Source organism: Periplaneta americana, chromosome 9 (assembly GCF_040183065.1).
Source record: "Periplaneta americana isolate PAMFEO1 chromosome 9, P.americana_PAMFEO1_priV1, whole genome shotgun sequence".
Lineage (NCBI taxonomy): Eukaryota > Metazoa > Arthropoda > Insecta > Blattodea > Blattidae > Periplaneta > Periplaneta americana.
Genome location: NC_091125.1, coordinates 37,278,295 through 37,566,652, shown reverse-complemented (window position 1 = coordinate 37,566,652; position 288,358 = coordinate 37,278,295). Strand labels below are relative to the sequence as shown.

The window sequence follows — 288,358 nt, the reverse complement described above, 5'->3', positions numbered from 1 at the left end:
TTGTTGATAACTGGAAGATCTCCTGCGGCTTCGCTGCTCAATCAGAAATTGTCACGATTTGTGTGAGATAACAGAAGACTCCTGCATCACGCTCTAGTGACAGTATTGTCGCTTCTTCGTTTAAGTTTTTATACTCTCTAACGTATTTCCATATGCTTGAAAATTTGATAGCAAAAACCTGTCTCTCTCAGCTAGACAGGTTTGGTTAGCTGCGTTCATAACTACGCATGTCCCTTATTGTTATCTTCGTGTCTGTCCGTCGATGTGAACTGCACTCCCTGGATACATTTTCATGAAATATGATACGAGGATCTCGTCGAAAGTAATGCTTCCTATTTCTCCTACATTTTAGCTAGAGAATTAAGTTTACAAGTTAGTTATATAGTTACGCCTCTATTAATGTTGTTTTTCTAAGTTAAGTTCAAATTCTGTACAGTAATTTGAAATCTATGAAGAAGTACTGTGTACCTCATTGTCAGCTGATGGTTCCAACAAACGTGCTAATATCATTGCAATCGGGAGGAAGAAGAACATTGACTTTGTTATTGACATAACTTTATGTTTTTAAAAAATGTGAGGCCCAGAGGGAAGAAATAGGTCGTGAAAAAAGGAGGCATTATAAACCTGGAAGAAAAATACAACATACCTGAAAATCTCTGGGAGGTGATAGGGTTATTTTTTGGAGTACGTGGAACTATTTCAGACTTTTGTGTAAATTTTTTCCATAGATTTCATATTGATACATCAAATCTTCAGGATATATCGACATAAATTTTAAATACTCGTAGGTACCTCTTTGCTAATTGTAAATTACCATTGGCACAGTTTTATGAACGATAAATAATTCGATTTTAGGGATGGCTGCTAAAAAAAAACAAAGAAAAATGGAAAACTAGAAATATACGAGGGAGAGTCAAAAAGTAACATTAATAATTGTTTTATTAAATGAATATGTACAATAAGACTACAAACACTTCATCACTTTTAACATAGTATAACAGAAACACTTGCATTGAACGTAGTTGGGACTCTGTTGAAAAGTCATAAAGTGTTTATAGTCTTATTGTACATATTCAATTAATAAAACAATTATTAAGGCTACTTTTTTATTCTCCCTCGTATTCTTTGTGTGTATAATATACAAACAAATAAATTACGTGGCTGTATCCAAACGGTACCCCTTGTTATGGGGCATCTATCCCTTTCCGGATTCTCTCTCAGCGCCCAACAAGTTTCTGTTCCCCTTTCCTGTAAATGTCACTCAGTGAGAAACTTCTTTCCAGTCTTGATATCATCTGAATCGTGGCGGGGCTGACTTGTATTCGTTATGGTTTAGTAAATACAGCGCTCTAGACATTTTTAAAGGAAATCGTACTTGTTTACAATCGAAGGATACGCATATAGTTCGTATCAATTGTTGGAGATAGTCTGATAGTGTTTCAGCACTCGGTCGAACTTCATGTTGCGAGATGTCACATAACGTGCTCTGTCGTATGTCTGCTGCAAACTGCACAAGATGGTCTCTATCGCTATTCTGTTCATGTAGCTTCAAAGATAAAAGTCCATTGGTGTCAAATCAGGAGATCGGGCTGCCCATAATAGAGTTGGGTCGATTCGTGAACGAATCGTTTATTCGAACGACTAATAATAAAGAATCGTAAGAATCGATTCGTGATGTCAATGAATCGTCGTTCATTAATTTTGTAGACTAATGGAGATCATGATGAATGGTTCCAGCCAATGAGAAAGAGACAATCCAATGTCTCGCCTCTTATGCCATCTATGCGAGAGATGTAGAACGTTTTATTCTACTCTTGATTTGTAAAGGAAAGTGTCCTGTGAGTCGTTAGTTGACGATTCAAAAGAATAGTTGGAATCGCAGACTGGGAAGAATCGTGAATTGTTGACGATTCAAAAATTCGAATTGGAATCGCAAATTGCGAAGAATTGTGAACTCGTTGACGATTCAAAAGAATAGTTGGAATCGTAGACTGGGAAGAATCGTGAACGAATCGTTATAATCGATTCGTAATGTATGATTGAATCGTTGGAATCTACTTCTGAAAAAGAATCGTGTTGCCCAACTCTAGCCCACGACATTCTTCGTGCTCGGAAATTCTGGTCTAAACACTAGCATGCCTGGCGTGTAAAATGCGATTGAGCGCTGTCTGATTGGTACCGGATTTGTTGGTCAGTGTGTAGAGACACAGTGGCGTGGGAGTTGAGGTATCTACATCTTTTATGTACCAGGCATGGAGTCATGGCGATGCAGGTATGGACTGAGTACGCGGCTCAGTCGCTGGCGCGCTGGTACTCTTTCCGGTGGCTCGGGTTCGATCACCGGGCTGGATGATAAACTTTGTGATGGACAAAGCAGACATTGCAGAGCATTTTTCTCGAAGTACTCCCATTTCCCTCTATCATTTCACCAACATTCTTCAACTTCCCCTGATTTCATCTATTATATGCAGCAATTGAAAATACGCCGGAGTGAAGTCTGGAAAGTAGTACGAGTTTCCGACGCTGATGAGGAAGGCTTTGGGGCCTATCGTGTACCGATCTGAAGATGGAACCTGGCGATGTAAGGGCTGAAGCAGAATAGCCCACCTGTCAGCATCAGATACACGAATGTCATCCAAGTCATCAGTCGAACTTAAATATTCATCTCATATTTCATATTAGTCTACCCCAAACTAAATTCACCATGTTTTGCTATTACATCTATGCAAGAGATAGTCAATATCAATACCTTAAAAACAATATACTTTGCATACTTCCACTCGTTAATGACTTTTGGAATAATATTCTGGGAAAATTCCAGTATACTAACAGTATATTCCTACTATAAAAAAGAGTAATTAGAATAATAGTAGGTGCGAAATGTAGGGAATCGTGTAGGACTATTAAAAAAACTACAAAAATGCCCAATGCTTGTCAGTATATATTTTTTTTTCAATAATAACCTTCCTCGTGTGTAATCATGAAAATTTTGTAACTAATTCAACAGTTCATACCCGGTTCATAGCATAAATACGCGTCAAAAGTGACTTTCATACTCCATCGGCAAGTCTATAGTACTATCAAAAAAGAGTGCGTTATATGGCAGTAAAAATTTGTAATAACCTTCCTATGGATATAAAAAATCAAGCTCAAAAATTAAGACTATTTAGGGCCAAATTAAAGAAGTATCTAATTTCTCACGCCTAATATTCTGTAGATGAATTCATGACAGTCAACAACGCTTCATGAATATTTCTGGGATGTATTAAGTATTGATATTAAAACTTTGTGTTGTATTAGTAGACTGTATTGTAAAACTCTTCTGTATATATTTCAACTAGACTGTGGCTATAATTAAGACTTTATAGTGTAGTAAAAAGTAAATCCACAGCCCATGAAAGGCCAATACCGATCAGCCGGCAGAGCTGGCCTCACATCCACATGCCGAAGCAGAGGTGGACGATCATCCAACCTGAATGGAGGTATCGTATGGTTAGCACGATAATCCCTTCAGCCGTTATAGCTGGTTTGCGAAATCGGATTTTCGCTACCTATCGTAGCTCCCCAAATGCACACGATGTTGGGTAGGCACCGGTCCCATACACTGACCGAAATTTCATGAGAAAATTTCTTCCCCAATGAGGATTCGAACCAGCGTATACTGTAGTAGGCCTACTATTACGATTTTTTTTTCGTTTGACATGTTTCGTATTCTAGCTGTGAAGCATTGTACGAATACTATGAAATGTAAATAAATCGCATAGCTATATTATAGTAGCAGCAACAGTAGCAACTTTCATTACCATAGATTTGTATAGCTTTTTGTATATTACACAACCCAGGTAAATTAAATGTGACACATATCAACAATTTTTTTATTTTTGCTAATGTCGGGTACTTGACTATTCATCATTCGCCCGTATGAAGCCAGTTACGTAGACCAATTTACCGACAGAGTCGTTGCTCAAGGTGCGCCGTAGGGGTCTGATCAACACTATATCCGCAAAAAGATGAGATGAGATGAAGATTTGTTAGGATGCCACAGGGTAACTGGAGCTCCCGGAGAAAAGCCTTGTGTTACCTGGACCACGACCTTGCCTAACCCAAGTTATAAATCAGGGGTACGTTGGGGATCAAACCCGAGCCCACAGGATTGTAAGTCCAGCACCTATAGCCACTACACCACCGCGACGGCTACAAAAATTATAGAGTACTATAGTTTTGCTTTGTATTACGTTCTTTATAAAATTGACATTGTTTTCGATTTTTCCATTTATATCTCCTGTCCTAAATATATTGCTAAATTCTTCAGTTTTTATATTCCCCTCTTTACACTGTTCTTTGTACAAACTAGTAACCGATCTTAATTTTAAGTCTCAGTATAATATCAGAAGACCAAGTAATCTATAAATACAGTTTAAAATTTATAACTGGCTGTGACAGCTGCAACGGGGTTCGAACACGCGTCCGACAGGGCGCGCGGCAGACGAAACGCTGGTACGGGGAGCATCTGCATGCTGAAGGGCAGAGGGGGTGTATTACGTCAACGCGGCGAGGGGAGGGTGCGCGCGCAGCTGCTACTTGCGGAGTGAAGGGAGGAACAGACCCTCCCGAATCTTCCAGAGAAGTCCGTCCGAAGTGGAGATATCCAGATAATTCGAGAGGACACCCGTAGAAATTTCTCGTAACTATGATTTTGCTATAAAAGAAGAAACGCGAGCGAACTTGAGCAGTTTTCAGTTTATTCAGCCATCCAGTGAGTAAGCCAGAGCAAGCAAGCCAGTCTTGTGTACCGGAGTTCGACTCGAGTGTGCGTCCGCAACTGTGTCAGCATCCGAAGGCCTGAGTTCGAGTGCAGTGGACCGCAGTTGGAGGGACCTGAGTTCGAGTACAGTGGACTGTCTCTGAAGGTCTGTGGTTCGAGATACTGTGAACTCGAGTGATTGAGCTAGGAGAACTGTGAACTGAGAACTGACAGTTCTGATTTGTAAATAGTGCTTTGTAAATATTAGTTAAGATTAACAGTTCATTGTTGTTAACAGTCCAAGTAAATTATCATTGTCGTTTGTGGAGTGCAATAACGAACGCTGTGTTCCTGTGCGGAGAGCAAATCCCATTGCTGACGGGAGTGAAGTTAAATTGTAGAGAGTGAAGAGTTATTGTTGTGACAATAAATTACATTGTTGAGTTGAAATAAATTTACATTACTATTTATGTAGCTACCCACACCCAAGATATTTAGTATGTTAGTTTTAAGTTTTAATATAAATTTGCGATACTATAATGCACAAGGTATAAACGATTTCGGAATGATGTTTTCAATTAAGATGACAATGCATTGTTTCATATTATCTGCCCTAATTGTGTCTCAGTAACAGAATAGAATGAAAATAAGATAGAATCATTTTTCTAATATGTGCTATAATTATGATTATATTAATTACTAGCTGTACCCGTGCGCTCCGCTGCACTTGTTAGAAATAAATATAAAGTAATTACATAATTAAAATAGGACATCTGGTCCAGGGAACATTCGTGTTTGATAGAAGGATAAATCGTTTAATATGTCACTTAATTTAAATTGTATTTAAATAATTAAAATGCAATAATTTTGGTCCAGAGACCACTCACTTAGTGCAATGATGGTTCCTTTAACATATTTCTTAATTGTTATTACATACAAATAATTAAAATATGATCATTTGGTCCAGAGAACATCCGTTTTTAGAGCAATTTGGTCCCATCAAAATTTTGCTTGGAATGAAACGTATCGGAAATCATTTTTAAAGAAACGTTTGTTATGTAACATTTTTCACGAAAATTAATAATAAGGGAGATATTTCTATTTATTTAATTCAAGCCTCCTTATAACTTCCCTTTTAAATAAAGTATTTTGAATGCCATGTTACAACGAACTTAATTTATATTTCAATTTTCATATAAATCGGTTCAGCCATTATCGCGCGAAAAGGTAACAAACATCCAGACATACATACATACATACATACATACATACATACATACATACATACATACATACATACATACATACATACATACATACATACATACATACAAACAAAAATGTCAAAAAAGCGATTTTCGGTTTCAGGATGGTTAATTATACATGTTAACACCAATTATTTTTGGAAAATCGAAAATTACCATGTCATTTTAGGGAAATTCCCTGTACCAAGCAAAATCTGTTTGAATAATAAAATAATAGAAAGAGTAAATACCTTCACTTATCTTCGCTATACACTATCACCTTATGATGAAGTAGATATTGCTGAAAAAATATGTAAATATAATAAAACAATGGGGATCATTAATAAAATCATGAAACCTTCACTAGTACAAAGACACACAAGAATAGGCTTGTATAAAACCTTAGCACAGCCAGTATTAAGCTATGGTAGCGAAGCGTGGACTGTGAAGAATAAAGATGTCAGTAGAATAACAGCAAGTGAGATGAGGTTTATGAGAGCAACAGCAGGATATACTCGCTGGGATCATAAAAAAATGAGGACCTAATGCAAGAACTTCAAATAGAACCCATTATGCAATTCATCAGCGAATATCAACTTCAGTGGAAGGGTCATCTCGAACGAATGAATCGATGCAGAATTCCAAAAGCACTGCTTCATTACCATCCATATGGCAAAAGATCTCTAGGCCGTCCAAAGAAGAGATGAACTGAAAATTCTAGTTTGAGACCGTAACAGGCCACTTGGCCTAATACTTGTTAGGAAGATGATGATGATGATGATGAAAATTACCAGAAAAATTTTGGCTACAGATTTATTATTGGCATAGATTTAGCCTAGGTATCCTGGTTCTTTCAGTCAACTGTTTCATGGTAAGAAACGTGCATTGTGAAATCACGTAGGGACATGTTGCATCTCTCAGCGTGTGGATGCGGTGACGATTGCTTACGTATCGCAGTATTTCACACAGCACAGTGCTGCTTTATAGAGGGCGGCAACACCAGTGCGATACACCTACTGTATATGGCTCGACTATGGGCAACCGTATTATAAATCTGCTTCACCAGGGGTGTAAAGCTGCCCTGTAGCGTATATGGTGTTTGCAGATGGACTACATACAGATCTCACTCCGACTTTCATATATTAATTTCAGGTTGTCAGCTGTTTAGGTGTTGACGATAGTGTTTATCGCAGTCTGTTTGTTTGTTACAGAACTTATAACATCAATTGCATGACCACGTTTTTATGAAATACCGTAACTTATAGGCTGTAAGATTACAGATTTTTTTTTGCAGACCGGCTGAAAGCTGAAGATTCTTGGACGAAGCAGTTAGGACGTCAAATAATAGGTGTATTGATTATATAAAAACACATGTTAAGCTACATAGTTTAATGACATGAATCTAGCACTTGTAAATATGTACCTACTATAGCTATTATAGTCCACACCTGTGGAGTAATGGTTAGCGCGTCTGGCCGCGAAACCAGGTGGTCCGGGTTCGAATCCCGGTCGGGACAAGTTACCTGGTTTAGGTTTTTTTCCGGTGTTTTCCCTCAACCCAATTTGAGCAAATTCTGGGCAACTTTCGGTGCTGGACCCCTGACTATCACCTTCATCTCATTCAGACGCTAAATAACCTAAGATGTTGATACAGCGTCCTGAAACAATCTACTTAAATAAATATAGCTATTATACAGATTGACTGATAAGTCAGATGGCTGCTGATCGAAAGCTGAGGTCGGACGTGGATTCGGTTCCCGCTTGAGCTGATTTTCTGGTTGGATTCCGAGTTTTTATCCAACTGTAATGCGAATATCAGGTAATATCTGACGAATATCGGCTTCATATCACTAAACACCATCTCGCTATCATAAATTCCATTGATGCTAAAATAACCTTGTATTTGATACACCTTCGTTAAATAAACAAACTAAAATGAATATTGCTCTTCTAAAGTTTAATATCTTTGGATGTGACAAATGACAAATAATAGCCTAGCTGGAGACATTTTGTTTCCGTTGTTGATATATTCTAAAACTATGCAGCAGTGGAAAAATTGTGTCATTTCTTAGCATCGGAGAAACAATTAAACCCGCTACTCATACGGGTTGCTGGGTTCTGTAATCCATGTTCAAAGTTGGGTGATAGACCAACTATCCCTACATAAGGATGGTCGGATTGTAAACTAATGTCAATGATAACCGGCAATGTCTACGATAAAGTAAGAAAATAGGCTAACTGCTGTGCCTAAACGTTTTGCACACAGTGAAAAATACAGGAGTTAATGTTGAAATTAAACTGCAAGAGAAAGGAGCCTCATATTTCACTGTATTTTTTTGTCTACAAATAAAATATGGCATAGTTATCCGTGGTGCGACAGCCCATGAAGGGATGCTTCAGCAGACGTAATAATAAATTAATGTTATTTGAAATTATGCATTGACTTATCTGCCAGCCTGTGCCTTTCTCTAATGCAGATATATTAAACATAAAATTAAACTAGTGGCTTGTGCAGCAAATGCTGCTGTAAACTAAGTTCGTTAGACGTTCAAATCACAATTTTTCAGATTTATTTTCAATGAAGAATACTTGTCTTTTTGATAGTTATTTGCTTCCATAATAATGAAACATACTCCCTCTGAATGGATTTTTTTAGGCCAAATACTTTTTCTTGACCCTATCCATCTTCAGTTTTTGAGTTTCAACACGAAAACGCAAGTATCAATGTCAGGACGACAGCAGTAGCTTTTTCAGGTCATTGTGGATTGTAGGCAAAAGTTTAAAAAATGTCAGGTTTGCTAAGCTTTCGAACAATAGCATTTTCGTATAGCTGCTGCATGTAGAACTTGAAATGTAGAGCGTAAAATCATTTTATCCTACTAAGAGATCTTGCTGAAATGATCTGGAGACTACAAAATTTTCTAGGCCTCTTATTTTATCAATAAGTAATACCTTTTTACCTTTCCTTAGGAACTGTAATTTTTGCGCTCTCTCGAGCCAATACTGAAGACAATGACACATATCAATATCTACACTACACCGCCATTAAGTATATGCAAAAGACCCAACCCTACTGGGTTAATAAGTATAAAAATATTTGATTTTTAATAACAATATTATTATCTTACTTAAGTTTTGTAGTTATATATAGCAGCCACTCAGTAAATGATAGAAATGAAGATCTAAATTAAGTTCCATATTCTCTACATTTACATACATAACCTCAAAACGTTTCACTTTCATGTCATCAATATAGCATCAATATTATGTACAATTAATGAAAAAATAGATGCATCATGATATTAACTCTAATAATATTTAATTTCTAATGGTAATAATGTCATAAAACCACCTCAAGTTCCGTATATTTGAATATCCAATACACAGCTGTACTCAGAAAATTATACACTGCAGAATCAGTTTTTAATAACAAATTGAATTGAGCTCTAGATATGTCAGCAATCCTGCAGGTCATGGCCTTCGTGTAATAGCCTATTGTTTATTGTAGTGTGCGTTTTGTTCTGAAATTCAATCAAGTCGGCCGTGATTCAATAAAATTAGTTCTCAAAACCGACAACAGATGGATTTTGGAAAATGGGAAAATTATGTAGGAAAATTGACATTTCACTGAAAACTACTATTTTTCCGAAAAACTTTGGATGCCAGGCATGAAAATGAGGGGTCACTGATTAAAATCCGTTCAGCCGTTTTCCCGTAATTTCCATTACCAGTTCAAATTATATATATAGATTTTGAAAGCTTTTATCGAACGATACGAATAGACTATATGTAGAAATTACTAATAAGTGACATTTCTTTTATAAAAATTTCGTTGTACTTCTTGTCAGTTCCTGACGCAAAGTGCTTTGATCTGTGAGAAAAAAAATACTTAATAAAAAATTCAGAAATATTTACCTCATTTTACCGTTTTGTAATGAAATTTCCTGGCTACTGATTATGAGTAATATTCCTTTTCCTTGTAATGCACCATTTTAATTGTTTCATTGTTTAATTTTTAGTTTTATATGTTATTAGTATTACTAATTTTTTCTTCTTTACTAGGACACAAGAATGTTATTTGAATAAATGAACCCTATTCCACGTCATTGTATTGTTCCCTACCCGAAAAGTTGAAACTGAATGTGGGCATTCACAAGTTTATGTTCGAAAGGTAACGAACTCCCAAGGAAGTATGGTAAAAAAGTCACGAAGATGACACATACTTTCTCGTTACGTATTTTATGTAACAATTGATTTCCTTTACCGTATTGCGAATTATATTACTAGCCATGATTTATTTTCTTTGACTGTTACCCAAAGACTTACATAAATGGAATAATTTAATATGCATCCGAATAGGAATATGAATTTTCGGTTTCTATATTGAACAAGAAATGATTCTTTACAAACCAAATTACAGGAAATTTGCGTTTCCCTTAGCATTGGACGTTTGTACGATTTAAGTAGATATATGCAATTAATATTAAATGAGTAACCAGGTAACATAGCTATAATGATGATGATGATGATGATGACAATAATAATAATATAATAATAATAATAATAATAATAATAATAATAATAATAATAATTTTAATACTTCCACTCAACCAGACTTGTTGTTTAGTGAACTGTCCGAAGACAGGTCTGGACCCTACACGTGATACTAACAAGACATCACTTATGAGGCAACTAGGCCAAGAAGTAATGGGATAAGGTGACCAGTTTCTTTCCCTTTCCATTGCATACATCGCTGACTAGATACATATTACACTAGTCAGACTTCAGATGTATACAAACAATTGTTCTTCCTCTGACAAGTGAGATGATGTTGTTTAGTCAACTGTCTGAAGACAGGTCTGAACCTCAAAAGTGATACTAACAATTCATAATTTGTGAGGCAACTAGGCCAGGAGATAATGGGGTAGGTTAGCCAGTTCCTTTCCCTCTAAAGTGAGATGTAATGCCTGATGATAAATAGCTCCCAGGTTTTAGTAGTTTATTCACTGTTCGACAGTCAACCATAATCAGAAGTAGTTAACGACCACCCCACCAGTACTGGGAAATCGTATCGTTAGCATCATGATTCCTCCCCAACCGTTATAGCTAACTGGTTTATAGAACCGGGTGTCGCTAACTACCGTAGCTCCTCAAATTCATCACGATACTTGGTGGGAACCGGTCCCATATGCGGCCGAAATTTAATGAGATGACTCAAAACAGCGCTTATTCCGTAATGCGAGTCCAGCCACGATGTCTTAGACCACGAGGCTAGGGAACGGGGCACAGAAGAAACGACTGCGTTCGAACCCGGGATTCTTTGAACAAAGAAATAACCTGAAGGCTATCACCTTGAACGAGCTTCAGTGCATTACTACTCCTTTATATAGGAATTATTGTTGAGTACGAACGGCAGCTTTCCTTATGGATACCATGGCCCATATATGTAATGTCATCTGTCGACTCAGCTATGTAGGCTTAAGGGTCCGATGAAGTCCCACTAGAGTGACCTTCCACTTCACCCCCCGAAAGCGTACTGCGCCTCTCAGACTGATATCATCTGTATGCTAGTCACTTTCACGCCACACAGTTTTGTGTGAATAGCCTACTATTTACGGTAGAATGGTAAAAACAAGCGGAAGGACCCCGAGAAAAAACCCTTAGGAACTCTGGCATTGTTCACCATAAATACGACTTATCATTATCGGGATTCGAGCCCGGGTCCGCAGTCAGCCAAATTACCAATCAATCTCGGATCTACTGACAGCATTTGAATTGAAGATTGTAACTTAAAATGAATTAAATATCTATTAGGTGATTAAATAATTGACTGATCAAAACATTTTGAATGCAACACAAATGCTATTTTTACTTCGAACTGTTTTCGAATAATTTAAAAACCATGTTGAAGCCGATAAGCAGTTATATTAAGTTGAGTTAAGCTCCGTCTATGCTTATCTTTGAAACAAAATAACTAAAAGTTATTTATACATATTATTTAATAAGTTTAAACGTTTTCGACTTTACAGAGTCATCATCAGAAGTCATGCCGTAGAATACATAGGAGTTTGAATGTGCATTTATGTGATCTACTGTAGTATATAACACTATTAAGCTAAACAAGTTACAAACATTAGTTATAAAATACCATTATAAAATCTTATATGATTAAAATTTAAAAATCAATAAAATGCTTGTGTAAGCTGTTACATCAGTATAAATGTTAAAACGAGGATGGAATACAGCTTGTTGAACAGTCTGTGATAAGGGGAGCACATAATTCCAGTGCAGTGTCTTGTGCATAGAATAAACACAACTGCAAACAATGAACACTGTATGAGAATTGTATCATATAGATATGCAAATCATATGGTATACGAACAATAACGGGTTAAACACACAAATTACGAAATACAATGTTACAGTATGAAGAAAAAGGGGTTATCAATAAATGCTTATAAACTATTAAGTAGCGTATAAGCCTGATATGAACATAAACTAAAGTACAATCTTGTTTCAGACTTCGTTAAGCGAAGTGTGGACGTAAGCGCACGAACGTTTTCGAATACTTTTTCTTTTATTTTTCCATTTCATAGCGAAATATTTTATAAACACCTTTATACCTCGTAAATGAAGACTTGACAGTTCCCTCGAGTTACGTGTAATAAAGAAACAAAAGTACAACCCCAGCACTTTATGCTCAGAATGTTTAGCGTCATATTGCAGATTGCTCTTTGCCCAGTGATGAACGGAGAGGCAGTGAGATATCAACTGGGAATTCGATCGATTCTCATTATGTAAACTTTCACTCCACATATTTTAAATTTCGATCAATGCAAATTTTGTACCAACGCTGGTACGTTACTTATTCTTGCATGCATATGCGAGTTTAATTATTTTCCCTTTCATAAACGTGCATGTAAATTTTACAAAAATATCTGCTGCAAGCAATCAGAGCTTTTGTTTATTTAGAAACGAAATATATTACATGTTCTGTCAAATAGACGAATGATTCAAAACATCATCATTAAAATAACGTGCAGCTGTCTGAAAATACAGCAATGTTTTCCTTTTTACATTTTGTTTTTAAACTTGATATTTGACTTGCACAACTACATGCATATGCAAAAATAGAAAGTTTTTAACTAGATACGATGTACGAAAAACAGTCGATTATTGTAATTTTAATGTGCGAGTATACGGTAGCCTATATTAAGTTCTTTCACTTCGGTCGCCGTATATCGATTCTCTTGCAATCGGTGAAGCTTTTTTCCTGTATCACACTGTTAATGGAAATTCTCGAACATGCTCTTGCTTTTCCCTTTTTTAGGCTGCTATTACACTATCAAAGTTCTTTGAGAAAGAACATGATAAAATATTTTATCAGAGATAGGATTTGAGGTGTATTACACTACATAAAATCTTTTATAAATTATTTTATCAAAGAGAACCTAAAATTAGGAACAAAAGCTCACCTAGCAATTGTTCCACAACAGTTAACACGTGTTCCGAGGATTTGTTGAGACCGGTACTATTATTTACGCGTTAAGTTTATGATTTGTTGATACTAATAGTTACGCGTTAAGTTTATGATTTGTTGTTAAGTGAAGAATACAGCTTATAGGCTAGTGTGTTGTATACAAACGGACTGAATTCTTGTTGGTTTTTCTGAGGTTTTCCCAACTGTACGACGATGTCAGATAATTACATGGCGAATCCTCTACTTCATCTCACCTAATGTCATCTCGCCATCACAAATTCCATGGGTACTAAAAAACCTAGTAATTGATACAGCATAGTTAAATAATCGACTAGAAGTAATATACAGAGCGTTCATTTCAAAACTTCCCAATCTAAATAACTTTATAATTTAAATTCAATTTAATTAAACAAAAAACACGTCAATTTAGATATTGAGGGGAAAGTTTAAAACCAGTATTAATTGCATATTAGTTTTCAACCCCTTACCCCCAGCCACCCCCACTTTGAAATTTCAAATGGCACTCCTATCTTGTGATACTTAAATTTGAAAGAGTATTCAATTGTTCATACACCTCATTCAGTTGTTTTCTCATCTTTTGTTTTCTATCGTCGCCTGGCAACCTGGATTGTTGTTATTGTTGATTAGAGCTGAAGAGAATAAAGCTACAAAGGTTATTGAGCATTTCATGTAATAGTTGTGTTTGTGTATTAAAATATTTTAAAATAGTGTATACCCTTCAAGAGTGAGCAGATGTCATCCTTATTGATTAAATTTAGGAAATTACAGAAAATGAACTGTGTTTTTATCCTACAATCAACTAACAATAACAACAATACAGGTTGCCAGGCGACGATAGAAAATAAAAAATGCGAAAACAAATGAATAAGATGTATAAACAATTGACTACCCTTTCAAATTTAAGTATTACAAGATAGGGGTGCCATTTGAAATTTCAAAGTGGAATGGCTGGGGTTGAGGGGGGTGAAACCTAATATGCAGCTGAGACTGGTTTTAAACTTCCCCCTCAATATCTAAATTGACGTGTTCTTTGTTTAGTTAAATTCAATTTAAATTTTATAGTTATTTCGACTGAGAAGTTTTGAAATGAATGCTCTGTATAGATACTCGAATTTTTAAGACGTTATATTATCAGGACCTGTCGAAAGCTAATATCCGTACGTAATTACATGTACGATAATTTCAGATGTAACAAGGGCCGCTGGAGTAGAAAGGTGACTCTCGATTCAGTTCCTTGTTCTATTCACACCCCATCATTTACGCTTCTCCGTCATAGTTGGACAGCTATTTTAATTAAGTAGGTCTGTGTTTAGAAAGACATCAAAGTGATGTGAATCACCCAGATATCCTATTAATGATGGATGGAATCGCACCCCTCTGTGCGTATGAGAGCTTATAATGGAATACATGGCTCCAGCATCACGCCCCGAGCGGCTTCATGCAAGGGAGATTAGCTGTGGTCGTAACACGGTTATGCTTGATTTCAGTCATGTCCGAATAATGGGAGCCTTGCGGCTACGGAACTGATTTTGTCTCCATCTGTTTCTTCTCTCCTTCCATGTAGCCAACTGTATTTGTATAACTGAACTGAATTCCTTTCATATTTCAGTTGGATATGAAAAATCTTTGCCTGGTATTTTACTTTCTTTCCCTAGTAAGAATTTCTGAAGTTTATAATTTTGTCCGTACTCCGTATACGCTAATATTAAAATAAAATGTCTGCCTATTCTGTATATCTATGTCGTTTAGTTCTTCTCATTGAAGTTCGATTTGATAATATACCAATGATTATATCCTAATGCTCGGGAAAAGTGCCACAAGTCAAAAAAGTTACTTTTACAAGAGAAGGAAAAGAATTGTCTTCACACTAGTTCGTGACGATTTGATTTTATTCTGTATGAATTATTCTAATGGGAGGAATACTTATGTCTCTCTTCCCAAGCGAGCAGATGTTCCGTAAGTTGTCAATAAATTAATAAAAAAATGTTTGTGGAAACTGACTTATGCTACTTTTCCCAAGCATTGCAGGTATTTTCTTTAAGAAAAAGGAGCATCTTCTGCGGACCTCTGGAGAAATAACTAAGGAAGAAACTAATGAAGTGTTTTGTGTGGAGTGTGGCATTGTATGGGGCAGAAACATGGACATTACAACGAAGTGAAGAGAAAAGAATAGAAGCATTTGAAATGTGGATATGGAGAAGGATGGAGCTTGTGAAATGGACAAACAGAATAAGAAACGAAGCTGTGTTGGAAAGAGTGGGTGACGAAAGAATGATACTGAAACTGATCAGGAAGAGGAAAAGTAATTGGTTGGGTCATTGGTTGAAAAGAAACTGTCTTCTGAAGGATGCACTGGAAGGAATGGTGAACGGGAGAAGAGTTCGGGGCAGAAGAAGATATCAGATAGACGACATTAAGATATATGGATCATTTGCGGAGACTAAGAGGAAGATATAAAATAGGAAAGACTGGAGAATGCTGGGTTTGCAGTGAAAGACCTGCCCTTGGACAGAACACTATGAATGAATGTTTTCTTTCATGCTTGCACCTCTGAAAATTTTTTCTATTTTATGAATTGTAGCCTAGTAGTGTCTAGGTATGTTTTTACATTACAAGTTTTTAGTCCTTGGAGATCACCTTCATACTTATTCTTAGATCAAGCTAGGTTATCAGCAGCAGTAGCTCGATCACATTACAGTCATCACAGAACTTGGCATGGCGTGACAAGGGAAGGTAAATTTTCACTGGTTTGACTTTTGGTCATTGAAAGCTGATAATCATGCTTAAGATTTTGATTTAATCAATTAATTATTTATTTCCCATTTAATCTGTTTCGATTTCCTGTTATCGCTTGTGGCACTTATGAAACGTTGTTACATGCGAATATATGGTATGTAATAGTGTCCTGCAATGTTCGAACATGAGATAGACAACCAAGACATTAAAAACTTAATCTTATTTTCTATGAAAAACTGATCGCAAGATCTGTATTAAAATTCTTCAGCGGTTAAAGCATGAGTGGAGAACAGCGAATATTTTTATAACAAGGTGAAACAAACACGACAGACCTACTTCTGTAGAGCGAACATCGGCGAATATCAAACTTCGCCATATTCAACAAACTTGAACCGAACATAGCGCCTGTATTGCACGACGCTAGTATGTATTACGTAATTTCAAGCCGAGCCGTAGCTTAGTCGATTAGACGACGACGGACTTCCACCTAGACAATCGGGGTTCGATAGTCGCAGTGTCAGTGAAATTTGTATCTAACACTCCGAGTCAGGTTTCTTCCGAGTAATTCGGTTTCTCTTTTCAGTTAGTTCCAACATTGCGCCAACACTATTCAGAAGTGAGGTACAGTCTTACCAGTCCATACAGATTATCCCTATTGGTCCACAGAAGGGGATTCCTACCTGATCGGCTTCAAGTGCCGAAAACAAAATTGAGACTATAATTTCAATTTATCTACTGCAGATGTATTACGAATTAGCTACAGCAGCAATTTTATTTCTTATGACATTGCATTATTCCGAGGATTACACTTCTAAACAATTAATCAATACTTTTTTGATATACAAATGGAATTGTAATTCTGTGGTATCGTAAATTGTTCGATTAATTGTTTCTGGTTATCTGATATATTCATTTAATATTTGGTCGTGGTGGTCACGGTACTAGAGTTGGGCGTGCAAAATTCTGCTGGTCTCTGTACTTTTGTAGTTCTTAATGGTTAACGGGAGAAGAGTTCGGGGCGGAAGAAGATATGAGACGATAGACGACATTAAGATATATGGATCATATGCGGAAACAAAGAGGAGAGCGAAAAATAGGGAAGATTGAAGATAGCTGGGTTTATAGTGAAAGACCTGCCTTTGGGTAGACCATTATGAATGAAATAATTTCATTAATTTTAATTGGAAGCAAATTTGTGGAATGTTTCTGTTAGCTAGCCTATATGGAACGATTAGTATTTTCGTGTAACTTGCGTGACAAGCTGATAATTTCTGTCATTGTCACTGGCAATGCCGTGTGCAAGATTGGTTTTGATACCCCTGGGTGTGTTTCTTGTCTTAGGATTGCCTCTATTTCCTACATGAAATAAGGTGTTAGATACAGGACTCCGAGTGTCAATGCGTTACAAGTGAGGTAGTCTTTGAATGGTGGAGGTTGAGGTGTAGAACAAACAGCTCAACCTGTGCGAAGCGAGGACACTGCAGCCTCGGTAGCGTATTATTTTACAACGCCTCCGCTTTTCGCTCTACTGCCTGCTTGATGAATTGCCTGCATGCTAGATTTCTTGGCAATAAATGTAGTGATGAACATATTTGTTTTATTATATATTGTATAATCGGAACTGAGGATATGTGATGAACAAGGCAGTTGCATGTCTAGTCCTATGAATGAAAACAGTGTCTGGTGTCTGGGAATAAAAACACAAAAGGCGGTTACTTTTATTGTTCATTTAGCTTGCCAGGCGGCGCTGCCCGTTGAATTAGCAGAATTCTAAACCTTATAAGGCAAGCCACTATGGAGTTTCATGTTTTTCAAATCAATTTATTCTGTCGTAAATAAAATATGGGAAATAGCTTTCAGAACATACATAATTATAAGCCAACAAGGTATAGGAATTTATGATGTTCGTAACGAAACGGTTGGTTTACTTTCTTCACTCGACCCTGAACGGAGCATTTGCAGCGACTTTGAATTCCCTGTGACCTTGTCTGCGATATTTTAATGCTCATGTTCCCATTCTGTGACATGGAAGTTCATAATTATTAGGATCGTCTTCAGATCCGATATGTTCTTTTATGATAAAAGTTTGCACTATCAATGAAAGCAAAAAAAAAAAGTTCAGAAATTGGACACCATCGAGGATGTACTACAAATCAGCTGAATTTAACAGTTTACAATTATTTAAAAAATTCTATTAATTCAAGTTAACATGGTATGATCACCTAAGAAAATGAAATCCGAAATGCGTAGGCTAGCAAAACATTCGGAATTCCGTCTTTGAATAAGAAAGTTTGAGAATTAATTACCACCAGTCGTTTCATCCATGTCAAAAATTCGGCTCTATTGGCCATCATCCTTGTCTATCATATAATCTTGTATAATTAATTCATATACAAAATATAGTTCTTCAGAAGTAACAAAGAGAAGTAATGTTTTACTTTTACTTTCTAGTGCCATGGTCAAGAAAGCACAAGTTTCGACCTCCATTTCTCCCAAGTGCCTTTCCTAACATCTGAAAACACTGAAAGGTAGCAAAATTCAATACTTTGGTCTTAAAGTAGGGTACTTTTTTATGTAAAGCCAATATATTTTAATTAAAGAATATCTACATAACGGGTTACTGGTACGTGTGTTTTACATACCATAATATTGGTATTTCTTGCTTTTTTATCATTAAAACTTTTTTCAGAGAAATACTGTAATTCTTCTTCATCTTTCCCTTTTGCCTCACGGCATCGGATTTGCCACGATCCATCTCTTCCATTCCTCTCTATTCTTCGTCATTCTTCTCAGTTGCCCAATTATTTTTTCCCTCTTTTCCTTGCCATCATCTCAATATTATCCATATACATCGTCCTTGGTCTCCCCCTCCCTCTTCTCCCTTCCGTCACTGCCTCCATTACTTGCCTTGGTTTTCTTTCTTCTCCCATTCGCACCATGTGTCCATACCACTTTAGTTGTTTTCTTCTTAACTTCTCTTCTACTAAAGAAATGCTGTAATTGTAATAAAGGTTAATCCGCCGCTATGGAGTAAAGCTTAGTATGCCTAACTGTGAAACGAGCGGTTCAAATCCTGGTTGGGACAAGTTACCTGGTTAGGGTTTTTCCGAGGTTTTTCCCCCTCAATCACTTATAGCAGAATTGCTGTGTAACTTTCGGCTTTGGACCTGGAACTCATTTCGTCTTCATTAATTTCAACTTCATATATCATCTATAATAGTTTCAGGTTGATCGGAAATCCAGCAGACGTGATTCCGTGATTCATCTACAGGTATCATCTATCTGGGGGAGCTGCATAGATCCCAGGGAGCCGAAAGGGCTTCCACAGCGTACTATGACAGACCAGGAATCTAGTAGCACTGTGTAGCTCCCTCAGGAAGATGGCGCCATGATGGACCGCTGTATCTACGGTGCTTCGATCTTCAGGTCATTATTGTAGGATGCAGCGGGACGTAGTACGTGATTTGCGAACATATGTTGCGCTTATCGAAAAGTGAAATCATAGTATATCTTAAAAACCTTACGTGATACGAAGAAAAGAGATGCATTTTCGGATTCAGCGCACACTAAACCATAAGGGACACATCGTCTTAAGTCGGAGCAAAATTCTTGTTGTTCAATGATCAGAGAGAAAATTCCCAACCATTGGAAAAGGCTGTACGGTTCAGATTTCTATTTCTGAGGTAGATAAAGGCAGAAGAGAACTCTTAGGGCCGTATTCATAGACATTCTTAGCGCGGGCTTCCGATGGATGATCAGCGAACTAACGTTTTTCGTATTCATAAACCAGTGTTAGCGATATGATATGAATCCCATACAAGTAACCAGTCGATAGCCAAGGTTAGTTTAGCACGCTCGTAACGCGGGCTAGCGAAATGTCTATGAATAGCACCATTAGTATTTTTATGAGAGTGAGATTGAGAAATGACAGTTCTTTTAATTGCATTCAATATAAGGCGTCTTAGAGCAGCTTTATTCAAGACTGCTTGTATCATAATTCGAAAAAAAAAAAAAACTTATTTCCTCTGGAAGACTGCTGATTGATTGATAAAGGAAGACTGTTCGGTTGAAATTAATTTCACTCCCCTGCAGATCAGAAGTCTACAGGCAAATATCAAAGATTTCTTTAAGTGCATGCATTAAAGAAAATGTCAATCAATCAGGTATCGATGTGTGAGAAAAAATATGCTTTGTAATTCCAAATTGCATTTTATCTCTACTACTTCTTGTAATAAATGGGGCGCGTGGTATCGTCGCGGTTAAGGAATTGCACTACAAGACGGAAGTCGCGAGTTCGATTTCCTATGGGGTCATGGGTTTTCTTCGTTCATCTAATCCTCCTGGCCGCGCTATAGGTCTGGAATTTACTCAGCCTATAAAAGAAAAAAGGCGGACTCAACTTGTAAAAAAAAAAGGAAGACGGTAAGGACGTAGGATGATATTTCTACTGCTACTAATGCCGATTATCTGAGAATGTGGGTGCCTTAACGTTCTGCTACCTGTAGGCCTCCATAATATGTAAAATCGATAACTTTACCATACATTTTTGTATATACTGTCCTTCGTGTCTTTCTTATTGTTTTACTCGTATTTGGTTACAACCTTCACAAATCGATGTTTTTGCGTGCCGTTACAAAGTGTTTTTAACATGTTTATTATAATAGTTAGGGCTAGGATTTTGATGACCTATAAATCATGAAAAAATGTCCTAAAACAATGCATTTATGACCTAAAATCTTTCAAAAATGCCCTTAAAATGCCCTAAAATTGATCTTACATAATTGCCTTAGTAGTAAAAGAGGTTTTGTACTAAATATTTAGACTAGTAATTAAATTAAATTTTACATAATTTTTTCTAAGTAGTACACTTTAATTAATTATTTTATCTGATGTAGTTTCCATGTATGATCGTTCACCTCTGCGTCGGTATGTGGACGTGAGGTCAGCAGTCGGCTGGTCGATCTTGGCCCTTCATGGGCTGTAGCGCCATTGATTTACTTTACTTTTAGTTTCCGTGTAGTCTACCACAAGGCCACTCTTATCCGGAACTAGCAGGTATAGAGGAGTCTATATTGAAGGGGTGGTTGGACTGATCCATTACGTGGGGTGTACTATGTTAAAATGGCAATATTTGTGTAGAAAAACGATTAAAATATTATAAAAAATAATGGGTATTAATAGACAAAATATGTAGAGAAAATATCAAAGGAAATAGACATTATTTTACATTAATAATGGGGATTTATGTCCAAAATTAAATGAAAATGCCTAAAAAATGACCGAATAAAACAAAAGATGCTCTTATGAGTTGAAACAGGCAAAAAATGTAAAAAAAATGCCCTAATAAATATGTCTTAAAACACTCAGTTTATCACATAACATATAAATACTGAAGCGACTATGTTTCTAGCTTACTAGAAAAAAGATGCAATTTCATCAAAATCCTAGCCCTAATAATAGTCTTTATTAAACACGAATGCGTACAACTTTCAGCCACTGTTTATTTGTTTTGGAGGCCTGGTATGGGACCTCAAAGAGTGAGGCTGATTGTGGAGTATGGTGAAATAAAGATGATAATTGTGAGGGGAAATTGTAGAACCTCGATAAAAAACCCCTCGCGCCCACTTTGTATACCAAAAATTCATTCATGACCTAGAGCTAGACAGAGGTCGAACCTGGGTCGCCACGGTAGAAGGCAGAGCGACTAATTACTCGGTCACAAGTGATAATAACATATTTATTATAAAAGCGCATTTCTTCTTTTCGTTTAAAGGAAAATAATTTTTGCTAAAACTTTTTATACAAAACTTTCATTTCGAAACTTCCAAGTCTAAATACCTAATTATTTAAATTGAATTAAATTTAAACAAAAAAATACGTCAATTTAGATATTAAGGGAGAAGTCTGAAACCAGGCTTAATTGCATTTTAGATTTTACCTCCCACCCCCAGCTACTCCCACTTTGAAATTTCAAATGACACCCCTATATTTTTATACTTACATATGAAAGAGCATTCAATTGTTTATACACTTCATTCATTTATTTCACATCTTTTGTTTTATATCGTTGCCTGGCAACCTCGGTTATTACTGTTTATTAGAGAAGAAGCTACAAATACCATTGGACATTTCTTGTAATAGTTGTGCTCGTGTACTAAATTATTGTAAAATGGGTTTCTTCAATGAAAATCAATCCAACAATATCATCCCCAAAAATTCCAGCCCACACATTGATCTTCTGAAGAAACTGGATATTATTTTCACGAAACACATGAGGATTTTCAATGTCCCAGTACCTACAATTGTGTTTGTTGACAAACCCATTTAAGAAAAAAGTCGTTTTATCACTAAAGCAAATATTTTGTGTCAAATTTGGATCATCTTCAATTCTCTGAGACATCTGTTCACAAAATTCTACTCTTCTATCAAAATCGTCTGCGCTGAGCTGTTGGTGACGTTGTATTTTGTAGCCGAAAAATTTGTTCATTTTTAGCCCTTTATATATGGAACCACCGAAATGTTTGTTACAGCAGCTACTTTTGGAATGGAGGTGGTGGGTTCATTAATGGAATGACCTAATATTTCAATCTGCGAAGTTTAATCGAGTTTTCTAGGTTAGTCATTTGCTTTATTGCACACAGAACTAGTTTCTTCAAATTTCCGTATAGATCTATGACATATCGCTGACACGTTTTTCTCAGAATGCCTCTCATTGAAAGCTCTAGCAGTTCTACGAACACAACGGTTTTCAGCTCCATAAATAAATATGATTTCTGTTCTCTCTTGAAGAGTATACACCATTTTACAATAATTTAATACATGAACACAACGTGCACGTGGCACACTCCCTAAATTCATATGTAATATTTTAAAAGCACTCGGACTCCGATTTTTTGAAATTCAAAAAAATTTGTTGAATTTTCTTAAGGATTCAATCCAAATATTACATTACCATTTATATTTTGGCCATTGATGATTGTGTTGGGTTTGCATTTCTCTGACTTTTTTACTAAACAATTCCTGTCTTTCTAAATTATTCTGTAGTGCTTCTATTCTGGATCTTTATGGTCACCCTCATTGAGGGCAGATTATTTTCTTTAAATATTTTTCTATAAGAAATGTTCAATGATATTTGTAGCTTCAGCTCTAATCAACAGTAACAACAATCTAGGTTGCCAGGCAATGATATAAAACAAAATATGTGAAATAATTGAATGAGGTGTATACACAATTAATGCTCTTTCATATTTAAGTATTAAATCTAGGGGTGTCATTTGAAATTTCGGCGACTGAAGGGTGAGGGGTGAAATCTAAAATACAATAAATTAAGCCTGGTTTCAGACTTTCTTCTCGATATCTAAATTGATGTGTTTTTTGTTTAAATTGAATTTTTTTAATAAATGCAACTTTGTTGTTAGCTGACCAACTTTGGACATTATAACAATTCAAAGAGCTTCTGTATAATGCCTGGACGACACACATTGACTGTAACATGTAGTACATGAAAAAATCTGTTTCACATTAAATGTCTGTATATTCAAAATACTTATCAGTTTAATTTTGAGTCCGTCCCCACTCGCTTGGGAATTGTAAATTGGTCTAGATACCGGTATCTACAAATTGCGGTTTTTTTTTTGTTCCTGTAATCAAAATGGCACAAAAACGCAGCTTAAATAACACAAAATAAAACAAAGGACACACATTACACACATACTATTTAGTTCTTCCGTCTCCACTCATGTCAGGATTATGAACAAACACTAGATATTAGATAATTCTGTTCTTGTGGGCTACATAACACTAGATCGCTTTTAAGCGGCACAAGGCAATAATAAAATGCGTACTTTTCGCACTCTGTCTTGCTTCATGGGTAGCTAGCAACATCTCTAATAAAATGCATAAGCTGCAATATGTTACGCATTTGTAATTCAAACAAAATTGTTTCGCACAAATTCATAATTTTGAAATCTTGTTTTACAGTCGAAGTTTATTATCACTTTCTAACAACTCTAAAATCCCGACGGGTGTAAGCTTGAAACATTGTGAAAACTGTAGTTTAAATGACGTTAGATTAATTGTCGTAAATTTATTCTTATCGTCGTTGCATAAACACAACCATTGCTATTATTTTAACAACAGAATTAGGTGATGTTAAATATGTATATATAAGAAATGAAAGTGATCAATCTTGAGTCTATTATATTCCTTAATTTGTTCCCTGCAGCTGTTGCGATTTACACCGGCTTGCCAGAATGCGATTACTGAGAAATTATTTTCAAATCTGGTTTATTACGCATGAATATGTAAAACCCAGTTCTTTTCAACGAATTTTGGTATTAAGTCTGACGTGTTATAAGTGCTTTTCCTCTCTTTGCTTTATTTTCTAAGTATACCTATGCATAAATCGCTAGGTACATATTTTAATGAACGATGGGGTTACGTAGTAACGCGTAAGAAGGTTACGAACATTGAAGATTACTTCTTTACTGAAAAATATCGCGCATTTATTCCAAAGCAATAGTTAGTCATTAACAAAGATCAAGATAGAATTATATTGAACGAAATACATCTTGTAATACATAGGAAAAAACGACTTGGATTTAGCAGTGGGTTCATACGTAATAGAAGGGGATTTATTAAAATTACGCACAACTCACTGTCACAACTACGTAGATAGAATTATATTGAACGAAATGCATCTTGTAATACATAGGAAAGAACGACTTGGATTTAACAGTAAAATCTGGTTCATACGTAATAGAAGGGGATTTATTAAAATTACGCACAACTCACTGTCACAACTACGTAGATAGAATTATATTGAACGAAATGCATCTTGTAATACATAGGAAAGAACGACTTGGATTTAACAGTAAAATCTGGTTCATACGTAATAGAAGGGGATTTATTAAAATTACGCACAACTCAGTCAGAACTACGTATAAATAAAGTTTGAATATAAGATAATTTTCTTATGATTAGAAATCAGGTTAAGAAAACATAGAGATCTGGGAGCACTTATGGATACTTTTAACTTGTCAAAATGTGTTTCAGTCAATAGAAAATGACCAGAATTATGTTTAACTAGCTGTACCCGTGCGCTCCGCTGCACATATTAGAAATAAATATAAAGTAATTACATAATTAAAATAGAACATTGGGTCCAGGGAACATTCGTGTTTGATAGAAGAATAAACTTAAATAGTGATGCAGCAAATAATACAATCTACTATATTTACTTAATTATATTTCTTTGAATAATTTCAAGGGAAAAATTGTTCCTGGGCCGGGTATCGATCCCGGGACCTCTGGTTGAACGTACCAGCGCTCTCCCAACTGAGCTACCCGGGAACTCCACCTGGGAGAGCGCTGGTGCGTTCAACCAGAGGTCCCGGGATCGATACCCGGCCCCGGAACAATTTTTCCCTTGAAATTATGCAAATCTGCTTTACAGGGAGCTTCACCTGAAAGACTAGAGTTGTATATTTCTTTCTTTCGAAAATGTAAGAATTCACGATCTCCTATGCACTACTGCCATAGAATGAATAAATTTGTTTTTCTTCCTACTAAAAATTTAATATTTTGGACATAGAAGTTACGGAACAACGACGCTATAATCTGAGGCGGCGGTGGAAATGTATTGTATTGTTATTTTAAAACTCTTGTATATCCTTAAATATCAGTCCAAGCAAAATTTTGCCTGGGATAAAACTTATCGGAAATCATTTTTAAAGAAACGTTTGTTATGTAACATTTTTCACAAAAATCAATAATAAGCGAGATATTTCGGTTTATTTAATTCAGGCCCCCTTATAATCCCCCTTTTAAATAAAGTATTTTGAATGCTATATAGCCTAAAATCTAAGTTACAACGGACTTAATTTATGTTCCAATTTTCATCGAAATCCGTTCAGCCATTATCGCGTGGAAAGGTAACAAACATCCAGACAGACAGACAGACAGACATACAAACAAAAATTTCAGAAAAGCTATTTTCGGTTTCAGGATGATTAATTATACATGTTAACACCAATTATTTTCGGAAAAGCGAAAATTACCAGAAAAATTTCGCTTACAGATTTATTATTAGTATAGATATAAACTCACTTCATACACTGTAGGTCTATATTTACTATGAAATTTTCTCTTAAATCATGAACTTAGACTTTTGAGATATCTTAATTATTAATTTTTTTATATTATCATGTTTACCGGCGTACAACTGTTTTAAAATATTTGGAACATGTCCCACGAGAAAGAATATAAGCTAGGAGGTCAAGACGGAGCATGCTAGCTCTATATTCGCCTGGGCTGTGTGTCTTTGTGGTTTTATCGGTACGAGTCCTATAACCTTGAGATCAAGGATGTAAAGAGGCATCAGTTTAAGTTCTTATATACTTCCCGTAACCTGCAGCTGTCCTTGATTGTGAGAAATGATTAAAATGTATTCACATGACAAATCACGTGAAGTTAAAATGAAACTTTACTACGTATCAAAGCGAATAAAAATATGTGCAATTCAAACTAGATAAAAATTACTACTTGCTGAAGATAATTATGTGCAAATCAAGTACGTAAATTCAGAATTAATTTATATGTTGTTAAATGTAATTTTGTCGGGACATGTGCATAATTATGTACAAAGCAGTACGAACTGAGTTACGTATGCCACAGGTTCTGTTTTATTTCCTTTTCAATCAAGTAGACATTCGCTTAATATTAATAAACATCAATAATGGCTCGATTATGAAAGAATATGTTACTTAGATGCTTTCATGAAGAAGTAGTTGTCATAGATATCATATGAACTGCATAGCTTATTAAAAAATCGGGACACTTTTGAAATCAGAAAAACTGTTTTAAATTAAGGTTCACGAAAACGCCATACTGTTCACAAAAGAATATGAATGATTTATGTAAAACGTGAATACTAAAATATTAAGATATTACCGCCATTTAAGAGCTTAGGAAGCTCAGTTGACAGAGCGCTGGCTTACGACGACCGCGAATTCGAGTTTAATCTTGGATACGGCGGAGTTGTATTTCTGATGGACAAAGCTAAGGAAATGGAGATTTTTTCTCGGCATTCTCCCTTTTTCCCTTATCATTTCATCAACACTCTTCACAATTCTCCTTTCATTATAATTTCTGTCTCGAAAAATAGACATATGCTGTGTTTCCGTGACGCCGATTCGACCGTTTGCCATGGTGGGTATTTCCCGCGATCGTCCAAAAATAGGTAGATGGCAATGATGGCATATTCTAGACAGCTCATAGATCAGAGACACCTTAAACCACCAAGATCATATCTTCCTTCTGATGGATAGGCTATATGACGATTCATGTATGTCTGTGAGGTACAGCGTTTCTGGCGCGTGTCCTTGAGCAAAAATTCAGTCAGCACTTGTTGCCACTGCAGCTAAGAACGGTACGTCACATCAGCAAGCTGCCAATCACAGTTCTCAGCTTCCTCGCCCACAGGCGCGGCAAAGATAAGATATTCGTTTTCAACTTTCCCAGTATTTATTTAACACGCCAGAAACGGTGGCTTTGGTTATAGGGCAGAGTATGGTATACAGGTTGGAGAGGAACGCGTAGTGTGGCGAATGGTGAGGCCGGTTTAGTGTGGTAGTACAATCGGCACTGAACTCATTCTATCATGGGTGCATAAAAATCGTATTCAGACATCTTTACACCTCTAAGAAAAAAAATGCTATGTACTGTACCCCTTGAGGGGAGAGACACGAGATGGGAACTACCTTCGCACGAAGGCCACTAGAGGCGACTCATTGTACCACTCGGAATGGAATGGTATGCATGTCTTAAGACCCCTTCCCTGCCTGGAACTCCCCTATAGCATCCCTTTACCATTCCGCGTAGACATCACCGCGGTTCCTCATCCCAAGCCCCACGAGCTGCCATGAGTCCTAGGAGAGAGTCCAAGGTACATAGCACTACCACCAGCAACTAATGACTACATTCCACGAGGTACAAGTTCAGTGGCGGCCCGCGGCCGACTCTAAATCGGAACAAACCCGAAATAAGAGAAAGAAACGGAGAAGTGTAATTATGATGGCGAAATGAGTGCAAGGTACAATGCCGAAAGTTACCCAACAATTCTGCTTCAATTGGTTGAGGGAAAGCCTCGGAAGAAACCCGGGTCCTTTCGTTTCACGATCAGACATATTAAGCGTTATTCCACAGTGGTGGACAAAGAAAATCATACCTAATGTTCTCCATCTTACAACACCTTTTAATTTCGCGTGAGATTTATGCTATAGATAACATGTACAGTAAAGTGGAGTTTGAAACAAGTCCATGCGCACTTAGTTAACTAATATTGTTCATTATGCTACTTCCAAATTTGATCGTGGGCAAGAAATGACTTTATTCATCCAGAGACAGGATTGATCATACTTACTATACATAACTTTATTTCCCTACCAAATAAAGCTGTACTATTGATTTATATCGTCGTTAAATTCCATCGTTCTTTATGTGATTTTAACCTCGAACCTCAAATTTAATGGCAAACATTATTGTAATTAGCAATCCGAGGGCGATTGTAAATTGAATTATGACTGAATTGAATATGAAGTCGATGTAAAATTGTACTAGAATGAAGACTAGGATGGCATTATTCTAAATTTTCGTATCAATTCAAACTGCATCCCTAATCAGTTCTTATCAACAGAAAAATAATAAATGCACATTAACTTCAATTTTTAGATTTTGTTTGTTACAATTTGCGTTTATTTTTTAATCCTTTAGTTAACATTACAGTCTTGTTTGAATTATGCTCGGAATGTGGTGCAATTATCATAAATTTGCGCGAATACTACGAAATCAATTCTAATCGTTTTCCTTCTGTGTGCTATTGAGAAATAGAATGTCTGACACCCCCGCACAGATCTACGCCGTAGATGACAATATGTCAGTTCAACAATATGACACGTAATATGTATATAGCTTATAAAGGAAAGACAGGGCGTCAGACATTCATCCAGAAAAATGGAGTTAGAAACCTTGAAAGAAAACATACTGGTTTGTTTAGATCAGATTTAGTGTCAACTTCCGGGAACGCCCAGGAACTGCTTGTAACCACGGATTTTCTTACACTTGGCATTATGTTTCTTACATAAGACATTCAGTAGTAGGCCTAATAGTTTATTTGTGTAGTTAGTATACTCGTAACGTGTAAATATCTTAATTCACTTATATTCTTCCATTAATGTTGTTGTTCTTTCAACTGTCCGAAGGCAGGTCTGAACCTCACAAGTAATACTAAAAAGGCACCACTTAAGAGGCATCTAGGCCAGGAGATAATGGCGTAGGATGGCCAGTTTATTTTCCCCTTCAATCCATAAATCGCCGACTAGCTAAATATTACACTAGTTAGACTTAATGTATTAAGTTTAAATTTCACATTACTGCTTACGTCAAGAAATAAGAAATGTACAAATCTATACTAATAATAAATCTGTAGCCGAAATTTTTCTGGTAATTTTCGATTTTCCAAAAATAATTGGTCCTAACATATATAATTAACCACCCTGAAACCGAAAATCGCATTTTTGAATACCTTTTCACGCGATAATGGCCTAACCGATTTATATGAAAATTGGAATATAAATTAAGTTCGTTGTAACTTAGATTTTAGGCTATATGGCATTCAAAATACTTTATTTAAAACGGGGGTTATAAGGGGGCCTGAATTAAATAAATCGAAATATATCGCTTATTATTGATTTTTGTGAAAAATGTTACATAACAAAAGTTTGTTTAAAAATGATTTCCGATAAGTTTTATTCTTTACAAAATTTTGATAGGACTGATATTTAATGAGATAAATGAGTTTTAAAATTAAAATAACTCCATCTAAGACGGTGCAATGAATTAAGAACAAATGACTACGGGGCCTTGGACAACAACAATCGAAACAGGGGCCTTGGACATCAACAATCGAAAGCTATTAAACATAGCCTACAGAGAATGTTTCTGTGTTTGTATGAAGTAATATCAGAAACTAAATTAACCTATTTGTATAATTAATTATTATTTCACCATTGGAAAGTGTAGTTTCTCTAGATGGACATAATGCTATAATGTTATTACAGTAACGTCTGAGTAAATCGAGGACAGATAAGATTAAAATAGCTTCTTATGCACAGAAAATTAGATAGGCTATTTTGTACATTCGTTTTCTGTATTTCTTAAAATAATATTTATGTACATTCATTTTAATCTCAGAGAATTAACGAACAACGAGAGTGTATTGATTTAGTATGCAGTAATAGTACGTTAGCTTAGCAATCCATTATTTTATAATTCAATGCTGAATTGAATCGTGTTAAAATACGTAAAATATATATGCAATAAATGCAATGCAAAAAATTGGGTAATGAGCGAAGCAGATTATCTTGCGCTGTTGTAAAAGTTGTTCCCTGGATCAAATGTCCTATTTTAATTATGTAATTACTTTATATTTATTTCTAACAGGTGCAGCGGAGCGCACGGGTACGGCTAGTAAAAGTATAAGACAATTACTATTCTTCCTCGTAAAATATCTTAATGACATAATCCGCTGTATCTGACAATAGTGTTTCTAGCTACAAGTCCAGGGAACGCACGTTAGATTTCCGGTAGGGAAATGCGTATTTATCTCTCCCCTAGACTCGCAGTGTGTCCTTTGTCATGTGTTTGTCCTCGCATCATGCTGATCGCCTGATTCTGCCGTCCCATTAATTATTTATGAATGCCCATAATGGTTCATAATCCTCGTAGTACTTCCTGGTATGTAGGCCTATATGTCTTTCCCCAGTAAATTCAGTATTGACAGAAGTAAAACTTAACACTGTGATGTCAGTTGCTTTCACACTTCTTACCGTTCTTGTTCTTATTCTGTTTTTTTTTTCCTTCATCCCTCGTTATACTTCCACGTTGTTTCTTGTTTTTCATTTCTCTTTTTCCTTATAGGCCTACCGTGCTTGATTCCACGCGCCTATTATTTAGTATTTTTCTGAACGGAACAAAAAACCTTTATTTGAAAACGCGAAATATCTGTAACTTTTAACTTTATCTTATCCACTGCCAGTAACCCACGCTAATGTATTCGTTCGGAGTATTAGTATATTCATGTACACTTGCCACAATTTCATATAATTACATTTACAGGTTGCTGAGTAAAATGTGTAATGAAGTAACAAAAACTATGTGCTATTTCAGAGAGAGAGAGAGAGAGAGTGTGTGTGTGTGTGTGTGTGTGTGTGTGTGTGTGTGTGTGTGTGTGTTAATAACGATAGATGAGTGACACTATTACTAACTAAATATTATCAACAGGAAATAAATACAGGAAGTATGTAATCCTGTAAGTAAGTAATAGGCTACTCTATTGTTTGTAATACATTATCGTATCTATACTTCTTCTTGACGAACGTTCATACTTATATGTGATTAGGAGACGTTAAAAAAGATAGTCGAAAATTTTTCTCAATGGCGCGACGATTCGATTATTATCCTTTTCAAAAATAAGAATATAACTCTGATTATTTTTGTGCGCGTTACTCTGGGTAGATTTAGTTGCATCCCTAATCACATATAATAGATTGATCAACCTAATGGAATTTCAAGGCAACCACTTTTATCAGTTTCACTATGCTGTCATCTAGCGACTGCAAAAGTAGTTACGTTATAACCCGTATGAAATTGCATGGAGCAATTCTACTTCCATCTAGCAGTCGTTACCAAAAAATTCCTTTTCGACGGTGAAGGCTCTGGTGATTGTTCTCATTTATGTTGTCAGGAGTTGCAGAGAGCAACAGGAGAAATAAACATGTTTATTGTTAGAACTTAAAAAAAAAAAACAATAACTCTCACTGGCTTTGAAGTTTTATAATTTATTTTATCCATGACCATAACGAAAAACATTCCTTTACTAAATACTTTTGCATTTGTAAAGTAGGCTTTTATTCAACATTACTTTATTCCACTAGTGAGATAAAGACTTTACCTCACAGTTTGAACTTTATCTCACAGTTCATTAGTATTTTCCTAGCATCCGGGTACACACGTATACTTTTCTATTCAACTATTACTCAAGAAGTTAATATATTAGTTACTAGATGTCACTACCTCTACTTCTTTATTACCATTTCTTAAATATACATACACTCAATCTCCTTCTCTTTTCTCTATCTACTACGTCGTAATTTGTACATTACATCCATATCTAATTAATGCATCTTTTTAAAATTTTGTAATAATTTACCTTTTGGGATGCGAGGAGACTTGAACCTACGAAGTTGGGTTTATAGGATTTAAAAACAACATACGTTAGCCAACTGAGCTAAACAGACATGATGATTAATTATGTTTTAATATTCCTCTTAAGTTTACAGAAGTAAAATGTGAAATTATTTTAATTACATTAGTTCCGTGAACACTTCTAAATAATCCCTGAAACTTCAAAAAGACGAAAATACACGTTTAAAGTGAAAAGATATACATTATAATTATATAATTAATTATAATTTGTTATTTATCCAACGCCTTAGATACCATTCTTTACTAATCATGGCCTCCTACATCATGACCTACCTAGTAACGTATTGATTCTAAAATCTATGCCATGGTATGTGATTACATGAGGACTTATTTTCAACATATTTTCTTTTATAAAACATAATTTTTCGTTATAGTCATGGATAAAATTACGTATGGTACTTGTGAGCGTGATCTTTATTGCACTCGTGTAATTTAAGCACTCGGCTGACGCCTCGTGCTTAAATCTTTCCACTCGTGCAATAAAGATGCACTTACCTCACAAGTACCATAAATAACTATTATTCCTTGTTTCAGGTACGTCGCAGCTTTTTCGTTGTTTTTTTTTTTTTTCAAGTATCTCAGTATTTGGTAAGTGGAAGAGATATGAAGCATAACACAGGTTATAGTTAAGAAATAATCTATTTGTATGTTTGATTGTTCTGCTGCCTCTTCAGATTGTATTCTGGGGGAAAAAAAAAACTTCTGTTGTAAAATTAGTTAACTCATAGCTTGTGGGTGATAAATCGTGTTGTGGTACGGAAAGTCTCCAATGTTTCTACTGTCTATTACATTCGTTTTGAGGCGTTTCGGAAGGCTGAAGTAAAAAGAAAACTACTTTTTAAAAAATTGTGAAGTGATAGATGGCACTAGACCAGACAAATTAAAGTAAGAAAAACTGGGTCTAAATTCGTAATTATTGTGCCCTGGGCGTTAAGTTCCGCAACATTGATCACTGTAGAGACAGACAACTTCTTTAACGCTATTGAAAGTGTAAGTTATGGTATTCCAAAATGGTTGGTACTACGTTCGCTTTTCTATTGGCGTGCGCTATCTGGGTGCAGTATTTTGCGGAAGATATTGTATCGGGAAAGGAGGACAAGTTTCCTTGTTTTTAAGGTTTCCGGTTCACCTGTGAATTAATTTTTTTGGAAGGAATATCTAAGAGAAGTGATTTAGTCCGAGCCAGTGGAGTCTGAAGATCGTATCGCTCGCATTGTTGAGGCTTCATAAGCCATCAAATACATAGTACCTCAAAAGTTGGAGCTAACACGATAATTTCGCAGTAGTCTATAGCAATACCATGTGATTGATAGATTACCACATCAGCACGAAGAGCGATCGATGTTTTGGAACTGGCAGCAACGGGAAACAGCTTCTCTCAAAGAGCTTAGTTTCTCACACTACCTTAGTTGCTGTAGTATATAGGTACTCAACCTTCTGCTCTGTTTACAAAACGAGTTCACCGTCCCTGGTCTATAGCATAAGTATATTTTGTCCCATCTCTCACGCCATAAATGGATTTATATTTATTTTTTTCGCACTCTGTAATATGTAAAATGTATATTTGCACCGGAAACAAACATTGGTACAAAAGTAACAGGATTTACTTGTCATGTGCTCAGCATGGTCAAAACGAACATAGGACAAAGAGATACATTTAGTGCCTGGGTACGCCTAGTTTTATCTTTGAGCATTATAAGCATGAGCTATGGATGCCTTTAATCGTCTTAAATTGTTTATAGCAGAAAGTATAACAGTCCACACCTGTGGAGTAACGGTTAGCGCGTCTGGCCGCGAAACCAGGTGGCCCGGGTTCGCTTACCTGTCGGGGCAAGTTACCTGGTTGAGGTTTTTTCCGGGATTTTCCCTCAACCCAATATGAGCAAATCCTGGGTAACTTTCGGTGCTGGACCCCGGACTCATTTCACCTGCATTCTCACCTTCATCTCATTCAGACGTTAAATAACCTAAGATGTTGATAAAGCGTCGTAAAATAACCTACTAAAAAAAGTATAACACATTTTAGTCGGCTGCAGTGTACGCAGCAGCGAAGGTTTTAGCGTTGCGTGGAGGCCGAGGTCATGAGTTCAAATCCTGACTCGGGAATGGATATAGGTGCAGCCTATACTTACGTTTTTCATTATTTTTGCGGTGACTTGTCTTAGGTGGAGATCCATCAACGTGCATACTCTCTACACGAGAATCCCCCGATGTGTTCGTCTAGTCTAATGTGAAGCCCATATGTTCAATAGCAGAATTAAAAGGGCAAAACTCCGACAAGAGTACGAAAAGCTCTTAAATAGAAAAATATTTACTGTATTGCAAAATGTAGAATGCTTATTATGAAAAAAACTATTTTTGGATCAGGCTTATTCAACGACTTTCTACATGGGAACAAACAAACAAACAAAAAACATACATGCATACATACATATATACATACATGCATGCATACATACATACATGCATGCATACATACATACATACATACATACATACATACATACATACATACATACATACATACATACATACATACATACATACATACATGCATGCATACATGCATACATGCATACATACATGCATACATACATACGTACATGCATACGTACATGCATACATACATGCATGCATGTATACATACATACATGCATACATACATGCATACATACATGCATACATACATGCATGCATGCATACATACATACATACATACATACATACATACATACATACATACATACATACATACATTCATACATACATACATACATACATACATACATACATACATACATACATACAAATTATTATACTAACTTAATTATATCTACAACGAAACTGTATTTATCGGTAGAAATAATTAACAAAAATGTATTTTGCACAGAAATAATGAACAGAAAATTGAGTCTGGAGGTTACTAATATTTTGTGAACATTCCCTTATTCTTTATTAACATGTTGATTTTGACAGGGATGCTGGAAACCAAAGTTTGACACTTTCTTTGAAATCAGCATCATTTAGCCACATATCAGACAGTGCTTAAATGAGTCCATGTTTTGTTGTAAGCCTCTTTTTGTTCACTTTCTTCTTCAATATAGATCACAGATTTTCAATTTCGTTCGTGTCCGGTCTTCTTGCAGGCCATGGGAGAACAGACTGTTGAATATCTTCTACAGTATATAATTAAAACACCAGTAGTATCAATATAGCCAGAAAAAATATAGTTAACCATTGGAAAAATATACCAGAAGATGTAAGCAATCATATTTACAAAAATAGAGGCTCTCTGAATTATACTGGTAGTTGATATGATAAATTATATTGTGTTTCCAAGAAAAACGTTTTAATCTAATAATTTGTCCACGTCTGTACATACATACCACACAACACAACACAACACAACACAACACAACATACACACATATGATCTATTTATAAAGGAATTTAGGAAATCATATTAACCATTTCATGTAAAGACAGTTTATGTTATGAGCTGTGAAAGACAAAATTATATTAAAATTAATTTTTATACGTAGGATTTAGCTATAACTAATTTTGATTTGTCGAATGCAGAGAGTGCTGTTGTAGCTCTCAAGCGATGAAAATTTCATGAAAGTAGTTATGCGGTACCGTACGTACTGAGGAGGAGGAAGGAATTGATTTCATAACAGCTCATAAACCATTATAACTATATAATAAAATTGGTTATGGACGTTATGCTGGATGACCATATAAATACCTATTCAGCACATTATCCAATTCATTTCTACTTCCCTTCCGATGCGCAACAGTTCTATTACCACCAACATCACGACCACTACCACGACCAATAAGTAATAATAATAATTATTATACTTAGGCCTACTTACTTATGACTTTTAAGGAACCCAAAGGTTCATTGCCGCCCTCACATAAGCCGGCCATCGTTCCCCATCCTGAGCAAGACGAATCCAGTCTCTACAATCAACCTCCCTCAAATCCAGTTTAATATTATCCTCCCATCTAGGTCTCGGCCTCCCAACTAACACTCTATATGCATTCTTGGATTCGTCCATTCGTGCTACATGCCCTGCCCATTTCAAACATCTGGATTTAATGTCCCTAACTATGTCAGGTGAAGAATACAATGCGTGCAGTTCTGCGTTGTGTAACTTGTAACTTATTCGGAGTGTCTCTTTAAAGTAGTACAGGGACATCATTTTATTTTTACTTCAATTTTTATTGTACCTGAGTTTTTGAATGTACTTCATTTCCAACCTCTTCTACTAATTAAGTTCAACCGTCCTCCACACAGACCCAAGACCGCATATACAGTCATAGTAGCCTTAAGGTCATAATAAACAGTACGTTCCAAAAATATGTTCGCGTTTTCCAGTGACGAAAGAGCTTTCAATATTGCATCATTTTCGCACAGGTACTGTTCATTTGCCTACGTCGCATTCCGGTTTTCCCCACCTGCTTCTATTCGCCTTTCTGTAAAGGCTAGTGGCTGGGCTGTCTAGCTTTTTTCTGAGAACATTAATTTCTGTTAGGAATTGAACGTCTACGTAATATTATACACCTGTTTAAAATAACTTAAATAAAAGGACCTCGTTAAGTAATTAACTGTCACGTGATTTCCCCCCTTTCTACGACTCTGCGACATAACCACTTGGACGGACAGCACATAGCATGTCTGAGTAATTTTATCTTTTCGGATCGAGCAGAAGTGAAGACTGAATTTACAGTACGTAAGGTACTCTTTTACAGAGTAGGTACAGAATTATTACAACAAGAGTTACTAGTACGAAGGATGAAGCTGGTAATTGGAATTACACACATTAGAACTGAAGCCTGTATCGAAATGAACGGCCACCATTTTGAAAAATGTGTTTTAAGTATCCATATTATGATTGAATAATTTCGAGGGAAAAATTGTTCCGGAGCCGGGTATCGAACCCGGGACCTTTGGTTTAACGTACCAACGCTCTACCATTGAGCTACTCGGGAACTCTAACCGACACCGACACAATTTTTCCCTCTATATCCACAGACCTCAAAGTGGGCTGACAACCGTCAAGCAACCAACTTCGAGTGCATGTTAGTAAAAATAAAATGATGCCACTGTACTTAGAAATTGCAATTCAATTCCGGGTGTCTCGTTGCAATATTTCTTAGATACAAAACTCAATTCGGGGTTGTTCTTGAAATACGCAAACTTAATATGTGTTTACAAATGTTTGTCTGCAAGGAGAAATAATCCATTTACTTTAATCACTATTTGTAATTAACCAAAATTTAAATTCACTTTTATGTCTATGCTCTAATCTTCTGTATTCAGTTGAAGTAACTGGCCAGACAGAAAAACCTCTTCCTATTTCTGAAGGACAGTTTGATCTACTGATTGGTAATTCATTTCTGTAAATACCACAGTGATAGTAATAAATAATCGGTGTTTAATGAAATGATGTGGATGTGAAACGATAATATTATTTGAAATACCTCTTTTATGTGTCTCGAATGTCATACTGTAGTGGCAGCGATTTAATTACAAGTTGAACTACTCTTACATGAGTCGCCATCGCCGGTTAAATTCTATTTAGCTAGGCATATGTATAATATTTAGTAAGTATATAATTTATTTAGTTTTTTTATGTTTTAAATTTAGATTTTCCTTATCATAAGGCGCAAATTTGATGGAAGATACACGGTTTGTAACAGTCTATGATACGTGTCAAATATATATTCTTGACAAATTATGACTTGGACGATGATATTCCAGTTGTTTGATTATCTGTATACAGGGCTTTCATTTCAAAACTTCCCTGTCTAAATAACTAATTATTTAAACTGAATTCAATTTAAACAAAAAAAAAACACGTCAATTTAGATATTGAGGGAGAAGTCTGAAACCAGGCTTAATTGCATTTTAGATTTCACCCTTTTTTTCCCAGCTCCCCCACTTCGAAATTTCAAATGGTACTCCTATATTTTTATACTTAAACTAGCCGTACCCGTGCGATCCGCTGCACCCGTTAGAAATAAATATAAAGTAATTACATAATTAAAATAGGACATTTGATCTAGGGAACATTCGTGTTTGATATAAGGATAAATCGTTTATTATGTTACTTAATTTAAATTGTATTTTCATAATTAAAATGCGATCATTTTGAGCCAGAGACCATTCATTTGGTCATAAAAATTATTTTAGGAAATACAGGAAACGAATGTACAGAATAGCCTATCAAGTTTTCTGTGCATAAGAAGGTATTTTAATCTTACCTGTCCTCGATTCACTCAGAAGTTACTCTAATAACATTATAGCATTATGTCCATCTAGAGAAATTACGCTTTCCAATGGTGAATTAATAATTAATTATACAAATCGGTTAATTTAGCTTCCGATATTACTTCATACAAACACAGAAACATTATCTGTAGGGTATCTTTCATAGCTTTCGATTGTTGTTGTCCAAGGCCCCTTATAGACGAAGTCATTTGTTTTTTAATTCATTACACGGCTTTAGATGGCAGTTATTTTAATTTTAAAACTCATTTATCTCATTAAATATCAGTCCTATCAAAATCTTTCAAGGAATAAACCTTATCGGAAATTATTTTTAAAGAAACTTTTGTTATGTAACATTTTTCACAAAAATCAATAATAAGCGAGATATTTCGATTTATTTAATTCAGGCCCCCTTAGAACCCCTCTTTTAAATAATGTATTTTGAATGCCATATAGCCTAAAATCTAAGTTACAACGAACTTAATTTATATTCCAATTTTCATCGAAATCCGTTCAGCCATTATCGCGTGAAAAGGTAACAAACATACAGACAGACAGACAGACAAACAAAAATTTCAAAAAAACGATTTTCGGTATCAGGGTGGTTAATTGTATATGTTAGGACCAATTATTTTTGGAAAATCGAAAATTACCAGAAAAATTTCGGCTACAGATTTATTATTAGTATAGATATGAAAGAGCATTCAATTGTTTATACACCTCATTCGTTTTCGCATCTTTTGTTTTCTATCGTCGCCTGGAAACCTGGATTGTTATTGTTATTGTTATTTAGAGTTAAAGAGAGAAGCTACAAAACTTATGGAGCATTTCATGTAATAGTCGTGTTTGTGTATTAAATTATTTTAAAATGGTGTATACCCTTCAAGTGAGGACATAAATAATCCTTATTGATTAAACTTAGGAAATTACACAGAATAAGCTCTGTTTTCATCTTACAATCAATTGGTAACAAAAAAATACTGGTTGCCAGGCGACGATAGAAAACAAAAGATGCGTTAACTAAGGAATGAGGTGTATAAACAATTGAATTCTCTTTCACATTTAAATATAAAGACATAGGGGTATCATTTGAAATTTCAAAGTGGGGGGGGGAGTGAAACCTAAAATACAATTAAGCCTGGTTTCAGACTAGCCCCTCAGTATCTAAATTGATGTGTGTTTTTGTTTAAATTGAATTGAATTTAAATAATTATTTATTTAGACTGGGAAGTTTTGAATTGAAAGTCCTGTATAATACGCGAATGTATGGCTATATAGAGTACAAAATATATTGAATTCACATTTTTCCTTCATAATTTTACAGATATTAGTTCCTTCCTATTTAAGAAATTAATCTTTTTTCCCCTTAATATTCAGTAGTTATATTCTTACCTTTTTTGCATTGTGTACTTACATTAAATGTCTCATAACTTATTAGAATACTCTGACTGTATAAAATAGTCTTCACCGAACATAGAACTTTTACCTAAGAAAATTTCAGAATTCTTGTAATTTATACTCTATGCCGCAACGGCTGAAGAATATAATTTAATTGTCGTATGATAAGTACATTTGTATATCAGTTATATCTGTTTTCATAATGCATAATCTAGTAAATTGTTATATATGCTATATACGGATCTTATCAGTATTCCATTCGCAAAACATGGCCATTACTCTTGGATCTGTACTGCACAATGCGGCCCATCTTAAAAGCATCACGTAGAGACTATTATTTTTGAAAACAATGAACTTGACAGGTCCCATTAAGTACTATTCTAAGACAATTGAATGTCGATATTTTTAATTATAGAACTTCATTTAATACATGTCACGGTCGCAAGAAGAAATTGCTATTGTTACATAGGTTACCTTTGAACAGTTATTTAATATCCAGTGCAAAGAATTGTATAAGTCTTTACATAAGATGTTTAAGTTGAAGTGACATGTTCTTGAACACTTGGACCCTAAAGCGAAATGTGGGATCGTACAAGTAGGCTGCTTCGCATTAGATTATTTCATAAATGTTATCGGTGCAAAGTAATGACATTTTTTATTTAGTACTCTCATTACCAACTCTACAGTACGCCAGTATAGTATTGTCTTGTTCGAATTTTTGTAGTGATGTTGTTCATATCGATATTGTAAAGAGAAAATAATTCAGCCTGTTTTAAATTGTTAAATGCACTGTTCGGTACTCATATATAATAAAATATCTGGCAATATAACTGTTATATGCACAGTTTTACTGCCCTTGTGAATGATAAGTGAGGCGAAGTGGCTTTAAGTTGATGTGGGATGAAGAGAAAAGATTTTCCATTGAGAGTCCAGTATCGCAGTTTCAAATTCGATCGCACGGGACGGGTTTTTCGGACGAAAATTCCGATGTTTGGCTTGCAGAAAATGGGAAGTGAAAAAGGTTTATACAGAATGTCCCAAAAGTTCATGCATTAAATTAAGTGATGGTAGAACAGGCGAAAACAAACATATTTTGCCAGACAACTTAGAGTCGGCATTGCGCCCTTAGCCCGCTAGAAGGTGTTAGGAGTTGGGAGCTCTTCGTTACATAAAGCACATGAACCTGCTGAATAGAGCTGTTGCCTGCCCACCTTGTGAACAGTTACAGAAGGTGCTCAAAGTGAGCACTATTGAATTCTGAACAGAGCTCACACCGACGTACCTACCTTTCGAACTCTGTCACAGATCCCAATGATAGCTACGTCCAAAATCATTTACAGGAGTGGCGTACACTAACATATCCATGTGACCCTATAAGAAAAACTCCAGGCTAGTGACGTCAGGAGATCTTGGTGTCCAAGCATCAGGTCCGCTACGACCAATGCACCTGTCTGGAAAGGCATTGTATAGGAACGGGCGAATATTATGTGTGAAATATTCTGAGTGGCCATCATGCTACAATCTCATGTATTGCCTTACTGCCAAGTTAATCTCTTCCAGTAAATGGTTGAGGGTTTCTTGGAGAAGGTGCAGGTAAGTTTCGAGGTTTCACTGTTGAGGGCTGGAAGTTAAATGAGACCAACCAGCGTACGTATTCAACGAATATTATTCTCGATTCCAACAGCGTTTAGTGGGCGAATAGCGCAATACTGACTGTAAGTTGTCTGACAAAAACGAAGTTTGTTCTGTCATCTTCCAACATCTGTTAAATTTAATGCGCGGACTTCTGGGACAACCAGTATATCATACTAGGTACTAAGTTCGTGGCATTTAAAAGAACTTCACGATACTCTTTATCATCACCTATCATCATTGTCAACACCACCACCATCATACTCATCGTCAGGAATTACACTAATGTCCATTGTTTGTTTCTATTTTGTTCTTGATTGCCTCATACTTCCTCTTTCTTTAGGTTGAAGTTAACGACTTCTCACAATTCTAGTTCAGCACTGAGAATTCCACCACTCTGTAGTGTTTGGATGTTCTGTGAGGTTCTTTAACTTACGATATTCGAGAGGCTAATTTTGTAAGCATAAGTCTCAAAGCGGTCTTTGTATCGTCCACCTCCACTTCCTGCCTTCAGGTGCTAATGAACTTTACTGGCTACTGCTCAAAAGAGTCCTCTGATATGCGAAAATTCCTCTACTGGTCATCACAGTTGCCTATTTTCGTCCCTCTCTAGAGTGCTTCCACCTCATAAATGAAATTAAGCATTGCCATGCAAGCAAAATACGATGAATTGAACAAATCTCAGATCTAGAGAACTAGCAAACAACAACGACAATTACACTGTTCTACAAGGGTCATTTTTCTTACATGAAAATATGTGAGTCCAAAGGATTCGTATATGGAAAATTCAAATCTGAAAACAGAAATTCGCTATTAGGCACAGTTTTTTAGTTATACGACAATATACGTCTCATTTAACTTACATTTTAAGTTTGTGATAAAGATGGTGAACTTTGTTTAACAACAGTTACCTACAGTTAATTTTGTTTTTCATTGGTTTTCATTTTCAAATTGTGGCATTCCTGTTGCTAGTAAAGTTTTATGTTAATAAGCAAGTCGTTGTCACAGGATTTAAAATTGAGTTAAACTGGCTTTATTTGGATGATGGAGACATTCCTTACCATGTGAGTAAATATTCATTTTTAACCACAATATTGCGACATCTGTGGTATATAAAATATGTAAAACTTTACATATTTCTCTTTTACAGAAACCTCCTAAATCATAGAAGTAAAATAGACAGATTCTAACAGAGAGAGAGAAATCTTGAGTTTAACCTGAAATTCTTGTTAGAGGAAGTGAGTATTGTTTGTTTACATGAAATATTGTTTCTGCATATGCACAATTCAACTCATAATGACATTCTGCAATTATGTTTGTGACCTAATGAATACTTTGAACTTCAAATACGAGCCACAGGATTGGAGACTTTTATAGATGCCTCAAAATACAGTCTAATCATGCTAGGCCTTATTAAACAATTTGTTAAGGCCATGGACACATCTGGAAGAGGATTTATGTACATTTCAAAAAAGGTTTCCTCGTTTTTCTGCAGCAAAAATAAAAGAGGGCGTGTTTGTGGGTCCCCAAATTAGAGAACTTCAGAAGGACTCAGATTTTGAACAATGTCTTGCACCAAAAGAAAGAAGAGCGTGGTCTTGTTTCAAGAATGTAACGCAAAATTTTCTGGGAAGAAAAAGAGTTAACGACTTCGAAAAATTGGTTCAACAAGTGATAAATGCATATAGAGATCTAGGATGTCACATGTCTTTAAAAGTGTATTTCCAAGATTCTCATCTATATCATTTTCCTGAGAGCTGCAGTGACGTCTCCGATGTACATGGTGAAAGGTTCCATAAAGGTATAATGTCAACGGAAAAGCGGCATGAAGGGAAATGGATGCCTGCGATGCTTGCTGACTACCGCTGGAACATTATTAGAGACTGCAAAATTGAACACAGGAGAAAAAGATAAGATATTTAAATTCTTAGGGAAAAGTGTATTTTGTTCATATCTTCTAACCTTAAATACGTTTTTCCATATAATATAATTATTATATTAAGGCTTATATTTATTTTTTGTTTCATAGTGCATAAGATGTTTGTAAATAATTTTGTAAGTGACTAAAATATTAATAGTTACATATTTTGCCTACATAAATACATAGCGTGGAAACGAAAATTATTTAAAAAATGAAATTGCATATAACTTGAAAACTCTGCGTGACACAGAGAAACTAATTACAGATTTGAATTCAGGAGGTAAATTTCCATATTAATCAAGAATGTTATACCCAGAAACATGAATTTTATTTTTTATTGTAGAACAGTGTTATTAGATCGATTTTGAGACTGAGTATCGCTGGTTTCACTGATTGAACGGCTTTACTGTGGTGCTGTACACTCTATCGAGAATTCTAGACAACATGTAGGTCTTAGATAGATAATTTAACGACGCTGCATCGGTTGCTTGATTATCTAGCGTCGATGGAAGTGATAATAGCGAGATTACTGCGACAACTCACCATGGGATAACTTGATATTCGCTTTGTATTTGGGAGACGTCGAGCAAAAATGACTTAAGCATATAGTCAGTCCAGACGGGATTCAAATCCACGCTCCAGGCCAGCTTGGAAACATAAGTCCCTTTCGGTACTCTTAGACAACGCCGACGCGACGGCTCTCACCACCTTCATTGCGATTCTTAACATTGCGTATTTCTCGAGAAAAATAAAATCAAAGGGAACAATTGACTATTTGAAAATACTCCATTATCAGTTAACTTATTTCAACTTCTTTACAACCATCATAATGTAAAATGCATAGAGTACACTGTATAACATCACAGTCTACTATATACAGTCGCGAAGCTTGAGGTGTTTTTTTGCAAATCTCGCGATAAAGCGCTCCAAGCGGTTAGCAACTAGAAACAATAGACTGTCCACGGTCGACTTTGGATTTAGAGTGGACTGAGTCGCATTTCCATCGAGTGCTAGGTCGTTGCGTATTTCACATTGATGCTCGTGAAGAAAAATCCTAACATCTATTTCTTATTTTACTTATAGATGCAAAAAGTGGTTAATAAACAGCAGCAGGGAAGATCTAATGACAAAGGATGAAGCATATCTTTATAATAATATAAAGTTTTGCTCTCTTCATTTCGAAAACACACGACATTTCGAAAACAAAAATAAATTAATCTGGAATGCAGTTCCAACTTTATTTGATGTCTTAAATAAACCTGTTCTGTTATTACGTGCAGCTGAGAAACAAAAGCTTTGCACTAATTCTACGTCTGTATCAGCTGATTCCTTGAATAATTGTACATTTTCAGACAACTTAGGCCTACTTTTTTTTTCAAAGGATATGTTTTTAATTATAGCTCTTAATTTTGTTGTTATTTTTATTTGTTACTTTACTAGAGACGTAGAAAAAGTAAGTCTGTTACAATAAAATTTATTGATCACGTTTTATTTCCAATTCTGGTGTGATTATTATTGCTTAACCTTATCCCACTTTGTTAACTACTACAAGTACCGGTACACGTAAGTTACTCCCATTAATTCATATTTCCATTATTATTGTTATTATATTATTGTTGTAAAGGGAAATGCAAATTAATATTTATTGGTTTCATAGTTCATTATCGCTATAATCTGGAATGAGTGAAGCGATTATAGTAAATTTCAGTTCGTTTTGCACAAACAAAAATAATATTAACCTATTTCTTGCAGGTATCTTCGAGTTTATGGTGGAATTTAATATACTTCATTAAAATAATAAAAGAACTTTATCCATTTAAAATTTCAATAATGGAAGGAAGGTGCTAATTTTTCCAAAAGAACACGACAACGAAAGTGTAACATATTTTGTCATCTGCTAGGAGAGATCTGTGATGATGAGGCGATAGTAGCGATCCTAATGGTGGGCAACTACCCATGTTTGCATTTTTACTACATATTGAGCTTCGCGACTGTATATAGTAGACTGTGATAACATTCTGTACTGTGAGATGAAGTGTTATTCTTTCATAATTATGACGCATTATTTTATACGCATAAGATGTGCGAGCTAATTTGGATTTCCCGGTCTCTGATCCATTCTCCTCATCTCCACGCTGGGGCCCCGTGGGATCTTTTAAGATGCGAAAGAGAGAGTGGTGTGCGGAAAGCAACGAGAAGCTGCCACATTCACCTTTCCCAAGAAAAACTGCAAACATATGGCTCATGTGAGGAGACAAAGAGGAAAGCAGGAAATGGGAAAGATTGGAGGAAGGTGGACTTTGCAGTGGAACACCTGCCCTTGGGTAGAACACACGAATGAATTAATGATATGCGAAAACAAAATGGCAGTCATTTATTACTTTATGCTTAGATCCTGCGTACAGAGTATTCGTCAGGAAACAGATTTCGCTCAGATAAATGCCGTCTGCCTTTTACTGTTATAGATCAAACGCAACTACGAAGGAAAACGTGTGTTCATTTTCCTACGATTGACTGTGGTAAGGTTTTGCGTTGCATAGTATAGACAGATAACGCAAGCTGAAGGAAGCATTAGTATACAGCTGTCTTCCGTTCATTGGAGTTCAGTTTAGTTTGTGGCAATGGAGTACACATTAGATCAGCAAATTTTCATGCATCATACGTAGTTATATTAAGAATAAATCGCACAAAATATACGAAATATCCTGGCATTCAACAAGCATTTGATTCAACGATCCAGAATTTAATGAAACCTGATTCCAGGAGTTCACCCGTTATATTAATTGAGAACCTACTCTTTTCCATGCCTATATTTTTTGGGCAATATCTTGTGGCTTAGAAAGTACATTTTAAATATAAAAATTCTTCTGCGACAGACTTAGAAATATTGTCGACAAAATCTCGAAATGAATTGAAATGGACTTCGTAAGCCTCAAAGTAGGCCTAAATGTCAAAGCTATTGACGAAGTATAGACCTACATCGTATTACCTATTATTTGTAACTGAAAAAAATATATCAGAAGGGCGTATCAACAAAACTGCAAGTTTACATTAGAGCCATATAAATATGAAATTATTTTTCCTATTCTTGTCTACATAACAAGGCATTTTCTTTGATTTCTTATCATGTTCATTGTAATTCATTGTAGTTCTCAAATGATTCTTTTCAAACATAAATACGTTCCATTAAAATATTTTACAGTAATAACGCAAAATTTGTTGATACGCCCTCAATATATTTTACTAAATTGTTCTTTGCTATTGTATATAAGTTTGGTTCCCAGTAAAAAAAGTGGAAATTTAACTCTTACCAAGTCGGCCTCGGTAGCGTAGTTGTTATAGCGCTGGCCTCCTATGCTCGAGGTTGCAGGTTCGATCCCGGCCCAGGTCGATGGCATTTAAGTGTGTTTAAATGCGATAGCCTCATGTCAGTAATTTAATGTGTAACACTTTTATTAAGCCGCCAATGCTTATCTACCACATAAGCATAAGCATTGGCGGCTTAATGAAAGTGTTACACATTAAATTATAGCAGCTTGTCGGTAACAAAACAAAAATGAAACTCATGTCAGTAGATTTACTGGCATGTAAAAGAACTCCTGCGGGACAAAATTCCGGCACACCAGCGACGCTGATATAACCTCTGTAGTTGCGAACGTCGTTAAATAAATTGAATGAAATTTGTTTAAACAAAAGCCGTCCTAAATAAGGGTTCGATAGATCGGCCTACTAATCAATTCATAAAGAATAATAAGTAAACAAAACAATTTTGTGACATTTGGAAAGAAAAAGAAAAAACATTAAGATAAGAAAACGTAGGAAATCATTTACAATAAAAATTTTGTTGGGTACAAATGATTACTAATTATAGCTAAGGATGATTTTAACACGTGAGATCCTATGGCATCAATCGTTGCATGAGAAATTTTATATTGTTTAAGTTGATTTAAAGTTTCACGTGGGATCGTGCCACGGGCACCGAACATGAGCCCAGAAACTGTCCAATGTGTAATATGGTATTGTGCTCCAAGATGCTGACAACAAGGCTCATATATGACTTGTTTTTCACGACACACCTCTTGTGGCTGTTGCTCATGCATCTCAAAACGGATTGTGGGATCAAGAATGACACCCTTATCCTTCTGCCGATCAATTATGATGATATCAGCCCGTCTAGTAGAGCCATCAGAAGAGACGCAACCAACCTCCTCATAAACCTCATAGGAAGCATTCTGACGGATTGAAGCTGCGATGAGAGAACGAACCGTATTATATCTGTTGATTCGGAGCAATTCTCCATGATGGCAGAAACGCAAGACGTGAGGAAGCGTTTCTTGCTCGTCGCATCTTCTGCAACGGGTTGAGTCAAGAGTTCTACCAGGGAGAGTACGTACAGGTATTGTATTACAGTTCATCTTAATGGCTTGCGTCCACTGACTGCTCGAAAGTCCCTCTTTGGTTGAGATCCACGAATTACCTTTCTTCCAGTGAGAATAGAAAACAACTCCCAAACCTTTACTTTTCAATTTGCTCCATTGATGAAAAGAATCTTCACGCAATGCTTTTCTTAGTTTTTGAGAAGAAATACGTTCAGAGCAATCGTAGGTAATTGGTAATTGTTTGATAAAATTTTTTACTCTTACTGAAAGAATAGTGTGAGCTGTCTTTTTTTTTTTTTTATAACTATTTGTTCTTGCTCCATGCTCAATCACATGACGAGAAATGTAGCCTTTTACGAATATTTTATTTAGATTCACAGTTCTCCCTGGAGTAGGAAATAATTATTGTCATTATTTCTTCTTCTTCTTCTTCTTCTTCTTCGACGCTTCGTCCTCTATGGTCACGCAGTTACCATGCCTATCGTAGATTTACGACACGTAAAAGAACCCTCATCCCGCCTTGTAGCTGCGTGATCATCTAAGGCGTAATGCCTTAATTCTGGTTCGAGTGCATGTGAGGAAAGAAATTTTGTCATGAAATTTCGGCCGGTGTATGGGACCGATGCCCACTCAGCATCGTGATTAGTTTTTAGGGAAATACAGTCAGTAGCGAAATTCGATTTCATAAGCCAACGTTAACTAGTAGTGGAAATCGAGCTGACTATACTTTGTCCCCGAATTGGATGTTCGTTCATATCTCCTGAGGCATCTAGACGTAAGATCAGCGGTGGGCTGAACGGCTTTGTCCTTCTATGGCCATATGTTTTTTTTTTTTTTTTACAGGATGAGTATTTCAGTGAAAATTCGTTGTCCATTTCTCGCCTACATTGAATTTCAACGCTGAATAACCTCTACAGTCGAAATGGTTGTTATATAAACTAGTACTACTGCTATTACTGCTGCTACTACTACCACTAATATTAAATCCAGGCGTTTGAGATGGGCAGGGCATGTAGCACGTATGGTCGAATCCAGAAATGGATATAGAGTGTTAGTTGGGTGACCGGAGGGAAAAAGACCTTTGGGGATGCCGAGACGAAGATGGGAGGATAATATTAAAATGGATTTGAGGGAGGTGGGATATGATGATAGAGACTGGATTAATCTTGCACAGGATAGGGACCGATGGCGGGATTATGTGAGGGCGGCAATGAACTTGCGGTTCCTTAAAGGCCATTTGTACTACTACCACTACTACTAATACTAGTAGTAGTTATAGTACGACTGCTCTTGTGATGGCTGATACGCCCTACAATTAGACACAGTGAAATACAGAAACAAGTTTAACATATAGGAGATAATATATTATGTAAGGTGGGTGGGTTGAGAATATTTCAAGTTTCTGAAATCTGTGTGATTTCTGCGAACTACGTAGCTTCGAATTTTCCTTCAGTACGAGCGTATTCCGAATCTCAGCGCTGAGCAATTTGATGGCATCACGGTGTTCCGAATTTCAACGATGACGTCACTGATGCTTCACCGGTGTCGCACCGGTGCCATCAGCTTGTAGAGGTGGTGGCAATATCCATCATCTGCCATCAATAAATCTGATTGGTTCTTATATAGGGCGGGAATTAGCAGACGAATGACATCGTGCACTGTTGTGTCATGGCGATGTGTTCTGCTGTATTGTTTGTAATGAGCACAACGTAAAAGAATATGTTAATATCTTATGAACGAACATATGAACGGACCAGTTATTACTACTGGTTCAATAAAGAAACTGTTTATGCTCTCTTTTCTTTGAGCGAGGTGACAGTATGGAAATTTCGCAAAATCTTGCAAGAGTAGCTCGATAATAACTTGTACAGCCGCCATGATAGCCATTGAAACTTCCATCAGGTTTTTTCCTATTTCGCTGCAGCGTGACGTCATTGATGTCCACCGGTCCAGTGAGATTCGGAATACGCTGTATAGTATCGCTCATGATCTGGAAAGGTCGCCTGCAATTCGGAAGCTTTGTCTCAGACTATTGAGAAGTGTCCGGTAGGAGCTCATATCTAAACAATTTATGTTGAATTCTTTTATTACACAGGCTACCTTGAGTTTTTTGCTTTACTTCAATAACATAAAAATACGCTTAGTTTGTTTTGCATTCCACCTTTTGGAAAGGATTGTAACCGCCTCTACCTCTCCCTTATCGTGTCAGACTATTTATAATACCTGTTTATCTAATCATCTATCACTCGCTTCATTAGTGTCGTGGCAAAACAATACAAATTAGTCTTAACGAGATGGCACGCGGATCCAACAGCTAATGACCAGCAGTACAGCCGTCGAGTTTTCTTCGGAAGTGAGTGTACACGGTTGTTGGTGCACGTCTGCGGAGCGAATTGTCCACTACTCTAATTACCATGATGCATCATGTTTATAAACCTTATACTTATATGGCGCTGCATAACTGGAGAGGCGGTAGCGTCTGTGATGAATGTGTGCTTGCAGCCACTGTGATGACGATGAGTGCATTTAATGAGATTAATTCGTTTTAACAAAATCATAGAAACTTGTTTCACATCAGTGTGAGAATATCATTTCGTATTGGTGGCGGTATCCCGTCCCGTAATTTGAAAAGGAAAATGATGCGGAAATGAAGTGTTTTCTTATCCACCGGTGTGGAGTAAAGGCTCATTCACGATGAAAATTAAAAATAACGTAAGCGTTAACTTAAAAATGTAAACGCTACGGTAAAATCAAGAACATTCACGATGGGAACATAAACATAACCGCAAAGATACTTAGGGCCGATTGTATAAACCATTTAATCTTAGATCAGAGGTTAAATTGATCCTCGTTCTAGCTGAACTTGGAATTTTATATTGTATAAAAACTAATCTGAGATTAATTTGTCTTAAACTAAAGTCAACTTTGACTGAAGAAATTTCTCCGATTAAGTTATATGATCCAAGTTCAGTTATTTCCTTTCTGTTTGAAGTATACGTGTGGCAGATTGTGCAAAAAGAATAACCATTATTATTTATATATAATTATGGTAGATATATATATATATTTTTTTTTTAATTTCTTTCTTTAATATACAAACATATTTTTATAAGGTTTTATCGTGTTCAGCAGTATCAAATAACATAGCCTATAATTATATTATGTTTATAACAACCATTAATTATTCATGGATATGATAGGTACACCATAAATTTTCAATTAGCTGTATTACTAAACGAAAATTGTCGTTTTACAAAGCTTTATTATATTTAGCAGTATCAAACACCATAACATGATAACAATTTGGAGAACAGTCAACCTTCTTCTTATTGTCCGCCATTATTTACAACGCACAACACAAACCAGTGTCTCCAACAGAGTGTGCGGAAAGTCACCAAAAAGCAGTTGGAAAGTCGCTAGATTTCTTATTATCAACAAAGAAAGATTAAATTTTCTCACTATGAGGTGCTAAAAAGGTCGCTAAATCCCTATTTAAGCAATATAAAAGTTAGAAGAAATTGTCGTCGAAAAAGAGTTAAAAGTCGCTAAATTGGCAACACTGAACAAACCTGTAAAACATGGCCCGCGCATCACATACTTCACCTGTTTATGCGATGTTGTCAAGTCCTTTTCACGTGAACTTAGATTGCATTTGAACCTAGGTAATTTGATCGCAAAAAAGTTTTATACAATAGAAGAAGTGTCTGAACTCGGTTCACTTTCCGATCTTCGATCAAAATTGATCTTTAGTCAGGGAGTTTTATACAATTGGGCCTTAGTAACCATGGAAACATAACAACGACGCCATTTCCTCATATTCTGTCGTATACTTCAGCGCTCCACGATTGTGTACTGTTTGCAAATCACGTAAGGATAAGCATGAAAAGTTTGGAGTTTGCAAACTTTCATGTTAACGTCTAACGGCAATGTTAATGTCAGTGTTTATGTGAATCATTGTGAATGATCCCATTTGGTAACCTGGGCGCAAACTGTGTTTATGTTACGGTTATGTTTAATTTTCATTGTGAATGAGCCTTAACGATTAACATGCCTGACCTTGAACCGAGCGGGCCCGGCTTCAGATCTTGATTGGAACACTTCACCTGGTTGAGGTTTTTCCAGGGTTTTCCCTAAACCCATTAAGAGCAAATGCTCTCGCCCTTGGTAGCGCAGTTGGTATAGCACTGGCTTTCTATGCTCGAGGTGGCGGGTTCGATCCCGACCGAGGTCGATGGCATTTAAGTGTGTTTAAATGCGACAGGCTCATGTCATTCGATTTACTGGCATGTAAAAGAACTCCTGCGGGACAAAAATTCCGGCACACCGGCCACGCTGATATAACCTCTGCAGTTGCGAGCGTCGTTAAATAAACCATAATTCAATTTTAAGAGCAAATGCTGGGTAATTTTCGGCGCTGGACTCTGAACTCATTTCGTTGGCATTATGACCTTCATCTCACTCACGCTAGATAATCATAGCAGTTGATGAAACGTCGTGAAATAACCGTTTGAAAAAGTGTCTTCTTCTTTTCCTGTTTTTCTGTGCATCAAACCTGTTGAATTGTGAGTTTCTCCTTTCTAGGAGAGAATCTTCCCGGGAATCTATTGCGTGCTGGGATTTTATCTCTTGCGACCTTCGGTAAACTGTCTTCATTAATTTCTGTTCCAGCCCGTGTTCTTTTTTAACCCATTCATTTGTGGGTTGAATAGTGCATATTTCACGAATTGGTTCATTTCGTATTACATAAAACTTTGTCTTTTTTTTTTCACCGCCACCACCACCACCACCACCACCGCCACCACCACCACCACCACCACCACCACCACCAATCATGGTAGATTGTAGCAACTTAAAATTTAGATTTTTTAACTTAGTTATTTAACGACGCTGTATCAACTACAAGGTTATTTAGCGTCCATGGGATTGGTGATAGCGAGGTAGTATTTGGCGAGATGAGACCGAGGATTCGCCATAGATTACCTGACATTTGCCTTACGGTTGGGAAAAACCTCGGAAAGAACCCAACCAAGTAATCAGCCCAAGCTGGAATCGAACCCGCGCCCGAACGCAACTCGGGTCGGCAGGCGAACGCCTTAGCCGACAGAGCTACGCCGGTGGTAAAATTGAGAATTTAGCACTTTATAAATCAGATTTAGCATTTTATAGCAATTTTAATGTTAGAATTTAGTATTTTGTAGCATTTTTGGATGGAACTATTTTATGTAAAGTTTGATGATCAAAATTAATAATAATAATAGTAATAATAATAATAATAATAATAATAATAATAGTAACAATAATAATAGTAATACTAATAATAATGATGATGATGGTTCATTTAACTTGACAGAGTTAAGGCCATACGACCTTCTCTAACACTCAACCAGGAGATTCAATGTCATCATTGTATTAACAGTTACATTTTAAAGATTTTCCCGTTAGAATTATTGAAAATGATAAGTAAGTAAAGAAATATATAGAATTACAATAAAATTTGAACATTAATGAACATGCAAAAAAAAAAATACGGCGTGATTTTATCTCGACCCATCTTATTACCCTATCACATACAACTTCTTTGTGAATGAATACTGGATATAAAGAAATTGCATAGGCAACCAGGATTCTATCACCTGCACCACACACATTAGTTGAAAACTCGAAATGACGGTACAGTTAACAGCAACTTAGGGTATGAGATAGGTCGCATTCATACTGTAAAAGGTAAAATGAAAAAAATATAAGAAACTTTATGTGACGGGACCTTTCTTCTATTTTTTTTACGAAAACGCAGAAATGTCTCATAAAATGTAGGCCTAGTTTTGTTCTTATTTTGCAGAAACACATACATTCGCATTTTATATTCAATTTCGCATTTTATCGCGGATTAAAAACTACACTAACATACTAAACATTCTCTTAAACATTAAATCATTTAATTTGACAGCATTTGGGAACATTTCGCATTTATCGATATTGCGAAAATCTATCATCTCTAATCGTCATCATCATCATCTCGTCGTCCTTTTAGTTGGTACCTATTGCAAAACAATTTTAGGTATTCGGATTTCTGTCATCCTTATAATATGGTAGTACCATTGTTATTTTAATGGTTGAGTTGTTTGGACTTTTTTCATTGCTAATTTTAAAAAATTGTAGCACAACGTTTCGAAGAGTGAATCTCTCTTCGAAACGTTGTGCTACAATTTTTTTAAATTAGCAATGGAAAAAGTCCAAACAACTCAACCATTAAACTATTCACCGTTGCTCTCCCCTCCTTCATTCAGATCAACCATTGTTATCTTCTTTGTGTTATTAACTCATTTAATGAAATTCTTCGCTGTTATGTCCAGCCACATATCTAAGGAACTTAGTTTCTGCTGATTCAGTTTCATTTTTTTTTTCCACATTTGTTTAATGTCCTCGTTTGTACTCCATTAAATCGTGCAGATATTTCCACAATTCTATAAAATTTTGAAAGAATGTCTCTCCTAGTCTTATTTGTAAGTGTAGTCTATGCCTAATAGTATCATTTATGTAAAAATCTGTTTAGCTTGTTTTGTAAATCAAAATCATAACTGTATGAAGATCACATCCCAAATAATTAAAAGAATTAAATTTTGTATTTCTTTGCATTCTCAAAAAATAGCCATTTCTTGGGTTTCCAACATTTATCTCACCTTTCAGAGGCGAATGTAAGATTATGACTGATTTATAAATGTTGACTTACGTATCTGATCTTTGTTCTGTCAAATAACGTCGTTCATAGATCCGGAAAACTCGCGTCATGAACTATAATTCTAAGATGATGTATAATTTTCAAGTGGACTGTTTTTTTTGCCTCTTTGTGTATCAGCGATTTGCACACTATTTAAACTAACATACACTGATCGTAGAATAAATATTATCTGTGGTTATGATCAGGCTTCTCGTTTTTGTCACGCTGAATTTATCGAGGAATATAGCCTTGTATGGAGGAAGTTCAAATATCTGGCATTCACTGCATAAGTGGCGGTACAGTAGACCTACGGTGAATGTAAAATATAATTGAGCATATCATGACAACGCTGCAACTTAATTTTAATAGTATACACAATCGAAACGTTTTGAACAAATATGTTTGCCACCCCATTGATTACAATTGAATTTCAAAATTGAGGCGTTCAGAAGTCAACATGATTAACTCCACTTTTGGTTATTTCAGAGTTTCTAAGTTGGCAATGTATTAAATTGACCATATTTTCAGTCGTCAAAGTGATTAACTCCATAGTTTAGTAAAAAGCCCACAAAATGCAATATTCTTCTTGACTACAACACAGAATCAATTGTGTGTATTCAACTTTAACCTTGAATATCTCAAAATCTTTGGAAAAGGAGTTAATCATATTGACTTCTGAGCGCCTCAATTAATAATCTGATAATAAATATATAATATAAGTTATATATATATATATATATATATATATATGCAAACGATAATTTACACCTATTTATTGAAATAACTACTATTAAAATGACAAAAAAATGTGTTCTAAGAATTTGTTATCATTCCTTACACAAAAATTATAATTTCCATATTCCGAAATAAACAACTGCAGTGTACAGACCGATTATTTAGTCCTGACAGCTCAGCGGTACGAAAGAGGGGAAGTAATCGGAGGAGTGGGGAGAGTTTCGGAGTAGAGATAGTCGGTAAAGGCAAGCGAGTGAATAAACCAAACACCCCTTGGCGTAACTAAATGGACTCGCCTGTTCCACGCGCACATCTCCGGCGACTGTTAGGACTAAATAATCGTACTGTAGATATTGGTGTTGGTATTTGTCTCCTGGTACACCTTTTCTATGGCCGAACGAGATCACAATGAACTCATCGACATACAAACATACATAACAACGTGCGCTTCTACATAACACAAGCCAGAACTCATGGAGGTCTTGTAACCTGCTTGCGCCTTTGACTGACGTCATTAATGTACAAGGAGAAACTGCTCCATCCAATATAGCTCTTGTGACAAATGTCTGGTTATGATACAGGTTATTGAATATTATTGATATTGTAATTTAGTTTTCTAAATCCAAAAGATAGGTAAGTGTAGAATGTCTCTTTTACCATTTAAAATTCGTCATTTTCTGGCTTTTTACTCGCCGTGGCTAGAAAACTCTTTTTCGATCTTCCCATTTGTCGTCTTTCCGTTATTAACTGTTCTTTTTATATGGCTGCAACAGACGAACTCTCTTATTTCTATCCTTTCGAAATATATGGACAGTGGCGGTGCGTCCAATGGTTCAGAGAGCCCCCAGGAAAAACAATTCGATTGTTTAAATAAATTTATTCATAATTTACACTATCATTCTTTCTTTCTTGCTCATCTTCAATAAGTTTACTTGCGGCTCTCATGTATTTTTGTGGTATGAAAACCTATGAACCCTAGACATCGAATACCTACATGTTTATAAGCTTCCGAGGTTCAATTTCTCTCTGAACCTCGCCAAGCCAGCTTCTGAACTTGCGTGCGGAGCGAGAGGCAAGGGGAAATACTGCATGGCAAACGTGTGGCTGTGTCGGTTTTTGGACCAGCGCAGCTGTAGTCAAGTCAGTGATCGTGAGACATCCGACACGCGAAAGACTTCGTGATGCAAACCGGAAGTTAGCTCCAATCTGTAGCTCAGATCACGCTTTTAGAACGTGTGCGTGTGTGTTATTGATTGTTGTATTTATTATTGATTTCTTACAGTCATTTAAATGTCCATTTAGTCTTTCTTGGTGTTTTAGTCTTAATATATTCATCTGTGAGATTGACCAGTGTTAATTTCCAAAGAAAATGAATAGTGTTCAATATCTTTTAGAAAGAAATTTTTCAGTTTCAATCTTGGAAGATAAGTGTAAAATAAAGAAGCTTGGACGTCCTTTACCGCAACTCGATTTAAAGCAAGCACAAACAGGCCGAGGTAAGACCACAGTCTAGTATATACAGTCACGAAACTTGAGTTTATGAGAGTACTAGGAACAATAGACTGTGCAGGTACTATTTCGCATTGTCTGTAATGAGGCGATAGTAGCGATCCTAGTGGTTAGCAACTATCTCTGGATGCATATTTACTACGTATTGAGCTTCGTAACTGTATATACTAGACTGTGGTAAGACTTTTTCAGGGCTTTCAATGTAAAAAATATGAAAGAAACAGCTGGATTTGCGGTTGTGAATCTATAAATAAATTATTTTGTTTCCCATGCCTGTTATTTGCTAAGAATAAAGGTACGAGCTGGACATGCACTGTGTGTCAGATTTAAACCATTTGACACAGAAAATTAAGAAGCATGAGGAATCAATTGCTCATAAGAATGCTTGCCTAGATTTATCAGTGCTTGGAAAGAACAGAAATTAGGCAACAGCTTAGCTCAGCTTTCAGACAGAATATTGAAAAACAGAATGATAACTTAAGGAAAAATCGCTATGTTCTTTCGAAGATAATTGATCATTATCATTGATAATTGATCATCATCATCATCATCATCAGGTTCATTTTAAAGCAATTATCTACTTCAAAGAACTGTAGTATTTTTTTTAATTTTTCAGAAATGAGATATTGTTGGAAAACTATAATATAGTTTATTATGTTATAATATCATAACAGTAGTGAACCCCTTGTCATTTTAGGCACGAACCGCCACTGCATATGGATCATTTGTTATACTCATAATCTCGCTTATTCTCATATTTGGGTTTATCTAATTTAGATACTCCTGCTGATTCGACTAAAATTACTTATATAAAAGCTATAGAATATTTGTGATCCTTACGATATATAGTAATCTAGTCTGAAGCAGGAAGTGTTAATAGCTCACTTCTTTATACCACTATTATATGTCCTGGTTATTTAATTACTCATTTTAAATAGCCGGTTTTAATGAAGAGCATTTACTTAAAAAAACATAAGTTGAAGGTAACGGTGTCTGAACGGAGAAGCTTGTTTGATAACTGGAGGTACGTCATTATAGTTGACTCTTCGGTAATTAACTTTTCTTACCCTTTTTAAGCTTCTGCATTGTGCGTACGTCGGTCCTTTCAAGATTTAAAACGTTAGAAGATCGAGCTCGCTATTACTGCTGCTGCAAAAAAAAAAAAAAGTGAAATTAGAGACTCAATAATCGATTCGAGGCTTGAAACGTTAACGTAACAATTAGTAGATTGCTTTTGTAGATTGTGTGAAAATATCTGATAAGGAAAATTGAGATAAAGTTAAGGAAATATTGAACTTCAGACTTTCTCATTTTGCTTAATAAAAACGGGTAGATATGTAATACGTATAACCTTCTCAGTGATCACATCGTGTCTGTAGAGTAATGTGTTATAATTCTGAAGTTATTTTCAGTTATTTGAGTACGTTTATTTATTTATTTATTTATTTATTTATTTATTTATTTATTTATTTATTTATTTATTTATTTATTTATTCTGGTGTAGTTAAGGCCATCAGGCCTTATCTTCTACACCACCAGAAATACAAATACAGTAGGCTAATCGAAATAAAAAGAAAAATCACACTATAAACAAAGTAAAGACACAGAAAAATATATACAGGTTGCAGTCACACAAACGTTGTGGTGTGAGGGAATATCGAAGTTTCACCTTATTTTGTTTTATTTTTTTATTGGGTTATTTTACGACGCTGTATCAACTACTCAGATTATTTAGCGTCTGAATGAAATGAAGGCGATAATGCCGGTGAAATGAGTCCGGGGTCCAGCACCGAAAGTTATCCAGCATTTGCTCGTATTGAGTTGAGGGAAAACTCCGGAAAAAATCTCAACCAGGTAACTTGCCCCGACCGGGATTCGAACCCGGGCCACCTGGTTTCACGGCCAGACGTACTGATCGTTACTCCACAGGTGTGGACCCTTATTTTGTTATGTAGGTTGGAACATTAATAAATAGTGTCTCATTTTGTAGGTTCTATATACTAGAGAGCATTCCCTTACGTAATGTAGGTCGACTGGGCGACGCGCGACCGGCACGAAAGCCATGCAACACGCGGCAAACCGTCTTGCATACGCTCGGCAGTTTTATTATTACTGAACTTACCTGGAATATATGAGATGTTGGAAATGATGACCTTCTGCTGCAACACATCTCTGATATCTCTTAAGGATTTAAGAATTTTAATAGCTTCATATGCTGTGGTTTTAGAGACACCAATTTTTTGCGCAAGATGACGGAAATATTTTTATGAGGTGTGTTCCAATCTTACTCGTATTTCATCCTGTTTTTCCTCAGTAAGTAGCTATGCAACGTGGCCTTTTGCTGCTTTTATTCAATATTGACCCAGTTTCTCTAAATGTTTAACGAGGTTGCGTATAGTGTTGTCATGTAGAACAGAACATTAGAAAATCTTCTTACAAATCATCTTTTTACCTTTCCGTAATCATTCTTTTCCGATAAGTCTCTACCATGAAAATCCTTTGCTCTGAGATAAATTTTAAATTTCTGTGGTGCTATGTGAACGAGCTAATCTAAACACTTCACTAACACAATCAGAAGGATAACACGCAATCTAATGTCAACACAGCCACTGTAACAAATTTACTGAAATGGACTGTCAAGCGTTCGGGAGATGGTTTGCCGCGTGTTGTTAGACCTTCGTACCGGACGACCTTATATTATACCGGGACATCATTTTATTTTTACTAACATTTTTAATATTAACCTGTCTATACCTTTAGAGAACCGGAAACACCGCTTGCTCCCTCCTCCAAGACTGGAGTTCGATGATACTGGCGTAAAACACAAATCACTCTACTAGGTATAGGAAGGAAGAAAAGTAGTTCATCCATTTACGTAAACTAGGAAATATCGCGATTTTGAGTTTGATAATTTTCATTAGGTTTTTCTTTAATCAAAGTACTGTACTGTATTAAGAATAAGTGTTTTTACTCACGAAGTGAGTTATCCATGCGAACGTATTCATTATGCAGTGTATATTATACTGTCTACAGCACATTAGCATACAATATAGAGAAAGAAGTTAAATTGAAAAATAATCATAATATGAATATTTAAACATAATTTTGAAAATGGTGGCCGTTCATTTCGATACAGGCTTCAGTTCTTTTGTGCATATTATCGCACTATAGACTATTGCATCTAATTCCAATTGCCAGTTTCGTCCTTCGTACTAGTAACTCATGTTGAAATAATTCTGTACCTACTCTACGTACTGTAAATTCAATCTTCACTTCTGCCCGACCCGAAAATATAAAATTACTCAGACATGCTATCTACTGTCCGTCCAAGTGGTTATGCCGCAGGATTGTAGAAAAGGAGGAAATCACGTTAATTACTTAACGAGGCCATTTTATTTAAGTTAAATTAAACAGTTGTATAATATTACGTAAACTTCCTATTCCTAAGAGAAATTAATGTTTTCAGAAAAGAGCTAAGACAGCCCAACTATTACAGAGGGGCGAGCAGAAGCAGGTGGGGGAAATCGGGATGCGGCGTAGGCAAACGGACAGTACCTGTGCGAAAATATGATTCAATATTGAAAGCTCTTTCGCCACTGGAAAACGCGAACATATTTCTGGAACTTACTATACTCAGTAACTCAGTACTGCTTACTATCTGCGGTGTTGGTTCTGTGTGGAGTTGGAACTTCCTTAGTAGAAGGGGTGGGAGTGAAGTACATTCAAAAACTCAGGTACAATAAAAATTGAAGTAAAAATAAAATGATGTCCCTGTATAAACGAACACTCTGTAGATGACACCATGCGATTGTGCCTTGCTCTATCGAGGATCATGGCAGACAGCACTCAGGCAGCATTTAATGCAGAAGAATAAAAAATCCCGAGTTTATAGTTATGGCCGAAGTGACTCAATTTCAAGTCTGAATCCGTTTAATTTGAACTTAAATAAGTTATTTGACAAACCTTAACATTTGTCCAATCAATTCGGACAACAGTCATTAGATACGGCTAGACTATATACACTGTGGATAAATCATACCTGCCTATTGTTTGAAAGACTTTTTTAATGACGAGCAAAGAACAGTTATTAGAAGAGATCATTTTCCTTCAGTGATTAGTCAAATTGTCTGTTGCATTCTCGTCTTTTTAAATATTATTAACTAATATTAAACAATAATACTAGATTCCTGATAATGTGATAAGCATGGAGAAAAATTATTACTTAAGACAACAAAGGATAATTAAAATAAGAGCGATACTTTGTCCCGATGTGATTGTATTTCACAAATCGAACCCGGATCCGCTGAACTATTAGCTTAAAAAGCTAGTGCTTGAGCCAAAGCAGGAATTTCTAATAGCTTTATTCAATAAAATAAAACAGTAGACTGTGGGTAAAAAAATGTTTGAAAGCTTTAAAAACTCCGTGTAATGAAGCTTGTATCTAATTTTTGTCCCTGTCATTTAATTCCTTTTGATTTAATAACAATATAATGAGTTACACCAACTTTTACGATTATAATTACGTAATTTCCTTCACTCTTCGTGTCAGTTCAAATCTTTTAGCTTCATATACTTTCGTTTTTCCACAAATCTTCCCTCTGATGTATCTTACTGTTTGTGTTCCACGGAATGTATTATGACCGGTGGCAGACAAAGAACCGCACCTTTCCTTAATGCTTGGGCAAATACAAACGTCTGCGAAAGCGTCGAGTGTTTATTTTCATGAAGTCGTTAAAATTTTTTAGCTGCTCCTCATCACAAGTCGTGGTGTAATTACTTGCATTCTTTCGTTTGTGTAATGATAAGGTTGATCTTTTTGTGGCATCAAGCTTGGGATCACGATGCTTCAGCGCTGAGTAATTACTGCAAGATCGCTCCCAATGTAAATATTGTTCATTTTGTTGTACGACGTTCTATCAAACGAATAAGATGATTAGTAAATTATCCATGAGGAAATTCTCATCCATCTATAATGGCCATATCGTAGTTCAGTTGGTTAACGACTTCTCACAAAAGACTTCGAGATTGTATTTCTGCCGTGCTTAAGAGATTTTGATGGAGAAACTGGATGTAAGGCGGGTTTCCTCCGAGTAATTCTGTTTCCTTCACGGCTAATTGTATGCAAAGTGTAAGCCCAGATCACATACAGACGTGGACAAATTATTAACAAAATTGACGATTTTTATGATATTTTGTTTACAAAATTTGACTTTTCAATTTAGACTACAGTTGACAATTTTGGATATTTCCATCATTACAGTAGAGAGAAATATGCAAAAATGTCAACTGTAGTTTAAATTGAGGAGTCAAGTTTTGTAAAAATATATAATAAAAATCTTCAATTCTGCTAATAATTTGTAAATTAGCAAAAATGTCAACCGCATTGAAGAGTCAAATTTTGTAAAAATATAAAACAAAAATCTTCAGTTTTGCTAATAATTTGGAAATATCCAAAATGTCAGCTGTAGTTCAAATTGAAGAATCGAATTTTGTAAAAATATACAATAGAAATCTTCAGTTTTGCTAATAATTTGTAAATATGCCAAAATATCAAATGTAGTCCAAATTGAGGAGTTAAATTTTGAAAAATATGCAACACAAATCTTCAATTTTGCTAATAATTTGGAAATACACAAAAATGTCATCTGTAGTCTAAATTGAAGAATCATATTTTGTAAAAATATATAATAAAAATGTTCAATTTTGCTAATAATTTGTCCACGTCTGTATATTCGTATAACAGATTGCTCATCCCTATGTTAAAATCGATAGCACTTTGGAGAGAACAACCGCCAGGATCGCCACCCGTCCGCCGTAAATGAACACGAGATGGCAGTACAATCGGTAATGCAATTCAAATGGGAGTTATGACGTGACTCTTTATGTAACAACTAGATGGCAGCATAGTAAACCTGACAAAAGTTGTTATCGTCAAAGCCTGTAAGGCCGAGCAATCTGGATATATATGATCTAGGGTGTAAGGCACGAGAGTTAAATAATGCATGTTAGTTACAGTTGTGAATCCGAATCCCATGTAAGGCGTGGATATTTGCTTTTGTTAACTTAATCCCTTAATGATTCTTCCAGAAATCTGGGATTTATTATTAGAAATTCAAAAAGTGTAGAAAACATTTCGACTTTAACACTTCTTTTTAAATTGTCATATATGCGCTAAATTGGAATATGCCTCCGTAATTTGGTCCCCCACTTCTAAATCACATAGTAATCGAGCTGAACAAATTCAAAAACAATTTTCAAGACGCCTTTCTTAAAAATGTAATTAGGCCCTATCATTAATTGACCTTCCATAACAAAATTTCGTTCAACAATCTACTTACTGAAATTAATTTAATATCTCATGCTAGCCGCAGATTATTTGATCAGAAACTTTTATTGTATAATATATTAAACTGTCAACTGGATAACAGCGAAATATTGTCACTAATCCAGTTCAACACCCGAACATTAAATTTAATAAATCGCCAGTTATTACGCCTACAATTAAAAAAACCAAATATCTCATCATATAAAAATACACCGCTACTGTTAAAAACTTGTTTTAATTCAGTTCATTATGTAAAATATGCGATCTAGATTTCAGCATTTCTTATAGGCTAATTAAATGTAAACTTTTTCTTATTAAAATATTGAAGATATTCGATTTAAAATCATATTATCTTTTTGTTACTCTTTTAATTTTCATTCTTTGATTTTACATTTTGCATCTTTTATTTAATAAACTGTATTTATGTATTTTTTCCAATATTGTTTTTCCTTTTTATTTATTTAATATTCATTTGTATTTATATCTTTATCTTGTATTTTCGTGGCACAAACAACTCATTTTGTACTGTCTATTGTAATTGGGGCTTTGGCTTCTTGTAGAGAAGTAAATCATCATCACTACCACCAATACAACAACAACAATATTAATAATAATGATGATAATATAATAATAATAATAATAGTAATAGTAATAATCAGTACTTTTCTTCTGGAGAAAGAGGTGATGGAACTGTGCATAGCGGACAGGGAGATGATTACAGTCCACTACACGGGAATTTTGTCGTTTTTAATCTCCATTTCGTCCAGCTTTGAAACTTTGAATGTCTAAGCGGAGTTCAAAGAAAAATTATGTTAAAACATAATAAAATTATTAACACATTTCTCGGATCATGATGAAAAACATAACGACAAGGTTCCGGAACACTTCCGGCGCATTCCAACGAAAAACACTGATGGTAATAATAATAATAATAATAATAATAATAATAATAATAATAATACATAATTATATCATCATCATCTTTAAGTTTTATTCCGGTCACTACGAATATTTTACATGGGCTACTAGCATCTCTTCTACAAATGGAGTTAACTTTGGTTTTTCCTAGCAACTCTGGAACGGTTAATTCTTTTAAAAACATATTTCTTTCAATTCGTTTTCTTTAATTTCTTTCCTGTCATGACGAATGATGAGATTGCTTACTTGTTCTTCTCTTATGTGTTCAATTTGTTATATCCTAATGAAATGGCTTGTAGGAAAATTGGTTTTGTACGTGACGAAAATTCTGGACTGACACTACTGCCTTGGAGAAGAGTGAAGATAGCAACTCGTTTGCATTCTGCATACTTGCAATCTTCTGTGAACATTTGCAAATATTTGGAATATTCATATAGCGTTCAAATTTTGGTCTCTTTGACCGTTTCCCATAATCCTCCAGTCTTGTCATGATTATGAATACGCTTCATCAGCGACACTTCCTGGTCCATGTGGTCAGCACGGTGCAATGCTAGCACTTCTTCAGAAAAAGTAGGAGAAACATAATCAATGAAATGACATACATCCAGTTCCTAGGAGGAAGAGATTGACCTAAATCTGCACTTACCTGCCAAGGCTAAAATCAGAATTCACTGATTTTGTAACCTGATATGCCACCACTTAAACTACGGCAGATAAGAATTAAAGAATGAGATGTGTCCTCGCTTTCTTCACTTTTGCATTTACTTTCCTATTCTTCCCTTCATCGTTTCTTTTCTTTCCTTTCTTTATTAATCTTAACACACTGTCTTCTGAGACTCGGGAAAGATAACCATGAATACGATATATACCTTTTCAACTTCAATTTCGGAAAATGTCTAGTTATATTCGGGAAAAGTGTATACAATTTCGGAGAAAGTAATATAATTTAACTTCCGGAAATAGTAATATAAATAATTTCAAGGGAAAAATTTTTCCGGGGCCGGGTATCGATCCCGGGACCTCTGGTTGAACGTACCAGCACTCTCCCAACTAAGCTACCCGGGAACTCCACCCGATACCGTCTCAACTTTTCCCTTTATATCCACACAACTCGCGTGGGCTGACGAAACGCCAGAGACCCACATCGAGTGCACACACTCTGTGTGACTTGGAATTGTGTTTTTTTCCTGTTAACGTACACAATGACGTATACATTATGCAAATCTAGTCTTGCACGTTCAACCAGAGGTCCCGGGATCGATACCCGGCCCCGGAACAATTTTTCCCTTGAAATTATTCAAATCTGCTTTACAGGAAGCTTCACCTGAAAGACTAGATTTGCATAGTAATATAAAGTTCGGAAGAATTAAAGTTAATTTCAGGGAAAAAAATTATACAGTTTCTTGAAACATTAACCTAATTTCGGAAAGCTGCAATATTATTTAAATTATTTTTATTTTGTTTATATGTGGAATAATATTGTAGTACATTAAATGTAGTTGCGCTAAATTAATGTAAATTATGATTATCGCAAAATTTCTGTTGCCACATAAACGAATATTGTTAATAATCAGTTTTATTTTAACATGTATCCAGGGTATAAGAGGTATAAGTGCCATTATTTTAATTCATATCATAAGGAAGAAAAAAGTCCTTACAATTTTTTTAATTGCAATATTTAACTAATTATTAAAGTTTACAATATTAGACGTTCTTAATGTCGTCTATCATCTGATATCTTCTTCTGCCCCGATCTCTTCTCCCGTTCATCATTCCTTCAGTAGGCAGTTCCTCCTCAGCCAGTGACTTAACCAATTCCTTTTCCTCTTTCTGATCAGCTTCAACATCATTCTTTCTTCACCCACTCTTTCCAACACAGTTTCGTTGCTGTCTGTCTTTCTTCTCCATATCCACATTTCAAATGTTTCTATTCCCTTCACTTCGTCGTAATGCCCATGTTTCTGCTCCATACAATGCCACACTCCACACAAAGCAGTTCACTAGTCTCTTCTTTAGTTATTTTTCCAGAGGTCCGCAGAAGTTAGAAGGTGTAATTACTGACTTACAAAATAGCTACATAAACAAAGTTCCTTCCCACTTCTTCCAGACTTGGGACCGGCAGTGATCTTTAAAACCACTGGTGTGGTTAAAAAATTGTTATTGCTGTTTTGTCATGAAATATACGAAACGAAAATTTCGAATTGTAAATGTTATTGTAATTATTAAAATGAAATAAGCGATTAACATTGAATATACTGTACTGTTAAAGTGGTGCAACATGTTTTACTTGATACAGGCAATCTGATACAGAACAGTGTACTACACTGCACTGTGATGTGGGATGACTTGCGATGTGGCTGATTCGGTTGGCTGTAGTGACCTGTTACATATTATGCACCATCTACATCAAACGTAAACATCAATAAACACGTTCCTTGTATCGATTTATATACGTAAACATCAGTAAACCACGTTCCTTAATGAGAGGACGAGTTAAATACATTTTCAGGTACAAAACTTTTCCGTGGCCCAAGTTGATTACATAGGCCAGCGGTGGCGAAAATGTAATCGTGCGCCGAGCCACTGTGTAACCTGCAACGTGCATAGCACCTATGGAGGGAGGCGGGCACCCGGAGGGGAAGTGAAGCAACTGTCTCACTTATTAACGTATTTTCATTTCCCTTACGTCAAGCACTTAAATATAATTTTATACAGTACAAGGCTACAAACTATGTTTAGTACGTGTAACGAAGAAAGAAATGAACAATATCACAACTTAAAATAACTGTCTTCAGAATGTCTCTGCGACAAAGTTTCAAAATCAGGAATTATGTCACTTACTGCCAGTCGTAGTTGATCACGAAGGTAGTCTATTTGTCTGTCAGTAGTGATCTAAATTTGATTTTTACTATTTTAATTGCTGAAAATAATTTTTCACAAACGTAAGTTGTAGCGAACATGGCTTCAACAGAGCAAGCGAAAGAACGAAGCTTCGGATATTTATTTTTTGGCAAATATTTGAAAGTTCAACATTTGTCTAGTCCTTACAGTAGTAGTAGTGGTGGTGGTAGTGGTGGTGGTAGTGGTAGTGGTGGTGGTAGTGGTAGTAGTAGTTAAAAAGGGGCGTCAGCTACTATGGCTATTTGCGCCCTTATCTAAAATTCTTCATAAAACAAAGACATAAATAATATAACAATCAGAGTCCTAAAGAAACTAAAAAGCGTTTTCACGGTAAAACTAGGTACACTCTAGTCCTTACATCTACATGTAGCTTTCATTTGACATCACATAGTAAAGCAGCGAGTTCAAATTGAAGAGCTAACCGCATTATTCATACATCTGCTGTTAAAGGGTCGACGTACAGAGATGATGTATGTATGTATTTATTTACACTGCAAGTGGGCAAGCACCCGGTGGCAGTGGTATACACAATAAAATTTACTGTACAATACACAATACAATCATACAATACACAATACAATTTTATACACAATACAATAAGAATACACAATACAATTTAACACAATAATAATAAAACATAAATAAAATACCTAATTTTACAATACAACCTACATAATTATGTATAGGCCCTACATAAGTTTCAATAGTCTTTCACTTTACTCTCATCTCACACACTGTAGTGGCACTATGACGCATTTCACTGATACTTTAGACACATTTCACTGACACTATAGAACACATTTCATTGACGCTATAAATTATCACTGATCGGAACTATTCACTGCACTGTAAAACCATAACTTCACTGACTCACCTCGCTTCACTGATACAACAGTTCAAATAAGTCAAATAATTACACTCTTATGCATACTTCATACTTATAAACTAAACATTTCTAGTCTAAGGTCCTCTTACACGCATTTTTAAATAATTTACAATTCAAACCAAGGAAGTAACTCGTCAGGCTAAATAACTACATGTCACCTTAAAAAATTAAAGATGATGATGATGATGATGATAACAATAACACTTAACCTTTTTAATGTTTCATCAGTAACATGTAGTATAATGCCGTTTTATGTTATACAACCGTTTTCCTCATAAATTTAGAGCTAGGATTTATATGTAGTAAGAGTTAAGAATGACGCCGAATATAGTTGAGTCGATGTGATGTCGGCTAGGAAGGTTTTAAGCCTGGTTGACAAGATTCGAAATGCTAGAAAAATCACAAGACAATGCAGCTTTTAAACCCCCGCTGTTTTGTAAGTGGTGGTTAAGAGGATTAAAGACCCTAAGCGCTAACTAATGGAAGTACTGAATAACAAGAATGTAAAGTATAAGGAGTGGGGGGCATGGCTTGCATGTTTATAAACTATACCGACTAAAAATATTAGCTTGTATTACATACGAATCCTAGCTCTACTCATAATACTTGTGAACAAATCATACATTTAATGTACTCCATCATATTGACAGCAAAAAAATGCATCCTCCCATCCTACTTGGAACTTTCGTACATGGTTTCGAGAGAGACATATGCCACTCGCAGGTCAGAGACAAATGCAAATGGAACGGAGTTTGACTCCAGTGAATGAGAGGGTGGGGTTGGCGGGGGTTAGAAGCAAGCACTACGAGCCACAATGTCTCGCGAGTCACGTTATCGCCACGGCTGACATAGGCTAATAATCCGCAGGACGAAATGCGACGGGGCTAAATGGGAATATAGACTACGAGATATATATCGGCTGGAGGATCATCGTGCTAACTACACGATACCTCCGTTCTGCTTGGATGATCATTGACCTCTGCTAAGTCATCTGGACTTGAGGACAAGAGTCGGCTGGTTGGTTTTGGCCCTTCATGAGCTGTCCGCACCACAGATTAACTTAGCCTTGGATATATTCCGTCTTCACTCTTTTGACTATTTTGAATCAATAATACGCCCATAACACTTTACAACTTGAAATTTGCCCTTTTTATGAAAACGTGTGTATTCGATGTATTTTGTTATGGCAAAAACGAATCTGCAGTTAGTTTTTGTCCAGCACGTACTGGTTCTCCAAAATAAAAAGTTATTCAATGTCAGTGAAATGTTGCACTACTTTCACCTTACGGGATGCAACATGTCACTGAAAGTACACTTTCTTGACAGTCACCTGAAGTTCCTTCCGAAAAAACCTTGGTGCTATAAGCGATGAACACGGGGGGAGTTTTCATCAGAAATATCTACCTTCGAAAAGCGCTGGCTGAATATTATAGGTCACTCGTCAAATAGACTGCAGAAGCTGTGTACAAACGTAAACGGTCGAAAAAGAAATTTTAATTTGTGAATTTTGGCCAAACAAAGGTTCGCTTTATGTGCTATTGTAACAAATTGGTGTCAATAAGTGAAGTGCGTGTACTAAAAAAATGGTATGTGTTAGAAAATTTTGGTTTTCAGAAATGAACTCAGCTCCTCTCATTTAGTTAAAATTACATCTAAAGGACAGAAACAAAGTTTAAATTTGTTGTCCAGTGTAATTCATGAGCAGAGGGAGTACTTAACCATGTGATTAGCATAGATCAAGGTCACGCCTAAAACCGCACGAAATCAACAGTGTAATCTAGTGATTGTCGAGAGGAACTCTTGCTTCGAGACTACGCTTTGGCGTGTGTACGAATCCTGGTTGTCCTCATTATTTGATTGGAATTTTTTTCTAATTATTATGCGAATGCGAGGTAATCCTGTGGTGAATCTTCGTAGTCATGTCACCAAATATTATTAGACTTGCACTAATTCCGCTGACAGGTGCATTTGATACAGAGTCGTTAATTCACAGTTTTGAAGAGAAAACAACACCGAAAAATACTGTAGTCTATAAGACAAGGTACATATGCTCAGTCTCTATGACAGGAAGATAAGTTTTCATTTATCTGTCGGATATCGAACTCGGGTCCAATAGATCTGTTGCTATAAATGATTTAACATATTACGAACGCTTATTATAGGTCAATTTCTGTCAGATGTGTTTCCAATTCACTGTGGGCAAGGAGATGCGCTATCACCTTTACTTTTTAACTTTGCTCTACAGTATGCCATTAGGAAAGTCCAGGATAACAAAGAGGGTTTGGAATTGAACGGGTTACATCAGCTGCTGTCTATGCGGATGACGTGAATATGTTAGGAGAAAATCCACAAGCGATTAGGGAAAACACGGAAATTTTACTTGAAGTTTGGAAGTAAATCCCGAAAAGACAAAGTATATGATTATGTCTCGTGACCAGAATATTGTACGAAATGGAAATATAAAACTTGAAAATTTATCTTTTGAAGAGATGGAAAAATTCTAATACCTGGGAGCAACAGTAACAAATAGTCTATAAATGATACTCGGGAGGAAATTAAACATAAAATAAATATGGGAAATGCATGTTATTATTCGGTTCAGAAGCTTTTATCATCCAGTCTGCTGTCAAAAAATTTGAAAGTTAGAATTTATAAAACAGTTATATTACCGGTTGTTCTTTATGGTTGTGAAACTTGGACTCTCACTTTGAGAGGAACAGAGATTAAGGGTCTTTAAGAATAAGGTGCTTAGGAAAATATTTGGGGCTAAAAGGGATGAAGTTACAGGAGAATGGAGAAAGTTACACAACACAGAACTGCACGCATTGTATTCTTCACCTGACATAATTAGGAACATTAAATCCAGACGTTTGAGATGGGCAGGGCATGTAGCACGTATGGGCGAATCCAGAAATGCATATAGAGTGTTAGTTGGAAGGTCGGAGGGAAAAAGATCTTTGGGGAGGCTGAGACGTAGATGGAAGGATAATATTAAAATGGATTTGAGGGAAGTGGGATATGATGGTAGAGACTGGATTAATCTTGCTCAGGATAGGGACCAATAGCGGGCTTATGTGAGGGCGACAATGAACCTCCGGGTTCCTTGAAAGCCAATAAGTAAGTGAGTATTATAAGAAATTATACTATAGTTTATCACAGTTCTATTTCGTTTCACCTGCATTTGAACTAGAATATCGATCGTAGGAAACCGGTAGGTCTACTCTGGTTGACTGAAAACGCCATCGAGAACGTGTGAGTATTAATGTAGCTGGGTTAATCGAGTTGGGAAGTCTGGCTAGCACGCCGCTGCGCGAATTCTCTTCCAAGTTGTTGATTCTAGCGTCTAAAGAAGACTGCGTTAAAGGAAAGTAAAACTTGGTTTAATAGTCCCTCATTCATCCTCCCTCTCGTTAACCGCCCATTACACTTCTTCCTTCAAGGCATCGTCCCTGAGGCTTCAAGCTCTTTCTCTTATTTTTGCTTAACTAACCTTACACAAAGAGTGAGTGAAATGCATGGCACTTGTTTCCATGTACAGTCTCTTATTATAAATCTGCATGATATTCCAAGTGGTACTATTTCTACATGAAAACCAGTAGACTCGGTTTCGTTTTCTTGCAGGGACATGGAAATTTGTCTCCCTACGTTGGGGCTGTATCTTGAGGTATTCTAAGCGGTGACCTTGCGCCGTGCTTTTCACATCACTAATGAGTTTCACTTTTCGTGGAACCTTAACATTGGTTAAACTTTACCAGACTGAGATCAAGGAGAACAAAGCGTCGAAAACTTGAAGATGTGGATAAAGAAAACAGACACAAATCAGACACAAATTTATTTTCTGAGATAATGACGCTAAGTACTTTCATATTTTATTCTGCACTTGAGATCTTATATTATGTTTCTGCTATTCTTGTCAACCCTCCGGTTCATATCTGTCGGATTCTAAATGCAAAAATATTTTGGTTCTGTCATTGTCCTTTTTTCAATCTGTGATTTTGAATCGCATCATTTGCTGCAGTTTAACTCTTTCTGGGCTATATCCCTCTTTTTATCGTTATAGGCTATAAAATATGAAGGACAAATATTATGATATACAGGGTGTAAGGTGTATAAGTGCCGTCCTTTTCACAGTCGTCGGGGACGGTCTATAGGATCGAAAAATGTCCATACAACATAAGGTCAAAACTTGATAGTTTTCCCAGAAAAAAATATTCCTTCTCTTACTTTATTCGCGTTATACTGCTTATATCGTTACTAAAATTACGAAAACAATTACATCAGTAGGTATATCTAGCAAAGAGTTAGGCCTAATATTAGTTTAAATACATATTTGTGTGTACTATTACGTTTTCGTGAAATTAAGTAAAATTGCATGCTTAAATTTGTTAATATTCTGGCGTGAGAGACGTGGTAACATGCTGAGCAGGCAGTATTCTGCACAGACGTACGTACCCTGCTCAGCGGATGACAGTTCAGTACCAGGTATTCGATAAACAACTTACAATGTCATTCACAATTTAGGAATGTCATATGTTATTAATTAATGAGAAAGTCGTAATTCAAGTGAGGCAAGAAGATGTACCGTCAATGTTTTCCGCAATGAAGGTTACTTAATCGGCGGTTTCTCAACGATTATTAGAAACTAGGAGTCTCTTATCTCGTTTCGAAAATCACAGAAACAGAAATTTCTGTAAAGATGGTACTGCTTTATGGAAGCAGGAGAGATTGAACTGTAGCATTTAAAAAAAAAAAAAGCTCGTATGATGTTGTGCAGTAAACCACTGTTGTTTCTTTTTAGAGGTACAATTAAAAAATGGATCAATATTGCAAATATTGTTAAATAAAATGGGAATTTACCATAAAGTTCTATTAATGAGATTGAAAGTTTGTATTTGCTGTTTGTTTTACGTAAACAACGGTCCGCCCCTGCATTAGAACAGAGCATCTGTTTTGTACCGGTATGTCCGTATCCGCTTGAGCTGTACTATGTATTTGTAAACTCCTTTCTCTCCATCCAGCAACGTTGCCAAACGCCTAATATTGTAAATTTTAATAATTAGTTAAATATTGCAATTAGAAAAAAATTGAGGACATTTTTTCTTCCTTCTTCCTTCTTCCTTCTTCAGAATTTCATTAAAATAGTTTTTATACACATCATCGCATATTGCCGCATTGTATCTGTGCAGGCGAGCTGCAGTATAATATTATTACTCCTTCATTTGTTAATGAGATGAGCGACTGCGGTGATACACCCTATTCCAAATACATTATACCGTTCGTACGTGGGCTGCACATTTAGGTTTCAGTAATGTACAGGCGCAGAGTAGGCTATGTATATTCCCTTTATTTTCACTGAAACCGTCTCCATCGGCAGAGTTTTACTGCACAGCGTTTGCCATGAAGATTGTCTTTTGTATGTTATACAGTAGGCCTAGCTCTTTGTAATAGCGATTTTTCATAACCTGTTGATCGGATTTTGTTCACATCAGTCTCTCCTAATTAATTCATCGGTATATTAGTAAATATTGTTTTCAATTAATGTTAACTTGTCTTTATTATGTAATAATTGAAATTGCTATTTATTCAAAGTCGGCCCCCTCTCTCTCTTTCTCTAACAGTTTTCTTCTTCTTATATTACTATCCATAATGTAAACTGTCCCGCACCGTGGCGTCGTGGTCTAAGACAGCCGCGGCGAAAAGGCGACTCACGAGCACATTGTGGCTCGCAGTGCATTTCCCTTGCTTCCTACCTACAACCCCCACCCTCTTACTCACTGGAGTGAAACTCCGTTCCATTTGTATTTGTCTCTGACCTGCGAGTGGCGTATCGTCGCAATGTCTCTCTCGAAACCATGTAGACTACCTCTATAAAAACGAAAGTTTCAAGTAGGATGGGAGGATGCATTTTTTTTTTTTTGCTGGCAATATGATGACAATATTAAATGTATGATTTGTTCACAAGTATTACGAGGAAAGCGGTTGTATAACATAAAACGGCATTATAAGTTACTACATGTTACTGATGAAACATTAAAAGGTTAAGTGTTATTATTATTATTATTATTATTATTATTATTATTATTATTATTATCTCTGTACGTCGATCCTTTTTCAGCAGATGTACGAATAATGCGGTTAGATCTTCAATTTAAACTCACAGATTTACTATGTGATGTTAAATGAAAGCTAGATGTAAGGACTTGACAAATGTTGAACTTTTCAAATCTTTGGCAAAAAATAAATATTTGAAGCTTCGTTCTTTCGCTTGCTTTGTTGAAGCCATGTTCGCTACAACTTACGTTTGTGAAAAATTATTTTCAACAATGAAAATAGTAAAAATCAAATTTAGATCATGACTTCGTGATCAACTACGACTGGCAGTAAGTGACATAATTCCTGATTTTGAAACTCTGTCGCAGAGACATTCTGAAGACAATTAATTTCACGTTGTGATAATGCATCCTATGTTTTCTTGTTCATTTCTTTCTTCGTTACACGTACTGAACATTAGTTTGTAGCCTTGTACTGTATATAATTTTATTTAAGTGCTTGACGTAAGAAAAATGAAAATCCGTTAATAAGTCTGACAGTTGTTCTATTTCCCCTTCGGGTGTCCGCCTCCCTCCATAGGTGCTATGCACGTTGCAGCTTACACAGTGGCTCGGCGCACGATGGCATTTTCGACACGTCTGGTCTAAGGCATCCTGCCTAGGACTCGCGTTACGGAATGCGCGCTGGTGCGAGTCCTCATGAGGAAAGAACTTTTCTCAAGAAATTTCGGCCAGTGTGTGGGACCGGTGCCCACGCAGCATCGTGATGCACTTGGGGAGCTACGTTAGGTAGTGAAATCCGGTTGCGAAAGCCAGCTACAACGGCTGGAGGGATCAACGTACTAATCGCACGATATTTTCATTCTGGTTGGATGATTCGGCTAAGGCGCTTGTCTGCCGATTCGGGGTTGCGCTCGGACGCGGGTTCGCTTCCCGCTTGTTCTGATTACCTGGTTGGGTTTCTTCCGAGCGAACGTTAGATACTATACGACGAATTCTCGGCCTCATTTCGCCAAATACCTTATCGCTATCACTAAATAGCCTAGTAGTTGATACAGTGTCGTTAAATAACCAAAAAAAATAACCACTCGGACGGACAGTTCACTTTTCTCTGAAGCGAACAAGTAACATACATTTGTACGTGATATTTCTGCGACTTTGACCTCTTGCCATATTATGTTCTAGACATATTGAGAAACTGTATTGTATGTCAAGCAAATGACACTGTTTAGTATTTCTCCACAGTAAGTATTGCGATCGTTTGTTGTGCTACTGGTGTTAGCAACACAATAAAGTTAATGTAGCAATTATTGAAAAGTAGTTCAAACAGTAGCTGTATGTAGGTGGTGAAGGCCCACTCTTTGCTTTCACCACCCAAGATTTGAGCTGTCATGTCCTTGATGTTAGATAGGTATTATGTATGGTACAGTAAACATGCAATAACTACATACTTTGTAGTTTGCCTTAAAAGAAACTGTCAATCAGAAAATATTCTATTGTAGACAAGTGGCCGTCGGTGCGTTTGATACAGATCAGACCCTTCAATAGAGGATCTATTGAGTGGGCTACAACCTTACCTAAATCCTCCCAATTTATACATTTATTGTCATACAAGAGAAAGGATTTCGTTGTAAAGACGTTTTTGTAATACATTCATTGTTATCTGATAGATCTATTAAGGATACACAGTTGTGAATTCGCTCCCGAAATTAGCTAAAATTGATTGAGATTTCCAAGTAATCTACCCTTTTATACCGGCTAATTTCGTGATGGGGTGCTACATAATAGACGATTATGTATTTCCTAGAACATCTAAATTCAGGTAATATAATATAGAAGGAAGGCATTGTATCGGAGGTGTGAGCTGGATCCATTCAAAGTGGCTTCTATTCATTGACGTCTCGAGGTGGCGCACTAATAAAGCCTTGAATGCCGGTAAGGCAGGCGGTTTGTGGCCGCAGGTCGCTAATTAAAATGACGGGTCGCAATATGGAAGGCAGAGACCACGTACTCTGTCTCGAGAACTGTGCCGCTTTGTATGTGCAAGATTGCGTCGTCGCACACGAGAATGAGTTCAAGTTGTGTCCGTGTTGAGTAATGGAAAGCAGTGGCGGATTGTGTGAGCTACTGAGCTATCCGATCTTGGCTCTCACATGTACAGTAGTGGCAAAAAAACCGGACCGACCCTTGTAGCTGATTTCAGAGCCTTGTTCACTTCAGAGCACGATAGACTGGTAACTAAGACTTTCGTGGTTCGAATCCTATCTGGGAAGGACACTTTTTTTTGTTCCTTATTCAAATTTATCCCCAATACTTTTCGATTGCTGGTAAAATTCATGTTCTAGGAATAATAAGTTAATTGAGTAGTAAAATATCGTTGCAATCGAAAAGAATTGGGAATAAATTTGAATAAGGAACAAAAAAAAGTTTCCTTCCCAGGCAGGAACCACGGAAGTCTTAGTTACCAGTCTCTTGTGCTCTGGAGTGAACAAGGCTCTGAAATCAGCTACAAGGGTCGGTCCGGTTTTCTTGCCATTACTGTACATAATTGTAGGTTTCATCATTTGCTTCATGTCAACCTAGTTAAGTTCGAGATGTGGATCAATAACCAAGACACAGAAATCCTCCTATGTGTTTACGATAGCCTACATCTTGTGTGTATGTATGTATGTATGTATGTATGTAATGTATGTATGTACTGTATGTATGTATTGTATGTACTGTTTGTATGTATGTACTGTATGTATTATGTTTGTATGTATTATGTTTGTATGTATTATGTATGTATGTATTATGTATGTATGTATGCATGTATGTATGTATGCATGTATGTATTATGTATGTATGTGTGTATGCGTATATGCGTGTATGTATGTATGTATGTGTGTATGCGTATATGCGTGTATGTATGTATGTATGTATGTATGTATGCATGCATGTGTGTATGCATGCATGTGTGTATGCATGCATGTGTGTATGCATGCATGTGTGTATGTATGTATGCATTTATGTGTGTATGCATGTAAATATTTGTGCATGCATGTATGTATGTTGTATGAATGTGGTTGGAACTTCATAAGTGACATCATTAAGGCATCACTCATGAGACAACACAGCCAGGAGATAATGGGGTAGAGTGGCCAGTTCTTTTCTCCCTCCAGTGCATACATCGCTAACTAGTAACATAGCTCACTTATCAGGCTTCACAAGTATTCAATTCTTTCTCTGACACACATCAAGTGAGATGCACTGCCTGATAATAATAGCTGTATCAACCAGAACCTCATTCAGAGGTAAGAATCTCTATCAGATGTAGTATATATATATAAATTTGAAGTAAGAAATACTAGTCCAACATTAAATTTATTCTTAGGTGTGTGTAAATATAACAACATATCAAGAATTTTCCTTTTGATTCGTTTAGTACATTTATCACATTAATTTTAAAAGTTTGTCAGAAAAAATAAAACAATGAAGTTGTGAATAATATAGAAAATTCTAGCACTTCCCTGAACTTATTTGAACTTGATTTCTTTCTTATTCCGTTTAACCCCCCTTTTCTACATTGCTGAGCACTGTAGAAGAGGAATATTCTTTTGATCCTAGACTAGATATCTTACAAATGCGGGCATCTCTGGTCATGGGGTTAGCATCACGCAAGACCATATCTAAGACATCACAGGACAACGGAAGAACACTCAGTCCCATGGACGGAACATAAATTTCTTCCATTACTCTCATCGGGAATCGAACGTCGGACCGCTTGGTTGAGTGCGCTACGGGTATAATAAAAGAATTCTTCTCTATTATTAACAGTATATGCTTGCAAATCTCAATTTCTTTAATTATTATATATATATATATATATATATATATATATATATATATATATATATATTTATAGCTACAAGTGCGGAGCGCAATTATTTTTTATTTACGTAAAGCGTCTGTTTCGTTTTGATCATGTGGAATATTACTAGTAATTCCCTTTTGTATTAAACTGTAATTTCCCCTTGACTTTACATGTTTGCAACACATGATTTTTTATAACGTTATATGAATTCCGATGATAATGAGTTAAACTTAACGGGATTCATGTTATGTGAACTATCACTGTAACATACAGAGTGATTCACTAGGACGAGGATTTACCGTCCCTTACGGAGCTTATTTCCGAAGACATTTTGAGCAAAAAATGTCATATAAACATGTGTCCTAATCTCAATATTTTCAGAATTACACTGATTTGAAGTTTTTTGTAAAATACTATTATTATTGAGTTTTAAGGGTAAAAGAATATTACAGATAAAGAATGAACTATTCATAAGTATCATTTCTTTAATTAGCTAGTATTTTGAACGATGAAAGAGTAATGGAACGGAGAAAAATTCTCTCCGGCGCCGGGATTTGAACCCGGGTTTTCAGCTCTACGTGCTGATGCTTTTATCCACTAAGCCACACCGGATACAACACCGACGCAGAGGGCGGCCACTAGAGGGAACCCAAGAGTTGGAGCTTAATCTGAGACGATTCTAACCGGCGTCGGGGTTGTATCCGGTGTGGCTTAGTGGATAAAAGCATCAGCACGTAGAGCTGAAAACCCGGGTTCAAATCCCGGCGCCGGAGAGAATTTTTCTCCGTTCCATTACTCTTTCATCGTATGATGACGCAGAATATCTGCATGGAAATATCATATGTACTTCGGTGCATTAAAATAATATATATGATATGCGTAAATCACTTCGTGATTTAAGACGGCGCTTATTCCGTCGGATCCCGGCGAACTAGTCACTCATATCGAGTGCACCTCAGCACAAGTGTGGACTTCGGTCCTGCGTTCATAGACACCTATGACGTAGTGCAGAGGGCGGCCACTAGAGGGAACCCAAGAGTTGGAGCTTAATCTGAGACGATTCTAACCGGCGTCGGGGTTGTATCCGGTGTGGCTTAGTGGATAAAAGCATCAGCACATAGAGCTGAAAACCCGGGTTCAAATCCCGGCGCCGGAGAGAATTTTTCTCCGTTCCATTACTCTTTCATCGTATGATGACGCAGAATATCTGCATGGAAATATCATATGTACTTCGGTGCATTAAAATAATATATAGTATTTTGAAGCTAGAAATGTGTTGTGAATTCCATAGTTGCATCGAACAGAATTTTTTTTTCGATTTTTAACTACAAGATTACATTTTCTCACGCATTTATCACAACAATTGTTACAAATCACACCATTCTTGTAAATTCTTTAAGACTGTACATTAGATGTATAATTAAATTGAAAAGAATCAAGTTCCTAAAGTCGTATGATTTGTAACAATTTTTGTGGTAAGTGCGTAAGAATGATGTAATTTTTAGTTAAAAATTGAAAAACAAAATCTGTACAAAGCAATTAACAACACATTTACAGCTTCAGAACACTAGCCAATTAAAGAAATGATACTTCTGAATAGTTGATTCTCTATTTGTAAAATTTTTTTACTCTTAAAACTAAAGAAAAACGGTATTTTACTAACAACTTCAAATTAGTCTAACTCTGAAAGTATTGAAATTAGGACTCATGTTTACATGACATTTTTTGCTCAGAATGATTTCGGAAATAAGCTCCGTAATGGACGGTAAATCCTCGTGAATCATCCTGTATAGGTGGACAGGTAATGCTTCAGACTTGACTCTGAACAACCACAATGCTCAAGAATCGTTTCCAGAAACATAAATTTAGTTATTGTTTGTGGCAACATTCTTCTAGGTTTCTTGACTACAAAACAACTTAAACTATAATTTGTATAATTTACATCTGTAATTAGTTTTGTTAATAATGTTATTTTTAAGATTTCACGATACATAATACTATAATTAAAGTAATTAGATGGTTTGCTGTCTACATTACGAATATATATTATAGGATCCACGCCTCCAAAATGTTTGTGATCTCATGATTGTTTTGGTTTCATTTTCACAAAGTACCGGACATTCGAGTTAAGTGCTCACCTTGTTTTTGCATGAAGAGAAGCATTTCATTAATAATAATGTCAGCATTAGGTTTCCAATGAAACATTCCAGACTGTAATTACTTTCTTGTTTCGCATAAAACTGAGATGGAATTAACTATTACAACCTAGAAAAAGAGCGAACAGTTCGGTTCCAAGTCGTGCTTCTCCGACTTACGTTCAACGTCAGGTATTATGAGGAAACCGTGAAAGGTGGGGGAAACTGGTGTGTGGAATAAATACTTCGCAAAGACACTATTAATGCATAAATTACATATGTACATATTATCTTTCTCATTCGAAATCTTCGTCTGAAATGCACTACCTCAGCTTTCTTTCCTTTCACGTTGTTAATGACTATATTATTATCCCAAGAGAAATTAAGCCTCTTTCCTATTATTCTACCCATTTTCCAGCATTTTCATATCGACAGAATCCACTCTAATGTTTTTAATATGAAATATGACCAAATTGTAGAAAAAAATACATTGAAAAAGTATATGAAAATCTTTGAACTTTATTTTACTAGATAAACGTAACTTTTTAGCACTGTCGCTCTTTTTGTATCCTTAGGCGGCCATATTTTAAACTGCAGGACACTGAGATTTAGCCTACATACTTGCACCATACTGGCAGCCCACAGCTGGCACTTGTTTTGCAGTATAAAAATGTCCCACTGTCTAGAAATTTTGTTTGATTTACACAAAAATTTTACTGTGTTACGTCAAAAATGAACGAATAAGAAAAACTTACTATTTTTTTTATTTAATATATATATATATATATATATCTTAAAACATTCAAATCATCATCATCATCATCATCATCATCATCATCATCAACAGCATGGCTTAGGCCTTTGGCCTGTTCCTGCTTCAAGTATTGTGCTTAGGTGAAATATTATAATAATATGTTGTAATTGTATTGAGCTTTTTTTTATAAAATATTAAAATTTACAACTTAAAATACTAAAATATTATTCAATGTTAATTAAAATTGATGGACGCCCTTGGTCTCTTCTGCCCTTAGGGTAATAATTCAATAATACTCTTGGGAATCGATCTTGATTCATTCTTTCCACATGTTCCAACCATTTATCTGATAGTTTTTTATTCTAGAAATACGTAATATTTTCTATCTGCAATTCTCTTCTTATATCCTCACTTCGTCTTTGATCAATAAGCCGATATCCCGCCACCGCTCTTAAAAAACGCATCTCGGAAAAAAAACATTCAAATATGAAAAAAAAAAAAAAAATTGACACGTAAAACGACTAAATTTTACATTGTTTGGTCTAAGATATTCTCCATAAAACGAAAACAATTCATAGGCTAAGTTCTACATATATATTAGTAGGGTAATTTTTATAATAGGCTAATTTGAATGTTCAAAATCAAAATTTCTGGCTGTTGGAGCATTTTTAATCTGCCACTGTTAAAAATACTAAAATCTCAATAACATGGGTAATAATTATGGTAAAAGCTAAAATTTGGTAATTAATACATTTATAGCGTTACTGGTGTCTGGTAAAATTTTCAGAAAGATAGATCAAAATTGACAGCATTTTCATATTTGAGGACCGAACACAATTACTGTAATTAATCGATGAGGATAAAGAAAAGGAAAACAAATAGAAGGCACTCCCTGCAAGGAGATTTGGGACTGTGGATAAGGAACTATGAGGACTCCAAACTGGTAGGTCACTTGTCTCATTCCATTTTTTTGCCTATCTATAGAAAGAATCTAGAACATTTTGAAGGGAAAGAGCCGATAAATGGACGTAACCTAACGGATACCTCATTAAAGGGAAAGAAAAGTCGTAGAGCACTATTCGAAACAGGATTTAGCAGAAGCAGAGCAGGGGCGCCTAAGATGTTAGCCTAGATGTAAAGCAGTAGTAGGTATTTCTTGACTCGCAAGTGAACCCCCTTAAGCCTTGGTTTTTCTGAACCGACGCATGCGACGTGCGAGCTGCGAGGCAGACTACAGGAGAGATAGTGAGTGGTTTCTATAGCTGCGAGATGCGGGGTCTCGCACCATCCAACGTTTTTCTGAGGATCAGATAAGACACAAACGAGCAAAATACGAACTACAAAAATGATGCAAATTAAGCTTTCAGGAATAACTCCCTGTAAAGTTAATTTGAATAATTTTTCCCTCGAAATTATTCAAATTAACTTTACAGGGAGTTATTCCTGAAAGCTTAATCTACATAATATACGTCACTGTACGTAACAGAAAACCACAATTTAAAAGTCATACAGAGTTTGTGTGCACTCAAATGTTGGTTGCTTGACTGTTGTCAGCCTACTTTGAGGTCTGTGGATATAGAGGGGAAAAATTGGATCGGTGTCGGGTAGAGTTCCCGGGTAGCTCAGTGGGAGAGCGTTGGTACGTTTAACCAAAGGTCCCGGGTTCGATACCCGGCCCCGGAACAATTTTTCCCTCGAAATTATTCAAATTAACTTTACAGGGAGTTATTCCTGAAAGCTTAATTTGCATAATACACGTCACTGTACGTAACAGAAAACCACAATTTAAAAGTCACACAGAGTTAGTGTGCACTCAAATGTTGGTTGCTTGACTGTTGTCATCCCACTTTGAGGTCTGTAGATATAGAGGGGAAAAATTGGATCGGTGTCGGGTAGAGTTCCCGGGTAGCTCAGTGGGAGACCGTTGGTACGTTTAACCAAAGGTCCCGGGTTCGATACCCGGCCCCGGAACAATTTTTCCCTCGAAATTATACAAAAATGATATTCTCTGGGAAAGTTTTAGGCTACACGGGATATCAGAAGAGTTTAATGCGGAGAATAAATCAATCTTTATTACATTACTACGCGAAATTTTGATGTAGAACTCACTTCTCACTAGACCTGAAGGCGGTAACTTGGGAACTGACCGTCACATAAAAACACAATCCCATCTCACCCTTCCATTCCACTTGTTCTTCTTGTCGTCCCCTTGTCCTTCAGTTCCCCATGTTATTCTTGTATTCCCCTTGTTCTCCTTGGTCCCTTTGATCTCGCTTTATTTCCTTTATTTTTCTTGCATTCCTCCTGATCTCTCTGTTTATCCCTGGTTTTCTTTACATTTTCCTTATTCTCCTTGTCGTCCCATTGTTCTCCTTCTATTCCCCCTGCTATTCTTCTGTTTCCCTTGTTCTCCTCTTCACCTTATTCTCCTTGTGGCCCTCTTGTTCTCCTTGTATTCCCCTTGTTCTCCTTGCATTCCCTTGTTTTTTCTATCTGCGGGTGCACTAACTCAAGAAATGTACAACTACTGCATGTAGGCTATCTTTGATCACTAGAGTGACCCCATGCCATTTACATTTCTCATATGGCGCGCACGCGAAAAAAAAAATTGTTTGTAGTCTTAAACCGAAGGTTTGTTTATTTTGTATTTACTGTAAATTACAAGATATAAGAGTAAAGAGAGCCTGAGACAATACGTAACCGAATGAAAGTCGGAGAATAGGCCTACAAGTAATCAATTACATTGAAACAGAAACCCAATGGATGGAGAGATGTTAGACACCCTGAAAAAAGAAACAGTAAAAAAATAATATGAAGAAATAATACGCATTTTCACAGTATCTGACGCTTGACGTAGTGTAAAGAATGCCAAGGTCGGAATGATATTGTGAATGACCTTTGTATCTCATACGATGGGTAAATACGAAATGATACCGGAGATCGAACACTACGCCCTTCAGTTGGTGGTCATGCTTACAGTATGTTGTTGCGTTAATTGGAAATCATTGCCAGTCAGTTATTTTTACCCAGCAACGACTGTGATGTCTTTCATTACATCCAGCTTACATCTGTTTGTTAGGAAGTGGAAAATTATGCATGCGTACATTGTACGTACCTCATGTCTTTTCTGAAAGTAACAGCGATTAATCATATTGAAGTCTCCTTATTTATTTACAGTCCTGAATAATACATTAGCATTCATAAGGCCTGTTGAGACTATACACAATTTAATATTCAAAATATGTCATTATTTATTAACAGTATTTTCTTGATTAATTAACTGATTGAGCCACTATGCTTTCAAAGGTATCGTTAAGTCGAAAAATAATTTCAGATTATATCCTTTATCGAATATTTCGCCATAATCTAACTGAATATCGTAACATTCATTACTTGAGGTGTTAATGTGTGACTGATGAATGGACTTGTGCCAGTTTCAAAACAAGCCATCCAGTTCCAATCAAGTTATAATTTCGCCTAGGGGGATAGTCGGCCATAGTGAAATCGGTTTTTAATCAAGAGGTATTATAGAAACGTATTTCAAGTAGTGGAGCAACGACGTAGGCCAACAAGGAGAAACTTCTTTTCATTCATAGTGTTCTGTCCAAGGCAGGTTTTCACTGCAAACCCGGCATTCTCCAATCTTTCCTATTTCCTGCCCGCCTCATTGTCTCCGCGTATGATCCATTTATTTTAATGTCGTCTATCATCTGATAATTTCTTCTGCCACAAACTCTTCTTCCAGTGCATCCTTCAGTAGGCAGTTTCTTCTCAACCAGTGACCCAGCCAATTCCTTTTCCTCTTCCTGATCAGTTTCAGCATCATTCTTTCTTCACCCACTTGTTCCAACACAACTTCGTTTCTTACTCTGTCCATTTCACACGCTCCATCCTTCTCCATATCCACATTTAAAATGCTTCTATTCACTTTTCTTCGCTTCGTCGTAATGTCCATTTTTCTTGCCCATACAATGCTACACTTCACATAAAGCACTTCACTAGTCTCTTCCTTGGTTCTTTCTCCAGACGTCCTTTTTTTTTTAAAGCTTCCTTTGCCATTGATATTCTCCTTTTGATTTCTTGGCAGAAGCTCATGTTACTGCTTATAGTGCACCACAAGTTTTTGAAGCTGTTCACTTGCTCTATTGCCTCATTTAGAATTCGCAAGTTTACCTTCTTTACTTTTCTTTCTATGATCATGGTTTTCGTCTTGTTGGCATTTATCTTCATCCCATACTGCTCACAGTTGTCATTTAGCTCCAGTAGCTTATCCTTAGTACGAGGCGCATCCAGAAAGTAAGTTTCCCTATTTAAAAAAAATAACACACTTTCAGGAAAACATTTGTTGGCAACAGGTACAGCAGTGTTTCAGCTATTTTTCGACATAGCCACCATCAGAATTGAGACACTTGTCGTATCGTGGGATCAACTTTTGAATCCCTCTGTCGTAGAACTCTGCCGCCTGTGAATGGAACCAGCGTGTGACAGACGTCTTCAGCTCTTCGTCGTTGCCAAAACGCTCACCGGAGGACAGGAATTTCTTTAGGTGCAAGAAAACGTGAAAATCGCTGGGAGCAAGATCAGAACTGTAGGGTGGATGATCAAACAACTCCCAGCCAAATTCCGTCAAAACAGCTGCTGTGCGCCGAGCCGTATGTGGACGAGCATTGTCATGGAGGAGCACAACACCTGCAGTAAGCATTCCACGCCTCTTGTTTTGAATGGCACGTCGCAATTTTCGCAGTGTTTCACAGTAACAGTCAGCGTTCACTGTTTCACCTCTTGGAAGGAAGTCAATGAGCAGAATGCCCTTCCTGTCCCAGAATACCGTGCACATCACTTTCCTTACCGGCAGCGTCTGTTTGAATTTCGACCTGACCGGAGATCCACTATGCCGCCAATGCATTGACTGCTGCTTGGTTTCCGGGGTGAAGTGCGAAATCCAAGTCTCATCGCCCGTGACGATCCTGTCGAGGAACTCGTCGCCGTCATCGTGATACCGTTGCAGAAATGTCAGTGCTGCTCCTAAACGTTGCATTTTGTGTTCGGGTGTCAGGTTTTTCGGCACCCACCTGGCACACACTTTTTTGAACAGCAGGTGCTTAGTGACAATCTCATGCAACAAGGATCGCGATATCTGCGGAAAATGGCTGCTCAGCTCCATAATCGTGAAGCGACGGTTCTCCATGATGCACTGCCCCAACAGCTCAACACGATCATCATTGATGAGGGACGGTCGCCCACTGCGCTCTTCATCATGGACACTTCGACGACCTTCGGAAAACTGCCTACACCTGCGACGCACCATCTGCTTGCTCATGATGTTCGGCCCATAGACCTGACAGAGCTGCCGATGAATTTCAATTGGCGCAATGCTTTGTGCATTAAAGAACTTTATCACCGACCGAACCTCGCAGGCGGCGGGAGAAGGAATAAGAGCTTCCATTTCGGACCACTGCTGCCACGCTACTGGCACCAGGCGGGACCTGTCCGGCTGGCATATGATTGATACGTCATAGATCTGTTACGCATGCGCAATTGACACGGCTAATTACGTTTACTTTAAAGGGAAAAAAATCGGGAAACTTACTTTCTGGATGCGCCTCGTATCATCTCCTCATCTGCTAACAACGCCATATCAGCAGCAAATCTTGCACACTTTATTCTTCCTCCTACTATCACTCCTCCCATGTTCTGAAAACAGTTCTTTACTAAATCCTCCAAATAGATGTTGAACAGGATAGATGATAAAGGGCATCCTTGTCGTACTCATCTCCCTACTTCACTTCATTCAGACATTTCTTCTCCTATCCTGACTTTGACTCGTTGTTTCAACAGCCTCCTCTCTTTCCAATCCATGCCAATTTTCTTTAGGATTCCAATCAGTTTATTACAATACACTCTGTCAAACGCCTTTCCTAGGTCCACAAATACTATATACACTTCTTTATTCTTCTCTAGGTATCTTTCGCCGATTATTCGTAGCAGTCCAATTGCATCTCTCGTATCTTTTCCCTTCCTGAAGCCAAACTGCTCTTCCTCCAACTGTTCTTTCATCTTAGAATATAAACGTCGATTCAGTATTCGCAGAAGAATCTTCGCCGAGTGTGACATCAGGCTGATAGTCCTGAACTCCTTACATTTCTTTGCATTATTTTTCTTCGGTATTGGAAGCAACACGGTCTCCGTGAAATCTTCAGGCCAATCGCCTTGCTCATGTATTTCGTTGCATAATGTTACAATTTCCTTTTTGTCTTTACCCAAGCATTTCACTAATTCAGTGGGGATTCCATCAACTCATATTGCTTTCCCATTCTTCATTTCCTTAAGATGCCGTCGGTAGTTGCCTGAGAGAAAAGCCTGTTTCCTAGTGAACGTTCTGTATTCACACATGGCCTATCAGTATTATTTACTACAACACCAGAGTGAGTGTTGATAGTCGTGACCCCAAGTCGCTTGGAATATCTCTATTTTTTAACGTTCCAGATTTGTGCGGAGTATATCGCCATCGCTGTAACCTCATTTTAAGACATGATTATGTAAAATATTTCTCGAGTCTCTTCGCATGGCGAGAAGATCAGAAAGATGTTACCTTCTTCTTCCTGCCTCTGAAGCCTATAAATCTTTCTTATTATCTTGATTTCAAGCAGAGGTACCTCTGCTCCTCTCTGGCATTCACAACCATATAAGAACAACCAACAAGATAAATAATCGTTTTATACGTTCATACCTTGTCTTTTCTTGAAATAAATCAAGTGAGTATAAACTCCTTTTATGAAGTGGCAACAGACATTATTGCTTTTATACTGCTCCTATTCTTCTCAACGTTTCTTATAATTGTAATTGCTTACTTAATGTACCCTTTAACCTATAGGAGCTATTCATATACAGTGCGGAATTTATTATTATTATTATTATTATTATTATTATTATTATTATTATTATTATTATTATTATTATTATTATTATAAGCCGCCACGGTGGTTAGAGCACTGGACTTATAATTGTGGACCCGAGTTCGATCTCCGGCGTAACCCCCATTTATAACTTGTGTTGAGTAAGCCCGTGGTCCAAGTAACAGGAGTGTTCTCCGGGAGTTCCAGTTCCCTTGTGACATCTCATCTCATCTTATCTCATATCTCATCTCATCTCATATCTCATCTCATCTCTCGTCTCTCGTCTCTCGTCTCTCATATCTCATCTCATCTCATCTCATCTCATCTCATCTCATCTCATCTCATCTCATCTCATCTCATCTCATCTCATCTCATCTCATCTCATCTCATCTCATCGCGTGTGTAGAGTAGACCTGCTTCGTACGGCGTACCATGGGCAACGACTATGTCTGTGAATTGATCTAAATAACTGGCTTTATATGAGTGAATGGTGAAAAGTCAAGTACCTGCCATTAGAAAAAATGTTATTATTATTATTACAATTACTATTATTGCTATTATTAAGGCTGTTTGAGAATTAGGTTCCTAGAAAAATATTTGAAGCTAAGAGGGACGAAGTTACAGAAAAATGGAGAAAGTTACACAACGCAGAACTGCGCGCATTATACTCTTTACCTGACATAATTAGGAAATTAAATCCAGACGTTTGAGATGGACATGACATGTAGAACGTATGGGCGAATCCAGAAATGCATATAGAGTGTTAGTTTAGAGGCCGGAAGAAAAAAGACCTTTGGGGACGCCGAGACGTAGATGGGAGGATAATATTAAAATGGATTTGAGGGAGGTGGGATATGATGGTAGAGACTGGATTAATCTTGCACAGGATAGGGATCGATGGCGGGCTTACGTGAGAGCGGCAATGAACCTGCGGGTTCCTTATAAGCCATTTGTAAGTAAGTATTATTGTTGTTGTTGTTGTTGTTGTTGCATTACTTTATTTTTGTTTTTGTAACAGAAAGAAATTGCAAAATTAATTAAATAGTAATTGTATGGAAGAAAATCTGCCCCATGGTCACTTTACTTGCCTCAATTTCCACATGATCCCAGTGTTCTTAATGTGTGGATATCGGATAACTCATTGAGCTAAGAATAGGTAATACATATTTTGTTATTGTCGCCTCAGATTTATTTTATTTGACTTCAGGAATTAGGAACTTTATATTATTATAATTATGAACTTCTTTATAGAGGACTTAATTTTGTAGACATTCAAGTAGTGGACATATAATTTATCGACATTATGAAGGGGATATCGTGTCTTTGTTTCCTGTCGATTATGTCTTACTACACTCCACATATGAACTGCTTTATAATAATAATAATAATAATAATAATAATAATAATAATAATGTTTATTTATTTTATCTTTCCTGTTTTCTTCTTTTAATGTCACTTTTTTTTTGCTCTGTGTAGGCCTATTAATTACGCAGTGTCCAATGAAGCTGTCCCGTAGTTTAGTAAAGCTGAAAGAGTTTCTTTCTAAATAATGAGTGATTTTTATGGAACTGATCCCAATATCTTACCTACAGCTTACAAAGAAAATACAAGGACATCATTTTATTTTTACTTGCATTTTTATTGTACCTGCATTTCTGAATGTACTTCACTCCCACCCCTTCACTAATGTCCTTGCTCCCATCAGACACACAAACTTACGGCCGCTGTTGCATTCAAAGTCTTCAAGCAGTGAAGTAAACACTGCAGTGTATAGTGTGTTTCAGAAATATGGTTGCGTTTTCTATAGAAGAAATAACCTATATTAATAATATCGTACTAAAAAATTATATTCAAGAAACGATAAATTCAATTTCAGAGAATATGCTTCAAAATGGTTTTAATAATAAGCGTAAAGAATTGAAGCCTGCATTAACGGCAACCACTTTCAGCAACTTGTTTAAAAATTCAGATTAGCTTATTTTGAATTGAGGTGGCTACAAGCAAAGGAATGCTAGTGACATTTGTAATAACATGAGTTAAGTGCATCCAGTGTAAGCTAAATTATCTAAAATTTTAGTGGCAAAGGGATATTTTAATCTCATCACACATTAAAATTTAAATAAAAATTTCACCGATTTTACGAAAGCTTAAATATTTAAACCCCATTTTCTCAAAAGTAACTTAAGTGCACTTACAGCCCTTTACTTATGACCCCCTCAATTTAAATGAACTCTCTATATTGTATGTTAACACCAATAATTAATATGCTAAATAAAGTAGACATTACATAACGAACATAGCCGCCTGAAAAGTTCAGTTTTTGAAAAAGAATGTTACTACTCTACTGTATTTTGATAAATTCCATAAAAGTGATGATCAAACTGAAAATCGTAATATCGTATTTCCCTACAACATAAATGGATACACTACTTTTCTCTCCTCCTATACCTAGTAAAATGATTTGTTTACATATTGCACTAGCAACATCAAACTCCTGTAATGGAAGGGGGCAACAGTATTTCCGAGTATAGCCAGGTTAATGTTAAAAATGTTAGTAAAAATAAAGTGATGTCCCTGTATGAAGGCAAAATGGTAAAACTCGCAGAAGATTTAGTACTTTGGTTCATGTGAATCGTGCACATCAGGTGCTGGAAGTGACCGCCGTTCCCCGCTAGGCACATTTCGACGCTGCGCGGCGCCTCAAGTTTTCTTTTACATTTGCCAACACTATATTATCTTCACTGTTCCTGATCCTTCTACAGATGTTCACCAGCTGTTCTAGGGTTTGGGTTCTGTCATGGAAAAACTTACCTTAAGATAGCCCGCAAGAAGGAATTAGATTTGGTACGATCGGGCGAATGTAGTGGCCACTGACCACCAGACTCGGTTGCCAAAATTACTGGTTCTCTTTTCGGATGTATGGCAGGTCTCCCCATCTTGCTGAAAATATTATTGCTTTAGTTCTATGTCGTTAAGTTGATTCACAAACTCTTAATAATATCTTGTCCGTATGTATTAATGTAAACCATATCCCGGAAAATATTGGCTCGATTATCCTTAAACCAGATACGGCGCACCATACACCCACTTTCACTGGGTGCAATTGGGATTCGTGTATTTCAAATTGCAGCCCTCCAAACTTCGTTCTTAACTGTAGTTGGGTTTCAAGGAAAGATCCTGTTACCCAAAAAGAATAAACACACGTTTTTAATGGAATGCGCCATCTTTATTGTCTTTGATTTTTCATTTGTTAGCGTACGTGCTTCAATGGAATAAGTCATCTTCATTCTCTTCGATTTTTCAGTTGTGTGTGTGTATGTGTGTAGCTAATACCTACCCACTTCACTTGCGTGATTCGGGTTCCGCATATTGCGGCTAGATGGCAGGACTGTGACCAGTTGCACACCACTTCAACGGGCCACGTTATGCACGATGTGCAATTATGAAGAGTTATGTCGTGTACTAGGGTGAATGTATGTGTAAGTGTTCGTGTAAGTGTAGAGTATGGAATGGATGAGGATGATGATGAAGGCGAGAAAGGGAGAAGGAGAAACCTGGTGCCGGCACGTAGCCTACTTCTGTCGAATAGCACCAAGGAGGTCGCCAGGCTTAACGTTCCCATCCTACGGACGAATCACTATCAACAGTGACCTAAGCCTTCTCTTCATATGCACTGCGGAGAGATTTGGTGTTTAACCCAGCCATATTGGTGCACAATCTAGTGATTAAAAGATGTGCACCTCCATCTCTCCTAGTCCCGAGGTAGAAATTGTACATGAAAATTTCCCACACTGCCGGGAATCGAACCTGAGCCGGCTAGTCTGGAGGCAGATTCGCTATCACAGATACAGAGGTGTGAAAATTATTAGAATAATCTTAATTTTAAAGGTTTTTTAATAGTTCCTTCACAAATATTCATTGAATTGATGAATATTGGTATATAATATTACTATACTGATGTAGGATATATTTACTACTAACAATGCCGGAAAGCATTGTTGTACATTGGTATTTTTCTTATTTTACAATTGTTATGGGAATTCAGAAATTATTATATTATGTTGGCGGAATTGGAAACATAAAAAATTAATTGAGAAATGTTTTAAACAAATTGTTCTTTGCGTTTACATTGTTGTGAAGGTTCAAATGAACGTATACATCTGTTTCGTGCATATAATTTTTTATATTTCCAATTCCGCTAACATAATATAATAATTTCTGAATTCCCATAACAATTGTAAAAAAAGAAAAATACCAATGTACAACAATGCTTTCCGGCATTGTTAGTAGTAAATATATCCTTCATCAGTATAGTAATACATACCAATATTCATCAATTCAATTAATATTTGTGGAGGAACTATTAAAAAACCTTTAAAATTAAGATTATTCTAATAATTTTCACACCTCTGTGTAACTCGGCGAACGCATTTTTCAATTGTTGGCGGTCTGCTAATGTCATTTGTTGATAATGTGGTGACATTAGGTGTCCTTAATTTTAAAAAGTGGCTTGAAATGAATCCGTGTTATAGTTTCCATTCTGAAACTAATTTATCGTGTTCGGTTCTATAAGAATCACTTTGTAATAATAATAATAATAATAATAATAATAATAATAATAATAATAATAATAATAATAATAATAATAATAATAATAATCACAGGATAGGGACCGATGGTGGGCTTGTGTGAAGGCGGCAATGATCCTGCGGGTTTCTTAAAAGCCATTTGTAAGTAATGATAATAATAATAATAATAATAATAATAATAATAATAATAATAATAATAATAATAATGTGGTCATATATTCAAGGATTGATCACTTGAACCTATTCCATTCTGACTGGTGTGAGGTTTACACAACAGAGGACGAATATTTGATTCATCTGTGCCGGCCCGGATGGCTCAAGCGGTAGGGGCACGGCATGTCCCTATCGCTTGGTCCGAAGGGTTGTGGGTTCGAGTCCCGCCTCGGGCATGGGTGTTGTGATTGTATTAGTATAAGTAAAAAACAAAGGAACCAAAGGTAAAACAAACAGAAAACAAAAATAGATAACTTTAGAAAAACGGCCTCTGGCCGGTCGAAATTAAAAAAAAAATAAAAAAAAAATACAAGACAAGAAACACACACCTGTCTCTGTTGTCGAGAGATGTCTTCACTTTCGTGCCTATGATTGAACCCGGTTCCCCAAGGATTTGTAGCTGGAAACACTACCATCTGACGAGTAAGAGAAAACGGACTTGTCTAATAATGTTCTTAAACTTTCTGTGGAAGGTCTAAAAAATACAAACTAAACATTAGGGGATTTGTTGCAACAAGGAGATTAAAACTGGTTGTGCTGTGAGCGATCTTACCGTTAAAACACACATTTGTTGCCATGAATATGTAGAGTCTCAATTATCCCACCTTATTAGCATAGTCTTGGATGAGCAGATCTGATAGACGCAGCTTGGAGTACCTGCACAATCACACCGCTTGTTGATTCATCTGTCCTTATATTCATTGCCAGTTAGGGATTCTTGATTTCCTCGAGGGTTCAGTAAATAAAAGGTGTGAGTTAATGTTTTCAATCTTAAACAGTGTTTAATTTCTTGTCTTCTTTGTAGTACAAAGTTATGTATAGAAAGCATGGTAGGATAGTGTTTTTTTTCTCACTCTCGGCTTTGCAACCAGGGATGAGCCTTCGCCAAAGTTCATATCTGTGCTTTCTCTCGATCTAACACACAATGACCAGCGGTCGACATAACCGTCCCTGATGGTCATGAGGAATGGAACCCGAGACTTAAGTTAGTTCTTTCGTTGAATAGTCGGAATTTCAACGTCGACTCTTGCAAACATTGTAGTTTGAAGACATCATAAACCTGAAAAAGTGAACACTTCTATGAATTATAATTTAGAAATAACAAAAAATATGTAGTATGTGACCTAAATCTTTTGTTGCTTATCTCATTTAGAAGGAATGACCTCTGAAACCAACCCAATTAGCCATTTTTAAATGTTGTTAGGTACAGCTTACAGCAATAAAATTTTTGGAAATATTCAACATTTTTTTCCTCCATTACTGTATCTTTTACTATAATGAAAATAGGTAATTATGTGTAAAACACTGTCCTTCTCCTATATGAAAAAAAAATATTTTTACAATTAAAAAAAATTATATATATATATATATATATATATATTTTTTTTTCAAAATTCATAACGGTGCTAGTTCACTGCGAAGTGATGAAGCGTTTTCCTCATAACTCATAAACTTGTTAACTTGTTCATGTTCTCTCGCTTTTATTTTATTGCTGAAACTCATGTTTAAAATATCATGCTCTTTCAACTACATTCCTTAATAAATTATATATTTTTTTTATTTTGTGTTATAAGAAAATACTGATATTTGATCATTTCTTAATGAATTTATTTTTTATCAGACAATCTGTGAAATGTAGAGAAGTGATCTTGCATTATATTGTAGATATGACATGCATAAATACACACACAGAATTTCATCATAGAATGTTGGATAGTGGGATGTGGGAAACGCTTCATCACTCCACAGTGAACTGAATTTTGAAAACAAAAATGTAAATAATTTTTTTTTAAATCGTAAAAATACTTTGTGCGAGATCGTGCGTATTTCCTTGTTTTCCGCACAGAACCAATACGCGGTAAGTGTGAAATACCATATTCAGTATTCCCAACGTAACACACATAACAATTTCCCTGTTCTTACCGCTTAAGCGCGACATTCATTTTACTGCTTTAGGCTTTTAACATATTATTTTTAGAGACGTTTAACATAGTAATAATTATAAATTGGAAACTTACCACTGCAATTTCACCTAAATTGCACTGTTAATTATTGTTTTTAAACATTTGCAAAAATTAAGTAAAGTCTACTACTCCACGAAAGCTATTGTATTCCTGATACAAGTAACATTAAGGAAGCCGTGAAAAAATCAACAAGACTCCAGATGCAGATGTTATTACTGCAATATGTTATATAAATAATATTGTTAAAATATTAAAATGAAAAATAAATCATTACATAACCTTACCGTTTGTTTTAAGTTAGCATTTATAGACTGGGGGAAAAAAAAGACAGACGTATATCACGGCCTGCAGAAAATATTTTACAGCAACAAAGTTGAAGAAAGATATTTTGGTGTTCCGAAGTTGGCGTCATTAAACAGAAACCAACATGGAGATTTCATTGCAACTAATTAGAAATTCGTCTTTCAGGTATGTAATAAACGATCTTCGCACAAAATAATGTACGATACACGAGCGGTATATTTGTTTTCATGTTCTCGGAAATTAAAAAATCTCAACTACGTTTCGCTTTTTCAATCTTTTCCTCGAACATGAAAACGTCAACATACCGCTCTTGTAACGTATATTACTATTTTCATATAGCAGAAGAACAGTGTTTTACACATACTAATTTTCATTATTGTACAAGATACAGTAATGGAGGAAAAAATGTTGAATATTTCCAAAATTTTATTGCTGTAAGCTGTACCTAACCCCTTTAGAAATGATTTACGTAAAATTTATATTGACAGCCTATAGGACATGAGGACTATACTTCGTTCACAGCATCTTTAGAGTAGACGTAAATACAGCTGAGCGCTCCCCTGCAAGCCCATTTCACGCTGTGGTTACGCAGTACTATGGATTTGTTATTTACTTACGGTCTTATTAATAAACCTTGCATAATTTTTAACGAGACTTATAAAGAGCTGGGATAGAAAACGTCACTAATAAACCATGCATAAGCGATGGATGTATAAGCAAGATGTAACTATACATGAGAACTTCTTTGCAGTAGTTATGCACACGAAATCCCCTCTTTAAGCGTTGTATATAGAGAAAAAAAATGGCCGCCCCTCTAACAGCTCCTCTTATCGATTGCCATTTTATGATAATATTTGCCTTGTAATTACAGAAAACAAAACAAAGAGTATAGAATAATTAGAATAATATTGCTATAGCTGTAATCTTTGATCAAAATATAGCGTGATAATCGATCAGGCCCAGTTGTACTATCTATACTTACCGCGGCACACTAGCGCATACTATCAGATGCAGTAGAGAATCTCAGTTATTCTGTTATAATAACGAAACTATGACGTAGTTGTGTAACAGTTGTATTGTTATACATGACGTATGTAGTGATTATTAGTGAGGAACTTACACACGACTTATAAACGAGCTATTCACTGAGTAAGTATAAGACAGTTAAACATCTGTATAAGAGTTTTTGTTAGCAAGGGCCTTATGCAGTATAATCAGATGTCGATATAACGAGCATTATTTTATAACATAGAAATGGCCAATCTGATATGTGATCAGGGCTGGAATTTATTTTGGAGTACTCTAAACACTCCCTCAATGAGGCATAGGCTTAGTACAAGAGATGAGAAACAGTGCCCTCTGTACTCTGTTAGTCATTATATCCAGTGATCATCGACACTCGTATGCTGAGAGACTGAATGAAACGCATGGTTGTTTGCATTGCCTTTGACCACAAAGAATTCGCCACCTTCCATATGTTACTTTCTTTATCGTCTGAGCTAATTAAGATCTTTTCCTGGCTGTAATTTTCCGTCTCCGTATACGCATCTGTTCAGATATGTTTAAGACTGACTTCCTGAACAGTGCAATGCACATGTTTTGTTCATATTGTCTAAAGAACATGCCTTGTTTGCATTATGAATACAATGAATTTCCACCTCTTGGTTTCTGTAATGACTCTGTTATTAATTGGAGAGGTCAGTGGAGTTGAGATGAGGTTGAAAATAAATTAAACTATGAAATCGGAAGTCATGGATCCAGCAACGTTTAATGTTTTTGACTTTCCCATAGTACAAATTATAGACAGATAAAATTATAGTGATAGTGGAGCAGTGATTCCCATACTTCTTGAAGGCGCGATCCACTTTTGGGAGAGATTTTTTTTTGCGATCCATCACTACCGTAAAGATAAAGATCCTTAATATAATGATAATTTTACTCAAAAAAAACTGTTGAATACCACCCAAAGAATGACCAAAATAGAAGTTTATGATGAAAAAATGGCACGAAATGTTAAGTACTGTAATAGTTACAGTGTTGTAACGTTTCATATTACAATACGAGATTGGAAAGTTGTCAAACGAGATCGCAGGCCGAGTATGATAACAAGTCGAGTATCATAATATGAAATTACGATAAGTATATCGTACAACATTTTTCCCACTTTGATAACAAATTTATTTTTTAATAACAGCAATTATATTATATGTATTAGTTTTGAACATGTCTTTTGTAGAGAGTCGATTGTATTAGGGCCTATTATTAGTTTTTTTCCTGCGGGAGGCGATTCGTTTATGTTTGTTTTATTAGCTTTGGCCACAATAGGTTTTTGTTTATAACAGAAAGTTACACAACACAGAACTGCACGCATTGTATTCTTCACCTGACATAATTAGGAACATTAAATCCAGACGTTTGAGATGGGCAGGGCATGTAACACGTATGGGCGAATCCAGAAATGCATATAGAGTGTTAGTTTGGAGGCCGGAGGGAAAAAGACCTTTAGGGAGGCCGAGACGTAGATGGGAGGATAATATTAAGATGAATTTGAGGGAGGTGGGATATGATGATAGAGAATGGATTAATCTTGCTCAGGATAGGGACAAATGGCGAGCTTATGTGAGGGCGGCAATGAACCTCCGGGTTCCTTAAAAGCCAGTAAGTAAGTATTATTATTATTATTATTATTATTATTATTATTATTATTATTATTATTATTATTATTATTATTCCTGTTCTTGAGATAAGTCTTTCTTCACATCAGAGGTCTCTAAACAACATGCACTATTTAATTCTGGACACAAGTATACTTCTAGTCACAGAATACATAAAAAAATTGACATTCCAGAATGACCTTTCGAATATCGTCGTTGTTCCGGCAATAACTCCCATTTCATATATTTATCGATTTTCAGATTTTTGCTCTATTAAATAATTTAAATAGTGACACAGCAAATAAAATCTCCTACATGTAACTATATTTCTTTCTTTCGAAAATGTAAGAATTCACAATCTCCTATACACTACTGTCATAGAAGAATAAATGCGTGTTTTCTTCCTACTGAAAATTTTCATATTTTGCACATAGGAGTTATTGCAGGAACAACGACGATATGTTTCTGTGTTGTGAATGGTGTGCTCTTGTTCAAAGCGACAGAACTTTCTTTGCATGATTATTCTAAGATTTATATCTTCGCATTCTCCTATGTTTTGCTTGTTATCTCAATGCGAAAATAACCTGCTGAAAAGTGATGCATTTCATACATTAGATTTTCTTTTTTCACTTCTCACAGACCAATTTTTTCTTGTAAAATGATTGCTTCTAACAATGTTAGGTATCTTGCTACGTAGGTACAACTGCATAGCCTATCAACGAGACCTCCGTGTGGGAAGATATATTAGACTTACAGTTCTGAAGTTAACTAGTTCAACATAAACTGCAATCAAGGTGGTAATACTTAACATATAATATTTTACTCCATTTTATATGTAATGGGTATGTTTCATTTCTTTTGCTTTTACATTTGTCACGAAATAATCATTATACGAAAACTTTCATCTATTTTTTTTCAGGTAAACCGGGCGAGTAACCGATGTTCTACATAAGAAATACCAAGGTAGAGTACATGGAACACACACACACATTCATGTCTTGGCAGGGATTCAAACCTGCTGATGTAACAGCCTCGAACTGTGTACTACTCTAGTACTTGAGCGTGCTTCTCTTAACGATCTCCAGGCTCTGGTCGTGATTCCCAAAGAAAAGAAAGGATTGAAGGAGAGAAAGTGTTACAGGATGTTGCTGTAATGTCAATACAGTTTCGTCTCGCTTCTGCAACTCTTACTGAGTAAATATCACGTGGGAAGATTAAATTCTTAAACAGAGTGTGTCTCTCGGAATTAAAAGCGTTATTTGACCATACCGGTTCGTTGCAGTGCATGTGTTTTTTTTTTCTTTCTTGTCTCGTGTTTGTCACGCCTTAGGATTGACGTTCCAAAGAGCAGGTCATTACGTAGTGAGACTGAAATCGCGTTCACTCCCAGGTCATTCTATTGGATCACGCCGATGTTGCTTGATTGCTTGCAACAGTGTTGTCTTGCGGGTCTTGACTTCAATAAATCAAGCAGTTGTCGAATGCCATGTATTTTCTACTGTATGACAAAAGAAGTAATTGGTGAAACAAGGGCAGAAGTTCGTCGAATATAAAATTATTCATGTTCATATTTCTTTTTTAATCAGCTATTTAACAATGCTGTATTCAACTGCAGTCTAGTCCTGAAATTGGTGCTAGCAAGATTGCATTCGTGGATTCACCATGGATTACAGTACTTCACTTTCGCCTGATAGGTGGGGAAAACCTAGAAAAAAAAGAAACATGCAATCAATCTAGCGGGATTCAATCCAAGTTCTTATCGTACTTCACTGTTCCAGTCATCTGTAGTAGAATTTTGCCGAGACTTCGCCTTCTTTTAGATCTGTATTTTGGCGGATGTTATTCTATTTACGGTACATGGCCGAAGTTTACCTAGTAATTTTGAGACCTTGTCGTTCAGTGTGTTGTGTTACTATATTTATTTTTATTCCTTTATCTTCATTTATTCTGTTTTGTATATTGCATGTTTTAAACTGGACTTAAATATGTAAATTCAGCTGACTGGACCTTAGTAACAATTTTGCTTCTACGTGTAATACAGGCTATACTTCAGTGCAACTAAAAAATTATATTATTGCTATGACGGTTGTGAGCGTTTTGTTTTCTAGCGTTTTGTAATTGCAAACGCAAATGGATTGGAATGGATTTATTTTGTATTCTGGCCATCTTCGTTTTAGGTAATACTTATAGGATTTACAACAGTTTGTGACATGACATAGGAAGTTTACTTCGAGAAGTTTAGTAACTAACAATGCAAGTGTGAAAAATCGCTGTAGATAGTAAAAGATATGTTGTCCAATTCGATTTTTAGATCAGTAAGTATAGTATTACAGATTGTTCGAAAAGTCACTGTGCACGTCCACTTTGAACTTATAAACTTGGAAGTGATATCCACAAGCATCACTACTGACCTAGATCCGTTTTATTTAAGTTTTAAACATTGACACTAGTTGTTTTTGTGAAATGCTGTCTATATACGCAGTTATTGCAGGTTGTATTCTTCATTTATTTTTATGCTTTTGTATATAAGATACGCCCTCCTTTTCCATTCTTCAATCTTTTGACTTCTTATATAGTAAGGACCATATAATAACAGTTCTTATAAGGCTAATTTGACCGTCTCTTTAGTGTTGCCAACTAATACCAGATATCACCAAAGGAGGTAAAATCACAATGACTTATTCTACAATAATAATAATAATAATAATAATAATAATAATAATAATAATAATAATAATAATAATAATAAATAATACTAATAATAGTAATAATAATAATATACCGTAATATTAAAAATAATGATGTCTTGCGTATTTACTTATTTACCACATCTGATCTTTATGTTGGGAGGTATTTTCTAAATGATTCAATAATTTGTGAAAGAGTATATTTTCCTCCTGGACCTCTCGCACATTATGTTTGTAATTAGTAGATTCATATGATCTAATATTAAAATGTATTTTGTTTGACAACATGAAATTCATTACTTTGGCTATAAATAGTTTACGATTCACGAGAACTAACCTAAAATGTATTTTGTTTGATCACGTGAAATGATTACTACAAACTCCGAAAACCGAATGCCACTTAGAAATATATTCTTAGGAATACTTATTCTTAATAATTTTGCTATTCTAGTTTCAATTGCTGTCTACGTACGCATAATTCCTTCATTATCTTCTTCCTTCAGTTCATTATACATAATACATGAACTATAGATTCCTGAAGCGTAGCTTACTCTGAATTGCACACGCTTTCTTTGTTGAAGGATTCGTTGCCATGCTATTTCCTCTCCATGACATTATTGTAATAAAAATTTTAACACGAAAGAAATTAATTAGATCTAATATTTATTTGCACTTACCTGACTATAATCTTGAAACGTAACCACAACGCAACACATAAAATAACTATTATGTATTAATATTAATACTGATATTAATTAATTATTAGTATGTTCAAATTTCACTAGTTTCCAGTAAATCATAAATCTATAAATCTAGAACAATTTTAATATTCAAAATTTTCACTATCTACGACAACTGTCACTGCTGCCAACATAACAGAATATCACTACCAGTATTTTTCAGTACCGAAATTCGAAACGAAGTTTGCAAAAGAAAATGCAACCTGTAAACTAGGAAATCACCATAATCCAGTAGCATATTATGTAGTAATGTGGAGGGGCGGGGAAATGGTTAGGCTTCACGCTTGTGATACTGTAAATGAGCTGATCTGGACTATAGTTCTGTGGTGTTTGGGTAAAGGGAGATAAGTCATAAAAATGAGTTCGGATATAAGTGAAAATTAAACTTGGAACCCCTATTACAAATACTTGCCTACACAAATAAAACACATCAACTGCTAGTATTCTTTTATTTTTGCACACCCAGTTGTATAATTTAACTTGTGTGTTCATCTCTGGGGAACAAAATTCCATCTGCACAAAAAATGACTTATACCCCTTTACCCGAACACCACAGAATTGTCAAGGTGTTCTGTCCTAATTGTTTTATTGTCTGTTTTTTTCTTCCTAGCGCTTCGTCGATGATCTAGTGAGTTTTCTAAATCTTATTAGAATACAGGTTTCTAAACAGGCTTCTTTTAAGTGCATTATAATATGTTTTTTTTTTCCAGAACGAAATTTTACTTCTAAAGTGATTGCTTCAATTACTGTTAGCTACATAAAATGCACTTGTGGAGACATTTTAATAATAATAATATTATTATTATTTACTATTATTATTATTAACCAGATTAATAGAACCTTTGTTCTGTTTATTATAAATGACAAATATTTGCTTGGTATCATCATCTTCTTGGTCTTCTCAAATCTCTCTTGCCTCTTGCCTCTTGGTCGATACTGAAAAGCCGAGGGGGGGGGGATTTGAATGCATTCGGTTGATGCGTTCTCTCTACCGTAAATGATAATTGCATATGAGATCAACAATAATGCTAACACCTAATTTCTTCCTAATAGTTATGTTTCTCTTCTATCTAATCTTATTAAACCCAATGAAGTTTTAAGGAATCTCACATGAGTAGCTTCTACAGTAATTTACTTTTATTTTCCTTACTTAAGATCCAACTTTCACAGCCATATAGGCTGAAAGAGTAGATTTCGGTACTATATTAGTAGAAAGGGGCAGATTTCGATATTATATTATGTAATCTCAGTTTTGTAGTCACTGACATTTTTATTATTGTGTTAAAATAAGCATGGATTGAATATCAGCTTTCATTGTTTTTATGTAAGAAAAGTATTTTGAATTTAATTTGAGAATATTTTGACGTTCTGTCTGAAAAATAATATTAATCACTTAGATAATGATTTTGAGACGAGACGAAATCTTTTAAATTAAATTATTTACCTGTATTCCGTCTTGGAACATGCCGCTGTAAGTGCTAATGATTTGCAGAGCCACTGCTATAAACGGGTCAGTGAACATTTGTGAACAGAGGCGTATCGAATTAAACGCGGTGGGCTCATGAATACATCTTAAAGTTTAATGTGTCAATAGAAAGTGAGAAACAATACACTAGTTACCGCCCTATGGTGTAGTTAGGTTTTAACAAAATTTACAAGCTATTTCGAATAACAAGAAAGTTGGGTGGGTATACATTGTCTGTATCCGACATTTTAAGACGATTTCTCCGCCATACAGGTACCGTGCAATGCCCGCTAGTGCCACATTGAACATCCTGAGCGTCCTTAGAACGCCCAGCAACACCCTCTGCCCCGGGGGTGCCTCTTGTAATAGCCGTTCGGACAGCTTGCTACGTGCTTTGTGTCTTTATTCATTGTCCTGCCACAGCGTCGTACTCTCTTGGGAGAACTGTACATTTATTTATTTCGCTTCCCCTTTCATCGTCGTAATGCAATTAAGAGGTATTAATTCTCCTCCTTATTGATAGTCTTCCAGGAACTATTCCACATCCATTTGATGCTTTCTTTTTACTCGTTTTCGTTATTACTAAGGCTTGCGCTGTTATTTTTAAAAACTGTAGTGACTTATTATAACATGCTGATCCCTCGAGTATGAAATACCATCATAAGAGGATCTAAAACATATAGAACAAATTATGTACTTAATGGAAAATGGCACAATAAAAGTAATGAAGTTCAGCTACCTTGGTTATAGTGTGTCGTATAAGACACAAATATTTAGCTACGTTGTTTGCACAGTGTAAAGAACGCGTTCACAAACATGTGTATGTGTGTCTAATGCCTACCCACTTCACTTTGCGTGATTCAGGTACCGTATACTGCGGATAGATGGCAGGACTGTGACCAGGGGCGGCTCGTCCATAAGAGCTGCGGAGCTGCAGCACTCCCTGCTTTGACAGGAAAATAATACTATTTGTTTTAATTTGTAGAAGAATTGTTACAGCTTTTATTGGTAAATTGCTTTATATTTCATCTGGCCGGCAATATGTACTATTATCTTATGCATAATCTTTTTGCGCGTCGACTGTATTGGAATTGACACTGCATTCAAAGTCGTCCTGGGATCTGCAGGGTGGGCAGTTCATAGAGAGTGTGTCTTGCATGGTCAGGGGGTAGAGAGGTGAAGGGAAGCAGAGGGAAACTGCCGCTGTTTAAAACCCATATTACGCTGCTGTGGCTTGCAGAGCCAGGCCATAAGGGAAGGTCTTTCCTCCACTCCCACATCGCTATTATAATACTACGTCAAATGGATTCTCTATTCCCTTGAAACTTAATGACAACATTATTATTTTCTCTTCACATACTTATTGTTGTAGAATCTTATCGAGTTAATATAACGAAATTAATATTTTTTGCCTTATTATTGCGTATATATCCAGCCTCCAGTAGAATCTTAGGATTTTCCTTAACTCAAAATGATTGCACGAGTAGAATCATTTTGATATAGCACGTAAAATACGAAAGAGACTTCTTTTCCAGTTTTAGAACATTGTTGACCATCAATATATCTGAGTGTTGCTTTGGTGTGACGTCTTAGTACCGTAACTTAACCAGTGCAAATGTGCAAGTAAGATTGTGTGTGAATTACAGAATATTAATTTTATTTTTTTTCAACTTTCCCTCGCGTAGAAGATTGATGTAATGAAGTGAAATTACAGGGTCGTCCGTTACCCGACTTAAATCTTACTCAAGCTTCATCCAGCCGAAATAGTACATATATGTAAGGAAGTATAACAATGAAATTTACGCTAAGCATTTGTGGTTACGTGGATGTGAACAAAAAAAAATCTATATTTTGTTTTCCTTGCCTCATCTTCGCTGGTGATACTGCATAGACTAGGAGTGGTGTGACAGATTTAGGACATTTGCCCCTAAAAATTAAAAAGCACGAATCTTCGCAATCTCACCTGAAAAATGTTGTTTCATTGGCTATGTTAGGAAAAACTAATATTGCTGCGCAACTAAGTGAAATGAACAGAACAAACATTCTCAAAAATAATCAAGAAATGAATAAAAATCGTGAAATTATTTTTAAAAAATATTGTTTGTATTAAATTTTGTGGCCAATATGAACTTCCCCTTAGGGGACATGATGAAGAAACGATTCGTAGAACTCTGATGTATTTCGTGAGTAATCTAAACGAGTCTCTCAAAAATCATTTGGAACATGCCACTGTTTAAAGGTAATTCTAAAACAATTTAGGATGAACTGGTAGATTGCATGTTGAGTGTCTGCCGATTTGAAATTCAGACTGAAATCGATGGTATTAGTTTTTTTTTATCGATTATGGCAGATGATGCCACAGACATCTCCCAACTAAGTCAGGAAGTCTTGATTTTTCGATATGTAGTGCATTTATTTTTGTCCTACAGGCCTACTTATTAGTAATGATATCAAGAAGTGAAATTTGTATGTTCCAAAATCTATTGCAGCTCCCCCAATCGACAAGTTCACGAGCCGCCACTGACTGTGACCCATTTTCAAATTCCACGGGCCACGTTATGCATAGTGTGTATCTGTGAAGAGTTATGTCGTGTACTAGTGTGAATGTATGTTTAGTGTTCATGTAAGTGTAGTGTAGGGAATGGGTGATGCTGAAGGTGAGGAAGGGAGAAGGGGAAACCCGGTGCCGGCACGTAGCCTACTCCTGTCGAATAGCACCGTTGTCTCTGAAGTGACATATGCCTTCTCTTCATATGCACTGCGGAGTGATTTGGAATTTAACTCAGGCATATTGGTGCACAATTTAGTGATTAGAAGTTATGCACCTCAGAGCAAGTAAACCTTTCACAGACATATACAATAGGTCTATTTTCATTTTGCTTTAAATTCCGAAAAAAAAACAGGGATAAAATTACTTTTACAAGGTAATTAATACTGACATCTTTTAAGCCCTAAAATTTGTGTCTATAGCCTACTATTATTTGAATGCATAGGAACTTCTGTAGATAATAATTGATTTCTGTGATTGAATTTTCTAGAACAATGTGGTCTCTATCGTTTTGCTTTGTTGTTTTAGCTTATACAACAACATTTTGAAAATAAAATCGATTTTGAATAAATATACGTGTTGTTTTAAATAAAACTATTTAAAGTCGTGATAAAACTAAACTTTTATATGCATCATTCCAAAATAAACTTATTTATAGACATTAAATATGATCATGAGAACTCGCTGTAGACAGACAATCTGCCGAAAACCAGTTTTCAGTTTTCAGGAATACTAAAATCTGTATTTCCCTGAAGGTATCGAAATCCATCCTCTACAGTCTACTCTACAGCATCACAATGCGAGTACTTACTCTTTTTACTTCGTATAATGGCAAAGTAAAGAGTGAAAAAGTAGGCTGAGATGTTTTAGAAACATTACAGAATACACACTTTTAGGTGAGAAAATAACTAAGCATGTTTAAATGTACAACAAATGTAAATATAGAATCAAATTAAACGAACAATTAGGCAATTATTGACAAACTTTTTCCGGTATTAATATTCAACAGACCTGTCAGGAGGCAAAATATCGGACAATCAATGCATAGACGGTTTGAAAGTGTTAATTAGTCTAATACTTCAAAGCGTCTCCACACCGGAACTTATCGAACAGATCTATATTTGTAGGTGATAATAATGATTGTTAAAGCAGATCCTTTGAATCTTGATATTTTTATCTCAGTTTTATCTTCTTTCACATTGTCCGTGACGCAAAATGGCAGGAGGGTCTGCATTAATAGTAGTAGTAGTAATAATAATAATAATAATAATAATAATAATAATAATACATCTGTTATATCTGTGATTGAGGATCTAGGTGATATGAAGCCTACATCTGTTATCAGGCAGTAGGCTACATCTCACTTGGCGATATGTGTCAGAAGAAGAACAACATATTGTTTGTATACATTTGAAATGTGAATAGTGAACTTTGTTACTAGTCAGCGATATGTGCAATGAAGGGTGAAAGGAACTGGCCACCCTACTCCATTATCTTCTGGCTTAGTTTCCTCACAAGTGATGACTTATTCATGCCGCTTATGAGGTTCCAACCTGTTTTCGTACAGTTGACTAAACAAAAATCTGATATTTCATGACAGTGTATCAACTACTATTTTATTTAGCGTCCATAAAATTGATACTACATATTAGTCAGATAGTATATTTGAGATGAGGCCGAGGATTCGTCATGAGATTACCTGATATTCGCCTCAAGGGGTTTACATCAGACCAACTAAACAAAACCAAAACAGAAACAGTGGCGTGTTCGCAGAAACAGCAAAACGAGTTTGCAAAAATTGAGACTCTTTCACAGGCGGCTGTTTTTGTCAACTTCTGCAAGTCTCGACTTGAGCCTTGCTCTTAATATAATCTTGCAGAACTTAGCAGAGAGATCACATAGCTACTTCAGTTAAAATTCGAAATGTGGAGGAAATATGTAGACAGGGTATAGTGCATAAATGCATCAAACTTTAAATCTGTCACCGCATGGGCTACAAATTTTGAAGTCACTTCCAGACGTTCTTTGATCGAAATAGTGTCCATATGATATTATGTTGCGTACAAATTTTGTAACCCAGCAGGTTTATAAAGGCCTCAAAGTCCGTTGTAGAATTTTACACAAAATTGTGAAAACATGATTGTATTTCTTTATATCAGTATGTCGTCTTTCCTCAAGACGTCCATCGTTTTCTCCGTTCCATTCTCGCTGCTTCAGAATTGCCTCACCCTGTACCCTACCTCGGCTTTCTTCGTCATTTCTTCTGTAGGGACTGAATTATATTATGCAAAACCTATATCCCATCATGAACAAGTCATCATCGGAGAACATGATTGACTGCCTTGGTCCTGTAGTGGATGAAGTAAAACTGAAACTTATTTTCAGTCGGTTTGGTGGAAACATAGTCTCTTTTTATTTTTATATATAGAAAAACTTGTTTTCGGAAACACAACTCAGTCGAAGTTTGTCGGTCTGGTGAAAACCTGCATTTCCAGTTCGGGAAAATCTCAGAAAAAACCCAAGCACTGTTTTTATTCACCACAAATTTATTTTGAGTTCGCCTGGAATTTGATCCTGATCTTCAGCGTAAAAGGCTTCGTTCGGCGACACGATACCGGTTGTTAATTTTAATGAATACAAGTGATGCTGCCACCGGTGTAGCCATGTTGTACCAAACGTGACTCGTGCTTCGAGACTGCTCTTGGGTTTGGTTTCGAATCCCACCTGGGCTCATAACCTTCCTGATATTTTGCTAAGCTTTCCCAATTGTAAAGCGAATGTCAGGTAATCCTATTGAGAATCATTGAACTCAACTCACAAATGTCATCTCACTAACACCAAATCCATCGACGCCATATAAGTTCGCAGTTTATACAGGGACATCATTTTATTTTTACTAACATTTTTAATATTAACCTGTCTATACCTTTAGAGAACCGGAAACACCGCTTCCTCCCCCCTCCAAGACTGGAGTTCGATGATACTGGCGTAAAACACAAATCACTCTACTAGGTATAGGAAGGAAGAAAAGTAGTTCATCCATTTACGTAAACTAGGAAATATCGCGATTTTGAGTTTGATAATTTTCATTAGGTTTTTCTTTAATCAAAGTACAGTACTGTATTAAGAATAAGTGTTTTTACTCACGAAGTGAGTTATCCATGCGAACGTATTCATTATGCGGTGTATATTATACTGTCTACAGCACATTAGCGTACAATATAAAGAAAGAAGTTAAATTGAAAAATAATCATAATATGAATATTTAAACACAATTTTGAAAATGGTGGCCGTTCATTTCGATACAGGCTTCAGTTCTTTTGTGCATATTATCGCACTATAGACTATTGCATCTAATTCCAATTGCCAGTTTCGTCCTTTCTACTAGTAACTCATGTTGAAATAATTCTGTACCTACTCTACGTACTGTGAATTCAATCTTCACTTCTGCCCGACCCGAAAATATAAAATTACTCAGACATGCTACCTACTGTCCGTCCAAGAGGTTATGCCGCAGGATTGTAGAAAGGGAGGAAATCACGTGACAGTTAATTACTTAACGAGGCCCTTTTATTTAAGTTAAATTAAACAGCTGTATAATATTACGTAAACGCCCAATTCCTAAGAGAAATTAATGTTTTCAGAAAAGAGCTAAGACAGCACAGCTTTTACAGAGGGGCGAGCAGAAGCAGGTGGGGGAAATCGGGATGCGACGTAGGCAAACGGACAGTACGTGTGCGAAAATATGATTCAATATTGAAAGTTCTTTCGTCACTGGAAAACGCGAACATATTTCTGGAAAGTACTATACTCAGTAACTCAGTACTGCTTACTATCTGCGGTCTTGGCTCTGTGTGGAGTTGGAACTTCATTAGGAGAAGGGGTGGGAGTGAAGTACATTAAAAAACTCAGGTACAATAAAAATTGAAGTAAAAATAAAATGATGTCTCTGTACTACTTCTTAAATAACTGATTAAAATGACAAATGACGTCGCCTGTAATAGAAACCTCCGGCCTGGGCCGTGGTTACCTTTGCCTGCAAAAATATTTCTGCAGCACAAAGAACGTGAGAGTCGACCTGAAGACCGCGAAGGTGTAAGAGCAGTGTACTACCGTTGTGTAGTCGGGCGGCCAGCGCGTTAAGTTGGATTGGTCACGGCATTCTTTTTGTTGTCGGCGTGCAGCAACAACACCCTTTCCTTTCTCTTTCTCGTTGCCTTCCGTCCTCACCTTATTTCAGACAATTTTTATACGACCAGCTATGCTGTCCGCGGCAGCGATTTTCTCTCCTCCTTGACAATGTAGTCGTGGCTTAATTCTCTGTCGTGTTGTGGTCGTCATCGTTTTTAATGCAAGGTTCCAAGTGTACTCCTTTTCGAGTACAGACAGTTCCCAAAGTAATAATCCTGAACAAGAATGAACTTGACAGTAATTTACTTCCGTAATAAAATTCTTCTATACCTGTTTTTTTATGAAAGATGGGACATAACAGTAGCGTTGCGATCGGAAAAACAACTAAACGACACATAGTGGTAGGTCTGTTGCTATGGTAACAACGGTTGAGTTCCCAAACTTACCGTTCCCACGTGGCGAGTGCTTAATAGCTCTCTTGGCGACATTTATTGTGCACACAATGTTAGCAGTGGTACGTTTCGTCTTTGATTCTCTGTCGATTTTTGTATTGTTTTTAACCTTCGCGTCAATTGTCAATTAATGTTTTAACGTCAGCCATCTAACGTCAATTACTAGCTTTCTTCAGCTGACAGCTTGGTAGTCCATATTGGCAACATAGCGCTGTGGCTACAAGCTCGGCCACTTAACTGGCATGTCCCATCTTAAAAAAAAACAGGTATAGTAGTCAACTATAGTAGGTTTAAATGAGAAATTAGACATACCGATGATGGTAGGCGTGCTAGTTGCATGTTCTACAGAACTGTGCGGTCTCTATCTACTCTTAAAGCACTGATTCTATTTATTTTCCACCATTCCTCGTTAGAAATTAATTGTCTGTTTTAAAGAAACATCGTGTACAATTCACACAGTTATACCGGCATGTAACGAAGTTGGTAATTAACTATTATTCCTAAGGTGATTATCAACTAAAAGAGTTCATACGAACTTCAGTCCGATGTTCAGTTGTTAGTAGTTATTCAGTTGCTTATTACAGATTACAGCATCTTGAGATCCTGAGAAGTGCATTCCTCTTAACTGCCACACTTCCTGGCTCATTTCCGTTTACGCATTTTTCTTTCTTTCTTTGGTTGGTTATTTAACGATGCTGTATTAACTACTGGATTACTTAACGTCGATGGAATTGATGATAACGGGATGGTATTTGGTGAGATGAGGCTGAGGATTCACCATAGATTACCTGATATTCGTCTTGCGGTTCGGGAAAACCTCGGAAAAAACCAAACATGTAATCAGCTCAAGTGGAAACCGAACCCACGCCCTAGCGAAACTCTACATCAGCAGGCAAACGCGCTACCTCCTAGCTACGCCTTTACTTCTACGTATTATTAAGAAACATATTATTTTGACAATGTATAATGAAGAAATACACATCAAATGTTCGGCCTACGTATCTTTTATAAAGTCATCTAGGTACCAGATCCACGTATGTGCTTTTAGACCTAGTCTATTTAATATCTTTTGAGGACGTCATTTGACGCAAAGAATAAACTCTACAATATCCAAAAATAGCATTAGTACGGAGTTGATTATTCTTTTATGCTCTTTAAAATTCGACCATATTTTTATATAAAATAAACCACAAAAATAATTTGTATCTTCAACAAAAGTGTTCACAAAACTCTTTATTCTAAGCGTATTGTACGTGATTTAGCGAAATATTGTTTCGAATATATTTCGTTTTCATGTACTTACTTACTTACTGGCTTTTAAGGAACCCGGAGGTTCATTGCCGCCCTCACATAAGCCCGCCATTGGTCCCTATCCTGAGCAAGATTAATCCATTCTCTATCATCATATCCCACCTCCCTCAAATCCATTTCGTTTTCATGTTAACAAATTAATGTTACTTCTTTAATATTCAATGTGCTAAGTGCCAAATAACTTTCTGAGATACTGGTGAAATAACACTGCGAAAATACATTTTGAGATACCTACAACACTGTCTTTTGGAGGCCACCGGCGTAGCTCAGTTGGCTAAGGCGCTTGCCTACCGATCCGGAGTTGCGCTCGGACGCGGGTTCGATTCCCGCTTGGGGTGATTACTTGTTTGGGTTTTTCCGAGGTTTTCCCCAACCGTAAGGCAAATGTCAGGTAATCTATGGCGAATCCTCGGTCTCATCTCGCCAAATATCATTTCGCTATCACCAATTTCATCGACGCTAAATAACCTCGAAGTTGATACAGCGTCGTTAAATGACGAAGTAAAAAAAAGACCGTCTTTTGGCGCACGAATGAGTCACTTACAGTTGAGCTACGACAAAGACAATTTAGTATTATATTCTCATATGGTTGTTCCTCCTTTAGATTGAATAAAATAAAATTTGAAAAACTGGCACTTAGCACATTTAGAATGTTAGATCTTTAATTGTTTTAGGGCTGCGATTATTGAGAATAGGACACACATCATATATATTTTTTTTTACTCAAATGACTCAGGAATAGTAAACGTTAAAATCATTTAATTTCTGTGTGTCTTTTGAATGGTTGTTTTATAAAATTATGAATCACGATATTGCAGTGATATTCAGGTTTATAAGTTCATTCCCTGTACTGTTATTAAAGTCACATACCAAATCCTAAACCCTGCAATAATAGTACATTATGCAACGAGCCTATAATGAAGGTAATTAAGAAGTGATTATGGATATTTATGAAGCTCGCTTGCGCTCGTTTCATAATTTTCATACTCGCTTCTTAATTACCATTATAGGCGAGTTTCATACGACGTTTTATGCTCGACCATATTTCTAACTTGATATTAATTTTTAGCAATGTCCCGTATGTTGTGAGATGTGCGCAGACGCGAAAGTATTAATTTTTTCCGAGGAACAGATGTCCACATTGAACTTGCTAGGCCATAAGAACCTATAGAGATAACATTGAAATTAAATTAGACATTGAAAATCGAGATGACAAATTGAATTTATTTGAATATTATTTACAATTAACGCTAATTATTATAGTAACAGAACATAACCTTCTGCGACAGTATTGGATTTACATCCTCCGTGACTTTTCGCTAATTCTCTTTCGATTGCATATCCGAGAATAATCGATACTTGCGGTTTTATAACGGTAGAAAGCTGACCTGCCATTGGCTGAACAGTTGTAACCTGAGTCGTCATTGGCTGAAAGACCTGACCTTTAATGAGTAGGTGTACTTTAATGACATGCATTAAAGGTCTGCTACCAGGTGTATAATTACTACATTTCGGCATGGTCGAGCATAAAATAGATAAACTTTGTTTTTCATTGGTCAAGGCGAAATTTTTCATCACCCCCATCATAATCTTCTTCTTTTTCTTTTTATTCTTTGATGTATAAAGGTATGTTATGTCTTCTACGAGCGTTTAGGAACCTCTGCAGAGATCTTGTACTTCTTGATTGATAATTGGCTGATAATTCAGGAACAGTGCTCTGGGCATACGGAAGATGTGCAGTTGCCAGTTATGACTTTATAGGTATTATACACATTTTTATAGATCTAATACCAGAAAGTAACAATTAATTTAGTCGCTTTGATAACTCAGTTAACAGAGCACTAGTTTGTAATGTCTGTGGGCCCTGTTTCAAATCCCGATGCTGGCGGATTCGTGTTTATGGTGGTGAGAACCAAGGTTCTTAATTATTTTCAGGATTCTCCCATTCCCCTCCATTATTCCACGTCACTCACCATTTCAATATTCATTATCATCATCATCATCATCATTACAATAGCATTTACCCAAGTCAGTTGCGGCGTGATAGAGTACTATTGTGACCGGTGTACAGTAGTGGCAAAAAAAAACGGACCGTCCCTTGTAACTGATTTCAGAGCCTTGTTCACTCCAGAGAACAATAGACTGGTAACTAAGACTTTCGTGGTTCGAATCCTGCCTGGAAAAGAAACTTTTTTGTTCCTTATTCAAATTTATTCCCAATACTTTTCGATTGTAGCGATATTTTACTACTTAATTAACTTACTATTCCCAGAACATGAATTTTACCAGCAATCGAAAAATATTTGAAATAAATTTGAATAAGGAACAAAAAAAAGTTTCCTTCCCAGGCAGGATTCGAACCACGAAAGTCTTAATTATCAGTCTATCGTGCTCTGTAGTGAACAAGGCTCTGAAATCAGCTACAAGGGTCGGTGCGGTTTTTTTTTGCCGCTACTGTACATAGTTATGGTATCAGACTGAGGAGGTGTAGTACGCTTTCGACGGGTAGAGAGCACTTCACTGAGATTTCATCGAAACTCTACACACGTGCAAGCTGAATCAACATATCTACAAGAGCGCGAACGTTCGGGTATGGACGTCCTTCCTACGAGAGGGGAGATAAGGCACAATAAGTCGACTAGAGACTGCAGTTCTAACCCTTGAGCTCTTCCTAAAAAAAGGAAGATGTACTATAATTTATCATTTTTACGACTTAAGTAAATATAAATAATTTTTCATAAATGTTACATGACTAAATAATATAATTATTTTGCAAGAACTTCTAATATTATTCCAATATAAATGAAAGTCGATATTTAGAAATAACACAACAGTCAATGACAATGAAAATTAAAACATGGGGGTTGAGACAGGAAAATTTTCAGGTGCGCACGATATCGCGTTCTTGAAGGGGATTTGGAGATCCACCGAATAGCCATGCGAGCTTCAAGCCTTTTGATCACTTATCGCACTATGTTGTACGTCTTTACACTGAAAGAATTGGGATAGTTTCGAAGGAGAAAAGCCAAAATAAAGCTATATATACTAAAACACTAAGAAGGAAAGATCTGTTGTTATCTCTTATTTTTACCGGAACTCGAACCTGAAACTTGCAAAGAATCTAGAGTTTCTGGAATAGCCATGAGATCTCTCAAACTATTTGGTCACTTATCTTACTCCGGAGTAAGATATCACACTGAATAGTTTTGAATCAGAAGAAGGATCATAAAGTACTAGAAAACATTGAGAGAAATGTCTATCGCTATTTCATATTATCATAGGAACTCGAATCCGAAACGGTACGCAATAGCAAAGCTTAGCTTTATCACTGCTTGACTATTATGTCGCGAAGGACATGAATGTCCGTTGACAGCCTGATTTTCTGTGTAATTGAAAAAGGTGATTCGACTGGACTGTGTTTGGTTTCTTCTAGAATTAGATCGAAAATAAAATAGGAAACTTCTGCAGGACAAGATACAAGATATATTTTTCAACAATATCGTTTCGTATGAAGGTTAGGTGAAATTGGAGTTTTCAGAAAACGACAGTTAATGGAAAGTATTGTTCCAATATTTATCTGAAGCATGTGAAATGTCGAACGAATTAGAATGACCTTTCCTGGAGAGGAACTCGTGATCTGACATCAAAACTTTCCCTTAATTGCTATCAGCAAAAAGAACCCAGTCAGATTATAGCGGATTATATAAGATTAATGATTTACTTCCGGTTGGCACACATCTCGTGAGATCGTATGTTACTTCATTCTGGTATTAAGCTTACACAAGGAAATGTTTGGTTCCAAAATTTCCGGTAATAATTCTTTCAATTCTGACACATCACTTACCAATGATGTCAACAATGTCTATTGCCTTGCACACATTATTATCTTTGTCCATTGCAGAGATGAATATGGACTGTCTGAGATTTGAATCCTGTTATCTAAAGAGGAAACGCGTAATGCGTTGTTAGTCTTTTATATAGCTAACGGAGCCTTCTTCGGAGCATCTTTCCCTTTCTCATAAAACAGTTTGATTATATTAAGATTGCTCAATAGAAGTGCAGACGCTACATATAATACGGTAACATAATCGAAGAATTCTTGTACATTCATATGATAATATTTAAAACTATTTAAGAATATTCTGCTATTATTATTATTAATTATTATTAATTATTATTATTAATATTTATTATTATTAATTATTATTATTATTACTATTATTATTAGCCTATTATTATCACTTTTTGATAAGTACAGTAGGCCTACTAATGACATTTGACCGTCTCTAAGTTCACAGGATTTCTTTATAATTCGGTGCATAATATTTAGTAGGCCTATGACTTGTAATAAGTTGTTCAGCTCAGTAATCTTCAGGCGATTCTGTGTGTGTATGTGAGTGTGTGTGTGTTGTATCTATAAGTTCATTTAACCAAGTCCTTGAGAGTTTCTTTTAAATGAAAAAATTATTGCATCTCCGTTGATCACCACATCTTAGGCAGTGAAAGAAATGACAGGAGAAAGGGGAGTACCTTCAGAAAACCTGCTCAAACACACTTTTGTTCATCTTAGGCCCGATTGTATAAACCATTTAATCTTAGATCAGAGGTTAAATTGATCCTCGTTCTAGCTAAACTTGGAATTTTGTATTGCATAAAGTCTAATCTGAGATTAATTTGTCTCAAACTAAAGTCAACTTTGACTGAAGAAATTTCTCCGATTAAGTTAGATGATCCAAGTTCAGTTATTTCTTTTCTGTTTGAAATATACGAGTGACAGATTGTGCAAATAAAATAAACGTTATTATTAATATTAATAGATATTTTAGGTACATTTATATATATTTATTTCAATTTCTTGCCTTAATACACAAACATGCTTATATTTTATAAGGCTCTATCGTGTTCAGCAGTATCAAATAACATAACCTATAATTATATTATGTTTATAACAACCATTAATTATTAATGGATATGATAGGTATATTCATAAATGTTCAATTAACTGTATTACTAAACGAAAATTGTCGTTTTATAAAGCTTGATTATGTTTAGCAGTATCAAACACCATAACATGATAACAACTTGGAGAACAGTCAACCTTCTTCTTATTGTCCGCCATTATGTACATTGCACAAAAAAAAAACCAGTGTCTCCAACAGAGTGCAATACGGAAAGTCGCCAAAAAATAGTTGTAAAGTCGCTACATTTCTCATTATCAACAAAGAAAGATTAAATTTTGTCACTATGGGGTGCTAAAAAGGTCACTAAATCCCTATTTAAGCAATATAAAAGTTAAAAGAAATTGTTGTTGAAAAAGAGTTAAAGTCGCTAGATTGGCAACACTCAACAAACTTGTATAACATGGTCCGCGCATCACGTATTTCACCTGTTTATGCGATGTTGCCAAATCCTTTTCACGTGAACTTAGATTGCATTTGAACCAAGGTAATTTGATCGCAGAAAAGTTTTATACAATAGAAGAAGTGTCTGAACTCGGTTTACTTTTCGATCTTAGATCAAAGTTGATCTTTCGTCAGGGAGTTTTATACAATTGGGCCTTAAACTCTAATTGGATTCACCTTAATTTGAACTCGAACCTCTGTCATGTTGTCATTATTTCTAATAAACGTTTTCAGGAATACTTTATATATGGAGCTTAAATCCATTGCCCTTGTCTGCCATATTACAATAATAGAATAAGAATATTATTAACTACTAAATGTTGGTAATTCTGAATAACTGTGTTCTGTAGGGGGTATATTTTGCAATCATTCAATTGAATTTCTTGTTTGTGTTGGAAATCGGGCAATAATGACAGTGCTTTCCTCAATAAAACGCCATGTAATGTTTGTTATTTGGTTATTTAACGACGCTGTATCAACTGCTGGATAATGCTACGTTGACAGCGAGATGTTATTTGACGAGATAAGACCGAGGATTCGCCACATATTACCTGACATTCATCTTATGGTTGGAGAAAACCTCAGAAAGAACCTAACCAGGTAACCAACCCAAGCGGGAATCGAACCCACGCCCGAGCGCATCTCCCATGTAATGTGACATGTTCAGGTATCTGAGTGTGTCTTGAAGATTGTTCAAATTTATATGTGGTCCTATTATTATTATTATTATTATTATTATTATTATTATTATTATTATTATTATTAAATTTTTTTAAACTTTCTAGAGCTTTAATTAACTTTGTGGATGTTATTTGTTAAAAGTGCTACATATTGTATTGCTGTATTTACTTAATTTAATTTTGTATCTACGATGAAACGGATGGAACTCAGTCTGCATTAAGACCATGGTTGAGCTCTTGTGCTTACTATCGTACGGAAGAAACGAATTAGATTAATGATCTAATACGAGTGGATTTACGACCTTGAACTCACCGTAGAGATGGCTGAGGCAGTTTATAACGGTCACCAGTTATGCTTGGACTAACCCCGTACATTAGCGGATCTCGCTAACTAAGCATCCTGTACTGGTCACTTTCGCAAACTAGCGGGTGTCGATATCAGGATATCTCCGACTGACAAGGATGCTAGAACGCGCGAGTTTCACAGACAAAGTTACTCGTATATCTCGCTTGACATCTTCATTCAGCATCGCTGAAGCTCATACCCTAGTCTATGCTACATTTTTGATAAGGTGAAGTGAAACGTAAAATAAGTAAGGCCTATTTATTGAATGAAATTCTTAAACTTGAGGGAAACAAGAAAAACTCCTGAAAAATTCTCATCGTCCTGTCTCCTTCACTATACGTCCATACCTATTTTTCCTGTCAACTCAGGAGATGGGGACTCGAGTTAGCGGAATAGGAACTTTGCACTCTAGCACTGAGCTTTCGGACGGATACGCAACACTGTAGAGCCAATTTCGAGTTTTATGTCCTTTAGCAAAAATTGCTGAAAATATCTATTTGTTCCAAATTATTGCTAGCAATTTTCTTTTGAGTAATTTTTTTATATAACAAAGTGCGTAATAAACGTTCCAAAAAGTATTTTTTCGTAGAACTACGCCTATTTCCTCAATAGGTATTGGGAATTGACCGTCAAATAAAAATGCAACCCCTTCTTGCCTCATTCTCCTTGTATTCCTCCTCTTGTTCTCGTTGTCTCCAGTTTGTTCTCCTCGTCACCCCCTTGTTCTCCTCGTATTTCTCGTTTTCTCTTTATATTCGTCTTGTTATCCATGTATTCTTCTTGTTATCTTTGTATTTCTTTTTTTCATTTTATATTCGTTTTGTTCTCCTTATATCATCCTCCTTTTCCTTGTATTCCCTCTGTTTTCTTTATATTCGCCTTGTTTTCCTTATATTCACTCTATTTCCTTGTATCCCCTTTATTTTCTTTGTATTCCTTTTATTCTCTTTATATCCCCCTTGATTTTCTTGTATTCCTCTTGTTCTCGTTGTATTCCCTTTGTTCACTTTATATTCGTCTTGTTATCCTTATATCCTTCTTCTTTTCCTTGTATTCCATTTTCTTTCTTTATATTCGCTTGTTTTCGTTATATTTACACTATTTGTGTATTCCCCTTATTTTCTTTGTATTCCTTTTGTTCTCTTTATATCCCCCTTGATTTTCTTGTATTCCTCTTGTTCTCGTTGTATTCCCTTTGTTCACTTTATATTCATCTTGTTATCCTTATATCCTTCTTCTTTTCCTTGTATTCCATTTTTTTTCTTTATATTCGCTTGTTTTCGTTATATTTACACTATTTCTGTATTCCCCTTATTTTCTTTGTATTCCTTTTGTTCTCTTTATATCCCCCTTGATTTTCTTGTATTCCATTTGTTCTCGTTGTATTCCTTTTGTTCACTTTATATTCGTCTTGTTATCCTTATATCCTTCTTCTTTTCCTTGTATTCCATTTTTTTCTTTATATTCGCTTGTTTTCGTTATATTTACACTATTTCTGTATTCTCCTTATTTTCTTTGTATTCCTTCTGTTCTCTTTGTATCCCCCTTGATTTTCTTGTATTCCATTTGTTCTCGTTGTCTTCCGTTTATTCTCTTTTTCACCCCCTTGTTCTCCTTGTTTTTTCCCGTTTTCTCTTTATATTCGTCTTTTTCTCCTTGTATTCTTCTTGTTCTCTTTGTATTCCCTTTCTTCTCTTTATATTCGTCTTGTTCTCCTTATATCCTCCTTTTTTCCTTGTATTTTTTGCCTCTTTATATTCGCCTTGTTCCCTTATATTCACCCTATTTCCTTGTATTCTCCTTAATTTCTTTGTATTGCTTTTGTTCCCTTTGTATTCCCCTTGATCTCCTTGTATTACACTTGTTCTTCTTGTCCTCCCCCCCCCCTGTTTCCTTTATGTTTACGTGTTCGTTGTATTCCCCTTGCTTTGCTTGTATTCTCCTTGTTTTCTTTACATTCGCTTTGATTTTTTGTTTTCCTTTTGTTCTACTTGTATTCCTCTTGCTCTCATTATATTCGCCTTGATTTTTTTTTCTATTCTCCTTGTTCTCTTTATATTTCCCTTTTTCTTATATTCAGCGAGTTTTCTTTGTATTCCCCCTGTTCTCTTTATATTAGACTTGTTCTCCTTCCATTCCCTATTGCTCTAATTGTATTCCTCTTATTCTCGTTATTTTCTCCTTGATCACTTTGTACTTACTTATTCTTCTTGTATTCCTCTTGTTCTCCATGTCTTCCTCTTGTTCTGCGTGTATTCCCCCTTGTTCTTCTTGTCTTTCTCCTGTTCTCTTTGTATTTCCCTTGTTCTTCTTGCATTTCTCTTCTCTTTATATTCCTCTTGTTTTCATGCATTGAAATGGTCTAAGGAAGAAATATGGACTGCTTGGGATGAAGCTGCCACATATACTTTTCATATCACCAGCCTATTCTTACCTGTGTGATTCCATGAAATCTGTAGAGTACCGTGATTTGCCGCCCATAAATGATTGCGTACACAAACCGTTCCATTGTAAGTAGAGATAGCACCTGTCGACAGATGATCGTATCCACACGTAGTTCTACGTAAAGATATGCAACTTAGTAAAGCTATTACAGGTGTCGATTTTTAAGAGGAATGTAGCATATAGTGCATAATATGCTATGTCTAGGCAAGAGCAGATCATTGTTGTGCCGACCCATCTATACTAATATTAAATCTGTAGCCGAAATTTTTCTGGTAATTTTCGATTTTCCAAAAATAATTGGTCCTAACATATATAATTAACCACCCTGAAACCGAAAATCGCTTTTTTGAAATTTTTGTTTGTATGTCTGTCTGTATGTTTGTTACCTTTTCACGCGATAATGGCTGAACCGATTTATATGAAAACTGGAATATAAATTAAGTTCGTTGTAACTTAGATTTTAGGCTATATGGCATTCAAAATACTTTATTTAAAAGGGGGGTTATAAGGGGGCCTGAATTAAATAAATCGAAATATCTCGCCTATTATTGATTTTTGTGAAAAATGTTACATAACAAAAGTTTCTTTAAAATAATTTGCGATAAGTTTTATTCCTTGAAAAATTTTGATAGGACTGATATTTAATGAGATAAATGAGTTTTAAAATTAAAATAACTGCCATCTAAGGCCGTGTAATGAATTAAAAAACAAATGACTTCGTCTATAAGGAGCCTTGGACAGCAACAATCGAAAGCTATTAAAGATAGCCTACAGAGAATGTTTCTGTGTTTGTATGAAGTAATATCGGAAGCTAAATTAACCGATTTGTATAATTAATTTCACCATTGGAAAGTGTAGTTTCTCTAGATGGACATAATGCTATAATGTTATTACAGTAACTTCTGATATAATATAATATAATATAATATAATATAATATAATATAATATAATATAATATAATATAATATAATATAATATAATATAATTTAAGTTATTTGAAGGGTTCACAACCATAGTGGGCCAAGCGCCATTTACTGAATACGTAGAAAACAAGGGTTAAAATTAAGTTATTACCATAATTCAATGGAAAGCTATAACAAGTAAAATAAAATATACACATTAAATTTAAATGATGTCAATCTTCATTAAACTATGGTTGCATGTAATAAAAATTAAGAAACATGTTAAAGGAATTGTCATTGCACCAAATGAGTGTCTCTTAACCAAAATGATCGCATTTTAATTATTTGGATGCAATTTAAATTAAGTAACATATTAAACGATTTATCCTTCTATCACACACGAATGTTCCCTGGATCAAATGATCTATTTTAATTATGTAATTACTTTATATTTATTTCTAACGGGTGCAACGGAGCGCACGGGTACGGCTAGTACTTAATAAGTTATGTGCTGTTTATTTTCACTGCAGTGATTATATCAGATATAATTATGTGATGGTTGTTAGTGGCTTAGAGGGAAATCAGACAATGAAGTAGCCGTGTATGATTCATTTGATATCAAGTTTCGTAAATTAATCGATGTGTTAGGTGTTATGCAAAATGTATAATGACGAAATATAAGCAATTTGCGCCGATCTCTTTATTTTATATAATCTTTGAGCAGTCGTGGGGTCGAGACCGTTTGGCTTGCAGACCGGCGCGGCGTTCTATTATAGTCATTGAATCACGAATTTCTGCACCCAGTAGAGGCGACCTCGGCTTCACACCCACATCGCGAGGAAGAAGCTAGCCGTGATCTACCCCAAATGGTAAAGGGAAATCGAATAGGTCACCGTAACCTATAGAATGAATACATTTAAAAGTAGCAACACCTTTACCTAGGGCTGCATGTAAGAAATGAAACGTTATACCATATTAAGACGTGATAGGATGACGCAACAGCCGCTTCATCGGTCCGATAAACTATGTCGATCTGCTTCTACTTTCTCGTTACATAAAATATAGGGAAAGAATTGTCATTTGGGAGGGAAAGGACACAGCGTAAATGCCATGTTGTTGATTCAGAATCAAGGCTTCATTCTTTAGATGCGAATCATGGAATACCTTGACTATCATTAGATTTCAACGAATAACTGACATATGAACTTGAGAATCATATCTTACTGTTTCAACTCTTCCTTGCTGTTGGAAACGTAACGGAACTGGCCCTGTTCGTAATATTATTGTTAATATTCCATAAAACTTGATTAAAGTGTCCTCTTTTATATGAATTTTACATTGATTTTTTGTAGTTTATTTTATAAATTAGTAAATATCACTATAGTAAATCCCGAAAAAGACAAAGTATATCTGGTCTCGTGACCAGAATATTAGGCCCTATACGAAATGGAAATATAAAAATTGGAAATTTATCCTTTAAAGAGGTGGAAAAATTCAAATACCTGGGAGCAACAGTAACAAATATAAATGATACTCGAGAGGAAATTAAACACAGAATAATTATGGGAAATTCGTGTTATTACTCGGTTGAGAAGCTTTTATCATCCAGTCTTCTGTCAAAAAATCTGAAAGTTAGAATTTATAAAACAGTTATATTACCGATTGTTGTTTATGATTGTGAAACTTGGACTGTCACTTTGAGAGAGAAACATAGGTTAAGGGTGTTTGAGAATAAGGTGCTTAGGAAAATATTTGGGGCTAAGAGGGATGAAGTTACAGGAGAATGGAGAAAGTTACACAACGAATTTATTATTCACCTGACATAATTAGGAACATTAAATCCAGAGGCCACCGGTGTGGCTCAGTCGGTTAAGGCGCTTGCCTGCCGGTCTGCAGTTGCGTTCGGGCGCGGGTTCGATCCCCGCTTGGGCTGATTACCTGGTTGGGTTTTTTCCGAGGTTTTCCCCAACCGTAATGTGAATGCAAGGTAATCTATAGCGAATCCTCGGCCTCATCTCGCCAAATATCATCTCGCTATCACCAATTTCATCAACGCTAAATAACATAGTAGTTGATAAAGCGTCGTTAAATAACCAACTAAAATAAAATTAAATCCAGAGGTTTGGCTGGGCAGGGCATGTAGCACGTATGGGCGAATCCAGACATATATATAGAGTGTTAGTTGGGAGGCCGGAGGGAAAAAGACCTTTGGGGAGGCCGAGACGTAGACGGGAAGATAGTATTAAAATGGATTTGAGGGAGGTGGGATATGATGATAGAGATTGGATTAATCTTGCTCAGGATAGGGACCAATGGCGGGCTTATGTGAGGGCGGCAATGAATCTCCGGGTTCCTTAAAAGCCAGTAAGCAAGTAAATATCACCATACTGTCAGCAAATAGAACAGAAGTCACAGGAAATTTTTTTCGGAAATAACCTCCCAGCCTTGTTGTAAGTTATATTTTCATATGATTCGGTCAATAAATTTGAAAGCGTGAATGAATGATGGCATTCTAGCAGCATGCTTTAGTATGAAGGATCCTGGTAATTTGTTTCTTTGTCGAGAATTTCAAATATATTATAGATAAGAGAAGAATAATGTTATTATCATGTGTTTCAAGAATTAACATTCTTTGTAATTGTTGAGTGAATTTCTCTTATTAAATTTTACAGAACATTGCTATTGGTATTGTCTATTGTCGATCCACAATTAATAATTTTCTCAGATGAAGCCAGGTTTCAGTGTGTGCTCTTCCGAGTAAATTTTCTTGACACAATGCGACACTGAGTGTCCATGAAGTTGAAAAATGAAGTAGTAATAATAATAATAATAATAATAATAATAATAATTGTTTTATTTAACCTGGCAAAGTTAAGGCCGTAGGGTCTTCTCTTACACTCAAACAGGATTAAAACTCGCTTACATAGTTGAACAACAACTGGATCGGAATTATGTAATTACATACAGATGCGATTTAGGTAAATAATGAGATCAAAAGAGATAGTTACATAAAAATTTACCTCATAAAATAAAAATAAACATAGTGGAATACATATTAATGTTGTTAGAATCAAATAAGAATCACATAAAAACAGAAGCGATAATTCAATAAAAAATGTACACAGTAAAAATAAAAATAAACACATTGGAATACATATTAAGTAGTATCAGATTACAAGAAAGTAGGATTCACATAATTAAACCAGAAACCGACAACTGGATAACAAGTACACAATAAAATTAAAATAATAATAATAATAATAATAATAATAATAATAAAAGAAAACACAGCAGGATACATATTGGTGTTAAGTGATAAATAAACACAATTTACATGATTACACAATGAAAATAGAAAACAAACAATAAAAATAAATACAGTGGAATATATTTCATTAAATATTTGCAACTCATCATAAGATATTTTTCTAATTTACATTATAAAAGAAATTAGTTCGGCAGCCCTTGACTTCAGGCGGCAGAGAATTCCAGTGACAAGAAGTAGCAACAGTGAAAGATGAAGAATAAAGAGATGATGTGTGGAGTGGTATTTCTAGCGTGTTATCATATTGTGACCAAGTATTTAAGTTACGATAACGATTGTGGAATCGGACAGATAAGTAAGAGGTAGCAGAGGTGTGTAAAATTCGGTATAAGAGAGAAAGGGAATGTAACTTTCTCCCCTCATTTAACCTGAGCAATAATAATAATAATAATAATAATAATAATAATAATAATAATAATAATTTATTTCCTTTCGATTATGAAGATGATGTGTAAAATTAGTACACACAAAGAAGCGAAGCTCGTGTTCGAGTGCTGTTCAGTTATAATACTTATATAATACAAATAAAATATCATACAAAATGAATTAGAAACAATACAAGGATAATAATCAATTTATAATGTAACATATAAAGTACAATATAAAAGTAAAAGTAGAATATAAAAATCGGCCGTCGTAGTTCAGTTGGTAGCGCGCCTACTCGCCAATCCCTCGCGCGGGCCTGACTCCCTCCTGGGCCGGGTTGGGCTCTCTATGGTGTCCTTCCCAATCGCAAAAAGACAGTCGGTAAAAGAAAAAAATCACAGTCAGAATCAGGTCCTAATATTCCATATAATTGCATAATATCTTTCAGCTCTAGTTCCATTTTTTTTATTAACTGCGATGGTTATGTAGCGTCTGAGTGATATGAAGGTGACAATGCTAGCGAGATGAGTTCAGGGTTCAGCGCCGAAAGTTACCTAGCACTTTCTATTAATAGGTTGAGGGAAAACTCCAGAAAAAACCTCAACCAGGTAACTTGTCCCAACTAGGATTTGAACCTGCGCCCGCTCGTTTCGGGGTCATACATGCTAACCATTACTTCACATTCATTTATTGTATTCCATAGATCTAACAGTATTAAAACTTTGAAATCTGGAAGAAGTAAAAAGTTATATAAAAATACATAATACATAGCAAGCCGATTAATTCGATTTACAAGCACAAACAAAATTTATCAATTCAGTAGAAGGTATGAGTGTGCAGAAATCTTATTAATTTTATTCTGAATCTTTTCTCTTGGCTCTTCAAAACTTTAAGACAATTAGGCTGTGAACTGAAGACTGTAATAGCCTATAAGAATAGTGAATTCCTTTTTTATAGCAGCTGAGACTAACAGAGAGTAGATGGAGATCTGATTTGAAGGGTTCAGAGTCATAGTGGGCCAAGCGCCATTTATTAAAAATGAAGAAAACAAGGGTTAAAATTAAGTGATTATCATAATTTAACGGAACATATTGCACGTACTATAAAGTATGCACATTGAAACTAAATGATATATCAATCTTCATTAAACTATGGTATTTACTTACTTTAACCCTTGCGTTCTCCGGTTTTAATAAATGGCGCTTGCCCCACTATGGCTCTGAACCCTTCATTTTATTTGTATTAATATCATATTAATCCGCCACTTTTATCGTAACTATGAATTTTACGTTGAATTGAAATGTACTAATGTGTATTCTATGCTAGTTTTAACGCTGACGGTAGTTATTGATGAAATTCTAAACCAGCGAAAGGTTGAAACTATTCGGCTAGTGTTACCACTATTTGGTTGAGGTGTAGGTCTATATTTCGGTGTTCCTTTCCAATGGAAATTTGTTAATACAGACAGGACCTATATTGAATTGTAGACGACACGATGTTTGAAATGCTAATTCGTACACGCTGCGGTGGTGGCCTGCAGGTCACACACACAGTCCCTCCCTAAACGGACTGAGAGCGATGCTCCGGCGTTGACTTTGGTTGTTTTATGTTTATTTGCAAACAAAGGGGTTAAGCGTAAAACTACAGTATAAAATAAACCACTAAACATGATTTGAAAGCGCCTGGATGAGAATGCCACCTACTGTGAACACTATATTTTGGTCTTACCATACACTTGGCCACGAATTGTGTTACGCTACAACAGTATAAGGTGTTCATAAAAGTTCTTTCCAATTAACTGCGCATTAAGTATTATTTGAAAGTGTGCAAAAGTTTTAAATTCATTTGTGATTCAATTTTAGACTTTATCGAACATAATATGAAGTATCTTTATGGAAAAATTTAACACAAGGAAAAATGGTTTGGTTAGAGAGTTACTGTAGGCCTAGGTTTTAATTATTTAGTGCTTCGGAAGAAACATGTACTGTATAGCCTAACTATCACAAACGACAAAGAAGGTAGCAAATACACTTTGTTTTTAGAGAGGATTCTAAACGGAAACTGTTTGCTGAAATATAGTAGACCTAATCATATTAGTCCTTGATTGTGTACTTACGTATGTTTGCAAAGTTATTCTCTCCCCATTCTAAGTCCACACCTGTGGAGTAACGGTCAGCGCGTCTGGCTGCGAAACCAGGTGGCCCGGGTTCGAATCCCGGTCGGGGCAAGTTACCTGGTTGAGGTTTTTCCGGGGTTTTCCCTCAACCCAATATGAGCAAATGCTGGGTAACTTTCGGTGCTGGACCCCGGACTCATTTCACCGGCATTATCACCTTCATATCATTCAGACGCTAAATAACCTAGATGTTGATACAGCGTCGTAAAATAACCCAATAAAAAAAAAATAAAAAAATCTCCATTCTACGTAATGCGTTAAATAATATACTCCATGATTCTTTTGGGAATATTTCTTGTGTCATATTGATAATGTGTTCTTTACTTTTAATTTAGATATAGAAATTGTTTAAGAAAATAATAATTATAATTGCTTTTATTACAATTTTTATTTTTTAATTGATTTAATTTACATAGTATTTAACAAGCAATATTGAAAATATCTGAAAGAAAAAGAATACAATGAAAAGAGTCTTAAATACATCAAACTATTAAATAAATTAAACATTACTAACACGTATTGAATATGAAAACATATGAGTAAAATGAAATGAAATTAATTCACTTCTGAACGAACAACCCTCGTGCTCGGGGGTTCAATATTACATTATACTTAACAGAACAAAAGTAAGAAAAAATATACACATTTAATGAATAGTGTAGAGTACAAACAATGAAATAAGGAAGGGGTTTATAACGATTATTCATAGGTAAATAGAATTAATATCTAGCAATTAATCTAACCTTATGTTAATTTTTCTTAATAATTTATTTAATTTTAGGTTTTAATTTCACTGTACTTTAGAAAAATCATTTCAGTTACTCGAAACAGTGAAACGTAAATTTACTGAGGAGATTAAGAAATGAGACATTTACAAAATAATGGCAATCGCAATACTACTATATTGTTCAGTAAACTAGATACTTACAAAACAATAACACAACAGAATGGGACAATCCAAAATGCAGTTGTTAACACAATTTTGCAGGTAACAGTTTAAAAAATCCGCTTAGAGTTACATGTGCAGACTGCACTTGAAGTAGGCTACTGAACACAGACACTAATGGCATAAGCATTATACTGCGAAAGGAACCAGACCGAATTCAGTTATTACAGACATATTTTATTTTATTTATTTCTTCCTGTAACCACTACAGGTTGCCATTGACAAAGAATACCATGATACAATAAATATAGAGTAAATGCCTTGAGGCTTAGTGAAACATTGTTGTTAGAGTGAAAAATAACAATTTGAAATAGATTGAAACACATGATAATAAACGAAGTAGCGTCAAGAAGATGCGAATTAAAATCATGGTCCATACATATGTATATGATGCCTGAAAATAGCTATTGATACTTTGAGTGTTGCAATTGTTAGATCTCAAAATATCTTTTGGCAGGCGAAAAGATTTACAGAAGTCGACTAGGACCCGAGGTATGGCCCCCACGGGCTCCTATCATTAGTCCATATGGTATTTGTTCTTATAAAAATTGATGGAAGATTCATATATATTCCTTTTTTCCTCGTGTACTTATTCTGGCTGATGTTCATGCGATTCGAATCTCACAGTAGGGTCTATGATGTAACATTCAAGAGAGGGAGGTTTAAATGCAATTACGTCGATTCTTCGATTGCTGCCCTCATTGCATATGCCGTGTACTTCATATACTGAACTATCTTTGTTCCTTAAGGCAGTTGCTATTACAGATCTTACTGTATGATGCCGCGTATTTCGTAGTTCACCGTGTGGACAGGCCCCCACGACATGGGCAAGGGTTTCAACCTCCCTGTCGCAACGTCGACAGAGGTTACTGCCCGAAGACCTGCCAGGTACACTACGCACAGCTGACACTACAGGAAAGACCCTTATGATTCCGGATCCACTTATTGGCCGGGGTATATTGTTGGTATAAGAGCACGCCTTTGCCTTTGTTTTTTCTGGCTCCAATTCTCGGCAGAAAATATTTAGGAAAAGTGAGATAAGTAATAGGGAAATCTGGAGATGGAACGGACCAGATGGGTTAATTCAAGAAGTATATTATTATTATATTATTATTATTATTATTATTATTACTACTATTACTAATATTATTATTTATAGATATACGTTATTAATATCCTGACTATTCTATGATGAAGTATTCCCGAAGAAGTGAAGTTTTATAAGTAAAAAATAATTATTATTTGGTTTTAGTGATGTCTGCTTAGAAAACATCTTTATATATATATATATATATATATATATATATATATATATATATATATATATATGGCCTATTATATATACAGGATGCAAGTAAAATAACCCTGCAGATTGAAAGGGATGGTAGGGTACACTTAAGGGAATAGAAAACCTATATTACGCACGGTTAATTATAAAATGAAGAGGGAAGTTTCAGCATTCCGGCAACATCACCTTTAACACAGCCGTCTTTCATCTCGTAAGACAGATGTAAGAGGTCAACGAACTCAGGTCTGTCTCTCTACGCGAACCTCCCTCTCTCGCTACGACGGCAACGTTATAATCAACTCACATCGTTCAGTGGCTTGAAACTAGTGGTTTTTAAATTAAATTTGCACGAAAACTGTCCATGCTGTTGAAATACGCCAGAGGGATAAATGATTCTTTATTAGATTTTCTGTCGATATGGACAAAAATACCTACTCGCAATAATTGCCGAATAACAGGGTGTTAAATATTCGGGAGTAACATTTTTTCTGAGAAAATTATTAACTTTCGACCAATATGGTATTACACAGTTTGTTACATACAACATGAGCTATTCGCTCTGAAAATCTGCTGAGTTATTTCACATCCACCTTGTGTGTGTATATGCAAAGAAATTAATTACGCTATAACCAAACAGTATCCCTTCTTATAGGGCAGCTATCCTTTATCCATTTCTCTCTTTGAACACTTCTAGTCTTTTTTTCCACTTAATTTATAAACTACTTTAAATTCATTCATTTGGTGTTAATAATTCAAAATATTGACTTACTTCCATTCTCAATAATAGTATTTGGCTATTAACAACTATATAAATAAGTGAAATGAAATTTCTACATTGATTTGCTGTTAGATCATCAGAAAAACTAGGATATAAGAAAAGAGGTAGAAATCTTTAACTTAAATGAGAGGATAAAACAAAGATAGATCTCGTACGAAGACACACAAGGCCTGCACTACAACAGACTTCCCAAATAGCTACTACAGTGTATTGTTACAAGAAAAAGAAGCGTTAAAAGACTTAAGACGCGATAGATGAAAGAAGTTGGAAGGGGTCTAATTGTAAGAGACCTACCCTGTGCATCTGTATAAGAAGCAATTAGTACAGTAATTAAATCCACTGGTAACAATTGTTTAGAATAGTAATATACGTTACAAGAGCGGTATGTTGACGTTTTCATGGTCGAGGAAAAGATTGAAAAAGCGAAACGTAGTTGAGCTTTTTTAATTTCCGAGAACATGAAAACAAACATACCGCTCGTGTATCGTACATTATTTTGTGCGAAGATCGTTTATTACATACCTGAAAGACGAATTTCTAATTAGTTGCAATGAAATCTCCATGTTGGTTTCTGTTTAATGACGGTAACTTCGGAACACCAAATATCTTTCTTCAACATTGTTGCTATAAAATGTTTTCTGTGTTTACTATACTCCAGCAGGCCGTGATATACTCTCTCTTTTTTTCCCCCCAGTCTATAAATGCGAACTCAAAACAAACGGTAAGGTTATGTAATGATTTATTTTTCATTTTAATATTTTAACAATATTATTTATATAACATATTGCAGTAATAACATCGGCATCTGGAATCTCGTTGATTTTTTCACGGCTTCCTTAATGTTACTTGTATCAGGAATGCAATAAGTACCGTGGAGTAGTAGACTTTACTTATTTTTTGCAAATATTTAAAAACAATAATTAATATTGCAATTTAGGTGAAATTGCAGTGGTAAGTTTCCAATTTATAATTATTACTATGTTAAACGTCTCTAAAAGTAATATGTTAAAAGCCTAAAGCAGTAAAATGAATGTCGCGCTTAAGCGGTAAGAAGAGGGAATTTGTTATGTGTGTTACGTTGGGAATACTGAATGTGGTATTTTACACTTACCGCGTATTGGTTCTGTGCGGAAAACAAGCAAATACGCACGATCTCGCACAAAAAATATATGTACGTAAGTGCTGTCTTTTTCGTTGCATTTGATTGACATGTACCTTTTTCTGTAAATATTGGCATCGTGAATTTTAATTAAGGAAATATAGCAGTGCATAATTACAAATTTTTTCCTAATTATTAGTGTATGTTCATTGTGCTTGAAACAGCGTCCATTGAATTCAAAGACAGTGTTTCTAAATCATAACTTTTCATTCTTTTAGATTGCTCTACTAGTTATTTGAAAAATAGGCTATGCGCTGTGATATACTCCCTTTTCCTTTACATTCATAACTTATCAATGCAGCAAAAAATATTTCCTTGCTCTTCTGTACGTCAGCGCCGCTGTTTGGGAAGCGAATAAATTGACACCTGAAGAAGCTCAACACAGAGTGGATATCTGTCGTCAACTTATCGCTAATCCCATGGATTGTAGATTTAACAGAAGAATATTGTCACATGTGATCAAAAATGGGTATATCATCGTAACCCTAACACCTCAAAACAGTGACTGCCAAAGTCATCGCTAAACAAAATCGGTTCGGCCCCGAAGTAATGTTGTGTATGTAGTGGAATTTAGAAGGCGAGATTAACAGGGAGTTTGTTCCAAACGGACGTGCAGTGGATACGGATATTTATTCTTAACAGCTAGAACGAGTCCATGATGTACCCGGCATCACTTAATTGAAATAGTACTATTGAAAAGAACAATGCGAGAGACTATACCGTTCGAACGACTACGGAAAAAAAAAATCCGGGAATTGGGATGAATCGAACTGCCAACACACCCGGAAAATTGCCCTGATCTTGTGTCTTCGATATCCGTTTCGATTTATAGCCAACTTCCTACGTGAAATATATTTCCAAAACCTGGAATCCATTAAAATTGGGTATCACCGAACTCTTCCCGTCAAAAACCAGAAATTGGGTTCTTAGCGGGCTAAGAAATCTCGCTGAAAGGTGGCTCACGACCATTGAATTTAATGGCCTTAGTTTAAAGATATATTAATTACTTGTTACAACACTCCAACTAAAGTTTTACTCCAAAGTCATTACTTATGAGACAGTATCTGGAATTATCAACAGTAATCTCACTAGAGGTTTTAATTTATCTAGAGAAAATCAAAACTCGAGTGGGATTTAATTGACTATTACACGATTAGAAGAAAGTTTATAAATATTAGAAGTAACAAAGTACTCCAATACAATAAAATATTAATTGGCTTACGAAAATACAACTGTCTTCAAATGTATTATTGTACCATCTCAACATTACCCTAGATGGCAGTACTGTTTTATGATTATGTTTTCTTGTTATCAGTTGTGCCAACTATGGAATCTTCATTGAACTCTGTGGACGGTTACTAGTCAAGAAGACTTTGTTGATTCAGTTTCATTTTTATTAAAACATTTGCATTTCACTTCAATCATCCGGATCCCAGTAATCAACGTCACTTGACAGATGATTTTCAATAAATCTTAGTTTTAAACAATCTCTGATACGTGACTATCCATAATATCATATAGCAGAAGCTATAACAAACATAACCTAAATAATATAAACAAGTGTTAGAAGTTTTAATTAGGGATGATGAAATAAACAAGAAACGTTTTAATTAACACGATGATGAAATAAAAAATAAACATGAATAATTTTAAAAGAAACAATTATTGAAAGTACAATTTTTAAATTTGAATGTTTTAGTGGTTGGTGGTTCATTTGATGTTATATTGGACGTGTGCGTAAAAGAAGTGAACTCGTTGATGTACATGGTATATCCCTCAACTTATTCAGGATTTCCGAATGATGCTCTTCATATATAACCAGTGATCTTTATTAATTCTTGTTCTTGAATGCCAATGCGAGTCATATTTGGAAGTGCTGTGCTTCGACTGGAGTGGTTTGTAATTTTCTGTTTTTTGACGTCCAGACCAGTGCAGTTTGAAATGTTGGCAAACAAAGAAACAAATGCTAAGGTAGTGATAAAAATAAACAAATGCTAGGGACGTGATAAAATTAAACAAATGCTAGGGACGCGATAAAATTGTGCGATAAGCAGCCATGATTGGTTGAAAGACGTCCTTTCGTACCGTTTTATTGGCCAAAAGTAGTGTGACGTAGTAAAAGTGTAATAGTCACTTTAACTGCCCTAGGTATAATCCCCTATGTTTTCTGAAGTCGGTTCTATTATGCTGGAAGTGATTATTTAGATGTTACATAAACATAGTGGTGGTAGTGGTGGTGGTGGTGGTGGTGGTGGTGGTTAAACTGTTTTACTGGCTGAAGCTGCCATTTACACAATACAGTTGAAACTATATAGATACGTATACCACATTTGTGGGAGATATAAAAATTGAAATATAATATATTCTCTGTTGGGCCAAAGCTACCCTTAATGGGCCAGTGTTACCCCGTTGATGGTAATCACTGATTTCTGACGAAAATAGAATATAGATACGGCCACAAGAAATGCAAATTACTATCTGGGCCATTCTTTTGAATAAGTTACGTAGCCTTCAACGGTGATCGCTGCAATGCAAAATTATGAGAATGTGGCCTTGAGAAAATATACACTTAAATGATTCACTCTGTACTTAACAATGCGTTATAAAAGAAAATGGCACAGATACAGTACAAAAAATGTATTAGTTAGTTATATAGCTACTTGAGAATCCCTTAGTAAACACTCTCATCAGGTGCATAAACCACTTTGCACAATTTTAAAGAATCAGATGTGAATGCTTATAAAAAAATCGTGAGTCTCTGAAAACTAATTTGAATTGTTAATTTCAATAGACTAAAATTTAGGGAGTTGATTTTATGTACGAAAATTGATGCCCGGGGAAGAACATGATATTTCGTACATGGTGGACTGGTTTCATCCAATCACGACTTTTCACGTGGGAACTTCAATTACTTCGATAATCGAATACTGGGTGATATGACCAAAACTAAATCTCGTAAGACTTGGGATTATAGCTTACACAATACCAAATTGTCATGTGCAGCAAGGAATGCGAAAGGAAAGTTGATGCAGCATACCATAGAGCTGCGCTCTTGAACTTTACCTTGCATGCCACTGTATTGCCGTGTACTAAAATGTAAATAAAGTGCAATTTGTACTACTCTAGCTTGATGTTTAGTGACATTGAATGTTTGTTGCTTGCTTTTTGTATATACAACTGTTAAGGCTTACCTTTGACGTTGCTTGAAGTTCACGGTCCAGGTCTTCGAATCTGTTGTTTGTAGAGACGTCTGTCCATGGTCTGCTCAAACTGTGTTGTTTTAGAGCAGACGAAAGCTCGGCGTTATACCAATCCCACATCAAGGGATTCTCGCCGTTTGTCTATCTAGAATGAATTGAGAAAGAGTATAAATGGGTTTAGAGTAAATCCCGACAAATATGAAAACTCTAAAAAATCATGAAAATGCTTGCCTTACTGTCTATATATAAAATAATAGTGTATGTCGTATGTACTGTATGTTATGGATTTACTTTCTTGCCGAAAGAAGTCAAGCTAAGAATCTATCGTCTTGCACCGGATTTGAACTCGAGAACTTAGGAAAGCATGTTAAGCACTAAGCCGTTGACCACGACGCAGTTCGTAATGGAAGATGTTTTATCTCTTTCCTGCTTGATCCTTAACGTACACTGTGATTCAAAATGTTGGAAACATTTTCATATCCTTATTATAAAGTAATTATTAATAATTATACATTAAAACACTGTATGCATAAATTATTAGCAAGTCTCTCAAAGTTTCTGTCTTTTTGCCCCGGGACATCAGTTTCATACTTTCGCCGCCAGGGGAGACAGTATGGCAAAATGGCGACTACACAGTAAAAGTCGTTTTGCGTCATGCAGTAACAACGATGCAAAGTTTGTTTCATACTGTCTCCCGTTTCACCTTCACCTTTTTTCACCTTTGTCACAACGTTGGATTGGACATGCTATCGCCATTAATCTCACCTACCGCGCTTGGCCTTCCAGATCACCAGATCTGACTCTTAACTTCTTTCTTTGGGAGTATGTGCTATCTGTACTACAAGATATTCCATCCATATTTTGATTCTTGGAAAGATTTTCTAACAATTAATGCACATCATGTTGTATCATTAATACTTTCTCTCGTGTAATAAGCATAGCAAAGTGTGTCCATAATTTTAACTCGTAATTTGTGAACTGGTGACTGTGAGTACCCCAGCCATTGTAAGAAAAGAAGCCTGCGCCAGGTGGATGTGCGGAGATATTTATTTCTTTTTCATTGCTTATTATGCTGCCTGCTTCCGTAATTTTGAAGAAAACCTAGTTAAAACAAATAAAGTACTCTATTATATAAATTAAAAATTCAGTTTGATTATCTGAGTGCTACGATACAAGTTTCTAAGTTGGGGTAAGTGCAATCCCCACCTCACCAGTTACGTGACTACAAAAATATCTCACCACATACTGGATGAATCACCTAGTATTTTGGGATGTTTCCAATCTTATATTTGACAAACATATAACAGAATTATACAACGACGGACGCCCATCTGAGTCAATACAAACGTTAGAGCACTGGTCCTCCATCCAAACGACACGGGTTTGATCCCTGATCAGGTCTTAATACAATTTGTGTTGGACAAATTGGACGTTTTAGAGTTCTTTCTCAGGGTACTCCCGTCTTCCTCTATCATTCCACCACCACTTTTAGCCACCGACCTCGGTCGGCTAAGGCGCTTGCCTGCCGATCTGGAGTTGCGCTCGGGCGCTGGTTCGATTCCCGCTTGGGCTGATTAACTGATTGGGTTTTTCCCGAGGTGTTCCCCAACCATAGGACGAATGTCAGGTTATCTATGGCCAATACTCGGCTTCATCTCGCCAAATATCTCGCTATCACCAATCCCATCGTCGCTAAATAATCTAGTAGTTGATACAGCGTCGTTAAATAACCAAATAAAAAAAAACACTACTCTTTACCTTCGCCTCATTTCATTTGTCATCTACTATATTTAAAAATGGACTGGGGTGAAGTCTTGCGATGCTGATATAGGACATTGGGCTCCGGACACTGGGGCTTATCAGGCACTCGTCTGAGGTGGGACCTGGCTCTGTCAGGGCGGAGGCAGGATAGTCCACCGGTCAGCATCGGATTCACGAATGTCACCCAGACCATCTGTCGGACTTGGACTATCATCACATATACGCTATTGGGCGCACAATGGGCCAAATCAAGCCTAAGTGCAAGGACCCGTTCCTGACCCAGCTCTCGAAAAGCCAAGCCAAGCTATAGCAAGACAATAAAAGAATTCGTATTGACAACGGACAAACATCTGCTGAGCTTTTTAACTGTTGCAAAAAAAAAGGAGTCTGGCCTAAATGTTATTTCAACGAAATTGAATGATTATCGGTAATTACTGCAATTATTTGTAAAAAAAATATTCTTTAAGCAATTATAACTTCTTTTATAATACTGTGGCCATACATAAAACACGCATTCTTTCTTTAAAATCAGATAACTTCTTTATTCGGAAGTGGATAATATACCTTGTCAAGTGCCCTGGCATTGGAAATATTCAGGTGGTGAAATTTATGGAAATGAAAGGTACTATTATTTTACAGTGTACTTAATCACGTGGCTCTATACATTCCTCTGTGTTAAAATGGGAGTGGGAAAATATGTTGAATATCTTTTTCTCACATTGTAAAAACAATGGTGTCAGAACTGGAAAACGGCTATAGATTTACTGAAAGAACAAAGGTTTGGTTTTATTACTGTAATAATTATATTTTATTGTACGTAGTACAGTCGTTTCAAATCTCGACAGACGTGTTAAAGTCATTAACTAGGCGGCAAGTTGAAAGGTTTTATACAAATTCGCATACAGGCTGTATGTTAAAAAACGGAGAAATGTAAGCCCATTCACATTAAATTCTAGTCTTCTAAGAAAATAACTAGAATATTTTCTATACCTAAGACCGGGTGTCATGAGACTGAAAGTATTTTGTAATTTATGCCTTGTTGATAAGTCTACTATAGTCCGGATACTTAAGGCCTGTACGCAAAATACGTAAATGTGCATTGAAAATTAACTAAAGTATATTATATTCTAGGTATCGTGATAATCATCATCGTATATGTATTAGATTATGCTTTAAGGTCTGTTTCATATCTTTGGTTAACTATTAACCCTTATTTAGTAGCCGTGTCTGTGGCTCAAGCTCTAGCGCGTTGACCTCCCATCCAGCCGACCCAGGTTCGGTCACTGGCCAGGTCGTGGTGGAATTTATGGCGAACAAAGTAGACGCTGTATTTTTTCTCGAGATACTCCAGCTTCCCTCAAATATTCCACAAACAGTTTCCACCTTCTCCTTATTTCATCTATCATCTGCAGTAGTTAAAAATAGACTGGGTCGAAGTTTTGATGCTGTTACAGGTTTCTGAAAATGGGACCTGACATCCAGGACTTAGGCAGGATGGTCCACCTGTCAGCGTCGGATTCATGAATGCCACCCAGGACATTTATCGGATCACTCATTCTTCCGAAGAAAGCCATACTAAGGAAAGAATTTCAGCGCCTTTAAGAGGAAATTATGATGAAATAATGCTGAAAAATTAAGAAAATCAGCCTTTTTGTTTTTATGATCGTGACTTGTACATCATCTAACCATTATAATTACATGTGACCAAACATGCGGTGCGTGAGTGAATTGAGAGAAATGTTTTTTTTTTTTAATGCTGTTTTCTCGACTTTAAAATTTTAAGCAGTTTGATGCATAAAACTCCTTGCATAACAGTTATTGTCAGATTGGTATGAAGCTCCTCACAGAGGTAAATTAAATATTGATTAATAAAATTTAATTAGCATTTGTATTAAATATTAATATTAAGTTCATTCGGGGTATGTATATATATATATATATATATATATATATATATATATAGACTGTATATATATATATATATCTCATACTTAGATTAAAAATATGCTGTAATGGTAAATTAAAAAAATTAAAAAAATATTGTTATTCTTATTTAGACTGAGCTCAAGAAGCTAATTAATTTTTATTCCTGTGACTATTTTCAAGCTTTTGAGCAATTATGAACTAAAATTTTGAAAACATTGACGTCAATATAAAATATATTTAAAAGAAATGATTTAAAAACTATTAGCCCTAATGGAATCAAATTTGTACAGATAGTAGTATTGTAGGCCTATTTATGTAATGTTGTTATATATCAATATATTAAGTCTTTCAATCTTATGGCTTAACACAAATATAAAACAAATTAAATCAGTGTTTTATATATTTACATAATGTTGTATTATCTTACAAACGTTTTAACCCTCCTAGGGGCATCCTCAGGTACAATAGTGTTTACAACATCAAATACCTAAAATCAATTAAAAGAATGTGACCACATGTTCAAAATAATGCATCATAGTGGAGTAATTATATATATATATATATATATATATATATATATATATATATATATATATATACAATGTTAAGCATAGTGTGAAAATTGAACAAAAATATTAGAATGAACGTACAAATGATACATTAAGGCATAACCAGGTCAAATATTTAAAATCACAGGCCTAAATAGCTCATAATTGTGGTGTATTACATTGATAGTATAGAGAATGTGATATATTTAATTATGATTTAGTGCTAAAACATAAAAGTTGAGTCCTAACATAACATTAATATACTATTCTGAAGAACTATTAACTATCTCATATTTTGGACACATTATCCTTATAGCAAGAAACTTTCATTAACAAAAAACATGTTATGTGCAAGCGTGTGCATCAATATAGGCTATTGTATGTTGAACAATAATGATATGTTATATGATTAGTTAAAATGCAGACGTATCACTAAATGTGATACTTTATGTAGTTTAAATTACACAAATTTTGGTTCAAAATGGTGGAAGTTTTAAAAATCATGTGTGTCCCCTTAAAATTGCATCGCTTTTGAAACTTGATTGTGGAGAAGAACAGGGCGTGTGAAATGGACAGACAGGATAAGAAAAAACGAAGCTGTGCTAGCAAGAGTTGGTGAAGAAAGAATAATACTGAAAGTGATCAGGAGGATAAAAGGAAGACAGGAAATAGAAAAGATTGGAGAATGCTGGGATTACGTGAAAGATCTGCCGTTGGGCAGAAAAGTATGAATGAATGAATGAATGAAAGAAAGGTCAGGCTTGAAACTCCCGAATCTCAGGTCTATTGACAAGCTTGGTATCTGTTATGCCACTGAGCGTTTAGTTTTTCACGGTAATTGTGCTTGAAAGTAGACTTCTGGGTTAAAATAACTACTGAAGTTTTCCTGGCGACGTGATAACTCAAAATTTTCTCGGGCTTCCAGCCGGATCATAAGTTGGTATAACTTGGTAAACTGGGTATAACTTACCACCGTATCCTAGAACTTTACATCTCCAACTTCTGATACATCCTTCTGTATATGAAATTTTAGAGGGGTGCTGTATTGCGTCGTTGTTTGATGGGCATCCTATAGCCCATATTATGTGCATAGTCGTTGCTTGTACACATGTAAAACTGTCCTGCTTCCGAACGTGTTACACGTTGCATACTCAACAGGTGTGTCTCAGACGTGTGTGGGGCTCTTCCATCCCGTCTCGCGCTCAAGCCGTGCAGTCATGCAGAAATGTGTATTGAATATATTCTCAGTGTGTGTGAATTGATGCTAGGCGCTATTAAACGCTGACAGATTCTGTGTTTGCAGCCTTGCCATGGGCTGTTTCAATGCATACATTATACTCTCAGCGGACGCTGACCGTCACAGACAACAGCCATTTGCTGCGGTTGTCATCTCACAACCTCAGCTGCGAGAGGGCTTAACTATGAAGGATATCAAAGTCAATTAACATGTAGAAGTCAAAACACAATTGGGCGATGACATTCAGCTGAAAGGAATCAACATTATATTATAGTAAAGTTAAAAACATTTCGTTCTTGTATGTAAATAGCCTATTTTTTCTCTGGTTTCAATGTTGTATCAGTTGGTTCCTTCTTACAGAATATCACCCGACTACTTACTTACTTACAAATGGCTTTTAAGGAACCCGAAGGTTCATTGCCGCCCTGACATAAGCCCGCCATCGGTCCCTATCCTGTGCAAGATTAATCCAGTCTCTATCATCATACCCCACCTCCCTCAAATCCATTTTAATATTATCCTCCCATCTACGTCTCGGCCTCCCTAAAGGTCTTTTTCCCTCCGGTCTCTCAACTAACACTCTATATGCATTTCTGGATTCGCCCATACGTGCTACATGCCCTGCCCATCTCAAACGTCTGGATTTAATGTTCCTAATTATGGCAGGTGAAGAATACAATTCGTGCAGTTCTGTGTTGTGTGACTTTCTCCATTCTCCTGTAACTTCATCCCGCTTAGCTCCAAATATTTTCCTAAGCGCCTTATTCTCAAACACCCTTAACCTATGTTCCTCTCTCAGAGTGAGAGTCCAAGTTTCACAACCATACAGAACAACCGGTAATATAACTGTTTTATAAATTCTAACTTTCAGATTTTTGGACAGCAGACTGGATGATAAGAGCTTCTCAACCGAATAATAACGCGCATTTCCCATATTTATTCTGCGTTTAATTTCCTCCCGAGTGTCATTTATATTTGTTACTGTTGCTCCAAGATATTTGAATTTTTCCACCTCTTCGAAGGATAAATCTCCAATTTTTATATTTCCATTTCGTACATAATTCTGGTCACGAGACATAATCATATACTTTGTCTTTTCGGGATTTACTTCCAAACCGATCGCTTTACCCGATCATACTGATAAAATCAAAGACATATATTTCCAAAGGGGCCAAGTGCCAATTTTTCTAATTTCATTTTATTCAATCTTTGGGAAGTGTCAAACTAAATGACTTTGTAGTAGTTCAATTGTAAGTGATTCATTCGTGCTCAGAAATATAGCTTTGGAGGTATCTCAACATACATGTGGCAGTGTGTTTTTCATCATTATATCTGAAAATTATTTTTGGCACTTAGCCACTTTGGAAAAATGGGTCTTCATTTATGAACGTATTGATAAATTGACGTTACTTCTTTAAATAAGTAAAAAAAGAATCAAACCTTTTATAACATTCACAACCATTAAAATAATTCCTAGTGCAAATTCTTAAAACTTCGCTCTCTTCAGGTAAAATTTCAAATCAATATGAAATGTAATTGAATTTCGGGAGGGAGGCACTATGACCTAATACTGCAACCTTTCACGATCTATTGCGCTAACTCTCAAGCTTGGCGCTTTCCCAAATCCACGCCAGCTGACTACATTAAGGTTTGCTGCGTACTCAGGCTTTGTCCTTAGGCCGACTCCTTCCGTGCATCGCCAGCCGGCGTTCGGGGAATGGTATGGAATGATGACGAAGTGGTGGAATGTTGACGGAATGATCCAGATGCATAATTCAAAGCGATATCACAGTCTAATATATGCAGTGACGAAGCTTGAATTTATGAGGGTACTAGGAACAATAGACTGTGCAGGTACTATTTCGCATTGTCGGTAATGAGACGATAGTAGCGATCCTAGTGGTTAGCAACTATCTATGGATGCATATTTACTACGTATTGAGCTTCGTGACTGTATATACTAGAGTGTGGCGATATGATGTCAATTATTGTTCAAGAACTTTTATTTTATAATTCTACAATGCAAAAAGTATATAATAAAACTTAGATTCGAACATGTACGCATGCATGGAGAAATAGGAAATAGAAGTATAGAAATATTTATCGGGCCGGATATGGAGTATGCCTAACCACTTCAGTCTTAATAGGCTTATTGTGCACGCGGGGTGGAATGAATTCCATATCGACTGTGGTGCCAAGCGAAGCTGGCGCCACCATTTGCCATACTATGCACTCTCCTATTGTCAAATCAGGATATTGTAACTAGAGTTCGAAGTTGAGACAACTTTACTCTGAAGTTACGTACACACAGAATAATACAGTGTTTACAAAGCAGCTGGCAAGGTAGTCCTCCCCTCATACACACATCATGTTAGTTGGATGGAGCAATATAGGCCGAGCAAGGAAACAAATTAAATGTTCGCCTGCAGGACAAACGTAAATATTACGTTGGTTGGAATACATCGCATTATCGTCTCTAGGTTGTAGAAACTTAATATTATTCTTAGGCATATAAACTATTATACAGGGCAATACTATTTACAAAGGCATTTTGTAACAACAACAACAATAATAATAATAATAATAATAATAATAATAATAATAATAATAATAAATTATTACAATATCAGAACACATACCATTTGGAACTGTAGGCCTACGTAAATTGCAAAATAAGGAAAAGAAGAGACATAAACATAGTAATTATAAAACATACATCACAGAAATAGACTTGTCTGATTCTAATTAGATTACTATAAAAGAAACAATATTTATATAAAACATTTAGAAAACAATAAGTTCTATTAATATAATATAGTATGAGTAATACTCGCTGCCAAGAAACGAAGATAATATTATACTTAAAAATTTAAATAAGTGAAATATTCTATTTAGTAAGAATTTAATATTAGTAAGAAGTCAAAATGAAAGTTTTGTAGGTTAACTTGATAACAAAATAGAGTAAACTAAGAGTCAAATGAAGTAAAATGAAATACCGGTATATAAATTCACAAGATACGTATTTAAAATATACGAGATGTTAAATATATTAATATATCAATATTAATTTAAATTGCATATTCTAAATATCTCCTATTTCTAATTTTAATTCATACGGTATAATTTTTAAATATACCTAGATACCGGTACTTCAACATCATGTCATTATACATTTTAGTATACTTGTAATTAAGGCTGTTTTTTTTTTAGCAATTGCGTCGCATTTTGCCATTTCGAATAAAATTACTAATTTGTACTGCAAGTGTTTTTTTTTTTTTTTTTTTTTTTTTTTTTTTTTTTTTTTTTTTTTTTTTTTTGTAGAAGGAATTTAATAATATGTATTTAAAAATTTCTTCCAATTGAATTTCGTTCTCGACTTCGCAATAATTCCACATAGTCCCAACTGCCCCAGCTTCAATACTAGTACGTACAAAACCTTCAACCAGACCGGAAAAAGTAAACAAGCCCTAGCTTGTTCCCCACCTCCGTCCAACACCCCGCTATCAGTCAACCTGCATCTCCTCTGCCTATGGGCAGGTCTTTCACTGCAAACCAGCATTCTCTGCCTTCCTCTTAGTTTCCACATATGATCCACATATCTTAATGTCGTCTATCTTCTGATATCTTCTTCTGCCCCGAACTCTTCTTCCGTTCACCACTCCTTCCAGTGCATCCTTCAGTAGGCAATTTCTTCTCAGCCAGTGACCCAACCAATTCCTTTTTTCTCTTTGTGGTCAGTTTCAGCATCATTCTTTCTTCAGCCACTCCTTCCAACACAACTTCATTTCTAATTCTGTCTGTACACTTCACACGTTCCATTCTTCTCCATATCCACATTTCAAATGCTTCAATTAGTTTCTCTTCACTTCGTCGTAATATCCATACAACATACAATGCCACACTCCACACAAAGCACTTCACTGGTCTCTTTCTTAGTTATTTTTCCGGAGGTTCGCAGAAGATATTGACTTCTTTTTCGGGTGATGGATGTAAGAATCTTTCAACTGGCTGAGAAAGACAGGAGTAGGTCTAATGAAGTCATACATAAAAATTAAATTTACATATCAAAAAGAGTAAATTAAATCACTCATTTATTACTTGGTGAATAGCTTTAATGTAGGAAATATTGCTGGTAAAATTCATGTTCTGGGAATAATAATTTAATTAAGTAGTAATGTATCGCTGCAATCGAAAAGTATTGGGAATAAATTTGAATAAGGAACAAAAAAAAAGTTTCCTTCCCAGGCAGGATTCGAACCACGAAAGTCTTAGTTACCAGTCTATCGTGCTCTGGAGTGAACAAGGCTCTGAAATCAGCTACAAGGGTCGGTCCGGTTTTTTTTTTTTTTTGCCACTACTGTACATATCAGCCATAACCTCAATCAGAGGCTATGAAATACCATAAACACTGTTTATTCACAAACTGTCGTTCATGATTTGTCTCCCGCTGTTTGCTTTCCCTGTGTTGTCACTTTCATCAGTATAAATGGTGTGTTACTAAGGGAGGGAATTTTGCGATGTTTAATTAGTTTAATTTATTTAATGAAAAATTTAAAGGGGGGATTACACAGGGGAGGGGCTAATGTAATTAAATACGGTATGTCCTTTCATCCTTGTTACTCGATACCATGTTTGTCGTCTCGCTCTGGTTCACATATTTACATTTAGTAGGCCTAAATGTTGGCAGGCGAAGAAAAAAATTGGAAGGACAATTCTGAATTCATGGAGTCGGAACGGCCCAAGTAGCCTATTCCATAAGTAATAGTAATAATTAAGAATCTCCTCTCCTCTCCTCTCCTCTCCTCTCCTCTCCTCTCCTCTCCTCTCCTCTCCTCTCCTCCTTTAACTTACTTTTTTTTCCTTTGCTCCCTCAATTCTTACCACTTTCTCTCTCTCTCTCTCTCTCTCTCTCTCTCTCTCTCTCTCTCTCTCTCATCAGTTAGAATCATGTATATTTTCGATTTCTTAACAATAGTATTTTATTTTTCATTTCTCTATTTCAAATTCCGTTCGTTAAATTAGAATTTTTACTTTCATATTTATATATCCTTTTTCTCACAATCTGTTGTTTAAGCACTCTGACAAATTTTCAAGTAAGCTTAATGTATTCTGAAATGCGTGTTTTCTTTTCTCCGTGCTCTTTTAAAAAACCTGATCGTTTTTTATACTTGTGTTTTAAAAAAATACTTCTAAAGAAATATTAGCAGCGTAACATTACTGCTACGTCATATTATAGTAACAAATTGGGTTCGTTGTCAAATATGCTAACGAGGTACGTTCCATATTGAATGCAAGCTTGAGGAAAGTCATGCTACATACCGTATCAATACGCTTCATAAATAACAATAGACCTCATTTCCTTCTTGACGATGAACGTTTAGAAAAAATCGAGACGCACCAGAGGTGGCCGGGAGCAGTGGAAGGTCCATTCTTATTTCAAACACTGTATTGCATCTAGGAGGAATAATATTTGCACAATTTATGAGCCACATTATAGTACATAAGACATGCTCACTTTTGCATAATTACCATGTCCGATTAACACAAGATCAACATAATCCAGCGCCGCAGGGAATTGCTACATGGCATTTGACGTTTCATCTCCTGTCGTCGATGTTTAGTTATATTGGGCCTCCTGTCGACGTTCGCTCATGTCAAACGTACACGAAGACAAACTGTCCTGCTGACTTGTTGGATGTCGCACATATGAATAATAAATTGTCCAAGAGTACACACGCCATAAAATTTGAATAAACACAGCATCCATCCGTCAGATGCCCATGGTTACATTAACTAACGTTCATGTGTCTGTCTCTTATTTTTACTTCCTCGTATATGAACATGTATACCTTGCTGGCTCAATTGGTTAAGTGACAGACTTTAAGCTGAAAGGTGCAGAGTTGGATTTCAGACATGCAATATATTTGTGAGAAATATCGAGAGTCTGTTAGATCACAATTTTCTTAACCCGCATTATACTCTATCACCATCACCAGCACCACCATAATGATCGTTAATAATCTGAAGAAAATAAATCATCCGTTTAAATTCTTATTCCTTTCCGACATTGAGAAATATAGCCTAATAGGTTTCTTCTCATATGATTTACAGTGAATATCATGAAATACTTTAACCTTCTGAGTCCCGAAAGTGTAGTATGATATATATTACACCACACTTCATACGTTATTATAGAGACCCGAAGTGTAGTGTAATATTCATACCTTCATTTGTGCCCTAACTTTAAACTGCAGAATTTTTTCAGCGTTTTTCTTCATGTTAGTGAATTTTTTTAATATAGAATAATATTGAACTTTGAAAATAAAACATCAAATATCTCAGGACTCATGAGGATAAGAAGAATAAATGTTATCCAGGTTTTGACGGAAATAATACTTTAATATCTCTGTAATTAAAAAAAATGTATGTATTTTTTCCTCGATCATTTGACCACTCTGTATCTATTACTAGGTTAGTTAGCGTCGATGGATTGGTGATAGGGAGAAGATATTTGGTACAGTCATTAACATATTGAGGTTATTGTTGTAGTAATACAGAGATCGGCGAAATGAAAACCTACATAGGCCTATGAAATGTGAAATTGACAAAGTGATTTTGTTTATTTAAAAATACAAGAAAAGTGTTTCAGCAATAATTATTTTTATTTAGAATCTACATAAAATTAAGTTTAGAACCATGCTGAAATACTGTAATAATTGAGGCATAAAAAAATTGTAATGTAGGTTATGAAAAAAATCGGAGTTTACTAGTTTGGTCCCATGTTCAAAAACATACACTATTTCGGTCCGGAGCCAAGAAGTAAACGATACTAGTTCGGATCCGGGTCATTAAGTTAACACTACTAGTTCAGTCCCGGATCGAAAATGGAGCAATACTGGTTGGAAATCAACATTTTCCTTCCCATTCTATAAATATAAATATGGTTTATTTAACGACGCTCGCAACTGCCGAGGTTATATCAGCGTCGCCGGTGTGCCGGAATTTTGTCTCGCAGGAGTTCTTTTAAATGCCAGTGAATCTACTGATATGAGCTTGTCGCATTTAAGCACACTTAAATGCCGTTGACCTGAGCCGGGATCGAACCAGCAAACTCGAGCACAGAAGGCCAGCACTGTGCCGGCTACGCTACCCGGGCCGACTTTCCATTCTACGCATGCTTAGAACTGTCATAAGGAGGGACGGATAAATTCGTGAGTCGAGACAGCAAACTACAAAATTGCCTGCTCTTTCCTTAAGGCATGATTATCATGTAGGCCTACATTGTACAGTATAAACCTTAGTCAAAACTTCAGAGTAGTCAGTGATACTAGAAGTAGTGTTTTTTTGGGGAGAGATTTGTAGGACAGTATTTTTATGCAGGCTGTTAGTCTTTTTATTGATTTAGATACTCGTACAAATTCCGTCATTTTGTGTCTAATATATTGTTCTTTCTTTAATTGGTCTGGTCTTCTAATTTGTATATAACTTACCTGTAAGTGTCAATTTGAAATCGTTTTAGAACGTCTATTAATTGAAAATTTGAAAGATGTTTGGGTTAGCGGCGTAGAATAAGAAATTTAGCTTTGCATGGAAGGACTGTTTGCCGTACTTTCTGTAGTAGCTACGATATCATACCAACATGAAAACATAGGCCTATCGGTTTCGATACGACAGTTAGTTAATAATATAAGGCCTACTGTACCAATATCAAAACACGTCAGTATCGATATCATACCAACAGGAAAACATGTCTAATTCGATACATCTAGTTCATAATATATAGTGTGACAGTTTCTTGGATTATATATATTTAGACACACACACACAATAAAACTTGTCTGTACCCGCATAGTTCGGACCGAATTAATACTGTATATTTCAGATTTGTATCTGATGGGACCGAACTAGTATGCACCAAAAAAAATTACTTAATTGAATAGCTGAGTTTGTTCTAGTGAAATAATGTAATCTATTCTTGACTTAAGTATACTTATCTGCAGTTAAATAGTTTTCTGGGTTTAAACTCTTTCGTGCCATACTTTAACTTCGGTTAGATGTGAAAAGCTGGACTATCAGAAATGAGTGGAGGCAAAGGGCAGAAGTTCTTCGAAAGTGTCGCAGACTATTAGGCCTAGTTCGTGCACAGAGATATATATTTCCGGATATGGCAGAATTTTCCTATGTAATTTTTGCATTTGAATATATTACGAAATTTACGTATTAGATTATCTTACACTAAAAATTCTTGTCGGAATTTACAAACTCCGGATTTGCTATTCACTAGATTTCCTTGGTTAAGGTTTCATAAGGTGTTTCAGAATTCATATTGTTTAACAATCGAATGTGCTGTATATTTGAGTCTATTACAATAAAATGTTGTAAGATACCTTTCGGAAAATTACGTTGCAAATTGGAATGAAAGATCATCACTTTGAGATATACTGTATACTGAAAATGTGTTGAAAAATTGATTGAATGGAGTTTCCATCAAATTCAATCTTGATTTTTATGTATGTTTATTGAAGTGCTAGCTCTCACAATAATCTATGAATAGCAACTTCATTTTATATTTTATGTTTATTTAAATCCTAACTTTCACAATAATGTATGAATAGCAACTTAATTTTATATGTTATGTTTATTTAAATCCTAACTCTCACAAAAATCTATGAATAGCAACTTAATTTTATTTGTTATGTTTATTTAAATCCTCTCACAAAAATCTATGAATAGCAACTTAATTTGATATGTTACGTTTATTTAAATCCTAATTCTCACAAAAATCTATGAATAGCAACTTAATTTTATATGTTATGTTTATTTAAATCCTAACTTTCACAATAATGTATGAATAGCAACTTAATTTTATATGTTATGTTTATTTAAATCCTAATTCTCGCAAGAATATATGAATAGCAACTTAATTGCATATGTTTATTTAAATCCTAACTCTCACAAAAATCTATGAACGGCAACTTAATTTTGTGTTATGTTTATTTAAATCCTAACTCTCACAAAAATCTATGAATAGCAACTTAATTTTATTTGTTATGTTTATTTAAATCATAACTCTCACAAAAATCTATGAGTAGCAACTTAATTTTATATGTTATGTTTATTTAAATCCCAACTCTCACAAAAATCTATGAATAGTACCTTAATTTTATATGTTTTATTTATTTAAATCCTAACTCTCACAAAGATCTATGAATAGGAACTTAATTTTATATGTTATATTTATTTAAATCCTAACTCTCACAAAAATCTATGAATAGCAACTTAATTTTATATGTTATATTTATTTAAATCCTAACTCTTACAAAGATCTATGAATAGCAACTTAATTTTATATGTTATATTTATTTAAATCCTAACTCTCACAAAAATCTATGAATAGCAACTTAATTTTATATGTTATATTTATTTAAATCCTAACTGTCACAAAAATCTATGAGTAGCAACTTAATTTTATATGTTATATTTATTTAAATCCTAACTCTCACAAAGATCTACGAATAGCAACTTAATTTTATATGTTATGTTTATTTAAATCCTAACTCTCACAAAAGTCTATGAATAGCAACTTAATTTTATATGTTATATTTATTTAAATCCTAACTCTCACAAAAATCTATGAATAGCAACTTAATTTTATATGTTATGTTTATTTAAATCCTAACTCTCACAATAATCTATGAAGAACAACTCAATTTTGTATGTTATGGTTTAAGTTGGCGGTACCATGTCTCAGTTATTTTTAATGTCCACGCTACAACAGCAGCTTCAATCATATCTGAATTTCAAGTGGGTTACGACAAACAAATGTGCTAGGATTCATTGTTTAATTATGGTCTACTTTATATGAAAAGTTATAAAATTGTATAAAATATGCCTATCTTAAACATTTTCAAGTTCTTAATAATGTACAATATTTAATACCTCACTTTCCTTCTGATTTCTACTTCATCGTTATGAGACCTCACTTTTCCGGTAATAAAAATGAGATATAAAGTGTCTTGTGCTACGGCAAAAACAATTCTATAAAATTCTTAATAACTCGCACTGTCTGTAGTTATTACTGTGATCGTTTCAAGTAATGTAATTGAAGTAAGAAATAAGGACGCACTTCAAACAGAAGTAATAAATGTATTTGGAATTGTAATATATTGTTTTGTGTTTTTGTGCCCGGAGCAGTAACACGCGTGCCCAAGTTTGTTGCTAGTGGAGTGTATCCTCCTTTTCAGATGGAGCCTGAATCCAGTTTCTCACGCGAACGTTATCACCGCTGTATAATATTCTTAAACGTTTGATTAATAGTCCAAGACAGGGGTGCACAAGGCCTGCATTTCTCACAGAGCCATTCTTTTTTCTTACTTTCTGCATTTCTATCTTCTTCTTTTCTTTCTGAAAGGAAATTAAAGTGAACTAAATGAAGAATATGGATTTCAAAGATCAATCTGTATTTTAAGTCGAGTAGTGAAATAATAATATTTAGAAATGGTTAAAGCTAATACCACAGTCTAGTATATACAGTTACGAAGCTCAATACGTAGTAAATATGCATCCATAGGTAGTTGCTAACCACTAGGATCGCTAATATCGCCTCATTACAGACAATGCGAAATAGTACCGGCACAGTCTATTGTTCCTAGCACCCTCACAACTCAAGCTTCGTGACTGTATATACTGTACTAGATTGTGCTAATACCATAATTATTACATTTAAAGGGAGAAGCCTATACTATAATACTATGTATTTTTATTTTACTTAATTTCATTACTCTTCAATGTATTTTCATCTCATGTTTCTCCGAAATCAAATTGTACTTTATTTTTAAATTTATCATTGTTCCGTATTCTCTCCGCAATCATATTGTATTTTTAATTTAACCTCTGCTTTGTATTCTGGATCCTAGTGGTCAGCCGTAGATTTCGGCCAGATGTCCCAAATTGTGGAATTTGTGTGTATGCCATGCTAATTTTCATTTGTTTTCGTAAGTTAACAATGATGCACATTGGGAGCAACATATATTAGGATTAGTTTTTTAGCCCTTAAATTGGGAAAACTTCATTTCTCACACTACTTTATTAAACCATGTCGAACTGTAAAGAAAACAACTATCGCAATGTCCATATTTTATATGTTGTACAATATTATAGTATTGTGAAAATTTAATTTTCCTACCAATTTTTTTTTTAATTTTTCTATTATATCATATAGCCTATTAACCTGTTGTATCCTATAGGATTCTTTGCGAATTTAAGGGTTAAGGATTTGTTTGTTAGCAGTGATACAGAGGTGGGCAAAAGTAGGCTAGATTTACAAATTGTTAGTACGCAAAACACTCATGTCTATGTGCATCAACGTCGGTTAGTGTAACCACCGGTTAAACCCTGACCCCTGGTTAAACCCTAACCCCTGGTTAAGCAATTTTACAGTGGATCGATCTCGGTTAGTAGGCTACTTAAATAGGAGGTTAACCACGGTAATCTCTAACCGGCCATATTCGAGCGGTTAAAGAACATAACCAGTGATTAGTAGAGCAAGTAAAACAAAATGGCGGACAGGGCCGCAGGTGATTATTTCGAAGACGATTATTATTGTACAGTTCTTGAATTACTTGGATAGAGGTGGTGGTGAGCGTGAAGTTTCTTCAGTGGAAAGAGAGAATTCTTACGAGGAATTAGGTGGCAGAAAATTTCTACAGTTTCATTTTCTTCTGCAACAAATGGATCACTTGAAATAACACAAAAACAGTCATATTTCTCCTATGGATCGGCTGCTTATATTACAATTCTATGCAGCTGTAATTTTCTGTATTTTAAGAGGGAACACTCGAATATCTCTTTCTCTATGTCACTAGCGAAAAAAAGAGAGGTTATGGATGGATCTTAGGATAATGCACAATTCTCTGGTGTAAATAGGATCCTGGATCGTACACACATTCCTACTAATCTTCTGCATCCTTTTCCTATATGGATATTCCATCGTTTTTTAAATAATATATTGAAATCTCGATACTTGAACCTCACATTAGGATATAATCATTTTTGCATTCAATTTTCCATTTTTTACGATTTTAACTTAACCACTGAAAAACAAAGAAATGCAACTCGCAAATGTAATAGCGCCCTAAGGCAACAAATGCAACGCGAAAATATAGGACACGGTCATTTCGATGTAGAACGGAGCAAGCGCAGTCGTTTTTAGACGATTATTATCTTTGCAGAGGTATGGATGCTTTCCTTTAGTCATTTTTTTAGAAACAGTGTACCATTATAGACTTTACTCTGGTTAAATGAGATGTCAGCTAACCATGTTTAAGTAATCGGTGATTATGAATGGTGCACAGAAATTACATTTTAACCACGGTTACTGTTTAACCGTCGTTTCGTAATCTATGATTACTGCGTTTTAATCGAGTTTCGCCATGAGTTTATTCTTGTATTATTGTTTACACATTTATTATTGTATACTTTGTTTGTGTTATTTGCCGTCTTGTTTTTCTTATTATTGTTATCTTATTATCAATGATGCTTTTCAATTGCGTAATTTATTCAATTAATGTCGGAGAGGTGCTAGGGCGCTAAGATGATGGGTTTGACAGCAATAATAGGCCTCCTAATAATAATAATAATAATAATAATAATAATAATAATAATAATAATATTATTATTATTATTATTATTATTATTATTAAATATAAACTACATTTATTTGTAATCATGTTTTCCTGCGTTTACTTTGGAATCATAGTTTTGTACTTTTTTTACTTCATTATTTAACGATGCCATATCAACTACGAGGTTATTTAGCGTCAATGAGATAGGTAATAGCGAGATGATATTCGGAAAAAAATCCAACCAGGTTGTCAGCCGGAGCGTAATTCCTGATCGGGAGGCTGATCGGGAGGCAAGCGACTTAGCCGACTGAGCTACGCCATTGGCTACCTTAATTTTGTAGGCTACGTATAACAGGCCTCTTTACAATTTTTTCTATGATCTTACATTGCCAAATACTCCTTGATTGTTTAGTTCATTTCTTAGTATTGTTATGTTTGTTTTATGTCAATATTTAGTCTTCCACAACTCTTAGCAACAACATTAAGTTGCTTCTTATTTAAGTTCGTGTTTCTCGTCCACGTGTCAAAGCCGGAATTTGCCATTACTTTATAGAATTTCAGAGTTGTTTTCCTATGATACCTTCGTAGATAGAACCCATCGCAATGTGCCGCAGAAAATTCTAATTTATTAACATCTACATTTTTATGTTCCTTGTAACTGATTTCGTACCCTCTATATTTGAACAAGTTCACTTGTTTTATTATGAACTGATTGAAGACTTTCTCCTAGGAACATCTGCTCCTTATACTTTAATATTCCTTGTATGAAGTAAAAGTAATCATAGTTATAAGGTTTCATTGTGTGTACTGTATAAAATTCTTAAAATACTTGATGAAAGTTGTGAAGTAAAATGTTGCCTAGCTTGTCTCTTTTCTTGCATGTAATGTTGAACTTATGTAGGAGTTTAAAAAGTTCAGTTTTCTTTAAGTTAAATAGGCTTACTGGGCTGCTGATATGCAAGTATTGAGTCTCTCTACATTTATAGAATAACAATTTCATTTTGGAGCGATTGAAAAGAGAACAAGAGACATAAACTTGCTGTGTTCAGAGGGAAATTGTTAACGGGCATAATTTTGCTCTCTCTCTCTCTCTCTCTCTCTCTCTCTCTCTCTATATATATATATATATATATATATATATATATATATATATATATATATATATGCATGGCGATTAATAATACAAATAAAGTATTTTTAAGTAAGAACACGCTTAATTGTATGTAGAGAATAGAGCATTTTACAAATTGTATCATATTCGGCTTCGTGCAACGAACTAATACCACAGTCTAGTATATACAGTCACGAAGCTCAATACGTAGTAAATATGCATCCATAGATACTTGCTAACCACTAGGATCGCTACTATGCCTCATTACAGACAATGCGAAATAGTACCTGCACAATCTATTGTTTCTAGCACCCTCAATAACTCAAGCTTCGTGACTGTATATACTATACTGTGCTAATACTATGCAGTTAAATATAAGCAGGTATAAATCGTGTATTTCAATTTCGAGCATATTTTTCTTCCAACTTTTGATCTTTTGAATATTGCAATTTTCTTTTTTGTTTCCTCATTTTCACACTCTCTTTCTTTTGTTCCTTGTGTAACGTATTTATTTTTCCATTTCTATTTGATTCCTTATTTTCTTGCTATATTTCTTTGTCTGTTGTACTGTTTCCTTATGATATTTCTTTCTCTCTCTTCCTTCTTTCGTTTTATTTTTCTGTCTTTCCTTTCTTTGTTTCATTCTTCCTTTCCTTTCCCACTTACGTTTATATTCACCTCTTCCGATAATCTCTGACTTCTTTCCTTCCTTTCTTTCTTTCCTCCTTCCTTCTTCTTAGTTAGGTACCATAAAATGTCTTGTATTGAGCGTCTTATGAAATGTGTAATTTCCCGCTGTTAAAGAGTAGCGTTGTGTTTACTTCCGCATTGCAACTTACTCCATGACTGACAAACCATAGAGTCCTTTCTCTCTTCATTTGTGCGTCCGTGTAAGTTGTTTTTGTAAACTATGAGATGAGGTAAACGAAAACAGTGTAGGAGAGAATAACTTGTGTGAAAGCGACAAACTTCCCAAGCGAGCCAAATCACTGCATATACTGGCTGTGAAACACCCTTACCATTCCCCAAACTCACACGTTCGGGTCACTGCAATTTATGATGCAGAGTGTTCCGTATACCTCATTTCATTCTTTCATAGTTTTCTGCCCAAGGGCACGTCTTTCATTCAAACCCAGCATTCCCCAATCTTCCCTATTTTCCGCCTTCCTCTTAGTTTTCTCATACGGTTTATGTATCCTAATGTTTTCTATCATCTGATATCTTGTATTATCTTCTTCTGCCCCAAAATTTTCTCCCGTTCAACATTCCTTCTAGTGCAGTCTTAAGTAGACAGTTTCTTATCCAGTGACCCAGCCAATTCCTTTTTCTCTTCCTGATCAGTTCGAGCATTATTCTTTCTTCGCCCACTCTTTCTATCACAGCTTCATTTCTTATTCTGTCTGTCCATTTTACACACTCCATTCTTCTCCATATCCAAGTTTTAAATGATTCAATTTTTTTTTCTTCATTTCGTCGTAATGTCCATATTTATGTCTCATACAATGTGACATTCCACACAAAGCACTTTACTGGTCCCTTCCTAGTTCTCTTGTCGGAGATTCGCAGAGGATGTTCCTTTCTCTATTAAAAGCTTCCTTTTTCATTGCTGTCTTCCTTTTGACTTCCTAGCAGCATCTCATGTTAATATTTATAGTACATCTCAAGTATTTCAAACTGTCCACTTGTTCTACTGCCTCATTTCGAATTCGCACGTTTGTCTATTTTATTTTTCTTCCGACAACCATGTTTGCATTATTTATCTTCATCCCATACTGCACACAGCTGTCATTTAGCTCTAGTAGCATATCCCTTAACATCATGTCCTCTTCTGCTAACAACGCCATAGTTGAGATTTAATCATATGCCATATTTTGGAAAGTTTCTTTTCAAGTTCGCATTAAAAGAGCAAATGGCGAGACTTCCGTGACATGAGGTGAGCACGACGCCGGTCCTCAGCCTAAGACAACACAGAACATGACATTTACAACTGAGAAATCATGCACTAGGGAGGGTTCGAACCCATGCATTGTAAGATTACTCGACTTGGCAGTTTTGGACATCAAGTCTGGCCCTTGTTTATCCTAATTGAGAATCCCTATTCTTCAGAATGAAACGCTTTTTCGTTTTGTCACATCTTTAATTTATTTCGCTTTCATAATTTCTGCGATTTTAGTTTAATAAAGGAAACAAATGCTTTGTCCAGTGGTTGAAAATTGAAGACTTGTGTAGTAATCAATCTGACAGTTGCACTACATGCAAAATTTTTAATTATGAACATGTTACAACACGAATTGTTGATAGCTCGTGGGCTGCAGGTGGCTCGAGAATCGCCAATTGAGCAAACTTGCTTTGAGAGATGCCTCCGGCAAGTTTTATTATACATTGTTTATATGATAATTCTCATTCTCGGTACTTGGGAAATGTGTGCACTCCCTTATTTTCTGTTTAACAACATAACCTCCATAAATTAGCAGCGTAAGGACTAGCAATTAAGGTACGAGCTGCTTTACTGCATTTGTTGAAACTCGACACCATTAACTGGTAAATGTTTATGACACCTCTAAGATGCGAACTAGTAAGACCAGCAAATCTGGTTATCTGGAGAGCGGTACGGTTTGAAATCGCATGAGATCAAGTGCATACAATGTACGTAATGGGGCATTTTAATACTATCACTGTATGAATAGTTTGTTCTTCACAGTCACTATTTTGTTGACATATCCCATGAGTACAATTTCCTATACTTCGCATATGATTGTCTTACAAAAAGCAATTAAACGTTTCATGAATATTTTATTACAGTTTATATTTGATTTATAATGTAGATGACATGCTTTAATAAAATGAATTTGTAGTTGTTAATCATAGAGATAATTATTTCAATGAAAGACGGGAAGCAAGTCGTACACTTAGGAATAAAAAGAGAGATTACTTGAAGGAAAAACTGAATGAGGTAGAAACAAATAGAATAAAACAGATTTATATCATATAAGGGCATTAAGAAATTTAAGAACAGGTATCAGGCAAGGGTAAACGTGATAAGGATGAGAATGGTGATTTGTTTGCAAACTCTCGTTCAATCCTGAAAAGATGGAAAAACTATTTTGCACAACTACTAAATGTACATAGACCAAAGAGAAATGATCAGGACGGAATTCAAATACAAACTGCTGAGCCGTTTATACTCGAATCCACACTTTCTGAAGTCGAAATTGCGATATAAAATCTGAGAAAGTACAAGTCTCCAGGTATCGATCAAATTCTAGCAGAGTTAATACAAGGGAGTGGAAGCGCATTATCTAGCGAAATTTATAAGCTCGTACTTGCTATTTGGGAAAAGGGAATTGTACCAGAATAATGGAAGGAGTCCACAAGTGTACCTATTTTTGAGAAGGGGGACAAGATTAACTGAAGTAACTTTCGAAGAATATCACTTTTGTTGACGTCGTACAAAATTTTGTCCAATATTCTTTTGAGAAGATGAACTCGGTATATAGATGAAATTATTGGGGATCATCAGTATGGTTTTAGGCGTAATAGATCGAATATTGATTAGATTTTTTGTATTCGGCAGATATTGGAGAAATAATGGGAGTATAAGAATATCGTACAGTACATCAGTTATTCATAGATTTCAAAAAGGCATATGACTCTGTTAAAGGGAAGTTTTACGTAAGAGTCTTATAGAAGTTGATATTCCACAAGAAACTGGTTCGATTAATTAAAACGTGTCTCAGTGAAACGTACAGCAGAGTTCGTATAGGCCAGTTTCTGTCGGATGCTTTTCCAATTCACTGCGGGCTAAAGAAAGGAGATGCACTATCACCTTAACTTTTTAACTTTGCTTTAGAATATGCCATTAGGAAACTTCAGGATAACAGAGAGGGTTTGGAATTGAACGGGTGACATCAGCTGATTTTCTATGCGGATGATGTGAATATGTTGGGAGAAAATCCACAAACGACTAGGAAAGACACGGAAATTCTACTTGAAGCAAATAAAGAGATAGGTTTGAAAGTAATCTCGAAAAGACAAAGTATATGATTATGTCTCGTGATCAGAATATTGTACGAAATGGAAATATAAAAATAGGAAATTTATCCTTCGAAGAGGTGCAAAAATTCGAACATCTTGAAGCAACAGTAACAAATATAAATGACACTCGGGAGAAAATTAAACGGAGAATGAATATGGGAAATGCGTGCTATTATTCGGTTGAGAAACTTCAGTCATCTAGTCTGCTCTCAAAAATCTGAAAGTTAGAATTTATAAAAGAGTTATATTATCGATTGTTTTATATGGTTGTGAAAGTTGGAGTCTCACTTTGAGAGAGGAACAGAGATAAGAATGTTTGAGAATAAGGGTCTTTGGAAAATATTTGGGCTAAGAGGGATGAAGTTACAGGAGAATGGAGAAAATTACACAAATCAGAACTGCACGCATTAGGCACACCTCAATTTTGTAGAGTTCATTTTGTCTCGAATTCACTTGGTATTAAATGTATCCTATTTTACTTTAATTCGTGATGAAATTAAAACTAAATCTTAGGCACGACATCCCACGGAGGGCCAAAGTCGCTGGCCTCACGTCCACATGCCTCAGCCGAGGTGAACGATCATCAAATCAATACGAGAGTAACGTTTAGTCATCACGATTATGTGTCCAGCCGCTATAGCTGGCTTACGAAACTGGATCTTACTACTCACGGTAGTTCTCCGAATTAATCATGGTGTGGGTGAGCACCGGTCTCGTACTCTGGCCGAAATTTCATGACAAAATATGGTAGCAGAAAACGAAAGTTTGTTTCCATTTTTGAGTGAGAATAAATTCAAGTTTGTTTCTATTTTTAATGCTAATTCAAGACAATAAGCTGCAAAGAGGAATATGTTTAATAATGTGAATAAATACAGAATTATTACAATACGCTTGAAACGTACCTATTATGACAAGGTGTCATCTCCGTAACAGCAAATTTTTATATGTGAGTTTGATTTCTGCACACGTTCTGTAGTTCTTGAACTTCGTTATTAATGTACTGCAGATGTGTTGGAATTGTACTCCAAATGAGCGTAAAGAAACATAATTTCATCCCTTGAAATGTGATAATTATGCAATATGCTTTTATAAAAGCATATCTCTAAACTCAATCCTCTTTGTGTTGGAAGTCTACCAATGGATCAAACATTCCTTCATTGAAACAACAATCTAAATCATTATTACATCTACTATTCCTCATCATATATAGAATTTCTAATTAAAGAATTACATAAAAATAATTTTGAGTCTCTAATAGGTCTACGAATACAATTTTAACAAGTTTGGTCTCGATCTTCCAATGCAATAATAATTGTACTCCTTACTGCACACTTGATCTCAGTCATCTTCAGTGGACAAATGATTACTATGCTTCCAAGGTTGGCGGATTGACATCTGACGAAGGGTGATGAATTCTCCTAGTCGCCATTCTCTTCCATCATTCTGTATCTTCTCACCCAATCTGAATAACTTGTGCAACTGAAAGCGTCGTTAAATAAGGAAATGGTTTTCATCAATCAGTTTGTTCGTCGAAAGACCATTATTTTCGCATCTTTATCGACATGTCCATTTTATACATTCAGGAGTATAATTCAGTTTGTGATATCGAGTTTCGCACAAATAAGACAGTCAACTGAGGATTTCAATTCCTGTTGGTATTCTTTGTCAGTGTATTGCGTCTCCATTAAAGTAGATTTTATGAGTCTTTTTTCTGGTATAGGTAGTTATTGTTTATGATACATTCGTATTAGGCGTATTTGTCTAGAAGATGTCATGTTATGTTTGTGATCTATGAACTATTTGTATTGTATATCGTATTTTTTTTATTTAACTTATAAATATTTAATTGATCTCATGCAACTTCACTGCTCTGTCTTTCGCTTCTAGTGACTCAAGGAGTATTTTTTTAAATCCTAATTTCTTATGCTTTTATTATCGATTTGTCTTTAGCCTACTGCTTGATGTCAGTATTTCACTCTCATACACTGTAGCTCGAACTGCGAAAGTTCTAAATTTTCAGTCGAATATATTTTCTCACCCTAGTTCAAGAAATGCCGATTAATAACACCTATGGAGACTGGTGTCACTGACTTTGCTGCACCTCTAACCTGTCTGGTAATTACGTAATTGGCTACTAGATGACAGGTGCTCAGGTCGGCCTTTTTCTCTATGGAGTTCAGTTTAGCTTTATTTTCCCTCACCATTTTAGATATTACGTTAATAGTCGTATTATTACATATATATAGGCCATTCGTCATCTCGTGAAACTTTTCTACCCGTGAAGAGAAGAAGAAAGTGGATTGGTAAGCTTCCCTCCCTCACTACTCCTTCACTTGTAGCTAACTAGCTCACCCCATCATAAGGTTCTTACTATAAGCTACGGCGCACGCTTGCATTTGGTTTCACAAGATAACGAATGGCCTATACATATAATTCATTAGTGTTTTGTATCTAATATCGTCCTCTGTGGCCTAATGTTTATCATACTTTTCTTTGGATCCGAAGTTGGCGAGTTCAAAGCCGGCCGATAGCGTGGCTTCCTGTAGAAGAGTAGTAACGTTACACGCCTCTTGTAAAATTTACGGCACGTAAAATAAAAATTTGGAGTCAGTACAATGGACTCATGTCAGTCGTCTAATGGGCATGGATTTGTCCCACACTCCACCCTGTGAATCCATTTCATGTAACATATTGGATATATATATATATATATATATATATATATATATATATATATATATATATATATATATATACTAGCCGTACCCGTGCGCTCCGCTGCACCCGTTAGAAATAAATATAAAGTAATTACATAATTAAAATAGGACATTTGATCCAGAGAACATTCGTGTTTGATAGAAGGATAAATCGTTTAATAGCCTATGTTACTTAATTTAAATTGGATCCAAATAATTAAAATGCGATGATTTTGGTCCAGAGACACTCATTTGAAGCAATGACAATTCCTTTAACATGTTTCTTAATTTTTATTACATGCAACCATAGTTTAATGAAGATTGATATCATTTAGATTTAATATGTATATTTTATTTTACTTGTTATAGGTTTCCATTGAATTATGGTAATAACTTAATTTTAACCCTTGTTTTCTACGTATTCAGTAAATGGCGCTTGGCCCACTATGGTTGTGAACCCTTCAAATAACTTAAATTATATTATATAATATTATATTATATTATATTATATTATATTATATTATATTATATTATATTATATTATATTATATTATATTATATTATATTATATTATATTATATTATAAGTTACTGTAATAACATTATAGCATTATGTCCATCTAGAGAAACTACACTTTCCCATGGTGAAATAATAATTAATTATACAAATCGGTTAATTTAGCTTCCGATATTACTTCATACAAACACAGAAACATTCTCTGTAGGCTATCTTTCATAGTTTTAGATTGTTGATGTCCAAGGCCCCTTATAGACGAAGTCATTTGTTTTTTTTAATTCATTACACGGCCTTAGATGGCAGTTATTTTAATTTTAAAACTCATTTATCTCATTAAATATCAGTCCTATCAAACTTTTTCAAGGAATAAAACTTATCGCAAATTATTTTTAAAGAAACTTTTGTTATGTAACATTTTTCACAAAAATCAGTAATAAGCGAGATATTTTGATTTATTTAATTCAGGCCCCCTTATAACCCCCCTTTTAAATAATGTATTTTGAATGCCATATAGCCTAAAATCTATGTTACAACGAACTTAATTTATATTCCAATTTTCATCGAAATCCGTTCAGCCATTATCGCGTAAAAATGTAACAAACATACAGACAGACAGACATACAAACAAAAATTTCAAAAAAGCGATTTTCGGTTTCAGGGTGGTTAATTATATATGGTAGGACCAATTATTTTTGGAAAATCGAAAATTATCAGAAAAATTTCGGCTACAGATTTATTATTTATATATATATATATATATATATATATATATATATATATATATATATTCGGTTTTGTCCACTGTACAATGGAGTGCAATACTTCGACGGATAGGTGGAAACCTATCGCGATGTGATGATAGGATGATAGATGAGAAGTGATGGTGAAGGCGAATTAGAGTGGGAAGGAGTTGGGTCGTGGTCCTTAAATTGGTTCTCAAAGCATTCACCTGGAAGGACTTGGTAAACCACGAAAAAACCAAGTCAGGATAGTTGGCTCCTGGGATTGAACTCCGATCCTCTCGAATATAAGGCGGGACTGATAAATAATCATTAATCGCCTTAAATTGCAATTGCCCTTAATATTCCTATTATTTCTGAACAATTTACTGTTTCAGGGGCTTATCTCCTGAAAGCCATTTGCCTGCTGAAACCTGGAAATTGTTTCTCATTACAATATTATTACCGCTGGTTAATGTACTTATTTTTAATGTTAGAGAATGTACCCAATTTCAATTATATTTCAGATTTGCATCGAAAGACAACTGTTTGCACAGAGCTTACAGAGTATGGACTAGAATGTGTAATTAAAATAATAAATAATTTAAGTCACTCTATCACTTACAGTAAATAATAAAAGCCAATTTGAGATTTTCTTCGCAAAACTTGTATATCTGTTGCTGAAGAATTTTTAAAATAGTGAAAATGTTCTTTTCGCATTATTAGATATAATTGGTACTTCCATTACAGAAACGGGACCAAAGCAGTGAAAGGAAACAAATATTAGAAAAAAAAACTTGCATACTTCTTATGGAAACATGGAAATATGTATGAAAAACTATTTTCTTTTGAAATGTATTTCATATACACAATAAAAGCCCAGACCTCAGCGACGTCTTGGCTCTGTGGATAGCGGGTGCCTTTTCCATCAAAGCGGTCCATTGTTCGTTTCTCGGCATGGGCAATGTAAAATAATCGTCATTTAGTGTACTGTTAAAATTGCTGCTCAAGCGGTGGTGTTTCTAGCTACAAATGTGTGAGTCCGACACCGATTTCCGGAAGATAAATATGGACTGGAAGCATGTGTTTTATCATTGTATCCTTTCACCTACGTTCAATTGTATTTGTCAGCAAATCACATCACCTGAAGATGACTTACTTGATAAGTCGAAAATATTCGTGATGTATAATTTAATATATTGTAACTGATGTAACAGAATTCATTTCTGATTCCATATCTTGATAAGTGATAGACTGAAAATTAAACAAACTATTTGATATTATAATTTTGCGAACTTATCTGAATTCTTAATGTGACATTTAAAAATATGGACTGGATTACCTCCCTTCCATGTGGACTGGATGAGTTTTCCTGATCATGTCCTTGTCCCATGTGACCTAAATGGTGGCCTTACGCTATACTTACCACGTGATTAAGGTACCACAATCTTTACAAGAGCACGATATATGACCTGTAGCTAGAAACACCACGGTATGAGCAGCAATTTTAGCAGTACAGTAAATGACGATTCCTATTTTTATTTTTTTTTTAATTTTAGTAGGTTATTTTACGACGCTTTATCAACATCTTAGGTTATTTAGCCTCTGAATGAGATGAAGGTGATAATGCCGGTGAAATGAGTCCGGGGTCCAGCACCTAAAGTTACCCAGCATTTGCTCATATTGGGTTGAGGGAAAACCTCGGAAAAAACCTTAACCAGGTAACTTGCCCCGACCGGGAATCGAACCCGGGCCACCTGGTTTCGCGGCCAGACGTTCTAGCCGTTACTCCACAGGTGTGGACTCCTATTTTTAATATGAAATAATAAGTTAGCCGAAATATGAAGCGGTGAAGTTACAAATACGCGTTTCAGAAACTTTTGTTGTGTGTTATTTACCATACAGAGTATGTTACTAGTTGCCGATGTTACATAACATATTAGACATTTGAATCACGGCGAAGCATTGCAATTTGTATGCAGCTTCTGTACTCGTGTTCCACCGTGTTTTCATGTCCCTTCTGTTGGAGCGTAGCACAAAGACCAGATGATCTGATTACGTTTGTGATTACCATGAAACTTTACATTGAAAGCGAATTCAAGGAAGAAGTAGCGGGAATAGTAACAACAGGGACTGAGGAAAGAGGACAAACTCTTGTGCTGCGATCGCTATCTGGTTTCTTACATTATGACCTGCCGTGGCGAGTTCTTTGTTCTACTGGTGCTGGTGTATGCGGTCGGCACTGATTTTCATATTATATATAGGCCAAGGTCCAAGTGCCCCATCCTCGCTAGAAGGGCTCCTCAGACCGGAGGGACAGGCTTCTTATCTTACTTCACAAAGTGACACTGCTGTAATTCAAACCCAGTCTGGTGTCGCATCGGCCAGCGCGCTCCAACGTCAAGCATATCACGCTAATTTCCTTACAAATAGTGAAACTACTTTAAAACGGGTCATGCCGATTTCGTTTACATTAGCTAATGTATTGAGTTTGACCTTGAAATGATATGACATACACAGATTATATATATATATATATATATATATATATATATATATATATATATATACATTATCAGTCTTACTAATAAACCGTTTATAGTTTTTATACGAGACTTATGCAGAGTTGAGAGAGAAAACGTTACTAATAAACCATGCAGAAGCGATGGACGTATAAACAGCCTGTAACTATACAATGGGAATTGCTTTGCAGTAGTTATATACACGAAACCTCTTGTTCAAGCGTTGTATATAGAGAAAAAATGGCCGCCTCTCTAACAGCTGTTCGTATCCACTGTCATTTTATGATGATGGTTGCCTAGTAACCAAAGAAGAACAAACCAAAGAGCACAGAATAATTAGAATAGTATTACTGTAGCTTGTACTCTTTGACCAAAATATAGTATGGTAATCGATTAGAGCCAGTTGTAATATCGATACTTTACACGCCACACTAGAGCGCTCTACCGGATGCAACAGAGAACCTCAGATATTCTATTATCTTTCGTAACGAAGTAATGACGAAACTATGACGTAGCTGTGTAACATTGTAGTGATTATTAGTAAGGAATTTACACACGCCGTATAAACGAGCTACTCATTATATAAGTATAAGACAGTTAAACGTCTGTATATAGAGTTTTTATTAGTAAGACCGTATATATATATATTTTTTTTTTTTCTAAAATCAAATATTTAGGCAATATTCTGTGTAGGAATGATTCGGCAGTTATGAAAACATGTATCTTTTGTATGAAAGCCGCTAATTGGAAATCGAATTGGCCGAAAGAGCTGGAACGAGAAATAAACAGATTAGGTCTAAATTGGCTATGGAGAGAACTAGGGTCTATAAACACGAAAACTATTGGAAGAATAGCAAAAGAGAGGGCAAACGAAATTTTGAGAAAATATGTTTTTAGTAATATTAAAGACTAAAATACTATACTAAAATAGGCTACTATAGGGAGGTGAAGCAGTTTTGGGAACAGGAAGAATATGTTAGACTAAATTCAAGGAAAGAGAGAACGGGAATGGCATGGTAGAGATTAGGTATCTGGAGACTCAAGAATAAGAGAGGGAGTGTAGAGAAGGATAAATGTCCTTTGTGTGGACTAGCTGAAGACGCAATGCATATTGCGTTAAAGTGCCAGGCAACGAATGATTTGAGAAACAGTTGAGTGGGTAAAAAATTTCTACAAATAAACGCTATAGTAGCTTATAAAAAATGAATGGTCGCCTAAACGCCAGCAATCTGTATAAATTAGTAAAATTTCTTTTTAGAGTTAAAATTAGACGGGAAGAGAAAGTCAAAGCTCTAACGGAGATGGAATTATAAATGTTGTGTAGTTACACGATAAGAAACCACGAAGAGTAGTCAATGAAGTTAACAGAATAATTCTTAAGAGATTGAGCATAAAATGAAAAAGCTGAAGTAGGAGTTTTACATAAAAGAGGTATACTTATTAGTTGATTATTATTATTATTATTATTATTATTATTATTGTTATTATTATTATTAGTATTGTAAACAGAGGATACTTATAGGTTCATTATGTATTAGTTTTTGTTATATTTGTATAGAGAGTGATGGCGGATTAAGAACTGGAATAGGCTACATCTAATCCGCCATGACGTGAACAAAGATTGATGAAATAAATTAATTAATTAATTAATTAATATATATATATATTCTCTCTCTTTACTATCATCATCATCATCATCATCATCACTATCATCATAATCTACGTAAGGCTTCGAGTTTTTAACCCGTTCCGTTTCAGTATTGTAAGAATTACGAACCAATATTCATTCATTCATTCATTCATTCATTCATTCATTCATTCATTCATTCATTTAGTGTGCTGCCCAATGGCAGGTCTTTCACTGCAAACCCAGCTTTCTCCAATCTTTCCTATGTTATGCGTTCCTCTTTGTTTTCTCATATGATCCATATATCTTAATGTTGTCTATCATCTGATATCTTCTTCTACCCCGAACTCTTTTCCCGTTCACCATTCCTTCCAGTGCATCCTCCAATAGGCAGTTTCTTCTCAGCCAGTGACACAACCAATTCCTTTTTCTCTTCCTGATCAGTTTCAGCATCATTTTTTCTTCACCCGCTCTTTCCAACACAGTTTAATTTATTATTCTGTCTATCCACTCACACGTTCCATTCTTCTCCATATTCACATTTCAATGCTTAGGCTATATTCGCTTCTTTTCACTTCGTCGTAATGTCCATGTTTCTGCCCCATACAATGTCACACTCCATACAAAGCACTTCACTAGTCTATTCCTTAGTTCTTTTTTCAGATGTCCGCAGAAGATGCTCCTTTTTCTATTAATGCTTCCTTGGCCATTGCTATCCTCCTTTTGACTTCTGGCAGCAACTCATGTTACTGCTTATAGTACACCCCAAGTATTTGAAGGAACCAATAAGAGACATTTAAATTAGATCTAGCCTATGTGTAGTTGTGATTGTGTAACTATTTTTACACTCACAGAGATAATAAATAATATGATCATGCAGTTATGAGAGAACATATGATACATTGAATTACAGGAGAAACCGACTTCGTCGTCACCATCATCACCATCAATCATTTCATTCATAGTTTTCTGCCCAAGAGTAGGTAAACTGTAAATTCAGCATTGTCCAATCTTCTCCTTTTACCGCATACAATCCATATATCTTAATGTTGTAGCCCTATATCAGAATGAGATTGCCTATATCATCTAATATCTTCTGCCCCGAAGTTTTCTCACGTTCACCATTCCTTCCAATGCATCCTTCAGTAGACAATTGTTTTCTTAGCTAGTGACCCAGCAAATCTTTTTCTCTTCCTGATCAGTTTCAGCATTATTCTTTCTTCATCCATTCTTTCTTGCACAACTTCATTTCTTATTCTGTCCATTTCACACGCTCCATTCTTGTCCATATTCACATTTCAAATTCTTTCAGTCGTTTGTATACACTTCGTTGTAATGACCATGTTTCTGCTCCATACAATGCCACACTCCACACAAAACACTTCAATAGCCTCTTCCTTATCATTATCAGTATTGTCATTTTGTTATTCGTGTGAGAGGCTCTAATCTTAGAGCCTATTTTGACTCTATATTTCACTGTTTTCTCCTCTCAGTTGTCTGTTTATCACTAAGGCCCGGATTCTTAAGTTTTAACCTATGTTTTTTTCCTTGCATCTTAATTAGATATTTTCAACATAATTTTGTGTTTTATGCCCACAAGATTGTTATGTGAATTTTATTTAACGCAAAAAAGGACTAAATGGGACTTTAAGACCCAAAAACGCTGAAACGAATCTTTCCAAAATCGGTTAAATAAATCTATATTTTTACCTCGCATCAATGTAGAACCAACAGTTATGTGTGAAAATCAATCGATTTTTATACAAGTGGATGGCACATGTTACTATTCTGTACAACCTTTTTGGGGGCTTCTGACAGAATACAAAGGAAAAGAATGCGGTGTTCTCTGAAAAGAGAATTGAGTGTGATAGGCCATTAACCTTGCCTCTATCAATAAGATACTTAAAAGCAACTTTTGCTTTTGGGGGTTGACATCTTCAATAGTCTTTACGTAAACTTGCTTCAAATAATTTTTGCGCAGTCTTGACTCCTCCGGTATACTTCGACCACTGATGTCCTCAACGAAACTCCTGAAATTGCTATTTTTCAGAATGTTGGTGTATCTAGCTGATGGCAGCTTCGTACGATCTTTACATATACTGTAGAGCGTCTCGTTTAGGCACAGTGAAAACGTAAAGTGCAGGTAACGTGTGGGGGGAGGACGAGGCATACGATAAACACGAGGGATGCACAGGGTTTTAGTTACAACATTTATGGCGAAGCATTAATTGAAATTATATTTTCCAAAAACACACAAAACAAAAGAACAAAAATTGCATAACCTTATAATACACACATTTTAACAAACAAGCAATTGTAACGTTGAAATAATTCAATATAACAAATCAAATTTTGCTACTTATATGATGTTGCTTTCAAGCAGCATTTTTACGGCCATGGATTTCATTATCTGTATGACTAACTTAATATCACCGTCTTCTGTGGCCGAATTAACAAAACTACCAGTATATTGGTCTGTAGTGAAAACAATATTTCCTAAACATTTCCCTTCTCAAAATTCAATTTATTCAGGTATACTACCTGTTATGTTAGTCATACAGAGAATGAAATTCATAACCGTAAAAAATGCTGCTTGAAAGCAACATCATATAAGTAGCAAAATTTGATTTGTTATATTGAATTATTTCAACGTTACAATTGCTTGTTTGTTAAAATGTATATATGATAACGTTATGCAATTTGTGTTCTTTTGTTTTGTATGTTTTTGGAAAATACAATTTCAATTAATGCTCCACCATAATTGTTGTAACTAAAACCTTGTGCATCCCTCGTGTTTATCGTACGGCTCGTCCTCCCCCACACGTTACTGCACTTTTTTTTTACGTTTTCACTGTGCCTAAACGAGACGCTCTACTGTACTATGCCGATCATGGCAACAAAATAAAGGATGTAGTAGATAGGTACCTTCGATTCAAGTGAATCAAAGTGCGTTGCTAAAGCCAAGATTACCCTTCATAGCAATAGCAACGTCCCGTCGCCTCTCTGATTTACTTAAAGGTGCACTTTCATCTTCCAGCCGCAATTCAGTAACTGGAGTCTGCATCCCTGCCACTGAAAGGTGCAATTGGTGTCATAGAGACTGTGCAGAATTCTATCAACGAAATGCCTGGATCTCTAGGCACAGCGTGCGTTAATAAATTAATAAATATTCTGAAAAGGAATCCCGGGTATGAAAAGATAAAAACAGTGAATTCAGTTACTCTGGAATGAGTTCACAATAGTAATTACTACCTAGGGGACCACGAGCAATGGGATCTATGAAATATGTGTCAACGACATCTTGCGCTGTGGAAAGGTTCTTCTCGGCCTAAAAAATGTGCTAAGAGACAAAGAAAAGTTTCACACTCGAAAATTTGAAAATGTGGCTAATTGTGTACAGCAACAGTGCAGAAATGTGAACCCCGTTGTTATGTGAATGTTAGTGCCACATATTGAAAATGCATGATACACTTTTCATTAACTACATTAATGAAAGTGAAATAGTTATGCTAATATGTATTATTTCAAGCAAGTGTTGTGAAAATACCAGTATATGAGCATAAATTGTCATAAAAGGCAAACAAATTTAATATAATTATTTCAATATGCAAATCGTTCTAATTCTTTTGTCTATATCATGGACCGCGGTATTCATAAGGTTGAGCACCCCTGGTCTATACAATTACATCTCAATTATAAATTTGCCACAAAATTTCTATAAGGCTAAAATATTTTTTAAATCCTAAAAAGCTATTCTGTGATAATAAAAAGGCAAAAATTGCTTTTATGAAAACCTAAAATTGTTTTTAAAAAACCTAAAAATCTGGGCCCTAATTATCTTCTTTGGTAGGATTGTAATAGATCCTTTTCAAATAGATCTTTGCTCAGTTTCCTTTCATATTTTAATGTTTATCTATTATTCAACTGATATTTTAATGTGTAACTAAAGTGAATATAAAGACGCAAAGAGCCTACGATGCTGAGACGCCCTTTAAGTATTCTACCACCACCACCACCACCACCACCATTAATTGATATTTTAGTTTTTTGTATTATTATTCGTTTATTCTGATATGGATAAATATGACTATGATTTAAGAAAATTAATTGCGTTATTTATTCAGTTTATTTGATGTCGTTCTAATTTTCCGCACATTGTTTAATATCTTGCCAACTATGACGATGTGTATGGCGACAGTATTAATTTAGTTGTGCATTAATTATAATTAATCGGTTATTTAGCAACACTGTATTAACTGTGTGGTTATGTAGCACCGGTATATTTGGTGATTGCGGGGTGATATTTTGTAGGGGTGACTTCGAGGACTCGCCATGGGATTATCTCGATGACAAGTTCTGCGTGTTATCCTATAGACCAGGGCAGTGGCTAGTACTTTGTAATTCACTCGTTCATTCAGTGTTCTACCCAAGGGGAGGTCTTTCACTGCAAACCCAGCTTTCTCCAATCTTTCCTATTTTTGCATTCCTCTTTGTCTCCTCATATGATCCATATATCTTAATGTCGTGTATCATCTGATATCTTCTTCTGCCTCGAGCTCTTCTCCCGTTCACCATTTCTACCAATGCATCCTTTAGTAGGCAGTTTCTTCTCAGTCAGTGACCCAACCAATTCCTTTTCCTCTTCCTGATCAGTTTCAGCATCATTCTTTCTTCACACTCTTTCCAACACACCTCCATTTCTTATTCTGTCTGTCCATTTCACACGTTCCATTCTTCTCCATATCTATATTTCAAATGCTTCTAGTCGCTTTTCTTCACTTCTTCGTAATGTCTATGTTTCTGCCCCATACAATGCCACACTCCACACAAACCACTTCACTAGTCTCTTCCGTAGTTCTTTCTCCAGAGGTCCGCAGAAGATGCTCCTTTTTCTATTAAAAGCTTGCTATCCTCCTTTTGGCTTCCTGGCAGCAGCTCATGTTACTGCTTATAGTACAACTCAAGTATTTGAAACTGTCCACTTGCTCTACTGCCTCATTTAGAATTCGCAAGTTTATCTTCTTTATTTTTCTTCCTTTGATCATTGTCTTCGTCTTATTTGCATTTAACTTCACCCCATACTGCTCACAGCAATGATGTAGTATTCAAACTGGAAGTATTTCATTCAAAGCTTTAACATTTAATCGGGTCACTATTGTTTCTATATTTGGGTTTGCAATGTTAACTACAGTATGTTTCAGAATTTAGTAACTGATGTCATTAAGTTCACTACGCAGTTAGTATGGGGAGCTTATTATTTGGACGTTCGACCAGATTGCTAGTAGTGGAGGGAAGAGATGGGAGGCTACGTGAAAACAAACCAGAGTATAGTCTGTGTCTTAAGCGCTAGCGCTCTGGTCTTCCATCTAGGTGGCTCACATTCGATCCGCGCAATGTGGAGGTGGAATTTGTGATAAACAATGCAGACGTTACATAGGTTTTTTCAGGGTACTCTTCTTTCCCTCTATTATTCCACCAACACTCTCTACATATCCTGCATTTCACCTGTTACCTGCAATAAATAGTCTGGGATGAAATCTTGGGGATAGGATGGGTTTCAGATTCTGAGGTTTGGGCGTCACTGTCAGGGCTGAGACAGGACGGCCCACCTGTCAAAATCGGATTGTCCAATGCTACCCAGACCACCTGCCGGGTTTGGCAATCATCGCATTTATAGGGCTCACAAGTATAGGGCCAAAGCAAGCCTTAAATGCAAGGACTCGCCCAGTTACAGCCCTCGAAAAGCTAAAACAAAAAAGAAAATCTACAAAAGTAAATTAAGACTGCCAAAAATAATTCTAATTAGATCTATTCTATTGCATAACATTTATTTATTTAGGCTATTCCTTTATACGCTACATATGCACAATACATATAGCAGGCCTATGTTCATTAGTGCAAATAGTGTAACAGTACGGATTGTTTCTTTTACCGGTCACTTTCCTTCTCTTAAAAATTTGTGTTAAAAGCATTATAGTACAGCGAATTACAATAACTGCTTCATTGGTTGTCATCTAAATAAAGTTTCTTTGGTTTCAACTCTAAATTATCTGTCAATGTTTTAAATATAGAATTTTTACACATACCATTATTGATAAACAACCGTCACTAATCTGAATTATTACTGTATTACAATCTGCCAAAATGAAGCTCTGAGTCAAGCCATGTTCCCCATCGAGCTGTTGGAGCAGAAGAAGGCTGGATTCATTATCGCTGAATTACAATAGTCTTGAAAATTTTAAAATCATATATAGACTATATTATTCTATAGTTTCATATGAAACTGTCTACATCGCATAACAAAAATTTTATATTCTCAGGCGCTCTATGACATCCTTGAGCAAGGCAGATTAAGTGAATCATTTTGGAATAAATATTTTTAATTATTGCTTTAGTTGCTTTCTTAAGGGGACACTCAACTATATTTTGGAACTTTTTTCCTATTTGACCAATCTTTTTCAAATTTGGAGAAAAAGTTTAATTTACACATGGAAAGTAACATGCAAAATCTCAGCTTATTAGATCCAGTGCTTTTCAAAATAAAAAAATATTTCAATTTTTAACTAATCATTAATTGAAATATCACTTTTAATTATCATTTTTTATTTTTTGGCTTTCTGCATTTGACTGTGACTTCTCAATGAATAGAGGAAGTGTTCTGCGTATTGATTTAGTTCTATCACGTAAATTAGTGTAGAAATTTAATTTTTCATTTCTATGACACTTTTTCTCCAATTTTTAAGTTGGTGTCCCCTTAAGTGCAGCAGCATCAGTCATAAGCAGAACATTCTCCTCCATTTAAATACATTATTCACAAGCGGCAGCGAGTTAGCAGCGCTTCTAAAAGTGGTCTCGTCTGAAGGGGCTCTTAAAGTGGATTAAAAGTTTATGCCAATTCTTTCCTCTTCTTTGACGAAATATTAATATATGAATTCTGTTTTTTTTTTGTATTACATTGGTTCTGTACCGTATAGGCTACATCGTTGCTTGTCTCCCCCTTATCTTCACATTGCACAGTTAACATAATTATGATGATGTCTTCGTTTCTTGCACAGCATTAAATTTCAAATAATTCTTGAACAAATAGGTGCGTCTTGGTACTCATTATTTTTGTATACCGGTACCTAATGAATAATTTTAATAGACATAAACACGATTTAAGTAAGCAAAATATTAAGTGTCGGATTCATTTGTTAGCGAGTAAACGAAGCACATGGAAATACAGCTCGATAATATTTTCCGAAAGTCTCAGCAGCGGACCGTCAGACTCAACGCAGACGGTCTGGGTTCGGGCCTCATTCAGATCTGGGATTTCTGATTGAAAATTTAATAATGACACTTAACGACGTCGCAGTTGGGGGTTTTCTGGGGGTTTTCCCGTTTCCTTAATACAGGTAACGACTATTCCATCAACATCTCTCCAGTTCATCAGCATTCCTTCGATCATCGGTCGACGATGTTCGGATGGGGCTAGTTCAGCGGTGTTTGGGGGTTGCCTGTATGCACTTTGGATGCACAGTAGACCTCAGCACATTCGATCGGGTGAGAATACGTTTAGGTGGGGGTTAGTACAATGGACCAGAGAACAATCTGAGTGCTGGGTCGTCATGCCCTCATAAATAAATAAATAAATAAATAAATGCATGAATGAATGAATAAATGAATAAATAAATAAATAAAAATAAGTAATGAATGAATAAATAAAAATAAATGAATGAATAAATAAAAATAAATGAATGAATGAATAAATAAAAATAAATGAATGAATGAATAAAAATAAATGAATAAATGAATGAATGAATAAATAAAAATAAATGAATGGATAAATAAAAATAAATAAGAATAAATGAATGAATAAATAAAAATAAATGAATAAATGAATTAATAAATAAAAATAAATGAATGAATAAATAAAAATAAATAAGAATAAATCAATGAATAAATAAATAAAAATAAATGAATAAATGAATGAATAAAAATAAATGAATGAATAAAAATGAATGAATGAATGAATGAATGAATGAATGAATGAATAAGTAAATAAATATGTAAATAAATACGTTTTTATTTATTTCACAGGTTTAAAATGTCTTTGACATCTTCCTGTACACATTTCAAGAATTAATAGCTACTCGCCACTCATTTCTATTCTCCCAGCCTCCCTCCTCTAAACTTCTCTCACTCAATGTTCTAACTAAAATAATTAAATAAATATATAGATAAATAAATAAACAAATAAATAAATGAGTAAATAAATAAATCGGCAAACAAGTAAATAAATAAATAAGTAAAGAAATAAATAAGTAAATAAATCGGTAAACAAGTAAATAAATAAATAAGTAAAGAAATAAATAAGTAAAGAAATCTTTCCAAAATGTGTTATCCTTTTGGTTGGTTTTCTAGCCAGTAACCCTTTCTACATTGCTACCCTGAATGCTCTCTTTTCCTCTCAGTCGTGTTCGAAGTTTCGAATTCTAGTTCTAATTTAGACTACAGAGTTGAAAATGTACACATTTCTTAATCAGGTTCGCTTTTAATGAAAAATTACTCTTGAAGTTAGTACGTTGGCATCGAGTCTAATGCTATATAATGACATCATAACTAGATATTTTAAATACATGGCCTGTGAGGTGTTCAAGTGTAACTCTCCCATATAACAAATGTATCGTTAACTTAGATATCAAGGATTTACTGTGAATTCTACAATTAATTATCAACAGGTGGTCGAACAACTTGCCTTACACCGCTCTCCATACAGCAGAAATGAAAAGTGGTAAGCGAGGCCTGGGAGAGTAATGATCCAGCCCAGAGGACTGATCATCCGTAGTTCGTAGGAGTTGTGACTTACCAACGTTTATACTGCTGCTTGAGGGATTTCGGTGAGCTCACAAACATGTCTTGTAGGTAATAATCCAATTAGTCTTCATGAACGGAGGAAGGACGCTTTGGCCCACCTCTGTTCCTTTTACCGAAGCAACGATTGTTGAAATTGTAATTTCAATGTTCACTAATTTAAGACACAATTCTTATTTTGACAACGATAGTTAGGCTAATAACAGTCCGCGGCCGGGCCGGTGAGTTTTGTTTGTAAAGGAATAGCTATGAGCTGACAGCGTCTGATTAACATGGCTCAGAGGGCTGATTAATCTTAGACAAACTCTTGCAACCCCCATTGGGCTCTCTCACCACTGCAGCCAATACAATATCCAATTTCATGATATTTATCTCAATTTACATAGCTTTCATTTCGTGAACGTATATTTGTACATGGCGATTGGGTCGAGTCTTCAGATAATATCGTCTACAATTTGATCCGATATAGGGATGTAATGACGGATCATTTTCTCTTCCGAACCTCATCCTTGAGAGATTACCAAGACCAAACAGTACATTTTTTTTTATCGGAGTCTCAGGATGCCTCACAGCTTACGTCACGCTTCTCTTGTATCGTGATATTGATGATTTACCGGTCTTATATTACATTCTTATTGGGTGTATCTGAAGGCATAGAAAAGGCCTGTCACCACTACATGCACGACTTCGTACCCGCTATATCCCATGCACCGTGTATGTTCGAGCGTACTCTACCCACTTATTGTTGAGCAGGCTGTCATTATTTGTATGTAATTCTCGACGATTTTTTTTATATCTGTGAGGTTTTTCTGATTGGGGTAGTGGATAGGCGTGTACCATGGAAGCTCCAATTAGTTGAAATGATAGCCATAAAGGCATGCATTGTAGCGATGTTGTATACACAAGTCCGGCAGAGTATAGGCTTTCAGCAACTATTAAACTTTACGGAGAACTGATACCCTAAAACTGTACTGCATATCATATACAGTAATTCCTGAATGTAAACTTAAACTCACCATGTACCTTCCAGCGGATGAACTGTTTACACCAGGTAATCTGTTGTAAGGGTTGTTTATTCAGTTCCCGGTATTGGTATTTGTTTATGTTTATACATGACAAAACAACACGAATATGGGAACATAATACATTTCCGCTACAACAAGCAGGATTTTATCCTTACGGATATTGGCTTGGTTAGCTGAGGACTAAACCCGAAACGGGTCTCTGCAGCTGATCCATTGTGCGCACTATGCGATGGTGTCCAAGTCCGACAGATGGCTCGGGAGTCATTCGTGAATCCGATGCTGACAGGCCATCCTGCCTCAGTCCTGATAGAACCGAATCTCATCTTAAGATGAGTAGCCTACCTACCTGATAAGTCCTTGGATTCGGACCCCCAATCCCTTCCTATATTAGCATCGGAAACTATAAAGTCTTCATCCCAGCCTGTTTTTCAACTTTTGCAGATAATGAGTGAAATAAGTGGAATGATGAAGGATCGATGGAGAGGAGAAAAATTCTCTTCGGAACTGGGATTCGAACCCGGGTTTTCAGCTCTACGTGCTGACGCTCTATCCACTAAGCCACACCGGATTCCAATTCCGATGCCGGATTGAATCCTCTCAGTTTAAGCTCCACCCCTTAGTTTCCCTTTTTTTTTTTCTTTGATATGATATGCGTATATAATCACTTAGTGATTTAAGACGGCGTTCATTCCGTCGGATCCCGGCCACTTAGTCACTCATAATGAGTGCACCTCTGCACATTAGTGTGTTGGACATTGTGCCACTGTCACACATCTGTGACACAGTGCATGAGGGTTGGCCACTAAAGGGAAAAAAAAGAGCTGGAGCTTAAACTGAGAGGATTCAATCCGGCATCGGAAGTGGAATCCGGTGTGGCTTAGTGGCTAGAGCGTCAGCACGTAGAGCTGAAAACCCGGGTTCGAATCCCGGTGCCGGAGAGAATTTTTCTCCGCTCCACCGATCCTTCATCATATGTTAACGCAGAATTCCTGCATGGAAACATCATATGTACTTCGGTACAGTGCAATAATATGAAATAAGTGGAAGATGGAGACTGTTGGTGGAATGACAGAGGGAAACGGAAGTACGCCCAAAAAGTTGGTGTGTTAAAGTTTCTAATATATTTAATTTTTTAATCCCTTTATGTTTATTAGGTAATTCTTGATGAATAATTCAGTCATTAGTATTTCTTTTATGTTTTTTATTTATATTTTCTATACCTGGTTTATTTTGTTGGGGTAATTTGGGTTATTTATTGGGTGGAGATTTAATTTCCCGTCGGGGACGTAGCCATGGGTTTTACGTGAATACATATCGATAGACCTGGACAAAGTCTTTCGTTTAGCACCAAAATCATGGCGCTAGCACATCGAGGTCTACTGCCCGGAAACTTTCACCCACGCTCATCGTAGTAGTGCACGTGATTGAACGTGACCACATTTAAACCGTGACGGAAGATTGATTCGTCGTCACGCAAACACAGGCGTTGCCATACTTTTCGAGATGGATATGATAATGAAAGAGGGATTGTGGAGATCATTGCTAGATTGAAGAGTGCGGTCGTCGTAAGCCATGCTATGTCATCTGAGCTACTAAGGAACGGCGCTTGGTGGATAATTTTATTCTTTTGTTAAGTATACATTAGCATCGCATCGACGCGTTATTAAAAATCAAAGCATGAGAGCATTATCTGTTGTATCTTGAACGCTTCCGAATTGTTATAATATGCGAATATTATCTCTCGCTTTGTTTGTAAGTTGGGATGTAACAAAGCAAAGATATTGCTTTCATTCCAAAATCTTGATGGACCTCAGGCTCGGACAGACAGCGACAGATACCTCCGCGTCATTAATTCATATTCGTCTCACCAAGTTTAATCTCGTGGATGCCTCGCGGCTCGCAGTGCGAGATGCGCTACTGCAGCAGCAATCAGCCACGTTATTAATCTTCCTTGTTTCCTTTTGTCACATTTTTTGTATTTACTCTCTGTCCTAAAACCTTCAGGCGGGAAGAAATTAAGTGCGAAAGGGATAAGAAAAGAAAATGTGACAGCGCTACGTAGACTGATTACAGGAAAGATTCGTCTACATATTGCCTTTTTCAGTTTTCAGATCTAATACTTAGATCTTGCTTCTGCGCATCTGGTCTTGGCTTAATTGATGCTAATTTTAATTTGTGGATCTCGTCGGCAGTTATCACTATACAGAGTGAACCACAAATAATGCCATTAATTTTAAGGGGTTATTATTCGAAGTACTACAAACCTGCGTCTACCCAACACTACTTTATGGATGCCAAACATGGTCGACAACAAACAGACATATGAATGCGCTAGAAATATGCCAAAGGAAAATGGAAAGAAAGATATTGGGAATAACTATGAGAGACAGAATTTCCAATGAGTCGCTGTCCCAAATGGCATCAACAACAAACGTCACACAAAGAGCAAACAAATTGAAGTGGAAGTGGGGAGGCCACATCGCGCGGATGAAAGACGAAAGATGGACATACAGAGCCACCATGTGGGACCCGCGCACAGGAGACCGGCACAGAGGCAGACCAAGGAAGAGGTGGGCAGACTTCTACACAACACAAGCAGGTCAGCAATGGTCCAGAATAGCAAGAAACAGGGGAACATGGAGAACAATTGGAAGTCGACTACAAATGAAGACAGTGCCAGCCACAAACAACATCCCAAGTTGACTCAGTGAAGTGCATTCAATATAATCAAAGTGTTAGTGAAATCAAACTAATCAAAGTGACAGCGAAATCAACTCCAACCAGACAAAGAAACACTAGACACAACCCAACACGGAGTAGCTCACCGCGTTAGTGAAACAGAGCTACCCTCTAGCAGGAGGCTTTTGCCCTTCAAGGGACACATTAGGCTATTATTATTATTATTATTATTATTATTATTATTATTATTCTTTGAGATATTTCAAATAAAATAGTTTAATACAATTTAGCTTGTTTTTGCTTCCTTTTCGAGAAAAAAAAAATGGTTTTATATGAAACATTCCATAACATCTTTTTGGCAAGTTATTGATTTAATTCCCAATATGCTCAGTGAATTAAAGAGAACAGTTATATTATGATAATAAATGATTGAAAGAATTTTAATTTTGACCTTATAATGTGCAAACATTTTATTCAAACAAATGTAACATTTTAAAATTTCTTTACAGAACAAAAAAATTACATTTGTTCTTATCAACTTTCTGCACATTTAAATTACAAAACTAAAATTCTTTCAATAATTTTATTATCATAATACACTGCTCTCTTAAATTGACTGAGCATATTGGGAATTAATTAAATGGCTTTCCCAAAAGACGCTATGAAATGTTTCATATAAACAATTTGGAAAAAGGATAAAAATTGTATTTAACCTTTTTGTTTGAAATATCTCCAAGAAGGTGGTCTCGCAACTAGAGCGCTGAACTTATAATCCTGTGGATCCGGGTTCGATCTCCGGTGTACTCTCGATTTATAACTTGTGTTGGACAAGCCCGTGGTTCAGGTAACACAGGGGTTTTCTCCGGGAAGCTCCGGTTCCCGTATGGCATCCCAACAAATCTCCATAACCATCTCATCGCGGATGTAGTGTATACCAGCCTCCTAAGGCGCATCCTGAGCAACGATTCTGTCGGTAAATTGGTCTACATAACTGCCTTCATATGGGTGAATGAGTAAGTCAAGTACCCGTCATTGCTTTAAAAAATGCATCTCTAAGAGTAACCCCCTGAAATTAATGACATTACTTACGGTTCTAGCTGTATATTGAGCCTCAATGATGACTCAACTTGTAGGAAATGTGGGATTTATTTTGAGTCATCACTTCACATTTCGCTGGCTTATCCGGGTTTAACCCACAATAGGCACACATGTTGTCTCTAACAAGCAAACATTCTGATGGGGCAGATAAAAAGAAACTATTTTTTTCACCTTGTTAATAATGTCAAAAGAAATGATTATACAAAGTTTGGCCATTCGACCGCAATTACGAGGTCCATAAAAATAGGTCGTTAACAAAAAGAAAACACAATTTCATTGGAAAAATTTATTGGAAAAGACGCAGCAATTGTTGAGCTATATTTCAACATATTTCCCACCGGAATTGAGACATTTGTCAGAGAGGTGCAAACGGCTGTCAAACGCTGGTTCTGATCCCAGGCGACTGACATCTACGACACAAGGATACAAAAACTGATCCCATGATATAACAAATGCCTCAGTTCCAGTGGGGATATGTTGACAATTAGCGCAACAATTGCTGTATTTGTTTCAATAAATTTTTCCATGCAATTGTGCTTTTTTTTTTTTCTGCAAACGGCCCCAGGGAAAATCACTTTCTGGACGGCTTCGTAATTGCGGTCGAGTGGCCAAAATTTGTATAATTACTACTTTTGACATTATTAACATGATGGAAGAAAAAAAATCACTTTTTTATCTGCCCCCAGCAGAATATTTGTTTGTAAGAATATTCAGAAAATCAAATTCAGCAGCAAAGAGAAGCTGATAGTCACTCATTGCGGTCTCCTGGGTTGATTTTCAGTTTATGGGATACACAATGGGCCATTTGTGCCTAGATGCCTTACTTGCAGCGTACACTCTTACCGAGGAAAAATAAGAAATTATTTTAGAGTACAATTAATTATACAAATAAGCTCATCTAGGAATCTGTTAATGAAGACATATCCCATTCCAAGTTGACGCTCTTTAGTTAAGATGACTGTTCTTAATGTCATGTGTTAGAGTATCTGTCTATTTACTTATCTTTGTACGATAGTCACCTACGTGCTACTTAAAAAAGAATTCCGTTAATTTTAAACTTTATGGTGTTACATTCAACTTAAAGATGCTGTGATATTTTTCGCTTTTTAACAGAGCTGATCAAGTGGGCAGTGTGGCTGCTTCGTTATGATACTTGATGATGTGTGAGGGAACGCAGATAGGTAATTATGTGCGTGTAATGTACTGTCCAACCCTATTCCCGTAGCTGTATATATGAACGAAGGCTGTCGTGTGGTTTTACTCTGCACTTTACAGGTCATAAAGTCTTTGATGGTGTACCTTACGTGATAAGCATTACACAGAGCGTTTGCTTGCTTCTCCATGATGTCAGTGGCATCCGACAGAGAAACAGCCGATTGTAAAATGTCGGTGATGGCTAGTGCTGTTTTCTTATTTAAGATTCTTTTACAGATATAACTTTCAACAATTTTTATGCTACCTTCTGTATTATATAATTTTTGTCATAAATAATGGTCTGGTCTTTAACGCATAAGTTATTATTCATTACAAGGGTGATATGGCACGATCTTAGAGACGTAGCGCAAATATAAAATTCACCCTGTTCGTATAGGAGAGAGAGAGAGAGAGAGAGAGAGAAGTCTCAACTTTTTTTTCAGGGAACGTACCCTGGTTCACTGGGTTTATAGGCAGAAAAATTACCTATAATTTCAGTCACAGTGGAGGATGATGATGGTGATGTTAATGAGGATGATGATATAATAATAATAATAATAATAATAATAATAATAATAATAATAATAATACCGGTACTAATAATAATAATAATAATAATAATAATAATAATAATAATATTTTTATTTTAGTATTTTTAGTAGGTTATTTTACGACGCTTTATGAACAACTCAGGTTATTTAGCGTCTGAATAAGATGAAGGTGATAATGCCAGTGAAATGAGTCCGGGATCCATCACCTAAAGTTACCCAACATTTGCTCATATTGGATTGAGGGAAAACCACGGAAAAAAACCTCAACCAGGTAACTTGCCCCGACCGGGAATCAAACCTGGGCCACCTGATTTCGCGGCCAGACGCGCTAGCCGTTACTCCACAGGTGTGGACTATAATGATGATAATAATAATAATAATAATAATAATAATAATAATTCATTTATTTATTGATATTTATGTGCTGGACAACAGCCATTGGCCAATAAAAGTCCAGCACAGTGATACAATTAATACATTAAAATGAACAACTATGATACAAATTAAATACTTGTGTTAACTACAAAATAAAGAACATAGTTTACAATAATTAATTTACAAGAATTAAAACTATAAATTATTAGGGAAAGGAGTTGATTCGTACTACCAATTTGTGTATAAGGATATGCAAATAATATTAGCAAAGACATTGCCATATTCTAATACTTCTATACATTGAATGGATCGAAATCGCCTACATGTAAGTTAGCATGTTTGATACATCTGGAGACCGGCGAGGAAGATTTAGAATTTCTAATATAGAAGAGTTTGTGATGTCTCAAGTCCTTCATAGGAATACGAAGGCTAATAATAGTAATAATAATAATAATAATAATAATAATAATAATAATAATAATAATAATAGTGTTACGGCTAATTCTCAAACGACATTCTTTTCTAAAGTCAATATCTTTTCACAGTTGTTCAAATCACTTCCCGTTTCAGTTGTAGCGTACGTGTATTTGTTCCCTCCTTTGTTCTTAATGCTCTGCTATTAATCTGCAGTGAATCGAGCGCACCTTCAATCATTCCCTTCAATCACGAGTTTTCTTGGAAGTGGTTCGCGGTTGGTACCGTTGCAGGAAATAGTTACGTAATGCCTAGCTGCATGCATATGATCTACTTTCTTTAAGAACATAGCCTACGTTCAGACATTCGCCAGTCGTGTTTGATTATCCTTTGTACTTTCTGCTTTTGACCTTGACAGAACTCTGTCCTGTATCATTACCTCAGTACATCAAGTTGTAACATTTTCTGTGGTTTCTAGTTATATCAACTCATGCACCGGAGGTTAATTTTGTGCATTTACACATGTACTTTCACAGACTGGTGCAACGTGTTAGGGAACTGAAATCTTTTTGCTCTTCTTCTTAAAATAGTCTGTAAGCCTGTTCCATTCCGATATTAAAAACGCTTCGGTCCACCAGACTTTCAGCTTCCTATCGGTATTGATTTGTAACAATTCTCGCAGTGTGTAATAAATTATTGATCCCTTCACAGTGCTTCCCTTCAATACTTCTATCGCACTTCTTGTACTGATCAGTTCCGAGCTCGTTCCTTACATTACATAGAGATCGGACCAAGTAGGAAGACTTTTCAAGAGGGGAAACGTGAGAATGTACAGTCCACATTTCACGAGAAGATCCGAGCAAGGAATGCGAGTTGATTTCCCCACTCTTATAACCTATCCTCGACACGGAACCGTCTGGCCATTGACTGAGCCGTGTTTGTTCCAGCCGACCAATGACACCACTCCCATCCACCTGCTCCTTCAAGAACGCTGAATTACTGGCTTACCCCGCAAGGATCATAGTCCCCTCGCAGGGATCCTCTCGTGAAATTTGGACAGTAGGTACTGATTTCTCCTCTTCGACATTACTTGCAACACATACAGGTCACCTCAAATATTTCATGACGCTCGATGCACGAGAGCCTGAGTAACTCTGCGGTCGGTCATTTTGCTTGGTCAGACTGCCATATGTACTTCTTTTTATGACTGTAGACGAGATTTACCAACTCTCATACTTTCATAAAAAGACAAAGAAACTAGTGATAGAGAGAGAACTCATACCATTTGGCACTAGTGTATATAGTTGGAACAAGCGTAAGGGTTGGGTAAAAATACACATGCGCGATCAGACTTCTTCCTGCCTGACTACATCTTTACTACTATAGTAAGAATGCGGCCTACCTTATAAAGTTAATATTAACGTAAGAAACATTTTGTATCATTATAATAAATTATTCCATCTTTTTGATACTCTCTTTCCAGGTCTCTCTATATTATATTATAAATTAAGCTTTTACTGAGAAAGATTGTTTCAGATATCTTGGCGGCATTACTTTTTCTTAAAGGGTACATTGCTTTTGCTCCAAGATTGTTGCTTTTGCGCTACTATGAATTAGATGAAGTTCAGCAGCACAATGATTTTGCGCCACATTGTTTTTGCACCATAACCGTATTTGTTACCTCATGAATTGAATAAATACATTTTTAAGTTGGCAATACTATTTTAACTTTCAATAATGACTTCACGTAATACGTAATTCTAGAGACAGAGTAGTTGACTGCACTGACTTGCTATAGTCGATATAGCAGAAACTAATGACAGACCATGGAATTATTCAAGGAATGATGAGATCTTGGTAATAACCTAATTATCAAAGATGATTACAAATTCGGGAAGGCGTAAACTTATATAATTCTGTAGAACAATAGGCGAAGATGCAACATATCCTCCAATTCATGTGGGCTGAAATCTGCTGCAGCTAGCCACACAATGAATCCTTGTGAAGCATTTCACAGAAAACTTAATGGGATGTTTATAATTTAATTGCCACTCATCCCGATATATTGCAATACTCTACTGTGAAGGTAACCAATTCACCAAAATGAAACTGGTAATAGATCTTGAGGAAACATTTGAAAAATCTAAATAGGTTTTTTTTCTAACATTTACCGTTTTAGAGGAAATCGTTATGTTTATATGAAACAATTGGCAACATCACGGCTACTGCAATAACTCTAGCATTGCGGCCTGCATTGTGGCAGGCAGAGTGAGTAGTTCAAGACGATGTAGGTCGTAGCAGACGTAAACAAAAACAACTCCTAGCATTCGTATCCCTCTCGCTTTAGGGTAGGAAGGGAATGAGGTAATTCACTCGTGGTTTACTGATCGCAATTTTAAATGGAAATACGCATCTTGTGATATCAGAAATAAATTGTAATAATTTTCACTGACATGGCCAGTCATTAATACCCTCTTTTTCTCCCTGCTTTGCCAATAATATCTTACCTCAGCAATGAACATTTTAAAATATTCCAGTATCGCATTTAATTAAAGAAGCTATTAGCATAAAGACAGAAAGATCTGCAATACTGAGACATAATAGCATCTCTCTTTATTGCGTTCGCAGAAATATCATTTTTAGGATATTTCCATAGTACTTATGTGTTATGACATCATCATTAATGGGAACATCATATCACTCTCTATAGCATTGAAAAGTGCTTCATTTTCTAAACAAAATAGTATATTTATCTCAATTTACAAATTTTACAAGATATCCCACCTTTGCATTAAGGCGGCGATTGCCTGTTGTTTTCTCTGAAGAATTTCGTTTCAACTACTGCTCTTCTTATTTGAGAATCCAATCTTCACAAACGCACAGCTGAATGGAAGATCTTGTGTACATTGGAGACTATTTAGTACTTAATTAAGTGCTAATATACCAAATCAGTACGAGAATAACTTGTGGTTAGTACTATGACTCTAGCATGGCTTCTTAATTTTATTTTGGCTGCATTTCAGTTGTTAATGGTTTTATTCCTAGTATACCGATACTTCTTACTTCATTTTTTATTTAGTACATCTTTAAAACATCTTTCATCATCGTTGGAAATTTCATTTTTAATACCACTAGTCTCCTTTGTGATTTTAATCCCATAGTCTGAGTTAGAGAGCTGCAGAACAGCGCTTAGAACCCGTTTATATTCGATCAGTCGGAGAACTGGCGAGGTTGAGCATCCGACCGAATATCTGACTTTCAAGCGGTTGCTTCTGATGCTCTGCAGGCTAGACAGAACTCCAGGTGCACTTCACCATACAAGAACTCTGTTGACATTTTCTGACTACACAAATGGAGTAACAAATGAAGGAAATTTAGGCCTACTTTTCATAATTAAAAAAGCTGTTGGCTTGAAATAGGCCTATAATTGATTGGATACTTTTGTACATTTATCTTCATAAGTAGCCTATATATAAATGAACAAATGGACACGGTAACAACAAAGAAAATAAGCGTAATGCATAATATGAAATCTGAGTTGTAAACATATAGCCTACAAGAATAAAATAAATTACAATTACTTACAAAATAGAAGAGCAAATAAGTGCACACTTACTATTGTAACATTCATACTGTAAACTAAAAATGCATGGACTGTCTGTAAAAGAGATTGTAGCTTCATGATGCGTGTTGTTGCTTCTATCGATACCTAACTGCAATACTTGGATTGCTGGAATGAATGAATGAATGAATGAATTAATTAATTAATTAATGAAAAGGGAAAGAGGAGGAAATACTAATTGAAAGGTACACGATGATAATCGCGTCTTTGCAACGATTTTTGAAACTCCTGGATGACTCAATGTCTGCCTTTCATGCTCTACAGAGTGAGAAAGACTGGAACATTCATTAAACCGAACACTGGATCACTCCACGAGACGGAAAGCTTTGCATACTGTTTACAGCACCAGGCGTTCAGTAGCAATATAATATAATTTCTGTTTTTCGTAACCAGTTGTGCACGACTCTAATCTGAGTCTTATAAAAGTGTAGGCCTACTTTTTAAAATACTTTCAGTTACATCACATTGAATTTAAAAAGTATTTATTTGTATTATTTATTTATTTTTCTTTGCTATCCTCGTCTTGAATTGGAATTTCTTTCCTTTAAGCTCAATTGCTTTTCATCTCTCTATTCACTTGAGCGACTCTGTTCATGAGGATGACGTACGTACAAAATTCCTCTATTCTCTAGAATATATTTCCTTCTCTGGTATATATGCAATATTTGACAGCTTTGTCTGGTATTCATACTTGAATAATCTAGTAAATGGTGTTACTTCTCTTAAAAGTTTTATTTGTGCAACTCAAAATTTAACATATTTGTTGTGAATAATTTGTCCGGATTTATGTACATAAAATATACTTAAAACATTATAATCTCCCGAGTCCTGAGAGTATAGTATACTATACTTCATACATGAGTGTAATATAAAATGTATGTACAAAGACCCGAAGTATAGTATAATATACCAGCATTTTTGCTCTAACTGCAACCTGCAGAATTTTTTCAGCATCTTTCCTTAAGTGTAGAATTATATTGAACTTTAAAAGTAAAACAAAATAATGTCTTGAGACTTAGGAGGCTAATATAAAAGTCATAATATTCTCAGAGCTTAATCAGTGCCTTGAGCGATTATTTCACATAATTTTGAATGTGTATAAAAAGGCATATTTCGATTACATTTTTAAACCCATACAGTAGAACCTCTATTATCCGTGATAATGAAGGGCGTGGAGTGAACGGTTAATCGAAAAAATCGGATAACCCGTACCATATTTTCATAAATTAAGTGCGTAATACAGTTTCCTAATTTCCTCCGTGTCTTATGCTTTTAACATGCCAGGTAGTGGATCAGAAGTTCACTAATTTAAGTCTGGTTTTCAATGACGGGTTTTTAAGAGCCAAGGAAACACTTTATGACGACTGTCTGTGAAAAGATAGGAATAGTACAGGTCTCATGTTGTAGATTTACATACTTATTACACTTTATACTTGTTTTTAATTAAATCGTGCACAGTTGTAATTCCTATTTTGTATTCTGATGCGAGATGAACCACAGTTTCTCTTTTCTCAAACCACTCAATTACTTGCACTATTTTTCGTAGCACAACTCCTTTTCTTTGACACCTGTGGAAGGCATTTTGCATAGAATTTAGACCCCTCGAAAAGTAGACCGTACTGTATAAGAGTAAAAGTTTGTAAAAGGCACTCTGTAGAAAAAATCATACCGGTGCTAATAAAATGTACAGTAATTCATATCTTTTCTGCAGCATAAAAAAGGAGCGCGAGAGAAAGACAGTCGGATAATCAACCAATCGGTTAATAGGGTTGCGGCAAATCGGGGTTCTACTGTAGTTTCTTATTATATAAAAAAACTGCACAGTTTTATGGATGTAGGTATCTCTTACAATGTTGTATCAAAGAAAGATTTTGTTTTTCAGTAGTGATTACTGGAGAAGAAGTCTTATTGTGCTTACGGAAAAATGGCAGCATTTCTCTTCCTCGTTTCTTTATTATGTATAGGTCTACCGATAGGATTTTATGCTGTAGAAAACAATTCACTATGTAAAGCGTTCTTCAATTACAATATTGACACTCGGTAAATATTTTTAATGCTTTATGACGTTTTTTGCACCTCTGAATTTAATTAACCAAAAGAATGTAACCATATGATGTAAATACCGTGTGCTCAAACATTTATTAAACCTATGGATATAGCTTAGAAGTGATGCTGGTAGTCTCTCTGCGTCCACTCATACAGTACATGCTGGTATCAGATTCGTGTGTAACTTTTTAATTGCTGTTAAAATATTCAATTCATTTTTAATGCCTACACTGCCCTTATGTTCCTGAATGACGAGATTATCCCGCTGTGCAACATGGAAATTTCATTTCAACTGGCTTAGTATTTCATTTGTTACTCGTGTTCATCAACCAGTTTTCATAGCTAAAGATTAACTGTGGGATTACATCACTGTGTGAAATTTTAATTGCACGTTCTTTGACTTTTTTAGTCCGTTATTTAAGGACGCTTCATCAACTACTAGACTATTTAGCCTCGATGGAATTGGTGATAGCAAATGATATTTGGCGAGATGAGGAGAATTCGCCATGGGATTACCTGACATTCGTCTTACAGTGGCTCCAGATCAGCAAACACGACTACCGCCTGAGCTACGCTGGTGACCATTCTGCGTCTTGTTTGTAAATTGTAATTGAAAATGTATACTACATCGACTATTCTAGTCCAGCTATATAATTCGGATGTATATTTATAAATGTAATTTTTGCGTACATAATCTGGGCTCCAGCCATAAACAAATCATTAAAAATTAGTTGTTTAATACTGTGATTTATTTTATGTATTATTACATTTTATTTTATGTACTTGAAACTTACTTACAAATGGGTTTTAAGGAACCCGCAGGTTCATTGCCGCCCTCACATAAGCCCGCCATCGATCTCTATCCTGGGCAAGATTAATCCAGTCTCTGTCAGCATGTCCCACTTCCCTTGTGAAACCCTATTACCACGGCATGGCGCGTCCTCAAGTTGCGGATAGAGGAGACGGGCTCCAGATATGGAGGGTAGCTGCGAATATATTTAATAGGCTGTACTGGAATTGGTTCCCAAATCTGTGAATTAGTTCCCAGTTCGTCCCAGAGCTATACTCGAGTTGGTTCCAGGCTGATTTCTCCTCTGTACTGAAATTGGTTCCTGCGCTAGATCAAGACAGACTCCTAAGCTTAATGTAAGTATCGCACTGAACCTCCTCCAGAGCATCTGCATGTGCAAATATATTTGAGTGTGGAGCACAAAAGTGCGCATTAAGTTTACTGTGAAAAGATTCACAACAGTTGGTTGTTCGCTCTAAGGAAGAAGTAAACTCAGCTCATATTGGAGGTGGATGCTCACTTATTAGTGTATTTTAAGTATGGAGGAGGTAATCAAAGAACTGGTCCAAGCGATCGTCTATAGGTTTGACAGCCATTAAGTCATTAACAATACAATCGTCAACTTCTTGAGGAGCCAATAAAGGCAGTCCGAATATAGTTTTTAGAAACTGACCAATTTCAGATTCCTTACTTTTGAATTCCGCACTCAAACGTAAGGATTGAATTTTCCTCCACCAAGATTGTGCAAGATGGAACCTACAATCTTTCAGTTTGGCATTAGGGAATACGTTTGAAATTCCATTTTGGATAATGTTTTCTGAAAACCGAACTTGTAATCACTGATCACTAAGAGTTTTTCCCCCTTTCACTGAGCATAGTAGTAAAATCCATAATTAAGTGCAATACAGCTGTCCTGTATTTCCACTGCCACTGTAACTTATGATCGATTAACATCCATGTCCCACACAGCGTAGATGGAGTCACGGGTCATGATCGATTATAAGTGGCGTTACAGGCAGTAACAACTACTCTGCTACATGATCGATTAACATCCATGTCCCACACAGCGTAGATGGAGTCACGGGTCATGATCGATTATAGGTGGCGTTATAGGCAATAACAACTACTCTGCTACATGATCGATTAACATCCATGTCCCACACAGCCTGCTACAAAATCACAGCCTTGGATATTTGAACATGGGGAACCAACTCACGTTGTTGATATTTGAACATGGGGAACCAACTCACGTTGTTGATATTTGAACATGGGGAATCAACTCACGTTGTTGATATTTGAACATGGGGAACCAACTCACGTTGATGATATTTGAACATGGGGAACCAACTCACGTTGTTGATATTTGAACAGGGGGAACCAACTCACGTTGTTGATATTTGAACATGGGGAACCAACTCACGTAGTTGATATTTGAACATGGGGAACCAACTCACGTTGTTGATATTTGAACATGGGGAACCAACTCACGTTGATGATATTTGAACATGGGGAACCAACTCACATTGTTGATATTGAACATGGGGAACCAACTAACGTTGATGATATTTGAACATGGGGAACCAACTCACGTTGATGATATTTGAACATGGGGAACCAACTCACGTTGTTGATATTTGAACATGGGGAACCAACTCACGTTGATGATATTTGAACATGGGGAACCAACTCACGTAGTTGATATTTGAACATGGGGAACCAACTCACGTTGTTGATATTTGAACATGGGGAACCAACTCACGTTGATGATATTTGAACATGGGGAACCAACTCACGTTGTTGATATTTGAACATGGGGAACCAACTCACGTTGATGATATTTGAACATGGGGAACCAACTCACGTTGTTGATATTTTGTTTGGGAACCAACTGCAGAACAGCGATTGAATAAGTAGTCGTGGACAGCCGGTAAGGGGTGGTCCTCCAGCTTGGGTGTTGGGCGAAGGGCTAATATCCCATCACCGTAAAAGACAACTTGTTACGAAAAAAAGAAAAAAGAAATTTTATTTTATGTACTATTATTAATTGTAATTATATATTTTGTAATTATTGTGTATTAATTGTATTGTGTATTTACTTTTATTGTGTGTATACAGATCATCAGGTCGGCTCTTCTGATGGTTAAGACTCGAGCCACGTCTGCACAAGCAGGAAGCCTTGCCCCACTTGGGATCTACGGCTTATATTATTATTATTATTATTATTATTATTATTATTATTATTATTATCATTATTATTATCATTATTGTTATTATTATCATTATTATTATTATTATTATTATTATTATTATTATTATTATATTGAGCTACAACTGCCGCCGGGTGTTTGCCCACTTGCAGTGTAATATATATATATATATATATATATATATATATATATATATACACATACATACACACCACAAGAATATTATACTATTTACACAGTTACCCTTATTACAGGCCAGGGAGGTCCACAGGATAACGGAAAGTTAACGCTCGCAACCAATCGACACTAGTAGCAGTAGGGATATCAGTCCTACATGCCCGTCGCCTTTACCTCCAAGGAAATTCCCCTGATACTCATGTTAGAAGCTGGTTGAATCCCATGATCATAGTTCGGCCGGAAGGATTATATAATTGGATACAATCCATGGCCCAATCGGAAATCGAGCCCGCGATCTTCTGGCTTCCATCGCGTCGCCTTAACTGCTACGCTACTGCGTGCTCTCAGTAAGATTAATATCTACATTCAATTTTTATCAAACCCATATGTCTTATGTAAGCAAGAGTTTTAGAAGAATTGGACTGCAATGCAATAGGAGCTGGCGTAGGCCTATGTTTGAAAAATTACATTTCATTATTAAATTAAATACATCTACGATGGCAGAGTTACCATATTTCCGGCCTGTCATGCAGACGGCCCAGGTTCTAGTCCCGGTCTGTGAAAAATCCATAATGACACTTGTGACGGACGACGTCACAGTTGAGGTTTTCGTAGTATTAAACATATACATAACTCTCCATTCCGTGGAATTTTCCGAATGCCGGTTGGCGACGCACAGAGGGAGCTGGTCTATAGAGCGTTCGGAGTTCAGAAAATACCATTGGATATATAGGCGTCGTTTTAGCAGACATTCCACATCATTACAATATACAGTAACTAAAATAAGTTATTTACGTATCTTCTAACGTATATAAAATACTGTAGTAGAAGTAAATCTAAAGCTTATTGCTTTGTTGTATTTTCAATAAACGAATAAATGGAATAGATTTACTTCTTTTATTTTATATACGTGAGAAAATACGTAAATAACTTATTTATGTTATATATATATAGAGTATACTGTACGTATATATTTTAGTAGGTTATTTTACGACGCTTTATCAATATTTTAGGTTATTTAGCGTCTGAATGAGATGAAGGTGATAATGCCGGTGAAATGAGTCCGGGGTCCAGCAGCGAAAGTTACCCAGCGTTTGCTCATTTGGGTTGAGGGAAAACCCAGGAAAAAACCTCAACCAGACAACTTGCCCCGACCGGGATCCGAACCCGGGCCACCTGGTTTCGCGGCCAGACGCGCTAACCGTTACTCCACAAGTGTGGACAAGGTCCGGCAGAATGAATCTCCCCGATTTGAAACAAATAAAAAGAACAACATAAACCCCATTCATAATTTTATTTTACCATCTTATAGAAGAACGCTTACCTTTTGACATGACTTTGTTTTAAAGAAAATATCGCCGAAATGCTTGCCCTCACGACCTATACACTTCTGAAACTGTGGCTTGCGTCCTTCTTCCTAAAAAAAAGTAGGGTCCTATTATTCCAAATTGTGCAACAGCACACCAAACAGTAACACGCTCGCTGTGGGGAGGACGCTGATGCATTTCTCGAGAATTTTCTAGTGCCTAATACCGAAAGTTTTGTTTGTTGACGCAGGTCGATAGATGAGAATGAGCTTAGTCACCACTGAGCACTTGCTGAAATATTTTTTCCAATATGGTCTCGCAAACATCTTGGCGGTTTTGCCAGTCACATTGCCGAAGTTCCTGAACCACCGTAAGTTTGTAGGGATGGAACTTGAGGTCTAGGTGTAAAATTCGTCTGACACTCAAATCAGAGAGGCCTATTCCCAATACCAGAGCATGTTTAATGGCTGAACGTCGCGTCGTGGAGATGTGGTAACAGCCTGTCTCACTGCTGCGATATTCTCGGGAGTCCGAACGTTGTGTCCTCCTCCCGAAATTAAATTCAATTATATTACTTATTTTAACTTTGCTGCACTTAATGGTGTCCAGCAGAATTTTTACAATGATCGAGTGAGATTTCTTTTACTTATCATTTCATTTAATATATTTCATAGATATCTTACATTAGCAATGAAGCTTTAAGATGTGGAACAAGTGAAAATTTTACAAGATTACAATTACAATTACAATTTTTACAAGTTTTTTTTATAATTTTTACAATATTTTACAATTTTGCAATTTTCTACAATATTTTGGCAATATGTAGTGAGATGAGGTGAGATCCGAGGGTTCGCCATAGACCATCCGGGATCATTCCCACGTTTGGGGAAAACCTCGGAAGAAACCAATCAATGAGACCAAACGGGGGATCCAACCCAAGCCCGAGCGCAGCTCCGGATCAGCAAGCCAGCGAGTCTGACGACTGAGAGCATATTCCGAATCTCACCGCTGAGCAATCCGATGGCATCACGGTGTTCCGAATTCCACCGATGACGTCATTGATGCTCCACCAGTGTCGCACCGGTGCCATCAACTTGTAGAGGTGGTGGCAGTCTCCATCAGCCGCCATCAGTGAATCTGATTGGTTCTTGTATAGGGCGGGAATTAGCAGACGAATAACATCATGCACTGTTGTGTCGTGGCGGTGTGTTCTGCTTTAGTTCTGCTGTATTGTTTGTAATGAGCACAACGGAAAAAAAATATGTTAATGGCTTATAAGCGAACATGTCAACGGACCAGTTATTACTACCGGTTCAAGAAATAAATTGTTTATGCTATCTTTTCTTTGAACGAGAAGGGAGTACGAAAATTTCGCAAAATTTTGCTAGCGTAGCACAGACAACAACTTGTACAGTCGCCATGACAGCATCGATCCTTCCAGCAGTTTTGTTTCTTATATCGCTGCAACGTGACGTCATTGATGCCACCGGACCTGTGAGATTCGGAATACGCTGTGAGTTACATCGATGGCTCTACTAAAAATATACAGTACATAGCCAATCAGATTAATTAAATTTACAAACGCAAACTGTTATAATTATTCATCAGTTGAGCTATAACATATAATACATAGCAAGTAAGTTAATTCAATTTAAAGACATAAACAATTCAATCAGTTGAGATATACAGAAATTGATAATTAGGAAGAATCGTTAGAATTTTAAAATAAAGGTACAGTAAACTGCATATTGACTCTCTTTTTGCTATTTTGAAAAATATTTATATTTTCAAACTAATCGTTAGTTATTTCCCTGCTCAAAAGCTTACCGCCATGAACATTAAACGTTGTAGACATGGGTATGACTTGCTTATGTTGAGGTCTGCCAGAGGTCCGTTGTAAACGAAGTGCGTACACACACACTGAAGGTATGCGAGCGACCTTTCGCTCTCTTCGCGATTCTTTGAGACAATAAATTGTACGGCCTTCGGAAAGTGTTGCTTTCTTTCATACGAAACGTTCGGTAACCACAATTGATGTTAGAATCGCAGCTGCTCCCGTGCAAGCCGAGCGCCTATGTATCAAAGGCGCCTGCAGGCCATGTCTTTGACAACCTCCTCGTTAACGCTCTCTATAAAACGGGAGTGTAGCCCTTGAGCTTCAGTTCAGGGGAAACCATAAATCGCCAGCCATGATACACTAGAGCAGCGGAAATCTCGGCAAGTGGGTCGCCCTCTATGTTGTTTCGATGTAGAGGTTCTTTTACTTAAGTTAATGAAAGCTTAATTGCTGGTGTTATTACAGTACTGAGAATAGTAAAACCAACTGTTAAGTATACATTTTTCTTTTGTGTGACCTTGCTATATCGGATTACTATGTCAAAGAAATTGCTACTTTGGAACTACGCAATATTTGCAAACAGACTGCATACTTACACAACCATCGATTTGGCCATAAAACATAGGCCTATAGGGTAACTTTCGGTTGAAAATAGGTAAAGTTAAGTTTTTTTTAATGAACAACTGAAAATGTTCTTTCCTTACGTCAGCTAACAACTCCTTAAGTTTTTTACGTTATTGCACCTACGCGAAAGGGCGATTCGACAAAAAACAGCGTAACATAAGTGTAGTCTTAAGATCCAGCATCAAAATACCTTCAACTGTTGATTACTGAAGGATGGATACTGAAATGGTAGCTTAATACAACTTATAGGACTATGTGAAATAATAAGAAAAGAAAGACTCTAATAATCTGTAGGCCTAACCACAAAACTAGTTTCCCACTTATTTTTGCATTAATAAATATCTGTAATTTTAGTTGAATGAATAAGTGAATGACTTAATTAATTAATGGGAGGAGAGACAAAAGGTAAACGATCGCGCGTCCTTGCAAGGGAATTTGGAGCTGACAAGCAAACATTCTGATGGGGGCAGATAAATAAAATTATTTTTTTTTCTTCCACCATGTTAATAATGTCAAAAGAAGTGCTAATACAAATTTTGGCCACTCGACCACAATTACGAGGGCCGTAAAAAATAAGTTCGTCAGGGGTCGTTAACAGAAAGAAAACACAATTTCACTGGAAAAATCATTGAAACAGACACAGCAATTGTTGAGTTATTTTTCAACATATTCCCCACCGGAATTGATACATTTGTGCGGACGGCTGTCAAACACTGGTGCCGATCCCAGGCGGCTGGCTTCTACGACACAAGAATACAAAAATTGATCCCAGGTATGACAAATGTCTCAGTTTCAGTGGGGGGATATGTTGACAAATAGCGCAACAATTGCTGTATCTGTTTCAATAAAACTTTCCTAGCCATTTTGTTTTTTTTTTTTTTTTCTTCTCTAAACGACCCCAGGACAACCTCGTAATTGCGGTCGAGGGGCCAACATTTGTATAAGTACTTCTTCTGACATTATTAACATGGTGGAAAAAAATTAACTCTTTCATCTGTCCCCATCTGAATGTTTGCTTGTGAGAGGAAGAATCTATGTGAGCTCCAAGACCTTTGGCCATCTCCCATACTCTGATATTCACCGTTCCGTTTGAAGAAACGATAAGGAATTAGATATTAGTATTAGTAGGCTACTTATTGCTGTATACAGTACAATACAATAAGACTTTTCAAGCCATTTTGTTCTTTTTTTTTCTGTAAGCGACCCCAGGACAACCTCGTAATTGCGGTCGAGGGGCCAAAATTTGTATAAGTACTTCTTCTGACATTATTAACATGGTGGAAAAAAATTAACTCTTTCATCTGCCCCCATCTGAATGTTTGCTTGTGAGAGGAAGAATCTATGTGAGCTCCAAGACCTTTGGCCATCTCCCATACTCTGATATTCACCGTTCCGTTTGAAGAAACGATAAGGAATTAGATATTAGTATTAGTAGGCTACTTATTGCTGTATACAATACAATACAATAAGACTTTTCAAGCCATTTTGTTCTTTTTTTTCTGTAAGCGACCCCAGGACAACCTCGTAATTGCGGTCGAGGGGCCAAAATTTGTATAAGTACTTCTTTTGACATTATTAACATGGTGGAAAAAAAAAATTAACTCTTTCATCTGCCCCCATCTGAATGTTTGCTTGTGAGAGGAAGAATCTATGTGAGCTCCAAGACTTTTGGCCATCTCCCATACTCTGATATTCACCGTTCCGTTTGAAGAAACGATAAGGAATTAGATATTAGTACTGTATTAGTAGGCTACTTATTGCTGTATACAATACAAAATTAATACATATTATGAACGTAGTGCACACCCTTTTGAGCAGTTCGGTGTTCGGTGGCAGTTCCTTAAATAATTATTTTGTACTACCGTAAATGGAACATAACGAAAATTCAATACAAGTGCAAAACGCAATACATTACAATTATTATAGAATAGAGATAATTATGAGGACAAAAATAATGATATGTATTATATATTTGATATTAATTTATATTAAATTACATGAAGATATAAAGACAGTGTAGTTCCATCTACACACAAGGAATACAGAAGTTAATGCATAAAAATATATAAAAACACGAAAATAAAGTAAAATACAAAAACTTTATACACAGAATCAATTTAAATGTCATTTATAAGCAGATAATGAGTTTCTTATTGAACTTAATCATGGAAAATGTTAAACATTTAGGGTGCATTTTGATTTTATGGAATTATACTAATCTTAGTCTTAGACTAATAGGTCTACTGTGTTTTAAATCTGCCATTGTGAAAATGTTTTGCTCTTCTAATGGTAAATTTATGTTCCACTTAGTGTAAACATAAGTAAATTGTTCATAATCTTTGCGATTTCTGTGATAATACAGTATTTCGCCAATATATATTTGTATAATTTATTCATATATTATTATTATTATTATTATTATTATTATATATATATATATATATATATATATATATATATATAACTTTTTGCACACATATTTTAGTATTTAGTTTTTCTAGATGTCTGAGTTCATAAACTTCGTATGGCATCCAGAAATAAATATTTATTTCAATAAGATATTCCATGAATTTCTATACCTTCGTTATAGGTATGCAAAACCAATTTTACTACAACCATAATAATTTATCTCTTTTTATTTTAAACATCTGTGCGCAAGATAGCACCATATAGGCCTATATTGTCTCTTATTGTCTCGATTTGCACGTCCTCATATTTTCTACTCTTTCGTGGTTTCTCTGTTGGAAGTCTCTGCGGTCTCCAAGGACTGTGTTCTGCAAAAATATCTGCAGTCTCAATCGAAACGCTGGAACACAGAGAAGTCAGTGAAGTGAAGAAAAGTATTTCAGTAAATTTTACCTGAAGACCTCTAAATCGGGAACAGTATTCAGAACCGCAATCATTTCTATCTCGTATATTTTAGTATTTTCTTCTAATTTAATGCTCATATGTTTACCGCAGCATTCATTTTTATGTATTCTTTATTAAAATCTCTGTTTATGACTATTAAGTAACTCGTGTTCATTTATCACCTAATACCAATATGTATATCATTTATGTACTCATATAGGCTATTACTATTATTATTATTGTTATTGTTGTTATTATTATTATTATTATTATTGTGTACTTCAATTGTCGGTTTGTGGTTTAATTATATGAATCCTACTTGCTTGTAATTTTATACCAATATGTATTCCAATATGTTCATTATTGATTTATCGTGTACATTTTATTGAACTGTCGGCTTCTGATTTCATATATTTCATTCTAACAACATTAATATGTATTCCACTGTGTTTATTGTTTATTTTATTATGTAAATTTTTATTTAACTGTCTGTTTTCTTATTGTTTATTGTTAATAAAATAACATTGACAGAAATACAATCTTAGTTCTTCCCTGAAGGAGTAAAACACTCGTGCTCAGGGAGATATCTAAACACAAAGATAATTTTTTGACACAAACTGGGTCAAAAAAAAATTTACAGGAATAAATTAAATTTAAAAATACAATTTCAATTTTAACAATTTAAGTCATACAAATACATATACATATTAAATCAATATATATTCTTTAAAAATTAAATTCCTAACGCTATTTTTGAAATTCCTTATACTAAAATTTTCCAAATTTGGATATTTATCAATTATTTTATTGTATAACCTTGGATCAAAGTAGGTACCATGGCTCAGAGCTGTGCTTGTGAAACACTTTGGTTCCTCTAGTCGTATAAAATCGGATCTTTTAGTTCCATATTTATGATGATACAATTTGAATTTATTACGGTTTTTATGTATGAAGATTAATAAGGCAATATAATAAATCTGTTTAATTTTCAAAACATTAAAATCAGTAAACAAAAGCTCAGATGACTAATCAATTGGTTTATTAAGGCATATTTTAATGATTCTTTTCTGAATAAGTATTAGTGGAGTGAGATTAGAATTACAAGCATTTCCCCACCCTAAAATTCCATACTGGAGAATGAATTGAAATAAAGCTAAATAAATGAGACGTAAAATATTAATTGGTAAATATGACCGAAGTATAACAAAGATATAAATTGTTTTACGTAATCTATTGCATAAATATGTAATATGTTTGTTCCATCGTGAGTGTTGGTCGATCGTAATGCCTAAATACTTAACTTCTGAGGATTCGGTTAATATGGGACATTCACAATTTTGAGAAGAACAATCTGAATGATGAATTTTGAGCCTAAAGGAAGATTGAGGATATTGAAGACCACTGGACCTTAGTGAAAATGGAACAACAGTTGTTTTGGATGTGTTTAAGGAAAGAGCGTTTGAATCAAACCACTCTTTAATTACCTGTAATCCATTATTAGCATTAATATAAGTGCCTTCCCAAGATTGTTCACCAAAAAGAATTACGGTATCATCCGCATATGAATATATAACCCCATTATATTTGCGTAAATCTGTTAATAACAAATCATTTATATAAATCAAGAATAAAATTGGACCATTTGATATCATTATGTAAATCGTATCTGTATGTAATTACTTAAATCCGATTCGGTTGTATGTTCAACTATATAAGCAAGTTTTAATCCTGGTTGAGTGTAAGAGAAGGCTCTACGACCTTAACTCTGCCAGGTTAAATAAATGCATTATTATTATTATTATTATTATTATTATTATACAAAAGAATAAGATTAAAGAATTATTTTTTTAAAGTAATCTTTGAAAAGCATCTTTCTCGGACAGATGCAGCTTTTAGAATTAGGCCTAGTCATTGGGTGAGAGTTACAAAGTACGACGCAGAAAGGAGATCTGGACTAGGTCTGCGACTGTGTATAATAGAATGGTGATCACAGCTGCTTATGCGGAAACTGTTCGGGAGACGTTTGTGGTAATGATACACAGCTTGTTATTGGTAAAGATTTATTCAGTTGCCGTGCAAATAATTAAACCAACTGTTTCTACTCACGTTTCCTGTATTTTGTAGTGGTTACCTTTCTAAAGAGCTAATTTCTCAAGAATGTTGTCTTGGAAATTGACATATTATGACAGTCGCTAAGCAGCCGTGCTATAGAAGCTAGCCACAAGTGTAACCAAATAGTTGGCTATAAAATAACTGGATACACGGCGGGGTGTGTTGCCTGTTGCAATGAAACCGCAGAACATCGGTCAAGTGTTAGACTCCGAACCGCAATACACTTGTTGCTTGCAATCCTTTCTGCTCCACAGTAGAACAAACGTCGTAAATATCGCGGGCTCCACTTTCGGTCACTTTCCTCACGTCACACACCGATACGAGCTTTATTATGACGCAATAGTTTTCTCATTTGAATACACGCAGTAGGCAGGCTACTTCTTCTGGAATCATTTCTCTTCAGGAGATAAAAATGTGATTGTTTATTTAACTTTCTTCTTTGTCATCCTCAATTTCTGGTATAATTATTATGGCTGTCTTTGTCTCTAGGCCGAAATTTCGAGGGTTAAAACCGTGCCGGTTACAATAAAAATCGATACTAGAGTCTACGGTTTCTTTCGGAAGAGAAGGAAATTATAGTTCAAGTCACCCGGAGAAAATTACCGCGCAATTGTTCCTCACTCCAAGTTACCTTGTTCTATGGATGAATGTTTCTGCTGGCCAGTTCCTCGAATGAGACTGCAGATGTTTGTGTAGGATGACGCCTCTTAAAGCCGACGAGGTCGTTGGTGGAAAAGGAGACCATGGTAGGAAAAGCGGAGTGCAATAGGTTATTAACTCCGCAATAGACCTAAAAGTAAACTATAATCATTAATAGAGACAGTCAAAATTCGTGATTAGCGGAAAACCTTAAAACCAAATAAATATAGTATAAAACATGGTTCACATAAAAAAAATATCGTATAATTACACGTTTCAACTCGCGAAACACTCGCGAAAAATCGCAAAAATCCTATAACTCGCGAACTTAGTATATTTTCTGTCGTTATTCGAGAGAAGACATAATTTTTCAGCAATTAATAAATACACTATCTAAATTTGGAAATTTTAGAAGTTCTGTTTGAAAAATGCACAAGGTCTGGAATGCTGGCGCTAGATGGTGTGAGTTGAAATGGTTCGTAAACTATTTGATAAGTGGCAAACGCTATCGAAGAGGTATAAAACTATCGATCGTCGATCGATATGTCGTTTCTTGTGTAGTAAACTTCTTCAACCGGTATCAGAACTGTTTTACAAACAGAATTTGTTAAGCATTGATGCAACTGAAAGCAGTTTGAAACCTCTCTTTGATCAGGTGCCAACCTTACAGAATCTATCACCTAATGTAGCAGTACATGCATACAGTGAACTGAAGGGCATAGTTAAAAATAGTCCTGGACTTTCAGTCCGAGAAGGTTTGCTGTCGTTACGTGAAGATCACAGTGATTTTGTGGACGGAGCACTCCAAGTTATATGGGTTCCAGTTTCTAATGTTGACTGTGAACGGTTCCCCCCCCCTCCCACAGTTCTCGTGTGTGCTAATAAATAGAAGAACAAGTCTTACAATGACAAACTTAGAACTGTTGTCTGCGTACAACTTTGAATATTAAATAATGTTAAGTATCTTAGAATTGTTGTCAGCGCAAAACTTTGAATATATAATTGTAATTGTCAATTATCTTAAGCAACATAATAATTTAATAAAACAGGGTGAAAATTTAAGGTTTACTCAAGAAATTTTCGTTTTCATTCAAGAATTTTTATCCTTTTTAATAAAGAATTTTAACCTCTTTTATTCAAGAATTTTGACAGTCTCTAAATATTAATAATTAAGAGTTTAATTTTATTTTTAAGCACAAAATCTCTCTGAGTAGTCTAGTGTTAAAACTGGCAATCCACATTTTTAGAGAAAATGATATAAGCCTAGTGCTGATAGCAGCCTTATTAGGACTCTATGCGCATTTTGTAAAATAGGCCCTAATTGGAAGCAAAACTTATAATTTCTTACCATTAATTTGATATTTAAATTTCGATTTGGTTATAAAATTGATCAGTAATTGATCATTTACACCAGAGTTTTGCTTTTGCTTTCAAAACTTATCATTTGCAAAACCGGAGCTTGCTTACAAAATTGATCATCTAGAATGTTTTGGCGTTAACCACTTCAGACCTGAATTTATATTAAAAAAAAAATGAAAAACAAACTGGTCACATAATCATTCTGAGGATCCAAAATTTCCAAATCAAGTCTTCACAGAAAATAAAAATTTGGGGACAGTTTTGACTCCTGGTGCCCCAGTATCGAAGACATTCAAAAAAAAAAAAAGAAAAAAAAGAAACAATGTACACTATAATGTACACTAGGCCTGAAGGGGTTAACATATCGGTAACCATATGCGGAATCAAAACTTGCGAACAGGGAATAACTTTTATCGTAAATTTGCGTATATGGAGATATTTTAGAATAGCTATTGGTAATACTGACAGAATTTGGTACCAACTAATGCACAGTCGATTAGAAAAATTCGTGTTTACATGATGGCGTTTGCTGCAGAAATGAAAATCTTCGTCAGATATAAGACCTGTAGACAAGACGAAACAGCCAGATTCGAAAGAATGAATTACAAATTATATTAAGTGGATAAACTTCATTATTTTTGTGTGTAATTGTAATATCCCGACTTCATATTAAGAAAATCTAAGGACAAAGTGTTGTAAAAAGAGTACAGGAGTATAATATGGATTCTAATACTGCTAAAAACGACTGTAAACCTTCCAGGAGCATTGCTGATAAAACGGCTAAAGGAGTTTCTATTGAATATCAACAAAATAAGGTTGGGGAAAGATTACTAGTGAAATATCGTGGCAACATCTGGCGGGAACGCGTGTTACCTCACTCTACATGTACGCTTTGGATGGAGCTGAGCCATATTCGCAAGATCGCCCTTTAATAGCTCATTATGATGATGATGATGATGATGAAGATGATGATGATGATGATGATGATGATGATGATGATGACGGTGAGGAAGAGGAGAAAAGAATTTTCCAATGATTGATGCTAATTTAAATTTTTAAAATTGTTTTATGAAATAGTAACTTATTTTGATGTTTTTCAAAGGAATTGTGTTAAGTAGGTTTATTATTTTCCTATTCACTCCTAAAATTATTAATAATTATTAAACTTGTCCTTCACATTATAAAATAAATCATATTTCAATATGTAACAGGCCACCAGCATAGTTAGGGTGATAGTGTGTTTGCCTGCAGATCCGTAGTTGCGCTGAGGCGTGGGTTCGATTCTCGCTTGGGTTGATTACCTAGTTCCGTTTTTCCCGAGGTTTACCTCAACTGTAAGGCGAATGTCAGGTAATCTATGGCGAATCCTTGGAGTAATCTTGCTAAAATACCATCTAGCTATTACCATTCCATCGACGCTAAATAACCTGGTAATTGATACGGCGTCGTTAAATAACCAATTAAAAATATGTAACAGTCTTTGTTTTAATTGTGCTGTTTCAAAACTAATCAGCTTACACGTATGATTATAAAACGAATCATTTACATATTAGTTACAGATATATCCTAATTCTATAAATTTAATTAAGTTGAAAGTTATACAATAGTTATTCGCAACGACAAGGAATTAAATTACTATAAAATTTCCACCATTCCACTGTAGGTAAGCTTTGGAGAAGAATTTCAGCTCTTCTTTTTACAATCGGTGAAATGTTAGATGATCAGCTTTAAACTGGACTGCTCATTTAGAGACTTTGAGATGGTAATACAGTGACAATGTGACACTGGCGACTAATTGGGAAAACTTATCTCACAATCTCTTTGTAATGAAATTCGCACAAATTTAAGGAGGATGTATAAAACTGTGAGAGAGGGCGACAATGATCGGTTGTTACCATCCTAAGCTCTGCTAGTCCGGTAATGTAGGGGAGAGTCGGGTAGTATCGGACATCGGGTAATATCGGACAGTGAGTTTCTTTCATCTACCACACGATGATAGTACCTGATTGACATGGTTACGTTTCTGTGATGTCGCATAGAGAAACGTAACCATGTCATTCAGGTACTACCGTACGGTGGTAGATGAAAAAAACGCACTGTCCGATACTACCCGATGTCCGATACTTCCCGACTCTCCCCTACAGAATTCCGATTCTAAGATAGAGCGCCTACATGTGGACATCATTACTTCCGATGATAGGTGTATAGGAAAACATTCCAACAATATTAATTTTTTACGTGTGGGAGAGAAATTGCCCGTAAATTTCGCCTTGGCCCCTCTCATCCAAGGACAGGGTTATTTTATGTGCCATAAATGTAGTAAATGTAGGACATGTCTCCCACCTCAAATATTTCCCTGAAGTCATGCTAACAACTTTTATTGCCTGTAAAAAATCTTTAGTGTTTGGCTGGATTTGAACCCTTGAACTTGAGATCTAAGAAACTTTTGCAACCACCAAACGGTAGATGATGATGACAAAAAGTAAAGCAGAGCTGCAATAATTCTAATGTGATGATATCGTAAGTTTTAAAGTTCCATTGGACAATATCGTTTGGAAATCCAAAACGAGAGGAAAAGTACAATATCTAAGGAGATATTATTACATCGTATGTGGTGAATAGAACTTTACATTACAGTAATCGTTCTTGTAGGCAGGAATGCTCAGAAAAACAAACGTTGTTACAACCAAGGCCACGACAGTAAAGTGCACGAAATGAGAAATAGCATTTGTGGTTATAACTTCCTTTTGCGTGTTCGCTTTTGGCAGTTTATTGAAATATTGTTCAGTCTGTGGAATGAAAAGTCATTGAATTCCGAAAAACGGTGGTTGTAAGATTTATGGGTTCTTACATTAATATGTTCCGGGATCGAGTTTGAGAAAAGACAAAGCGTGAAGAATGGACGAAGACCAATGTCTTCCGCGAATTGTATAGCTTAGAAAAGAGACGAAATCTCACATGGAATGTCCAGGATCAATTTCGATCCTCTTAGGCCCAGTTGCACGAACACGGAATAAAGTCCTGTTAGTTATGCGAGAAATGTGATGTACGAGCTCGGAATAGTGCATTCACTATTCGGAAGATATCTTCCGAATAAGCTATTCCATCCTTTCAGTCGCTGTTAAATTGTTATCTAGAGAATAAATAAAATTATAAAATGTCAGCGGAATTAGACATGAATTTCTCTGATAATGATCGTGAATTACTATATAAAATATTTTTATAACGCGAAAATAAAAGAAAATAAAGCATAGACCTGATCTATGAGCATGACGGTGAAGAATTTCTGACAAGATTCAGACTGAAAAAGGATACCGTTTTAAGCATGATTTTTTATAACTCATAACTGCATTCTGAACATATAAAAAATCTCGGTTCATGATTTTAACATATTTCACTTCTGTCGAAATCAGTGGTCGTCAGCATTCGCTGAAATGGATAACGGGTAAGCAGTGCATCGTAATATGCCCTGTCGTGCAGCAGGAAGAGGGAGAGAGTATACTCGCCAGCAGCCACAGATGCACCAGCGAATAGGGATTAGAAAGAATGGACACTGAGCGAATTTTCCTGTGTTTTGTTTCTCTGTGCGCCGGCATTTAGTTCCACTTTCAAGCGCTAGAGGTTAGTGTAATCGAGCACACGCTAAGATAATAATTGAGAATAGAGGTGAGACACAGGATCCAAACATCGCCTACCTTATTGCATAATCCAGTAACGCTTTGCTTCAAATAAATTCAAGTTAACAGCTATTCCTTATTTCTCAGTGACAAACTAGTTGTAATAATACTTTTTTTATATTTTATATATAATAAATTATATTATAAAATAATATAATACATTATAAAATTATGTATCAAATTCGTTTAATATTTGTATACAATAATAATATAGGTATATGGTTTTACTTCTCATAGGAGTTTCGTTTTTCCATTTTTAACGTTATCAAATCATTACATATTTTAATTGTTGTTGGGGTCAACGTCTCAACTCTCATTATAAAGGAACTCTATAGAGTCTAGACATTATAGTTAATGACGGATTTATTATTTCATCGATCCAATTTATTTTATTTGAGTATATAATATACCTAGATGTATTAATTGTATGTGTTATATTTCCGCTGTGTCGACTGCTATCTGGTGTGATGTCAGTGCCAACTCCTGGGAGAAAGCAGAATCTCACGCTCAAACTGGTTTAAAGGTCATTTAAATCAGTCCTGTTACATCAAAGGTACCGACGCGAAGTGCCCTTACTGTATAATTATCTATACACTGGATGCACCTTAGTGTAGTCTCTTATCCACAGGTAAGATATGCTAGTCCGAGGGTGCACTGTGCTGATGACCGCTGGTTCAAATAATCAATAACGATCAACTTAGCGAAAAGGAATTCCTAACTAATTTCTAGCGCGTACGTCAACACAAGCCAATATGGGAACACGCACGATTTGGTACGATGGTATGGGAGGTGGTAAAACTCCACCACACTTTTGTTTACCTCAATATTTTTCTTATCTGGAATTCATTATTCATCTTCTAAACGACATGTCGCGACGTGTATTCTTACGTCACCTGCAATGGAGACGTGTCCAATGGAAATCCTTTTTAATAAGACACATTTGTTTCCTCCTCAATTTAAAAGCAACTTTTAAAGAGATTTTTCAGCTTGATGTTAAATTCATGTAAACTGGGATTCTACATCGAACGAAGAACAAGGTGTGGACTTAGCATGAAAGAGTCCGCAGTGGTGCGTACACCACGGTCGACGTCATAAAACTAAATATTTAATATCTGTAAATAAGTTATAATGAGAAAATATGTGTAATTTACACTGCACCACACATTCTAATTTAGCTTAGGACAGCTTAAGAGATAGTACTTAATATCTATATTATTAGTGAGACTATGAAAGTTGGGTAGCTGTAACGTTATGTGTGTGTTCCATGCATAATTACAAGCACGAACTCGGGCAACGTTATGACCGTATAACCCTAAAAGTATTAAGACGAAAGCAGCCCTCTTTTAGAAACTTATCATCTCTCTCCATGTTTGCTCCACTGTTCAAGATTCTTTCTTTATCCGAGGCATAGTTACTTTTATATGCTACATAGTTGTCAGTATAGATAAGCTGCGTGGGACCTGCTTCAGGAATGGATACAGCACCTAAAATCAATGAACATGCATTCATTTTTGCTTCATTTTATAGTTATAACGAATTATGTTCTTTACAAATCGACCATCTTGCATGTTCATCCAAACATATAAACCTTTTTCATTGATTTTCTTATCCTATTTGTCGAAATTTTGTAAACCTTGTTGAATAAGTTCAGACGTTTCTATAGGTAATAATTCACTGAATTCGGGTCCACGAACATGATCTAATAGTCTTTCAAAATGTATAGTGCTTCTGTCCATAGAACGGAGTTGAGTGGTCACAGTACGATATGAGCTAATGGTTATAGAATAGTCACTTAGGCCTCGAAAGAATTTATTCCTTCCCTTATTCTTCTTGTCTTCCCCTTGTTCTCCTTATATTCCCCTTGTTATCCTTTTAGTCATCTTGTTATCCACGTATCGATAGGTGACCGTACCCACTCGTAGTTCCACATAAAACTGTGCACCTGTGATTTTTTTGTCAATCGTGCGTTGGTCGATTATTATAATATTATTTAAAAAACGGAATGAAGAGCGGGAGATGAGGCGGCAGGGGGAGAACGTTAGTGGTATGAATGTATGAACGCTTACATTATGTGACACAGTAGCGATACTAGTCATAAAAATATGCAACTTCATCAGTTTCTGGTCATTGCTCGTGTAATTTTATTACAATTCGCATTAAATTAAACAGTTATTAGTAGTTACTTTATTAAAATAATTAGTATCTTTTAATTTACGTACATATATTGTTACCACAGTCAAGAAAGTCATATTCCTTTCGCTCTTCCTCTCCTGAGTAACCAATAATACATGCATTTGGTTGTAGGTACAGACCTAAGTGAATATTTTCTTGTTTGTGTAAGAAATGTTAGTTCGTATCAAAAGCTTTTGCTTATAATTCTGCTTCAACCATTCTATATGGTTCTAATCATCGCCGTTTTGACACAATCTAAATTGTGGTGGTGGCGACAGATTGTGACTTTAGATACACTAAGACAATTCATTCTACTGGCTAGTGTCTATTCTTCCTATTCGGTGCATTTGTAGCTTTCCTCTTTACAATAAATGGACTTTCTGAGGGAAGTTTATCTTCAAGGCTTAGATCACGAAGCACTCGAATTGTGATTGTGCCGTCACACATTTCCAATGACAAACTGTACATAATAGGCACTATATGCCGCTAATAAATATTCATCTTCAAATTCAGAGTAATTAAGAAAATGACATTTTGTTCTATTGTGATAGTTACTAAAAAATCCGTAATTTAATACGTGAGACATACGTTTTGTAACTCTACCCTGTTACTTTTTCCCATACTGCGGATACTGAAGTCGTGTGACAGAGAAAGAACGTTTTCATTATACTATATACAGTAAGTTATGAGATATAGGCACTACTCAAAGCATTGGACATTAATTTGAATCCAGAACAGTCTGGAAATAACTTTCAGTACATACTGCAACAGTAGGAGAGAGAATGAAATTCAGTGGCGTGCCGTCAATGGTCTAATAGGACTAGCCTAGTCCTCTAAGTATCATCAGCTTATAAATTTATTACATTTCATGTTTGAATTTTAAAAAGTTTCAAGACATGACAATTGACAACTTCAATCTGTTTCCTCCCCTTAGCTCTCAACGTCTGTAGAATTGGACTCGTCCAGCCCACGCGAACCAGTCAGCTCGGACTGGACTAGCAGATTTAAAGCTATTCCCTTGCCTACGTGAATAGTAAATACGGTTGAGCGATCCCTGGTAAACAATTTCCGTGTCCCCATTCTTGTTATAAAGAATATATTAGTACGTTTATTGTTTTTGTGCATTATCAGTCAAGTATTGAAACTGTGCCTGTGAAGTATAACATGGATTAAAACAATATTGTGTGTTTTACGCTGTTTAGTAAACATGGAAAGGGACTCGTTTCGAAATGGAAGTCCATTGCAGCTCTTACCAACTGCATCGTCTGAATCGTCGCCATCCGGCAGTGGTACCAGTCACGACTGCCAACAGTCACAATGTTGAATTTTGGACCGTTTGTTAAGCATCGGTACTTCGTTTGGAAGTCTTATTGTTTTAATCCTGTTGTTTAAGTGAGTTAGTGGCTGCTTATAGGTTGTCAGACTTTTCAGGCAGCACAGTGACTGAGATAGAAAAGTTTTTGAAAGACACCGAGTTAGGAGAAGAGGCATTTCCAGAAGTTTATAAATTATGCTGCCTAATAGCTACAATTCCAGTGAGCACCTCCACAGTGAAACGTACTTTTCCTGTTTAAAACGCGTAAAGAGTTACGTACGGAACACTCAGTGCGAAGACAGGCTTTCGCGACTTTCACTGTTATCGATTGAAAACGCTCTATTGAACAAAATTCAAAGCCAAAGATATTTTTACGATGACGTCATAGAAAAATTTGCCCGAAAAGGAGAGAGGAGGATTCCGTTGATGTACACATGAAGGTGGTAACTAGTAAGTCTTATTTTCGTTGTAATACGTATTACCTAACATTTCTATATTTTTTCTGTTTATTATTAAATAGTGTCATGACAGTTCTATTACTGCTGGTCCCCCCTGAAAAATGTCACCGCTCGCCACTGAATTGAATATTAACATACCGTCTTCATATTACAATAATTAAATCTAAATGTCAAGTTTGCAGTGCATATCTTTCCATTTTTTTTTGTATATTCACACATATATTTCAGAATTTGTTTTTGTCATAATTCACAATTGCGTCTTTTTGATTAGGCCTATACTAATTTATTTCACTGAAGTACACATCCTTTCATTCAAAGAGCGTTTCGGTCTCCCTTTGTTGTATTTATCAATGACGTGGCTATTTTAATTTCCCAATTTAAAGTGTATGTCCAAACCGTTTTAGTAATTTGACATCTCCTGTTAGTTGATAGGGATTCTCTTTTCCCACCATAATCGTCTGATCTGTTCTGAATTTTCCTGTATTTCTCCACAAGTGATTAAGTCTGCGCTAATATTCCCTCGTTAATTGCCTGAACTTTACATTCCTAGTAATGGTCTCTCCAACTTGAGAATGTGCGCGACCGTGCAGTAACTGAAATGTTCGCACCCATATGAAATGTATGTTGTAGCTCAGCTTGAATTTTATTTTGAAAACGCTGCAGAACGCATTTTTAAAATGCCTCGCATTCGCAAATCTTGTAAAATTCTTTGCTCATATCAGAAACAGCAGAAAGCATTAGTTCATAATACAAAGAGATCTTATTTATTAATGTCTTATCAAAGTCAATTATAGCATAAGGAAATATACAACCTGGTTATGAAAGAAAATATCGATAGGATTTCGCTAAGAAGCATCTTTGATTATGTGTTATTATGTGCGATCTTAGAATCGAATTCGGTTTAAATTATTTATTTATTTTTTTATTTATTTATCTATTTATTTATTTGTTGATTATTCATTCATTCTTGAATACACTCTTTTAACACATATAATTGTAATTGTATTCTTAATATTGTAGTTGTAATCCCCTGGTAGAGGGGAAGAGAAGGCCTGATGGCCTTATCTCTACCAGGTTAAATAAATAAATAAATAAATGAATAAATAAATAAATAAATAATATATTCACTGATGAACTAGTAAGTTATTTAGATTAAATACATAACAGCTTCATTGTGTTAATATTTAAATTACTCATTATTATTACTAGGTCATTGACTAGTTTCGATGTTATCTTCTGAATGCTAGTGGATTACAGCGCTATCTTCTGGTTTCCTGTTATAATGGAGTGTGTTCATGATTGTATCAAAAAGTGTGTGTGTTCTGAAATCCAGTTGAGTGTGGAGAATGTGTTATGGGAGTGTTTTTATGTGTCTATAAATTTCGTATTGTACTAGAATATCGAGTTTTTGGTTTTTTGATTGAATTTGTAGTTCGAGTAATTGATTATCTTGCGCAATATTTTAAAATGTAGACTCATTAATGTTTCAATTAACTTATTATATTAAATGTACATCATTCCCTATTGAATTTATTCGTAGATACTGATTATAGAATACGCTAAATTCTTTGAGTAGGTCGAAGAAATCACTGTAAGATTATGTATTGTACACTAAATTCGTTCAGTGGATCAAAGAAATCAATATAAACAGACAGACTTCATACTACAAAGCAATTGTTTTATACCAGAAATACTGAAAAAGTGTATTTTAGCTGCTTGATTGCTAATGCTGTCAGATATGCTGGGTAGAGACCTTCCTGATTTCTGCTATTCTGACAGTGTAAATAATAACTTAATGTCTGTGAAATAGGCACCAATAGGAAGGAAGTCATTAGCAATGATGATAAGATGATAGCTAAGGATGGTGAATTCAATTCTGAAGTTGATGCAAAATGGCCAATGAATTTTATCTCTAACCCTCTAATTCAGAAACAGAGCCCTTTAAGGTACAGTATCTTACAGGCCTAGCTCACCATAAGCCTCGATTAACAAGGAAGCTTACTCACTTACTTACAAATGACTTTTAAGGCACCCGCAGGTTCATTGCCGCCCTCACATAAGCCCGCCATCGGCCCCTATCCTGTGAAAAAGTAATCCAGTCTCTATCATTATATCCCACCGCCCTCAAATCCATTTTAATATTATCTTCCCATCTACGTCTCGGCCTCCCCAAAGTCTTTTTCCTTCCGGTCCCCAACTAACACTCTGTAAGCATTTCTGGATTCGCCCATATGTGCTACATACCCTGCCCATCTCAAACGTCTGGATTTAATGCTCCTAATTATATCAGGTGAAAAATACAATGCGTGCAGTTCTGCGTTGTGTAACTTTATCCATTCTCCTGTAACTTCATCCCTCTTAGAACCAAATATTTTCCTAAGCACCTTATTCTCAAACACCCTTAACCTATGTTTCTCTCTCAAAGTGAGAGTCCAAGTTTCACAACCATAAAAAACAACCGGTAATATAACTGTTTTATAAATTCTAACTTTCACATTTTTTGATAGCAGACTAGATGGCAAAAGCTTCTCAACCGAATAATAACAGGCATTTCCCATATTTATTCTGCGTTTAATTTCCTCCCGAGTATCATTTATATTTGTTACTGTTGCTCCAAGATATTTGAATTTTTCCACCTCTTCGAAGGATAAATCTCCAATTTTTATATTCCCATTTCGTACAATATTCTGGTCACGAGACATAATCATATACTTTGTCTTTTCGGAATTTACTTCCAAATCTATCGCTTTACAGTGCTAAGAAATGTTATCGTTCTGAAAGACCATCATTCTCTTCAGGATTTGAACTCGCGAACATTGACAAGCATGATAACTACTCGATTTTTTTTAGATAATGCTACACGAACGATTCTCAGTCAGTGAACAAGCTCTTTGACGCCAGAGTGATCAATGAGAATCAAATTACACTGATAGTTAAAGCATGGTGCTCAGAATTAACAAGTGATAATTTTTTTCCTGCTACGTTTATTTTTTTCATTTGTATCGTCTCTGTTTCGATGTATCAGCAATCAAGCAATTACGTGAGACTCGCAGTCTCTACATGCAACAATAATTAATTACAATAATTACACAATTAATTATAAGCAAAAATGTGTACAATAAAATTAAACATGTTGAAAATTATAGATAAGCAGTGATAAAAGTGTTCAAAATAAAGTGTTGTTATAATCTCAAATGTTTAGTTGTTTTTATTCCGAAGAGCCTTTTATTCTTATCATCTCTGCTTCAATTCGATTGTTTTTCTGGATGTTATTATTATTATTATTATTATTATTATTATTATTATTATTATTATTATTATAACCTCGAATATTTAGTTGTTCAGAATTACAGTTGTTTGTATTCGAATTAGGTGCCGAATACAATTCGTGATAATAATTATCCTCAGGTAATTTAATTTCGCTTTTAAACTCATGTTTGCTGTCATTAGATAATTATTTCTCGACCTCCGGACTCGAAATAATTATCACGACAGGAAACATTCGTTAAGCTCAATTAAATTATCGGAAAACTATCAGAATTTGTTATGGAAGATAATACGTTAACGAAAATAAATTCTCGTGACATTAGTTCTGGTACAATTGTTAAGGTCTGGCAATGATAGAATTCACGAGACGTTATCATGTAGAGACACTAATGAGGATTTTGACCCGCAAAGACATACAGTATATGGGAAAAAGTCTGTTTAGTGAGGCGAGTAACAGCTGGTCTTTTTTTTAATTCAGGTACAGGGTCGTATTACGTGCCACCTTAGATCTGCGACAGGGTCCTCGCAGCTTTAATTCCCTTCTGGAAGAAGCGATCCAGAAATCTTTCCGTCCTTAAATTTCTGTTGTTCTCAATCAGATTTAAACACTCGAAATCATATTTAATGGTAAAGATGGCAACCCCCTGAGCAAATCGACGATTGAGACGAAATTTATTCTTCCCAGTTTCGAAATGATACCTTTTTTTTTTTATTTACATGCTCTTTTACAACCTGTGTTTTGCCATAGGCATATCACAAGATATTTACATTAGTGATGACTACAATTTGATTGTTTAGAGTCTATTCTTGAAGTGTGCGGAAGATGTTGCTGATGAAGTTTGTGACAGCGACAGTGTTGATGTGGAACTTCAGTATCTGGGGCAGCGTTTGGGTTGTTAGAACACGAGGCCGGTCTCTTGAGTACAAGGAGCATTCTGTCAGAAGGTGTCTTGCTGTCTGAGGTGACTTTTCTGGGCAGTTACATAGGGGAGATGGTGCCTTGTTGATCCTGTGAAGATACGTACGGAAACAACCGTGGTTGGTCAGGAATTGGGTGATAATGTAATTAGGCCATAGGGATATAGAGAGCCTGTGGTGGATAGAGGGCATGAACTGTTTGGTGTGATGTGCTACCTCGGAGTTGATGTAAGTTGCATTCCAAATGTTTATGTAGTAATTTTCCAGAAGTTGCTTAGCTCGAGACATAGGGATGGAGTTGTAGGCTATAGTACTTTTATAACTGACAGCTATCTTTGCTAGGTAGTCAGCTCGTTCATTACTATGGAATCAAGGTCGATGCTCAATAAGTTCAAGTTTGTACCCTGAACTTTCACATCACAAAAAGTCAGGATATGGGTAGTCATAGTAACTGGAGTGCGTAAATTTCATTTTCAAAACACTTACATCACAACTATCCAGCCAAGTACTTTATATGGCGATAGTCGGCAACGTAACATAGAACCGGATCAAACAAGCTGTCGGAGCATGGTCCGACCTGGGGAAGGACTGCTGTACAGCGAACATACTTGCGAACCTCTACAGCATGTTCAGAGCGCATGTCGGTCTTCCGGTGCAAAAAGTGAGAGCACTAGTTTTCAAACAGTGGCACTCAAACCCAGGTGTAGGAAGGAGCATTGGTTTTATGGGCGAATCTTACAAGTGATAATAGGTTCGTTCCAACAACAGTCAGGAACCGTCCGTAACTATCGTGAGCATGCGCAGTACAGAAAAAGCGTTCCAACACAATCCGAACCAGTTCTGAACCGGAAACATGTACTGCAGTCGGGCGTTCCAACAAGCTTTTGACACGGGTTCGGAACGGTCAGAAGTAGTCAGCGGATTGAGGCATGTACGGAAGAGTACGCGAGATGCGCATGCGCATAAGCTCACCAACGTCTCCTGGATACTGAAGAAAAACATGATCGACTGTTCACATCAATGAGGTTAAGATGAAAAGTGACAGTGCGGACGAATAATAAAACTAGAGATTTAATTTATAGTTAATTACAATTTCAACATGCAGCGTTGATTAAAAGTACAATAAATAACGTACATAAATTAATAATTAAAACGAACTATTTTTAGATGAGAATCCCCCAGTACACGCCATTGAATTAGAGGAATTCTTGTCTTCCATATTTTTATCATATTTTTATAGAAAGTGATCGAAATTCTATTTTCTGCAATTAGAATTAGCTGTGAAACGATAATAATAAGCATCCCGTTATTAGCAAAGATGATCACAGTTATAGCATATCTGGATTTAGTACATAACGATCCGTGAAAGCGTTCCAACAGTGTCCAGTCCAGTTTCAATCCCATAGCAGATGCTCAACTAGCGCATGCGCGTAAGATGGTCCAGGAACCGTACATGAAAACTGATCCATGAACCGCTTGTTGGAACGAACCTAATGTTAGTTGTATGTCCGACAAGTTAGCTCTGTGGTAGCGTGTCAGCCTCCAGACTAGCCGGTCCGGGTTCGATTTCCGGCGGGGTCAGAAATTTTCATGTAAAATTTCTAGCTCGGGACTAGGAGAGATGGCGGTGCACAACTTCCAATCTCTAGATTGTCCACCAATATGCCTGGGTTAAATCCCAAATCTCTCCGCAGTGCATATGAAGAGAAGGCATATGTCACTGTTGATAGTGATTCGTCCGTCGGACGTCGACGTTAATCCTGCCGGCCCCCTTGGTGCTATTTGAAAGGAGTAGGCTACGTGTTGGCACCGGGTTTCCCTTCTTCCTTTCTCATCATCATCACTCATTCCATACACTATACTTACACTCACCTTAGTACACGACATAACACTCCACATATGCACATCATGTACAGCGTGACCCGCCAAAGTGATGTGCAACTAGAAAATGGATCACAGTCCTGCCATCTGTCCGCAATATGTGGAACCCAAATCACTTAAAGCAGCGGTCGTCAGTACAGAATACCCTAGGGGCTAGCGTCTCTTACCCGCGGAGAACACACTGCACTATGGTGCACTCGTAGCTGCTAGCGGGTATGCTCTCTACCTCTTCCTGGTGCACGACGGGGCACACGGGACGGCTCCGCTTACCCTTTACCCAGTTCAGGGAGTGCTGACGACCACTGACTTAGAGTGAAGTAAGTAGACATTAGACACATAAGTTTACATAGGCCTACAAACATGTTCGTTGTATACAGGGATTTTATTTCAAAATTTCCCAGTCACTGCCTATTAATGATACGGCGGAACGATGGTAGGTGTGATTACCTCTCTTTGTGTACAGAGCGTCAACCCCCTCTGCAGTTGCCGCGTTTGTGGCTTAGCGCTAGTGCGCTGTTCTTTCGTTCAAGCCGGTCAGGCCGTAATGTAATTTGTAGTGGACAAAGCAGACGTTTCTGAGGGGTTTTCTCGGACTATTCCCGTTTCTCTCCACCATTTCACTGACGTTCTCCACTTTCCCCTATTTCAGTTATCATCTGAAATAGTTAAAGTAGGTTGGGGTGAAGTTTTGGGGATAGTACGAGTTTCCGATGCTTATGAAGGGCTTGGAGCTCCGGGCCCTGGGACTTATCTGGTACATTTGTAAGGATGAGACCTGAGTGTCATGTCTGAGGTCCGATGGCCCTCCTGTCAGCGTTGGAATCATGAATATCACTCAGGCCACCTGGGTGACTTGTCAATCGTCACACATATTGGGCGCCAAAGTAAGCCTAAGTGCAAGGATCCGTCCCGAGTCCAGTCCTCGAAAAGCCAAGCCCTCTGTTATGTACCCTCATGCTCAGGAATGACCGGAAAATGTAAATAGATCACTTGCGTTCCAAGCATACTGTTTGAGACAGAACACACCGGCAATTATGCTCATAAGTAGGCCTAAACACGGTAGACCCAGTAGGAAAGGAGTTAGTCTTTGAAGTGGTAATACGCAAAGACTAGCTTCTTTCTTACTGTCCGCCACTGGGTCTGCCGTGTAAACTTATGAGCGGTTAAACTATAAAACGTCTTTGTTATGAGCATAGAAACGGGTGTGTTCTGACTCAAACAGTAGGCTTGGAGAGCAAAATAGACAGATTGGGTTTGCAGTAAAAACTTTACTTTTCACAGGCATTTGGTCAGTGTATAATCATCAGGGGATTTCACATACAGAAATTTAAGGACATGCGTGAAAGATCACTTATGGAGGTGTGTCCTTAAACTTTTAGTAGGGGCTATATTTAGATGAAAAATATATGAATGCTTGCCACACGGTTGATTTATGTTGGCAGTCTCATGATGAGGCAGGGCGTCAAAAAACAATAAAATTTACGTCCAACACATTACGGAACATAAGAGGTGTGTCCTGCGACACATTCAGACACTTTCAACGCATAGCGAAGCATAGGTAGATGCACTTAACTGATGGTATATAAGAGAATGCAACTTGAAAATGAAAATTCTGTCATGCAGGTTGACGGCATTCTTCTCATCATACCGTATGTACTCTTCCAAGCGTCGTGAAAAACATTTATGCTGACGAAAGAAATAGACGTGAAGAGGCTGTTTGACCGAACTAGAATCCAGCAACAGAAGTGATGCTCCCGTTAGTTCCGATTCCAGTACTTTACGCATCTAGGACAGTACGAAAGCTGTTGACTTCTTACCAAAGGTGCTGTAGTCATATTTTATATTTGGAGTGTGGTTACGTTGTAGTGTTTTGGAAACACGTTTGCCAAATTTACCGTCCGTTTCCTGAAAGCAGATGCACAGTTTCTTTGCAAGGCGTCCTGACATTGAAATGAGCACCTAAATGGCTAAACGCTTTCAAGTCCAAAGTGGAACATCTTATTTTATATCGCACAATGTCCCTGGGTATATATTATAATTTACAATTGTAACTAGTTTATTAAGTAATCATGTAATTTAATTTGTCTTCTAGTTGAAGTAAGTCTTTAAGTTCGATAATCTTCTGGCTTATACCTATTTTTCTGTTTAGGTTTTGTATAGGTTCATTCATCCATAGTGTTCTGCCCAAAGACAGATCTTTCACTGCAAACCTAGCATTTTCCGGTCTATACCTATTATAATTTTCTTTTGTATTAACAGTCTATATTATTATGTATTTCCTTTTATCCTCTGGTTGAGTGGGAGAAAAGGCCTCACGGCCTTAACTCTGCGAGAATAAATAAAATTTCATAAACCATGTTATGGGAGTTACGGGCGATTGCGAAATACCGCACTTCGCAGCAGTTACTTTGGTCTCATGCTTGTCCACTCCAGGAAGTTTCGTGACGATTCTCGTCTGGAAGTCCAAAACCTTCCCTTGTAAGTATAATAATATGCATTAACTAAAATAACCATCTTCATGTACCCTATAATAAAGATACTGTAACCCCTGTTAACTACGTAGGTACAGTAACATTATTATAAACACTCACACTTTTTATTGTATTTACATTCTTAAATAAATTTGAAAACTAATGAGGAGATGATAAGATGCCGATGGAAAACGCCGATCTCCGAGACATCGTTAAGAGAAAACAATGCTATGGCTCTTTCTTTTCGAAAGAGTTATTAATCTGAAATTACTGTAATGGGCCGCAGTTGCCCACTTCTCTGCTTTTTTTATGGTCAGTTTTCTGTTATCGCATTCATACATTAATTACGTAAGTTACATTTCTTTGTGTATTACAATATTTCTTCAAGTAAGTACTGTAAATGAAATGTTTTCTCAAAGACTGCCGCTTTGTTTAATTTACCTACTTATCCTGACTTTACGACAGTGAAATATGTTTAAATTGACACCAAATGCGGTATTAACTACTGCAAATTGTTACACATCTATTGCTTATCCTGGAAGTCGTCTTCCTGAGTTGTTGAAGAAATTCTTTAACATTTAAAACAAATAACAAGTAATAAAGATGTTTCTTACATGGTAATGTTTTTAAACGTCCACAAATACAAAACCATTCTGAAGATAGGTTTGCATTCCTGATGAGTTGATGACAGAAATTGTCCCTGACTGTCTTTAATGACTTTACTACACATAAGTGATAATATTTCTCCGGGAATCACTGTTCTTTACCAGGTCCGAGATTTAAATTTACGCAGTAAACTATGAAGGTACATTCAAGTTTAATATTGTTAGCGCATCTGTTTACTGTGCTAAAGATTCGAGTCAATAAGTCTATAATATTTGCGTAGTATATAATGGACGATTTATCTTATGGTAGCTCTTGTTTCCTGTCACCGATATACCAGTATGTCATAACTAAATAATTTATCAGCCTCTGCGGTGGCTAAGTGGACAGATCTTCAGCCTGTCACGCAGGGATCCGGGTTCCGGTTCCGGTCAGGTCTGGGTTTCTCATCGAAAAATCCATAGTGACACTTGTGGCGGACAAGCTCACAGTTGGGGTTTTCCTCCCTTTTCCCCATATTGGGTGTGTACATCATTCCGTCAACATTTCTCCATTTCATCGTCATTCCATAGAATTCTCCGAACGCCGGCTGGCGACGCACTAACTGGCTGGCCTAGAGACGAGTGGGTTGCCTGCTAGAAACATGGGTATGCAGCGAGCTTTAGTATAGTCAGCCGGTGTGTGTTTGAGAATGCGCCTAGCTTGAGGGTTAGCGCAATATATCTTGAATGATGACAGTACTGGGCCGTTGTGTCCGCCGAAATTCCGTTCTGTTCAAAACAATTTACCCATTTTCAGTCAAATTTTGTTTGTACGAATACGGTTTTAACAGTCTATTTTTGGCAACTTTACAGTTCCCCTTATTACTATTGTGCTGGTTTTCCATTATCACTTTATCGGATAATTATTGTCAATCAATTTTATGGCGTATGAGTGCAGATTTAGTTACGGTAGGTACCCCAGTTTGCTCTGTCTTCATTCCAACTCATTATTATTATTGTTGTTGTTATTATTATTGTTATTGCTATTATTACTATCATTGGCATTTCAGCTATACTTTCTCGATAAGTTTTGAGTAATACTCCAGTTTCCTGTACCGTCACTTTGCCAATTTTAAGTCATCAGCATTATATCATTCTTGTTGACCATAATAAAATTTTCAGTTTATTTATACTTCAGTCGTGTAACTATGCACTTGTCACTTGTTATTTGCGTTATTTGTCCATGAACAAAAATTGAAGAACGCTACACAACAGTCTTCTGAATCAATCAGAACGTAGCATCCTATCATCTGCTGGTACAAATTCCGCTGCTCTGTTGTCGGTTTGCTACATGCAGTGTTACATGGTATGGTATGTCCGTAATTGGTGAGTTAGTGTTATGAAGTTATAAATAATTTATACCGCTGCTGTGAAATGTCGCAAAAAGATATTGATTATTGATAATTCATGGAGTGAGAATTCTTTGCATAAAGGCGTAGCATTAAATAAATCGTACCTCAGAATTGGTGCAAAGTACTTGAGAATTTTACGAGGAAGAGATTATACTATTAACATACTGTATAATATGATGCATACTGTAAATAATATTTAAGTTGTTTAATTAATTTGTTATTACTAATTATAATCAGAAGTTACATAATAATTACCATTTGATGTAAGGGAGCAGAATAGCACACTCCGCGTAAGTTAAGTCAGCTGCTGTTTAGTGGTCATTATGACAACATCGCATCTGTCACTACCAACATTACGCAAAGCTGTCAGTTGCATAGTTACAACGGCTTGGATATACAGTATTCCTCTTACACATTCATAAAAGAAACTTCATATACAGACTGGAAGTGAAATAGCTTTACAGATTTTGAGAGCAAATAGCTCATGTTGTAAGTAACAAAAGACAAATATCATATTGGTGGAAAGTTTTTTAGTTTTTTCAGAAAAAAAAAAACTTTTTTTCTCAAATGTTTAACAACCACTTATTTGGTAACTATTGCGAGTGGGGTCATGATTTTTGTCCATATTGGTAGGAAAATTAATAATAATAATAATAATAATAATAATAATAATAATAATAGTAACGGGGATACCTTTACCTTTACCTTAATAATAATAATAATAATAATAATAATAATAATCCGTGGCGCCACAGCCCTTGAAGGGCCCAGACCGACCAGATGGCTGCTGCCCTCACATGCCGAAGCAGAGGTGGACGATCATCCAAACCAGAATGAAGGTATCGTGTGATCAGTACGATGATCCCTCCAGCTGTTATAACTGGCTTTCGCAACCGGATTTCGCTACCTATCGTAGCTCCCCAAGTGCATCACGATGCTGGGTGGGCACCGGTTTCATACACTGACCAAAAATTTCATGAGAAAATGTCTTCCCCCATGAGGACTCGAACCAGCGCGCATTCCATAGACTACGACGCCAAGGCGCGGGACAATAATATAATAATAATAATAATAATAATAATAATCCATGGCGCCACAGCCCTTGAAGGGCCCAGACCGACCAGGTGGCTGCTGGCCTCACATGCCGAAGCAGAGGTGGACGATCATCCAAACCAGAATGAAGGTATCGTGTGATCAGTACGATGATCCCTCCAGCTGTTATAACTGGCTTTCGCAACCGGATTTCGCTACCTATCGTAGCTCCCCAAGTGCATCACGATGCTGGGTGGGCACCGGTTCCATACACTGACCAAAATTTCATGAGAAAATGTCTTCCCCCATGAGGACTCGAACCAGCGCGCATTCCATAGATTACGACGCCAAGGCGCGGGACAATAATAATAATAATAATAATAATAATAATAATAATAATAATAATAATAATAATAATTCATAACTCCTCTTCCCTCCTCTTTGTTCAGAACTTCATAAATAGAGATGAGAAGTGTATTAAATATTATATGCATTAAAATACACTTGAAGGTGTAGTAATGTTTAAAATTCCATTATTCCCAATCCAGTAGAGAGGAGCTGGTTCCCATTATGTTCCCGAGCAGTTTGATTTTGAAAGTAATTTCACAGATCTCTCAGTGCACACAATATGTGGTCTCATAAGGAGAGTAAATGGGCGAAATTTCCTAAATTGCGCATTTCAGTGTGCCTGATTGCCTTGGGATATTATCTCCGATTGGCGGTGCGTGGTGTTTTGACTCATTTCCGCCACTCCATTTACCGAGAGATCGCTGTACCGTCAGAAGTAACATCTTGTACTATAATTACCTGCAACTTGAACAGAAATTGATCGCCTTAGGACAATAATTTGACAGAATGTCTACATACACGACGAGCAATGGAAGCGTATAGTTTAACCAGGATTACTACGCTACTGTTTAGACATTCAAAGTATGTGTGAAGTAAATAGAGGGCTTGCTGCCTGATTGGTGAATGGTTATGACGTAGCGAGTCTCCCAGAGTCAGGCGTCTCGTTTCATTAATCATTCACACAACACTGGTCCAAAATTACTGATAATTTTTTGAAAACCATGTTCCAAAAGAAAACCTGTTACCAGCCACCAATTTTAACTTAAGTAGACTTATTATTTCAAACGTCTTTAATTTCTCTATTATACCTTGTATAGTATAAAATTTAAATGTGAATTTTTTTTAACAAAGTGGAATGAGAAATATAAAATGTAAAGGGTGACCAAATCTTATATAATGTTTGGTTCAGACAGACTAATTCGTTACAAGAAATATGTCTGTACTGTACAACACTGACTAGTTTTGTATAACGTTATTACGTTTCAAAGTAACCCCCTTTTCGGATACAGGTATTTGAGGATATATTGCTTAAATAATCTCTTCACTATAATAACAGCATATAAATCTCCATGAAATAAATTGCATTCATCATGTTATGAAGATTTAGATTGTGATTGTGATACATCCTTAAGACGAATTCTGAAAGAAGATTTCAGACGAACTTTTTTGTTCATAAATATTGCCTCCTACATAATCTCTTAACCAGGCTGTCATCAAATTAGACGTATTACAGAATGCTCTGGCTGTGTGGAGTTTCTTAACTACGCAACGGCCTCTATGCAGCAAAGCAGAACAATATCGCCCGCAAAGCTACTGTCCAATATATGGTGTATTCTTTTTAAGTATGTAAGCCTACTTCTTTTAAAGTGCATACCTAATATCTCTTACAAACATTTCTACTAACGCGGCCAACTTCTTTCTTGTTGAATATTTTAAAATGAACTGGGGTAAGTGTAAATTTGGGGCAAGTGTAACCCATGCCATTAAACGCAAAAAGTCGAGTTTCTTAAGTGGCGCCAACTATCGAATATTTATGCAACTAGAAGCTACTTCACATATATTCATGAGTGAAAACATTTTCGCGCTCTAAATATGAAATTCTGGCTTTTGATTTTTTCAATTTGTCTTAAGCAAAAGTTCTTAGGGATATAAGGAATGCTTTTTATTTAGTTTGTGTGTCATTTCGTCATTTAAATATATGCAGTGTATTAAATGCCCAAAATATAAAATTCTCCTTCTATGTGTCCTTTGATTCTTTCAATTTTACTTAAGCAAAAGTTCTTAGGAACATAAAAAATGCTTTTTATCTAATTTTTGTGCCATTTTGTCATTTAAATATTTGCAGCGTACTAAACGCTCAAACTATAAAATTCTCAGTCTATACAGAATGTAATGTTATTTCATATCCACTTTCACCAAGACATATTTTGATCTTTGCTGCAGAAAGGTGCTAGGTTACACTAAACCCAGTAGTAGGGGCAAGTGTAACCTATTAGCCGACAAATATGTTTTGCGTTCGTGGATCTTAATTTAATAACTTAATTTTTCTTTCTTTCACCGTTGTTATGTAAGATATTTATGGTCACCTGTTAAAATTTTACACGAATTTTAGCAAATTATTAAATGTCAAAGTTGGACTAATTATTAAATTTATGGGTTCCACTTAATCCTGTTAACCTTGACACGAATATTAACCTCCAATTCATCTAAATTGTGAGGATCTTTCATACAAACTTTCGATTTATACATTCTATACAGTGCATATAAATTACCAATAGGCCTACTGAAATCTTGGCTAACAGTAAGTTCAAAATCATCGAATAATCACGCGATCGTTTAGAAATCTAAGATGTGCAGAATAAGTTACACATTCTGTGCGATCCAGAAATGCATATAGAGTGTTAGTTGGGAGGCCGGAGGGAAAAAGACCTTTGGGGAGGCCGAGACGTAGATGAGAAGATAATATTAAAATTGATTTGAGGGAGGTGGGATATGATGATAGAGACTGGATTAATCTTGCTCAGGATAGGGACCAATGGCGGGCTTATGTGAGGGCGGCGATGAACCTCCGGGTTCCTTAAAAGCTAGTAAGTAAGTAAGTAAGTAAGTAAGTAAGTAATAACAATAAATTGCTTCTTGGCTTCCTGTCAACATCGAAGAACTGCCGTTAGAACACCTGAATACTAGCAAAAATTTATTTTATTTTTCTGTTATAGGTACAGTCTTAGAAAAAAATTTTGTCGCATAGATAGGCCTAATTTATAAGTCTCACAAAGGCGACCTGGTTCACAAGAGAACTCCTAGTTGAGGTAATAAAATTAGTTTTGTTTCGTTGTATGTCTGATCGTTGTGAAATCTAAAATGTGCAGAATAAGTTACACATTCTGTGCGGTTTAGACATCCTTCTTCAGAAAGGAGGCATTGCGCATGATACAAATGTTTTAGATCAGTGGTATTAAATCTTTTTGCAAGCGTATCCCCAAAATACATTTTTTTTACCTTCGTACCACCAGACTGCATTGCAATTGTAAGAAATAACAAAAGATTATGATTGGTGTCGTGTGCAAAATATAATAATAATATATTATTATTATTATTATTATTATTATTATTATTATTATTATTATTATTATTATTATTATTATTATTATACGTGCGGCGGCCGGGTAGCTCAGTTGGTAGAGCAGCTGGCTACGGACTGGAAGGTCCGGGGTTCGATCCCAGGTGGTGACAGGATTTTTTCTCGTTGCCAAACTTTCAGAACGGCCCCGAGGTTCACTCAGCCTCCTATTAAATTGAGTACCGGGTCTTTCCCGGGGATAAAAGGCGGTCAGAGCGTAGTGCCGACCACACTACCTCATTCTAGTGCCGAGGTCATGGAAAGCATGGGGCTCTACCTCCATGCCCCCCAAATGCCTTCATGGCATGTTACGGGGATACCTTTACCTTTTTTTACCTTTTTTTATTATTATACATGCAGTAGTTATTGATACAACAATAATAGTAGGCCTAATGAATTATGTAAAATGTTATTGAAGCAAGGAAAAACAAGAGTTGATGTAAAAGAAAATATGTGAATTGCAATAATTATCAACAAGTCTAATAAAAAAATATCAACAATTTTACATGGGCCTACCTAATCAGTGCGATGCGTACCCCTTGAGACACCCCCGCGTACCCTACCTTTGTTTGAAAACCACTGTTTTAGAGGACAGGGAAGGATGCTGGACCAGAATAAATCACTTTACCCAGTCAATCCTCTAAGGGTCTAAACACTCTTTTGTATTCGAGAGCTATTGTCAAATATTTTTCCTCTTGAAAGGTTCGCTTTCATAGTTCTGTTGGTTTCTTGACGATTAAAATCTAAGAAAGAAACTTTAACTGATATATTGGAAATTTGTACAGAATTAATAATATACACCTTCTTAACCGTATAATTTATAATTGAAGTAACATATCTTGATTTTTTTGGGGGAGGGGGGTTAAATAAATGCTTTTTGTGTGCAATAGAGAATATAAAATGTTGATTTATATATTTTAGAACACGATAAGTATTATTTATTTTATTTGTGCTTTGTGAATGATAGTTAAAAAATATGGCTTACCAAAAGGAATGTGACTGGTAACATGATAAAGAAGTGCATTTTTGCAACATACTTAACACGTATAATGAGAAAGTGCCTTATTTGAACGTATTGTGTTACTCTTCCTAAATCTCTCCGATAATGAAATAAAACCAGCGGTATTTATGAAAATTTGGACAGATCTCATTGTCTTTTTATGGTATGTCATAACCAAGATACTTGGTTTAAATATATATATATATATATATATATATATATATATATATATATATATATATATATATATTTACTCGAATCTTTTTTTTTCTGATAGAGTATTCTTCTTTTATTGAAAACGAAGGTGTAAAATGTGCTTACCATGTATGAAGAAGAATTTGGTTGCACTTTGTCCGAAGCTGCGAGCCGGGCTGGGCCGGGCGGGCTGGCAAGAAGGGAGGCCAGACTAAGCTGGCAACACTGGGAGCACATCTTGTTCTTTGCCTGCTGGGTCTTACCTGGCAGATACCTCTCTGCGCTGCCGTGGTTGCCCGGCTGCATCGCTCTTCTTCGCTCGTTTGGCTCACTGCAACCTCAGTTAGCATTTTTTACCTTCTCTCTTTTTAAGATTCCTCTCATCTCCTTCGGAAGACCCTCTCTCTCGCACATCCACTCCATCATAGAGAGATGCGGCGCAGGATGCCGATGCATCCCAGTTTCCAAGACTGTCTCGGAACACAGCAAGCGGCCCAGCACCCACCTAGTTTACAGCACCCATATACTCTTTACAGCTTGTTGAAATATGGTCCCTCTCCCCTTATTTTGTTTCCACCCAGTTTTTAACGAATTCGGTTTCACTCAAAAGTGAGAGGATATCTACAGCCCCATAAGGTGAGTGTCAGAAGCGAGTATTTATATTTGTTGCCAGGGGATATAAGGTGTGACGCCAAAATTTGTCCTCGAATGTTACAGATACAGGAAAACAATACAATTGTTCATTTAGTAGCTTTCAAGAAGCCAAATATTGTATGTAGAAGGGAAGTTTTGTTTTCCATTTCATATACTGTTATACTCTTACAGATCAGCGAGCATTTCTTTGCTATTTTAATTAGTATGTACTGTATGTCTTTTAGAAGATACAAAGCACTGATAACTCTAGAAGCTAAATAAATTTGTTTTTTTTTTTTTTTTTTTTTTTTTTTTTTTTTTGCATGATGTTACAGTGAAACCTGGGCAAAAATTCAAGAAGAATGAATGAATAAATAAATAAATAAATACATAAATAAATAAATGGATGGATGGGTGGTTGGTGGGTGTGGATGGATGGATGGATGAATATATAGTTAGATAGATGTATAGATGAATATATGGATAGATAGGTAGGTTGATAGGTACATGGATAAATAGATAAATATATATATATATATATATATATATATATATATATATATAAATGAATTCTATCCACCATTTTGGAGTAGTGGTCAGCGTTGTTTGGTTGATTTTCAGTTCCTAGCAGCTTTCTCCAAAATGTTGTTGGAAACTGCTTAATGTATAGAGTTACGCACACAGCGAAAATTCCTTCAGCTAAAAATAATCATTGTATGTCTTAATGTTATGCATTAGTTTGTCTGATAAAATATAAATGTCTTCTTTAGATAAAGCTGGAACTAACACACCTGCTCTTAGAATGTGTTCTTTATATTATTGACATTTTTTATACATCAAATTTCGTTTTAATAAATAATTATTTATTTGTAAGCCTTAATATTGATATATTGATGCTGTTTTTGCAGTGAAAGACCTGTCCTTGTACAGATAACTATGAATGAATGAATAGAATAATTATATATACAAAGGTCAGACACGAAGGAGTTAAATTTGAGAATAAGAAGAAAGTTATTTTTTATTTGATTTAAACTTTCTCAATATTGAACGTGGTGCAAAACTTGTATGCCTTTGCACCGTTTCTAGAAAAATCCAACGTGCTAGAGGTATGCAGGGCTATAGATTTCATTATCAGACAAATAAGGAGGAAACCAATAGCGGTCGGTGGCATTTTGACTGTTAGTGGCAATAATAATAATAATAATAATAATAATAATAATAATAATAATAGTTCATGTTCGTTGAAAAAGTAATGCATAATGCAACATTTAGTTTAACTACCAAAATTCTGGAAGGATTTTCTGTGATATATCCAAAGCATTTTACTGTATAAATCATAAAATGCTGCTACACAAATAAATTATTATATGCAATTAAAGGCGTTGCACACCAATGGTTTCACTCATATTTCATAGATAGGAAACAGAAAGTCGACATCAATACCATTATGAAATCTGTCTCGATATGGGGAACTATTAATAATGGACTTCCACAAAGATCAATATTAGGTCCCATACTTTTTATAGTGTTCATAAATAATCTTGGCCTCTAATAAAAGATGTAGGTTACCCCATATTTGCAGATGACACAAGTATAATAACAGCTAATAGCTCCAACATATTCCAATCTTCAGCGGAGGCAGTTCTCTTTAAAATATGTGATTGTTCTCAGCCAACAAATTACTATTAAATTGTAACAAAACTAATATAATTCAATTTAAATTCTGCCCAAATTCAATCTCGCAAATTTCAAGCGCAATTTTAACAACAGGTCCCTATTAGAAACAGCAACTACCATATTTCTTGGATTACAAATCGATAATATGTTAAACTGGAAAAATTGTATTAATGAAAGTATCCCCAAACTAAATTCAGCATGTTTTCAAGTAGAATGTTAAATGTTATGTTTTATTTAACGACGCTCGCAACTACAGAGGTTATATCATCGTCGCCGGATGTGCCGGAAATTTTGTCCCGCAGGAGTTCTTTTACATGCCAGTAAATCTACTGACATGAGCTTGTCGCATTTAAGCACACTTAAATGCCATCGACCTGGGCATAGAAGGCCAACGCTATACCAACTCGCCAACCAGGTCGACTTTTAATTAGATCTTTGCAGTGGCGCACGCAGAATTTTTGTCAAGGGGGCGGGATCATTATTAAAATTGTTTACAATTTACATTATCCGTGTTTAAAATGTTATGTATTATCATCATCATCATCATTATCAGCTGAATTTTCACAGGGGGATGTGAAACTAGTTTCTGGAAGAACGTTCGCGACAACATCGTTACGAAGAAACATTTGTCAATGTGAAATTTTCACCAACCTCGCGAGAATTACTACGCATCTTTTTGCTAAAAATTGTAAAATTTAGCTTCGCGGTCACAGACGTATAAAAGAACCCGTAACGATAATGTGAAGTTTATATTTAAAATATGAACTATCAAATGCACAAAACGTTAAACGAACGTTTCACAGTAAACTCAGAAATCAAACTAACGAACGAGTGAATACCGCTTTTAAAATGAGTTTAAAATCGAAAATGCAAATACTTAACGACATCTGCACTACAAAACTGTCGAAACAACCTTTTCAATATGTTTCACAACAAGTTAAATTTCATATTGTGTCGGCTTCATTTTATTACAAGGTCGATACTAGGCGGTTCTAGATATCTCTATAATAAATATAGCATTATTATAATTCGAACGTGCCGTAGCACCAAGCGCAGGAATTATATTGAATGAGGGGCAAGAGGACTATGCCTTATATCGATGTAGATTTTGGATTTTGTTTCTCTGACAGTGAAAAATTAGAGAAGGGGGAACGATTATGGGTACAAAAATACTCAAATCTAAATATGTAATTTTTTTAAAAGTTCAAGGGTGGTTTAAACCCAGTAACTCCCCCCTTGTATACGTCCCTGGATCTATGCAAGAGATAGTAAATATCAATACTTTAAAACGTACTTTGCATACTTCTACACGGCAGTGAGTTTAGGAATAATATTCTAGGGAAGTCTACAGATAGTAACAGTACATTTCTACTACAAAAAAAGAGTTATTACAATAATAGGCCTACTAGGTACCAAATCTAGGGAATCGTGTAGGACCATTTTCAAAAAACTACAAATAATGCTCATGGGTTGTCAGTATATTTTTTCATTAACAAATTTCCTCGTATGTAGCTAACTGAACAGTTTGTAAGAAGTCCAACAATTCATAGTATAAATACTCGTCAAAAACACGACTTTCATACTCCATCGGCAAGTCTATCGTGCTATCAAAAAGGAGTGAGATATATGACAGTAAAAATTTTTAATAGCCTCCCCATGGATATAGAAAATCAAAGTCAAAACATAAGATTATTTAGGGCCAAATTAAAGAAGTACCTAATTTTTCACGCCTTCTATTTTACAGATGAATTTATGACATTCAACAACGCTGCATGAATATTCCTGTCTTGTATTGAATATCGATACTAACCGCTTGTGTTGCACTAGTATAATATAAAACTCTTCTGTAGGCCTATAGATTTCAACTAGAATGTGACTGCAATTAAGACTTTGTGGTACTATTAAGATTTTTTATATGTTCCATATTCTAGCTGTGAAGCGATGTATGGATGCCATGGAATATAAATAAATACAATACAGTACAGTACACTTTGGTATTAAATCTTTACCAGCTATCAACTTTATCACTTTATTGTTCATACATAATATTTAAGTCTGGCATGGACCTGAGTAACTGTTTCACTTTATCTCTACCACGACTCATGTAGATCAGTGAGGTACGGAAGACCAACACCAGAGGTTATGGTATACGAAAATGAAGGCTGGAAATAAATGCGTGGTGTGGCGAATGGTAGGGCCGACTTAGCCAGGCAGCATAATCGGCATGAGCAACTCATTCCATCACGGGTGCACAAAACGCATACTTGGGCTGAAGTGAATAGAGATGTTCGTGCTCCACCCGATAAGCAGCTTTATATTTCTCTAAACAAATTTTAGGCCTAATAAGTTGCATGGAACAGAATTCATGCCTTAAAAGACGACGAATTTTATTTAAAATAGATGAGCTGAATTAATATGGTACAATTTTACTTAATATTTAGGTTTTTTAGTTACTGTTAAGTGTTATATAATGAGAAATAGTTTAGCATCTCACATGTACTAGTCATTAGGCTGTGGGTTCGTGATTTTTCGATGTGGTTTCGTGTGTTCAAGACGTAACTTGGTCATTTTTGCTTTTTGTCTTGATATCCCAGCAACACTGTCAGATACTCAAGCAGACGTGATTAGGACGGGCCTCTTCTTTATTAAATCACGTAGAGTTTATTCATCAACATTATATACCTCCATTGAAATTGATATTCTGGCAATTACGACTTCAAAGCTTTTTCTCGAGAGAGCGACTTAAACTTTTTTCATGTTAATGTTTTGAGGACCCAAGAGAATTTAATAATGAAGCTGCAGCCTGAAAATAGAGTAAAATCACGATGAAGGATAACTTAAAAACGCTGATTATTAATATCTATTAAAACAAAGCTGTATCGTATTCCACTTGATGGTACCGTAATTCGTAAGTAATAACCGTATTGTGCATCATCTCAGGTTTACTTTCGCTAGATTACAGCACTACATTATAGTCGTATATTTCGAACATTTTCCTCTAGACATATTAATAGCGGCCGCCAGTTGGTAGAGCAATTGGATACGGGCTCGAAAGTCTAGGGTTCAATTTCGGGTGATGGCGGAACTTTTCCATTGCGAAAACTTTTAGAACTGTCCCGGATCCACTCAGTCTAATGTCAAATAATTAGTGCTGTTGATCGATCAAAATATTTAATCGATTAACTATTTGAATTTAATCGATTAATCGATAGATTAATTTAGTTTTGATCGAGTTTAAAAACAGTTTTAATATACTGCAATACACAATTATTGTTAAATATAACTTATGTTCGGTGATAAGCATAAGTACTAAATGTTCTATAAATGTATGTATTGTATCGTTATATTACAAAAACAACTATTTTAATTACTTACTAACATATTATGAGGCTTATAATTTATTGTGTCAATTTCTCCAGGAATTTTTGGGACAAACATAAATAACAAAAATATGAAGATTCACCTAGTTAATACTGCTTCATCCATGATTTTAAACATATGAGTGCATTCACATGCTCCGAGTTAAGTGCCGCTCTACGTTTAGTAACAATGTTTCCTGCATCACTAAACACGAAAAAACTTTTTTTTTTCTGTCAAGCACTTCTCCACGATCGTTCAATTTAAATCCAAACGTTTCACCGAGTTTACCTCTCAAATTGTCATACCACATAATGGAGTTTACACTTTTCACAAACTACAGAAAACTGATTTTGTTTCTTTATCAAACTAAACACACAACCTACATATACAAACTCAGTACAGAAACTCCAAATACAAAAAGTACAGCGGTCGAAACAGAAGACTGGTCTCTATTGTAATCGAATTACCAGATTTTAGAAAGAGAAGAAGGTAGTTACACTCTCACTTGCACACAATGTAGACATGGCTATTTTAAAAGGGATTAGGGGGGACGAATCTCAGAAAGTATGTATTTCATATGCTAGGAAGATAAGCTGACAACAAGGTGGAAGTTTTCTTGGAGAACCATAAAACTTAATAAGTGTTTCGCATTGTGTTTCAACTTTCAACAGAGCTAGACTAGGTCACTGTCCTCATATCTCTATCTCTTTCTGAAGTGTTTGTGCAAAGATTTTCCCTATACTACCTGGTTTACAGTTATAAAATAACAGTACTATTGTGCTTTTAAGTAAGCAATTTCCGAGAGAGAAATAGTATGAGTTTGTATTAACAAAATAATAATTAATATCAAGTACAACCCATTAATTTTAATCGACTCGTTTATTCAATTAAATATTTTTGATCGATTAATCTTACAACAGAAATTGATCGATTAAATCCCACAACACTACAAATAATAGATTTAAGAGTATTGGATCTTTCCCGTGGGTGGAAGGCGGCCGAAGCATGCTGCCAATCACACCAACTCATTCTAATGCCTAGGTCACAGAAACTTGAAGCTCATTCTCCATGTCACCATGCGTAAAGGGGATAAATGTGTCTTTATCTTTTATGCAGATTAATTATTCTACTTTTATTCAAGTTTGTACAATAAGCAATTAAATATGTGTTGCTCATAAAAGTTTTTTTTCTTATGATAGTGCGTAAAGTTGCATTTGACTCACTGTTATCAGTGTTTAAAGTGAACATTTAAAACACTAGTGCGTAAAAAGTAGGCTAAGTAGTCATTTGGACACTGCTATTCCTTTTACGCACTGCCAAAGAAAATCTAATATTCAATGTACAAACTTCATTCAGTAAGAAATTAATGCATTACATTGATCTTCCATTACTTAAATATTACACGTAACACAAATAAGTAACAAATTTTACATTCATATCCACATTTTAGCTCTTATTATTCTGAAGTTACATATAGTACCCATTGTAACAAGATTTATCATTCAACTGTTCCTAACCGCTTTGTTGGTTATATGGTCAGTTTCTGGCCCGAATATAGAAATGTGAAGGGCCAGCAGGACCCAAGATTTTGAGAAATATATATCATATCATATCATATCATATCATATCATATCATATCATATCATATCATATCATATCATATCATATATCATATCATATCATATCATATCATATCATATCATATCATATCATATCATATCATATCATATCATATCATATCATATCATATCATATCATATCATATCATATCATATCATATCATATATCATATCATATCATATCATATCATATCATATCATATCATATCATATCATATCATATCATATCATATCATATCATATCATATCATATCATATCATACCATACCATATCATATCATGTCATATGGTCAGTTTAGACGGTCATGAAATCATGAACATTATTAAGCTGCCATTCCACGGATACTTATTTCTTGATGGTTCTGAGTTTAGATGGCCATGAGATTGTGATATTATAACCTCTCCAACTTGAAATATTTAATTTGTGTTATCGTAGAAGAAACACTGTATGCCACACATTCGTAAAGTCATCTTTTTTGTACGAGTGTTAATGAGGGTCAAAAAGGGAACCTTTTCGAACTTGTCTTATAAATAACTATTTCAGTAAGGTAATATGGATGTAGATTTCTTTGGTGTTTTAATGCAGTACATTTCTTTTCAATAAATTATAGTATTTTATGTCATATTTCTCAGAAATTTGAGGAAAATTTTATACACGATGGTATGAAATAAGTGGCGAGATAAGAATGAATGTACTATAATACTACGTAACTTGTAAATACTTAGTTCAAGAATTCTAGTATACAATGTAATATACTTTTTTCAATTTTGACTTTTATAAATTCAAGCAGAACTTAAATCCGATTGTCTCTTTTATTTAAATAAATATGATAAATGTTTTATGTTTGTAATAGTAATGCGAAGTTCCCCATATACAGTATAAAGCTTCCGCCGGAAGCTCAGCGGCATTTTCTATTATAGCCTGTGCCTCGCACAAGTAAAGGGAAATCTTTCGCCTGTTCTACGGTAGTAACTTCAGTTTCTAAAACCTGTTTAACATAGAACACGTTTACAAACACTTAAAACATGTATTAAGTTAGTAGTACATCTTAACTGTGTTACAGGAGTTGTTCAAAGTGTCCTTCTTGAATAGATTTTGACACTTCCGAAAATTATTCTGAAATACTCGACTAATCTTTTGTTGCGAAATATTATAAATGACTTGTCGAATATTTTCGTCAACTCTTCGCACAATTTAATATGCTGTACATTATTATCAAACAATTAGAAAAAACACAATAACTTGCACTACACTATGCATGAAGTTCTTTCAGTGTTCTCAAAAGTTAGAAAAAGTCACAATAGTTTGCACTACATTATGCACGAATGAGTAATGCCTTCAATAGCTCACACAGACTGGGGTGAACTGCACGCATGCAACGTCCGACAAACGCGTTTGAACTTCGGGTCATAAGACAGGCGTGGGAGGCAACGTTTCTGTTGGTACGTCTCGTGACATGACATTATATGTAGTGAACTCTGTAGTAATGATGTAATAGGACCTAGTAATAATAATAATAATAATAATAATAATAATAATAATAATAATAATATGACAGTGTTAAGCTTAATGTGGTCTTCATTATTGCTGCGATTTATGTTTGATGTAATTTCTAAAAGAAATCATCCTCCATATCTCTGTTTTTTTGTTTTTTTTTTTTTTTTTTTACGTTTCATTAGTGTATTTTATATCTCTACTGTGAAGTAATTTTATAACCTGTAATTTCTATGTTTTTGGAGTACTTTTTGCACGTTCTGATAGCACTATCTTAAAGTTAGCAATTAAGTGTTTCTGGATTAAGTTCGTAAGTTGATTTTGATTCATACAAAATTGTCTCGGGTATATATATTACTTTCTAGAAAATCGGAGTAGGATAAAATAACGTTTTCTGTTTAAAATGTTGTATCACAATATAGGCCTATATTTGGTTACAAAATGTACTTTTAATCAAATTTGTTGCTGCTGATTGCCGCCAAAAGATTATCTTTTTTTAACTCACTCCTACTACATACAAATTCGGAAACTAGTCTTTATAAAATTACATTTGTTTTACATTTAAATTTTGGAAGTTGTAAGAATGAACATTCACAAACCCTCCTCGTGATTGCTCTCAGTTTTCCTCACTTATTCTTAGAAGCCATTGTAGTCACGGCCATCTTGTCGAGGTTGGACAGTAATGTATAATGTAATTGCGTCTAATCAGAAGGGATTTTCTTTATTATTACTGAAGTAAATGTCCGCCTCACGCCGTTACTATATGGTTTATGCCAGAGGCTTACAAACTTTACATAGCCGTTTTCCTACCCAATCTCCCCCCTTCCGTGACGTAAAAAACTGTCATTTCTTTTCTTGAAAGGCTGCAGCTGATTACGACCTCTTCTGTCTGTTTCATTCTTGGTACCTCAGCACATACTTTTAATCTTCTTAGTTTTCCTTTTTTCTTTCTTTTTTTTTAAGATAAAGTCAATGGTAGTAACGATGTGATGATGATGATGATGATGATAATAATAATAATAATAATAATAATAATAATAATGTCTTTGATATTTTATAATAGATCTTTTTACAGTATAAAATTGCTTGATCTATTCCCCATTTTTCTGTAGTTTTTTTCATGTATTTCTTCTCCCATTCGAATAACTCAATGCACGTTTTTACTGTCTACTGTTTCACATTTTTTTTGCACGTGTCCGTGTAATTGTTTTATTGAATATAATGACTAAATATACATTTTACATTTTTTTTCACATAAATTGTTTTTTTCTTCCTTAAAGGGCAAAGTATATGATTATGTCTCGTGATTAGAATAGTGTACGAAATGGAAGTATAAAAATTGAAGATTTATCCTTCGAAGAGGTGGCAAAATTCAAATATCTTGGAGCAACAGTAACAAAATATAAATGGCACTCTTGAGGAAATTAAAAGCAGAATAAGTATGGGAAATATCTGTTATTATTCGGTTGAGAAGCTTTTGTCATCTAGTCTGCTGTCAAAAATCTGAAAGTTACAATTTGTAAAACAGTAATATTATCGGTTGTTCTGCGTGGTTGTGAAACTTGGACTCTCACTTTGAGAGAGAAACAAAGATTAAGGGTGTTTGTGAATAAGTTTCTTAGGAAAATATTTGGGTCTAAGGGGGACGAAGTTACAGGAGAATGGAGAAAGTTACACATCTCAGAACTGCACCCATTGTAGCTATTCTTCACCTGACATACAGTAATTAGGAACATTAAATCCAGACGTTTGAGATGGGCAGGGCATGTAGCACGTATGGACGAATCCAGAAATGCATATAGAATGTGAGTTGGTTGGCCGGAGGGAAAGAGACCTTTTGAGAGGCCGAGACGAGATGGGAGGATACTATTAAAATGGATTTGTGGGAGGTGGGATATGATGATAGAGATTGGATTAATCTTGCACAGAATAGGGACCAATGGCGGGCTTATGTGAGGACGGCAATGAATTTGCGGGTTCCTTAAAAGCCATTAGTAAGTAAGTAGTCTAAGTAAGATATCTTCGTTGACGTAAATAAAAACTCATCTTTACATTAATTTCTTATTATTTCTTTCACCCACTCAAATGTTTTTTTTTTTTCAGAATACATAATAATTATACTGTATTATGCTTTGTTATCTTATATTGTAAACATTCATTTTCATTTCAGTTTTATTTTCTGTTCCATATAACGCTACTGAAATTAGCGTTCGCCAGGAAACAGGTTTCACTCAGATATCGTTCATCTTTTATATCATAGGTATAGTTCGAACGCTGGTTCAAGCGTGAGAAGATTTGCGTTGCGTAGTATGGGCAGATAACAAAGGCTAAAGGGTCGTCAAGCTTAGAGCATTAGATTAGATCTTACTTTAATTCACTATAATGCAGTTTAGTTCGTAATGGAGTACACATTAGAACGGCGAATCTTCATTTATTATATACAAATTACATTATGATTAAATCGTACTAGCAGTGTCATGCTCCTACTATTGCTACTTAAATATCAATAACCATCTGATTCAGTAATCCAGAATTTAGTATAAAAAGGTGAAAAAAATGGGCTCATTTTAAATAAAAATGAATGCATTTAAATTACGTTTTAGCTATGTAATGTATAATTCTCGAGATTTTATTGCGAAAGCTTATGTGCTGAATCACCGCTAAGCGGACTGTTACTTATCCGTATCACTTTTCGAATGGCGGCGTACTAAGCGAAACCTGTTTCCAGACGTGCACCCATTAGTAGTAGTGGTAGTGGTAGTGGTAGTAGTGGTGGTGGTAGTGGTGGTAGTAGCAGTAGCAGCAGCAGCAGCAGCAGCAGAAAAACGAAACCCTTTGAAAAATCGTGTTTTATCGTAAAGTGGCTATTAACTCTGTAATTCGTACTGAAATTAATATACAGAAAATGTATTAGACATAGATTTTTTCACATTGAGACAGTATAAATTATTGGTAGGCTATACGAAGGTTTTTGAACTGTATCATCCTAATTCAGTAAGGTATTTAATATAATATGTTCAAATTTATTTCAACATTTATATTTTAAATCTTAGATTATTCCGTCCAAAAAGTAGAAATGTTCTACAAAAATCCGAAGTGTGAGGAATGTTTTATACTACACTGTGACCTCGAATTTATTATAATCATTACTAAAGTTGATTTTTGTAATTAATGCAGTACTTGGTTCACTTTCCTATTCAATTACAGGTCCAGCGCCGTGGTGTCGTGGTCTAGGCATTCTGCCTAAGACACGCGTTACGGAATGCGCGCTGGTTCGAGTTACTTATCCATATCACTTTCCTCATGAAATTTCGACCAGTGTATGAGACCGGTGCCCACCCAACATTGTGATGCATTTGGGGAGCTACGATAGGTAGCGAAATCCGGTTACGAAACCAGCTATAACGGCTGGGGGAATCATCGTCCTAATCACACGCTATCTTCATTCTGGTTGGATGATCGTCCACCTCTGCTTCGACATGTGGTCGTGAGGCCAGCAGCCGGGTGGTCGGTCTTGGTCCTTAAAGGGCTGTAGTATTATTATTGTCATCATCATTATTATTTAATTACAGAGGCTATTCAGAGACGATTGAAGAATGCTGCGATGATAAAGTGAACTAATACTGGAATAATAATGACAGAGAAACCGAAATATTTAGACAAAATCTGCTCCATAATTTCTTTCTTCATGTTTTGTAGAACTGCCAACTGACTAAGTCACTGCGTCGCAGTCGTTGATGTTAGAGAATTATTCATGTATTGATATTTATAAAGAAGTTACCTACTTGCAATGAAAGAATTTTTCACCTAATAAGTAATTGAAGAAGACTAAATTGCTGATTTGAGTTGTATTCCATCTATAAAGATCCGCCTATTAGAAGAATGGTAAAAGCAGCAAGATTAAGGTGGACTGAGCATGTGGCACGAATGAGTGACGTAGAAATTTCTAAAAGGCTATTAAATGGAATTCCCGGGGGCCAAAGAAGCCGTGGACGACCAAGAATAAGATGGTTGGGTGGAGTTGAGGAAGACATACGTAAGTTGGGATATAGGAATTGGAAAGCAATTTCGCAGGATCGAGACAACTGGCGGAAAATCGTAGAAGAGACCAAGGTTCACATTGAGCTGTAGCGCCAAGAAAAAAAATTGCTGATTGAACGATGTATTTAGATTGATATATAATTTAAAAACGTGCGATTGTTTTGATTATCGCTGACATGAACAATCAGCAATGTAAACACAATAATTGCGCTAATCGATGTTCTGTCATTCCACGAAATTCCAACAATTGTTGATCCCGGCCTCTAGACTTGTAAGAATCCATGAATAAATGAATGCGCGGAGCTTGCTTACTGTTCAATTAGCCACGGTATAGCACAAGAGGATGATAAATCGACAAGCACCTATTACTGAGTTAGCGATGTTGGGAGGTACAAAGCAAGCTAATTGCAGACAGGGTGCCCATGACTCCACATCTTTGCGCTGTACTCGCCTGTCCGGATCAAATAATGAATGATTTTGCTGAATCGTACAATACTCCTTTCATACAGAGTACAAACGCATACGGATTCAGAAACTCTTTCTATAAATCTAGTATCACTTGTAGCGTATATTGTCCTTTAGTCTGCTACATGAATCGTGTCCATCGAGCGATACTATTTGTCCGTTGCAATTTGCATCACTTCACCCGGTAACTATCCCAGTATCGTGTTATAATTTTCGGTCTCCTCGAAGTAGCGTAACTTATAGAGTGTGGTTTTCTCACTTTTACGTCAATTTAAAGAGCCTTCACAATTGCTGGGCAAACTTCTTTTACCCTAATACGTGAAGTAGTAGGAACTGACACTTAAAGCGAATCTTAAATTTTGAAATCTGTCACCAGGGGTTAAAAACCTTAAACATATGAGCAGTCTGGTAGCTGCTGGAACTGCTTCACGAAAAAAGTATTGCTTTTACTTATTTGTTGTACAATCAATTGTAATACTTACTTACAAATGGCTTTTAAGGAACCCGAAGGTTCATTGCCGCCCTCACATAAGCCCGCCATCGGTCCCTATCCCGTGCAAGATTAATCCAGTCTCTATCATCATACCCCACCTCCCTCAAATCCATTTTAATATTATCCTCCCATCTACGTCTCGGCCTCCCTAAAGGTCTTTTTCCCTCCGCTCTCCCAACTAACACTCTATATGCAGTTATGGATTCGCCCATACGTGCTACATGCCCTGCCCATCTCACACGTCTGGATTTTAAGTTTCTAAGTTCCTGGTATTACAATCAATTGTAATACCAGTTCAAAATCTGATCGTAACTTCCACGTAAAATTTTGAAAATAAAAGCGATTTTTCGGCCAGCTCCACTTCCTCAATCATGATTCTAGTTTCATCCCTTCCTTTGTGATATTTATTCATTCAAAATGAAGGTAGCTGCAGTATCATTATCAAGCGTTGGCATTGCTCTTCGGACTGGCTCCAAAATCCTAGCCTATTATATGAACTGCAGTTTTAACTGGCAACTGTTGCTTGCCTGTCATTATTCCTGCGCACTTGCAAAAGTGGAAACGCTATTTGACATAACATAACATCACATAACGTTACGTTACGTTACGTTACGTTTATAGTATATTATATTATATTATATTGCCGTATATTATATTATATTATATTATATTATATTATATTATATTATATTATATTATATTATATTATATATCTGTGCGTGAGTGTTAATTCATTCTCAAACAACTACTTCGCTGTACAGGGTTGTTTCCGACCTCAGACAACGAATTTGAATGACATCATGTGCATCAGGAGTCACACGACAGCTGAACTGTGGCGCGAGGTGACAGACCAGTAGTGAGTGATCTCATAGAATGTACGGCGACTCACAGCAGAAATTCCCAAGAAAATCGAGACTTTTTGGGACGGGTACATTACGACCCTTTCCAATGCCAAGTATAGTTAAGTGAAAATAAAAGAAACCTGCAATAAACGAGGTTTCGTTATTTCCAAGGAAGGTATCGTCTGTGTACTTAATAAGATTGTAAAGCTCGAATGGAATTAATTTGTATCATATCGTGGGTTGCGGCGACTTGTGACGGGGGGGTGGATTTGCTTGCTTTTTCCACTCTGGAATTAATCCCATCCGAGCTTTGCCAGTCTTATTAGGTACACACAAGATGGCGTTCTTGGAAATAATGAAACCACGTTTTTTGCAGGTTCCTATGATTTTCACGTAACTGTATACTTGGCATCGGAAAGAGTTGTTATGTACCTCTCCCAAAAAGGCTCGGATTTTCTTGGGCATTGCTACTGTAATACACCGTGCACTCTGATTATGAAACCACTTACTACTTGTCTGTCACCTCTCTCCGCAATTCAGCTGTCGATGTGATTCCTGACGCACATGATGTCATTCAAATTCGTTATCAGAGATGGGAAACAACCCTGTAGCTTAAGCGGTAGCCTTTCTATAAACATACACAACTATTCTGATTCGATTCCTTCCTTATGAGAATATGGCATTTATAGGGACTTGATATGTGTGCTATTCTTTTGCAAATATCCCAGTTTGTCGTAAGAAATGGATGGCCAGAGATTCCCACTATTTGTGAATGTCCTATGTAAGTTCGTAATTATTAGGGCTAGGATTTTAATGAAATTGCATCTTTTTTGTAGTAAGCCAGAAACATTGCTTCTTTAGTATTTACATGTTAGCCTATGTGATAAACTGAGTGTTTTGAGACATATTTGTTAGGGCATTTTTTGTATTTTTTTTTTGCCTGTTTCAACTCACAAGAGCATCTTTTGTTTTATTCGGTCATTTTTTAGGCATTTCATTTAATTTTGGCCATAAATCCCATTATTAATGTAAAATAATGTTTATTTCCTTTACATATCTTTTCCATTAATACCCATTATTTTGTATAATATTTTAATCGTTTTTCTACACAAATATTGCCATTTTAACGTAGTACACCCCATGTAATGGATCAGTCCAACCACCCCTTCAATATAGACTCCTCTATACCTGCTAATTCCGGATAAGAGTGGCCTTGTGGTAGACTACATGAAGGGCCAAGACCGACCAGCCGACTGCTGACCTCACGTCCACATGCCGAAGCAGAGGTAAAATAATTAATTAAAGTGTACTACTCAGAAAAAATTATGTAAAATTTAATTTAATTACTAGTCTAAATATTAAGTTGTACAAAACCTCTTTTCCTACTAAGCCAATTATGTAAGGTCAATTTTTAGGGCATTTTAAGAGTATTTTTTAAAAGATTTTTAGGTCATAAATGCATTGTTTTTAGGCCATTTTTTCGTGATTTATAGGTCATCAAAATCCTAGCCCTATTAATCATCATGAGTAAGGACACAACGGCAACTGTCCGTATGGTTCATTCCTTGAACTTGTAATAACCTGATTTTAGTGATTTTGTTTCCGTATTAATAAGTCTATTATAATTTAAACTAATTAAATAATAATAATAATAATAATAATAATAATAATAATAATCAATGGCACAACAGATCTCTTTGGGCCGTAAACTTTCTTTGAAGTTCCCGACAGGCTTTTCTATTCTCTGTGCTAATGCTCATCACTTTATACCTCCCAGGAGTTTAATATTGTACCGTCAACCGGGGTTACTTTACACACTTTTTTTGCTTATTCGTTAAAATAATTGAAGATTATCAAGTTAGATACACAAATTAATTTTTATATGAATGTTCCTGGTTAATTTGAGTAAATTTGAAAATCTAGTGGTTGTACATATGCATTATGACACACTTGTAAATAAATAATCACGTGTGTAAAGATGCCCCGTTTAAGGGGTTACTTTACACACATATTTACTTTGCCTTATAATCGAGTATTCTGTTCAGTATGGTCCAACACTGCACCGTTTTAAGTACTGGGATTGGAAAGGTAAAACATTTCTGAACAATACGTTGTGTTTCGCAATTTATTAGCCCACTACAGTTAGCACAGTGAGAACAAAATATATTGGTAAATTCCTGAAAATGAAATATGTTATATAAAAGTAAAGAAATGTAATAACAGTACAATAAATGGTTATATGCTGTTCATGAATGTGCTGCTACATTGTGATTTTCCTGGGGAGGTGCTGTAGGAAGCCTTTTCAGAACCATGTGACGGTCCAACGGTTGAGGGATAGCGTCATGCTAACCACATGACTATACTGCTACCTACTAGTTGCAGTAACCGATTCAACTGGCATTGATCCTTCAGAGCTGACGTGCCACGGATTATTTAAAATAATAATAATAATGATAATAGTGCTGATAATAATAATCTACAAGTAACGACCTTGTCTGTTTGAAAGTCATTTATTTTCCCCTGTCATTGACGGGAATTGATCCTACCACCATTAATAGTGACATTATACATCATATTAAAAAGAGTTTTTATTAATAATTAGTGTCCATAAACACTTCACATCTGTGTAAACTTGCCCCGTTCAGAGGTACATTAGGTTATCATTCTTGTTTTCCCTCTCGCAGGGTATCACATGTAACGAAAAACTGGTCAGGCAGTCATTTCCCGCGTCCGAAAGCTTCATAATTTCATACAATACTAGTCACAACTGAATGTATGAACTGAACTATTCAGTACAACACAAAGTTTTTGCACATAGAAAAAAAGAGTAAAAATACTTGCCTCGTGAAATTCACCAGCAACAGTGGTGTACAACAGCTTTAATAATGGCACACACTTCAGACTACTACACACATGTGTTGTTGTCACACAGAATCAGTTCCATGGAGTTGCTACACATTGTCTGTAATGTATGGCCATCTAAACATTTTTTTCTAGAAATGTGTAAAGTTACCCCTCTTGTGTAAAGTATACCCGATTGACGGTACCTTTAATCATCTCATCTTTCCATCTGAGTTTGGGTAACTTTTTGTCCTCTTTCCTTCAGTTTTTGAGGTGAGTATTAATAATAATAATAATAATAATAATAATAATAATGATGATAGTGTACTATGCATCGAGAAGTTGCGAGACAGAAATGAACTAAACACTGTGACGACACGTGTAGGTTTCAAATACAATACATTTTACGACTGGTAGCATACAACATCGTTATCCTTAAATGGTGACAATGTAGACACGACAAATGACACGTGAACAAGCTCGGCGTTTGTTTGTAATATTACTAAGTTTTATGACACCAATAAAAGTAGGGATTACGTATCCTACCTAGTACAGACAACAGAAAGTACATTCCTCTCAGCAAAAGACATAATCTTAAAGGTCTAGAATAAAAAGAGAAGGATTTGTTCGGAGACTTAAAGTACACTGTGGAATTTGTCATTTTAATTGCAGATTTTCGTAAATACAGAAATGATATGAAATAATTATAATTTAATTTAGCTCATCATGTTAATTTGTAAAAAGTTAATGACTTACATTTACTGAAACCATACATCTTATAAATAAATTAAGATGCCTTGTTTTAGGGCAATGGAGAATGCTTTTCATGTGTAATTCCAAAGAGGAAAAGTCATCTTTTCATTTGGGTGCTTATTAAATAACTTCATCTAGATATTTCTTTCGAATAAGAGTTTAAGAAAATAAAATTTAAACTGTAATGTAATTCGCATCATGATAAAGGAAACGCGTTAAACTTTAATGAAAAAGTATGTTTCACCTTCGAACCACTAATTTTCCCTTGACTCGTGTATCCCTTATCGAGCGTAGCACAATCGTTTCTAGAAAATTCATTTCACTGTTATCTCATGCTGCTAATTAACTAAGAATGGAATGGAAGAGAATGTATTATGAGGAATTAAAAATTCGCTGTATGGTTACCATCAGATCTTTGTCTAATGCCAAGGAAATATTTTTCAAACAATTCTCGTTAACATATATAGCTGTTACATGTTTCTCAATGTTTAATGGTTATATATATGACAAAATAAATATTTAAATTTTCTCATTATTATTATTATGATTATTATTATTTATTATTATTATTATTAATATTATTATTTCTTGCCATTGTTTATTATTATCTCACTAACATTACTTATCTAACTTTCCTCATTTACTTTTACTTTCATTATTAACATTCATATTGTTTTACGGTCTAGATATTAATGTAATAACTAGGGTCCGTATTCCAGCTACCTATAAACTGGAATGAAGTTGCCTCATTCGAAGTATATGTGATGTCACAGCACAGATATAAATACGTTCGTATACAAAATAATTACACGTCCTCTGCCCTCATTCTCTAGAAAGTCAAAATCTGGACGCAGTCACAGCAGTGGCGGCTCGTGGGTATTGAATTAAGGAGGGCTGCATACAAAAATAAACCAAACAACTTACTTTATTTAAAGATTAGTTCGATGCGCCTACTCTTGTAGGTTGCAAACTTTTGAATCATCTTCTTATTAAAATCCGATAAATCGTTTAACATAATCTTTATAATGGAAAACATAACTAATGCGGTCAGTCTCTCTTCTCTCTCCGTATTTATAAGATAAGATTTTACTCTCTTCAAACACGAAAAGCAACGTTCTGGTTCGGAAGTTGTCATTGGTATGGTGATGGCTATGCGTAGTAGTTTTACAACTTCTGAAAATGAGGCCTGCAAGTTCTCAGATAGAAGAAACTGCAAGAGGTTGTGTGCGTCACTGATATTTCTGAATTCTTGTCTCTGATACAACACAGTGAGTTCCGTCTTTAGTTTGTCTTTATCGAACATTGGAAAAAGCTTCACACATACATTTAGATCATTTTCAGGAAAAGAGCTTTTGTAGCATTCAAATTTTTCTTGACACAGAAGAGAAGATAATATCAGATGATCTATGAACTGGAATCGGGTGTTAGCTTATGTGATAATGAGGTCACACACTTTCTTGGCTGCCGCAATCCTTGTCTGAATCCATTCGACCTTACGACGCTTTTTAGGGTTTTCATTTTCACAGATCTCGCTGCTCAACTGTGCACTGTTCCGTATTGTCTGTATGGCATTAACAAAGCTTGCTTGATATACAGAGTCGGCCTAGGTAGCATAGTCGGTTGCGGGTTCGATCCCGGCCCAAGTCGATGGCATTTAAGTGTGTTTAAATGAGACAGGCTTACGTCAGTAGATTTACTGACATTTAAAAGAATCCTGCGGGACAAAATTCCGGCACACCGGCGACGCTGCAGTTGCGAGTGTCGTTAAATAAACCATAATTTAATTTTTTTTACATGCAGATTTGAACCTTAGAAATTTTGAACCTTAGAAATATCTAACTGGCGATGTTGTAGTTGGTTGTGTAATATATCTACATGATATATCAATAAATGAAAAAAGCTGAGCGAGAAATTGAGTTAAGGATCTTCAAGAGTACGCACCAGGGCGCTTGCCTCATTTATTGTGATGTTAGATATTTCAGATTCCATTATGGTTTGAAAACATTCTAGCAATGGCTCCTTCTTCTCATGAACGACATTTACTGTTCTTATTTTAAAACTCCATCTTGTTGCCCCAACTGATGGAATTGTCTTTGAAACACATTAATCTAATACACACTGTGTGGAGATCGAGAGAAGAAAGCAGGGATACTGGATAAATTAGCAAAACAATATGCGAGCCTTTGTATTTTTTTAGCAGCTCTTTCCATTATGAGATTCAACTGATGGGCACTTACTTTCACATTTCTTCTGAATTGTTAAGGTACTGAACTGAATAGACTGTAAATATTGTACAGAATTAAACATTGTTGCACTTGTTATACTCACATTGAAGGAAATGTATTTAAAACTGCGCGCTACTGACAAACTGCTGCAAATTTTGCAGCGCCTGGAAACTCTGGATTCATGGCAAGGGACGGCAGAGGGAGGGGTAAAACTAACGCGCAAAGCATCCGAGACGAGACTGGCAGCTCCAGGGGAGGAAGTAGCTTCACCTTATAGCCCTGGTCCTTGTCTCAGGTTTCGCTCTGGCAGCACCAGGGGAGGAAGTGACTTCACTAACGATTGCATGTCAATGAGAGCGAATTTTTTTTTTTTTAAATTCGAGCCGCTAAATAGAGACTGTATAATAAATGTATTTCACAACATAAAACGATATAAGAGCCACAAATGTCTGAGGGTGCTGCAGCTCCGCAGCCCCCCTTCGAAAGCCGCCCCCTGAGTCACAGTGAGTAGTCTTATCGATCACTGCTCTTACTAGTCGTATTATTTAAATAACTACATCTTTGTGACTGTTGGAAGGTTCATTGCAGAGGTAAAATGCCTTGGGTAAGACGCTCATTCGTGTAATATTTGAACTGACAACATTACATATAGATTGTGTAACATAAACGTAAAAGTGACAAAAACAATGCGCTGAAGACACTGCATTACCAAAAGCCACAGAAAGTATGTTGAACGTATTCCAAAAGAACCAGTATCGTCAAAAACTGAAAATTATGAAGATATTAACTCGACGTTTAGCATGGAGTTGTGTAGCCTACCATGATATTCAGTGAAAACATTCCAATTAATAAATTAAATACTCTACATTTTAGGGAATTTCTAGAAAGGTACCTACGTATAAAATTAGTGGGTTTCAGTGAAGAACAACATGCAATATCCTAATGAAACACGAAAAAATATCAGACAATGGGTGGTATTAATAAAAACGAAGACCTTACTATGCTCATCTTCCTCATGAGCAAAATGAGCTTGCTTTTTCTATGAGGAAGCTCTGAAATGTCGTATTAATAAAAACTATCGGAGCTTGCTCTTACGTGCCAAAGCTTGCTCACAGAGTTTGCTTCACTTAGCGTGGGAATTCGTATCAGTAGAGTCGTCAAACGGGTTCAGGCCAGCCACAACAAGCGATACCGCCACGTGTATTTCGATCGAAAGGATTAGTGATTGAGCTATGAGTGATACAGAGGAAGACGTTGGGAAAAAGGGAAAAGATTTATCTTTATTTATGGATATCATTGAAAATTTCCAGTTATATTTAAGAAGTCAATGTTACCGGAATCGAGGCAAAAGAAATCTGCAGCATTTGCGAATATCAGAGAGAAGTATGAAAAAGGGTTTGGGGTGCCAATAACCGAGGCAAAATTAATTTAAAAAGTGTCCAATATGAAAACCAGATTTAAAAAAGATGGGAAACAAGCACATAAAGATGAATGACTGTCCGGGTTCATATGGGATCTTTAATTGAAAAATCCATAGTGACACTTGTGGCGGACAAGGTTGCAGTTGGGTTTTTCTCGGGGTTCGCCCGTTTCCCCTAATGAGGAATTTACATCATTCTGTCAACATTTCTCCATTCAGTCATTATTCCATAGCATTCCTCGAATGCCGGCTAGCGACTTAAGGACGGGGCTGGCCTAGGGATTAGTGGAGTTGCTTGCTAGAAACCTGGATACATAGCAAACCTTAGTGTAGTCAGCCGGTGTGAGTTTGGGAATGTGCCTAGCTTGAGGGTTAGTGCAATGTATCTTGATAGGTCGCAGTGCTGGGTCATAGTGCCCCTCTCCCAAATTCTATTTCATTCCAGTGCATAATATTTGAACTGATAATTTCATGTAAGTTACATTTGTGTGTAAGTTGTAAATAAAGAGGTATTCGACATTCCGTGTATTATCAGCTGTGATTTGATAGTAGTTTTCAAAGAGTCTTGCACGCTTTTCCTTATAATACTCACTGTGTTCCTTCAATGCCTCCAATTGTTCCAACAGCATTAGCCTCTGCAAATCTGTTAAGGAAATATTTAAATGCACTGCCTCTGTTTTGGTTTGTGTCACCTAAGAAATAGTCGGTTAAACAATCCACATTTTCTTGATTAAATCGATACGAAGTTTTGTAATCTCTCTAAAGTGAATCTCTTTGCTTCTTATATAACTTTTGAGGCCATTGAATATCCATGAACTCAGCCATTTCGATACAACAGCTTCACTCTACAAGCTTGAGTTACCTATTTAGGTACCTCAGGTTTTTTGAAGCAAATGCTTCAGAGCAAGAAGCAAAACTCCGTTTTATTAATAAGTAATGCGAGGAAACTATTACGTGCTGACTCCTTGCTCAAAGGTGGAGGAAATTCTTGATGAGCAAGCTCATTTTCCTCCACTTTATTAATAGGAAAAGGAGGAAGCTCACAAAATTTGAAGCAAACTCATCTTCCTCATCTTTATTAATACCACCCAATATCTTGTACTACATCATGCACCATAACGTCATGTCCTATTGAAAGAATTTCTTGCAATATAAAATCATTTCAAGTGACATCCGTGTATGTTCAAGTTCCGTAACTTACGAATGCACGTTATTATTCACTGTAAAGATCACGACGAAAATGGACATCACGGCTCAAGCATGCGTTTACTAGTAGGGCTATAGCTTCAGAATGTCGGGAGTGGCCTGTATTCCACGAACACGCAGCTACGATCTATTTGTTTACATCCGTATCCGTTGCATACCTGTGTTCGGCGTGCTATATACTCATTGTGTCTTTAACTTCAGTCTTTAGGTAGCTGGAATACGAAGCCTAGTAATAACTATGTAACCAATTGTATTCAATTAGAATTAGAGTCTGGCTGGGCGGAAGAGAAGGCCTACTGGCCTTAGCTCTGCCAGATTAAATAAATAAATTATTTATTATTATTATTATTATTATTATTATTATTATTATTATTATTCGAGTATTATTTTATGTGTTATCAATATATAACAAATATGCCGCAATCTTCTTGTATCTCCTCTATGTCTTTCGTTCGTCCGTTTATCTGTCGTCATAAAATATTTCACTACCACCTGGCGAATTTTTTAAAATTCGAAACGCACATTCCTAGGTGTGGATGATACTGATCTTGTCTAAGTCTTCGTTAGTCTTTTGCGAACAGTTTTATTTCTGTTACATGAAAATGAGGCTTAAGATCTGGTGTGTGGTGTAGCCTAGTCATGTTACTTTTTTTTGTAGCAGTATACAATAATAAACATCAGTTGTACCATGTACACTTAAATGTTTGTAAACATGACACGATAATCGCAGTCGGGCTAATTTTATCTCGCTTTTTCTTACGTTTCTGCAGTATGTTGCTTCGTAATTGAATATTCCTTGCGATGTGAGAAGAGAGAATGGCCTTCAGAACGGATGGCACGCAAGCAGGTCTGAATTCTTGTACTAGACGCGAGTGCTTTGGAAGATTAACTGCAATAAATGATTTCGTTATAAGCATATATTTCGTATAAAGATTAAAAGTGAATTCATAACACGTACATACATTTCCAGATATTGTTTCTTCATTTGCTAAGTGTAGGTAGCGAAATATAAAAGCAAATTACACCATCTGATAAGTCAAGGTTCTGTGTACTGATCGGACGTCACATGATAAGTGTCTTCGTTTCGGCGGCTACACAGGACCCACTCTGAAGGGTCATATACCCTGCCGGTCATGTGGTCTATATGCTTCTTGGGACGACAAAGCTTGTGTTGAGTAGGTTGGAACCAATGACGTTATAGTTACCTACCTAGATGCACAGCGAGCGCTGCTGTGCTGTACAAAATTGAAACCCTTCGCGCATCGACATCATTGTGGCAAGTGTGGCATTTAACAGGTAGTTGTAATAGTGACTGCGAGTATATCCAGTCTGCATTAAGATGAATCTATCATAATGATGAATTTTTGTAAGGCTTATAATTGCACAAATCGGTTCAGGAAAGGCTACAGCATCACTTTTCTTGCGTAAATAACGATATTTAAATACATCTAATAGTTTAAGGTGCAATTAATGCAGGCAATAAACAGCACTTTTATGTAGATTGAATTATTCTGTTAGCTTACACTAAAACTATTTCGGCAAACTTATTGCTGCTATTTTTTTAATATGATACAAACATTATTATAAAATGTGTTATTTCTAGCTTTCCCCCTAAAAAAAAAAAAAAAAAAAAGCAGAACTACTGTTACGATTAGAGATAATTTTATTCGAACAAATTATCACAACATAAATTGTATTCTGAACATTTCACAGAAGATTGCTTCCGAAAATCTGACTTGTAAAAGAAAATGTGACAGATTGTTGTTTAGTAAACTGTCCGAAGACAGATCGTGATACCAAGACGGCTCCACTTATAAGGTAACTAGGTCAGGAGATCATGGGGTAGGGTGGCCAGTTCATTTTCCCCTCGATTGCATACATCGCCGACTAGCTACATATTACATTAGTCAGACTTCAGATGCATAAAAACAATTGTTCTTCCTCTGACACATATCGTCAACTGAGATGTACTGCCTGATAATACTGTAGATGTAGGCCCACATATCAGCCAGAACCTCAATCAGAGGATGTGACAGATATGCAACTATAATAATATAAAACTTAAGAAGCTTGACTAAAAAACTGAAGGAAAAACAACCTGATTAACGAAAATTTGCATGACATTGTAAACAGTAATTTTTTTCAGATCTGACACTTGATTTAATAAAGAGAGCTACAATACCCCATAATAATAATAATAATAATAATAATAATAATAATAATAATAATAACCCTAAATTATTATTACAGTATTATTATTATTATTATTATTATTATTATTATTATTATTATTATTATTATTATTATTGAGATTCCAATTTAATGCATTTTGAAGTAAGATTTAGTGGATTGGAACGGACAACCATCCGATCTTTCAACTCCCTCATTCCAACGCCCTGCAAGCTGAGTAGTATGTAGCATGATCAACTGCAGCTTTCAGGCGTGCGTTTAGGAATAGAGTGCAGTGGATAGGCTGACCAGACGTCCCAGATTTCCGGAGCAGTCCCCACGTTTGAGTTACTATGCCCCCCCGGGAGCAAATGTCCCAGTTTTCGCCCCCGAAAATTAATTTTGTTCCCAGACACTTTGATTTTGTTTCAATAACATTTTATTGACAGAAGAACCAGCGGGCACAGTATGAGATATTCTGCATTCTTCGAGAAGATGAATCCATTCTTTATCATATCCCACCTCCCTCAAATCCATTTTAATATTATCTTTCCATCTACGTCTCGGCCTCCCTAAAGGTCTTTTTCCCTCCGGCCTCCCAACTAACATTCTATATGCATCTTATTTGAGGGATTCGTAACAAGCTGTTCTTTTACGGTGATGGGTTGTTAGCCCTTCGCCCAACCCCCAAGCTGGAGGACGATACTACGGCGTTTTTTTTCCATTTGCACCTCTAACATCTTGTGACACGGAAAGTAGCGTTTCGATGTTGAAAAACTGTTTGAGTGAAATATGTCGAACTTTCTCTTTCGATAATTTACGAATGTACGAGTATATTGTGGTTCAGTATAATGCATCCTTTAATCATCAGGCGGTGGCAGTTAACATTTGAGGTAAGTTTTTAAATCATAATAACTATATTACAACTTCATTCCTGTATTTATAGTTCGATTGAATGGAGTGATGAGGTTCTCATTACCAAACTGTACTCTCCTGCCGCTGTTTACGTGAGTGAAAGACAACAGTATAGTCCTTTGATACTGAACTTAAGGCATAGCACACATCTTTCCGCCCTTTAGTTATAACTGTCATTTCAAACTTTCGAGATAAACGAGTCTTAACATACATTGAAGCTATTGGCACATACACGTCCCTCTGTCTATGAACGCCTAAAACGATGAAGGAAAGAGTCTGGATTTTCATTCTTATTTTTATTTTAAGTGCATAAAATGTTATTCCAGTAAAAACACAATTTCTACGAAACCTTTTATTTACTTCAAGTCTTCAATTTTATTACCGGAATTTTGCCTCTACTGGGTCTTCAGTTTATTGATTTCAGTGCCTATTGGAGGAAAAAGGACATATAACACTTTTTTTTTTTTTTTTTACTTTTGTTGTATTAAAATAAGTGTAAGTTATATAAAATCAAGGCAGTAAACTTAATGTAATGAGGAAGCTTAGAAGCAATTCAGAATGTGAGAATTATAGTAACAAAAACAAATTAATCTTCTGAAATACAAAGAAAATTTCAAAGCCGCTATCTGTAAACATGGTTTCCGACTATGTGCCCTTTTTTCCGGCCACTGCCTCAATTATGGAAGCGATACTGCGTAAAAGAATTTTTTTAATGGTTTTGATTATCTCTGATTTTATTGATAATTAATTAGGTAATGTTGTTCCTAATTGATTTGTGGAAACAGTTGCAAATCATTAGCTACAAGACAAAAGTGACAATATGAACTGGACAGTATTACAGTGATACTCGTATATGGCTCCGATTGGTTGAAATTCAACATATTGTTAAATTTCATTGGTGAATTGGTGCATGAGTTAAATAGACATTAAACATTATTCTTAATCATATCCTTATGGTAGTCCGGAGCGTCGTGTGGTTCGAAAAAGCACGGTAATTTGAGAATCTAAGAAACAATAATATTTCATTATGGCTTATAATTTTAAGTGTCTATGTGGGAAAGCATTATGAATGAAAATAGTCCACACCTGTGGAGTAACGGTCAGCGCGTCTGGCCGCGAAACCAGGTGGCCCGGGTTCGAATCCCGATCGGGACAAGTTACCTGGTTGAGGTTTTCTCCGGGGTTTTCCCTCAACCCAATACGAGCAAATGCTGTGTAACTTTCGGTGTTGGACCCCGGACTCATTTCACCGGCATTATCACCATTTCATTCAGACGCTAAATAACCTAGATGTTGATACAGCGTCGTAAAATAACCCAATAAAATAAAAAATAAAAAAATGAATGAAAATAACATGAATTTATCGATTTATGACATATCGAAGATTTTCACTTTATCGTTTGAAAATGTTTTCCGAAAGTAATGGACGAAAAAATAAAAACAGAAATGCATTAAGGGGTTAGGTACAGCTTACAGGAGTAAAATCTTGGTAATATTCAACATTTTTCCCTCCATTATTGTATCTTGTACAATAATAGAAATTAGTATGCGTAAAATACTGTCCTGCTATACGATAAGAATATTTTTACGATTAAAAAAAATATATATATATTTTTTTTTTTTCAAAATTCAAAATGGATGTAGTTGAGAGATCATGATATTGTAAACATGAGTTTCAGCAATAAAAATAAAAGAGGGAGAACATGAAAAAGTTAACAAGTTTATGAGTTGGAGGGAAGCGCTTCATCACAGCACAGTGAACTGCCACCATTTTGAATTAAAAAAAAAATTTAATCGTAAAAATATTTTTTTTTTCATATAGCAGAAGAACGGTGTTTTACACATACCAATTTCCATTATTGTACAAGAAAATGTTGCATATTTCCAAAAATTTTACTGCTGTAAGCCGTATCCAGCCCCTTAATTGAATGGATGTTGACTTAAAATGTTGTCCATACGCTATGGATAGCTGTATTGACGTTATTGCTCGCAACGTTCATCTTCGTAGTAGGCCTATATACCTACAGTCGTACATAAATGTAAGAGAGAAGTTCTATGAACCCAGCAGGTAGTAGTAGGCTTTGAATGGTTCCCTTCCGTTTTCAGCGTCTTACCTGTGCGAGACGGGATATTCAGCAGTGACAGCGATCAAAACACACTATTGTTCTGTGATGAAACTGCAAAACAATATTAAAGAGGGTAAAGCATACAACAAGCTCGGTATGATGAGTTATTTTCGAAGACACGAACAGATCTATCCCACTTACCTAGGCGTTTTATTATAAATGTTGTAATGTATTATTGAATTATTAAACATTTATTCATAGCACAATTTATGTGAAATATTCGAGCACCTGCTGTAGAAGAGCGAGGATCAGGGAATCAATTTCGGGCTCTCCTATATACCTACTTATTGCAGCTATAACATTCGTAAACGCAAAATGTCTGTATCAGAATATGTAATGTACATTTAATGTACAGTCTTAGACACAAACAATGACCGATCTCCTGTAGCGAGAATTTTCGGACAACACCTGGTTCACACGACTGGGGAAAATATATTTATTTTGCACCTAATTAAAATTATGAGTAAGGGAAACGATCTGCATTCATTCTGTGTACACAGTCACTCCAATTTTGCTGATATTGCATATTGGGATCCAGTATTTTTTTTAATTCAACCCTTCCTTAATATTGTGATGATGTCGGCACAATCTAGTGAATTCTTGCTTTCATCCTGTGTACACAGTTGTTCTAATTTTCTGATATTGTTTCTTACTTTACGATAAGTCCACCGTTGTGGCTGAGGGGTTAGCGAGTCTAACTCCGAACCCAGCGGTCCCGGGTTCATTCCCGATGAGGACGAGTTGCCTGGGTGAGGTTTTTTCGGGGTTTCCCCCCCACTCCTGTGGATGAATATCAGGTAACTTTATCAGGCGATTGGAACCCCACTCATCTTCGCCACTTCCTTTCCTCCACCATCATCCTTTCCTCATCATCCCATTTCTGGTTTTCAGATCACTTTACAGGCGGCATCCCGAAGCTACTGGCTCTCTCGACCAGCCTCCGTGGAATGTAGTTAAGAGACGTTGGATGGCTTCTGCAACGAGCACCCGAGGCGTACCTACTCGGGGAAGGAGTTTCGCCTCGGACCTGCCGAAGCAGGACTGTAGGGACCGGTCGTTACGGGAGTCATGTGGTTAGGTCGGTGCGCGTAGAGGATCTGTGGTACGCAACTCATTCCATATCGAGGGTTAGCGCAATAGATCTCAACAGGTCGTAGTGCTGGGCCATCCGTGTTCCCCTCAGTTAAATTCCATTCCATTCCATACTTTACGGTATTCTTTAAATGTTCTCCCTTCTCTGATACTCTCATTACTAGGGTCAGAATTTTCATGATTTAGCATATATTTTTTTATAAGTTCAGTGAGTTGCTAAAATATACAGAAATGCAACATATCAAAAAATAATTAAATTAAGGTACTTTGTTAGAGCGTTTTTATGCATATTTGCCAATTTTATTTTTATATGGCTTATTTTATTGATCTTTGGTCATATTCAGCATATTTTTACATTTTGAAGCATTTCAGACCCTTGTATATATCCAAAGTTGGTTTCTTTTGCGTTTTGAATTTCTTAGAAGTATGTGCTTTAATTATCCTGTGGTAACATTTTAATATTTCCTTCCTCTCCTATTCTGTGCAAAATAGACTGAATCCTAAATGGGCACGAGTCACGACAAATATTTGTCTATTTTTTTCATGCAGGTAGAGAAAGGAGTGGCTAGCCATCTTACTTGAAGCAACTGGATGTGGAAATAGGGAAAACCATTTTGTTGCCAAATTTTAGAAATAGGAGGGGGTGTGCGAGAGACAGCAAAAGAGATACAAGGGTAGATTTCTTTTGATACCACAGCTATAAGACAATGAAGCGTTTCTATTTGCAAAGCTTTGTTAGCTGACAATTGACACTTATTTTCATTTGAAAATTTGCACGAGTTATTCATTGTAAATTGCAACTCAGGTATCATAATGTAATTAGAATGGCAGTTTATGAAAATAAGTTAGATTTTCTGTTTTGAATAAAATCTATATGCCTAGAAATTTTTTTATATCTCACTTTTTTCTCTTCTGGTTGTCATTCTAGGTTTAGCCTATATCTCCAAAGTAAACTATAAAAATATTTAAATTTGTTATGACATTTTTATATTATAGAGTATATTTCCGAAATTTTTAGGTCATAAAGGCATATTTTATACTACATATTTTGACGATTTTAGGGCATAAAAATCCTAACCCTACTCATTACATTGTCATCCAATCTAGTGAGTCCTTGCATTGCTTCAATGCACACAGTTTCTCCAATTCTCTGATATTTTTATTACTATCTCGTATTTTTTAAATGTTTATATTTCCCCGATACTCTCATTATATTGTCGGACCAAATTGTGAATTCTTGTAATGGTCGTAAAGAGTTTATCCGTCTTTCTGTTTTGCTTTCATTCAGCATTCAAGTTTTTCTGCTATGTCTAAGATTTTCGGCGTAATGTTGTGCAAGCGTTGTTTTCTTTGTGTGGCTATTTGTTTTTTTATTTATCGATATTCCGAATTAAGTGATCAATAGTGGGACTCGAGATTCTTTTCCAGTTTCACGGTTTTGAACGAATTGTGAGTTTTTTTTGGGGGGGGGGATTTGCACCGTATCTAGATATTAACTTTTCGGAACTACATGTCGGCTCTATCAGGGAGGTTAGTGAAAGAGAAATCGGCAAACTACCTTTAGGATCTGTATCAAGAACTGTCCTATAAAAATTCTCCCTACCTATCCTGATGATGAAACCGACATGTAGCTCCGAAGCGTTGAATGCCCCTGCAAGGCGCAAATAGTGTGTCCAAAAAATTCATACCATCTTTTCTAGTTATTGTTGCCTCAGTTCACTTTAGTTAATTTTCTGCCAAAAGAAAATCATATTCTTGAAGAAAAAAATAATTTACCGTTTAAAAATGCGATTTAGTTGTAATGTCATTAAATTATAGTTTCTCCTCTCTGCTGGCAACTAGAGCTTTGGTCATCAACTTACACTATAGTCTATAGTAATGTATTCCTTGTTTGCTTCTGCCGCATGTGAATTTCTTCAGTTCCATTAGACTATAATTGTGTTCATATGTGTATAAAATGATTCATAGATAAGTGTAAAATTAGATGGGTGTAATGTAATAGTAAAACCAAGACTGAAATACCCTCCTGACACTTTTTCTGGAAGTGCTTTATTTCAGAGTTACGTCGTAGTGAAATGGATAGGTCGTGAAGGACCAGTTGATTGGCCAGCTAGATCACCGGATATGAACTCCCTGGACTTATACTTGTGGGATCGCCTGAAGTCACTAGTGAACGCCATTGACATTACGAAGAGAGCATAAGTGCAGCGAAACGTAGCTGTAAAAGTTTTCGGAGTAACTTGAATGGATGATGTTACGAAATCACTAAGGTGACGAACACGTCTCTGTCCACGAGGTCAAGGAAATCACGTCGAGTAATTATTATCTACATTTTAATTTTTGTAAACTTTTTTTTAGAGAAATTACTTTCAATTTGGGCTGAGTTTGTTACTGTTCCTTCGCCACATAACTATGAAATAAAGAACTTCAGAAAAAGTTTTAGACTTGTTCTTTGCTATTATGTTACGCCTATCTGCTATTTACACTTATAAATCACCCAGTATAGTGAAAAGTATGAAAGATTCACTACATCTTTGTTTTACTGCTTTATGGGAAGCATATTAATGTTATGTAAAATTGATGGGAGTATTGTCTTCATAGCCTACATCACTAAGTAATGCTTCGCGATTAGATATAGAGTGGACTAACACTCATCCTCAAAGCTACAAGAAATCGTAATGAATTTAATAGTTGTCTGCATCATGAAACTACACCGTCGTCATGTTCTTGGTGGTCTTGCGGTTATCACACTGGCCGTTGAATCCAAGGTTAGCGGATTGAAATCCAGCTGAAGGTAATGAATTTTGAAGGACGATAAAACCTACAACATAGGTTTCTCTGGGAGAGAAGTATCTACGACACGTAAAATACCACTATCCCTTAAAGACAGTTCCAAGTAAAATTTCTCGCCCACGTTGACTTTCGACACTGAATAATATCCGTAACTGTAAATGTCGTTAAATATAGCAGGCCTACTGTAACAACATCGTCATATCCACGGCGTGGTCAGCATGCGGGACTACGAAACTACGGATCCGGGTTCGAATCGTGGTTGGGACAAGTTATCTGATTGAGTATTTTTCCGGAGTTTTTCTTCAACTTAATAAGAACAAATGCTGGTTAACTTTTGACGCTGGTCCCTGGACTCATTTCGCTAGCATTATCACCTTCATTTCACTTAGACGCTACAGTTGATAAAGCATCATAAAATAAGTCAATTAAAATATCCTTATCAGCGTCCAACTGTCGCTATACAAGTGCGATGTGCCCTTTCAATAATGACCCTCCCCTTGACATAATTTTGCGCACGCCAATGTTTACCGTAAGATTATAACTGGGATGGTTAATGTTTCTTTGTGAAGTCTGGCACAATTGTAGCTACATAAGCCGCAAGTCTACCTCAGCATTAAGTTTACTTTATATAATTTTCTCTTCAAGGAGTGCAGAGCAGAAAGTGTACTCTCTTACAAGTATGCTGGCGCAAATGACATTAAACATTGTATTGCAATTCGGGAAACATCGATAGTGTATACAGCCAAGACTGCAAGGGGAACGTTGAGGGAAACACGATTTTTAAGATCGAATCAGAAGATAATTATAATATTTCTAACAGCCCCTCTCCTTTTTTCACAGGCAAACTATTATTTGTCACCGAGAAGGGAATTTTCATACAATTGTGTTTTTCCTTGTAGAAAGGGAAATATTGCTTTGATTTTACGTCAGTCAGTCAATGGAGATATTGATACTTCCAAAAATATCGGACGAGAATTCATGTCGTTTTAGAACGTTGCTGATAGTGATAAATGAATCGAATTCTCGATTGATAGCTCAGTGAGACCACAAGTTTAATTTATTTATCGGCGCTTAATTTTTATCCTGAACGGTGAACACAGTTAAATTTGGACCCTGAAAACCAGAATTAAAAAAAATCAGATAGATATGCAAGACTTGCAAGCCAAGAGAAGTCCCTTAGGCGAACTCATTCCTTTTAAATTCTGTATCTCAAAAGTTTGAAATAAAAAGTATATCAGCAAGATGATAAAATCAGAGCACGCGTTAAAGTTATCCTTAGTTAAAATAGAGTTTGAAAACACCTTGGTTCTGCGGATCCCTTTCAAATCACTCGCGAACTCCCACGGTTTCGCGGACCACATGTTGGGAACCGCTGCTTTACTATGTCCTCAGTTTAGAGAACTGACAACCTAGGTCAAATGTTTCCGAAATTCTTTAATTTAAATCTTTTGAATCGAGAGTTTACTGGATTTTTTTAATTGCCTACATCAGCGTTTCTCAAACGTTTTTGAACTGGGGACCACTTTTTAAAGTCAGAACAGTTCCGCAGACCACCTTACTCTTGTTCTCTTCGAAAGCAAATTTAACATTTTCGTAGCATATTTTAATGCCAGTATACTTTTATTTTAAAATTGAATTAAGGTTCGGTACTTTGGTCCTCTGTTATGAATTCGGGTAGTCCCTGGCTGGGTTACAGGCGCGGCGCCAGATGTGCAGGGAAAAGATGTCGAGAAACCCACGTATATAGTGTTTTAAATCCCTATTTTGCTGCTGAGAGTAAAATGGGAAGTCGATAGACGAGTAGGGTAATAAATTTAATAAAATGCAGTACTGGGAGAAAAAGTGAAATTCGAGTGTCATGTGTCATTTCAAACTCTGAGATTTTAAGCTGTAGTGTGATACGCAATTCGTTTGAATTTTATTTTTTCTTCTGTCTTTTTTGAAGGACCAAAAAGGCAGACCTCGAGGACCACAGGTGGTCTGCGGACGATAGTTTGAGAAACGCTGGCCTAGATTATTCGGTGTCAACAAATTGGAGGGGGAGAATGATGTTTAATTGACAAATAGGAATTTAATAAATTGAAAGGATGTCATTGTGTAATATAATATCCTGAATTTATCTGCAATAACTGGAGGCAGTAAGCAGCATCCATAATCAAAATCATGTCTTCTCGAATGTGTGAACAACACGCTCTCCATGTTTATACCAAACGTAAGTCTGGTTGCATGACTTGAAACTATAGTGGTGATATTCTTCACAAAGCTACATCGTTTGCTAAACTACATTACTGCTGGAAGTTGCAGTTTGAGCGGTGGAAAGCGTTACCGATGGGTTAAAAGCAACAGCTAGGGGCTATTTATCGTGTGTTGTTTTATGACTTATATGTGGTGAAGGTAACGAGGCTGCCGGTCAATGTGGTCACGTAAGTTTTCTCTCCCTACTTCCCACCTATCAGTTATGGTCCTGTGTCGACCATCTGTGGGCTCCAGATATGTACAAGTTAGGGTTGAGAGGGGTTCAAACGGCAAGTGATCCAAACCCGTTATGAAAGACGTTACATTGCAAAAAAAAATCAACACACACTCTCCAAACCGAATGATCAAGTGTGCGATAACAGTGGAAGAGTTATCATTTTTGTTCTTATTCTATCTCGAGTACATGACGTGGAATTTCTTTCAGTTCTGGATCACTGTGTGATGTTTCTTGTAGGCCTACATTCCGTTGCGTTGCCAATACAGGATAGGATGTTTTTCGGTGATGCTTCCATGATTTTACATTTGGTGCAGATTCGAAAATATTTTGTTGAGTCTAATGTGTTTATTTTCCTGCTATGCCATCTTTCCAATCTTGATGAGGCTGTTTTATCCAGTCTGTTTTAACTGTACGATATTATTTCACATGAGTTCTAGTCTTTGTACCATTTATGTGTGAATGGTTGTCTCCATTTCCCAGCATTTTTCTTAGACTTTGAGTAGATTTCGAAATACGATACGTTTAATTTTTTAGAATTTCATTTATTTAGATTGCAGCCCCCTTTGTCACCCTTTCTGAAATTTCTTTCATAAAATCCCAATATGGTAAATTATATATGAATTGGATATGAATTTCTGTAAGTAATGACAATTTTTGTTATTGCTTTATACTCTTATAATGTTCAAGAATGTTTTTTCTTGATTTTTGTATTTCCTCTAAGTCGTACAATTTCTCTGCTATACTGTTTTGATACCATATAATATCCTGACATCTCTTCTACTTTTATGAATTTAAATTTCTTTTCCTTATGTTTACTAATTGAAGAGTCCACTGCAAAAATGATGGATATCACTTTCTTGTCGAAAATGAACCAAGACTGTCAATGCATAGCTTCAGACATATAGAATGTACATACAGAGTTATATGGCATTAACATTGATAGCTATAGTCATTGTCCAGTAATGATCGGAAAATCACAGTTAAGCTTTGAGCGCTAAGCATTTCAAACTTTCAATTGCTTCTCCTGCAAAATGTATTCCAAATGACATCCATCATTCTTGCAGTGGACTCTTCAATTGTAAGCGTCACCACTGGTGTAAGACGTCTGATTTAAATGCTTTATATGAGTAAATGTAAGCTTGCATTTATGTCGACAGAATTTTATTTTAACTAAAAATTATAAAATGTACTACTACAAATATCTTGGAGCAACAGTAACAAATATAAATGACACTCGGGAGGAAATTAAACGCAGAATAAATAGGGAAATGCGTGTTATTATTCGGTTGAGAATCTCTTATCATCTAGTCTGCTGTCCAAAAATCTGAAAGTTAGAATTTATAAAACAGTTATATTACCGGTTCTTCTGTATGGTTGTGAAACTTGGACTCTCACTCTGAGAGAGGAACATAGGTTAAGGGTGTTTGAGAATAAGGTGCTTAGGAAAATATTTGGGGCTAAGCGGGATGAAGTTACAGGAAAATGGAGAAAGTTACACAACACAGAACTGCACGCATTGTATTCTTTACCTGACATAATTAGGAACTTAAAATCCAGACGTTTGAGATGGGCAGGGCATGTAGCACGTATGGGCGAATCCAGAAATGCATATAGAGTGTTAGTTGGGAGACCGGAGGGAAAAAGACCTTTAGGGAGGCCGAGACGTAGATGGGAGGATGATATTAAAATGGATTTGAGGGAGGTGGGGTATGATGATAGAGACTGGATTAATCTTGCACAGAATAGGGACCAATGGCGGGCTTATGTGAGGGCGGCAATGAACCTTCGGGTTCCTTAAAAGCCATTTGTAAGTAAGTATTAGAAAGACAATCATTTGTTTAAAATAATTATTATTTATGTTATTCTCCCCTATTACTTTTTCATCTCAAATGATCAGCAGACTGCGGTCTAGGGTCGCCGATTCGTGAGACAAGTTTGGAACGCATGAAGTATACGCGACGTCATGATCCATGGGATAAATGGCACTGTGAGAGTACAGTTGGTTTCGTAAGAAATTACATCACCGCTTTTTTCTTTCTGCTTGGCGTGGGTCCTTGCAATCACCATACGTACTTGAGATCCTGTGAGTAAATAAGTATAGTTTATTTCTTTTCATTTATTTATTTGATTGTAATTATGTATACATGCATATTTGTGTTAGTCTTAATTTCGCTGTTTTATAATTCACACTACTGAGGAACATGTTGAAATTTAAGAGCACCAATCATTCCCTTCAGAACGAACTTATAGAGAACTTCGGAAAGAAATAGTTTCTTAATAAAGGAAAAAGAAAAAACACTGAATTTTGCAAATTGTTTAAAAAAAGTATAAGGACAGATAGAACTCGATTCTTTCAAAAGCGGTGTAATAGCAAAAGGTGCATGGAAAATATTTAATTATACAGTCAAACTGGCCTTCAACATCAAAATCAGACATAGAACATCAAAAAGAATTTAATCGAGATTTGTGTATAATGTTGGTACATGCCAACATCCCTTTCAACAACATTTCAAAGCGTTTATTGAAAAAAGTAAGAGATAGTTTTCTTTTCATACGTTGCAAATGTATCTTGTAATTCGGTGCGTTGCATTGAGAGAAAATGTATTTTATGTAATTACTGTATATATTTTTCTTTTCTGCTCACACACAAATGATTATTTTTTATTGTTAAAACTTGTGCAGTATAATGTAAATTGAAACAAGTAATGTTAGGCAATTATTTTTTGTACTAGAAATTCACGTTATAGGTATTATATTTGTAAACGTAAACATTTATTTTGTGTCCTGTGGCTGAATGTTTACATGTTGAGGCAAGGAGTAACTGCACTCTCAATCTCCCATTTCCCTCGATCTACACAACACGTACGCTCGTAACTTAATGCGTTTCGGTACCCTGGGCAGCAGTTTGATGATCAGTTGTGAATACTCGATAATGTGGTAAAGAAAATACAGCTTGTTACAGTGCTGAATGACATTATTTGTTTACAGTAATACCATCATCATCACCACCACAGCACTATCATAATCGTAATCATCATCATTCACTTTCAAGGTTTGAATTTTGGGTCCTCTGTCCTGGCTCTTGTGAGGCTTGTAAATCAACAATAAACTTTCAGAACAACCAGATATATGGTCGACATGACAAAAGATCAGCGCTTAGCATAAGACAACAAATAGATCTACTAAAGTAAGGAAGATGCATCCCTGTCACAGAAAGATAAATCTTAATTTTTCTGCCGGAAATTGTAACCGGGTCCGCTCGGTCTGGAGCCATAATCGATACTACTGAACTACAGCTTCCTATACCGAGGAGAATATAAAAAATATGAAAAAATGTAAATTTCTGATAAGTTTTCAGCCAAATATAAATTCTTAAATGCTCTCCAGTTTGTGAGTTTCATTGGAGGATTTCTTTAATTTCTTCTGTGAGGAATGATGATGATGATGATGGTGATGAAGATGATGATGATGATGATGATGTTGATGATGATGAATGAAAATAATCGTTGCTATAAATAGGTTTGTGACGATTATAATAATAACAACAGATTTGTGAGAGATGAAAGTTGGTAGGCCTGAACGTAGATAAATTTTAGAAGCTATCTTGTAACGGAAACCATTTTTTTTAAATATGATAGTTTCAATACGAATTCATAAGCGTTTTTTTTTTTTAATTTATGATTTTGAAAATGGAATACCACCATCTCAGTCATTGCAGATTTTGACAAAGAAAAATAAATGTCATAGTACACTTTCATATAATGTAGGTCTATTCCGGTATTGAGACAAGTACTGAAAACTTAATTTATGCCAAACATATGAAATATTGAAGCTGTATAAGAATTAGGACCTAATATGTTACATACAGTAGCCAACGAAATTAATTTCAAGAGATATTCAACAGAAAGCCTAAAATTTGCAAGCATAATAATTGATTGCATAGAGTTCTACAATTTGTTCCTGCAATAACAATTTTGTAAGTAATTCCTATGTATGAAATTACTAATGCCAACAGTATAGTTAAGTTTTAACACGAACTAAGGAAAACAGACAATAAAACAAAGTAAAATCACTCATTTCTATGAATTTGATAGAGGAATGTAAATTATCTTCCATATAGTCTATGACTTGCTCCTCGATATAATTACAAACACCCAACATAGCATTTACTGATAGTAAAACCCACACGAGAAACTTCTTTCAACATTAACAATGTGCATAAAACAAATGAAGAGCAATTTTATCGTGTGATTTGAGTGGGTTTACTACCCTGTTACTTCATGTCATAATAGAACATTGTCTTCTTGATTCCAAAGAGTTGTGCATGCAGAAGCTGCGTATTTGTCTGTAATAGACGTAGCAGATTCCTGGAGAACCAGTTGTTTCATAATAGTTAACAAAGCCGAGCTGGATATCATCCGCTGCACTGTCGGTTATAGCGTGCTTAGAGAAATGATAAATATTTTGATCACAAGAGATTCGTTACACAAAGACACGGATATTGAATCTGTTATCGAATAGTATATATCAATTTAGCATCACTAAGAAAAATCATTCTTTGAACACGATTCACATCCTTATTTAGGGAATGCACGGCTTTCGTAAAGATGAATCTGCCATAGATCGTAATGTGTAGTTACTGCATTGTTGCAGTGTTTGGGATCTATGAGGTAGATGGACTTTTTACTAAAGCTCCGATAGCTAGAAGAAATTCTGACAGCGTCCGCGCTCTTTGGCACCCGAGCGTGACCAAGGCATTGGCAGGGGAAGGCAAATCCCCGCTGCAGCGTGAGGGGATAAAAACAAGGTCTGGGTGGAGGAGCGAGCGGTGATTGTTCCCGCATGAGGCTCAGCTGCGCTGCTATCCGCTTTTTTTGAAAGCAGCTTCACTTTCCTTGCTCGGTGTTATTGTTTACAAAATGTGCTGTGTCAATTTTACGTATTTTATGTCTAATCTGTTTTTGTGCCGTAATGTTGGGTTATGGATATAAGCAATCACAATTTATACTACGATCAATGAACCCCTCTCGTTCTATCAAAATAGAGGAAAAGGAATTCACAGCTTTTTACAACGAAACCTGTCTTTGTTGGCCACATGTTGCATCACTCAAATCTGACCAGTTATATCAGGTGTTTGACCCGACAGTTTTGCAAGTTTCGTTAGATATACTATAGCAGAATCCAATAGCCGCATTATTAATATTAAATAGTTAACTAGCCATTATACTATCCCTCAATATTACATTTCCGGTCTCTTATTTATTTCTTTATTGCCTGTTTTATTGTAGTATTTTAAATTGATCTTATGGGGGAATAGGATTCCGCCTGCGATCAGTTAACCGAAGGCCCTTTCCCTGTTGAATGTTCCTGGCTGTTGTGGCTTTTGAACAAAGATGTTTCAGTTTAATAAAATTATAGAATATAACACACAAATTACCTTTCATGGCGAGTAATCTTGTAAGTATTCAGCGGGTTCCGTGCTGTGGCTGAGTGGTCAGACCTTCAGTCTGTCACGTAGGCTGTCCGGTTCGAGTCCCGGTGAAGCCTGAGATTTTTCATTGACTACTACACTTTTACTACGTCTCACTACTTTTGACCAATAAAACGATATGAAAGGACGTCTTTCAACCAATCATGGCTGCTTATCGCACAGTTTTATCTCTTCCCTACCATTTGGTTAGTTTTATCGCTTCCTTAGCAATTGTTTGTTTTTATCATTACCCTAGCATTTGTTTCTTTGTTTGCCAACATTTCAAACTGCAAATTCTTTACGGTACTATAAAATATGCTTTGCGATCGTAATTTGTTTCCCGCATAGTCGACTGAAAATGGCGGCTCCGTTCAAATATTTTGGTGAATGTAACATTAGTTAAATAGAATTTGAGTAAGTCAATTGAGGTGCTATTCATAGACATTTCGCAGCACGCGCTACGAGCGTACTAAGCTAGCCCCGGCTATCCACTGGTTACTTGTACAGAATTCAAATCATATCCTATCACTAACACTGGTTTATGAATACGAAAAACGCTGATCATCCACCGGAAACCGGCGCTGAAAATGTCTATGAATACGGCCCTTAATATCTATTTTATTATATTAGAGTAGGCCTACTTTATTTCATCTAATCTTTATATACTTTCTCCTGTTTTTATTACCTTTCTACCATTTGTTTGTTTCCCAACATTTCAAACTGTAAATTCTTTACTGTACTATAAACCATGCTTTGCGATCGTCATTTGTTTACAGCAGACAATCAACTGAAAATGGTGGCTCCGTTCAGACGTTTTGGTGAAATATAATTCCAATAAGTCAATTAATATTTTATTCTATTACAGTACTTTATTTCTTCTAATCTTTATATACTTTTTTCTAATCGTGTAATAGTGAATTAAATTCCACTCGAGTTTTGATTTTTTCTAAATAAATCAAAACTTCTAGTGAGATTACGGCTGAAAAATACATATAACACTTGTGGCGGACAAGGTCGTTGTTGGGGGTTTCTTCTGGGTTCTCCTTTTCCACATATTATGCACTTACATCAACATTTCTGCATTTCCTGATCGCCAGCATGTGATGCATGGAGGGGGCTGGCCTAGGGACGAGTGGAGCTGCCTCCTTGAAACCTGGGCACGCAGCGAACCTTAGTGTAGTCAGCCGGTGTGGGTTTGAGGGTTAGCTGAAAGGTTGCAGTGCTGGGTTGTAGTGCCCCCCCCTCCCCGAAATTCCATTCCATTTCATTCCAAGTATTCAGCTACAAGTGGGACCTGATTAAGTAAGCGAGAACAAATTCTGATCATGCATGTCATTTTGCACTGAATTACCAAAATCTGCAATAAATAATTATAGGTAATGACTAAGAACAACAGGAGACCAATAACCCTCTAAAATATCAGTTCATGAATGTCCCTGAAAACAAAGCGATTATTAGGCCTATTATAATTGTTATTTATTGTTATTATTATTATTATTATTATTATTATTATTATTATTATTATATAATATCTCAAGCCTATGCCAACTCAAAGAGCATCTCCCATGTGGATATAGGACAGCCAACTGAACTACGACCTTCAGGTTTATATTAAAGTATTTGTTTTGTAAGCCGTGTTGAATCCATCCGGTCGATGTGATGTAACCAGGTAGATTTTATATCAATTATTTGATCCCTTAAATCATAGCGTATTTATTTGGATCTTCTGGAACTACTGTATTGCGGACATGATCTCTTAAGTCATATCCTGAGATTTGTCTTAAAAATCGCATTTCTGCTGTTTCAATTCTCCTCTTACCAGATCTGTTGAATATTCAGTTTTCACTTTCATTTTGTTAAGAATGGAACTTCCAGCACCTGGTAAAATCTAATTCTGGTTTCCTTTCTGTTTTTTTTTTCTTTTTATTATTCTTTGGATGGTTCTGCACATATGCTGGAATTTGAATATAATTTATTGTCCATATCTCTTTCTTGTTCGAAGGAAATGAGACAGCCCAAATAATAAAAGCAGCTGACCTGTTCTATTGTTTTGAATGTAACAGGATATTTTCCTTCAAATAAGATGACTTTTGATTTTTGAGGAGAGATTTCTAAATTATAATTTCGACGATTATGGTGATATTGCTTATTATTATTATTATTATTATTATTATTATTATTACTATTATTATTATTATTATTATTGTTATTATTTTTATTATTATTGCTGTTGTTGCTGTTGCTGTTACTATTGTTATTATTATTGTTGTTACTATTATTGTTATTATTATTATCATTATTATTGTTATTCTTCTTGTTATCATTATTATTATTATCATTATTATTATTATTATTATTATTATAGGAAGCATTTTCAAGAGTAGCTTAGTAAGTAGGCTATATTCGCTGTGATATTTAGTAAATTTTCTTGATGTAGTTTCAGATATCAGATTTAGTTATTCCTGTAATTTGTGAATGTCATAATGTCTTAATTAATGTATGTCTATTTTAAAGATACTTTTAGAAGAGGACTGGTTGTCATGTTGCGAATATTAATTTCGATCTCGGACATTGAAGTCGTTTATTAGTGTAAATATTCTTCTGAACGCGCTTCTTTTAAATATCGTACTCTTAATTCTACATCAAGTGCATGACCATTAGAGTTGCCAGATTTGTTTTAGAAAAAACAAATAATATTTTTGCAAAAAATAAGGAAATTGTAACCAATTTCCTAGGAATTTAGTAGCATATAAAATAATTGTTTATTAAGGTGTAAGGTCATTACCATTACCATTTTTAATGAACCACTAGGTATAATTTTTGTAACAATTTCTTTAAATAATGCAAACAACATTATCAAAATAAATCTCTGCATATAGGCCTATTAGATTCCACGTTGAAATTAGTTTTATTACGGAGAAAAGAAATGTAGGTAACCCTCTCATTACGAAGGACGGATTTTAAGATAAAAAATAACATAACAGTATGGGGAAAACGTACAATTTGGCATTTGTAATGATCATGAAACCATGTGAAATATCCACAAACATACAATTTACTGATATGTAATGAGTAAAAAATCTATTTGAAATAATTATTGCATTTTATAGTTCTAGAGTTGAGTTTAATTGAAAGTACAAACCACGATGCACTGATAATTATAATTTATTAACGTATCCGAATTTAGATTATGACAGTCTTTGTGCACGAGTATAAAATAGGTGTTATTTGTCAGTAATGCGCACAAATAAATTTCATAATATATGGTAATATTTTTACCGGCACGATGAAGTTCTCATTATGGTACTGAGAATATAGTAGCACGTTTGCACAAGCAAAGCCATTTTCATCATAACATAATAATTTACAATATTGTGGTTATTTATGCTTCAGCGTATTCTGATTACATTTTAATAATGCAAAACTGTTGTTATCACTTACTTATGAGTAAAGTGTGATTTATTCGAGCTCAGATGTAATTTCTGCTGCCAGACTTTTTCAAACAAAATTCGTTGGTAGCATTTATTAAAGTTACATTAAATCCACATTTTGAGATAAATTTATTAAGTTAAAGAAAACATTTTATGATAAGTTAAGAAACCAACATAATTTTAATTGCATTCACATTTACATAACATTTGTTTTTAACAACAGATTCTATTTAATGATGATTTAGATAAGTATGCGGTGATTGTGGAGTATTAGGAAAATGAGAACGGTAGGAGTTATTGAATTACTGTAGTTGAGAAAACTTGCTCACAAAATTTGCACCCATTCTTCCTCCTTTCCTGTCACGTCTATTGTCCACGCCAGTTATTTTGGTAGTTCAGCTCCCTACTGCTCTTTACCTTCACTACAGCTTCTTTCTCTTTTGTACTGTACTTTGAGATTCTTAAGCAGTTGTACTGACTGTTATAAAAACATCGGCAGGTATATATTTTAGGTGCGTACCCGCTTCATAGGAGCGAAAAGCGTCTATTAATGACATCTGTCTGTCTACCTGTCTATCCGTCTTTCAAAGACTGTCTAATCGATTAGGGTACGTTGACGGATTGTGACGTAGCGGCTTTCATCAGAAGCTCCGTCATGTAACTTTGCTATACGGATTGTTTTGTGTAATATTTGTGTAGTATAATGTACTGCATTACTACAGGGACATCATTTTATTTTTACTAACATTTTTAATATTAACCTGTCTATACCTTTAGAGAACCGGAAACACCGCTTACTCCCCCCTCCAAGGCTGGATTTCGATGATACTGACGTAAAACACAAATCACTCTACTAGGTATAGGATGGAAGAAAAGCAGTTCATCCATTTACGTAAACTAGGAAATATCGCGATTTTGTGTTTGATAATTTTCATTAGGTTTTTCTTTAATCAAAGTACAGTACTGTATTAAGAATAAGTGTTTTTACTCACGAAGTGAGTTATCCATGCGAACGTATTCATTATGCAGTGTATATTATACTGTCTACAGCACATTAGCGTGCAATATAGAGAGAGAAGTTAAATTGAAAAATAATCATAATATGAATATTTAAACACAATTTTGAAAATGGTGGCCGTTCATTTCGATACAGGCTTCAGTTCTTTTGTGCATATTATCGCACTATAGACTATTGCATTTAATTCCAATTGCCAGTTTCGTCCTTCGTACTAGTAACTCATGTTGAAATAATTGTGTACCTACTCTACGTACTGTGAATTCAATCTTCACTTCTGCCCGACCCGAAAATATAAAATTACTCAGACATGCTATCTACTGTCCGTCCAAGTGGTTATGCCGCAGGATTGTAGAAAGGGAGAAAATCACGTGACAGTTAATTACTTAACGAGGCCCTTTTATTTAAGTTAAATTAAACAGCTGTACAATATTACGTAAACGTCCAATTCCTAAGAGAAATTAATGTTTTCAGAAAAGAGCTAAGACAGCCCAGCTTTTACAGAGGGGCGAGCAGAAGCAGGTGGGGGAAATCGGGATGCGACGTAGGCAAACGGACAGTACCTGTGCGAAAATATGATTCAATATTGAAAGCTCTTTCGTCACTGGAAAACGCGAACATATTTCTGGAACGTACTATACTCAGTAACTCAGTACTGCTTACTATCTGCGGTCTTGGTTCTGTGTGGAGTTGGAACTTCCTTAGTAGAAGGGGTGGGAGTGAAGTACATTCAAAAACTCAGGTACAATAAAAATTGAAGTAAAAATAAAATGATGTCCCTGTATATGTATGTAGGCCTAATGTTCGGATCTTTTATGTTTTGTAAAATAAAATCAAATAGGAAGAAAACAAATTCTTCCTTCAAAATGAGCAATATACCATACCATAATTAATAAAACACAATAGATACAAACAAAACGAAGAAAAATTAATTAATAACATTAACTCTCTAGCCACAATTACCGTATTAAAACAGAAGTTTACAGATTGAAGCAATTGTTATCAAACCTCAAGTTACAGTATCTATTCGTATATGAGCTACTGAAGATTACGAAATTAAGCCGTTAATCAGTTTGCCGTATACAAATCAAACCAACCAAAACTCGCAACATCTTCATGGCAGAGAAATTTTAAAATGTATCATTCGCACTAATATATTTGTGGTGAGGTATGGAAACAAGAAATCATAGATCTTATAACTTTTCTTTCCATACTGTGAGCAATCTTGATGAATTTCTTATCGCTACCAGGCATTGAAACATATCTTCGACAAAAGAAAGCAAATATATTTTATTCGACTCACTAATATCAAGAATTGATTTTTGACATTGTTTCTGTCTACTCTTGTTCAGTGAATGGACGGATTTTGTTCATACTCAGAATCTGCGAGTCAACTTCTCCCGGATACATATTATGTAGTATAATAATTCTTGGAATGCACGCTGGTTCGAGTCCTCATGGGGGAAGACATTTTCTCATGAAATTTCGTCCACTGTATGGTACTTGTACCCACTCAGCATCGTGATGAACATGGAGAGCTACGATAGGTAGCGAAAATCCGGTTTCGCAAACCAGCTATAACGGCTGGGGGATCATCAAGCTAACCACACGATACCTCCATCCTGGTTGGACGACCTCTCCTTCGGCATGTGGACGTGAGACCAACAGCCGGCTGGTCGGTCTTGGCCCTTCATGGACTGAAGCGCCATGGACTTACTTTTACTTTTAATAATTCTTAGCAAATAAATCAATCAGTCTTTATTTCAAATCAAGAACACACAAAGTCGATCCACTCAACATTATTACGAGGATTGTTTGAAAAATTCATAGCCCGACATAGAAATTAAACTAGGATTATTCTGAAACAATCTTTATTTCACAACATAATCGGAGAGACACACACTTGGTCCACCGTGCTGCAATGATGCAGCTATACCCCCCTTGTACACAGATTCCTCAAGATCTGCAAAAAAAGTCTTCTGCTGCTGCGAAAACCTCTTCATTTGACGATTTTTTTCCCCAGCCAAGTAAGTTTCGAGCTTTGGGGAAAGAAAGAAGTTTGAGGGTGGGACTTTTGGTGAGTAGGGGGGTGCGGCAACAATTCGAACCGTAGGCTAGTTATTGCAGCAACCGCGATTGCAGACGTGTGAGCAGATACATTGTCATGATGAAACAACACTTTCTTCTTGGCCATAACCAGCCTCTTCTCGATATTTCCCCTTTCATTTTCTGCAGGAGATTTGAATAATTTTCTCCGGTGTTGGTTTTCCCCTTTACTAGAAAGTCAATCATGATTAACCTTTTAGAACGCCAGAACATTGACGTCATGATTTTCCCAGCCGATTGAGCAGGTTTTGCTTTCTTTGGGGGCGGAGAATCATTTTCATTGTTTCGACTGCAGTTTTGTTATGTAGCATTGGATCCAGGTTTCATCAGTGGTCACAAATCGACTAAAAAATCCGGCGTATTTTTCTCGAATCGAGCCAAACAATCCCTCGGAATTTGACATCGGACGAGCTTCTATTCCGGTGTTAACAAACGCGGAACCCATCTTACGAAGACCATGAACAATGAATATGTTGAAGACATTGACTAAGATATGGCGCACCCGTTCAGTTGAGATACGAATAACCTCGCTAACTTCCTGCACTTTCAGTCGACGGTCATTCAACACTATACCGTGGATTTTTTATACGATTTATTCACTGTTCCTGGACGTCCACTGCGGAGGTCGTCTTCCACACTCTCTCGACCATGTTTAAATAGTGCTGCTCATTTTTTCACAGTCGAAATTGCTGGAGCGGATTTCCTAGTGTAGCATCCATGTCTGCTTTAATTTATGTTAGACTCAGTTCCTTTTTTACGAAATATTTAATGGTTATTAGGGGAGAAAAATTTGCTCCGGCGCCGGGGACCGAACCCGGGTCCTTGGTTCTACGAACCAAGCGCTCTAACCATTGAGCTACGCCGAAGTTCAATCCACAGCACCAGATCGAATCTCCCTCCTCTAGTGTTTTTCCCTTGGTGGCCTTACTCCATGTCCGATATGTATGTTGGCATATATTAAATCAACTGCCATTTAGAGCACTTGGTACGTAGAACTAAGGACCCGTGTTCGATCCCTGGCACAGGAGTGAATTTTTCTCCTCTAATAACCATTGTTATCATAACAGATAAATTCTGTAGGACCAAAAATTAATCTTCAGATATAGATTCTTCGCCCAACAGTACATATACTGTGGAATCCCGGCCGCCAAGCCACTCAATTAAGTGCACTCCTATAATGGCAGTTGACTTAATATATGTCAACAGAGGCATGTATGTAGAACATGGCATAAGGCCACAAAAGGAAAAACACTAGAGGAGGGAGATTCGATCCGGTGCTGTGGACTGAACTTCGGTGTAGCTCAATAGTTAGAGCGCTTGGTACGTAGAACCAAGGACCCGGGTTCGATCCCCACCGCCAGTGTGGACTTTTTTCCTCTAATAACCATTGTTATCATAACAGATAAATTCTGTAGGACCAAAAATTAATCTTTACGTATAGAAATATTTAATGCCAACACAAAGCTCCATATTTTTCATTTTTTCCAATATGTTCGGCGTACTAACTTCAAAATTGAACTACACAAAATGTAGTCAACAGAAAATTACTATTTTTCTTGCTTGAGCTAATGTGAAATAGCTGCTGACAATGGCGGTATTGTTGATACATTTTTATTGTCGTCTATGTGTTAGGCTACGAACTTTTCAAACTTACCTTGTATATGTGACTGTTTACTTCATTAGTTCTTATAATATAAACTGACAAGTGATACAATTAACTTAGAATAAAATTAAAGGAGAAACAATTTCCTATTGATCATTATATACGGAATTATTGGTAATTTTCTTTGTGTCTTTGATACACGTTTCTGCCTTCTAGTAGAGAAGCTATTCAGACAGTATAGGAGTCTATCCTTTCTTAAAAGATTAGCGGTCATTAATAATAAATCTCTCTTACTATACTTACTGTACGTGAGTGAATTTCTACAAAGTACATTGGAGATCATTACTGCATATGAAAAGAAGAAATACCTATGCTTCGAATTTTGTCTAACGGGGTACACAGGAAATGAGCACGAAAGAATTGTTTCTTCAGGTGCTGATTGAGAAATTAATGCAATAGGCCTATAAAACAAATCAAAATAACATGTTTTGTGTGTTTTCGAATATAATTAATGAACAATAACTGATGCATAAGATCTTGAGGAAGAAGAAGCTTATAAAGGACGAGAACAAAATGAAGTCCGAACAAGAATTTCTTACGAATTGCTACTTATTGTATAGGGGAATAAACCTTGTACAAGGAGGAAGGGCATGAGAGAATAGATGTGAAATGGGAGAAGATTGGGGTGGGAAGCGGTAAAAGAAATAAATGAGGAGAAAAAGCAATGAGCAGAGAATGGGATGAAATATAGAAGGAAACTATAAAGAATACAAGAAGAAGAGAACGGGAAAGAAGAAAAGGAAGAGATCAAGGCAAAATAAATAAAATACGTTAAAAGATGGAGCGTAGAAGAGCAAAATGTAATGAAGAAAAGGAGAAAGAAAATAAGATTGAATTATTGAGATAAAGAAGAGGAAAGAGGAAAGAGTATGAAAAAATGGAGAAGAGGGGAAGAAAAAAGAGGAAACGAAGGAGGGGATAAAGAGAAGAAGGAGGAAGAAATATAAAATAAAAAGTATGAGATGAAGGAAAGGAGGGGGGAAAAAAGAAAAAAATAGTATTGTTCTCCCGTTACATATAGGGATACTGGAATATGTCGCGATATAAATGAAACATTTAAGGATATCAGTGTAGGCCTACTTATTTTTTTATTTGGTCTTAAGAATTTCATGATGGAAAGAGGACTGGACTTTGATAGTTTATGTCGTTTTGAAACCTGCGGCCTACGCATGAAACTGTCGATATAACACTCCTGTGAAGGAAAGAGATATTAGTACTGTAGGATGAATAGAAGGAAATGCTGTCACATACATCGAGTATTGAACCCACAGCCCATGCCAGTTAGAGAAGTTCTTGCATTATTTGTTCTGATTTGTGTGACATTTACGTTAGACGTGTTGAACTGCATGCAGTAGAATTTATTATTGGTTTTACCTTGAATTGTAGATACTGCACACACACACTGAAAATTACGTCTTTGTAGTTAGATATATTCTTGTCACCCTAGTAGGGCGCTGACTTACGATGATCGCGGATCCGAGTTCAGTTCCTAGCAATAGCGGAGTTATATTTGTGATGGACAAAGCAAACATTTTGTAAAATTTTCTTTAAACAGAATCAACCAAATGCACTGCAGCTAAGTATGCTTTTTGCGCACCCGTTATGGAACGAGATGCGTGCCGATTGTGCTCCTTGATTCCGAGGAATTTCTCTCGAGCGCAAGCAATAAACCAAGTGGGATTCGGGCCCACGTCCGAGCGCAGCTCCGGATCAGCAGAACATCTTGCATAGAACCGTGTTACTTGCAGAGTTTGTAAATTGTTATTTGTTTTAAACTCGTACCAGGGTATCAGTCTGTGTGTGTGTCTTGATTTGAGTCACATACATTTTTATACCTGTTCGCTAATTTGTTTTGTTTTTTTTTTCTTGATTTTCATCATCATCATGGACAAATTTAATTTGTGCTTAGGATAATGAAGTCAATTTCGACTAAGTACAAAATTTTCCCTGTCTTCCCGTCGTTCTAATGTCTGAGGGGAACTGTTCTTGTTCATAATAGACGAAATTATTATTATTATTATTATTATTATTATTATTATTATTATTATTATTATTATTATTATTACTATTTTATAGGTTTAACATCTCCTAGGTAGTAAGTAACTATGAACGGTTTTGAAGCAAGATCATGGCATTCAGTCCTTCTCTGTAGTGAAAACTCAGAATATTATGCACGAAATTATTGCAGATATTGAAAGCGACTGAATTTTGTATAATTGTAGTTGCACTGGTTGGTTCTCAATTTTTTTAATTTTCAGTCGTGTTTACATGGTTCCAATCGTTGAAATTATAGGAACAATATTCTAATCTTATAATGATAATAATAATAATAATAATAATAATAATAATAATAATAATAATAATAATAATCCGTGGCGTCCACACCTGTGGAGTAACGGTTAGCGCGTCTAGCCGCGCAACCAGGTGACCCGTGTTCGATTCCCGGTCGGAGCAAGTTACCTTGTTGAGGATTTTTCCGGGGTTTTCCCTCAGCCCAATATGAACAAATGCTAAGTAACTTTCGGTGCTGGACCCCGGACTCATTTCACCGGCATCATCATCTTCATCTCATTCAGACGCTAAATAACCTAAGCTGTTGATAAAGCGTCGTAAAATAACCTATTAAAATAAAATAATCCGTGGCGCTACAGCACGTGAAGGGCCCAGACCGACCAGCCGGCTGCTGACATCACGCTCACATGCTCAAGCAGGGGTGGACGATCATCCAACCAGAATGGAGGTATCGTGTGGTTAGCACGATGATCCGCCCAGCCGTTATAGCTGGCATTCATAACCGAATTTCGCTACCTATCGTAGCTCCCAAGTGCATCACGATGCTGGGTGGGTGCCGGTCCCATACACTGACAGAAATTTCATGAGAAAATTTCTTCCCCGATGAGGACTCGAACCAGCGCGCATTCCGTAACGTGAGTTTTAGGCAGGATGCCTTAGACCACGACGCCACGGCGCGGGACAATCTTATAATATCATGCATTATTATTATTATTATTATTATTATTATTATTATTATTATTATTATTATTATTATTATTGCTATACAATGCAGTACTATTTACATTTTATATCAGCGGTCATCAGCACAGTGCACCCTCGGACTAGCGTCTCTTAACCGCGTATAGCGTGCATTCGTGGCTGTTGACAGGTATGCTTCCTCCCTATCCCTTATGCACGACGGTGTATATTAAAATACACTCCTTACCAATTACTGTCGGTGATTCAGGATAAGACGAGAGCGGACTAAAGAGGAAGGGATGTGAACAGATAACGTACGACAACACGTCAATATTTGTAATGTAGTAAGCGGAAACATTACGTCTCCTTCTGTTCAACTTAGCTTTAATTTCCATACGCATTGTTACTCATGTTTCCTGCACGAGTAATAACCTGGATACTGGGATGCTTATCTGAGCGATGTTTATAATAATCAGGGAACGGATTTATATGGACTAAAAATATATGAAATATGTAAATATATATGAAGTTATTTTTACCAAAATATGGAATTAAATATGGATTTTTACCAAAATATGGAATTAAATATGGACTTAAAATTATAAAAAAATGACTATGTACGTTAAATATTGGTACATTTTAATCAAACTAAACAAAAAATATAATGGACGTACCTTATCTTCCAATGTAGTTTCAACAAAACACAATTTTTATTGTCTGTTACCATAACAATAGGTTACAAACATTTCTTTCAAGTGCTGAAAAGTGAATCTTCTTCTATTGTCTCTGAGGATAGATTTATACTGACTAAAAGAGCGTTCGACGTCTCAAGAAGTAACTGGTACATAATTCAATTTCACAATGTCTGCTGGGGATAAGTCCAAGTTAATCTTCACTGTTGATTCACCACTCATCACAGCAACAACCTTTTGTAGTTCTTCATATCCAGGGTTTTTTGAAAGTACAGTGTCCACCTTAGCTCTTACTGCATCTGCAACTTTACCTCTACCACGATTCAGTTGTTCCACAGTACTATTTATAATTTCAAAACTTTCAGATAGTGAAAGGTGCCTATTTTGGAGACTTTTGAGCGTTTTTATGATGCATGAAAATGTATGCTGAATGTGAGCTAAGTCATTCTTCACACTTATGTCACAGGTAACTGTTTTCGCAGTATCAATTGAGACTGCATCTTCAGAGTCCAATGCAAGGAGAACATTGTTAATAGAGTCTATATGTTCGGCATAATATTCAACTGCTTCTAGCCATGTACCCCATCTAGTTAAAATTGGCTTTGGTGGCAATGGAATTTCAGGGTACATTTCTTTCAACACGTTAACTCTACTGGGAGCTTTGAGAAATACTTTTTTCACTGATGAAATCAACAAATCTACTTTAGGGAAATTGTCTCTGACCACTTCTGCCACACGATGAAATGCATGCGCCACACAAGTAAAATGAGTCAATTTAGGATATACAACAGATAATGCTTGTCCAGCTTTGACCATATAAGGGGCAGCATCGCTAATAAAGAATAACACATTATCGTACATAATACCCTTTGGCCACAGGATACCCATAGCTTCGTTGAACAGTTTAACTATAGTTTTGTTATTGCACTTTTCTAGAACATCACAATGTAAAAGAATTCGTTCAGAATATTGTTCACTTAACAAACCGATAACTACATTACCAACAAGTCTACCTTCTTTGTCGGGAGTCTCATCAATGGAAACCCAAATTGAACTATCTTTAATTTCATCTCTTATCTTCTGTATTGTCTCATCGTAGATGGATGGAGCATACGTCTTCCTAAGTGTTGACTCATCCGGGATTGTATGTTGAGTATATTTTTCAAGGAATTCCCTGAAGACCTTATTCTTTAGTTTGTAGAGAGGAATATCAGCAGAGATGAGAGAACGGCACAGGTCGATGTTAAACTCAGATCTTACATTCGATGTTGTTGGTTGTGTTAAAAACAATTGTCTCTGCTTGGAATTTAGTTGTTTGTTGGCCTGATGTTTACTAGTTGTAATGTGTTGTTGCACCAGGAACTTTTGTGTAGATGATACTGCACACTGACACAAATTACAAAATAATATTTTATTGTCAGTTGATAAACCATCTTCTTTAAATTCTGAAATGTAACTTGTTAGTTTTGATTTTAAATTGACTGAATGACGTACTTTTGGCATATTTACCGTCTTTATAGTATGATTTACAAAACTGAACCTATGTGTACTCTGACTGGCATTTAACTGTTGAGCTGCACAACTGAAGTCTGTTAAAAATTTTAAATTAAATTAATACAGTTTTGTAACTTACTTTCCCATTGTTGATAGGACTGCTAATTTTCAAATAACTCTGATGTTAAAGGGATCACTGAACATGTGTTTAAATCTCTATTGTTGAAATGTATTTTTAAAAGTTAATGGAATTTTGTTTTGTTTTATTGTTAAACCTAATATAATATGGACTGTTTTATATGAAATATGGAAAATATATGGAAATTAACGAAAATATGTACTAAACTCTAAAACATGGAAAAATATGGAAAATAAAAGTAGGATTTTTCAACCCTACACATTGTGAAACATAAAGATAATGCAAAATATAAATTATATTAGCTTTATAAGTAAATATGTATTTACATATAAATCCTTTCCCTGATAATAATCAACAGCGATAGTCAAGAAGTTCACATTCTTGCCCCTCGTCTTCTCCTGAGTAACGGACACTACCCATTTCAGAGAGTTCTGACGACCACTGTTTTATATTATAGACACATTATTTAAAAAATGTTATTGTATATAATATGAGCTCATTTTATTTAACTAAGACAAATGTATAAAAAGCGAAGAAACTTTATTTCATAAACTCTACTTTCTATGTACTGTATTGCCGTGACTGAGGTCTGATCATAACGTAAGTGCTAGAAGAAAAATGTTGAAAATTTGTGAGAATATTACGACCGGAAACTTTAAAAGATACAGTAGACAGTGTAAAATATATTTATGTAACACCGATACTTTATAAACACATGCTTATCTTGAACTTTATTCAAGTAGGGTTTTTCTCTGTTTTCCAGAAAAGTTGTTCAGAGTAGTAAATCAGGCACTTACCTTTATTTAGCATCGAAGATTCTTCTTATATCGTAACTCCAGCAGCAATTGGCTTCACTGTGTACATTCTGCTTGTTTCCGGAATGTGAAGAGAGATGGCTCTAGTGTGCAGCTGCCTTTCGTGCGATACTATACAGATACTCTCAGATGAAACAAGAGAAGAAGCGCACACATCGCTTCTCCTTCCAGCTGAATTAGTTTTTAATGATATCGTCAATAATTCCTCAAATAAAAAAAATGTATTTCACATTTTTTACGTTCGTGTTTCATATTATGTGTAATGTGAGTTATTCTTCAGAACAGGAATTGTAAGAATATTATTAGTACGTGGTTGTAGGAATATAATATAATAATGCTAATTTTAAATTTTGCCAAATGATTTTATTGGTGAAAGGGATATCCTAAATTAAACAGGGAAATAGAATACAGTAATAGGAGAATTGACTGAAGTTGAATGTAATAATTAAATTCCGGATATATATAGGCATATATATGTATATATAAACCTATATATATCCGGTATTTAATTATATATATATATATATATATAATATGTTTGAAAAACAAATACTTAAAATATGCATTAGCAAGTCAGACTAATGTGCACTATAAAGATACAGTTACAATTATTACTGCTGATTGAGTGAATTATCTCCCGACCGGAACGTGGCAACATTGTTATTGGCAAGTTTATTTTATACCTACGCCGCAGACCTACTCGAAGTCTCGGCAAATATCACGTATCACGTGAGTCTGAATGGAACTCAAGAGACTACTTGAATCGCTTCATGAGAAAGAGGCTTCAGTCAATAGGTACTGATTCTGAGAAAGAAAAATTCTCCAGTCTTTAAAATAACAATTGCACTTTAAGAAAAGCTTTGGTTGTTTTTTTATTTGGAAATAATTATTGATTTTATGCTAAATATGTTTTTATTATGAATGCTTTGTCAGAAAATACGAGTACTTAATTTATACATTTTGACTGAAGTCTTTCTTGCATCGAGAACATCTGTAATATTGATTTTCGCTGGAAAAGTTGTAAAATGGTAATAGTATAAAGGAAGTGTATAATGAAATGCATCAAACATGTTCTAAAGTACTTTATTGATGTTGAAATATTACAAAAATTGCTATGATTTCAGAAAATTAAAATCACGACATTTGAAGCAACTCAAAGTTTAATAATTTCAAATTATATTGCATGTTTTCATCTTCAAATTTTGACAATTAAGCATTTCTTTATAAAATTCACCATGTTCTTCAGGTATATAAAGATCGAATCTCTTCATATCATTAATTCTTTTCAAAACTTTATAGTTAGTTTTCCCTTTCAGTAGGCATTGTTGGAGGAAAGAATGGTTTTGGTCTTCCGAATGTGACAAATGAAAATTGTGTTTCAGTGGACTATAATGAATTAGCTAGCCGTAACACAGCCACATAATTGTTTGTTGTTTGTGAAATATATCAAAGTATTTTCTGCAAAATAAACTTTTATGTCCCCGGGAATACATCTTTATGCAGACAGCCTCTTCTTAAATTCAGCCTTCTTTGTGTCACTGTAACCATCATACTTCAAAATCTAAAATATCAGAGTTTCAATGTATGTAACCTCAAATTTACTACTTTACTGGCCGCTTGATGTAACAATTTCTGTGATTTATCGTACTAGAGTGTAGTGTGGAGAGGGAAGCATTGTTCACTTTCCTCAAAATGCCGTGTGTCTGTGAATGCAAGAAACAATCTTGACATACTGCAGTTCTTATTCTCGACCCCACAGTTGTCTAAATACTGTATACATTCAGTTCTATTACTAGACACTTCTTCTAAAAACCAACTGTGCATTGGGATTTTTTTTTTTCAGGGGAGGAGGGCTTTCGCTTATGATATAGGTAGGGTTTACATGACTTTATCATGATGTTGTGTATACAGAAAATATTTTTATTGCTAATATTGTAATAAATGAAATGTTGTATGATGGGCAATTGGACATTCTGCATGAAATGAAATACAGTATTTAAAAATCATTGTACTAAACTTGTTTAAAATGTTATTGTATACAGTTTTAATGTTTCTTATTTATCTAGAAAATCAAATACAGTTGACAACAGTGATTAATCTTCATTGTTATGTCCTAGTATTCGGAGTCCTCTCTATTGACAATTTCTATCACTAAATCCCTCTAAGCTACGTCAATCAAAGTGTGAATGAAGTCTTTTCTGCATGGAACTTGATGTTAACACTCCACAGCTTTAGCAGTTTGTAAGGCATATAATACAGTCTTCTTAGATCATAAAGATGGCTAAACCTGTAAGGAAATATTTTACATAAATGACTCACATTTAAATCATGACTGAAGCCCATTTTGCTTGAGGCGATGCAGTTGTGCTGCCGTATATTAGTGCTTATAATTTTAGTTTTAAATAGCATACAAATAATATCTGTAGGGGAGACTCGGCTAATTTCGCATTATTAAGAAGTAAATCTATCATATTTTTATCAAAATGTTTATTGAAAAATATTATCAAGGTATGTAGACGTGGACGAAACCTTCCATTACCAAATGAGATAAAGAGATCTATTAAAATGCAAATATATTTAGTTGTACATACATTACAGTTGAAAAAGTACAACTCTGGTAATTCCGCAACAGTGCGGATAAATCCGCAATAGGACTTGGCTAATTCCGCAGTCGTAAATAATTATGAAATACATTATGAAAGTAATATAAAAGGAACAATTATATGTAATAATGCTCACTTTCTTCACAGCTGTGTAGCAAAACACGAAAAACAGCCAACATTCGATGTTTCACTGTATTGCCGACAGAGGTGTAGATCAATATCCTTGATTTTTTATAGCACTGCAGAGGACATGCCTCCTGTTGACAGCCTCTCAAAACTTACGTTCACGCTATTGTAAAGCCTCAGTAAAATCATATATGCACTACTGCGGAATTACCCGTACTGTGGAATTAGTTGAGTTTCCCCTACAGTATTATGCTGTAGTTTACTGTGAGTACTTATGTATAATAATATGTTATATGTTAACAAATTCGACCTGTGAATTTCGAAGACGATATCAAGAAAGATTTCCAAGTATTAACATCCCAAATCGTTGAGCGCTCCACGACCATGTCAGTAATTTAGAGAAACAGGAAATATTAAAGATAAACGCAGACACAGTGCTCTCACCGAAGAAGGTTTGGATAACATTGGACATCGCTTGGAGAATTTCTCTACAAATCACTTCACCGTCTTTTCGCAGGAAACGGGTGTCTTAGTTGTATGCGAAAGCTATTGAAGTTAAAACGACTCGATGATCCTGTAATCAGGTGAGGATTTTGTGGGTAGAGTTAAATAGTGCGTGTAACGGCGAAATTGATTCTATTTTTATTCTGTTTATAGAAGAGACTTGGTTTCATCTCCGTGAGTTTATAAATACCCACCCGAAAAGACAGGTATTGAGGCTCCGAAAATCTTATCCTCCTTCGTGCCCCTCCATGATCTTAAAATAGGAATATAGTATGTTATGGGTGATCACAGGACAATGGGTTCTATTTCTTAATGAAATTATGAATGTCCAAAGGTACATGTACTTTTTTTTTTTTTTTTTTTTTTTTGCGAATTAACGGAGAGGTAGCATGCGTTTCCTTTCCTTGCAGCAGAATTCTGTGATAGCACAGACAACTGATTATTCTATGGACGAATGGACGAACTTAATAGAGTACTCGGAGATAGAATTATCAATAATGATGTATGTTCCCTTGATCCCTCAACCTAATCCACGTTGACACTGGAACTTTCAAAGGTAGTGGATATAAAAATAATCCAAATACCCTGGAAGAACTGAAAAATAGGTTCTGGGAAACATCGTTTCCATTTTCAAAGTATATCACAGCGAGTGAGGAATCACTTCTCAAACAGATGATATAATAAAGTTTAAAAGGAGAAGTTAGTTTTAGCATCTCTCTTACTCTGGGTGAAAAATAACGTTTTAACTGCTTATGTTTAGTAATTTTTACATTAATGTTATGTGGTTTGCCAAGTTGCTGATAACATCCTGTCTCCGTAACAAGGTGCGTGCAAGCTCCTCGGCTCGAAAGTCAAGTTGCTGCTTTCGTGGTCGGGAGCTAATGCACCACCCAGTATAATTATATTATAATTATATTTATCATGCCTGTGAATCTTTTACCGTACTTTTTCTCTTGCGGTATGTTTACTCGTATTGCTGTTAATTCTTTTTATACATTGAAGATATTAAATTAAAATATATTAAAACACATAACCCTAACCCAAACATTATATAAATGAAATATACTAGAGTTGTCAAATTCATATGAGCATCAAATACGCAAATGATAGGGTAAAGGTTGGTAATATTGTGATACTAATAATATTATGATAGTTCTCTTTGAGAATTTTTTTTACAACTTTACTGAGCGATAGGAAGATCGGTTTTTTGCATCAAAGTACTGAGGGAATGAATACTTTCAAGGAAAAATTGTTCCGGCACCGAGTATCGATCCCGGGACCCTTCGCTTAGCGCACGAATGCTCTGCCGACTGAGCTACCCCAGGAACTATACACGACAAATTGTGGCGGTGTCGTGTATAGTTCCTGGGGTAGCTCAGTCGGCAGAGCATTCGTGCGCTAAGCGAAGGGTCCCGGGATCGATACCCGGCCCCGGAACAATTTTTCCTTGAAATTATTCAAACTGCTTTACAGGGAGCTACTACCTGAAAGCCATATTTGCATAATATTGAGGGAATGTTCGTGGACAAGTTTCTGCACAAAACCGGTCCTTCTCTCGCTCAGTAAAATTGTAAAAATTTCTCAAAAAGTACTATCATAATATTATTAGTATCACAATATTACCAACCTTTACCCTAACTGTTTTTCACCCAGTAACTTTTATCACAAACAGAATGCAATTTTCTTAATAAATATGAATTTTAAAAAGTCAAAGTACACAATGTAAACGTTTTAAGGTGTCGAAATTGTGCAGGTGGTAAAACACTGTCCAAACAAGGGAACCTAGTAGTGTTTTGTTATAATTTAAAAGTTTGTCCAGAATAAAAAGTTTATTTTTAATCCAATGTTTTTACGAAAGCGAATAACAGTGGGAGTCGAGAAAATCTGATCAGAATCAATAAGCGTGAAGCAATAGTCAATAACCAGTAGCATTAGACAACCCATATCAGTAAGTGGAGTTAAGTTACTTGCAACTAAGCTAAGTAGCAGATATGAATGGAATTGGGAAGTTATCTCTGCCAAGTTATCTCTGGTAAGTTATTCTCTTAATTTATTGAGGGACAAGGCACATCACAGAGGCAGCCCTTCTATTTTATTGATAATGCATTCCATAGCGTCGGCGTCCTAGCCTTTATGTTGAGCGTTTGTTGCTATTACCCAAAGATAAAGATAGGATAATACTATAGGCTAGTTAGTTCATATGCTTTTAGAAGATATTTATGACGCGGGACAAGCGAAGCTTGTATAGGACGATTGCCGTATGACAGGAGTGCGACGTGGATATGCATTAATATTGTATATTCGACACATAACGAATTGTCTTTGTCTTCCTCTCTCTCCCGCTAGCAGTTTGGCAACAGCGCAGTAATGTTGACTGAACTCATGTCTTCTAAAAACGTATGTGGTATAGTGAACAGTGTTTAATCCCTTTGTAAAAATATGATACGTATTACTGTATATTGAAATGAAAATTAAGAAAAGAATGAAAAATTATAGTAGGGACTGCTCTGTTTTCAATGGACCGTACTGTCCCTTGTGTGTTATTAAAGAATTCATTTTCGTGTGCATCTAAGAAAATATGAATTAGAACATTTTTTTTTTCCATCAAATATGCATAATGAAACTCACGTAAAATCGTCGATAGAAAAGAGAACATTAAAAGATTATAACGCTTATATAGTGCTATTTTGCATGTAAATTCGGATCCTAGTAATAAAATATAGCCTAGTGATCAAATAGATTTAATAAACTGTCATAAAATTTACCTGTATTATCAAACGTTATTTATAAAGTGAGAAAGACTCGAAGCCATTGCGTCATCCTCGGTGGTCTTATTAACAATTGGCTCTGAGTTCACGGTATCAATTCCAAAATCTTTAGAATGGCTTCCTCCGGGAGGGAAGTAAAGCTGGGAGGTTCCTGATAGAGGACTTCATCCAAAATGTTCGGGAATTTCTAGCCCACGTTGAATTTGGACGCTGAATAACGTCTGCATTTGAACGCGTCGTTAAATAAAATACACCATCGAAGCCACTGAGTCGAACCAAGAGTGTATCGAGGCAGAGAGGCGCAAACAGATCATTATCTAGTCTTAGCTAAATTAGTAATACTAACTTCCTGGAAGAAAATAAAATACAAACAAAATCCTAAGAACGAAACATATAAAATCCATCTACTCAAGGACGAAAGTGTGAGACACATGTATCAGAACAGATTAGATAAAATAGCTCAAGAGATGCCAATCAATAATAATATTAATTCTGAATGGGAAACACTAAAAGCAATAATACTTCAAGCTGCGGACGAAGCTCTGGGTAAAAGAGTAAAGGGATATAAAGGAAGAGGCCTGAGAATTTGGAATCAAGAAATTGCAAACATAGTAGAAGACAAAAAGAAAGCTTACTTGAAATATCTACAAGATAAATCCATAGAAAGAAAAATTGAATATAAAAGAGCATGTGCATTAGTAAAACGAGAGGCGAGGAAACTACACCGAAAAAGTTGGGAAAAATACGTTAATGAACTAGAGCATGATTTGCATAGAGCACAAGAATATGCATACAAAGTTTTAAAGTTACTAAATGCCCACGAGAAAGATAAATTACAATTTAGCCCAATATCAGAATCAGAATGGTTAACATTTTATAAAGATCTATGGACTCAGAGTGAAGAAGAAAAGGAAGAGCATATAATAAATGAAATTAATACGGACACTATCACTTTTGATGAAATGATGCATGTTATAAAGAATTTAAAAAATAAGAAGTCTCCTGGCATTGATGGTATAAATGTTGAACTTGTAAAAAATGCAACACCAGCTATACTGTATAGACTTTTGAATGTGATAAATATATGTTGGACATATGGTCATGTGCCAGAAGAGTGGAATATCGCTATGGTTATTCCAATATTTAAAAAAGGCGAAAGGAACAATTGTAATAATTACAGAGGCATCAGTCTCTTAGGAATATGCTATAAAATATATGCTAAAATAATATCTACTCGTTTAAATAAAATCGCAGAAGTATTATTGCAAAATGAACAACATGGTTTCAGAAAAGGTAGATCAACAATAGACTGTGTATTTACCATAAATCAATTAATTGAAAAGAGAAGAGAACACAATCTCGAAACTCACATGTTATTTGTGGATTACGAGAAAGCATTTTATAAAATAAATAGAACAAAACTATGGGAAATAATGCTTAGAAAAGGATATCCCCCACAGCTAATAAGAGCCACACGCAGCCTGTATTATAACACAAGAATATGTATACACATAGGAGATAGCCTAGGAAAACAAATGGCAAACATTGTCCCCGACATTATTTAATATATATCTGGACGATGCCATTGAAACATGGCTGAATGTTTTAAATTATAATTTTAGAGTAAACACATCGAATTTGAACTGTCTACTATTTGCGGACGACCAAGTCGTGATATCAGATTCTGAAAACCATCTCCAAAGCGATGCACATAAATTATTTCAAATAACAAAGCATTACAATTTAACAATTTCAAATTCAAAAACAAAAGCAATGGCATTTAAAGATAAACAACATAAAAGGTCAAAAATTGTAATAGATTAAAAAATTATTGAGCAAGTAAGCGATTTTAAATATTTAGGTTGCAGAGTATCCTATCAGAAAAAAATGGACATGGAAGAAAAGCTACATAAATATCAATGGATATGTGGAACTTTAAGGAGATCCTTAGGAAACAGAGTAAGAAAAGATACACATATGAAGTTGTATAAATCAGTTGCATTACCAATACTCCTATACGGCGCAGAAACTCGGACATTAACAAAAGAAGACAAAAGGCGGCTTGAAGCTTCTGAGATGAGGTATCTGCGATCAGTAGCAGGAATTTCACGACTTGAACATATGAGAAACGAAGAGATAAGAAATGAACTACAGATAGAAGAACTAAATCAATTCGTGAAGGATTATCAGAGTAAATGAATGCACCACCTAGATAGGATGGAGGAAGAACGTTTCCCAAAGATAGCTTTCCAATATCGTCCAGAAGGCAGAAGAGATGTTGGTCGTCCGAGACTTCGATGGAGGCAACAGTTCTAATTGGGGACGGAACGGGTCGATAGGCCCATGCCGTGTTGTTGTTGTTGTTGTTGTTGATGATGATGATTTGAACGCGCCGTTAAATAAAATACACCATCGAAGCCATTGAGTCGAACCACGGGGATTCGAACAAGCTGCAGTGTCATATAGTGGTAAAACACCTTCGAACTAGTTTGTACACCTTGTACATAGGAGTAATTGATATTTATGATGCAATGTTTGAGTTGTAGGCAATAATACATTATGTTAAAACTTGTTATAGTATTGGATATATTTTAGTACTATAATTGCCTAAAGGTCTATTACTTCGCCTGTTTCTTCTCTTAGTTTCTATAAAGGAAGCGGAAAATATTTTCTTTTCTACAATATATTGGTCTGTTTGCTCAATGGACATATTTCGGGATCATATAAACTAGTATAATATTTCTCATTATTATGGAAGGCTTTATTAATACTCAAACGGTTTATTTCCACGGTGGGTTGAATTTTTATTATGGCTTTTCATATCATTTCTGCTCCTCGCTTTTATATATATTTATTTTTAGTCTGCTTTGTCTGTACTTTATGTGCATCATTTTTTTCCCCTCAGTTCGCTTGGACAGTAACTTTGTGAACGAATATATCCCTCTCAGTATTTGCAAGTTATACAATGGGAACTGATATGCTTTTCAACCTTTTCAATATTGTTAGTGGGGCAATGAAAATGGTCGGTATAAAGGACATACTGTTATAAAAATTTTAATAGCTTGTATTCCAAATTGTATATGA

At 35.7% G+C, this 288,358-nt stretch overlaps 1 long non-coding RNA gene and 2 other non-coding genes across 4 annotated transcripts; 1 reads left to right on the top strand and 2 right to left on the bottom strand.

The window, feature by feature from the left end:
* The first annotated feature begins 79,133 nt into the window (after window positions 1–79,133).
* TRNAY-AUA (transfer RNA tyrosine (anticodon AUA)) lies at window positions 79,134–79,206 on the top strand. The gene has a single exon. It is a non-coding gene; the product is annotated as a tRNA-Tyr (tRNA).
* A 14,198-nt stretch (window positions 79,207–93,404) lies between these two features.
* Window positions 93,405–225,165, bottom strand: LOC138705643 (uncharacterized). 2 transcript variants are annotated; one of them, XR_011333709.1, is made up of 3 exons: window positions 225,101–225,165; window positions 133,898–134,051; window positions 93,405–93,697 (listed from the first exon to the last, which is right to left on the bottom strand). It is a non-coding gene; the product is annotated as an uncharacterized lncRNA (long non-coding RNA). The 2 variants fall into 2 exon arrangements; XR_011333708.1 differs by having other exon boundaries at window positions 224,964–225,155.
* Window positions 225,166–272,290: 47,125 nt separating this feature from the next.
* TRNAT-CGU (transfer RNA threonine (anticodon CGU)) lies at window positions 272,291–272,363 on the bottom strand. Its single transcript has one exon. It is a non-coding gene; the product is annotated as a tRNA-Thr (tRNA).
* Window positions 272,364–288,358: the final 15,995 nt, after the last annotated feature.